The sequence below is a fragment of the Nelumbo nucifera genome, chromosome 1 (genome assembly GCF_055504915.1).
Source record: "Nelumbo nucifera cultivar China Antique chromosome 1, China Antique-T2T, whole genome shotgun sequence".
In the NCBI taxonomy this organism is placed as follows: domain Eukaryota; kingdom Viridiplantae; phylum Streptophyta; class Magnoliopsida; order Proteales; family Nelumbonaceae; genus Nelumbo; species Nelumbo nucifera.
In genome coordinates, this window is record NC_142649.1 from 207,616,595 (window position 1) to 207,903,790 (window position 287,196).

At 39.6% G+C, this 287,196-nt stretch overlaps 11 protein-coding genes, 4 long non-coding RNA genes and 1 pseudogene across 30 annotated transcripts; 8 read left to right on the top strand and 8 right to left on the bottom strand.

Annotated features, from left to right (window-relative positions):
• Window positions 1–28,208: 28,208 nt before the first annotated feature.
• LOC104610368 (uncharacterized) lies at window positions 28,209–29,901 on the top strand. Its single transcript, XM_010276940.3, has one exon. The coding sequence runs from the start codon at window positions 28,587–28,589 to the stop codon at window positions 29,307–29,309; it is 723 nt and encodes a 240-aa protein (XP_010275242.1). The 5' UTR covers window positions 28,209–28,586; the 3' UTR covers window positions 29,310–29,901.
• Window positions 29,902–44,454: 14,553 nt separating this feature from the next.
• Window positions 44,455–44,901, top strand: LOC148804427 (uncharacterized). The gene has a single exon (XM_088901222.1). It carries the CDS (start codon window positions 44,455–44,457, stop codon window positions 44,899–44,901), a length of 447 nt encoding a protein of 148 aa, XP_088757348.1.
• A 13,837-nt stretch (window positions 44,902–58,738) lies between these two features.
• On the top strand, window positions 58,739–61,207 carry LOC104610367 (polyubiquitin-like). 2 transcript variants are annotated; one of them, XM_010276939.2, is made up of 2 exons: window positions 58,739–58,890; window positions 59,876–61,207. In XM_010276939.2, the coding sequence occupies exon 2, from the start codon at window positions 59,876–59,878 to the stop codon at window positions 61,025–61,027; it is 1,152 nt and encodes a 383-aa protein (XP_010275241.1). In that variant the 5' UTR covers window positions 58,739–58,890; the 3' UTR covers window positions 61,028–61,207. The 2 variants fall into 2 exon arrangements, with proteins under 2 accessions (XP_010275241.1, XP_088752116.1); XM_088895990.1 differs by lacking the exon at window positions 58,739–58,890 and adding an exon at window positions 58,939–59,131.
• On the bottom strand, window positions 59,868–76,610 carry LOC104610365 (LEAF RUST 10 DISEASE-RESISTANCE LOCUS RECEPTOR-LIKE PROTEIN KINASE-like 2.7). Its single transcript, XM_019199926.2, has 4 exons — window positions 75,672–76,610; window positions 68,461–68,703; window positions 66,788–66,807; window positions 59,868–66,697 (listed from the first exon to the last, which is right to left on the bottom strand). The coding sequence occupies exons 1-4, from the start codon at window positions 76,404–76,406 to the stop codon at window positions 65,626–65,628; spliced, it is 2,070 nt and encodes a 689-aa protein (XP_019055471.2). The 5' UTR covers window positions 76,407–76,610; the 3' UTR covers window positions 59,868–65,625.
• A 167-nt stretch (window positions 76,611–76,777) lies between these two features.
• Window positions 76,778–78,588, top strand: LOC104610364 (uncharacterized). Of its 4 annotated transcripts, XR_016075872.1 has the most exons (4): window positions 76,780–77,056; window positions 77,153–77,177; window positions 77,368–77,441; window positions 77,593–78,588. It is a non-coding gene; the product is annotated as an uncharacterized LOC104610364 (long non-coding RNA). The 4 variants fall into 4 exon arrangements; XR_737429.3 differs by having other exon boundaries at window positions 76,799–77,441; window positions 77,593–77,762; window positions 77,864–78,588; XR_016075865.1 differs by having other exon boundaries at window positions 76,778–77,441.
• A 12,577-nt stretch (window positions 78,589–91,165) lies between these two features.
• LOC104610429 (rust resistance kinase Lr10 pseudogene) lies at window positions 91,166–92,396 on the bottom strand (annotated as a pseudogene).
• A 15,186-nt stretch (window positions 92,397–107,582) lies between these two features.
• LOC104610363 (rust resistance kinase Lr10-like) lies at window positions 107,583–113,022 on the top strand. Of its 2 annotated transcripts, XM_010276936.3 has the most exons (3): window positions 107,583–108,960; window positions 111,530–111,556; window positions 111,745–113,022. In XM_010276936.3, exons 1-3 carry the CDS (start codon window positions 108,234–108,236, stop codon window positions 112,869–112,871), a joined length of 1,881 nt encoding a protein of 626 aa, XP_010275238.1. In that variant the 5' UTR covers window positions 107,583–108,233; the 3' UTR covers window positions 112,872–113,022. The 2 variants fall into 2 exon arrangements, with proteins under 2 accessions (XP_010275238.1, XP_010275239.1); XM_010276937.3 differs by lacking the exon at window positions 111,530–111,556.
• Window positions 113,023–129,938: 16,916 nt separating this feature from the next.
• LOC104610428 (rust resistance kinase Lr10-like) lies at window positions 129,939–130,355 on the top strand. The gene has a single exon (XM_010277045.1). The coding sequence runs from the start codon at window positions 129,939–129,941 to the stop codon at window positions 130,353–130,355; it is 417 nt and encodes a 138-aa protein (XP_010275347.1).
• A 744-nt stretch (window positions 130,356–131,099) lies between these two features.
• On the bottom strand, window positions 131,100–136,259 carry LOC104610362 (protein HOTHEAD-like). Its single transcript, XM_010276934.3, has 3 exons — window positions 136,087–136,259; window positions 135,314–135,958; window positions 131,100–132,085 (listed from the first exon to the last, which is right to left on the bottom strand). Exons 1-3 carry the CDS (start codon window positions 136,175–136,177, stop codon window positions 131,211–131,213), a joined length of 1,611 nt encoding a protein of 536 aa, XP_010275236.1. The 5' UTR covers window positions 136,178–136,259; the 3' UTR covers window positions 131,100–131,210.
• A 10,126-nt stretch (window positions 136,260–146,385) lies between these two features.
• LOC104610360 (uncharacterized) lies at window positions 146,386–151,477 on the bottom strand. Of its 3 annotated transcripts, none has more exons than XR_737428.3 (6): window positions 151,337–151,477; window positions 150,017–150,069; window positions 147,903–148,582; window positions 147,676–147,813; window positions 147,529–147,576; window positions 146,386–147,166 (listed from the first exon to the last, which is right to left on the bottom strand). It is a non-coding gene; the product is annotated as an uncharacterized LOC104610360 (long non-coding RNA). The 3 variants fall into 3 exon arrangements; XR_016080999.1 differs by having other exon boundaries at window positions 147,511–147,576; XR_016080998.1 differs by lacking the exon at window positions 146,386–147,166 and having other exon boundaries at window positions 147,176–147,576.
• LOC104610361 (polyubiquitin-like) lies at window positions 151,086–162,378 on the top strand. Of its 2 annotated transcripts, none has more exons than XM_088895991.1 (2): window positions 151,086–151,589; window positions 161,261–162,378. In XM_088895991.1, exons 1-2 carry the CDS (start codon window positions 151,572–151,574, stop codon window positions 162,149–162,151), a joined length of 909 nt encoding a protein of 302 aa, XP_088752117.1. In that variant the 5' UTR covers window positions 151,086–151,571; the 3' UTR covers window positions 162,152–162,378. The 2 variants fall into 2 exon arrangements, with proteins under 2 accessions (XP_088752117.1, XP_010275235.1); XM_010276933.3 differs by lacking the exon at window positions 151,086–151,589 and adding an exon at window positions 152,563–152,942.
• An 8,053-nt stretch (window positions 162,379–170,431) lies between these two features.
• On the bottom strand, window positions 170,432–175,212 carry LOC148804428 (uncharacterized). The gene is made up of 2 exons (XR_016075879.1): window positions 174,419–175,212; window positions 170,432–170,791 (listed from the first exon to the last, which is right to left on the bottom strand). It is a non-coding gene; the product is annotated as an uncharacterized LOC148804428 (long non-coding RNA).
• Window positions 175,213–176,309: 1,097 nt separating this feature from the next.
• On the bottom strand, window positions 176,310–219,090 carry LOC104610426 (glutathione gamma-glutamylcysteinyltransferase 1-like). Its single transcript, XM_088901239.1, has 7 exons — window positions 219,069–219,090; window positions 218,930–218,991; window positions 211,806–211,962; window positions 210,954–211,192; window positions 202,080–202,304; window positions 201,507–201,767; window positions 176,310–176,580 (listed from the first exon to the last, which is right to left on the bottom strand). Exons 1-7 carry the CDS (start codon window positions 219,088–219,090, stop codon window positions 176,521–176,523), a joined length of 1,026 nt encoding a protein of 341 aa, XP_088757365.1. The 3' UTR covers window positions 176,310–176,520.
• Window position 219,091: 1 nt separating this feature from the next.
• On the bottom strand, window positions 219,092–219,537 carry LOC148804429 (uncharacterized). The gene is made up of 3 exons (XR_016081143.1): window positions 219,475–219,537; window positions 219,322–219,361; window positions 219,092–219,160 (listed from the first exon to the last, which is right to left on the bottom strand). It is a non-coding gene; the product is annotated as an uncharacterized LOC148804429 (long non-coding RNA).
• Window positions 219,538–223,069: 3,532 nt separating this feature from the next.
• LOC104610359 (acetylornithine deacetylase-like) lies at window positions 223,070–247,261 on the top strand. 4 transcript variants are annotated; one of them, XM_088895997.1, is made up of 10 exons: window positions 223,070–223,584; window positions 223,921–224,165; window positions 224,295–224,403; window positions 235,861–235,999; window positions 236,112–236,169; window positions 236,279–236,296; window positions 238,376–238,498; window positions 238,694–238,850; window positions 238,931–238,964; window positions 247,018–247,261. In XM_088895997.1, exons 1-10 carry the CDS (start codon window positions 223,255–223,257, stop codon window positions 247,128–247,130), a joined length of 1,326 nt encoding a protein of 441 aa, XP_088752123.1. In that variant the 5' UTR covers window positions 223,070–223,254; the 3' UTR covers window positions 247,131–247,261. The 4 variants fall into 4 exon arrangements, with proteins under 4 accessions (XP_088752123.1, XP_088752124.1, XP_010275234.1 ...); XM_088895998.1 differs by lacking the exon at window positions 236,279–236,296; XM_010276932.3 differs by lacking the exons at window positions 236,112–236,169; window positions 236,279–236,296 and having other exon boundaries at window positions 223,073–223,584; window positions 235,861–235,994.
• Window positions 247,262–248,459: 1,198 nt separating this feature from the next.
• Window positions 248,460–256,323, bottom strand: LOC104610358 (uncharacterized). Of its 5 annotated transcripts, none has more exons than XM_010276930.3 (9): window positions 255,643–256,323; window positions 252,454–252,605; window positions 252,110–252,205; window positions 251,972–252,034; window positions 250,270–250,338; window positions 250,080–250,182; window positions 249,911–249,982; window positions 249,076–249,164; window positions 248,460–248,967 (listed from the first exon to the last, which is right to left on the bottom strand). In XM_010276930.3, the coding sequence occupies exons 1-9, from the start codon at window positions 255,980–255,982 to the stop codon at window positions 248,815–248,817; spliced, it is 1,137 nt and encodes a 378-aa protein (XP_010275232.1). In that variant the 5' UTR covers window positions 255,983–256,323; the 3' UTR covers window positions 248,460–248,814. The 5 variants fall into 5 exon arrangements, with proteins under 5 accessions (XP_010275232.1, XP_088752122.1, XP_088752119.1 ...); XM_088895996.1 differs by lacking the exon at window positions 255,643–256,323 and adding an exon at window positions 254,010–254,192; XM_088895993.1 differs by lacking the exon at window positions 255,643–256,323 and adding an exon at window positions 254,001–254,192.
• Window positions 256,324–287,196: the final 30,873 nt, after the last annotated feature.

Consider the following 287,196-nt stretch of genomic DNA (forward strand, 5'->3'; position numbering starts at 1 on the left):
CATGTGAAAAACCAAAAGTAGTTTGGATCCGGCAAGAAGCTCTTGTCGATATGCAACATTCCCCACCCTTTCCTAGATCTTGAAGGGTCCATACTACTTGGGTGACAGTTTTAGCCAAAGCCTTCAATCATTGCTCATGGATCTTAGATAAATCTGGGTCGTTATGGGCTTCCTGTTTAAGTTGCTCAAGGAGTGGGAAACTAGGCCTTGAAATCCCTAAATGGTCAATTCCAGCTTTCTTCATAGGGCGTCAACTGCTTTGTTAGTGGGCCCGGGCTTGTATTCTATAATATAATCGAACCCTAGCAACTTCATGAGCCATTTCTATTGTTCCATGGTATGCATCCGCTGCTCCAATAAATGCTTCAAACTACATTGATCCATTTTGATAATGAATCGCCAGCTCAATAAATAGGCCCACCACTTTTGGATTGCAAGAACTATAGCCACAATCTCCTTTTCAAACACTGACTTGGCTTGGACTTGGGCTAATAAGGCCTTGCTGAAGAAACCTAGGGGCTGGCCTTCCTGCATAAGTACAACCCCCAATCCACACCTAGATGCATCACACTCTCGTATAAACAATTTGGAAAAATCAAGCACAAGTAGAGCTGGCAGTGAAGTGATAGCATTCTTAAGGGCTTCAAAAGCCCATTGGGCCTCCTCATTCCAAGTGATAGCCCCCTTCTTAAGCAGCCGTGTGAGAGGGGCTGCTAGTGATCCAAAGCCTCTGATGAACCTTTGAAAATACTCTGTAAGGCCTAGAAAACCCCTTGGACCCTTGAGGGGCTTGGATGGGGGCCAATTCAACATACACGTGATCTTCTTTAGGTCAACTTTGACCTTCCCCTTTGGGACTATATGGCCTAAATAACCGACTTGGTTTTGCCTGAAAGAGCACTTGGAAAACTTGACAAAGAACTTGTGTTGGCGTAACACTTCTAGTGAGAGAGAGAGGTGTTGCAAATGGGAGGACCAATCTGGGTTGTATATCAAAATGCCATCAAAGAAAACCAAAACAAATTTTCGAAGATATGGCCTGAAAACCTCATTTTAAATGTAGAAGGAACATTTGTCAAGTAAAACTGCATGATAAAAAATTCATAATGTCCATCATAGGTGTAGAAAGCAGTCTTGAGTATATCATCCTGATGCATCCTTATTTGATAATAACTTGACTGGAGGTCTAATTTAGAAAACATTGTAGCATCCTAGAGTTCACCTAAAAGCTCATCAATGATAGGTATTGGTTATCAATCCTTCATGGTGATGTGGTTTAAAGCCCAGTAGTCTACACAAAATCTCCAACTCTCATCCTTCTTGACAAAGAGAACGGGGGAGGAGTAGGGTCTAGTGCTTGGTTGGATGAGTTTCTTTTCAAGGAGCTCAGTCACAATTTTCTCAATCTCTTCTCATTGAAATTGTGGGTATCAGTATGGCCGCACGTTGGCTTCAGTGGTCCTGGGGCCTGGGAGGTGGCAAGCCCCAAGGTTCTTGGAACACATCAGCATACTGGTCCAAAAGTTGTTGTAACTGAGTCAGATTTGGAGAGACCTCCAGCCCCACGGTAGAAAACAAGGTGAATCCAGTGGGCTCGCAGCCCAGACATGTATACTGGCTAGTAGGTGTCTTTAATGAGGGCCTGCCTTTGGTGGTTTTGGCCCATCTTCCTTAATATGGTGCGGCACCCCATCCAAATGGAGGTCCATTGTCATATTGGCCTAATTGTACACCACCGAACCCAACTGGCTTAGCCACTAGACCCAACAAACAACATTGGTCCCTGTAAAATAGAACGGGTGCCGATCCACTGTAAAAGTGTATCCCTAAAAGCAGGGGTTCATTCCCTTACACACCCTTGTATAGGCTATCCAATTCCCATTCGCCACCCAGGCAGAAAAAGATGAGGTGTGACAGACCACTAATCCCAACTGGCGAGCTAATATATTGGTAACAAAGTTAAGAGTACTTCCTTTGTCAATCAACATTGAAACTGGGCGTTTCATGAGTAGACCCTTGACCTGCATAGTCTAGGGTGAGGTCTGGCCTATCAGGGCCTATAATGAGAGTTTTGGCCCCTCGATCCCCATTAGATCACTCACATCCTCCTTCTCGAGTGGGATTTCCAACTCAATGGGCCCTCACCATTGCTGGAATGTTTAGCTTGCAACATATAAACTTGTGGGTTCTTACATTTATGGCCTGGTCCAAACTTCTCATCACAATTATAACATAGGCCCTTTTCCCTTCGAGCCTGCATCTCAGCCCAGGTAAGGCGTTTAAAGGGTATAGTGGTTTGGGTTGACAACTTAGGGTTTACTGGGCCAGTTGCATCAGACCGAGGATTGGGAGATTTGAGTATTGGGCTGGTTAGATGGCCAAGCCGCTTGACCCAGGCTGGCTTCTCTCTCTTGTAGTTGGGCCAGCAAGAGATGGTGTTTCCCCTACTTCATTATTTTCCCTTCTCTTTTGGATTTATATATGCATTCTTCCTTTTTTTTTTTTGTAAATTTAGGCCCTGTTTAGGAGGGCTCAAGCTTTGGTTGGGACCATTGGGTTGCTTTGGTTGAGTTGCTTTGAAGAATCAACCAAAAGAACTTCGATGGAGAGCCATGTTAGGGGCTAAAAAATAGTCAGTTTGTTCTCTGTGCATTTTTGTACAAAACATTACTTATAGGCTTTTCAGGTGGGCCCCACCTTACAAAACCAAAAGTAGCAATGTGAAAGTCCTCCCAAACAAGCACTTAAAGATTCAAAAATTAAGGCTTTTCAAAATTCAAATTTGCATATTTTTATATAGGGTCATTTACTAAAACACCCCTATAATTTCATGGATTTATTAAAACCTACCCTATAGTTTGTGTTTTACTAAAACACTCCCTATAGTTTGCAATTGATTTACTTAATCAACCTTTTATTAGATAACAGTGTTAAATGACAATTGTGACCTTAATGTCCATTTCAATAAATTTAATCAAGAGAAAATATAAATAAAAATACCATTTGCCCCTAATAAGATTCGAGCAACCACTCTGTTTGGCTCCCTCTATTTGGTCAATTTTGTTTTATGTATGAAGAAGTGTTAGGGGTACTTTTGGAATGAACGATCATGGGTCCATGCCCTTGAACATTTTCCACTCAGTTTAGGTGATCATGTTGCTATTTTCAGATGGCAAAACAAACACTTCTTAGTGAAAGGTTGATTAAGTAAATAGGTTGCAAACTATAGGTGTTTTAGTAAAATAAAAAGTATAGGGTAGGTTTAAGTAAATCTGTGAAATTACAGGGGGTGTTCTAGTAAATGATCCTTTTACATATATTAATGTTTTTTCTTTTATTATTATTTTTTTCAAATGTGGAAATAGTGAAGAAACCAATAAAAGTGTTCTGTTTCATCAAATTTTAACCAAATACTGGGACTAAACTTTTCAAACTTACCATGCGCTTTGAGAATTAACTGTTTTCATAACATAGTTGCGCACTTGCAGCTCCATGGGGAAAATCTGTGGAAAATCCGCATTATCACATCTTCCTAAAACAAATGAATGCATTCCACAAATTACATAGAAATCAAGTATGTGGAACTTCCATCGAATGCATTGATTATTTACATGAGATTATCGCTGAACTAGACAGGTATAAGAACTTAATCACCTTATGAGTGACAAAATAATTTGCAGAAGGTTCTTACAGCTTACACTAATACAAGGATAATAAGAATAAATTCAGCAAACATGGACAGTTTTAAATGACATGAAAAAAATTGACAAGCTCCTCTTCCTTCCTTTTGGCTGTGAATTTAATAGTCATCTTTAACTCAATACAAAGGCATGATCACCAAATGAACTCCTTTGCCGAGAAACACTGTTACTTGATATTGAATGGCTTCATGTACAAAAATGGGAACTAAGATCAGTTTCCCCGAAACATCATGGGTTCTTGAGAAGTAACGGGCATTATGTGAATTGTGCAAATATAAAACCCAAGTGTGCCCGTGTCTGTGAATCTGTAATTTTAGTTGGACAAGACATTACAGGGTCCTAAGTCTGATCCTCAGTTCAATATAGTTAAGTGGCATTAGAAAGGGCTTAAGGATCAATAAGGAAAGGCTAAAGATTCTACTCTGACACTGGAATAACTTCCCAAACCGTTATGGGTTTCATGCTAAACCAGAAGTCTTAGTTGGGGTGGTAATAACCCAGACTCTTGTTTTGTTATTTTCTCAAACAAGACCGCTACAAGTAAACCAATCAAAACAAAGAAAAAGGCAAATGGTACTAATTCAAAAGGAATCCCACGGAAACTGAAATTGTATTAGATCAATGAAAAAAAAGAACAGCTTGTGACCTGGCTTGTGTTCTTGTCTTTCAAGAAACGAATAAGCAGAGATTCGTCAGAAAGCCATAACCAGAATAAACTGGGGGTACGAGAGCTACGTAAACCAGTGATACCCATGTTTGCCCCAATTCCAATTGCAGGGAGAAACAGCCAAACATCCTGGAAATAAGCGCTTATTCTCGTTTTGTGAGGATTGCTGCTGCCATGCTAATATTGCCAACTGCCATGGTGCATACTCATCTCATCACTTTGTCCTTTCCTGTGTCAATGCCATGGGTTCAACACGACAGTCATCTGTAGCCTGCAGAGGAACTCAATTCAGGTGGTTTGCCCTTGCCCTAGCAATCTTAGCAAGCAGTGAAGCAGATCGGATCGGATCGGATCTTCGGATAGTAAAATAGAGAGCGATTGTGAAGAAATTCAACCACATCGGTCTTGGGCGGAAAGTTATGCATATGGCCGACCCAGCACGACCAAAGTTGCTCACTTGAAGTGATACAATTGATGAAGGGTGATTTGGCCCGACCTCGTAGTCCGGGGACACGTGTGCGTGACCTGGCCCAGTGAACAGCTCAGCCTGACAGCACGACCGTGACTCGACGAGAAAGACACGTCGAGTCCAACGCTGGTCACTCGGGGGGTTAAGCGACTCGCCGGGGACTGAACCTGGCGCATTTTTTGATTCCCACCAAGTGTGGAAGGTTCCAGGCCACCCCAAGGGCCCGAGCTCCCCCTAAGGAGGAGTTCGGGGCTCTTCCCTCCCGAGGAAGAGGTGCCCCTGGTCTTGGCTAAGTACCTCGGGCACCTCGGGGCAGCCCCGTCCCCGGCGCCAGTACCTCGGCACCTCAGTACCGGGACAGGTCTGCCCTAGACAGTCTGGTGCCCGACAACCCGGTGGGCTGTGGGGAGCACTGCTTGACACCCGTACCCACCAGACTAGGTGGCAGGGCTCTGATCCCTTGCCAGGCAGCTTTCCGCCTACCAAGCGGCATTCTGTTTGCTGCCTCTAGGAAGCTTAACATGTCTGTCAAGCCCGTACCCGGCGATGGCAGCGTGTGGTGGCCACCTGCACCTGCCCCGCCTGTCCTGGCGGTAATGGCCAGAACGGTGGCGGTTATGCCAGGTATGATCTGACTCCAACATAAAAGGACCCGAACTCGCGTAGAAAAAAGGTATTGAAGCTTAAGCACTTAGAGCACTCTTACTCTCTACTCTCTTGGAGATTTCCTTCAGTTCTAACTTAGCCATTGTAGTGTTCCCATCGGGATATCTCCCCGGGAACCCTTCACTTCCTCATTCCTCTTAGGTGCCGTTCATTCCAGTTAGAAGCCAGGTCGCAGCTAGATAGGAGTGCCCAAATTGTGCAGCATCATTTGGCGCCGTTTGTGGGAACACGCTTCGAAAAGCCTCCCTCTAACCTCTACGAAACTTCTCTTTCTTACTCACTAGCGTCCATGGCTTCTTCTAGCAACTCCGAGCGCAGGAACGCCCTAGAGGAGCAGCTCCAAATGCCCACCGTTTGCATCGAACAGTTCACCGTCCCCCTCTCGGCGGATGGGGTTCCTAGCCTGGACATGCTTGCAACGGTGGCACCCGTAATTGCCCTGCTGCCCCCTGCAGTCAGGACGACCTTCGCCAAACCCACCATTCCCCCTCCGGTGGTTGGCCAAGGCCGACTCGAAGACCTGATGCAGTGCATGCGGGCCATGCAGGCCCAGATGCAGCAGTTTCAACAACTCCAGTTTCACCAGCAGCAAGTGCTGCACCAAGTATCCCAGTACCAATACCAGCAACAGTTCCCGTCACTCCCTCCCCGGCATCCGGCGGCACAGCGAGCTAAACCTCAGCGCCGCAGTGAACTCCCTTTCTGCCAGGGAGAGACTTCGGCATTGTCTCACGGAAGGAAGAGGAGACTCCCTACCCCCGAAGCGGCTTCCCAGCCGGTTAGGCTGGCGTCACCCCAGCACTCGCAGTTCGATCCTTTGCTCGCGGGGAACAGGTTTGAGGTGCAAGCTAACGACCTAGAACAAGGTTCTTCTGTCCGTAGCTATCGGCAACCGTCCCTGCCTCCCCCTGGGCCCATCGAGCTCAGCAATACATAAGCCAGCAACACCAACGCCGAGCCGGCCAAGAAGTAGCGAAGACGCCGCCGGGCTCACCGAACCACCATTGCCCACAACCTGCCCAAGCTCAAGGGCAAAGTAGAAATAAGCTCGGGAGAGGTAAGAGCCGCACCACTTCTCTCGGTCCCCTCTCCTCTGTCCCCGGAGCTCCTTGCGGTCCCCATGTCCAAAGACTTCAAGCTCCCACCGTTGGACAAATATGACGGGTCCTTCGACCCCAACGACCATGTAGACGCCTTCCAGTCCCAGATGCATCTGCGTGGTCAGAGAGACGGGGAGTCCATCCGGAACTATGTCAAACGGTTTAATGACGCTTGCCTGCAGATACACGACCTGGACCCTGCAGTTCGGCTCTCTACAGCCAAGCGGGGCATCACCCAAAAGGAGTTTAGATGGCACGTGGTTGCTAACCAACCCAAGATCGTGACCAAGTTCCTCGAACTGGCAGATCGGTTCATAGGGACAGAGGACTACAAGAAGGGAACTGGAACCCCCAGCTCCTAACGACTACAAGAAGAAGAAAGATCAAGCCCGGGGGGCAAGCCCGATTCAACCCTTCCGAGCTCCAGCAGCAGAAAGGGTGTTTACACCCCTCAACACAAAGCGGGCAGAGATCCTCATGGCGATCAAGAACGCCCCGTATGTAAAGTGGCCACCTCGGCTCAAGGCCGATCCTAATGTTAGGAACAAGAACTTGTATTGTAGTTTCCATAGAGATCACGGTCACAGCACCGAAAATTGTAATAACCTCCGCGATGAGATAGAGGAGCTCATCCACCGTGGATATTTAAGAATTTTGTACAACATGGCAATAATAATAATAAAGCAGGTCGGCACGGGGGGCAGAATAAAGAAACCCCCGAGTCCAATAGACAGGCGGAGCAACCGCAGAGGCAACTCCCAGACGAGAGACCAGTTCGGGGGACTATCCACGTAATCGTGGGAGGATCAATTGTCGCGGGCTGTACCTCGACAGCAGCTCGGTCATCAGCCTGCGAAACCGCCAGGGAAGTGTTAAACCCCCCGAAGCGGCCAAAGGTGGAGAAGCCGATCTTCTTTACTGAAGACGATGCGTGAGGAGTCCACTACCCCCACGATGACGTGCTCGCATCAAGATCAAGGTCAATGACTTCGAAGTCAAGCGTGTCTTGGTGGATTCGGGTAGTTCAACAAACATCCTTTTCAAGATAGCCTTCGATCAGCTTCAGATCCCAGAGGGTGACCTGAAGCCCACAAGCACTCCACTGGTGGGATTTAGTAGCGAGGAGGCCAAGCCGTTAGGGAAAGTCACCGTGCTAGTGGAGGTCGGTACTTGGCCCAGTGTGGTAAGGCTCAACCACGAGTTCCTGGTGGTTGCAACCCCCTCCCCATACAACGCGATAGTGGGCCGACCCATCACCCACGTCCTACGAGTAGTAGTCTCCACCTACCACCTAGCAATGAAGTTCCTTACAGGCTTAGGGTCGGAGTGGCACGGGGCAATCAGCTCGAAACTTGCAAATGCTATGTTGTCGTTCTCAAAGGAAAGGCCAAGGTAGCTAACGACCTCGAGCTGGGACGACCCGCAGAGCAATTCGCAGAGTGGGCCACATCTACTAAAGAGGCCATCCCCGTCCCAACCTCGACGGATGATCCAGCGCGGGCACTTCAGATCGACACTTCTGTTGAGGAGCCCCTACGGTCTCAACTGGTAAGCTTCTTACTTGAAAATTTAGATGTTTTTGCGTGGTCGGCGACAGAAATGCCCGGCATAGACCCCAACATTATTACTCACAGACTTAACACTGATCCTTCAATTAGGCCCGTCAGACAAAAGAAGCACAACCTAGCCCCAGAGCGATGGGGAGCAGTCGACGAGGAAGTCGGGAAACTCCTGGCAGCCGGTTTTATCAGGGAAGTCCATTACCCGAGCTGGGTAGCCAACCCCGTTCTAGTGAAAAAGGCAAACGGCAAGTGGCGCATGTGCGTTGACTACACCGACCTAAACCAGGCTTGCCCAAAAGACTGTTTTCCACTTCCCAGGATTGACCGCCTGGTGGACGCGACCTCAGGGCACGAATTGCTGAACTTATTGGATGCCTATTCGGGCTATAACCAAATAAAAATGGACCCAACTGATGAGGAGAAGACTACTTTCATAACCGAGTTTAGCCTGTATTGCTACAAGGTCATGCCCTTCGGGCTGAAGAACGCTGGGGCTACGTTCCAGAGACTTGTAAATAAGCTATTTGAGCCACTTGTTGGCACCAAAGTAGAGTGTTATGTAGACGACATGGTCGTCAAAACCCAGTTTTCAAATGAATTAATACCAGATCTATGCTCAGTCTTTGAAGTCTTGCGAAGATTTAATATGAAGTTAAACCTGAATAAGTGCATCTTCGGTGTCACCTCGGGTAAATTCCTAGGGTTCATCGTCAACTGACAAGGCATTGAGGCCAATCCGGACAAAATTAAGGCCATCCTAGAAATGAGACCACCCCGAAAGTTAAAAGACGTCCAGAAGTTGAATGGCTTATTGGCCGCCCTAAGTCGCTTTTTGTCCAAATCTGTAGACCGTTGTCTGCCTTTCTTTAAAGCCATAAAAAGCAAAGGCTTTGAATGGACTGAAGAGTGTCAGCTCGTGTTCGACGAGCTCAAAAGGCACCTCGCCAGCTTCCTAGTCTTGACTCGGCTCGAAGTGGGTGACGTTTTAGAGCTATACCTCTTGGCGAGTGACGAGGTGGTCAGCTCGGTACTAATAAGAGAAGTAGATCGGGTCCAACAACCCATCTATTATGTTAGTAAAGTGTTGCAGGGAGCAGAGATGAGGTACCTAGAGATAGAAAAGTTAGCCTATGCACTGGTTATAGCGGTCCGAAAGCTCCGCCCATACTTCCAAGCTCACACCATCATTGTCCTTACCAATAAACCTTTGAGGCAAGTTTTGCTCAAGCCCAAGGTCTCAGGAAGATTGACAAAGTGGGCCATTGAGCTCAGCGAGTACGGGCTCCAGTACAAACCGCGAACCGCTATCAAGACCCAAGCCTGGGTGGATTTCGTCACAGAATGCACCTTCAGCTCCGAAGTCCCCAGGCCGGTTGAACACGAGGCCCCTAGTACGGGAGAGCTCGGAGTTCCTAGACCGGTTGAACACAAGCACCGTGAAGTAGCAACCAGCGCGGCATCTCTCCTAGTTAGGCTAAGCCTGAACTATGATGATGAACCCTGGATCCTTCACGTAGATGTCTCGTCAAATCGGTAGGGCAGCGGAGCTGGGATTGTTTTGTACGGACCAAGCGGTGTGAAGTTGGAGTATGCACTACGTTTCGAATTTGCGGCATCCAACAACGAAGCAGAATACGAGGCACTGATAGCCGGGCTGGACCTCGCAAAGGAAGTGAAAGCCAAACACATCGTCGTCTGCAGTGACTCCCAGCTCGTGGTAAATCAAGTCCTGGGTGATTACGAAGCTCGCAAACCAACTATGGTAGAATACTTAGCCAAAGTGAGAGAGACTCTGCTCAACTTCCGGTCACACTTCTTCCGGCAAATCCCGAGATCAGATAACGCTGAGGCCAACGCCTTGTCACGGCTAGCTAGCACAGGAGACCACACCATGACGTAGACCGTAACGCCGCGAGGAGGGTAGAGCGCCAGACAGCCAAATACGTCATAATAGATGGATGGCTGTACCGAAGGTCTTACACGCTCCCCTACCTGCGCTGCCTGTGACCCTCGAAAGCCGAGCTTGTCCTCCACGACACTCATGAAGGCCTGTGTGGTGGACATTTGGGGGGCAGGGCCCTCGCTCAGAAAGCACTACGACAGGGGTACTACTGGCCAACCATGAAAGCAGATGCGACCGAGCTCATAAAAAAATGCGAGAAGTGCCAAAGGCACGCTAACATCCACCACCACCCTGTCGCCGGCCTGAAATACCTCACTAGCCCTTGGCCGTTTGCACAATGGGGGATTGACCTACTCGGGTCATTCCCCCCAGCGACAAGGCAAAGAAGGTTCCTAGTGGTGGTAGTGGAGTATTTCACAAAATGGGTTGAAGCCGAACCTCTAACGACAATCACAGCTCGGAACATACAGAACTTCTTCCGGAAGAACATAGTGTGTCGTTTCGGATTACCTCGGGTACTGTTCTACGATAATGGCAAGCAGTTCGAAGACATCAAGTTCCAAAACTGATGCCGAGACATGGGAATTCAGTAGAACTTCACCTCGGTGGCGCACCCTCAGGCGAATGGCCAAATGGAAGTTACGAACAGGGCTATCCTTCGAGGACTGAAAGCGCGCCTGGCCCGAGCTAAGGGACTGTGGACGGACGAGCTACCTAGCGTACTTTGGGCCAAACGTACCATGGAAAGGACTGCCATAGGAGAATCTCGTTTAACCTTACATACGGCACTAAAACAGTCATCCCAACTGAGATTGAAGTTCCCTCGCTGAGACTAGAAGCATATGGAGACAGAGCAAACGAAGACGAGCTACGCTCTAACCTCGACATGCTAGACGAAGTACGGGACCTCGCGTACATCAGGACCGCAGCCTACCAACAAAGGATAGCTCGGTACTATAACGCCAAGGTCAAGAAGCAAACTCTCCATGTCGGCGACCTAGTTCTCCGCAAGGTTATGGTGCCTGAGCCCGACGTTGGCAAGCTCGGTCTGAACTGGGAAGGACCCTACCGAGTAAAGCGAGTACTGGGGGAAGGAACATACGAACTTGAAACCCTAGAAGGGAGACAAGTACCTCGGGCATTGAATATCATCAACCTGAGACTATATTACCCGTGAACCACCGAACTGAGGGAACCATGAGTTCAGCCACCCCCTCAACAGGGGCAGACTCCAGGAAAATGGTTTGGTATGACCTATGCGCGCCTTATCCACCATCTACAGAGCTTGAACCCCTTACGGTAGGCCTTCGATATCACGTTGTCAAATCTAGACGACTTGACATAGTCGATAACGGCCTGGGCCTTTGCCTCCTCAAGAGTTTCGTCAAAGATCCCGGTCTTCTCCTTAATGTCGGCTCTGGGGTACTCCACCTCGTGCTACAAGGCCCCCTTGGCTTCCATAAGTCCCTACACCTCGAGCTGCGAAGCCCTCTGACGCGCCTTGAGGCTCTCCACCTCGAGCTTCAAGGTTTCTTGGCTCGCTCTGAGCCCGTTCGCTTTGGCCTTCAGCCTATCCCTCTCGCGGGCCAACTCCTCTTTCTCTAATAGAAGGGCATCGATAAAGCTCTGCTGGGCGGTAGCATCACTCTCCAACTGGTGGATTCTGTCCTATGCTGCTCTAAGCTCGGTGTGAGCTATGCGAGATGACTCCTCGGCAGCCAAAGTGCGCCTCAAGTGTTTGTCAGACTGGAAGGTCAATGCGTGCACGACAGTGTTCACCTGGCAGGAGGGGGTTGGTCAGTACCGAAGAAAGAAAAAAGAAGGAAGAATTTTAACTCACCACCATGGTGTGGGTTGCAGCGCGGGCACCAAGTTGACAAGGGGAGAGCTTGGCCCAATCTTGGACCTCCGCCGTAATAACCGCTCTCCTACTATCGAGGCCGACATCAGGATTCATGATGCTCTCTTCCTCTTCTTGGGTCCTCGAGCTGGATGTCGTCGTGTCTGCGGCACGATGGGAAGACCCTTCGGAAGCTTCGACAACAGTCTTGGCAGGGTTTGGAACTTCGGTGGCAGCCCCAACTGGCTCGACGATCGGCTCTGCTGCCACTTCGGGCCCTCGAGGGGGTAAGTCCTCCTCCAAGTATATCACCAGAGGGGCATGGGAGAGCTCTGGCCCCAAAACAGGGCCCTGTGGGAGCTCGGGCCCCGAAGAGGGGGCCTGCGGAAGATCGGGTTCAGGGGTAGGGACCCTTGGGGATTCCACGCGCACCTTCTTGGCAACCCACTTCTTCCTCTTCTTCATTTGACGAAGGAGTCCCAAACCAGTGATCCTCTCTTCCTCCATGGGGCCTGCAACAGAGCCCGACATCAGTAAATTCAAAGATGCTAAAATGATTAAGAAAAACGCTAAAGTGGAAATCACCTACCCGGGCTCAAACCGGCTTGAACGAGCTTCCCTTCAGCAATAAAGTTCTTGTGATCGAACCCGGCCTGAGCCCATGAGTGAAAGGTCTCCCACGTCTTCTGGTTAAGAGCGACGTTGGGAGCTTGAGTGGCCACCCTCCAATCGGTGAGAAACGGCCACCCCGTGCTGCTCTAGACTACAAAGTAGTCCCGCTTCCAGGCCGGGACCTTGCTTGGGAACTTGTGCAGCATTTTGAAACCTGGGCGAGGAGACAAATAGTATGTCTGCCCATGCTTGGGGGGAGCGCCAGGGGCACTCTTTTTTATTAGCAAAATGGAACAAAGGATGTCTACGTCTAAAGGGAAGTCGTGCTCGGAACAGAGAGAGATGATCCTGACCAAATTCCGAATAGAGTTGGTCCAGCATGATGCTGAAGCGCCTCAACACCTCGGGAATAAGGTGGTGGAGAGGAAGACAAAGCCCGCCAACAAGTTGTTCCCTAAAGATCACGATCTCATCTGGACCGTGCTCCCATGGGAAGTTGATGGTGGGAAGGCTGTATGAGTGTTGTGGACACACCGCCCGATAGCGCACTGCGACGCAGTCATAGGCAGCAGCATGCACAGCGGGCCGCCTAGCAGCACGCCCCGCCAGACAGCGCCGTATAGCTGCCCGACAATGCACCGCCTGGCAGCGCGCAGCGCGCACCGTCGGGCAGCGCGCAGCACGCACCGCCCGGCAGCGTGCAGCACGCACTGCCAGTCAGCGCGCAGCACGCACCGCATGACAGCAGCACTAGGCAGCAGCATGCATCACACAGCAGCAGCACGCTCCACACGACAGCAGCACTACAAGACGCGTGCACCCCCCGACATCAGCAGTAGGGCAGGGCCCACATGACAACTCATCAGGGTGGGTCCATACTTATCTTACCACATTAGCTCTGCCCACCAACTCGCCACCAGCTACACCATTCCTTATCCCTTATCCCTTATCTTATCTTATCCTTATCTTTTTTCTTAAGAGTGTGTTACTATTAGGAGTAGGTAATTAGGAGTTTGAGTTTGAGTTGGATTACCCTAGCCTAGCCGAATCCAACAAGGAATTTCCTTCTGTAATCTCCTATTTTAGGAGCTACGAGTTGAAATAAAGCATTCAGTTTTCCAGTCAAGAAAAGAGTTAGGAGAGTTCGGGTGGTCTCTTGGATAAATCACCCATTCGGAGAGTTAGGGTGGTCTCTTAAACAAATCACCCATTCAGTTTCCTCAATAGGGTCTGCACGCAAGGGAAGGCACAAGGGAAAGCAGGGCTTTCTCACCGTGGACCGACCCGTGACGAGATCCTACGCGCGGGCCCATAACAACGAGAACTCTGGTGGATGGTAGAATTGCTGGATGAGGTTCTGGAGCCTCTCATGCGTCATAACGGATGGACCGAACTGGTCCGGCGCCCGACCTTGACGGGAGGTAGACGCCAGTTTGCCCGAAGTCACCCGAGCCTCGCAGGAAGGACGGACGACGGCAGGGTCACCGTGACCCAAGGTACCCACCTGGGTTCGTCTAAAAGGCTGTCCCTGGTAGACATGAAAGGGAACAAACTAAAAAGGAAAAAGGGAAGAAAGGGGAGCTCAGGGACTCATTGGGAAAAAAAGACGCGACTGGACTAGAAACAAGAAAAGGGGAACACAAGAAGCACACAACTATTTAGAAGGCTTATCCGCCTTGCTCGAGACCTCTTCAGGGGCCTCCTCGGGGGTGTTAGCCAGTTTGGTAGTATCAGCCTCCTCGTCGCCGCCCTCATTGTCGGAATCTGGGTCATCTGTGGCCTGACGAGCCATGTCGTCTGTAATCTTGTAGGTGGTGAAGGCACTTATGTCAAGGTTAGGATATGCGCGCCTTATCCACCACCTACCGAGCTTGAACGCCCTACTCTAGGCCTTTGACATCACGTTGTCAAATCTAGACGACTTGACATAGTCGATAACAGCCTGGGCCTTCGCCTCCTTGAGAGCTTCGTCAAAGATCTCGGTCTTCTCCTTAATGTCGGCTCTGAGGTACTCCACCTCGTGCTCCAAGGCCCCCTTGGCTTCCTTAAGCCTCTGCACCTCGAGCTGTGAATCCCTCTGACGTGCCTTGAGGCTCTCCACCTCGAGCTTGAAGGCTTCTTGGCCCGCTCTGAGGCCGTTCGCTTCGGCCTTCAGCCTATCCCTCTCGCGTGCCAACTCCTCTTTCTCTAACAGAAGGGCATCGATATAGCTCTGCTGGGCGGTAGCATCACTCTCCAACTGGTGGATTATGTCCTGTGCTGCTCTCAGCTCAGTGTGAGTTGCGCGAGATGACTCCTTGGCAGCCAAAGCGCGCCTCAGGTGTTTATCAGACTGGAAGGTCAACGCATGCATGATAGTGTTCACCTAGCAGGAGGGGGTTGGTCAATACCGAAGAAAGAAAAAAGAAGGAAGAATTTGCTCTCAGGATGTGAACTCACCACCATGGTGTAGGTTGCAGCGCGGGCACCAAGCTGACTAGGGGAGAGCTTGGCCCAATCTAGGACCTCCGCTGTAATAACCTCTCTCCTACTCCTATTGAGGCCGACATCGGGATTCATGATGCTCTCTTCCTCCTCTTGGGTCCCCGAGCTGGATGTCGTTGTGTCTGCGGCACGATGGGAAGACCCTTCGAAAGATTTGATAGCAGTCCCGGCAGGGTTTGGAACTTCGGCGGCCGCCCCGACTGGCTCGGCGATCAGCTCTGCTACCACTTTGGGCCCCCGAGGGGGTATGTCCCCCTCCAAGTCTATCACCGGAGGGGCATGGGAGAGCTCTGGCCCCGAAACAGGGTCCTATGAGAGCTCGGGCCCCGAAGAGGGGGCCTACGGAAGATCGGGTTCAGGGGTAGGGGCCCTTAGGGATTCCACGCGCACCTTCTTGGCAGCCCGCTTCTTCCTCTTCTTCATTTGACGAAGGAGTCACAGACCGGTGATCCTCTCTTCCTCCATTGGACCTGCAACAGAGCCCGGCGTCAGTAAATTCAAAGATGCTAAACTGATTAAGAAAAATGCTAAAGAGGAAATCGACTTACTCGGGCTCAAACCGGCCTGAACAAGCTTCCCTTCGGCAATAAAGTCCTTGTGATCGAACCCGGCCTGAGCCCATGGGTGAAAGGTCTCTCACGTCTTTCGGTTAAGAGCGACGTTAGGAGCTTGATCGGCCACCCTCCAGTCGGTGAGGAACGACCACTCCGTGCTGCTCCGGACTACAAAGTAGTCCCGCTTCCAGGCCGGGACCTTGCTTGGGAATTTGTGCAACATTTTGAAACCCGGGCATGGAGACAAATAGTAGGTTTGCCCATGCCCGGGGGGAGCGCCAGGGGCACTCTTTTTTATTAGCAAAATGGAACAAAGGATGTCCGCATCTAAAGGGAAGTCGTGCTCGGAATAGAGAGAGATGGTCATGACCAAATTCCGAATAGAGTTGGGGTGGAGTTGGTCCAACGTGATGCTGAAGCGCCTCAACACCTCAGGAATAAGGTGGTGGAGAGGAAGACGAAGCCCGCCAACAAGTTGTTCCCTAAAGATCATGATCTCATCTGAACCGTGCTCCCAAGGGAAGTTGTTGGTGGGAAGGCTGTACGAGAACTCTGGTGGAAGGTAGAATTGCTGGATGAGGTTCTAGAGCCTCTCATGCGTCATAACGGATGAACCGAACTGGTCCGGCGCCCGACCTCGACAGGAGGTAGACGATAGTTTGCCCAAAGTCACCCGAACCTCGCAGGAAGGACAGGCGACGGCAGGGTCACCGTGACCCTAGGTACCCACCTCAGGTTCGTCTAAAAGGCTGTCCCCACTAGACATGAAAGGGAACAAACTAAAAAGGAAAAAGGGAAGAAAGGGGAGCTCAGGGACTCACTGGGAAAAAAAGACGCGACCAGACATGAAGACCGAGCTGAAGACTCCAGATGTGAGCTCATAGTAGACGAAGGGTACTTAGTGGTGAAGGAAAATGGCTTGGGTCCCCCGTTATTTATAGCCGATGGGCCCGGACGCCGACGGCTAGGATCAAGGCAATCTGACGGTCCTCAAGAAAACCAGTTGCGAGATTCTCAAGGCGAAATCAGTTTAGCACGTTTTTTGGCTTCCTTGAAGTCCAGATCGCGTGGTGTCCACCTGTAAGTCGTACGTGACTCAGGTTTCTCTTCGAACGAATCAAACGCCAGACCGGTCCAACCAGCGAGTCGCTCGAGAGGGTAGCGTAAGTACCAAGCCAAATCCACCCGGCTTGTCATGAACCCCCCGTGTTGGGTCACCGCCCCCACCACGGGGAGTGGGGGGCAATTGATGAAGGGTGATTTGGCCCGACCTCGTAGTCCGGGGACACGTGTACGTGACCTGGCCCAGTGAATAGCTTAGCCTGACAGCACGACCGCGACTCGACGAGAAAGACACACCGAGTTCAACGCTAGCCACTTGGGGGGTTAAGCGACTCGCCAAGGACTAAACCTGGCGCATTTTTTGACTCCCACCAAGTGTGAAAGGTCTCGGGCCACCCCAAGGGTTCGAGCTCCCCCTAAGGAGGAGTTCGGGGCTCTTCCCTCCTGAGGAAGAGGTGCCCCTGGTCTTGGCTAAGTACCTCGGGCACCTTGGGGCAGCCCCGCCCCCGGCGCCAGTACCTCGGTACCTCGGTACCGGGACAGGTCTGCTCTAGACAGTCCGCTGTCCGAAAACCCGGTGGGCTGTGGGGAGCACTGCTTGACGTTCGTACCCGCCAGACTAGGTGGCAGGGCTCTGATCCTTTGCCAGGCGGCATTCTGTTTGCCGCCTCTGGGAAGCCTGACATGTTTGTCAAGCCCATATCTGGCGATGGCAACGTATGGTGGCCACCTGCACTTGCCCCGCCTGTCCTGGCGGTAACGGCCAGAACGGTGGCGGTTATGCCAGGTATGACCTGACTCCAACATAAAAGGACCCGAACCCGCGCAGAAAAAGGGTATTGAAGCTTAAGCACTTAGAGCACTCTTACTCTTTACTCTCTTGGAGATTTCCTTCAGTTCTAACTTAGTCATCGGAGTGTTCCCACCGGGATATCTCCCCGGGAACCCTTCACTTCCTCCTTCCTCTCAGGTGCCGTTCGTTCCAGTCAGAAGCCCGGTCACAACTAGATAGGAGTGCCCAATTTGTGCAGCATCAACAATTATCTTTCTCATTAATTTATTCTATCGATCAATCCCAAAACTTTCACCAAGAAACTGCGATGGTACCAAACACAACCGTAGTTACTTTGCTTGGTGTAAAATATGAACCGTTGGCTTCAACTTCCGATCACAACATGCAACCACCCTAGTGAGTATGGCAGATAGAACAGCTACACGGATAGATATATTCTGTAAATTTTTTCCACTACAACCATTAACTAAACAAAGAATAATTACAATCAAGATGAGGCCTCTCTCTTTTAATCCAAGAAATATCATCTCTAAAATTAGATATACTGTAATTTCTGTTTCAGAGACCCAACATACAGTGATTCGAGTATGGACTCATATCAATAAATTCACAACACATTAGAAAATCGATCGATTAAGGTGATGTTTGGCATCGATGATGATTCCTGCTTGCCGATTATCCAGAAATCACAATCGAAAAATGTTATTTGGTATCATTTATGCTATGTAAGTAGTTTATTTGGTACTGATTCTCAAGGGTGATTATTTTTCTTTGAAATCATCAATTTTCTAGGCTATGTTTGGTTTGAAGGAAAAGGTAGGGAAATCTATACAAAGTTTGTAAAGGTTTCCCTATCTTTCCCTACTTTTTTCCTTCAAACCAAACACAGCCTTAGAGACATGTCGGGTGCCATGTCATCCTCCAAAAATCGAAGAATCACCAAAAATGGTGATCCCTCAAGATGGGCCGATTTCAAGAATTGTTCTTCTATCGATTTCCCAAAAATCACAAAAATTGGATAACCAAATAGACTGAAAATCACTAATTCTTTTTAATCCCATATGATTCCGATGCAACATCGATTTTTGGGAAACCAGCACCAATGCCAAACATGACCTTGGTTCAAATTTTCCAATGTGCCGGTTGCATTTTCTTTTTATGTGATTTTTCATGTAAGAGAATAGACCCTAAAATGCGATTGAGATGGGAAGAGTGAATGTGAATGGATTTGTGCTTGGTGTTCAACAGGAGGGAGACTATCTTTTGCGCATCTCCTTCTAAAACGATGGAAGAGATGTATAATTCAATGGCCAGCTTGATGCCCTCAAGAAAAACTAGAGCTTCGATATGTTCTGAGGTACTACGTTCAATATTCATGGCTCTAGCCATGTAGAACTTTCCTCCCGAGTCTCTGATAATAACTCCCTTCTTGGTCCATGCACTGTAAATTCCAGATTTTTTCATCGTGCGTTGTAGTTTCTTGGAAGACTAAAGTGGGATTAAACTTTTTACCCTCAAAAACCATTTTATTGCAAGCTTTCCAGGCATACCATAATACAAAGACCCTAGAAGAAATTTGTCAACCCCTGGAAGTGGGTGATTGTTGTCTGCAGTCCACCAAGATGGTAACCCATCATTGACTTCATGCTGGGAATTAACATCAATCAACTAGACTTGGAGGTCAAACCAAACTGCTTCATTGTAGGGCAATGAAAGAATCTATGTGACATTGTTTCGTTAGCTTTTCCATACACAACAAATCGAGTTTACTCCCAAACAATACTTTGCAAGGGTTGTGCCAAGAGGTAAAGTGTTCTTAATACAACACCCCAAAAAAACATGAACCCGTGGTGGGAGAAACTTTCCAGCTTACCTCAAGGAAGGATTCAATTTGGGAAGAAGTGTCTGGATCCTCTGAGGATAAAAGTTTATAAGCCAAAGCAGTTGTAAAAATCCCAAAGGTGTGCAAGTCCAAACCAGTCTATCCGAGTTGAGATCATGACCTTGTGATAATGGAGTTTGAAGAAATGAATGTATAACTTCATTTTTAGACAAGTTTTCAACAAGGTCAAAACGTCACGTGCCAGTAAGAGAATCGATAAGCCAACAGTGCCATGATGTAGCGTGAATGTGGCATCAATATAAACGTTGTATAATATAGATCAATATTGAAAACGTTGCTACCAGTACTAATACCAAATAAATATAATCAGAAAATGCCTAAGTGACAGCACCGATTCCAAACACCTATAAAGAAAATAAGAGCAAGAGAACAGTAAGTCGTTTCTTAATTAATCCAACGACATTCTTGGATTTTATCGTAAGTTTCCTAATTCCATTAACAATACCGTTCATTGTGTTGTCATACTCTCATTTATGGTTTAAGAAACCCAACACCGACTCAAAGGCCACAACATGGTCTCATCTAAGCTAAAAATTTTAAATTTTAGGGGAAAAAGACAACTCAACACTCAGGTCCCATCAGCATAAATTTGTTTCAGTTTCCGAACTACCTCTTTCATTTGGAGGTGTAGCAAGTTTAGAGAGGACAGATACCCAAGAACATTAGAACATAAATCGTTATGAATTTAATTTACTGGTGGTACAGGGGTTAGGTTTATGCTTCCTCTGATTCTTTAACTTCAATAAAAATGTCCTTTCCAAGGAACTCGATTGAATCAGGCATTAAGGGGTTGGGTGCGTACGTGGGGACCTCAGTCCCAAGGAGTTAAGATGTAACTCATCTACAGAGGAGAGAGAAGGAACACAATAGGGATAAAATAGATTACAAGGGTTAGGAGTTGAAGGGGGGAAATTTGAAACTCTACCAAAGAAGGTGTGAACTGAAACTCTTGGTAACCGGAGAAAAGCCATTAGATAAACTCTTGGTAAGTGGTAACCGGAGATCGAGAGAGGTGTAGACAGAGTTCATACAGGTCTGTCTATTGGTGGTTAATTTTTTCTCATGCCGCTCATTATATTTATTTTTGCTTTTTTCTCTCCTCTTGGCCAAGTCGGGTTAAGTTTCTGTATGTTATTGTAGCGTGTGGGTTTTCAATAGAACCCGGGTCAGTCTGTGTTGCCGATTTGGTTACCAACCGAACCCGATTTTATTTAATAATTACTGTTTTTATAATTAATGTTGAATATTAACTACTAATTTTATAATTAATAGTTATTGATTAACAATTAAGTCGATTCGATTTACCAATTCATTAATTACTGGTATTATAATTATAAATCACTATTAATAATTACTAATTATTAATTAGTAAATAATGTCTATTAATTAAATCAATTCGGTTTACTGATTACTTAAATATTAATAACTATTATTATAATTAATAATTACTGTTTATTAGTTAATAATTAATTACCGACTAATATATACGGTTAATAAATTCAATATTGATTTTTGCTAAAAATTAATGAAAGAATACTAAAAATTTTGAAGCGTAATGAAAAAATACGGAAAACCAACAATAATTATGAAAACGAACATTAATTTCCAATTAATTCTTTAACATATTTTGGAATTAATGAATAATACTGAAAAGTAGTTTTAATTAATTTTCAGTAATAACTGAAAATAAACCGGGAATTATTAAAAATTTAGATTAAATTTTTATCTGAAAATTATTGAAAAATAACTGAAAATGTTAAATAATTACTGAAAATGCAAAAATTTACTACAAATAACCCAAAAATTTCTTTAAATTAATGAAAAATACTGAACAATTCCAAAAATGCAAAATAATTTTAAAAATGAATTGGAAACTATTAAAAACACGGAAAAGGCATAAAGAAGTAAAAATTACTAATAAAATGATTGATATCAGTATATTAATGAAAATTTTCAATATTTGAATATTAATTTTTATTTTTTATATGAAATTCAATGTTTTAAAAAACGACCTGAAAATGGAACCGTTCTAGACACCGGTTTTCGGGTCAACGGTCTGACTGTCCGATTCGAATGGATGGCCCATTCTAAAAGCAAAATTAAAAAAAAATAAAAATAATTAAAAAATAAAACAATGGTAAAAAACTGTTGAATAGGTCGACGGTTTGACGGTTCGACCGCCTGGATCAATGGCTTGTTGGCTTTTTCAACTGTTTTTGACTAGAGTCCGGGTTTGGGGTAAAACGGAACCGGTTGCCTGGATGGTTCCCGTGTTGAATGGTTCGACTGTCCGGGTCAGTGGTGGTTCGAAAACATTGATGAAATTAATTAAATATTACTATTATTATAAAAAACTGACAATAACTATTCTTAGAAAATTATTTCAATTACAACAATTAAAATATCAATTTATTCTAACATTTTTAGTAATTAATTATTCATAAATACAGAAGTTTTTGAAATTTACTTTATTCATATCAATGATCTTTAATATTTTTTCAAATTTCTTACTAAAAAATTACTGAACTTGTTAATTTAAGTAGAAAATAAATTATAAAAATTTCAATTATTCAAATAAATACAATTTAAATAGAGAAAATTTTAAATATTTTATTATATTTTTTATAATTATTGTATTTTTGTTATAAATTTATTTCCAAAAGTTGTGCATTCTCACTATAAATTATCAATAACTATTGGAGATTAAACTATTATTATTTATTGAAGATTGGACTATTTATTTAGTTGAAATTAAGAGTGCTCACGGATCAGGTTGGGGAGTTGGTCACTTGAAACCCACCGACCATTACTGAAAACCGACCAACTTTGGTTGTTTCAATTTGGGCTAGTTTTGCAGTTTAGTCAGTTGGTTTAAAATGTTTAAACTTAAAAAAATAAATTTAAGTTTAAAAAATATAATGCTATTATTACAAAATACATTGAAAATTTTAAATTTATAATACAAAATATTTTAGACTAAGAAATATGGGAATTTTTCTGCTTTCCCATATTAAAATTCATATTTAAAATCTATATAGATACGGTCGGGTCTGTTTGATTTTGGTTTCTTTACAAATGGCCAAACCGAAACTGACCCAACTTGGTCGGTTGGGGAGTTGTTGCATCGAAGCCGAATGAAAATACTAGAAAACCAACCAACTCAGGTCGAGTTGGTTTGGGTTGTTTAGTTTGATTAGTTTCATTGGTTTGATGAACAACTCTACCTGAAATTAATTATTATTATTTTTGTATTACAAAAAAATTAAAAATAGTATTTAAAATATAAATAATTATTAATCATTTAAAAAATTAAAATATAAAACAATGGTCTATTGTTATGTGTTTCTATTGTTTAACTTTCGCTTAACAAAGCCTGTGCATTGCATGGGTCCCCACTAGTCAAATAAATAAAGAGAGAAAAGGAAAAGGAAAAGAAAAGAAAAAAAATCCATTGCCTTGTTGAACTTACCAGTTTTTTCCATCGAAAAAATTCATTGATGTATTGCTTTTACAAACAATATGTCCATTAGGGCTATCAATGGGTTGCTATTTTGAACCTACAAACTCCTTGGCTTTCTTTTCTCAAACAAACTCCTATATATATTCCTTGTAAAATGAAATTTTTGGATATCTTATATGAACATATCCCATTGATTACGGGTGATCATTTCAGCCCAGCCTGGAAAATCTAGGCTTGGGCCTAGGTTTTTTGTTAAGGCTCAACTTGGGCCCAGACCCACAAAAATTAGGGCCGGGCTTGGGCCTGATTATTTAGGCCCAGCCCAGGTCTGGCCCAACTCGGATATTTATAAATAATATATATATATATATCATTATGTATATATGTTATTTAAAAATATTTGATAATTGATGTTTTATATATTAAATAGAGATCAATAGAGATTTGTAGGAGATTAAAGAATTTAATCCTACGGTCTTAGGTCTTCCCAAATTCTAATATAGTATTTAATGAAATATAGAAATTACTAAACCCTAATCTTTTCGGCTCTTTCTCTCTCACCAATTTCACAAAACCACCGCCGTGCCCAATCTCTCTCTCTCTCTCCCTCTCTCTCTCACACACAAAGACGAATCTTCTAGTGATGAAGACTCCATTGGTGAAGATAAATCTGAAGTTTAGAGTGGTTGCAAGTTTTGGGTAAAATTAAAACCATTTTCAATATTTTATTATTTATTTATTTACATTAATTTGAACTATTTTTTCTTAGTTTGCTAATATCTTTTTTATTTCACTTTTTATTTGTAAGAGTTGAATGGAAGAGGGAGCCCCTTATAGAGATGTTTAAAGTTGTTTTGCAGATATTACATGACAATGGATGGTTATTTTTTGATATATATTATATGTTCTAGGTTGATTTTTTATTGATAGAAGAATTGGTTTGTTAAAATTATCATTTTTAGCATACTAATGACCATGCGGGCTGGGCTGGGTCGGGCCTAGCCTAAGCTTGTTGTTATGAAGGCAAAGCCTGGCCCGGCCTGACCCATGATCACCCCTACCCTTGATCCACCCTTGGGTATGAATTAATTTTAATTGGGTGTTGAGTTTATATGAATATTTCCCATGTGACAGGCCTTTCACTTGGTTGCTAAAAGGTTAATACGGGAAGTTTAGAGATTCTTTAATTAGACTCGGTTAGGAAGAGTGCAAAAACAAATACAAATACGGTATACAAGGTTTTATGTGGAGCATATTTGTATTTGCATTCTTCTCAAATTGAGCCTTAGGCTGCATTTGGAAATGATGCAAATGGAGTGTAAATCCCGGTTCAGGGTAAATTTATGCTCCGGTTCACTTTAGCCTGTGTTTGGCAACATTACATTTTTGCATTGACAAATGACAGACCAATGCATATTTACATTGATAATAAGATGTAAAAGTACATCAATAAAAAAGAAGTAAATTTGCATGCAAGTGGGCTTTTGATAAAAAAACGCATATGCTTTTTTGGAATTCGTGTTTACATCCATTATAGCTAAAAGTCTGTTTAGTAAGAAGGTAAATTTGTCAATGAAAAACTAACCCAATTTTGCAATTTATATGAACCGTTTTATACTCTACATATTTGTATTGTTTCCAAACGCAGCCTTAATTTGGAAAGAGTATAAATACAAATATGGACCTGTATTTGCAGTTTTATATTTTTAAATCTGTATTTGCACTTTACATATTTATATTTTTGTATTTATACTTTTTTTTTACAAATTGATCCATAAGGCCCATAACAACTATACAGTTTTGTCCATTTAGAATTTCCAAAATCCCAGTAATACCCTAAATCCATTCCATGCTCTCATATTTTCTCCGACACGTTTCTACCTCTCCGTCCCTCAAGTCTCTCTACAAACCCTAGGGCGTGCATCTTTGAAAAGAGCATCAGAAGACCATCACCAGCAATAGTCTCAAGTAAGTGATGCCATCTTTTATTTATTTATTTATTTTTTTTAATAGTTGTTTGTTTATATGCAAATTCAGCAACAAATCGTTCATGTTGTAGCAAATCATAAAATTCTCTGTGCTCGGTTTATCAAACAACACCAAAGTGATAATAGTTTTCTTTCTTTTTCCATAAGATGTTGTTGGGTTAGATATTTTGGTGATGTTGTTCTCTCTCTAAAAGAAACCTCAAGTACTAAGAATAAAAGGTTACTCCCTGGAAAAAAAAAGAAAATAGAAAGAAAGAAAGAAGGAAAAAGAACAAAGGTACTGTTCACGGGTTGATCAGTCAGGTCAGAATCAGTTGTAACCCTATGCAGATGGGTCAGTTTTGGAATTCAATTTTATTTAATTAGATTGGGCTGGGTTGGGCCGGGTGTCTTCTAATGCTGGTTTGGAATGAGCAAAGCCTAGCTAATAGCTATAATGAACCTGACCGGTTGGCATAATCCATGCATAGTCCCCAAACCTATTTATTAGGGAAACTCAAAATGCAGACTCTGAACTGACTCTATTAATAATTGGATCTCAAGATGCATCCGGACCTTCTGTAACAGGTTGAGGTCAGTTTGGGTCTTTTGGGTTGAGCCAGATTATTGATAGCCCTGGTGTACTTGGAGATTTATTGGAATATGATCATCAATAAATCTTTTCTTTTGATTGAGATGAACAGTTTATAGGCCAATGACCATGAAACCATGTATTCATTATCAGAAATTTCATATAATTCCTGCATGGTGTGGTGAATGTGTGTAGAGCTATCATTCTCCCTTCATGGCAGGCTTCTTTATTTTCCATGTCTTTATTGAGCATATACATGTTAATATTCTTTAATGTACGACCAATGATACTAGTACCATTCCTGGACATATATGACAGATATTTTCTTATTAATACATAATACTGTTTTGGCCCCATTAGCTATGGAAAAGAAAATAAGACACAGAGGACCATAATAACTGTATAATTTATTAAATGCTAGCTCTAGAGATGACGAATTATTTAATTAATTAAATCATCGGTATAAGAAAAAAAAAATCTTTACTTAGTGGTAGAGAGGAGAGAAGTATTGGATTCATCATCATCCAAGCCTTATCCCCCAACTATGTGGAGTTGCTAGCTATAGCTACATGCATGAATCCTGCTTTACCATATCCATGCACCCTTAAATCATTTCTTTCTACTTGGATGGATTCAAGTTATTTGTCTATTTATTGGATTATAAGACCATGCATGAAAGCTTTATTTAATTAATGGAGTAATGAACAATTTTATGTTAGAACATATGAAGAGAAATCTCTTTTGATCTGACAAGAACAAGAAGAAACAGACAATAGAGAGAAATTAAGAGGAAAGAAACCCGACGTGTGCATGACAGACCACATATCCATGAGTTGAGGTGTGATCCGACTGAGAAGATGGAGAAATACTTTGACCATTCAGCTCAGCTGCAGGAATTCTTGCATAGCTGGTGATGCGACAGTAGCGGTACTAATAATGACAGTGAAAATTAGAGCCACACTCTTTTGAAGGTTATTAATTTACATCATCCTCTCGGCAAACAGTCTGTGTTAAGTTATGCCATCAGTGAGCTTCAATTCAATAATCAAATAGCAGCAATTCCATATCCCATGGGATGACCTTTCTAGCTACTCCATATGTCTCTTTTACTGAACCCCCAGTTTATGGTAATGGCCGAAATACTTCCAGATCTCATGTAATTGACACATGGGGTGTTTTCCTTTTTCTTTCATTTCACACTGTTTCTTTTACTCTCGATAATTGTACAATATGTTTTATGTTTTATATAGAAATTGGTGGAGTGGGTATCGTGTTTGAACCATTGAAAACTTTTTGCTTCAAAAGGAAAATGAAATATATTATATATATGCATTTGGCTCAGTACAGAGATTTGGATTGTAGGAATGAATACCCAATTGAACCAACCAGTTCAAAAGCAATCTCTTATTGTGCACCCACCCACATCAGCAATCTCTTATTGAACCAACCAGTTCAATTAGTGGGTGACATTCCACTAATTGAAGCAACAAATTAAATATAGTTGTTTATTCTGGGAACAAAGAACTGCTCTGATGGAACCTATGTTTGATTGCTTGTGCTAAATGTTAATTGGTCCAACTAACCATCAAGCCTGATTAGATCCACTAGACCTGATATTTGTTCTCCCTTTAACATTCTTAAGCATTAATGCATTAATTAAATGTGCTATTTCTGTATACACACATTTAAAAATGTTGTCCACTTGTCTGAATTCAAATTTGAATCCAACCCCATTAAGGCGATCCAAGTTTAGCTAGATTGGATCAAATACAGATCCACCTCAAGTTGTTTTAAATGTCAAATGTTTACTAGAGTAGTGATCATTAGACCCAAGTCTCCTAAAAGTTATCTTGAAGTCATCTTATTCATGATATATATATTGAAGTCATCTCTTGGCACATTTTAATTATAATATTTTGATCATTATATACAAAATACAATACCCAAATCTCATCAAGTCCAATCTAGACCAAACGGTACGTTAAGATTTTATTCAATTCCGAATATTAACAGATCAAACTTGGATCTAGGTTTATCCTATTTGAATCCATCTTCAATCCTCCTACTTTTATTGCTTATCAAAAAAAGAAATAAAGATACACTACCAACTTACCATCCTTATCTCTGTTCTCTTCTCTTATAAATTATACATTTTTGCTTTCAAATGTTTGGGTAAATGAATGATTTCATTTCTTGGTTTCTAAACGTGTGGGTCTGGAATGGAGTGGTGCCTACCAGAACATACCTTGAAAAAGAAAAAGCATGCCATCTTTGACAGATGGCACATGATTTCTTTTCCCAATTTGTTTCTATTAGTAAATAACAATTAAGTGATTAACTAGTTGCTAGTCATAAACAGTGTGAAAGAAGTGTGGACACAGCTTCGTTCTGGACATAATATCAAAACTAGGTATCCCTCTTGTAACAAAGATACTTGCCCAGAAAACTGTCTCTTGTATCACATTACAAATCCCAAAAACAGTGGCATTGGAAGAGCCAACCAGTCCAAGAGACTTTAATAGTTACTCAATAATGGCCTGAAAGCCAATGAATCTCCTTGTTCCACTGTTACAAACCAGAGACTACAGTAGTGGTAATCTAACAAAACTAATTAATAGATCAGATCAGCTAAGCAAGGTTGAAGCATAAAGATAAAAAGAAATTAAGAATAGCAAAAGGGAAAAAAAGAAATTAAGCAATGTCAGAACATATTTTGACACTCTCCCTCCCACCAATAGAAAAGGAAGAGGTAAAGGAAGAAGAGAGAAAATGTAAAACCCAAAAACAAAAAACAAAACCCATTAATTTTCTAGAGGATAGTTGGTTCTTTTTACAGGTTAAGTACTTACAACCCCTCTCTCTCTTGTCTTCCTTTGCAGCAGCAACTTCAGTTTTTGCCTTATTTATTTTTATGTTGTTGGTTCAGAGAGAGATGGTAATTTGAATCAGTAAACAAGTAAATGATATGGGCGTTCAAGCCAATGTAAGGGGTTGTCCTTATACGGAGAAAGATAGCTTGGACGCGTTAGCACTGAGCAGTTTATTATTATAATACCACTCTCTCTCTCTCTCTCTCTCTCTCCAGTCTCCACTAAACTCCAATTGTTTCCTTCAGAACGACGGTGATATACTCGGTGCTAGGGTTCTTTGTCTCCTCCTCCTCCTCTTCTTCCTCAAAGACCCATCCACCTCTCCTTGATCGATTGTCCAATTTGTATAAAAATCTCTCTTTCGTGAATGCAACTGTTAACATGGCTGCAGAGCTTGGTCTGCTCTCCTTGACCCAACTCCAGAAACTGGCTCAGGCTCAACAACAACCGAACCCTAGCTTTACCGCTAGCCCTTGGATGTGGAACGCGAAACAGCAAGCCCAAGACGATGATGATTCATGGGAGGTGCGAGCCTTCGCCGAAGACACTGGTAGCATCATGGGCACTACATGGCCCCCTCGCTCCTACACTTGCACCTTCTGCAGACGAGAATTCCGATCCGCCCAGGCACTCGGTGGCCACATGAATGTGCACCGTCGAGACCGTGCTAGACTCCGTCAATCTCCTACCGCCGGTTCCTCCGATCCCTCTTCATCTTCCAATTCCTCATCTACTCTCATTATCCCAACTCGAGAATTTGTCCCCAATGGCGCCTACTGCCTTCTTTACCCTCTACCAAGCCCTACCAATGCCTTCACACCTACGTCGTCAGTAAATGGATGCATGGACTCGCCCTCCAATCTTCTTTCTGTGTCTCCTTATTTGACAAACAATTGGGTCTCATCTTGTCCGCCATCCATGAATTTCCCGGTTGCAGCAGACATCCAAGTCCAAGCTTCTGTGTGTCGCTCTGGCAGGTTCGGGCCTCCATTTTATATGCGCAATGAGAAGGAAGATGACAACAATCGTAACTACGACAAGGAATTGGTGGCTGAAGAGGTGGATCTAGAGCTTCGACTGGGGCAAAAGCCACCACCTCTGTAGCATAAAGAGATGAGAGTTGTAGTGTTAAATTGGTTTGTGTTTGCTCATCCGGTGTGTAATATCCATACACTCTAAATTCCTATATACGGTAAGTGAAAATTTCCTGGTTGATGTATTCACGAGTGTTTGATTGAAGGTGCAATGGCATGACAAGGGCTTTCAGTCCAGGAGCAGCAGCAGGAGAGTGGAGAAGAAACCCAAGATTGTAAATTAACACAAAAGGAAGGATTTATTTTATGAAGAATTATGATTGAAGATTAGGGTTTGATGATAGATAGGTACAGTCTGCAGTGCAGTGTCATTTTCTACTACGCATTAAGGGTCTGGTGATCCATCTCCGTGGGGACTATATCTATCACTTAAGGTAGGCTATTTGCGCCTCTTGTTTGAAATAACTACCAAAATGCCACTGTCACCATTTTCAATAGTAGCCATTCTGGAAATAAGTATTAATGCATTTCTTGGTAAAGCTGGTTAATGTATCCAACTAAGTTTCTGTATTGAACCATGGTTCTGCCTCTGTAAGGGAAGCAACATATTTCTGCATTTGGAAATGAGAGAGAGAGAGAGAGAGAGAGTCTCATCATTTTAAGATTTATTTTGGGGATTTGGATGAAACTCTTCCGCTAATGTTGGAAACTTGAAAAAAGTTGGTTATACTCCCTTGCATTTTCTTTCTTTTTATGCTTGTTAATATCCTAGGACTGATGATGACCTATAATATATATACCACCTAGATATAAAAGCTAGCTATCTTATAAAATCTCATACTTTGCAATAGTGCAGTCATTCTACGCTTCCTTTACTCCCTTCTTTTCTTTTTCTTCTTCTTTTTCCTAGTTATATCCCTGCAATATATGATCAATAATCCACCTAGACATATAGGAGCTACCGAATAAAATGTCAAGTTCATTGCATTATTGCAATCATTCTGAAGAAAAAAAAAATTGAATCTATTAGCAGGGTCTGCAGATCTATAGCCCCCATGATCATCATCCAATTGGGTTCAACCGGAGCTTAGAATAAGGCCTAGCTTGTAGACTAGTGGTTTATACATAACAAAGTTAAAACAAGAAAAACAAAGGAACTGCTGTTAATATAATTATTGTGATTATCATGCCAATACTCGTGATGATGTTAATTATGTAATCGCTTAACACAACATTCGATATGCATTACCCTAATTACAAGTGTTCTGGGTCCAATATTTTGGAGTGATCAATGGTTATTAGGTCATCTTTGTTTGGTATACTTGTATTCAATATAGGATTATTGGAGTTAGGACCCTATTTGGATCAATTAAATGGGTTTCTTAAAAACTAGAGCTTACTTATCTTTTATAAGTTATTAAGTGTTGAACAATTTTATGTGTTGAAACTTGAAACCCAGCTTTTAATTTTCTTTCTTTCTAGCTCTCTTATTCTTGTCATTTGTACCATAGAATGTAAGTTATGGTTCAATTTTCCTTTCAGACAGTTGAGAGTTAGGTACTCAGTAAGGCACTTATACTACATACCAATGTGGACAGACAGGTAGATCACATTATGGTTACTAATATGGCTAGCTAGCTCCTTCATCATCAAATACAACTGCAAGAAATTTGGTCTAGCCTTAACTTTTGTAGTGTTTATTATCAATATAGAATTAGTTTAAGCTCAAGTTTTCTCTGATAAATTCTTGAATTGGGTAAAACTATCTTTGGTTAAAATTCTGTTCCAAAGAATCACTATTTGAAGAATGATAATTTTTTAGCAAAAAAAACAAAAATCTTTTTTGAGCTAAAAAAGAATTAAATTTTAGAATGATTTTTTATCCCAAAAGAAGCTTTAGTTCCAACAATTTTCATACATTCACATTTAAAGCTTATTATTAGAATCACACAATTCATGCTCAGAATTAATTCTCTGAAAGCATGCCAAACACAACCTAAAGTTGCAATAAGCAGCTTCAACTGTTTGGTTTGAAAGGAGTCGGCGATGAAGCTAGATGAATTTGCCAAGTTACACCCTTAAAATGAAGAATTTGTGAATGTCCATTGCATTCTATTTTCTATTTATGTATATAGTGTGATAGATATAGTCCTAAGAATTTGTGAATTTGCCAAGTTACAACCTAATTCTTTTTTCCCAAGTTATAATTGTACCCTTTGTCTATTGAGAGTCCACATTTAAATATCCACATATGTGAAATTGATATTTAACATCCCTGGGGTAGGTCCTTGTATTAATGGCTTGCAAGGGATTGTATGGCATGATGTATTAAATACACTACAACAGACAATTGGGTCTTTCATTAGGGTTCTGGAGACTGTAAGTTAGCCATGGGATCTCGACTACAAATATGGATAGGCAATAACTGGTCTCTAGCCAAATTTCTTGTCCTTAGAAAAGATTGAATGGAATGATTTAATTTATTTAAGGACTTTGATACCATTCTAGTTTTTTTATTTTTCTATATTTTCTTTATCTTGATCTGTAAGAACAAATTATGTGTTCCAATCAGATTTCAATTTTAAAAGCACTGGCCATTTTTTTTTTTTTGTAAAAGAAAAATTCAAAGGATTGAATGGACTTCACTGTGAGTGTCATGAGAGAACCCTTCCCTACATACATACACTTCCTAAATATTCCTCATCAACTTTTATCAATAAATATGAAGTTACAGAGAGGACATTGACCAGAACTCTAGAAATCAAAGCAAAGTATTACAATTTATTAATTATCATCTCATCAAGCTAGACTACTCCTCCTCTAATAATCCTACTTGGGACTTCCACATTTGTCCTGTAACCTAGCATTATTGTACTTCAAGGGGGGGGGGGGGGGGTTCCTAAATTTTAGCTTCTTGGGTGAAATTTCTCCTCATAGTAATATCAGTAGAAGTAGTAGTTGTAGTAGAATTTGAAAAAAAAAAAAAAAAAAACTGAAGTGGTAGTTTGGTAGTAAAGTAGGAAAGAAAAGGGTATATGTGTGTGCTGTCTTATTCTATAGGACCAATACCCAAATAGTAATTGTCGGCTCCTGTCGTTTCTCTTGGATTCTCTAAGGATGCAGATGCACATGGATGAGTCTACTACGCCTCTCAAGTCTCAACACTGCACCCCACCTGAACTCGGATCCTTCGGTAAACAAAACAACAAACCCACCCAAAATAGCCAAGCAAGCAAGCCCAAACCCTTCCCATATTTGATTGCTACTACTCGGTTACAGCTTTTTCAACTTGTTCTTCTCTTATTACCACCAAGCTGTACATCACATAATGAATATATACTTATCTCATTTTCCATCGCTCAGCTCTTAATTAAGCTTTAAATAAGGCTAGATGGAGATGGTTTATTAAGCCTGGTCAAGCTGCCTTCACCCAGTTAGCTCATGATCCAATCCAGAGCTGGTTAACCGTTTCTGCAGTATCAAGTATCCATCAAACAGGTGAACTATTTACTGAATTACGGGCCAGATTTACCCATCAAAAAGCTAACTATAATTTATACGAGTTGGTGAACCGCACGTGGATGTCGGGAGTAGGACAGTAGGTGCAGTTTGATCTGTCACACTTGAAGGTGTGCTCGATCGGCTCTCTGCTGCAAACCTGCAACAGATATGTTCTGAAAAACTGCCATTAAGAGGAGATAATTTCATGGTCTAGCTGCTGGAGAGAAGCTAATTAACTACTTGAACAAACTCTCTCAAATACGACTGAAATAAGGTGCAAATTAAACCAAACACTGATGAATATATATAATACTTCTCTCTCTCTGTAAAACTCAAAACTAGAAACCAGAGCAGACTAAAACCTAAACAAAAGGGGGGGGGGGGAGAGAGGAGAGAGAGAGTTAAAAAGATGTCAAGTACTTTGCTTACAACGTTTTTATCACGTATACAGGGTTCCATGAGAAATGTTGAGCTGTGGCTACACAGTACGTGCACGAGCTGAGCTCTATCAAGTACCATAGACCCATTAACCTCACCACCACCCTTAGCTTGTGAACCCCACTAAGCAGCTCGCATGGTTGAGCAGAGAGCCAGCTAAGAGAGCACAGTAGCCTGAGTGACTTTTTATGTACTAAGGGCAGCACAGCACAGACCTGTTTGGTCCCCCCCCCCCCCCCCCCTCGCTCTTTCTCCTCTGAAAAGGATGCATATGATCTCTTAACCATGAATTCAGTGTCCATGAATATATGGTAAATAAAGAGGTGTTCAAATAAAACCCTAATGAGAGACCAACACACACCAAAGCCAAGACCCCTTGGCTTTTGCCTGACAAGGTTAGCAATATCGACCAAGATTCTGTAAGTTAAAGTTTGGCAGAGGACAGCAGACTAGCAGAGAGAGAGAGAGAGAGAGATGCACCGGGGTGGGGTGGGGTGGGGTCGTTAAAAGTTATGCGTGTGGCAGATGGTTTTGAGGTTTAGTCTTCTTCGGTGCATGGGCTCGTAAACCGAGTCACCAAATCAGTAATGATTGCCGCCTCTCATCCTCATCTCCTGCATGAGCGACTGAATCTGTTCCAATTTCCACCCTTTTTAAAACAAACAATGAGCTGTGTTCTTACTGTATGTGAAGACTCCACGAGACATTTGTTCATGATTGTACTTTCAATCGCAATTAGAAATTAAACGATTCTTCATTCTTGGGTTCCTCTTATCTCAGCAAAAATGGACACAAATCGATCCGGTGCTCTTTTTTCACCCGTCTCGGCATCAAGCATGGACTGAGCCAAAGTCCGGCAAGGACCACTCTATTTATATATATCTAGCTAGCCAATATCAGTATCTGATCAGCCCACAACTCAGCATTAGCAATTGGTTTCTTATATTGTCTAATAAACAAACATTCTCACCCAAAAGCCAGTATCTGGGGCTGCCCAAAATGAATTGAATGCCCTGCAGGTCAGGTGTACTTGGAAAATGAAGCAAGAGAGATGGGGATCATTAATTAATGTGGTGATCCAGATTGCGAACCTTCGATCCTTTTGAAATATTGTGTTGTGATGGAAAGAGCTTCGATCCCTCTAAACCCTACAGAGAACTTTTACTGATCACATTCTCTAGTTTTATCTACATATATATCATCAACTTGGATCGGAGCTGTCTCTTCTTAAGACACAAATCTCTTTGTGTTCCGGATGTAGTTCTCATGGAGTGTGACAACTTGCTTTTATCTTAGTCAGCTATAAGAAAAGTTTTTATCTCTGATAGATGAACAAGTCACCGATCGATATCAGATCTCTCTCCTCTCCAAAGCCATGTGAAGGGGATGACATGACCAGCAACCCCAGACCCATCTACTGGATATTTGACACTTCGGATTCTCCATGTGGTCAGTTTCCCCACAACCCATCAACTTTATAACCATGGCCTATTGGACTCTTCCTCTAATAATGCCAATTCTTGATGTTACAAAAGCGATAAAGGAAAAAAAAAAAAAAAAAAAAAAGAAAGAAAGAAGAATAAAAGGAAAAAGAATCATCCAATGTGCACTCACGAGAGCGAACTTGAGACATGGTTTTAAGAGTGAGACCCACCGCTATAAGGACAGATACAATGCATGTTTCCTTAATGTTGTTGCACTTAATACACTTGTGGGTGCATAGGGAACCCTTCATTTAAATGGTGGCTCTTTTATGGGTCAAAACTTGCTATATAATGAGAGGATGACATGGACTTTTCTTGGGCCCCACCTGAATTGCCACGTGTAACAATATTCAGTTCTTTATATACCAACAAAATCATTTCTCCCCTTATCCCCTAGTTTGTATATTATGTTCTGCTGAGAAGCGGGGAAAATTCCTTTTTAATATGTTAAAATTAAAAAATTAATAATAATTTTCAGAATTAGAAATGGCAATTTGCCCCACTCCACTAGGGCTCCGCCCCGCCCTACCCCAGTCGGGGCGGGTTTTTTGACCACTGATCGGGGTTCAAGGCGGGTTTTGGGGAAACCCAAAATTCCTGGGATTGGGGATGGGTGAGGTTGGTATTTGTCCACCGTGCCTGGATTCCAAACCTTAATCCACCAAGAATATATTATGCTACATAATATATATAAAACTGTTAATATATTTTATATTATATTATCATATATTATTTTATATAATATAATATAATTTTAGATAAATTTCAAAAAATAAAAAATAAATTTGCAAGTATGCAACTAGGAATGACCAAGGTAGGGTGGGGCAAATTCAGGGATCCCCGTTCCTTACAGGGATAATGGAGGTGGGATCATTGGGATTTCTAGCCCTGGTGGGGTTCAGAGCAAGGCATTTGAGTTAGGGGTCGGGGATAATGGGGCATGCAAAACCCACCCCCACCCCACCCTCTATTGCCTTTCCAGTTCAGAAAAATGTTTAAAATATTTTCAAACTATGTTCTTTTACTTATAATTCAATCCGAGTGTTTTGCTAAAAATAAAAGGGTAAAATGCAAAACCTTCCCTGAAGTCTCTAACAATCATAAAAACCTCCCCTATAGTTTTATTTTAACAAGTACCTCCCCTGAACTTTTGAGAAACTCAACAAAAACCTCCCTTCCATCACCTTCCCAGATGGAAAATGTTAGATTGATGCACCAGTTTTTTCCAAATACCCATTCTACCATTTTATACATTATTTTACATGCAAAAATACTAAAATAACCTTGTTTCAACTCGACAAAAATGTTAGAAGATGATCATTAAAGGAGGTTTTTGTCAAATTAAAATAGGGTATTTCAGTAGTTTTTCATGTAAAATAATTTATAAAAGGGTAGAATGGGTATTTGAAAAAAAACTGGTCCATCAGTCTACCGTTTTTCGTCTGAGAAGGTGATGGAAAGGAGGTCTTTGTTGAGTTTCTCAGAAGTTCAGGGGAGGTATTTGTTAAAATGAAACTATAGGGGAGGTTTTTATGATTATCAGAAACTTCAGGAGAGGTTTTTGTATTTTATCCAAAATAAAAATGACTGATTTTTCCATTATTGTATAATTCTTTAATTATTTTCTATTTTTGATAAAAACAGAAATTAGAGAAAAATACATCTTAATTCATTACTTGATCTTCGGACAATGATTTACTTTTCCCAAATACCATTAGAAAACATTATTTAGGGCGAAAAGAGTTTTGGTAAGACAATGATTAATGAGGAACAAGTATTGTTGTACGAAGAGATCGATTTAGCATGGGACTCATATCCATATAGAAACTTTTGATCTCATTAAGAACTTAGCACACCTAATTTCGTTTTGATTAAAATTTTGAACCATTTCTTTGAATAGAGGGTTAACTAAATGGCTGAAGGAGAGTTAGTTAGAGGTCGATATATAGAGAATTTTCAACAAGGAAAAATGTTGGGACGGAAGAGAGAAAGGAGGAGGATTATTTTATAAATTAGAAGTAATTAGGACAAAGGTGGAGTGTAGTGATTGGTCATGTGTGACCAATGCTCCCTTTACCACTGTGTGTCAAGATATGTAGGACGAAAGTTAATATTATTAAGGCCCCATTTGTTTGTTTTTTTTTTGGGATTTTGAGAGGGGGAAAAGTTGGTTAATGGGATTTTGGTTTCTGTTGATCAAGATATCCATGTTTCTTTTCAGATTTTATGTGGGGTCTACGAAAAATTTATTTTCCCTAGGTATCATTTATCTGGATAAGTGACCCATCTTCCAGGTGAATAGGACAAAATTATCCCTTTTAATGATGGCTTTTTTATGGAAAAAAAGCAGCTATTGTCTTATTACCTGAAAATAAAAAAAAAAAAAGCATTGGTAAGTGAAGACATGTACCCACGGGGATAAATAACTCCCTGAAAAATGAATGGGGCCTAAGAGATATTATAGTTAAACAATTTAACCAAGTACTAGATTGAATCACTTTTCAAAACACCCAGTTGGTAGGGCCATGGCTTTGTTGTTGCACATAGTTTAGGGGATAGGTTACCCCCTGTAGTGTAGCCCCTCAAAAAAAAATTTTTTAAAAAGAACCTACATATTTACTTGATTATTAGAAGCATGGCTCAAGCAGGTTTATTGTTTCTAGATAATCTACATATCAGTATATAATTTTTACAGTTAAACTAAAAAAGATTTTTTCACCAATCTTAACTGGTATAAGATTCTCTGGCCTGTAGTAAGACTCCCTGCATAAGGATTATAAGGATTATATATATATATATATATATATATATATATATATATATTGATTTTTAAGATATTCAAGATGGGAGAATTCATAATTTGAAAAGAATATAAATACAAATACATATAAAATACAAGATTTTACACTATTTATTTATATTTATATTCCTTCCAAACTGAGCCTAAAGAGCACAAATACAATTTGCACTCTACTTATTTATATTTCTATTTTTGTGATTTACGGACATAATTTTCCATTCATGTGAAAAGTTAGACCCATTTTTTATATTCAGTATACATGGATGGGCTTCTTGGTAGTTGCGATGGTTGTCATGATGAGCTTTAAATGCTTGGGCTTTGTTTCTCGGAGAGATGCAGGTGGCTGGTTATTGTCCACAGCTTTTCTTTTGTAACCATTCATTTGTACATTCTCTGATATTTTTTATCTACAGTTTCTGGGTGAATTTTAGGGTTAATTGATCTATACCATATATATGGTTGCTTTTCAGCCAATGCTCCTGTCTCACTTCACCTGACGCAATGGGTCTTTACTGTCAAGAAGGAAATTGATGGTTCCATACAACGAACCCATGTACCATTACCTTGAGCATTTGGCGTCAGGTTGCCTGCTTTAGGAAGGCTTTTGAAAGGCTTATGGGAGCCAGCAATGCAACCAACATTCCTACTCCAGCCTGTTTCATCATGCAAAGCCAAATGAAGGACAACTCTCCTTCGGCTAAGGTTGTTAATTAATGGACTCCAAAAATTCAATATCTAATTTGATATCTGATCTCATTATTTCGGATTTTTTTTCTTGGTATAATTGATTATGATCTGGATTTGGATATTAGAATTTGGATTGGACATAGATTTAATCTCATTCAATTTGATTAAAAATTATTTATCTATATAATTATGCATTTTAGATATCATTTGCAATAATATACCATGTTTAATTCAGATTTAGAGACGGGAATTTGTCTTCAACTTTATATTACTTAGACAATCCTTAGCTTAACGCCACAAAGCCAAAATCTACACTAATTAGATCAGTTTGGATCAGGTAAGCATAAACGTTGCAAGCATGTTTAATGATTATTTAAAAAAAATTGACATTTGTCCCTTAAAATATGTATCTTCAGCCCACCCTTAAACAACGATTAAAACCCACTTTTGATAGTTGTCAAAATACTAATTATCTAAGTGCTCATTTAACATGCTTACTTATATTATATTGTGCCTACTACCTAGATCTGTCCTGAATTAGATGGGCCGGAAAAAAAATCATTCACAGCTGGCTGGGTATCCTATCACAAGGGGATAAGTTAGTGCTTTGTACACATGGCCCATCACCCACATGGGACCCACATCTTATGTGTATGAAACACTAGTGTGTTCTCTCGTGATAGGTTACCCAATCCGTTGTCTGTGATTTTATTTTTGGCCAACCCGGACTCCTTATTTGGATTTCTTTAATCGACTTCCACAAATTCTATAACTTGTCTCGGCTAGGGTTTTCATGCATGGCTTCTAGTATTGCATGAGCATGAGTTGGGAAACCCAGAACACTATCAAGGCATGTTTGATAAAAACCCAGAAAGTCTTTAATAGGCTTATAGAAGCCACAAAATGGACTTTCTAGTGAGGCTAGAAACCCTCCCAAATGAGCTCTTAATCAATTAATTATCATTTAATATACTTTAAACCAATGCATATATACGAGACAAAGATGATATATCATCTGGACATAGGATATTATTGAGGCTCAGTTTGGAAAGAGTATAAATACAAATATGTAGAGTGCAAATATATAAAAAAATAATACAAAATACAAGGTTTTGTACATATTTGCATTTGTACTCCTTCCAAACTAAATCTTAGGCTCAGTTTGGAAATAGTATAACATGAACTCAAAACCTTGTATTTTGTATGCATTTGTATTGTAAATATTTGTATTATATCCTTTCCAATCTGACCCTTAGGCTCCGTTTGATATGAGTGTAAATATAAATATATTTTAGTGTAAAACCTTGTATACAGTGTAACCTCTTGGAAATACGCTAGTTTTGGAAAGAGAGGAATTAGAAGCTTTCGTGTAAGGAAGTTCTGATGATATAGAAGATCGAGAAAAGGTGGAATTAGAGACGAATGTAGCGATTTAGCATCTGTTTGGCATCGATGCCATTGCTCCAGAAAACAGCGATACATCAGCATTATATCGGAAAAACGGTGTTCCAGGAAACGCCTGTTTGTTTGGAACCGTATTTTTATAAAAAACGGTGCTCAAAATCATGTTTTAAAAATCGGGAAGGTGTGGCTTGGAGTAACGCCGGATTTGGCATTTCCTGGAGCTGCAATTCATTGCTGCCAAAAGGGACATGAGGTGGCAGTGACAAGGAAATGACATGGCACTAGATAATAGGTAGTACCAGTGCTGGAAATGTTTCCTGGAGAATTGGTACCAAACAGAAAACATTGCTGTTGCTTTAGGAAACGTCCTACCTGGAAGCAACGTTTTCAAACAAAAAAAAAGACACTATTTTTTCAGAAAATGATACTTTCAACCCACACATTATCAGCAGCACAGTTTCAGAAAACGTATTACATCTGCAACATTGATGCCAAATATATACTTAAACAAAGTGAGGAAGAGAGTCAGAATGAGAGTCTAAGGGCCGAGAATTCTCATTCTGATGAAGATGAAGAAAGAGAAAGAAACGAGTCACTAGATGAAGCAGACGAAGGCTTCAACTTACTTCCTGGTAGTAGGAAGCTAAGAAAGCTGGTACATCTCTATGTAGATTGCGCGGTGAAAGCTGAAAGGGGAATAGTTGGGAAATCCCGTTTGGAGGGAGAGGGCGTGGGGGTAGAGCGAGATCAAGTAACCAAGAGTAATTCTCGCTATTGTTTTGGGTGACCTGTTTGTATTTGCGCTGGGGCTTGGTTAGATAAGTTTTGTTTTTGCTAGATGTGGAGGTTGGGTTGATATTCTGTTTGACTTTGGGGTGGTGTTTGACTCGGTCATGTTGTTTCTGTTGTATATATATTCCATCCTTTTTTTATTTTAATAAAATTTTTTCTTACTTTAAAAAAATCTTCTATACAGTATTTTCAAACCTTATATTTGCACTATTTCCAAACTGAACCTTATCTCTGTTTGATTTGGTTGCATGTAGTAAATGAAATAAATATAAAAAAAGTAAATGAAAAAATATAGAAACCAAACACTTTTCTGCAAATTACAACTTTATGGTGTATGGTTGTACGAAAAATGACCATAGAAAACAAATGTTACGATCCAAAAAGTGGATAAGAAAATGACATTCCTATTTTCCTGCAAGTCATAATTGTTGGAACAGAGAGTTAGTGAACTGGGTCCTCTCGATTCAAAGGTAACACTATCTATTTTTCCAACCGTTCATCCTTGTTTAAGTTAAATATTGAAAAATTGGGAACCGGTCAGGTGATCGGTTTTGTTTTCTCCAAAATCAGGATTTCTCAAAAAACCGTTGATTTTGATCAGTAAACCATTGACACAAGTGGTTAACAGTTCGAACCATTCAAACGATTTTGACCCCTTGCTATTTTTTAAATTTTTTATTTTTTTGTCAGAACAGGCCAATCATTTGGTCCAAATGATCGGACCGTTCGACCACCTAGTAACTAGACCCCTAACCGATTTGGTCTTCGGGTTGATTTTAAAAACCATGATTGAAACATCAGGAGAATAGGAAAAATTATTTGTTACCCTATTTAACATCATTAATTTTCAAGGAAATTAATAACTTGTTTCTTGTTGTTTTTACTGCACTAGAAACATAATAGAAATAAAGGTTAAAATAAACTAGGGAAGATAGTCCCTGATAAAGGTTCATTGAAATTTCATGCAATGTTTTTGAATCTCCGTTGACCCGGATGGTTGGACCATTCGCCCCTAGAATCATGAAGGCAATCCGTTTCATTTTACCTCAAACCTGGTCCTTGGCAAAATATCATTGAATCGATCAACGGCCTATTAACTCGTTCAGTCAAACCGTCAACCCATTTAATAGTTTTTGACCATTTTTATTTTCTTATCAGAACGAACTGTCCATTTGAACCAGATGATTGAGCCGTTGACCTAAAAACCAGTGGCCATAACGGTTCCGATTCCGAGTCATTTTTCTTTTAAAACACTGGTTTCAAGAATGATGAGGGGTGATTTGGCATGACCTAGTAAGTAAGGTCATGTGGACGTGCCCTGCCTGTAGAATGACAACTCAGCAAGGGGAGCCTATTCAGCAGTCTTTAGAGTTCGGATGTTCAGCCACATCAGCATAGAGTCACCTCGGCACAGCCACCTTGGCATAAAATCACCTCGGCATAAAGGTGCCTCGGTGTAAAGGCACCTCGACGCCTAAGCCAGTTAAGGGCCTAGGAACCGAAGTGACACGTAATCGACTCTAGAAGCTTCCCATCGGACTTCGAACATGATGGGATCACGCCGCGTAATGGCAGGCCTTATCCTCTCCTCGCCCAAATTGGGTGGTAACGATAAACTTCATTGACTGATACGTTACTCCCCGACTAAAGCGGAAACGGATCTCATCCACTCAGGCCAAAGATCTCGGAACCGTTTCGCGAAACCCATGATAGCTCAGTTATATAAGGGCATCAACCCCTCCAGGGTCCAGGTACGCGCGATTACTTACATTCAAGCTCTCTAGCACTCAAACTTTAGCTCGCAACCACAACAATAATGATTTAAGCATTGGAGCGACCTCTCCAGGTCATCCACCCTAGTCTCTCTGATCCCTGATTTGTAGTTTGATCCAACTCACCACGCGAGTATGTCCAAGCAATCCTCCAGTCAGGAGCTTCTAGGTCGCGCATCATCAATTGGCGCCGTCTGTGGGAAACAATCGAAAGGTCTCCCAATCCTAGTCATAGTCTTAGTCTCAGTTTCAACCTCAAATGGCATCATCCAACCACAATGGAAAGAGTGACATGATCATCACTGGAGGGAAAGAGCAGGAAATAGTTACTCCCCAGGGTTCCTCGGTGACTATCGACCAGTTCACCATTCCCTTGACTGCCTCCGAGGTCCCATCATTGTCCATGCCACACACTACCCAACAAGTAAGTGTTCCACTCCCCTAGGTGAACACCACGTTCTCAGAGCCCTCCATGATTCCCCCTGGGGTCGGACACTCCCAGTTCAACAACCTCATCTAGAGCGTCCGAACGATGTAGATCCATCAGTTCTAGTAGTTTTAGCAGTACTATTTTTATTAACATTATCAGCAACAGTTTCCACCACTACAACCAAGCCAGCCGACAAACCATCATCAAGGGAAAATCTAGAACCAGAATCAGCATCGGGCTCACCAGAACGTCCACTAGTCTCCCCCCCTCCCCCCCGTGGTGAGAGTACTTCATAGGTACCGGTCCCTCCCTCGCGATGGACCCCGCCACAGGGGGATAGTAGGCGATCGGCATACTCCCCCTGCTTCCCGAAGAGAGAGCTCTAGGGATAGGCCCGAACCCAGCCAGCCCGAGAGGCATAGTTAGCAAGTTTCGCATGTAGATTATCAGCTCGAGGTTCGAGGCGCAGGCTTGAGAAGAGACCCCTCGGTTCCCCACAATAGCCAACACTGAGCATGCAGTGAGGAGAACCCCTGAACCACCTCACCCTACTATTTGGCGTAAGATCGAAATACTTGACAACACAGAAGCCAACTGTACAAATGCCGCAGCACCAAAGAATCGCCGTTCATCAGTAAGGAATGATCCACCAGCGAAGCCCAACCATCCAACAGATCAAGGTCGAGAAAGAGAGGAGGTGAGTTCGGTGGCCACAAGAACAACGCCTGCTCTTTTGAGCCGGCCTACTCCCTGTCACCCGAGCTCCTAACGGCCCCAATGCTGAAAAATTTCAAGGTATCGTCACTAGATAAGTATGATGGATCCTTTGATACTAACGATCACATAGATGCATTCCAGTCCTAGATGCATCTCGCCAAGGCCGACGAGGCTTGTATGTGCGTGGATTTCTCCGCCACATTCAGATTTGTAGTTCGGACCTGGTATAGAAACCTCACGTCGGGTTCCATCAAAAGCTGGGCATAGTTCATGGACATGTTTACGACCCACTTCATCACTAGTAAGAAGTGCCCGAAGTCATAGGAGAGCCTTCTGAATGTGGTGCAGAGGGAAGGAGAGCCAATTCGAAGCTACATCAAGTGCTTCAATGAGACATGCCTGTAGATACCGGACCTTGACTCAGCAGTATGTCTCACCGCAGTGCGAAAAGGAATCACTCACAAAGAATTCAAGTGGCACGTCATGGCCAACAAGCCGAAGAACATCACCGAGTTCCTTAAGTTGGCTGATCAGTTTATCAGTACAGAAGAAGTGAAAAGCAACAATTATCTAGGAGAAAAGAGGAAGAGCGACGAAGAAGGAACGAGCAACAAGAAAAGAAAAAAAAAAAGCAAGTCCCCAAGCTCTAGGAGTAAGTTCCCCTCACGAAGTTACAGGCCAGGTCGGCGTTCCAGGACCCCACCAGTGGAGAGAACGAACTACACTCCCCTAAACGCAAAGCAAGGAGAGATCTTAATGGCCATCAAAGACTCTTCTTTCGTCAGATGGCCACCCAAGCATGGGGAGACCCAACGACTAGGAAAAAGGATTACATTTCGAAGAACTAATTTGTCGTTGGTACTTTGAAGAATTACATTTTGCATGAGGAAAAAGGACAGGGGAACCGGTAGGGAGATCGGAAAAAAGACACCCTAGAGAGTAGTAGACGGAACGAGCAGCCACCTCGGCCGCTACCAGAAGAAAGACCGATCTGAGGAGTGATTAATATGATCACTCGAGGATCTATTGTAGCGGGGTGCACGGATACAGCTGGGAAAATGTCAATCCAAGAACTGGAGCACGAAGTAGAGAACCCACCCAAGTGACCTCGAATCGAAGAACCAATCTACTTTACCAAGGACGATGCTCGTGGGATTCAGTATCCTCATGACAACACCTTGGTCGTGAAGATGATCATCAATGACTTTGAAGTAAAGCGGATCTTGGTGGACTCGAGCAGTTTGGCCGATATCCTCTTCAAAGGAACCTTTGACAAGTTGCAGCTACAACAGAGTGATCTAAAACCAGCAGATGCCCCACTAGTAGGGTTCAACGGAGAGGAAGTCAGGCCTATAGGTCGCATCACAGTACCAATAGAGGCGGGCACATGGCCGAATATTGTTCGGTTCGAGCACACATTCTTGGTGGTCATGACTCCATCCCCCTATAACGCAATCATAGGTCGGCCTATTATGCATGTTTTACGTGTGATAGTGTCAACTTACTATCTCATGATGAAATTCCTGATGGATTATGGAGTGGGGGTTGTACAAGGTGATCAGCTCGAGTCCTGGAAGCGTTATGTGGCTGCCCTCAAAGGAAAGGCAAAATTGGCAGGAGACGTCGAACTGGAATGACCAACAGACTACAATGAGGAGCGAGCAGCCCCGATGGAAGAGACGGTCTAGTATCGGTGTCCGAGACCGAACAAACCAGGACTCTTCAGATTGGTACACTAGTAAGCGGACCGCTCCGAACATAGCTAGTAAGTTCTTTACTTGACAATTTAGATGTTTTCGCCTGGTCCGCGGTAGAAATGCCTAGAATTGACCCTACCGTCATAACTCATAAATTTAATGTGGACCCTCTAGTTAGGCCAATCAGATAAAGAAAATGCAACCTCGCCTCAGAGCGGTGGAGGGCAGTCGATGAGGAGGTCGGGAAGCTCCTCGCCGCAGACTTCGTCAGGGAGGTCCACTACCTGAGATGGGTCGCAAACCCTGTGCTCATGAAGAAAGCCAATGGCAAGTGGTGCATGTGCATCGATTACACCGACCTGAACAAAGCCTGCCCAAAGGATTGCTTCTCCCTGCCTAGAATTGACCGCCTAGTAGATGCGACCTCAGGGCACGAGTTGTTGAGTTTTATGGACACCGAATCCGGCTATAATCAAATTAGGATGGACATAGTTGACCAAGAAAAATTGCTTTTGTAACTGAACTTGCGCTATATTGTTATAAAGTTATGACCTTTGGTTTGAAAAATGCTTGAGCAACTTTCCAATGACTTGTAAGCAAAATTTTTGAACCTTTGATTGGCAATAAAGTGGAGTGTTATGTTGATGACATGATCATGAAGATGAGTTCTCTAGATCTTTAATTAACGATTTAGATTTTGTTTTTCAAATTTTAAGGAAGTATAATATGAAATTAAATCCAAATAAGTGTGTCTTCGGCGTCACGTCGGGCAAATTCCTTGGTTATATAGTGAACCAATGTGGCATCGAAGCAAACCCAAACAAAATCAAGGAGGAACAACGACTAACTGGCCGGGTAGCTGCCTTAAACCGGTTTATGTCTAAGTCGGCAGGTCGGTGCCTCCCCTTTTTTAAGGCAATTAAAAAGAATGAGACTTTCGAATGGACTGAAGAGTGGCAGCTCGCATTTGACGAGCTGAAAAGGTACCTAAGTACAACCCCAATTTTAACCTGACCTGAGGAAGGAGATGTGTTGAAGTTGTACCTCTTAGCGAGTGACGAGGTAGCTAGCTCGGTACTATTCAGAGAGGTAGACTGGGTTCAACGACTGTCTACTATGTAAGTAAAGTGCTATAGGATGCAGAGACTAGATACCCTGATATCGAGAAATTGGCATACATACTAGTGGTAGCAGCTCGAAAATTACGCCCATACTTCGAACCCCACACCATCGTCATCCTTACTGATAGACATCTGAGGTACATTCTACTTAAGCCTGAAGTGTCAGGGAGATTGGCGAAATGGTCCATCGAGCTTAGCGAGTACAACATCCGGTTCGAGCCACGACCAGCAATCAAAGCCCAAGTCTTGGTGGACTTCATAGCAGAATGCACGTCCAGCACACCGGCCACCGAACTGACTGAGCTCGCTCACATGTCGAAGGCGTCAACCAGCGCGGCATCGGTCCCTATCAGAGCAGTATCGACCTAGGACGAGGAGCCCTGGATCCTCCACGTTGACCGCTCGTCCAACCAACAAGGAAGCGGTGCGGGACTGATACTGTACAACCCAAGTGAGGTGAAGTTGGATTTCGCTCTTCGGTTCAGATTCGGTGCGTCGAACAATGAGGCGAAGTATGAGGCGCTAATTGTCGGGCTCAACTTAGCAAAGGAAATGGGAACGAAGCACCTCATTGTCTACAGCGAATCTCAATTGGTGGTTAACCAAGTCAATGGTGATTATGAAGCTCGCGACTCAACTATGACGACCTACTTAACCAAAGATAGAGAGATTCTACCAGGCTTCAACTCTTGCTTCATCAGGCAAATTCCGAGGTCCGAAACTATTGAGGCCGACGCTTTATCACGACTAGCAAGCATGAGCAACAACACTATGCGGATTGTGTACATAGAGGACCTACCTGCCCAGTATTCTCGGGGGAGCAGAAGAGGCCACTCCCGTGTTGAAAGTGGAACTAAACTGGATTGAACCGCTCATTGATTATCTGCCCCACGGGACCCTACCTGTAGAACATAATGCAGCTTGGAGGGTAGAGCGTTAATCAGCCCAGTACATCCTCATAGACGGATGATTGTATAGGAGATCCTTCACGCTCCCCTACCTATGTTGCCTGCGACCCTCAAAAGCTGAGCTCGTACTTCGCGATATCCATGAAGGTTTATGCGGAGGACATTTGAGGGGTAGAGCCCTCACCCAAAAGGCATTAAGGTGGCCTACTACTGGCCCACAATGAAGCTAGATGCACTCAAGCTCGTCAAGAAATGCGATAGATGTCAAAGGCACGCCAACATCCTCCATCAACTTGCTATCAATTTGAAGTATCTTATTAGCCCGTGGCCCTTCTCATAGTGGGGAATCGACATCCTCGGTCATTTTCTGCCGGCAACCGGGCAGAGGAAGTTCTTGGTCGTGGCAGTAGACTACTTCACAAAGTGGGTGGAAGCCGAACCGTTGGTAAACATTACAGCCTGAAACGTGCAAAATTTCTTTTGGAAAAACATCATGTGCCTTTTCGGATTGCTCAAAGTCTTGAGTTTAGATAATGGGAAGCAATTTGAAGACATCAAATTCCAGAGCTGGTGCGTCGAGATGGGGATTCAACAAAACTTCACTTTGGTAGCACATCCACAAGCATACAGGCAGGCCGAAGTGACAAACAGGGCTATCCTCCGTGGGCTGAAAACATGCCTTGTGCGAGCTAAAGGGTTGTGAGTGGACGAGCTACCAGTGTTCTTTGGGTCTATCAGACTACCATCAAGACCGCGACTAGCGAGATGCCCTTCAACCTCACGTATGGGACGAAAGCCGTAATTCTGACAGGGATTGAAGTACCGACGTTATGACTTAAAGCTTACGACGAAGAGACAAACAATGACGAGCTCAGAACCAACTTGGACCTCATTGAGGAGGTATGCGATCTAGCATACATTCGAACCACAACTTACCAGCAGCGAGTAGCTCAGTATTACAATGCTCGGGTCAGGAAGTGACTATTCCAAGTAGGCGACCTGGTCCTTTGCAAGGTAATGATACCTGAGCCCGACGTGGGTAAGTTCAGTTCAAATTGGGAAGGTCCTTACTGGGTGAGACGAGTGTTTGGAGAAAGAACTTATGAGCTCGAGACCGTAGAAGGAAAGCGGGTACCTCGTGCTTGGAATATCGACAACTTAAGGAGATACTACCTTTAAATCTCAATGCAAGAAAAAATGTCTAAGTCCTTAGATCACTGAGTTGATCCTATGGACAACGTATTGGAGAGACGACCTTAAGTCACTCCCAGAAGTCTAAGGGGTATAGTGTCGAGCTGACAAAAGACATTGGCACGATATAAGACCCAGTCGCCCCTTGGCATGGGCAGAGAAATCCTAGTCACCTCTTCGACGTAGGCTGTTTATGACCCGGTCACCTCTTCGGCGCAAGCTCATTAACCCAATCGCTTTGGCATGGGTAGGGCAAAGTAGCCCGGGTGCAGACAGGTTGGGCATGCATGCCCTATAGCGTCTGCTCACCCCAGCATACAATAACAATTGTTCCTATTCGAGTTTGGGAGAAATCTACCCTTAGGAAAGTTTTTGCACACAAGGAGTTTTGCAAAGTACTTGTGTTTCATTGGTAAAATGCTTCGAGTATATAGTAAAAAAAAAAGAAGAAAGAAAGAAAGATTACAACTGTTTAGCCGAGCTCGGTGGCTCGGAACATCAAGTATTTACATGGGGGGGTCCAAGAAAAGAGGCACCATTTAGTTTGGGGCTCCTCATCCCCAATGAAGGCTTCAGTAGGCGGATCTGTCTCCATTTGGTCCTCGGCGACATCAACCTCCTCTCCCTCTCCCATCGTCTCATCATTGAGTAGGTCGTCATCGCTTTCCGCCTCAAGAGTCTAGATCCTGGGCGGCTTCAACGACCATCTCCTTGGTGATCTTGAACATGGTGATGACACTGAGGTCGAGGTGGGGAAATTTACACCGGGTCAACCACCGATTGATCTTAAACCCCTTACGTAGCACGCTGTCCCAGCCTCGACCAATCTCTTTCGAAGCTTCGCCAAAGACTTATACTCCTCGAGCGCCTTGACCTTGCCCTCCTTCATCGCCTGTAGTAGGATTTCAGTCTGCTCCTTCACATGAGCCACGAGGTTCTCGTTCTCTCTCTTCAGTGCCGCCTCGCACTCCTTGAGTTGCTTTTTCTCCACCTCGAGCTCCTTCTTATCCACCATTAGCAGAGTCAGTAGCTCCTTCTTAGCTCGTGCGTCTTTTTTCAGCTAGTTGATCTCGCTACGAGCTAAGTTGAGCTCGAAGTGGGCACTTCGGGAGGACTCCTCAGCTTCGAGAGCTCGCTTTATGTTCAGCTTGGACTGATTGGCCAAGGCATGGATAGAGGAGTTCACCTGCCAAAAGAAGAAAACAAGTATCAGTATGTAGAAAAATCTAAGTATAAGGCAACTTGAAGGCTAAGTTTAAGTATATACCACCATACAATGCGTGGCCGCTCGGGCCCCAAGTTGAGCAACCAACAAGTTAGCCCAACGAGCGACCTCCTCGACAAACACCGCATCTTTGCTCTTGAGAAGGCCAAACATCGGAGTCAAAATGCTTTAGACTAAAGTATCATTGCCCGAAGAGGTGGTGGTCATTGGAACGGGCTTTGAAGACGTGGTCTCCTCGGGCACGTGGGGTGGAGTGGCCATGCTCGAGTCCTCCTTAACCAAGTCAATTACAAGAGGTTGTTCGGTGACGGGTGGGTATTCGGGCACAGAAGCGGCGACCTTAGTGGTGGTGGTCTCAGTATGGAGGTGAGCCTTCTTGGAGGCCCTCTTCTTCTTCTTCTTCTTCCCCTTTTGCATGCTCCCGAAGAGCTCATTGGCAGGGATGTCATCCATGGCAACTGCGACAAGTGACGAACTAAGTCAGATACAACATTGAAGTAAACAAATGGAAAAAGTTACAATAAGTAGCGACCTACTAGAAGGGCTTAGACCGACTTGCACGAGTTTCTCCTCGGTCATGAAGTTTTTGAACTTCAGGCCGAACTTCGCCCAAGATCGGACCTCCTCCCTTGTCTTCGGGTCTAGTCTGATGCCGGGGTCCTAGATGGCTGCCCTCTAGTGAGTCGGGAAAGGCTACCCTCGGTGTTACGGACCACGAAGTAGCGTCTCTTCTAGGTCGGGACCTTATTAGGGAGCTCGTACAACAACTTGTACCCGGGGCGAGGGGACATATAGTAACTTCGCTTGTGCTTGGGTAGAACGCAGGCCAAGTTCTTCTTGATGGAAAGGATTGAAGATAAGATGTCGAGGTCTAGAGGACGGTTGTAACTGTGGAAAAGGGAAATGGTACCTAAGATGTTATGAATGGAGTTTGGGTGTAGTTGGTCTATGGCAATGTCAAAGATTTTAATGACTTTGACTATAAAAGGGTGGAGTGGAAAACGCAGACCGGCTACGAGCTGCTCCTCGAAGACCACGATCTCGTCATGACCATGATCCCAAGGAAAGTTGCCTAAGGGAATACTATATACAAAGTCATTGGGGAGTTTGTACTGAGCTACTAAGGATAGGAGTCTATCCGCTGTCATTGTAGATGGACCGAAGCTATCCAGTAGGCGACCTCGGTGTGAGGTGGAGGTCGATTTTACAGAAGCTTCTTGCTCTCGTCGAGGTGAGCCCACCTCAGATGGATTGGAGTCCACATCCTGTGCCGAAGTGCCCACCTCGGCAGGATGAGGCTCCACGGTCAATTCCAAGGTACCCACCTCGGCCCCAACGGACTCACCGCTCCCATCTAGAAGGCTATCTAAGCTAAGGCTAGACATATTAATGGAAAGGACAACAGAATCAAAAGCAAAGGGAGACGGACTCACCAAAAGAAGACCGAAGAAAGCGAGATGACCTTGGACCCAGGAATAGCTGACACCAAGCTGGAATACTTGAACGCGACCTCAAGGACTTTGAATTCGCAATTTTGTGGCGAAGAAAATGGGCCCTTCGGCCCCTATTTATAACCAATATATTTGGGAATCAACGGTCAAGATTTGCACGATTTAACGTCTCCTAGGAAAACTGGCTGCATGCCTCCCAATGTTGAAATCAGTTTAGCGCACGTTTTGACGTCCGCAGAGACTATAATCGGCTTGACGTCCGCACATACCTGATACGCGACTTGGGTCACTTCCTGATTGAGCCAAACGGTCGAATAGGTCCGACCAACAATCCACCCTCCACATCACCTAGACTTCGTGCCAAATCCACCTAGGCTCGTCATGAACTCCCCGCACCGGGTCAGGACCCATGGCACGAGGAGTGAGGGGCAATTGATGGGGGGTAATTTGGCATGACCTACTAAGTAAAGGTCACATGGACGCGATCTGCCCGTAGAATGACAACTCAGCAAGGGGAGCCTAGTCAGTAGTTTTTGGAGTTCAGATGTTCAGCCACCTCGGCATAGACTCACCTCGGCACAATGTCACGTCGGCATAAAGTCACCTCGGCATAAAGGTGCCTTGGTGTAAAGGCACCTCGGTGCCTAAGCCAGTTTGGGGCCCAGGAACCGAAGTGACATGTAATCGACTCCAGAAGCTTCCCAGCGGACTCCAAACATCACGGGATCACGCCGCGTAAAGGCAGGCCTTATCCTCTCCCCGCCCAGATCGGGCGATAACGATAAACTTCATTGATTGACACATTACTCCCCGACTAAAGCAGAAACGGATTTCATCCACTCAGACCGAACATCCTGGAACCATTTCGCGAGAGCCGTGATAGCTCAACTATATAAGGGCATCAACCCTTCCGGGGTCCAAGTACGCGCGATTACTTACATTCAAGCTCTCTAGCACTCAAACTTTTGCTCGCAACCACAACAGTACTGACTTAAGCATCGGAGCGACTTCTCCGGGTCATCCACCCAGGTCTCTCTGATCCCTGTTTTGCAGTTTGATCCAGCTCACCATGTGAGTACGTCCAGGCAATCCTCCAGTCAGGAGCTTCTAGGTCGCGCATCATCAAAGAACAAAGTTGCTCATCTTAAAAACAATAGCGATACGGGTGAGTCATTCCACTAGAACTCTTTGATATTGTCCTCCAAGGTTTTCAAATAAAAGAAAATGATTTCTTCCTAGGATTGTTTCAAATGAGTAGAGAATGAAAAGTCCTCTCACGAAAACCCACTTTTCGAATATACTTTTAAGGCTCGGTTTGGAAGGAGTACAATTACAAATATGTAGAGTGCAAAACCTTGTATTTTATATAAATTTATACTGCACATATTTGTATTTGTACTCCTTCCAAACTGAGCCTAAGAAACTTTTAGTCCTCCATTTGAAGGAAGGAAAATATTGCAATTTGCAAGTCCTCCATCAGGTATTCCCAAAGCTTACTAGTAAAAGCAAATGCTTTTTTGTTCAAATTGTTTCAACAGAATGGTTTCAAACTTGCTGAATCTTGGTGCCTTCAATTTCAAAGCAAGTCAATTAGTTAACCTCTTTCATAAGTTTCCTATTAGAAAACGAATACTATTTCATGGGTTCTTTTGTGTATATATATATATATATATATATATAATGGTTCATATCTCTGTTACAAGTTTTTTCTTTTGTATTTTCATGTAACTTTTTTGTGAGATTAATGAAAAACATGGCTTTTTGGGAGGAAGTTTTCTCTTTGGCATTTTTAAAATTTTCCTTGATTATTAATGTGGAAATTTTATTTGTCTTTATTCTCTAGACCTAAGTATCATGCTGAACTATGTACAATTTGTTTCTTTTTCTTTTTATTTTTCTCTATTGCCATCAAATCACTATCACATTTTCACGCAAGTAGCATCAAAGCTTATGGTTGCATACTTGCATAATAGATTTAAAGCCAATATGGAGATTATATTGAGATTTTGTTCCTTGAATTCTAAAAACAAGTCATTTACGAGAAATTTCCTAGTGGGAAACCAACACTACAAAATTAAATTACATTTTCTTGTGCTACAAAGAAAAAGGAGTCCTTGTATATATATCCATGATGTCTCGGGGTATTTCTGGTTAGAAGATTTTTAATTCTTTGTAGGTTCTCTGTTGGATACTCCTTGCTATCATTTTAGGGTTCCATTCAATTGTAACTCATCGTGTCCCAGATATTCTTGTTTTTTGGTGTAGATATATCTTTTTCTTTCTTAAGATCGGTGTTAAAAGAATGTTTTCTTGGGAAAGCATAACTTTGTTGAAGAAGTATTGTTCTTAGGAAGAGAATTTCTTATTTGACATTCTTTTGGGTTTTATTTCTTTATAATCTACTTGATTATCGGCAGATATTTTATTTATCTTCGACCTCATAGACTTAAATATTATGTTTAACCGCATAAAATCCTTATGTTTCATGTATTTGATTCTTTATTTATTTCCCTCTTTTTTTTCTTCAGTATGTAGATTGTAGTTTCTTGAGCTATCCCACCATGAATACAACCATTTTTTTAATAAACAATTCATTTTTTTTCTGTCAAAATAAACAATTCATTTTTTTTTGTCAAAATAAACAATTCAAATTAAATCCCACAATAAAGAGCATATTAGAAGACTAAGAAGCTAAAAATGAAAGTGATATTCTCAAAATCAAACTAAAATCAAACTAAGGAAAAATTAAAGGGGATAGAGTTAAAAAAAAAAAAAAAACAAGCACCTGAAATCAATTTTCCCCAGTAAAGTAGTCATCTTCCTTGGATAGAGCTCAGCTCTTTCTTTCATATCCATATAAAGAGATCTCTGATCAGAAATGGAGCCTGTGCATTTATCACATCTTCTTTACTAGTCCATAACAACTTCATAGTTCATACCCAACTCGTAGTTGACTTCTTCCTACATTAATAAAAACTAATTAAAAATTTAGAAGACTAATACTATTTCAAAACGTCTAAAACTCACCATGAATTTTCAGCACTTCTCTTGAACTCACCACAACTTTTCAAAACTTTTAAAACTTACCATGTTAGTAAGTTTTTATTTTCCAAAACTCACATTCCTTTAGTGCACCGTTAATGTTTCTTAACAGAGGTGTTTACGTCAGTATAAATAACAATTTTTATGACCAAATCACCCTTGAATGACGAGTCAGCGGAAGATGGTCTTCTTCATTTTTCAACTTTTTTTTTACATTTTTTATATTTTATTATAATTTCTAATGTTTTTTATAATTTCTGTTTTTTTACATTTTTCTATTTTCTACAATCTATAAAATTTCCTGTATTTTTTGTTATTTATTTACAATTTTTGTGTTTATATATAATTTTTAGTGTTTTTCTACAAATTTTTATTTTCTGATTTTGTTTTTCAATTTCTATATCTATAATTTGAAAATAATTTTTATTTTGAGTGCAATTTCTATAATTTTTTATATCTTTTGCAAGTTTTGTGTTTTATGTATTTCATATTTGAAAATATTCTTTTTAGTTTTTTCCTTTTTTTCATATTAAATATTAAAATATATGTATATATCTTATATTTTTGTATGAAGATTAAAATGATAATATATTAATAGCCGTTAGTCTCTTTAACGTCAAGTTGGTGACAGTAAGCTTTAAACATTTTGAAAAATTAAAGTAAGTTTAAGAGAAATATTAAAAACTCATGGTTATTTTTGACAGTTACCCAAGAATTTATTGTGTGGCCCAACTCCCAATACTATGAATATAGGTTAATTAATATACTCAACACGTGAACCCTTTTGAGTTGAGCTGCCAAAATAGCTCGCATTATTATAGAAGATTCCTTCTCCCCGTGAGATGGCCAAATTTGGATAGGCAATGCTCCACCCACTTTTATATCCTTTTGCCGTTTCCAATCAATGACCAACAAAGAATGTATTTCTTTACATTTTAGTTTAAACTTTGTTCAAACAGAAGAGTGGAATCTTTGACGTGGCAATTTAGTTGAGAGCCCAAGAGGGGCCCACATGGGAATGGGATGAACCTCAGCTCATAACCACTTGCCACGTGTTAATTGGGAACTTGTCTGCCTAACCCAATTAGTGTGACAGGTAGAGGAATCTTTCGGCCGTTCTGAGCTATTCATTATTCGACAGGAGACCCCCTAAATGTCGCTGCTGCCTCCAATCCCCAGAATCCATTTTATACCCATCTGCATACCCACCTCGCGTTGGAGTTTTCCAAACCAAAAGCAATCACTACAAAGGACATAGCTTTGATACGTGGCCAAGTTTAGGAGGCTGAAATTTGGCCCGTGAACTGGGAACTGGTGGTGATTATGGCTGGGCCATTTGGGTTCCCCTTTATTGAGTTCGAGTCCACTAGCAGACACCGTTTTATCTCCGAAACGGGTCAAGTAGCTAGGGAGCTTTTCCTGCATGCATGATCGTTTTCGCCACGTATTACTTACTGTACTGATGCTGTGGCTGTTTCGAACTGTGTCTACTGAAGTCTGAACCAGCTGGGAACCTCTGAATCTGCATCGGCTCTGTACAAAACCTTGAGTTAATCGTGTTGGAAGCCCAAAAGGGCCTCACATTGGAAATAAGCCCTGTTTTAAGGGGTATTAAGCTAAAATATTGAAACTGTGTCATTGAGGAAAACTGTCTAACACAATGTAGGCAAACTGTATGTATGGTTGCTGTGAACGGATAAGTGAAAACAGGTGTCCAAACTAGAGAGGTTCCCTCTTGGATGACAGTTATTGGTACCTGTATTTGCTGTCTCGATTTCGCTTGACCCACAACAGATTACACATTCAGATGAGCACGACCAGGACCAACCATTGGTGGATTCAGCCTAGATAAGAGGGTGCTGACACATTTAAAAAAAAAAAAACAGAGTAGATTAGATGCATGATTTTATTCACTTTGGAGCTTTCAAATACTTGTTATTGGGCCCGCCAGCCCATGTCCAATGATTGTTTCTATATAGTATTAAGAATAATGCTGGGTTGTCAGCCCAGGCCCAGTATGTCTTTGCACCAGCCAAGCCACCTTACAAGATTTATGCAAGTTGGTCTAAGCCCTTTAATGGGACAACCTAGAGCATGTCTAAGTCTAACTAAACTTTTAACCTATATTTCAGCTCAGGCAAGGCACCAGTTCCTAAAGTTACATCTCTCTTTCTCTCTCTCTAGTCTCTGCTCTGCCATCAGCTGAGCGAATTTCTGGATTACTTTCCCTCCTGCTGACAGAATTAATCAGTGCTACAATGCAAAAAGTTTGGGTAAGGAGAGACAGTGGCATAACATGTTCTGGGGCTCATAACTTGCAACATGTCTTACTCTTGATGATTCAACCGCCCACTTAGTGGGCCCTTGAACATTTGATTAAATTTGGGAGGTGGAGAAAAAGGCAGAATCGTTGTTGGCCATGTTGGTATATTTGATGTAGAGTCAAGTTGATAAGGGCACAATTGGAACTTTAGCAAATGTCACCTGTATTATTTATTTATTGGCTTTGTAATGTTATGTGTGATCACATGCTGACATCAAAATAAGTGTAGGGTGGGTGGTTTTTGCCCTGACATGTCAGTCAAGGTTGAGAGAGAGAGAGAAAGATCGGGTGGCTGGTGAGTGGTAAATGTGGATCGGACATTTACATAATTGGGTTGGCATTATCATTAGAAATGGTGTTGGTTCACTAGTGTGCATTTAAGGTACAAATACATATAAAATAATATAAAATACAAAATTTTGCTCTCTATAAAATACAAGGCTCAGTTTGGAAAGAGTACAAATACATACAAAATGTAGGTGTTTTATCACTGTTCTGAGTCAAATCCTATTTGGTATTTACTTCTTTCAATTTTTCTGGTACAAGTTTGAAGTTGCTTTCTTTTTATCTTACATGGAGCCTAATAGGCCCACCTAAGCCCAATTTTCCGGCCTGGGCTTGGACCCAATTCAAATATGTCAAATTTGAGTTCAAATTGGGTTTGGGCCGGACAGATTTACATTGATCTAGATTAGGCTCCAAACTTAAGGTTGACCCCGGGTTGAGCCTTAAACTTGTCCCAGCATCCGACTTGCACCCGTAAGCCTAACAGGGTGTATGCTCATAACAATGTTTTGAGAAGTTGACAAATAGAGCAAAATGGTTTGGAGAATTAATCACATGAGAGTAGGAAAATTAATAATTATCTTAATTAAAAATTAATAAGTTATACTTTATATCTAATGAATTATTCGTTAATATGATTTAATTAGTTGCTAAAGACATCTTCTAACAGATTTCGAATATCCTACCTACCATAAAAATTATTTGATCTTTACGCTGTGTTTGGTTTTGTAAAAAATGAGAAACAATTTTTTTTTCTCAACTTTCTACTTCTTATTGTCTACCAAATGAAGTGTAACTTGATCGGTTTGGATTGGGTTGAGATCAACCTAAACACAACTCTAAAGGTGCAAACTTTGGGCTCAGGCCTGATCCAACCTGAGGTTAAGCCTGAGTTATCAATCCGTGCCCATTTCAAGCTTAATCCAACATATGTTGGACTGATCTTGGGTGAATTAGTCAAATTTAATAGAATTTATGACTATATTTTTGTTATTTTTTATTGGACATAAGGGCCTAATTTAATAATAGAATTGATCGAAAATATATATAAATTTTATTTATAAATATACATATACACATAAAGAAAGATGCTTTTATAATAAACAAAATGCTCATGTGTTTTGCTCAGGGGACTTAAATAGTCAAATCCAAAACCCATAGGCCAGGCCCGAATTTTTTGACCCAGGCCCAATTTGAAGCCGAAAATTCAGGCCCAATCGGTTGGACCCTCTAAGTTTCAGCTCTAAGCCATCGACATTAAAGCAATTCTGCAATTTTAGTATTCAACGTCGTTACAGACCACGTCTCACACAGAACTCATACCACATCCTATCTTGTATTGGGAACATCTTCCCATAAATAATAAATATAAGCATGGAGATATTCCTGATATGTGGCTAGAACATGCTGCGAGGTCGGTGTGAGGTGTATTTTGTGAGGAGTAGATTCGGATTTATGGGATTTACTCCTTATAGACCATGCCTTACACCAACCTCACAGACACATCCCACCTTGTATTGGGAACATCTCCCCATAAATAATAATATAAGTATGAGAGATGTCTTTGATGTACGGTCAGAACATGTTGTGAGGTCGGTGTAAGGTGCACTCTGTGAGGAGCAGATCCAGACTTGTGGGATCTGTTCCTCATAGACCACGTTTCACACCAACCTCAGCCACATAGCTCACATCCCACCTTGTATTGGGAACATCTCCCCATAAACAATAAATATAAGTACAAGAGATGTTCCCGATGTGCGGCCAGAACATGTTGTGAAGTCAATGTGAGGCATGCTCTAATAGAATTTGGATATGCTCCTCACAAAGCGCCTCACACTAACCTCACATATTCTAGCCGGGAAATCTCCATAGAGGGCCCCTCACACTAACCTTACATCATGTTTTCGCCGTACATCGGGAATATCTCCCGTATTTATATTTATTATTTATGGGAAATGTTATTAATTGGGAAGTGGCAGCGGAGACCGGATCTGCTCCTCACCCTTGGCGCCTCAGAAGCGCCTCACCACATTTTATGATACATTGGGAACAATTTCCATATTTATTTGTTATTATTCACGGTAGATGTTCCCAATACACGGTGGATGTGCATGTGAGGCGCCCATTTGTGAGGAACAGATTCCGTCACGTGGCAGTGAAGTCGGTGTGAGGATCCCAATTCCCGTTTCTTGCTGTTTACGTTCCCTTTTCGTATCGATTCCGTAAAGGATGACGTGCATGGATTAGAAAAAGGAAACGTGGAAGATGGAATTTGTTACGACTCATTACTATATAATAGAATCCTTCCGTCTCCCTTTCTCACCCAAGCCTTTTGTTCTCTGTCTGTCTCGAGGATTTCGAGTTCTCTACTTCACCTTTCAAGGTAAGGCTTTCGATTGGATGTTCTTTTCTTTTGGCTTGTTCCTCAATTCATCAATTTCTGATTATATCCTTTGTTCTTCGATTTCCAGTTCTTTTGTTTAGTAGTGGATTAATTAGATCCATAGGTTGCATCCTGGATTGATTTCCTTTTTCCACCCTAAGAGGGTTTTCTGTTGGGACTTCTGCTAGATCTTCGTTGTTGTTGGTGTTTTACAATGTTATTAGCATTCTAATATAACCATGTACGTGTCTGATTGCTTTTGCAGCTTGGTTATCTTTTAGATTATTATAAATATGTTTAAGGTGATAGTTTCTAATGATTGACCACAATGTTTTAATCGCTTAGAAATTTCGTCAGCGAAATAAAAGCGGTTTTGTAGAAAGATTACTGGTTATGTAATTTCTGTGAAATTTTCCCTATGTTTTGACTGATCAAAGAATCGGTTAAACTGGGTGTGATATTGATGAAGATGATTATGGCACCTATTTTTAACCGAAAACAAGTTGACATATTTTGTTTAGGCATTGATAGTTGCCTGGGTTGGGGTTTGTGGTTTAATCCATGTTTTTGAGGAATGTGTTTTTGCAAACAAGGACATCACTGATCTTTCATATTGTGATATACAAGAGAAAAGATAATTTGATATTGGATTCAATTGGATTGTATGGCTTTTGTTGCTAAATTGAATTATGTGATTATCAATTTTCTCATATTCTTCCTAGTTCTTACTACTTAATCCTTTTTTGACTTGATGTTCCTATATATCAATGAAGTGAGCTTGATTTCCCCTTTTTTCTTTTGCATAGACGCCATTGATTAAGCCATTCTACTTTCTATGTAGACTTGAGATTGGTTATAATTGGTTGTTCCAAACCATGGCCATATATGCCTTCTATACTGTTTCGTTTTTCAGCTACAATTTTGAGGTTGGGATTGATTTGATTTCATTAGATATTATGGTCAATAATCTATTCTTGTTTCACAGATGCAAATCTTTGTCAAGACCCTCACAGGAAAGACTATAACTCTCGAAGTGGAGAGTTCTGATACAATTGATAATGTCAAAGCCAAAATCCAAGACAAGGAGGGAATCCCCCCAGACCAGCAAAGATTGATCTTTGCTGGAAAGCAACTTGAAGATGGCCGGACTTTGGCTGATTACAACATTCAAAAAGAATCTACACTCCACCTAGTTCTTCGGTTGAGAGGGGGAATGCAAATTTTTGTAAAGACGCTTACTGGAAAGACCATAACCCTTGAGGTTGAGAGCTCAGATACGATTGATAATGTCAAAGCAAAGATCCAGGACAAGGAGGGTATTCCCCCAGACCAGCAGAGGCTGATTTTTGCTGGAAAGCAGCTAGAGGATGGCAGGACCTTGGCTGACTATAACATTCAGAAGGAGTCTACTTTGCATCTGGTTCTTAGACTTCGAGGAGGTATGCAGATCTTTGTGAAGACCCTCACTGGGAAAACAATCACTCTAGAGGTTGAGAGCTCAGACACAATTGACAACGTGAAGGCAAAGATACTAGACAAGGAGGGTATTCCACCAGACCAGCAGAGGCTCATCTTCGCCGGGAAGCAGCTTGAGGATGGCCGTACCCTTGCTGATTACAACATACAGAAGGAATCAACCCTTCACCTTGTTCTCCGTCTCCGTGGTGGTATGCAGATTTTTGTCAAGACCTTGACGGGGAAGACAATTACTCTGGAGGTAGAGAGCTCAGATACCATTGATAATGTGAAGGCAAAGATTCAAGACAAGGAGGGTATTCCACCTGATCAGCAGAGGCTCATTTTTGCTGGGAAGCAGTTGGAAGATGGACGCACTTTGGCCGATTACAACATACAGAAGGAATCTACATTGCATTTGGTGCTTCGTCTACGTGGTGGGATGCAGATTTTTGTGAAGACATTGACAGGCAAGACTATCACACTTGAGGTGGAGAGCTCTGATACCATTGACAATGTGAAAGCCAAGATTCAGGACAAAGAGGGTATCCCTCCGGACCAACAAAGGCTTATTTTTGCTGGGAAGCAACTTGAGGATGGTCGCACCCTGGCGGACTACAATATCCAGAAGGAATCAACTCTTCATCTTGTCCTTAGGCTCCGTGGGGGTTGCATGTGTTGATCCGATCACTCTGTTTCTTGCTGGCATCGTCATTCTCCTGTGAATTCTCAGAATATTAATTCCTTGGTTTTATGTCTGACGTCTTTTCTTTTCGTAATCCATCTGATCAGTGGACCTTTCTTTTTCTGCATTATCTCTATGTTGTTAGTGGTAATAGTAATGTGATTGTTTTTCCTTTTACATTTAGTACTAGATGGATTTGCAAATGCTCTCACTCTCTGTCTCTTTCGTGCCCCTTGTAAGTTGTAACCACAAAGAGCAATGGGTGATTGGGTCCTCAGGATCTTACTTGGGATATGGCTTAGAGAATGAAGTTCGAGAAAACTTAAAAAGAAGGTAAAGACCAAAGGATAGGAAAGATCCACTTCTAAGGATCAGAGGTATCGTGTGGGAGTCATTTTTCTTTTTTACTCAAGTTCTCATCCTTTTGGTTGGTAATTGTATTGGGTGGGAAAGGTTTTGGATTTGGCTGTTTGTTGGGCCTCCAACAATTAATCCATTTCAGAACTGGAAGTCGAGACAGGATGGTCTGCACCGTAACACGGAAGATGGAATTGATGAATTTACAGCTTGGGAGCACGGACTGAGCCACGCCAAAGCCCGTGTGTGGATGGTGAAATCAAAATTTTATTCCAACTCTCTACGAGTTATGACCCATGCGGCTATTTTTAGATTTATTTATATCGGATAGGTGAAACATAAAATTTGAGGGAATAACATCTTAACAAAGCATATGAAGGGGTGCAACTTGGGTTGGTTGGGAATTAGGTAAGATTTTCAATGTGCCTGAACACCATCTTGAAATTCTTGAAATCAGGCAACGTAACTTGCAGCCCTAATCAAAAGTATGTGTAGGTGTTCTCGGTGTGTATCTCTTTTCCTTTATTTCTATTCGTTGAATAACTGAAGCCAATGTGTTCTATGGTAGCTATGGTAATTGACTAAGGGTGGCAAATGGGTGGGTTGGGTTGGGTTGGGTAAGGATTGAATACCAATCCACCTATATTGATCCACCAATCCACCAGGATCCATCCCATCATGACCCATTATCAATCCTTGTTAAGGGTCATAATCTACTGTGACTTGATCCATCCATATTGATCCACTTGACTCATTCATATTGACCCTTAATCACCCTCACCCATACTAATCCATCTACCCTCATCTATAAATACAAAAATGGGTCGGGGCGATGCATATACCTGAAATAATAATTTTTGAGAGAATAATCTCTCTCAAAACTGTCATGTGACAAAAATAAGTCAGGTCAACCTGTATACTTGAAAATGCAAAAATTGTAGATAAATGTAGAAAAAATTATAAAAAATGCAAGAAATACCAAAAATTATAGAAAATTCAGAACTTTTGCAGAAAATCAGAAAATAAGCAAAAAATATATTAGAAAATTGCAGAAAATGCATGAAAAAACACCAAAAAATACAAAAATTATGCAAAAAAACACCAAAAAATTGTAGAAAATGCAGAATATCAGAAAATTTCAAAAAGTGTAGAAAAATAGAAGAAAATTGCAAAAATACCAAGAATTGCAGAAAATGCATAACTTCTAAGATAAAATATAAAAATTTCCCTTTAAGTTTCTGATAATCATAAATGCCTACCCTATGGTTTCGGTGTAACAAATATCTCCCTTGAACTTTTGATAAACTCAACAAAAACCTCCCCTCTGACAATGACCCAAACGAGTCAACTGATGCATTAATTTTTTTAAATACCAATTTTACCCTTCTTCACTGCCCTAGACTGGAAAATGCCACCGACCACCCACGCAGCATGGGCACTGGCGCCATCGTCTTCACAAATATGCTTCCGCTTTCAGTTGACGATGTATTCCGGGTTCTATGGGATTGAACCCTGGGGTACCTTTTCATCATTTTTCAGGTTGTTGAGATGTATTCCGCTTTCAATTGAATCCTAAACTTAGGGTTCTTGAACCATGGGCTTAAATTAGGGTTTTATTTAACTACGATTGAAGGTTGGGTTGGACTTAGATCTCCATCTTACTATTTTCCTTTTTTACTTCATATCTCTATTCTTTCTCTTTTTCCTTTTCATTTCTTTCGGGCCAAGTATTCATGATCTTGTTAAAGTTGTGGTCGTTAATGGAAGAATATTTTGAGTTGGGGTGTTTGAATATTTTGGATAAAATGTAAAGACCCCTCGGCCCGATTAAAGTTTGGGAATGTTGCTGAATCTCTGCCATCTTCCCTCTTTGCACCAAGATTTTGATTTTTGAAATAGAGGCTTGGTTTTGGGAAAGCTCGGATACCTTTTGCCTTCTGTTGAACCTGGTAGGGTCTGAAACTGAATTTATTTTGTAGTTTTGTTTAATGGGCTAAAGCCTGGGTGAACTCGGGTTCGTTTTCATTTCTGTGGATTGGCTTGTGACAGGGAAGCATTCATGCATCTTTCCTTTCACTATGGAAACCTATATCTCACAGTACGGCCCTAATCCTGGAGAAGAAGAGCAGAACAAGAGATGGTTCTAGTTGGACAGAGGAAGAAAAGCGAAGGCCCTCGATCCTATAACAGCTGCAGGAAAACAAGCTTAAAGAAGCGCTCGAAGAGCCATTAGAAGATGGGTCCCTCTCTAAATCGCAAGACGTAGATTCTGATGCATTCTCCAATCAAGTTGGGAGCTTTGGGAGGTCAAGATCCCTTGCTAGGCCCCATGCTCATAAAGAATTCCTCTGCGCCACATCCCTTGCTGCTGAACGAAGCTCATACTTGACTTTCACGAATCCTTCTCTAAGTTGCTCAAATGTACCCAATTTCCAATCACAAAAGGGTAAAATTGGCATTTAAGAAAATTAAATGTTCAGGGGAGGTATTTATTACAACAAAACTATAGGAGAGGTTTTTATGATTGTTAGAAACTTTAAGGGAAGTTTTTGTATTTTACCCAAACTTTTATAAAGTGCTTTCCTAAAGGTGCTTTCACAAAAGTGTTTTCACAAAAGTACTTCTGTAAAAGTGCTTTCATAAAAGTACTTTTATAAAAGTGCTTTCATGTAAAAGAACTTTTGTAAAAGTTCTTTCATAAAAGTACTTTTATGAAAGTGCTTTCATGCTTTCATAAGTGTTTTTATAAAAGTACTTTCATAAAAGTGCTTTCGTGTAAAAGTACTTTTATGTTTTCATAAAAATACTTTCATAAAGTGCTTTCCTGTAAAAGTGCTTTTGTAAAATTACTTTCGTGAAAGTACTTTTATAAAAGTACTTTCATGTAAAAGTACTTTTTTAAACGTGCTTTCGTAAAAGTCCTTTTCATAAAGAACTTTATAAAATTGCTTTTGTAAAAGTGTTTTTGTGTGGAATGGCACGTGAACAAGAAAGTTAATAAAATCTATTTTATTTCACTTCTAATTTGAAAATGACATATGGCATGGTGGTTTGGAATTGTAATGAGATGTGAATGCACTAAGAGGCTTGAATTTGAGTCACTTCAACTGCTGTTTTTTTGAGATTTGACAAGTATAGATAGAATTGACTTTAACCCAATTCATCCTGACCTGTGCGATCCAACCCACCCTAACCCTTTTCCATTGACCCTAATGGGTTACTTGACCCATATTGACTCACAATAGATTGGGTGGGTATAGATGGATTCCAAGGTGGGTGGGTCAAATGGGTTGGGGTCAAGATTGCCGGCCCTAGTTATTGTTTCAAATTATGGTTAATTTATGTTGGAAAACTTGAATGGGCGACATAATGTAGTTACTCCTACTGCCCTCATGTCAATCCACTAGTCTTCTACATTGTCTATTCAGTAGAGACCCGTAATTATAACATTTTCATATTTACTTGATTTTTCACATACCTCACCTCCTGGCAAAAATTAAAACAAAAGTCTGTCAATTTTCTGCAATTGTTCTGTGCAATGATAAAACGGATCATGGTTGTTTCTATCTGTGTCTGGTGATTCGTTTTGAAATTTGGCCAGCCAAACCTGAAACTGTAGTCATGTTTAGATAAAAACTGAGAGTTTTAATAGAGAGAGGAAGAGATGATGTGGATAACCATTAACCAAAACCATCCATACCCACTGGATTGGCTGATGTGTTCATTCTCCACTAGCTCTGTCTCACCTCATATTGGATTATGTGTCCAAGTCATACTGGTTGTTTATGTTAATTCTTTTTGTTTGACTATATGCTTTCTTTGTCAATAAAAAGAAATAGTAGTATTGATCCAAAACAAAAGATAGAGCAACTTCTTTTCTGCTTATACAAAAACAGGTCTCTGTATTCTTGAAACAAATATTACCAAAAGATTAGTTTTTCCCCTTTCCTTTTGCAGATAAATACATGCTTAAAGGCCATGTAAAAGTTACCAATAGTAATATACAAAGTAAAGAGTTCATACTTTGATTGCAAATGTGAAATCTGGATCAGAAGAAAATGTAAATCACTGTTAACATGCCAGTGAAGCATAAAACCATCATGCTCAAAGCCTGTACAAGCTAAGCAACAATACTTACAGAGATCATCTTATTAATTGTTCCTAATAAAGAAGTAGAGCAATATATGCACCAGTTTAGTATTTGATGCATATTGCAGAACATAATAATCAGTTCATGTTCAATTTACTTCCAAAGTTATGGTAATTGAATCAGAAGAATCACAAGACAGTGATTGTATTGGTTCCATCTGTGTGACACGAGCATTAACCGGCATATCTGGTGGATACAGAAAAGGTTTTGGTGGCATTTGCAGAAGTTCAACGTTGCTCTCCAGCATCTCTATAACCTTGCTCATGGAAGGACGATCCATAGGATTCATCTGTATGCACCATAATGCGACTACAACAAACTTCTTTGCAATTTCCTTTTCCTCTTCTGTGACATCTCTTATTTCCAAGTTTCTTCCTTCATGTAACTGGTCATAAACCCAAGAGGGGAAGTAAATTTGACTTGAATGCTCTTCAAATGCATTTATGTTCTTTCTTCTCCCCGCCATTTCCATCAATAGCATTCCAAAGCTATAAACATCAGCCTTGTATGAGACATTTCCAATGTTTTTGTAGACCAACTCTGGAGCTATATATCCCATTGTTCCACGTGCTGCTGTTAGGCTCACAATACTTTCATCCGTAGAATAGAACTTTGCAAGCCCAAAGTCAGATATCTTTGGAATGAAGTTTTCATCAAGAAGAATATTGTGGGGCTTGATATCAAAATGTAAAATATGTATATCACATCCTTGATGTAGATATGCAATGCCACGAGCTACTCCCAAGGCGATGTCATACATTTGCTTCCAACTGATCAGAGGGGTACTGTTTTCTTGTGGAGAAAAGATGTATTTCTCTAAGGAACCATTAGGCATGAAATCATAAACAAGAGCCCTTTTTGAACCCTCCGAGCAGAACCCCACAAGTTGCACCACATTGACATGATGAATCCTTCCGATGGTGGCAACTTCATTGATGAATTCTTGGCCATTTCCCTTTGATTGATCTAACATCTTTATAGCTACAGGATGGCCACTTCGAAGCTTTCCTTCAAATACAGAGCCATAGCCTCCTTGGCCTAATTTTTCCTTAAACCCCCTTGTCATCTTCTTTATTTTTGAATAAGAATACCTAATTGGCATGAGATTATTGTAGCTTGATAGAAAGTCTTCAATGTTATCATCGCCTTGGGAATGATTATATTAAGCGCATTTTCCAATGGGAATCATACTAATTTTAGTAGAAAGACCATGCGGAATTGCATGTTTCCTTGTCAATGGATAAACGTACCCAATAATACCACCACGAAGCTGCATTTTCCAAAGCAATGATACAGTATCAGCATCAAGGAACAAGTGTGAATGATTATATTAAGCGCCCACCCCAGAAAAAAATGGAAAAAAAAGCACATAATTGAAGTTGTTTTGGCATCCATAGTTCCATATTATCTTTCATGGTTTTTGAACAGTCATTGATCCAAATGGTCGGATCATTAGGCCCGAAAACCATTTAGACATACAACTGGTTTCATTTCACCTTTAACCTGTATCTTGGCTAGTAATCCACTGATCTAGGTGATTGAACCGTCGAACCACTTGACCTGAATAACAATGCTTGGCCATTTTTTATTTTAATTATTTTTAACTTTTTAAATTAGAACAGACCATTCGTCTAAATCAGATTATCAAACCACTGACTCGAAAACTGATGGCCAGAACCAATGTTTTAAAAAACGACCTGAAATCAAAACGTTTTTCCTTCTGGGTCATGGATGAGCAGTTTGACCATCCGGGCCAAACGGATTAACCAGTGATGAAATAAATGTAAACAAAAATTAAATAAAATCATAATAGGTTTATCTCTAGTAAGCGTACAATAGTTTATATACATCACAAGTAAAGATATAGAATTGGATTTATATACATCACAAGAAAAAAAAAGTACCCAATAAACAATTCGTTTATTCGCATCAGTTCTCATAATGACACAGAATTGGTTTGTACAATCTTGAATAAATAATTCTTTAAATTAGATAAAAAATTGTAAAATGAATAATGGGTTTTACCATTTTTTTTGAAAAGAAGAAGAGATTCATTACTTTAGTGTGAACGTACATTGAGGACCCCCCCTCACTGGATCACTGGATGGGTACAAAAAAAGATTTCTCATCCAGGAAGGTGTGATCATGGAAAACAAGATATTCATTTGTTATACACGCCTTGTAAGTCACCATGTGCGCTATGTTCAACGAACGTGATATATGGAGGCCTTGGGATCCGGAAATTAAAAGAGATGAACTTAGCCCTTTTTGCAAAGCAACTTTGGAGGCTCCCTAGGGAGAGATCTTCATTGTGGGCCCAGGTCATTCAACCAAAATACTACAATAATAAAAGCATTTGGCAGGCCAAGAGCAAAGGGTATTAGGGATGTCAACTATTTGAAAATTCGATTTTAAATTTGATATTTGATATAATCGAATCGAATTTGGATGATTAGAATATTTTATTTTTACTGAATAGTTAGTTGGATTCGAATTTGGATATAACCTGATTCGATTCGATAAATATTTAAATTCGATTCATTATTTAATTCTTATATATAATATATAAAATATTTTATATAATTTATATATAATAATTAAATTATATAAATAATTTATATATTTAAATACTTTATATCAATAAAATATTTATTTTATATATTTATTAATTATCTAAAATATGGACTGTATTATTGTAGGCGAACTCGGCCTATGCTATGGAGAAGTCCCACTGCTTCGGTCTCTCCCTACAGATACTGCGGATCAAATTACCAAGGGTCCGATTCACCAACTCTGTCTGTCCGTCCGTCTACGGATGGGCTGTACTGCTGAAATTCAATGATGAGTCGAATAGCCTCCACAGGGTCATCCAGAAGTGACTTAAGAATCTCGTATCTCAGTCCGATGTGATGGTCTTAGGTACCCCATGTAAACGGACAATCTCTCTAAAAAATAGATTGGCTGTCGCTGTTGCATCTGCGGTCTTCTTGCATGGGAGAAAGTGAGCCATCTTGGAGAACCGATCAACTACTACGAAGACGGAATCCATATTTCTTGGAGTTTTTGGCAAGTCTAGCACGAAGTCCATGGACAAGTCTTCCCAAATTGCAGTACGAACAGGTAGAGGCATGTAGAGGCCAGTATTCTGGGCCTGTCCCTTAGCTGTCTGACAGATATAGCATCTACTCACAATAGTGGTCACATCACTTCTTAATTTCGGCCAGTAGTAATGCCCCTTGACTGCTTCAATTGTTTTGTCTCTTCCAAGGTGTCCTGCTAATCCACCCCCATACAGATCCCTAATGATCTTTTCGCGGAGGGAGGTGCAAGGGATGTACAGTTGTTCCCCTTTCATAAGGAACCCATCATGAATGTAGAAATCACCTCCTGGCTGTCGATTCATGCATTTTTCCCACAATTTCAATACTGAGAGTCCTGATGAGGGCTACACGTTTACTAAGAGCATCGGCCACTGTGTTTTGTTGTCCAACCTTATACATATTTTTGTATGGGAATTTATCAAGAAAAGCAGACCATCTTGCATGCAGGTCATTCCTCATCTGTTTTTGCTTACTGAGATACTTAAGAGCTTGGTGGTCGGTGTAAAGAATAAATTCTTTTGCAATTAAATAATGTTCCCATATTTTCAATGCTCTAACTACAGCATAGAATTCTTTATCATAAGTGGACCACTTACTCTTGGCTTCACATAACTTTTCAGTAAAGAAGGCAATGGGTCTCTTTTCTTGGAATACACATGCAGGATCAAGATAATTCCAAGATTCAAGATAATTCAAGGTAATTCCAAGAAGACAGGATAACACATGCGTGGATAGATCCAGGAAGATTGGACGGTGGAGATCAAGGCAACCTCAAAGAAGACTTCGATCCTAGCTAGAAGAGTAGATGTTTAGATCACTTACAACTTTTTCTTTCCTAGTTACTTTACAATTCTCCATATGTATTATAAATACTGTTATTTCCAAGCTAATAGACACAATCGAGTTTTTGCCAACTTATCTCTCTCTTCTAGAGATTCACGTATAGCTCTAACCGGCCCCACTATGAAGCCTTGTGTTCGCCCGGTGCTTGCATAGCCAGCCCGGTTTGTTGCTTCCATGCTGCGTCAAGTGGTATCAGAGCGGGTGTTTGCCCAGTCAGATGGCCAACCAAGATGGTAGAAATCGCAACCCACCCCGTGACGGAGATCAGGGGTTACAAGCTGTTTGGAGAGCAATCGAAGAGCAGCGCACAGCAACACGTAACATCGAACAGTAGTTGGCAAAGATCGTTGGACAACTGCAGACCTTGTTATAGGAGGATGTTCCACGAAACCGGGAGAATCCGTATCCAATCGAAGGAGATGACCTCGATAGACCACTCGTCAATCTTGTACCCCGACACCCTGTTCTTGATGATGATAGTGACGACGAGCTAGAATTTGGTGTTGCTCCAGTTATTCCCGGCGATGGCAGAAACAGTAGAAATTGGCGCAACCCGAGTAATTTTAATCCCCGTCGGAATAATGACGAATTTAAACTCAAGGTAGATATTCCTACTTTTAGTGGGGATCTGGATATAGAGGGCCTTCTAGATTGGATCACAGAGGTCGACCGTTTCTTCGAGTACATGGAGATCCCGGAAGAACGAAGGGTGAAATTAGTAGCTTTCCGACTGAAGGGAGGTGCATCTGTTTGGTGGGAACGGATGAGAGAGACCCGAATCAGAGAAGGAAGAGGTCCTGTTCGAACCTAGAGGCGCATGAAGCAGCTAATAAGAGGTAGATTTTTACCCCCTGATTATGAGCAATATATGTTTGAATCATATCAACGGTGTGCACAGGGATCAAGAAGCGTCAATGAATATACATCTGAATTTTTGAGATTGGTTGAACGAAATCAGCTATTTGAAAGCGATAACCAGCAGGCAGCCCGTTATCTGAGCGGTTTGAAACCGGCTATCAGAGACAAAATTGCCGTCCAAATGGTTCTTAGTGTACAGGAAGCAAGGAACCTAGCTTTGAAGGCTGAATTACTGTTCAAAGAGAGGACTCGAGGTGATAATTATCGACGGTACAATGGGAGCGACAACAGACCGACAGCAGTCGACAAGAACAAATCAGCCCCAAGAGTACAACCTTCCCACCCGTCGAGTACAGCTAACATCGGTAAGGCCACCACGGGAGGAAACACTTGAGGTAACCCTTCAAACCCTCCTAAGCCCAGTAATCCCTATGCAAAACCTGCTCCTTTTAAGTGCTTTAAGTGCAATGAAGTTGGGCATAGGTCTAGTGACTGTCCCAGAAGGAAGGCAATTAACATGGTAGAGAGGGAGGAGGAAGAAGATGTTGAAGATGAAGTATATTGTGGACCTGATGGGGAGGACGAAGAAGGTCCATATGAACATGAAGAATACACCTGTGTTGTGAGAAAATTAATGCTGTCCCAAAGAAGCAAAGATACCACTCAACGACACCGACTGTTTCGCACTAGATGTATTGTACAGGGTAAATTATTTGATTTAATTATTGATAGTGGTAGTTAGGAAAATATTATTTGCAGGGATGTCCTACAGAGATTGCAACTACTTCCTGAAAAACATCCGAACCCATACACAATTGGGTGGATCAAGGAAGTCGGCGGCATACGGGTGGAGGAATGCTGCAAGGTCCCATTCTCCATTGGTAAGTACTCTAATGAGGTATACTGTGATATTGTAGATATGGATGCTTTCCATATTTTATATTAGGTAGGCCTTGGCAGTTTGATACAGATGCAAAACACCTGGGTAGGAAGAATACCTATCAGCTCGAAAAAGAGGGTGTACGCTACACCTTATTACCTATGGCAGAAAGGAATTCCCCAAAGGCTCCAAAGGCAGAGGAGAAAAATTCCCTGACCATTACACATCACCATGCTAAATTTGTAAAAGAATGTAAGGATACCCGCGAGGTACACTTGTTGGTGGTAAAGGGAGAAAGCATGAATGAGTCATTGGAGGAAAACAAAATTCCAGTGGATGTGTAGGGACTACTTGATGAGTTCCATGATGTAGTTCCAGATGAATTACCTAATGAACTTCCACCCATGCGAGATATCCAACATCATATTGATTTTGTTCCTGGTGCTAGTCTACCTAATCTACTACATTACAGGATGAGTCCTAAGGAAAATGAAATCTTACGGGAAAAGGTAGAAGAATTATTGAAAAAGGGGCATATTCAGGTCAACATGAGTCCTTGTGCAGTACCAGCATTGTTAACACCCAAGAAAGATGGGAGTTGGAGGATGTGTGTTGACTGCAGGGCTATTAACAAAATCACTATTGGCTACAAATTCCCCATTCCCGGGCTGGACGACATGCTAGATCAACTTGATGGAGCTGTAATATTTTCAAAAATCGATCTCAGGAGTGGGTACCATCAGATCAGAATCCGTCCCAGAGATGAATGGAAGACAACTTTCAAAACTAGAGATGGACTATTCGAATGGTTAGTCATGCCCTTTGGATTAACCAACGCACCCAGCACATTCATGAGGCTAATGAATCAGGTACTGCGTCCTTTTATTGGTAAATTTGTTGTGGTATGTTTTGATGACATTTTGATTTACAACAAATCTATCACTGAGCACATTGGACATATCAGGGAGGTATTAAACGCATTAAGGAAAAACAAATTATATGCTAATTTAAAGAAGTGCACTTTCATGAGCGATAATTTGTTGTTCGTAGGATTCATTATAAGTAAGGATGGAATTAAGGTGGATGAAGAAAAGTGAAAGCTATTAGGGAGTGGCCGACCCCATCAAACGTCACGGATGTAAGACGTTTCCTTGGGTTAGCAACTTTCTACAAGCGATTTATCAAACACTTTAGTAGTATTGTAGCTCTCATCACTGAGTGTTTGAAAAAGGGAAAGTTTCAATGGGGAGAAGAACAAGAGCAAAGTTTTGCCCTCATAAAAGAAAAATTATGCACTGCTCCTGTCCTTGCCTTACCAAGTTTTGATAAACTATTTGAAGTTGAATGTGATGCCAGTGGAGTTGGCATAGGGGGCTGCACCGTCCGGCATCACGCAGGTTTCATATCCCATGCATAAATTTGCTCGTCCATTTTGAGTTCAAGGATGACTACTGCAACGACCACGATAAAAAAGATGGCGCATATAACCAAGGTGGTGGGAGGAGTTTTTTAGGAGAAGAAGAAGAAGAGAGAAATTATGATTGTGAGGGAAGTGGGGATGATGAGCAAAACTCCGAATTGGTGCCATGCGGAGAAGAGGAAGAAGGGATTGATCTTAAGGCGGAAGAGTTCATAGCCAAGTTCTACACACATTTTGGCAAAGGAAGAAGGGATTGATCTCAAGGCGGAGAAGAGGAAGTAGTTCCCCACTACGACAAGAAGGAGGGAGCAGCACGAAGTCGAGGGGCGTTCAGGGGTTGAAGAGAGTCGACGAGTATGGAGCGCTGGACCGGGGAGAGGAAGATGCAATACTGCATTTCATGTGCAATCCACTCTCACGTAGTTCGTGTGAGGTCTTGTGCCGATCACCACAACCGTGAGCCTCCGTAGCGCTTCAGGCGCAGGTATCTATGGCCGTTCACCTTTTTCCGTCGAGACCCACTTTGAAACTTTACACCATAAAAAACCAAACATGATCGGTGTAAATTTTCAAAATCAACCGGCCTCAATTTCCATCCATCACTAAACCGGTTCACATTTTCTATGGTGTAAAATTTGAATTTACACCTCATACAAATACAGCCTAAGGGGAAAAATCAAGACAGAATGGCTGCCAAAGAATGGCCAAGAGATTTATGTTTTCCATGATCCCTTGCTACCCATACTGGCAGGAGGCACACCTACAGGAGTAGAAGTAGATGATCGGACCAAAGACCAACTCAAAATCGTAGATCTAATAAATGAAAATGGATCATGGAATATAACACTAGTGGAATCACTCTTCAATGATATAGAAACCTCTCATATCTTGCAGGTGAACTTGGTTCACTCTCTTCAAAGAGGATACAGTTGTTTGGAAACACATAGGGAATGGAGACTACACAGTTCGATCCGCATATAGAACTTTTAGCAATCACACTCCATCGAGCTCAGGCATGAATAGATTGTGGTGTGACATATGGAAGCTCCAAATACCACACCGGATTCAATTTTTCATGTGGAAATTCTTATGGGAAAGCGTACCCACTAGATCCCACCTCTCAAGTAAAGGAGTCAACATTCAAGACACCTCATGCCCTGCCCATATGCTCTTGCCAAGAAGAAACTGTCACACACCTCTTCTTTGAGGGGGCGTTTTTTTTTTCCCATTGACTTAGAATCCCATACTCTTTTTTTAGATTTATGTGAGATTAAGAAAAAATTATTTTTCTGGATATCACTTATTCGGGTAAATAATATTATCTCCTAAGTGTTTCTCAATGCATTTGCCCAGGTAAGTAACTTAGGGAAAAGTAAACGGGGCCTGACTGTGACTTTGCCTGTGCAATCTGACTACATGAGCAAGTTGACAATAAACCCAACCAGATTAACCCAAACATCCACACTTCAAAGTCCTCCCTATATGCTTTCTAAAATTTGAACGATCTGCCCTTACATTTTTAGGCAATTTACTTAAACCCTCTCATGTTTTTTTGACATACTTAAACCTCCCCTTCACATTTTCAAACATATATGCAAATGCACACTTTGCATTAATTATCATATAAAAAAGACATTGAAAATACAGCAATGTCCTTGTTATGAATGTGCACAATGAACACCATTGTTCACTCATCAAATTGCCTAAGTACGTGTTTCTTCAAGTAGGGGATCTAGGTTCAAGTTCAATCCCGCCTTTTTTTTTCATTTGAGAAGAGAATAATAAAAACTCAATTAAATGAAGTGAACCGCCTTTGGGGGGTATAATTCCATAAATATTCATCACGATATAGTTTTTTAATGGGCAAAAATGAAATTTTAAAAATTTCAAAGCTTTAGTGTTTTTCATAAGACTCCATTCCATTTGGGAAGAGTACAAATATAAATATGTACAGTACAAATATACAAATATGCAGATTAAGATCATGAAAAGGAGCCTAAGACTAAGGAAATCAATGGAAAGCATGAGAGGTTTGTGGAAGTTGAGGTATAGAGAATAAATTTTTGTCAGAAAACATGCGAGAGGTTTGAGTAATTTTTTAGGAGTTCTACTATGATATGAAAAAGATATGATATTTGAAAAACTTATGACCAGTTGACTGGAATCATAAATGCCGTAGTCAATCACATGTTATTTACTAAAATTCATGGGTGGATTTTGATTGGTCAAAACTCTTTCCATACCATATCTTTTCTGCATCATAAATTTTCCCACTTTTTAGTATTAGTATTACTCACCTCTATAACAGAAACAATTATAATGCCAATTTAATCTTACATGGTTATATGGGCCATATATATATTGGTTATTTTAAAAGGCAATTAACATTGCTATTTGAAGAATAATTTATATTTTATACATAAAAAATCAGAATTAGGATTATATGTAATTTTCCTTTTATCATCACTAGCTAGTTGAGGAATATAATGAAATAATATTTTCATAAAAGTGGACTGCAATCCATCTCAGAAATTAGAAATTGCAGCTCCCTCCTAATCTACTAATAATCCCCTATAAACCGCATCCTGCCTGTTAATTTGACATCAATCCACGGGCAGGATTCAGTCCACCACTAAAAATGTTAGTTCCACTTTAGGGGTGGACTGAACTATATAAACCCCTTTAATTTTATGTGTGCAATAATGTATCAAATGGGTGCGCAAAGCCACATAAACACACGGAACAGCCATCACCATCCACCTAGAAGAACCTGTGGGGCTCTACTTCTTTCTCATGAATTGTGATGATCGCAGTGACTGTTTGACAAAGAACACATATGTTTAGATTAGGTTTAGGGTTTAGATTATTCGGAGTAATTCACAGTTTCACACCAAGATTGTGAAAACTGGCTGGACATGGAGCAAGAAAAGGGCTAATTCCAGTTTGTTCCAATTCAACCCACTGGTGCAGACGTGCAGTCTTTCAGAAAGAGAAAACCATTTTGAAAGAAGTATAGAAAATTATAAATATTCCCAATAAATACCTGAGAACGATGAATCCCACACGAGATCAAACCCCAAAGTGAGTTGATGGTGGATTTCAGGAAAAGAACGATTCCCAAATTCCTCCAACAGGGTCGGGGCCATCGCATGGATGATGCATCCCTCCGGGATCTCCCCAACTTGTTTTACCAGAATAGCGTAAGAATAAGAGACGCCCGAGCCCGAACCAGAACCATTGACATTGTTGATGGAGGGGGAAGTATCCACATATTCACCACCATAAGACTTTACCGTCAAAGGGCTCTTGCACCTCACGAATACTACATATTTATAGCTCCGCAAATAATACAAACCGTGAGCATTTCTCCATCTCGAAGTGAAGTAAAAGAGAGGCATGGAGGAGCAGTTGCCATCCTGTAGACCGGGATCCACCAATCGAATTGTCCAATTCTTGTACCAGATCGCATTGACATAATAGTGTGCCCCATGATCGTCATTCAAGTATAAGATGGTACGATTGCTCTCGCAGGTGAGTTCGAAGCGAGGGTCGCCGCAATTGCTGCGTGGGTCGTCGTCCCTCAAATTCAAGCGGAATGGGTAGCTTATGTTTCGGATGTTCCCGCATGAAGAAGGATTATTCTGACAGTCTGCATTTTGCTTGGCAGCAGTGGCCAAACGTACATCAAGGTGGAGACTGCAGACTATGGCAACGTTGATGATCAAGAATCTTGTTGATCCTCCTGTAGCTGAATTGAATCTTCTCATCACTGATCAACTCTTGAAGGCCGCCGTGTGCCGTGTAAACAAGAACATGTATAGTCTGGGAAGAGAGAGAGAGAGACTCCGTAACCAGGATTCCGGTCCCCTTATTCCCTTTCTCTAAGGTCTCTCTGCTCATCACTAAGATATTTTGCTATCTAGAAATTGACTGGGTCCTCAGTGAAACCAAGAGGATCGATCAAATCAATCGTGCAAAGTAAGCAATTGCACGCAGTACACGCGAATGGGTCTGGCCGCCCGGGGGGGGGGGGGGGGGGGGGGCGCTACTCGTGAATCATATGACGAGACCATGGAAAATTGTCGAGTGCTAATTTAGTATTCAAACTTTTTTAAAACGCGACAATCCAATATCCTTTGGTCAGAATTCAAAATGACATAATTATCCACCTGTGGTTTGGAGTAATGCACGAATTAATTTTTGAAATGACGAAAATGACCCAGCCTTAATCCTTTCTTTGCAAGTGGGAACCACTGTTCACCCACTCTACTACCTCAAATTCCAAATAAACCAGTTCCTCACGCCGGTGATGATGCCAAAAATTTTCGAGAAAATCTTGGCTTATTATACGTAGATTGTCAGTAAAGTTAGGGCTTCTGATTTTCTGGTTATGTGGAGGAAGAGCAGAGCTTTAGAAGTACGTTCTTTTGCATTCTTCCATTCCTAATTGTAGTTTTGTCGATTCTTGCTCTGGTTTCTGAATGTCGATTTGATTTCTTTTGTTTTATTATAGACGATTCGGTTGTTTGAACAAACTGGTACGTTTCTCAACTGTAATCTCGCATTTCCTTGGGGGTGTGAATGGTTTTGTATCTGTTTAGGGGAGTGGTGTGGCCTAATTGGAAATTTGAAATAGGATTTGTTTCTGTTTCTTCACGAAATTAACAAGGCTTAAGATTGCGATTGTTCACTAGTTCTAGTGTTTCGATGTTTGATCCTTGATTTTAGGATCGGGTAAGGAGGATGTGTGTTGTCATGATTGATTTTGGGCCGCGGCAACAAAAGTAGGAAAGCAATTAGGGGTGAGCATTCGTTTTTTTTTTTTTTTTTGTTTGGTTCGAACTGAAAAAACCGAAATTTTTAAAACCGATTTAATAAAATGGCAAACCGAATCGAAACCGAAATATGTAAAAATCGATTAAATCGAATCGAATTTTTTTTTTATTATTTTAGATATTTCAGTTAAAACCGAAATAAAGTCAAGCACAGAGAAGAAAAAGCCCTCAGCAGCAAAGAAGACGCAGCGGCAGCCGGCAGACGTGGCACTCGGCGGTTGATACTCAACAGGACAAAGAAGCGTCAAGGGGTTGACACTGCAACGTGCCGAGATGGACTCTTTCCAGGTCCGCTTTTTTAATCTTTTATTTTTTCTTCCCTGCGTCTCTTATTTTCATTGTTTGGAGTTGGATTAATAATTCCCAAGTAGTGCATTTGATCTTTTTAGGCTCCCCGTGCCTTCTCTGTTCTGATTAAGCAATTTGGATGAAGTTGATTAGTCCTGTTTCTAGTAGGCGGAGGTTCAGCTTATAGGATTTATAAGGGGTTGAATCCAAAATGGGATCAGTTCTGTTAGACGCGGGTTCTTATAAATAATTGCTTCTTATTTGACTTGAATCTGTTAGCCCTAGTATTGTGATGCCGGAGCTACGATCTGTGTCGTTGAAAGGGAAACCACCAGCGTAGGGGAGCCGAAGCAGCAGCCAAAATCCAAAGCAACTTCCTCATTTGGATAGAAGAAGTCAACGCTGGGAGTCCCATATGCATCTTCTCCATTGACGCTTGCATCTTCTCCAGATGGGGGTGAGACAAGCGGCGGTGACTGCAATAGGCTAGGGTCATTTCAGCGTGGTGAGACAAGCTGCACCAAAGAGGAGAAAGAGAACGAAGGGGCTGGAGGTAGAGAGGGCAATTGCCGCCACTGGTTAAGGACCGGCTGGGTTTTGCCGCTACTGAAAGGAAGAAGACGATAAGGGTAAAATTAGATTAGACAAGTCAAGCAGTAAGGGCATACTCAGTCAATTAACTAAACCTTAGTTTAAGATATTCAAATATGAAGTGAAGCGCAATCGATGCCAGAACCAACAATATTAGCGTTGGAGAAAGTCATACAAACTGCATATAGATTTCAAAATATTCTGAACTTTTCGGGTAAATTAAGCTTTCTACTGATCTCATGGTCTAATGGCCTCATCAATTCAAAATCATACCCTACTGTTATATCTCCTTTTTGATGTGTTGAGTCTTTACTCTCGAGTGTATATCTTGCTCTCCTCTCTCCTTGTATAGATTAATCCAAACAGAGATGTTAGCCGGTTAGTCCCTATGATAAAAGTGTCACCTTCTTAAAACGAGAGTTTGGCATATTTTTATAATCGAACCAGTATTACCGATTTTAGGAAAACTGGTAACTAAAGCTGATCAATTAATTATACCGATTCAGTTAACCGTCAGTTCGATTTATCACTTACCCAGATATCACTACAATTCCATTAACCAATTTCCCCCTTCAAATCTTAGATACAAACAGGGGGCCTCAATAGCGGTCCTCCTCTTGAAACATGCGTAAGATATGCGTTACGTAATGGGCCCTAAACCCATCAAGAGACCCAGTGTCAGACTAATTCACACTTGGAATTATAATATCTAAAATTTTTGAGAGTGTTGGCATTGACTGATATCTTCAAGGCTGACTTAAGAATGACTTACATATGTTCACTAATAATATAATAATGTGCCCGGAAACAATTTCCTTGGAATAAACATGTGGAAGATATATAGACAAAATGATGGGTCAAGTCCACAAATTATATATAATTACTATTATTCCTCCCTCTCAATGGGTATTCCATGGCTGATCAACCGCCGTTGAAGACTGACTTTTTCATATATACTTTGGTTCAAGATCAAGGCTGACTTAGAAAATGACATATTTGGTCACAAGTAGTAAAATGCTGGGAACCATCCTTGGAACATAAGCATAGATAAACTTCACTCATACCTCAAGACAAATGGGACAAAGTCCACCCCATAATTATTAATTCCTCCTTATACTTATCATATGGCTGCTCCTCAACTCTTTTAGGGCTGATTCGACAATGACATTTGTATTTCAGAAGTTATCAGAACCATCTTATTTCTTTTTCATTTTTTATGAAAAAATGTGAGCTACACAAGTATAGGGTAGCTCTTCCCCTTACATCCGCTTTACAAATAAAATTGAAACCAGATGTCCTAAATTCATTACTACCCTTTCGGTTATTAAGAGCATTACGAGCTAACCAATCAACCAACTGATCCGCTTCCCGATACATATGCTTGAATATGATATTAAGGTTAAAAAACTCAACAAGGTTTCGACACTCCCTAATGATACTAATCAATCTCCACGAGGGTGAGACTCGACCATTGAAATAATCTATAAGCAGTTTAGAGTCTCCTTCAATGGTGATTTGTTGGTCCTTGAAGTTAATCGCGATGTTGATAGCCTCCCATGCAACCCAACCTTCTGCAAGGTTGATCATCGTGATACCAATCCCAATCGCTTTGATCTCGAAGACATAACCTTGATGGTTCCTAGCAACACACCCAATGGCACAGTTGCCATTAATCAAACATGAAGCATCAAAGTTGATTTTGATACAATCAGTTTTGGGTTTATTCCACTTAACAAGATTTAAACTTTTACTGTTAGTGTTATCCACACAAGAAGAAGCTTCTTTAATTTCATTCCAGAAAGCAAAAACTTTGCCAATGATGTTCTCCGCATTACTGGAACCTCCATTAAAACGTTTATTATTTCTATTCTTCCAGATGAACCAAGAAACACAAGCAAATTTTTCTCTCAGGAAGTTATCCCTAGAATAACCATTTGGCTTGTTAAATAAAGACCACCACTGCCTGACCGACGAGAAAGAGTTCCCGGGAATTAGGAATTCCTCATCAAAATTGCTCCAAATTTGTTTAGAGTTTTCACATCTAATAAACAAGTGGTCAAAGTCCTCTACCTCCCTACAAAAGGCACAAGCTGGGTCAATTCTTAGACCTCTGGCTATAAGATTATTTTTCGTGAGAAGTCTATTATTTAATAAGAGATAGAGAAAGATTTTAATTTTTGGGGGGAGCATGAGTTTCCAAAAATTAATTTGATAGTTGGTAGTAAGAAACTCACCACTATTAAACCGGCACTCCTCTTCATAAGTTGTTTTAACCGAGAAGTTACCATCCGGGGTGAATTTCCAAACTCTTTCATCTTCATACTCCCCATGGGGAATTAAAATAGGCTGGATACACTGCCAAGCCTGGTAAGTGGTAATAGACCTAATAAAATCCTCTTTCCACACTCTCCTTTCAAGGTCAATTACCCCACTAACCGTCAAATCCATATCAATCAAATCTCTCCTATTATTAAATTCAATTAGAGGATCATTACAAGTTCATGAATCCAACCAGAAATTTACATTTTTTTCCATTGCCAATTCACCACATAGAACCCCTTTTAATAAGTTCTCTGAAAGACAAGATGCCTCTCCAAGCCCAAGAAGAACTATTCTTTTTTTTTTCTTGCATCCCAGAAATTATTGTTATTAAGGTATTTATTAATCACTATCTTGACCCAAAGATTGTCATGGCAAGTTAAAATTTTCCACCCCAACTTAGCAAGAAGGGTCTTATTCATCCATTTGAGATTCCTCACACCTAAACCACCCCATTTTTTGGGAGAGCAAACCCTGCTACACCTGACAAGAATGGGGTTTTGGCTCTTTGTACTTGACAAAATAAAATCCCTTTAGTCTTTTTCTAAATCAGTGGACCACACTGCTTGGAATTTTAAAAGCTTGCATAACAAATCGAGGAACCATTGAGGCAGAAGAATTAATTAAAGTTAATTTCCCAGCTAGAGAGAGAATTTTTTTCCAACCTACCAGTTTGTTATTCATTTTTAAAATAATTGGGCAATTGACTAGATGCTTTGCAAATATATCCAAGATCTCCTTGATTTTAATACAAGCATTAATAGAGGTTTTAGTAAAAATGATATAGTCATCCGTAAACTGAAGAATTGGAATTTTCGGACCTTCATTAAAGGCTTTACAGCCAATATCATTTTTTCCACTCAACGCCCCTTTATAAAAATTATTTGCAAAGGCTTCAGCACAAAGGGCAAAAATATACGGGGAGAGGGGATCACCCTGCCAAATACCCCAAATGGCCCTAATGGTACGAGTACGAGGTCCATTTAAGAGAATCTAAAAAGAAACTGAAGTGATGCATTCCGTCACCCACTTAATCCATTTGATATGGAATCCAAATTTAACAAGCACTCTCCTAATAAAGTCCCATTCCAACCTATCATAGGCCTTTTCCATATCAACCTTACATGCAAGCATCCCTTGCTTGTCTCTCTTTTTTTTCATAGTATGCATCATTTCATGAGCAATGAGAATGTTATAAATAATTTGTCTACTTGGAATGAAAGAACTCTGAAATGGGGAAATAATGTCATCTAGGTATGGCTTAATTCTGTTAACAAGAATTTTGGAAATGATCTTGTAAATAACATTACACAAGCTAATGGGTCTAAAATCATTAATTCGCTTCGGGTTATCACAATTAGGGATAAGGGTGATTAACGTTCTATTTAACTCAACATTCATTTTCCTAGAATGGGAAAAAGCTTTAACTGTCTTACAGATAAAATCTCCAACAATATTCTTGAACTTTTTGAAAAAATAAACATTAAGTCCATTAAGAACAAGGACCTTCATATCCTTCATCGATAGAAGGGTATTATGAATTTTTTCATTTGTAACTTTTTTACATAGGGAAGTATTCAAAGATTCTGTTGCACAACCCCCTATGTTTGAAATGAAATTATCAACCTCTGAAGTACCCTTAGACTTGAACCTTTTCTCGTAACCACTACAAAACACTTCTTTGATATTTTCAATGTCATCCACCTAGATACCATTGTCATTTCTGATTTTTTTTTTTTTATTTCTTCGAATAGTTGCGGCGGTGTGAAAAAATTTATTATCTTTATCTCCAAGTTTAATCCAATCAACTCTAGAATTTTGGGCCCAGTAAACTTCTCTAGCAAGAGTGTTGTTAAGAAGCTTTTGAAGGGCAATGTCATCATTAATGAGTGTTCTATTATTTGGGTCATCCTCTAACTGCTCTTGGATCACCTGGAATTTCAAAACAATCTCTTCCTTCCTCCTTCTGATATTCCCAAAATGATGCTTACTCCAGAATTTGAGTTCTTTAACAAGATTAATTCTTTTCTTGCAAAATTGATAGGTCCTAGAGCCAATAATGTTGATATCCCAAGCCCTCTTTATAATCTCTTCAACACTAGGATCAAGGCACCACATGGCTTCAAATCTGAACGGTCTAGGATCATACAAAATTTGAGTATTATTATCAAGAATCATAGGGGTATGGTCTAATGCCATAAAAGGAAGATTAATGAACCTACAATTATTAAACTCACATCTCCATTCAGCATTCGACAGGACCCAGTCAATTATTTCTTTGGTATTATTGTTTTTCCAAGTGAATTGGCCTCCCTCCATCTCTACTTCAATAAGATTACAATAATCTATTAATTGATTAAAATTTCTGATTTGGTAAGGCTTAACTACCGAACCTCCTTTTTTATTCTCATTTCTTCTCATGGCATTGAAATCTCCCATATAATACACCACACCCCATGAGTACAATAAAAAATGTTTCTAATCCAGTACCAGACTTTAATTTGATCAGTCTTACAAGGAGGAGCATAAACAAAAGTATTCAACCTACTTTTATTAGAGCTAAGATCAGTAATGCATGCATGGATAATCTTATCATTTGAAAAAATAATATCAATAGAGCAAGCTGATGAATCCCATAACAACCACAGACCACTTGAAAAGCCAATTGGGTCAACTAAATGGAATTTATCAAAATCTAAAGTTGACACAATATTTTTTGCTCTAGTTGGATTAACCCTTGTTTCCATTAAGCAACAAACACTTGGCTTGTAAAGCCTACATAATTCAACAACTTGTCTTCTCAACTGGATTCTTCCAGCCCCTCTAACATTTCATATAAGCATCTTCATTTGGTTACATTCGCTTCTTTAGGACCCTGCTCGTCCATGTTGAAAAGAGTTTCGGCCAAGCTTGGTAGCACAAGCTTGTAATTCAAGCGAGGGCACCAAAGTGGTTGAACGTTGGCCCAATTCTGATAGGCAGGAGTGATCAGAGTAAATTTGCTGGCATGTCCATTCCAAGTTGGGAGTTGAACCATCCTTTTTCGAATGAGCGTGAGAAAACTAAAATTTCAATAAAAAAACAAGTGGGTTAAGTCAACGTATTAATTAGATACACTTTAATTAGATTCAAAATTGTCTTTTTTTAAGCAGATAAGGCACTATCCTCACTAAACCCAAGAAAGATGAAGCGGATAAGGCATGTTAAGCAGATGTTATGTTAATAAGTCACTTAAGTGCAACACTTCTAAGCGGACCCTTATTAAAAAAAAATCTTTGACAGTTCAGTCTAGTCTTTTAAATTCCGACTGTGGCTTTTGCATGTGGAAAGGTTAAGAATTAAGGTTTTAGAGACTAGATGAAGGAAAGGGCAAAATAGTCTTAAATTAAAGTTATACAAAAGTTATTTTTGAAATTTTGAAATGTCTAAATATCTTAAACTGATATTAAGTGTTTTAATTTTTTATTTCAATTTAACTAATAGAAAGCTAAATGACCAAACTTGAGTATTGGAATTTGAAAGTAGTGGTGGATTAGGACCTTTGATTAATGGGGACTTACATTATCACAGCATCAACTTAGTGCTCCATCATTTGCCCCTTGATTGAAGCAAGATTCCTTTTCAGCAATCTTCATTGTTCTAAGACCATGATCTCCTAAATCCCCTAGATACAGACCTCTTTAGACCCATTTGACCCCGTCAATGAGTCCAAAACCCTAAAGAACCCCACCCGACCAAGTTTCACCTAAAAACTCCATTCATAGCCCTCAAACCAAGCAAGATTTTATTTCACAAGTTGTTATTTGTTTGCACAACTCTCTCATGATATAACATCAACATAGTAGCCCTCCTTAAGTAAATCCTAATCACCCAAAAGCTGCTTACCCTTGGATCAAAATATTCCTTTGTTACAACTTTTATTAGAACCCCCTCCAAAACTTTAAAATAAGCAACACACCCCCCATACATCTTTTGAAAACCCCAGATTTACTTTATTTAGACCATTTTATCCTTGAAAATCCCCACAATACCCAAAATACCCCAACACATCCTTTTTCCTAGAAAACCTAGATTTGGGCCTCATTTGATAACACTTTTCAGAGGTTTGGTGTCTAAAAAGAAAGACTCATTTGGTGTTGCGTCTGAAAATCGATTTGAAATGTTTTTTTAGGTCTGAAATTTTAAGTCAATAGCCTAACACTTATGCATTCAAGCATAATTGAGAGGTGCATAAAAGGCATAAATACCCTAAAAAAAAATTTAATATTACATATTTTTTTTTCCTTCATGTAAATCAAATCGAACCCTCACTGCGAACTAATGAAGCTCTACCACCACCACCGCCACTGCACTTTCTCTGTCTCTCTCTCCTATATTCCCACCACCGTGGTTCTTCTCTCTCACTCTCGCTCTCGCTCTCCCTCCGCCCTGTCTTCTGCCACCGCAGCGGTGGTTCTTGTTAGACAATTGTATGCCCTTAGCTCCAATCAGAATGATGTACATTATGAATTTATTGTAAATGAATAAAGTACATATTTGATTCATGTTCCCATTGTGTGTTTTTGTGTAATACCCTTAAACTGGACACTTATGAGACTCGTGTTAGTTTAGAATGTTCACAGCCGTTCGATAAGTCTGGGGAGATTTATCCTGCCAAGGCTGACACTAGTGTTCTGCCAAATGTTGGGGTGGCCTGTCTCAGCTGCCAGGGTGAGACCCAAGGCACATGCAGTGTAGGATTAATTGAATCTTTGAACCGGACTAGATTTCCAGTATTGCCCTGGACCTTGGAGATTGATGGGCAAAATTGGAAAGTTACACCTGACCCCTAGACTTGATTATGATACTACACTAGGTGTCGGATTGGGCTGTCTTTGATATGCCAATCAGTGAGATCCTTAGTGGGGGTCAAAACTTGGGTATGTTGGGACAGTCTGAGAATTCATCTGAGTGGGTGATCATAGTGACAGGATCAGCCCCTTTGTCGGACAAAGGTAATGATCGGGGATGCACTCTCTGATGGAAACCAAGACTGCCGGCAACCGATTTCAATCATTGAGATTTGTTTTGCAAAATATATTTTATATGAGATATAAAAGTATATATATTACGGTTTCTAATTGTTTGCAAAAGGTTTTAATTCTCGGGATCCATGTGAGTAGAGAGTGTAGCACTGTTCCTTGCAGCCGAGGGAGAGGTCCTCTCTTGTCGGGCAGTGTTTGATCATTATGGGCTGAGAGGTTAAGTATAAGACCATTGAGGGTAATACCTGATGGGCTAATCTTGCATCTGCCCACAGTCCCTAGGTGTTACAAGGTGGTTTGGCCCAGGGACCACTTAGGGTAAGTGTTGGGCCCATAGAGCCCATGTGATGGGTTTCACAGGGTGCACTGTCCATAATAGTGTATTTGGCCAGGCCTTGTAACAAAGGCTGGGCTGAACCCATGTGGCTGATGTGTAGATCAATGTTTGGGTCCCACGCCATACAAGGAAGCCCAACTGGGCAGAAGTTTGGAAGGCTAAGTGAGCACATAACCTTTTTTGGCCTAAAGCCCATTTCGAATTGGGCTGATTTGATCAGTTAAATAAGGGGTGAATTCTGAGATTGGATTAGCAGATAGGATTGGGTTATAACCCTATCCACTCAGAGAGTCCAGATCTAAATGTGATTCAGATCTAGAGACCTCCTAATAAGATTAGTAGAAGGTTGATTTAATCTGCAGATAAGATAAGGGTTCACCCTTATCACTTAATGGGAATTCTGATCCAAATATGACTTGGATCGGCAACTTCTAATGGGATTAGGAGCTGATCCCTTTAAGGCTATAAATGGAGGAGGGGGCGGCAGCCTTTTGACAAACTTCACATCCTATCTTCAGAGCTGAAATGACAGAAGAGAGAATTCAGCTTTACTGCACTAAATCTCTCTTGTCGCCTCCTTCCTACCACCGCCATATATGGCAGTTCGATCTCCTGTTCTCAGTGGGAGTAATCAAGATCAGATCTTGATATCAGTTCTTTGTGGAAGGACTGATTGGAAGTAGTGCTCATGTGCCATCCAGCTGATTCTTGCGAAGGATCTGGTTCTTTTGAAGAACGTTGTTGATTCTGCTCCATCCTGCATTGCACCATCTTCAATGGGAGCAGTTTTTGGTTCCTTCCTTGAGCGTGAACACCTCCATTGAGAGATACTATTTCTCCGTATCAGGTATATCCCTCTCCTACTGCTTTTGTTTAGATCTGGTTCGGTTCTTGGTTCAAAATTGATCCTTGAAAAATATGATTTTTCTAAAATAGGGAATACGATTCCCAGTAGGGTGGAGAGAAATTTTTGAAATTCGCCCATTCTATTCCACAAGATTCGGGCGTCCATACGATGGATATCCCATCCCTTCAGTTCTTCTCTCTCTGCCCTCTCTTCCATCACCGACGCTGCAAGTGGTTCTTCTCTGCCCTATCTTCCGCCACCGCCGCTGTAAGAGAGTGAGAGCGAGAGAGAAGAACCATCGCCATGATAGTTCTCTCGCTCTCTCTTTCTCTCTCTCTCTCTCCCACTGTCTTCCCGCTTTCACTCTCTCTTTCTCCCTCCATCCCCTGTCTTCCCACCACCGCCACTACCGCTGCAAGTTATAGTGGCTGCTCTCTCTCCTCTGTGTCTTCTCTCTCTCTCTCGCTCTCGCTCTCTCTCTCCTCCCTCCCTCCCTCCCCGATCTTCCCACCATTGCCACCGCCACTACAAATTGTAGTGGTGGCTCTCTCTCCCCCTATCTTCTCTATCTTGCTCTCTCTCCTCCCTCCCTCTCTCTCCCTGTCTTTTACCTTAATTTTTTATTCATTATTTTATTTTTTTATTAAACATTAATTATTTATTATTAAATTTACTTATGTTATTTATTATTTATTAATTATTTTTATTAACTAGTAATTTTTAATTATTTTATTAATTTTTAAAAATTATTTTAGTTTTTATTTGTGTAAATTATTAACTAGTAATTATTAATTATTTTAATATTTTTATAGTCATTAATTATTTTTTTAATTTTAATCGTTTCATTTATTAATTAATAATTAATAATTTTTTATTTTTTATTTGTATTATTTGAATGGAACACTTCACAGGCAGTTCGCCATCATGCAGCACTTACAGGTAGCTCGCCACAGGCAGCTCACCATCATGCAACACTTCACAGGCAGCTCGCCACTAGGCAGCTCGCCATCATGCAACACCTCACAGGCAGCTCACCATCATGCAACAATTCATAGGCAGCTCGCCACCATGCAGCAGGCAGCTCACCATCATGCAACACTTCACATGCAGATAGCCACAGGCAGCTCGCCATCATGCAACACCTCATAGGCAGCTCGCCACTAGGCAGCTCGCCATCATGCAACACCTCACAGGTAGCTCGCCACTAGGCAACCCGCCATCATGCAACACTTCACAAGCAGCTCGCCACAGGTAGCTCGCCATCATGCAGCACTTACAGGCAGCTCGCCATCATGCAACACCTCACAGGCAGCTCGACCACTGCGTGATAATTCCTAGAAGCTCACCACTGTACCCCGCATTTTATGGGATTGTGATTTGTAACGGCTATATTAGCTCACCCACTCCCTGATTTAGGTGGAAATGGGCCACCTTACCGGTTGGTAGCTTTATCCCCACCTAACACGAAAGTAGGTCCCATCACAGCGGGAATCCAGGAACTACTCCACCAAACCCACGAGGACTCCAGTATATAAAGGCCTCACCCCCCAGGGGCGAGGAGGAGATGGTAGCCCCTGCTCTCTAACTCTCTCATTCTTTAATATCATTTTCAGCTTACTACTAAGTGCTGACTTGGCCATCGGAGTGATCTCGCTGAGTAGACACCCCCGGGATCTCTGACTCATCTCTTTCAGGAACTCTAGTTCTTGTCGTTGCTGGCAGCCATATCATCTCTAGCAAGGAGCAGCTGGGTTGCGCTATGCTAGGGAGCTCCACTTCAACCCCTGAATCATAGGCCACTTGGGAGCAAACGAGCTGACGAGGTACTTAGTCAAAAAATTGATATATGACCAGAAAACGTTACATCAATTACCATATTCTAAAATGCAGATGTCTCTGTCCCCCTTAGAATTTTATGGTTTTTGGTTTAAAAAATAAATGAAACATATATATAAGCTATTCACTCCCTTGTAAAATATGGTCATCTTTTAAAATCAGCCCGTGCATTTCATGGAGCTCTTCTTCTAATATGAGATCTATAATGGTCGGGTTAAATTTTATCGGGTTCGAAGAAAGAAAGAAGACCGCACTTCTAGAGTAGTTTCCATGAATATAATTTCTTCCACACAAGTGGCTTTTTTATTGGAAATAAAGAGAAGCGGAATTAAACCAGAATCCGATCCAAGTCATATACTTTGGATTTTCGGATCAAATTCGGATTTAAAATTTCAAGATGTACCTAAAATCAATAACCCATCCTACTTGGTACTTAGTGGGCTACCTTGGTCAGTTGGTCCACACCCATCCTGATTTTTAATGGAGCTTTCTAAATTACATTTGGGCCTGGGTTTGGAATAACAACAATGTGGCTTAAAAGGTTAGGAGAATTAGAAAAAGTTGAGAGGGGCAACTTGGGCTGGGCTGGGTCCTAATATGTGGCAACCGTACCTCAACCCTCACCCAATCTGAATAACCTGATTTTTATAATCAGGTCGGATTAGGTAGGGTTAACCCAATAAATGCATGGCAAAGGTTAACTGTGTAGGCGCGCTAAAGAATTACTTATCCATCTATGTTAGAACTGTTGACGTGTGCCTTAAATTCCGAAAAACCCAGGGAAATTTTCTTTACAGGTGGTCCAACAGGTTGACTAGTTAATTGTCTTTCGGGTATCACAGTGGGACTCAAGAAAACATGAAAACAGAAAGTTGAAGGAAGGTTCTCGAAAGAATTCAACAAAATTTGTTCAACACATAAGACCACAGAAGGATGGGACTATGGAAACTTGCTTGAGTGTGAAGTGTGAACAGAGCATAGAGATCAAACTCCGCAGTCTAACAATCAAATCATTTTCACCTTGCTTAACCAATAGATTATCAAGTCGATCTTGACTTTGAAATTAAGGACATTCGTAATTGAAACCTGTCAAAGAACTACAGCCATTCAGTAGTCCGAATGTGGCCCTCGCATATGAAGAAGACCTTAATCAGTCCATATTCCACATCCTTTTCATAAGCATCCATCCATATTCAAGACTCAAGAGTGACATACACAAGCACAAATGACAAATGAATTGGCTTTAACTTTGATATTCCGGTTCCCCTATCTCTGGCTGTAAATTGGTTTGGTATAATTGACTTTTATGAACTAGGCAAACTGCTATCATGAAAATAATGTTTGGCTGAATTCTCTTGGAAAATCTGGAAATGTTAAGCAACATGGAGGCAGTGTTGTTGCCCTCGTTTCGTTCCTATCTGTCCTAATTTAATGCCTCTACATCTTCTGTTAACTAGAAACCAGAATGGGAAAAGGAAAAGGATTTGTTTTCACATTTTCACTCTACTTCATGATTGAGATCTTGATTTCTCATATACCTTTTACCTCCTGGTCAAATTTAGAACAGAATCATGTCTATTTTCTACTTTTGTTATTTTAATCTCTTGGCCAAAATGAACCCACGAGAGTTGCAAAAATTCCAAGTTAAACCATTTGTATTTTAAGATTGTTTGTTCATGTAAACAAGGTTCTAAATATCGATACAGGCCAGGCGTATTGGCCTGTATCGGTGTTTTTTTTATGTTTTATTTATTTTTTTCAAAACCGGTTCAGAGGGGTCGGTTTAAGTCCCGGCTACTCTTTGAACCATGGCCTGACCCGATACAACCCCTGTAGGGGTGCTGTATCGGGAAGGCCCCAATATGATATGTATCGATTGATACGGGTCGATATGTAACGATATTTTGAACCTTGCATGTAAGGCAACTCCATCTGAAATTTGGCCTGTCAAACCCTGGCTGTAGTCTGTTTCTTTTCATTCCTTTCATGCAGCTATGTGCCTTCCTTCTTAATAAAAAACAACTAGTAACTTTGACCCGAAAAAGGAAGATTAAAGAAATAACAATGAGCAGTCTCTTTGCTAAATTCTTATATGAAAACAGGGTTCTCGACATCATCCAGACAAAATTCATCTTCTTCTAGAGTTCCAATTACTCTTGAAACAGATGCAGTCAAAACTCTAATTTTTTCCCTCTTTCTTTTGCAAATAAATGCATGCTTGAAGGTCATGTGAAGCTACCAAACAATAGCATCCAAGATAATAGAGGTCAGACTTAAACTGAGAATGCAAAATCTGCAACAGAAGAAAATGTAGATCATTATTGTCAATGTGCCAGGAAAGCACAAAACCATTGGGATGTAAAATTTTTAGATAATTTTATTAATTACCTCTAATATAATAAAGTTGAGAAATACATTCACAATACAATTATAGAACATAACAATCAATTCAAATGTACATCCATGGCAATTGAAATTGGCCCAATAAAATCACATGGCAAGCCTTGTGGATGATTCTATGGGTTTTGTTAACTACAAGATCATCATCAGGAAACCCTTGTGGATTTAGAAAAGGTTTTGGTGGAATCTGTAGAGTTCAATGCTGCTTTCCAACATCTCCACAACTCTGTTCATGGAAGGGCGACCTATAGGATTCATCTGTATGCACCATAGTGCAACCATAACTAACTTCTTTGCTATTTGCTTTTTCTCTTCCGTGATTGCTCCTACTCGCATGTCTTTTCCTTGGTTGAATTGATCATAGATCCAAGAGGGGAAGTAAATTTGACTTGAATGCTCTGCAAATGCATTTATGTTCTTTCTTCTTCCTACCATTTCCATCAATAGCATTCCAAAGCTATAAACATCAGCCTTGTATGAGACACCACCTATGTTTTTATAGAACAATTCTGGAGCTATATATCCCATTGTTCCACGTGCTGCTGTTAGGCTCACAATACTTTCATCTGTTGAATAGAACTTTGCAAGCCCAAAGTCTGATATCTTTGGAAAAAAGTTTTCATCAAGAAGAATATTGTGGGGCTTGAAATCAAAATGTAAAATCTGTATATCACATCCTTGATGTAGATATGCAATGCCACGAGCTATTCCCCAGGCGATGTCATACATTTGCTTCCAACTGATCAGAGGGGTACTGTTTTCTTGTGGAGAAAAGATGTATTTCTCTAAAGAACCATTAGGCATGAAATCATAGACAAGAGCCCTTTTTGAACCCTGTGAACAGAACCCAATGAGTTGCACAACATTGACATGATGAATCCTTCCGATGGTGGCAACGTCATTGATGAATTCTTGGCCATTTCCCTTTATTGACCTAATATCTTTATTGCTACAGGATGGCCAGTTGGAAGCAGCTTTCCTTTAAATACCGAACCATAGCCTCCTTGGCCCAACTTGTCCTAGAACCCCCTTGTCATCTTCTTAATGCTTGATAAGAGTACCTGATTGGCATGAGAGTGTTGTGGTTCTGTAGAAAGTCTTCAATGTTATCATCCACTCTGTCGTAGTTTCCGAATCAAAAGCACCACCAGGAAATATACCACCACGCATGCTGCAATAAATAATCCTACATAAATTATTAGTATGGTTTCCATAACATAACTGTTAGAACCTTACAACTAAAACCTAAACCAAATAAATCTAAACTACTCTACTCTTATGAAAGTGCCAGTATGAGATTGAATTGAACACATAGTATATATAACAAAGCATCTGTCACATCTTATGCTTATTAGCATTGCTCAATTTGGCACGGAACCAGAAAGAGGTTGGTTTCAGTTTTATACAGTTCAACCGACCATTCTTGGAACAGTTTTCCAAACACTATTGATACCATAAAGAAGATGCAAAAATTATTTGAAGGAGTTGTAGCATTTATCTGTTCTTGCGTAGTGTTGTAAAAATAATAAAGAGATAGAATGGAGCTTATCAGTAATCGTTTTCTAAACTGAAGTTGCAGTGATGTGGAGTAGCAGAATCTCAAAACTGGGAATTGCAGGAAGGAGGGTTGAGTCATGACACTTGGCCACTCTCCTTAAAATCACATTTGCCCCCTACGGTGCAGCCAGGTGATCGCAAATCAGTCGCTAAGATAAGACAACCCACAGGCTTCTGGTAGGCGTGCACTCGCTTACTAGACCTCCGCGAACATAGAAGATTGATGCTCAGATTTCACAAGGAAGATAGAGAAGAATGCCAAAAAATGGTGTGTGTTAACTAGGTCAGCCAACACTCTTCTTATAGAGTGCTCTTAGACCCGAATGAACATAGATGTGTCCTTTCACACAGGAGCCTCTTCAGAACAGTGCACCTGTTCAAAGAGGAACAAGGAGGAAGAAGAGACACAAACAGGAGAAAACATTTTGATTTAAAAATTAAAATCAAAATTGAAGAGACACATTTTAAATTAAAGGGGTGTAATTTGGTTAAAATAAAATGATATAGTGATTACACGCACACGTACACGCACACGCACACGCACACGCGTTGGTGCGTGCGTGTGAAAAGCACACCCAACCTCCGCACCCCTCACATGCATGGAATATCTATAGTGCTCTCCTCTTATGGGTCCCTCCCTACCCATAGAGAGAGCAAAGCTACAAGTATACTCAATCTCCACTCCTTTCCCAAGCAATGTGGGATAATGAGTCTTATCATATACTCAAGGGTGGAAAGAGGAAAAAACAAAAAGCAAAAGGGAGGAGAGAGATTCTTGAAAATTTAAATCTTCCCCCAACAATCTCCCACAAGATTCAAAGTTACAAGAAGATCGAACAATCTGAAAATTGCAATGAGAAAAGTTTTCATGGTGATGTCTTTTGGACTTCAATCAACACTTAAGTATGACAGGCTATGTTACAGAGTACGGGTGGAGTTAGACTCCTTCAACCTTTCCTCTTTGTTGTAACTAGCTAACCGGCCAACCAACTCAACTCACCAGTTCTTTAGTGATTCTTTTGTTTTGGAACATTTCAGCCTTGTTCCCCTCTTGGAATAATGAGTGTTTAGAGAGTCAGCCCTACATCTCTCTTAGAAGTGGCCACACTTCATACTCACTTAGGTCAGTTATTAGTGTGCACTACACACACTATTCCTAACTAATTAAGAGCCTCATGTTCAATCTCCTCAAACTACAGTGAGCACTATCTTACCTCGGCATCTGAAATGAGACACAAACTGATAGTGCTTTCCCATGTCATTTAGTGACTCGTTTTTACCCATTCAACCTAATTCCAAGGATCTTCTTTCACATAGGTTGGGTGTCCATCACAAATGACTTTGTAATGGGCTTCAGCCCCATTCCTACCGATGCCTCATAAACCACCTTAGAAATCTGTGGTTTGGTTAACGAATTTGCAAGGTTCTTTTTAGACCTTACAAAATCTAGTGTGATTGTACATTCGCTGAGGTATTGTCTTACCAGGTTATGCCTTAAGCGGATGTGCCTTCTTTTACCGTTGAACGTCTGGGTCTTGTCTCTGGCTATTGCTGCTTGGCTATCACAATTGAGAGATATGGACAGAATCGGACATGGACAAAGTGGTATATCTGCCAGCAAGTTCCTTAGCCACTCTACCTCGGACCCCGCCAATTCTAGTGCATTGAATTCGACTTCCATTGTTGAACTTGTATTGCATGCTATGCTACCATCTTGACATATGCTCAGTCCCGGGCTTCATCGATTAGGTCTAACTCTGCGTGGAGGTCCTCGTCATTCTGGTCTTCATCGAAGAGCTCGGTCCGGAGGGTTGGAGCGCCAATCTCTACAGGTACCATAGCTTCAACCTCGTAGGTCAGACTAACGGGTGTCTCACTGGTGGCTGTAAGTGGAGTAGTCCTATATGCCTAGAGTATGCTTGGCAGTTCCTCGGCCCACCTCCCCTTGGCCTGGTCTAACCGAGTCTTCAGGCTGTGCAATAAGGTTCGGTTGGTTACCTCGGTCTGCCCATTGCTCTGGGGTCGGTGTATAGCGGTGGTCCAATGGTCGATCTTTAGGTCAGAGTAAAGGGCCTCGAACTTTCGGTCAGTTAACTATGTCCGTTGTCTGTAATGAGGATGCACAGAATGCCGAATCGATAGACAATACTTTTCCAGAAAAAGTTCTGGGCATTGTGCGCGGTGATGCGTGCTAGAGCTTCGGCTTCCACCCATTTGGGGAAGTAGTCTACCACCACCAAGGGGAATTTTTTTGAGTAACCATAGTGGGGAAGAGGGCGAGGATGTCCATCCCCCATTGTGCGAATGGCCTTGGGCTGGTGATCGGCTTCAAGGGATTGCAGTCTAGTGATGGAGATTGGAGTGTCGTTGACAAATGCCATATTTTTCGAACTAACTGGGTTGCATCTTGCTTCATCGTCGGTTAGAAATAAACTTGCCAAAGTGCCTTGTGTGCCAGTGTGCGTGCATCGGGATGGTCTCAACAGATACCTTCGTGGATCTCCCTGAGGACGTAGTCTGCCCCGGATGGGGAGAGGCATTTTACGTAAGGGAGAGTGTGTGAGCGGCAGTAGAGTTCCGGTCAATGTAACGGGGGAAAAGATTCATTCCCAATTCATGAGGGGATGGTATTTATAAGGGGTGCATAAACACATTTGGAAAACCAATAAAACAAATCGAGAGATACTGAGCTCTGAAAAGGCCAAAACATTTGCGGGGCCGGGGAATTCACTAAGAATGGTGTTTACGGGGGGTAAATACATTTGAAGAATAATAAAACAACTCTAAGGGGGAATGAACTATTAAAAGTTCAAAACAAAATCTATTTGAATGGAACATGAACTTTTAACGAGTTGACTTTCATGAATGTTGAAATAAGAGACACTAGAGGTGTACAGTGGGTGGCCCGCGGGCTGTCATGGGTCGTGTCACCTTCCTTGGTGAAAAATTTGGGGGTCAGCCCAGTACAACCCACAGCCCAGGCCTGTGTGGGCCCGTGCCGTTCTGCGAGTCGGGCTGGCCCATGGATCGAGCCTTGGGCCCAATCGGGTTGTGCATTGGGCCAATGTTATTTATTTAAAAAAATGACAAAAAACTTAAAAATTTTAATTTTATATGAATTTTGTATATACAATTGCTTATATATACAATAATTAAATAAATTAGTATAACAAAATTAAAAAAAAAATTATTTTATTAATATATTATATACTGATGGAGGATGATTTGACCCGACCTACTGAGATGATGACATGTGGACCTGACTCAGCACGAGCAACAGCTCAGCAGCCTGGCTTGACCGTGACCGAGTAACGAGTCTGTAGAACAGCTCGCTACGTCATAGCTCTCTATAGGGGGAGCTCGCTACAATGCGAGCTCCAGATTCCCCGAGCTACTGAGAAGGGAATACTCCAAGACAATTTCAGCTCGCGAGCTAAGGAAACTAGATCGCTCCAGCACCTGGGCAGAAGAGCTACCCCAAAGACCAACCTTGATGAAGGTCACCTCAAAAGTACCCCTAAGAGCTTGCTACAAAGTAGCTCGCGGCAAGGATAGCCTGCTACGAAGTAACTTGCGACTGTGATGCGACGCTCTCAGGAAGCTTCCATCTGACAAGACCATACTCGTCAGACTGTGCCACGTCTCTTGGCTGACGGCGCAGTCCCTGCCCGATTGACAGTCTGTCCCATGTTTCTCGACAGATGGTGGCGTGCCTGTCTCTTCGGAGACGTGTCACTCAGCCGAGCAGGCAGTACGTTGTAACGATCACCTGCACAGCCCTGGCAGGTAACGGTTGCGACAAGAGCTCAGTGGCGGTTACACCTGATTTGACAAGGACACCCCTATAAAACCCCTCAAAGCAGAGAGTCAGACTCTCGCTCGAATTAGATCTGAACTTGCACTCTTACTTGCTCACAAGCTAATCTCGAGACATAGTGATCTAGCACGATCTACACTCTTAGCCTTTTATACTCTCTCTCTCTTCTTCTTCCCCAGCGTTCTAACTTAAGCTTCGAAGTATTCCCGCCGGGCAAATCCCCGGGAGTCCTTCTTCTTCATCTTCTCAGGTGTCACTCATTGCCAAGAAGGAGCCAGTCCGCAGCCAGCTAGGAGTGCACGGATCGTGCCACATCATTTGGCGCCATCTGTGGGAACGCTTCTAAAAGCCTTCCTCTAAGCTTTTACAGCACCTTCTTCCAAAAACTTAGTATTCTTCATGGCTTCTTCCAGCAATGCCGGACTTGGCAACAGCTAGAACGCTTCTAGGGAGCAGCCCCAGCTTCCTGCTGTCTACATTGAATAGTTTACCGTCCCCCTCACCATGGACGGAATCCCCAGTTTGAATGTGCCTCTTATAGTGGCACCTGCCATTGCCCCGCTCCCTTCTACAGTAGGAGCCACCTCTGCTGAACCCTCAGTTGTGCCCCCAATGGCCAACCCGAACCAACTAGAGGACTTAGTGCAATGCATGCGGGCCATGCAGGCTCAAATGCAACAGTTCCAACAATTTCAACTCTACCAACAACAAGTACTGGACCAGGTTTACCAGTACCAGTACCAGCAGCAGTTTCCCTCTCTGCCTCAGGCCCAGGTGTCACTTCCCCCTTGGCACCCGGCCATGAAGCAGGCCAAGCCAACCCGCCGGAGTGAGCGGCCTCGTTGGGGAGAAGCCTCCCAGGTCCAGGATCCAGCCAAGAGCCACGCCTCTTCCCGTAGCAAGAAGGAGAGGCCGGCTGCCCCCTTGGCACCTGCCTCACAACCTATGGGCGGGTCAGGGGCCTCTCACCCAACAAAGCCCGTGTCACCACAACCTTCACAGTTCGAGCTCCTATTAGCGGACAATCCGTTCGAGGTCCTGGCAGCAGGCTACAGACAAGGCCCTTCGGTCTAGAGTCGTCACTAGCAGTCCAAGCCTATCGAGCTCGACAACACCGAGGTGTCGAGCACCAATGCCGAACTAGTAAAGCAGCAGCGAAGACGTTGGCGAGCTCGCCGAACTACTTCCAGAGCCTCTCCTGAGCTCAAAGGAAAGGAGGAGGTATGCTCAGCTGAAGTGGAAGCTACCCCCTCCTCTCAGTTTCTTCCCCACTATCTCCAGAACTCTTTGTTGTACCCATGCCAAAGGATTTCAAGCTCCCTCCTCTAGACAAGTATGATGGGTCTTTCGATCCAAATGACCATGTGGACGCCTTCCAGTTCCAGATGCACCTGGCACGGTCTAGTGAGTCCTGCATGTGCGTGGCCTTTCCACTACTTTCAAAGGAGTGGCCCGCACCTGGTACCGGAACCTCGCGCCCGGCTCGGTAAGAAGTTGGGCGCAGTTCGTGCAGGTTTTCACCTTCCACTTTGTCACCAGCAAGAGATGCCCGCGAACTTAGGAGAGCCTCCTTAGCATAGTGCAAAAGGAAGGGGAGTCCATCCGGAGCTACATCAAGCGGTTCAATGATGCTTGTTTGCAGATACCCGACTTGGATCCCATAGTTCACCTCACAGCAGCCAAGCGAGGTATCACCCATAAGGAGTTCAAGTGACACGTAGTTGTCAACCAACCCAAAACCGTAATCGAGTTCCTTAAGCTCGCGGATCGGTTCATCGGGACTAAGGAGGAGATCAACCAGAAGGGCGAGCAAGCCCCAAAAAAAAGAAAGAGGGAGCCAGAACCCCCGTCTCAAGGCGACAACAGGAAGAAGAAGGACATAGCTCGGGGGGCGAGGCCAGTTCAGCCCTCCTGAGCTCTAGCAGCAGAAAGGGACTACATGCCCCTCAACACAAAACGGGCTGAGATCCTCAGGGCGATCAAGGACACTCCATATGTGAACTGGCCACCTCGGCTGAAGGCTGACCCTAGCACCCAGAATAAAAATTTGTATTGTAGCTTTCATAAAGATCACGGTCATAGTACCGAGAGTTGTAAAAACCTCCGCGATGAGATAGAAGAGCTCATCCGTTGCAGATATTTATGAAATTTTGTACAAAATAATAATAATAATAATAATAATAATAATAATAATAATAATAATAATAATAATAAAGTAGGTCAACAAGGGGAGTAAGGTAGAGACGCTCCCGAGTCCAGGAGGCAAGCGGAACAACCGCAGAAGCAGCCCCCGGGGAGAGATCGGTCTGGGGGATCATCCATGTTATAGTTGGAGGCTCGATCATGGCGGGCTGCACCTCAGTAGCAGCTCGCGCGTCAGCTCGCAAGACTAGCAGGGAGGGGCAGAACCCTCCGAAGCACTCAAAGACAGAAGACCCCATCTTCTTCACGGAGGACGATGCATGCGGGGTCCATTACCCCCATGACGACGCGCTCGTCATAAAAGTGAAGATCAATGACTTCGAAGTCAAGCGAGTCCTCATCGATTCAGGCAGCTCAGCAGACATCCTCTTCAAAGTGGCATTCGACAAACTTCAGCTTCAGGAGAGCGACTTAAAGCCCGCGAACACTCCCTTGGTGGGCTTCAGTAGAGAGGAAGTTCGACCCCTAGGAAGGGTGACGGTACCTGTGGAAGTCGGCACCTGGCCTAGCATTGTGAGGCTCAACCACGACTTCTTGGTGGTCGGACGATTACTCATGCTTTACGGGCTGTGGTGTCCACCTACTACTTGGCCATGAAGTTCCCCACGGACTTTGGCATCGGGGTAGCGTGAGGTGACCAGCTTGAGTCTCACAAATGCTACGTCACTGCCCTCAAGGGAAAAGCCAAGGTGACCGACAACCTCGAGCTAGAGCGACCTACGAAGCAGAGCAAGGAGCGAGCTATGCCTATGGAGGAGACCGCCTCTATCCCAACCTCGGCAGAGGACCCTGCCCGAACACTTCAGATCGGTGCTTCCATCGAGGAGCCCCTGCGATCTGAACTGGTACGTTTTCTACTTAAGAATTTAGATTTTTTGCTTGGTCCGCGGCGGAAATGCCCAGCATAGACCCCAACATCATAACTCATAAGCTTAATACTGATCCTATAGTTAGGCCCGTTAGACAGAAGAAACGCAACCTATCCCCGGGGCGGTGGAGGGCAGTCGACGAGGAGGTCGGGAAGCTCCTTGCAGCCAATTTTATCAGGGAAGTCCATTACCCAAGCTGGGTAGCCAACCTCGTTCTAGTAAAAAAGGCTAGCGGTAAATGGCACATGTGCGTCGACTACACCGACTTGAACCGAGCTTGCCCAAAGGACTGCTTCCCACTCCCCAGGATTGACCGCCTAGTGGACGCGACCTCGGGGCATGAGTTGCTGAGCTTTCTAGATGCCTACTCGGGATACAATCAGATCAAGATGGACCTAGTCGATGAAGAAAAAACTGCCTTTATAACTGAGCTCGGCCTGTACTGTTACAAGGTCATGCCCTAGGATTAAAAAATGCCAGGGCGACCTTCCAAAGACTTGTAAATAAATTGTTTGAGCCATTGATTGGCCAAAAGGTGGAATGTTATGTAGATGAGATGGTCATCAAAACCCAGCTTTCTTGCGACTTAATACAAGACTTGAACCTAGTTTTTGAAATTCTGCGTAAATTCAATATGAAGCTGAACCCGAATAAGTGTGCCTTTGGGGTCACATCGGGTAAATTCCTGGGGTACTTCGTGAACCGGCACGGCGTTGAGGCCAACCCAAACAAAATAAAGGCCATCTTGGACATGCAACCACCCCGAAAAATGAAGGAGGTTCAAAGGCTGAATGGCCGAATAGCCGCCCTGAGTTGCTTCATGTCCAAGTCGGCAGATCGCTGCCTGCCTTTCTTTAAGGCAATCAAAAGAAAGGGTTCGAATGGACCTAAGACAATCAGCTCGTGTTTGACGAGCTCAAAAAATACCTCGCTAGTATACCGGTCTTAACCCGACCCGAAGAGGGCGATGTTTTAGAGCTGTACCTCTCAGCCAGCGATGAAGTGGTCAGCTCGGTACTAATAAAAGAAGTAGATCGGGTCCAACGACCTATCTACTATGTTAGTAAAGTGTTGTAGGGAGCAAAGACAAGATACCCGGAGAAAGAAAAATTGGCCTACGCACTAGTTATCACTGCCCGAAAGCTCTGCCCGTACTTCCAAGCTCACACCGTTATTGTCCTCACCGACAAACCTCTGAGGCAAGTCTTACTCAAGCCTGAGGTCTCTAGTCGACTGACGAAGTGGTTCATTGAGCTCAGCGAGTACGATCTCCAATATAAGCCGCAGACTACTATTAAAGCCAAAGCCTTAGCAGATTTCGTTGCATAATGCACTTTTAGCTCCGAAGTCCCCAGGCCAGTCGAGTCTGAGCACCGTGAGGTTGCAGCCAGTGTGGCATCTCTCCTAGTTAGGCCAAGCGTGAACTGGGATGAGGAGCCTTGGATCCTTCACGTAGATGTTTCCTCGAACCAGTAGGGCAGCGGAGCCGAAATAGTCCTGCACGGCCCAAGTGGCACAAAGTTGGAGTACGCATTGTGCTTCGAGTTCGCGGCATCCAACAATGAAGCGAAGTACAAAGTGAGCTCGTGGTCAATCAGGTCACAGGAGAATACGAAGCTCGCGAACCGACTATGATTGCTTACTTAGCCAAAGTACAAGTGGCCCTGCTCAACTTCCAGTCATACTTCATCAGGCAAATCCCAAGGTCGGAGAATGCTGAGGCCGACGCTCTGTCCCGGTTAGCCAACACCAGTGATAATACCATGAGAACCGTGTACATAGAGAACTTGCCTCGGCCTAGCATTCTCGGGGGGGCAGAGGAGGTCGCTCCCATCGTTCAAGCAGAGCCGAGCTAGATTGACCCGCTCGCGAGCTTCTTGCTACACGGAACCCTCCCTGCAGATCACAACGCCGCTAGAAGGGTAGAGCGTCAGGCGGCCAAATATGTCATGATAAACGAATGGCTGTATCGAAGATCCTACACGCTCCCCTACCTGCACTGCTTGCGACCTACCAAAGCTGAGCTCGTACTCCGTGACACTCATGATGGTCTGTGCGGTGGACACTTGGGGGGGCAGGGCCCTCGCCCAAAAAGCACTATGACAGGGATACTACTGGCCAACAATAAAAGCAGACGCCATTGAGCTCATCAGAAAGTGTGACAAATGCCAGAAACATGCCAACATCCACCATCAGCCCGCTACCGACCTCAAGTACCTCACAGAACATCATATGCCGCTTCGGGCTACCTCGGGTTTTAATTTCTGACAACGACAAGCAGTTCGAGGACATCAAATTCCAGAACTGGTGCCAAGACATGGGGATCCGGTAGAACTTCACTTCAGTCGCGCATCCTTAAGCAAACGGTCAAGCAGAGGTCACGAACAGAGCTATTCTTCGCGGACTCAAAGCGCGCCTAGACCGAGCTAAAGGACTGTGGGCAAACGAGTTACCCAACGTTCTATGGGCTTACCGAACCACATAGAAGACCGCCACAGGAGAAACTCCCTTCAACCTCACCTACGACACCGAAGCAGTCATCCCAACTAAGATTGAGGTTCACTCGCTATGACTGGAAGCATACGACGACAAGGCAAATGAAGACGAGCTACATACCAACCTCGACCTACTCGACGAAGTAAGGAACCTTGCATATATCAGGACTGCTGCTTATCAACAAAGAGTAGCTCGGTACTATAACGCTAGGGTCAAGAAGCGGAACCTCCGTGTTGGCGACTTGGTCCTTCAAAAAATTATGGTACCTGAGTCCGGCGTTGGTAAGCTCGGACTGAATTGGGAAGGACCTTACTGAGTGAAACGAGCTCTCGGGGAAGGAACGTACGAGCTCGAAACCCTTGAAGGGAAACAAGTACCTTAGGCATGGAATATTGTCAACTTAAGGCAATATTACCTATAACTACGAGTAGACCATGAGTCACTCCCAGAGCCTAAGGGCCAAAATGCCGAGCTAACACGACATCGGCGCAATAAGACCCAGTCGCCTCTATGGCATTGGCGAACTACTGAGTAGACCATGAGTCACTCCCAGAGCCTAAGGGCCAAAATGCCGAGCTAACACGACCTTGGCACAACAAGACCCAGTCACCAACATGGCATGGGCAAACTTCAAGGGTAGACTATGTCACCCCCTCAGCATAAGGGCTAAAACACCGAGCTAACAAAGACCTCGGCATCAAGAAAGACTTAGCCGCTTCTATGGCGAAGGCAAAGTATGGAATATCAGAGGCATACGCAGCTCGGGTTTAAACCCCACGAAGCATGGCTCATCTCGGCACATTGATTGAACCAAGGTATAAGCAACAAACGTGTAGTTCGGGCATACATGGTAGCCACTCCGCAATATACAATAGGGATGCCTTAAACGTAATTGCCGAAAGGTCCTATTTCGGGTATGTAGCCCTAATAACTTGAAGTGATGAGATCGCTTTAGCAAAAATAAAAAGAGCACACCATACTTAGAAGAAGAAAAGAAATTTCATTACTGTTAAAAAAAAAAACCAAGCAAAACAGCTTAAGAAAGTTCAGTAGCTGGAAAAAAGGGCACAACCGCCCAACAATGATCTTTTCAAGACCAGGTTTATGGCACCTAGGAGCCACCAGAAATCAAAGCAGAAAATCGATGCCGCCAGCCTTAGGGGTCCACCTCCCCCACCTCATCCTCGTCCACCGGGGAGTCCTCCTCCACCTCGTCCTCGTCCTCGTCCACCTCCTCCACCTCGTTCTCGTTCGCCTGGTCCGCTGTCTCAGGAGACAGGCCCTTCATAGTAATGTCGTCAAGGTTGAGCCCGGAAAATTTCTTTCGGACCAACCAGCGGCAGAGCTTGAATCCGGAGCGGTACGAGCTCGAGCCATACTCCACCTGGAGGTCATGATACTCCTAAGAGTCCTTAAAGTCGCAGACCGCTTTCTCCCGCTCGGCCTCCACCATGTTGTCGAAGTTCCGAGTTCGGTCCAGAAGAGTGTACTCCAAGTCCCGAACCAGTTGGCGAAGGAGCTCCCTCTCCGCTGCCACCCTCGACGACTCCTCCCTGTAACGTGCACTCTCTTCAGAAAGCCTGACAATCTGCGCCTCCTGGTCTCGGACGAGCAGCTCCTGGGACTCGCACCCCTTGCGAGTGTGAAGGAGCTCACCCCGAGTCCGATCGAGCTTGCCCTAGAGCTTCTGAATGTTGACCTTCTGGTTACGAGCGTCGTAGGAGTGGACGTGCATTTGGAGGGTCATGGCGTGTATGGCGGTGTTCACTTACCAACAAGAGACTGGAGTCAAAGGACAGCAAAAGGAAGCGAAAGACGAAGGAGAAGAGAAGGACCACTTACCACAATACAATGAGAGGCGGCGAGCGCGGCAAGATCCCCAGGCTCCATCGCACCTCACTTAGCGACTTCTTCGTTGCAGCACCAACGAAGTCATTTACGCCCTTCCAATTCCCCGTTGGGAACCACGGGTAGGGAAACGGCTGAGAAGGACCTGGAAGGACCACCCCTTGCTACAGAAGCTCGCCCTCCTCGAGGCTGGCCCCGCCAGCACCTCCTTCAGAAGGAGGCGGCGGAACTTCAAGCGGCGGAGAGGTGAAGTTTGGCTCAGCAAACCCGAACTCGGTACCCCTAGAGGGGGGAGTCCAATCGGGGCGCGACCTCTTCACTTTGCGCCTCTGGTTGCTCGAAAGGAGGCGGCACGAATCAACACCGGACATGATGGCTGCCAAAAAAGAAACCACAAGATATCAGTTCGGTAAAGAACAGAGTACATGTATACACGCAATATTACTACAAGACACTATGCGACCTAAAAAAACCTACCTGGACTCAGGCCGGCCTCCACGAGCTTCTCCTCGGTCAAGTAGTACGAATAGAGGAAGCCTACCGATGCCCAGGATAGCATCGCTTTCCGAGTTTCGGGGTCCAACTCGGCCCCGGGGTCCTGGATGGCGCCCCTCCAAGAAGTGGGGAAGGGCCACCCCTCGGGGTTACAGACCACGAAATAATCCCGCTTCTAGGCGGGAATCTTATTCGGTAGCTCATGCAAGAGCTTGTAGCCGTGGCGGGGAGAGAGGTAGTAAAAGCGCCTCTCTGGTGGAACCCAGGAGTGGCATTTTTTATGCAAAGAATAGATGCAAAAATGTCAAGGTTCAAAGGAATACAATACTCATAGCACAAAGATATAGTCCCAACCATTTTTTGAATAGCGTTAGGATGGAGCTGATCGATGGTGACGTTAAAATGGTTTAGCACCTCCACTATTAAGGGGTGCAGAGGGAGACGCAGGCCAGCCTCAAGTTGTTCCTGGAAGATAACTATGTCATTGAGACCATGCTCCCAAGGGAAGTTGCCAGTGGGGAGGCTATAGACCAAGTCCCCAAAGAGGTGAAAATGGCGGATTAAAGACCTGAGTCTCTCCGCCGTCATGGAGGAAGGGCCGAAAGTGTCAGGCTCCCTCCCCCGGGAAGTAGATGCTACATCACCGGAGGTCTCCCGTGCCTCCGGGACCTACTCCCAAGCTTCCCTCAAGCTTGAGGGAGCATCATCGTCTTGGTTATCGCCCCGGTGGTAGGTGTGGTATGGGTAGACCTGTTCATGGGCCGGGTGGCCCGACGAGCCGGCTCGGCCCGGCCCGACCCCCAGACGGGTTTGAACAGGTTTTTTGGCCCGCGGGCTTAACCTCGGGCCAAAAAGCCTGGCCCGCATAAAATTTGAGCCGGGCTTGGGCTTTGCCAAAATAGTTTGGCCCGAGCCTGGCCCGGCCCGTCCTATAGTTAAACCTAAGTAAACCCGGCCCGACCTATAGTTAAACCTAAGTAAAAACTCTATGTGATGTCCATTTGAATAATTTTTTTGATTTGAGAAGGTTGTTGATTCACTTGTAGGCCCATTGTTCATTTAAATAAGGGAAAAAACACCTGAATTAAAATATATAATGTCTATTTGAATAGGGAAAATTTTGATTTTCTTTTATTAGGTCGGGCTTCGGGCTTTTTATTAGGGCCGGGCTCAGGCTCGGGCCTATTATTTTTCTGTTAATGAACACTAAAAGCCCGGCCTGAGCCTGACCTGGCCCGGCCCATGAACAGGTCTAGGTATGGGTACCCAGACATGGTTGGCAGTGATTGGGACTCACCGGAAAAGACGAAACGAAGTAAACTGAGGCACTCGGGTAGACTAGATGAATGCGCGACCTCAGAATCCGAAGGCAGCAAGATGGCATGAAAGGAAATGAGGTCCAGGGGGTCCTCCTATTTATAGTCACTGTGCCCCCGAATCAACGGCCCAGATCGAAGCAGATTTGACGGTTCACAGTCAAGTAGATAATGGGCCTTAGTTTCATTGTTTTTCTTTAAGTTATGTTTATAACTTGTGTTAGTAGGTAATGGGCCTTGGAAAAAGTTGTTATTAAAGCCCAAAACCTATTATCACCATTTAGAAAAGTGGCATTCTAAATGGTGGCACTTGATGGAGGATGATTTGACCCGACCTACTGAGATGATGGCACGTGGACCTGACTCAGCACGAGCAACAACTCAGCAGCCTGGCTTGACCGCGACCGAGTAACGAGTCTGTAGAACAGCTCGCTATGTCATAGCTCTCTATAGGGGGAGCTCGCTACAATGCGAGCTCCAGATTCCCCGAGCCATTGAGAAGGGAATACTCCAAGATTATTTCAGCTCGTGAGCTAGGGAAACTAGATCGCTCCAGCACCTGGGCAGAAGAGCTACCCCAAAGACCAACCTTGATTTGGGTCACCTCGAAGTACCCCTAAGAGCTTGCTACAAAGTAGCTCGCGGCAAGGATAGCCCGCTACGAAGTAACTTGCGACTGTGATGCGACGCTCTTAGGAAGCTTCCATTTGACAAGACCGTACTCGTCAGACTGTGCCACGTCTCTTGACTGACGGTGCAGTCCCTGCCCGATTGACAGTCTGTCCCATGTCTCTCGACAGATGGTGGCGTGCCTCTCTTCGGAGACGTGTCACTCAGCCGAGCAGGCAGTACGTTGTAACGATCACCTGCGCAGCCCTGGCAGGTAACGGTTGCGACAAGAGCTTAGTGGCGGTTACGCCTGATTTGACAAGGACACCCCTATAAAAGCCCTCAAAGCGGAGAGTCAGACTCTCGCTCGAAATAGATCTGAACTTGCACTCTTACTTGCTCACGAGCTAATCTCGAGACATAGTGATCTAGCGCGATCTACACTCTTAGCCTTTTATACTCTCTCTCCCTCTTCTTCTTCCCCAGCGTTCTAACTTAAGCTTTCGAAGTATTCCCGCCAGGCAAATCCCCGGGAATCCTTCTTCTTCATCTTCTCAAGTGTCGCTCGTTGCCAAGAAGGAGCCAGTCCGCAGCCTGCTAGGAGTGCACGGATCGTGCTGCATCATATACTATATATTATTATATAATTATAAGTTCTATAATATTATAGAAATATATATAAAATATATATATGGGCCGTGCCGTGGGCCACGGGTAGCACAGCCTGCTCGGTCGTGCCATGCCGGCCCAGCCCGTGAACCTAAAACCCTATGCCTAGCACAACATGAACCATCTTGCCGGGCTTGGCATGACCTTTGGGCCGTCCTGCCGGGCCATGGGCGGCATGGCCCAACTTACACCTCTATGCGTGGCCATATCATGCACATTGATTAGTAGCTAGTACTGTTTCCTTTATTTTAGAATGAATCTGACTATATAAATGAAAGAATTCATATATGCACCTCACAACATATCCAACCGTATATTGGAAAAATCTCCCAATGACAATTTCGGGAGGTGTATCCAATACACGCTGAACGCTGAGATGTGTATGCAGGGCGTTCATAGAGAAATCAAATCAAACCCCCACAATGTCCCACAGCACATCCCCGCCGTGTATTGGGAACATCTCCCGATGATAATACCAGAAGATGTTACCAAATACACGGTGGGGATGTGTGACGTTGTGGGGTGCAGTCTTGTAGGAGGTAGGGGTTGATTTAAACTCGTTCATAGAGCACAGATGTGATTTAAGCTATACTTGGTTTGAAGGATTCAACACGTTTACTCTAATTATTTTAAAAAATAGCATTCGTGACGTAAATTTAAAACAATGATCCTAATGTTATTCGCCAATATCTTATGCAAATACTAATCATTTCTTCCCCTTATCCAAACTCCAGAGTGCTGTTGCTGTGATCAGCTCTGCCTTGATGCTCCTGATGAAATTCCGACATGCCAGCGATGGAAATATGTCAACGGGCAACCGGCCGGCAAGGTAGTGGTCGCAGCATTCTTTTTTTTTTTTTTTTTCCATCGCTGACCTATGCGTATTTCATTGAGTGGTCGCAAGGGCTCAAAAATCAGCTACTCCATGAAAACCGTGTATAACAGCCATATATCGAAGTATTGTGGTGGTACACCTTGAATTTCTTAAGAGAGAATTCGTCAAGTCTCTTTGTTAAATTTCTTTCCCCTTCATCTTTTCTAGTCTCTGCCCAAGAAGTTGTATTATCACAGCCAGGCTATTTCAGTTTAGGTTTGTTGACAATAAATTAAAAAGATCGGGTGGGAGCTAGCCACGGCAACCACTTCATACTTAACCTGACCGATCGAATCCATATATCCCAGAAACCACATATTCTAACCAATCTCTTCACTGCTAGTGAATAGTAGAACCTTTGGGAGATGGGTTATATTAGTACTACCATACAGCCACCTGTAAATTATGTGCAGTTGTTCATCCTCTTTGCCTTGCTCGTATTCATCTCAGCATCAGTAAGTGTCGATAACTGCACGGTATCAGGCTGCAAGGATCATGGTAATGGCCCTTCCGTCCGATTTCCATTCTGGCTAAGAGGGCGACAGCCCGATCACTGTGGCTATCCTGGGTTCGAGCTGTCTTGTTCCGAAAACAAAGAAACAGTTCTGAATCTACCGTTTTCAGGAATCTTCTTCGTAAAAGCCATTGATTACAGATCCCAAGTGATAGAGATTTATGATCCCCATGGTTGCATCGTTAAACGGCTTCTAAACCTCAATTTCTCATCATCTCCTTTCCAACGGCGGTATGAATATGTTAAAAGCTACTCTTTATTCAATTGCTCGGCCACAGAATCAGGAAATGGAGTGTATCCGATCAATTGCCTACGAGTCTCTGCGGCTCACCCAGTTTATGCCGTTGATTCCACTAGGTCGATGAACTTCCTGCCGCCTTTATCGTCTTGCGAAAAATTTGGGAATGTCTCAGTGGACACTAAATCATCTTATGATCCAAACTGGGATTTGGCGTTACTCATCAAATGGAAAGCACCAGATTGTTCAAAATGCGAAGCCGAGAGCAAAGCCTGCGGATTGAACAACCACACTAGTGTCGGTGCTCCCACAATTCAATGCTTCGACTTTCCGCCTCAAGGTAAATTAGTGTCATTCATTAATTGCCTTAATTTAAATATAAATAATAAATTACTTTTTCTTTTGTGAGAAGATGAAATTGGCATGATACCATAATCAAATATTACACTCCTTACCAATTGTGGGAGCAAATGCTGCGATCAAATCGGATGTGATCTTAGCAAAGGATGATAGTTGCTATCATAGTTTTGAAACCTAGCTTGAAAATTTTTTGGATTGGGCCTGATTTCTATCTTTCTTTAGACCCATCCACGTATTAGGATGCAGGTCGGTTATCGAATTTGAAAATTTTACACGGTATTGGGCCTACACTCCCATGTGGGGGCACTCTCCTTGTCCCTTCGCTTCCATAAGTCAAGACATTCTATTCCATCTCCCTTGACCAGTGGCAGGATGGGTTCCGGACAAGGCACCCATTTCTCAGTGGGGATGGGGAATCTCCAAATTTTCTCTACCCTAAGGCAATCATATAAAAAAAGATATTAATTTATGTATATTTTACAAATAGGATTATGAGAACATGGGGGTATTTTAGGAATTGAATTATGACAGTTTGGGGGTATAAATGAAATTATGATATCCTAGGATTATAAGAATATGAGGAAAACCTAGAGATATTTTAAAAATCAATATTAAATTATATTTTACTAATTTACCATCGGGTTTGGGGAATTGTATGCAAACCCCATCCCTAATTTTGGACAAAAATGTTCTCTGTCCCCACTTGTCTTTACCCATCCCCATTTAAGATTTGAGAGAACTTGCCTTGTTCGAGGCAGGGCAGGATAGGGCCCCAATTTATAGGAAAAATCACCATCCCTACAATTAATTAACAGTAAATTAAAGAACAATAAATTACAATATTTTATGATAATTTTCAAAAAATTATTGAAATTGCTATTGATTAGTAGTAATGTGTAGTAAATTAATTATTTACAATAACAATAAATTAATGTAAACTATCTACTTTTTAAGTCTAAATTATTAACTATTAATCAAAGTAAATGTAATTAAAGTAAATTAATGTAATTATGGTAAATTACATTATTTTTAATTAAAAGTGAACCAGTTGTTGTTAATTAAAGTAAAACCAGGTTGATCGAAGTCAACCAAGTGGTCTAGATTAGTGTGGATAGACTTAATAATTTTCCTAAATTATTTAATAATTAATTATTGAAATAATAATAATAATGGATTGTTATTTAAATAATTATGGAAAAATTTCTGATAGATTAGTTTCTTAATTTAATTTTCCTAATTTTTTTAATAATTATTTAGTTGAATAATAATAAAAATAATAATGGACTATTATTTAAATGGTTTTGGAGAATATTTTTTTCATAGATTAGTTTTTTAATCTTTTAATTACTTATTTAATAAATAATTATGGATTGTTAGTTAAAGAGTTTCCCTATATTATTTGATAATTGTTAACTATAATTATTGATTTTATAGAAATTAGTAAATTACACTAATTAGTAATATCTTTTATCAATAAATTATTATTGTAGAAATTTAATGAAATCATCAAATTCCCCTTATTCCCCTCTCTTTAATTTGCTTGAAATCACGTCTATTGATATAAATATTGTTTAATTTGAAAAAACCAAAATCTTAATAAATTATGGCCCCATTTTTATTGGAATGTGGAGAGAATAGAGGGCCCATTTGATTTTAGGGCCCATGTGTATGTTTAAATGCCTAGATTTTAGGGCCCATTTGATTTGTGGGAATAGGGATCCAAAATAGGAATTGGAATGGGTCATTTTGATTTTAACTGTTTGGTTGGGCAGAATCAGAATCCCATTTCCATTCCTGGTAGAATGACAATCTCCCATTTGATTCTCTCCTTTTTGTTGGGAATGAAACCCCAACTTATTACAATGTCCATTCTGATTCCTATCTGAACCAAACAGACTATGAGAATAATTCATTCGATTCATTCCCATTCTGAAGTATTTCAATTCTTATTTTGATTTCGATTCCAACTGTGAACCAAATGGACCCTTAGACTTTCAGCTCTCATCTTCTCCATGAATTGCATTCCACCAATCTAGATTATATTGCCACATGTAGTAGCTCAAGTCCTACCAAATTGTATCTTCATTCTTGAAAAATATCAGAAAAAAAAAATTATGACTTGATAATACAATCAATACAAGCTATTGTCTAATTTACTTGTTTAAGGTGCAAATAAGTGCATTTGATCATGGTTTTTAAAACTGGACCAGACAGAAAAGGCCGGTTCCCTGGTTGAATGGACAGCCCATTCTGACAAAAAAAATTAAAAAAGCAAAAAATGGTCAAAACTGTTGTCTAGATTGACGGTTCGATGGTTCAACTGCTCGGGTCAGTGGTCCACTGAACAGATCAACAGTTTTTTTTTTTGCCAAAAAACAGTTTTAGGTGAAACGGAACCGATCAAGTGACCGATTCCCGGTTTTTCCAGTTGGACCGTCCGGTCCAGTTTTGAAAACAGGGCATTTGATAATCATCAAAGAAAGATGATATCTACTTAAGAATTGACCATATATTGACTGACAGCTGATTGATGTCATGGCTGCTTGCAGGTTCATCTACCAAGCAAATCGTGATAGGTAAAGCTGATTTGCATCTATGGCTAAGTTTGGGAAGAGCGTAAATACAAATTTGTATTGATAAACCTTGTATTTTTACTGTACATATTTGTATATACACTCTTTCCAATCTGAGCGTAACCTTTAAAGCTTCATCTTTGTTATTAAGAAGCTGTTGCTCTGTTTCTTACTATCTATTGCTTGTTTAGGTATAACAATCGGCATCGTGCTTCTTGTAGTAGCAACATTAATGCTCATCAAAGTTTATCATGTCTACGCTTCAAACAAAGTGGAAAAGCAGAATCAAGCCATGGTTGAGAAGTTTTTGGATGACTACAAAGCTCTCAAGCCTTCAAGGTACTCATATGCTGAAATTAAGAGGATCACAAATAATTTCAAGGACAAATTGGGTCAAGGAGGTTATGGCAGTGTTTTCAAAGGCAATCTCTCCAATGACATTCTAGTTGCAGTTAAGGTCCTGAACAACTCCAAGGGAAATGGGGAGGAATTCATTAATGAAGTGGGAACCATTGGTAGGATTCACCATGTCAATGTGGTCCGTCTAGTGGGCTTCTGTGCAGATGGATTCAGACGAGCTCTCGTTTATGAGTTCTTGCCCAATGAGTCACTAGAGAAATTCATCTTTTCAAGGGATGCCAAGAATCCTTCCCTTGGGTGGGAGAAGCTTCATATTATTGCTGTCGGAATTGCGAAGGGAATCGACTATCTTCATCAAGGGTGTGAGCAACGTATCCTCCATTTCGATATTAAACCCCATAATATCTTGTTAGATCATAGCCTCAACCCAAAGATCTCTGATTTTGGTTTGGCAAAATTGTGCTCCAAGGATGTAAGTGTTGTGTCCATGACAGCTGCAAGAGGGACCATGGGCTACATTGCACCTGAAGTGTTTTCTAGGAACTTTGGGAATGTCTCTTATAAATCGGATGTCTATAGTTTTGGAATGTTGTTGCTTGAAATGGTTGGAGGGAGAAAGAACATTGATCTTAGAGCAGAGAGGACCAGCCAAGTGTACTTCCCTGAATGGATTTACAATCGACTCATTCAAGGGGAAGAGTTGGAAATCCGGGAAGATGAAGATGGAGATTCTAATTCTAGGATAGTAAAGAAATTAACTACTGTGGCACTTTGGTGCATTCAATGGTACCCAGCAGATCGTCCTTCAATGAAGGATGTTGTTCAGATGTTGGAGGGAGATGCAGAAAGCTTGAGCATGCCACCCAATCCTTTTGCCTCTGCAACTTCAATCAACACTAGTATGTTGAATACTAAGAAACCCTTACACCAAGGAGGATTAACAGTTATTGCTGAATGATGGTTTGGGAATTAAGTTGCAACAGTGCTCATCCTTGATCCTTCAGTTTGACTATATTGTTTATAGAAGGAACTCCTAGAATAATTTAATGAAGTATTTAGTTTTTGGATAGATAAATAATATTAAAAATTTTGATGAATTATTGATGCTGTCCTCTTTGTTTTATTCTGTAGTAGACCCGCATATTGTTTTGCATATATTTTTAAAATAGGGTAAATTTCTTAAATTATCCTTATGATTTAGTTAATTAAGTATAACCCTATTGTTTGATTATTGTTTAATGCTACCTCTATTGTTTTAACAGAAATGCCAATTTTACTCATAAATCAAATTTAAAGATCTAGGGTTTCCTTATACCGCCGCTGCTGTTCTAAAGATGTGCAACCGCTTTTCTTTCTCAATGGTAGTAGCAACTTCCTTTCTCCCTCCTTCCTCTTCTTCCTTTTCTTTTACTTTTCCGCTCTCATCGGCATCTTCTCACCGGGCTTCTTCTCAACGACCTCAATCAGGTTCATTTTGAAGCTCTCTGTTAAATGCCCCGCTTTGGTTCGCCTATTCTTACCAACCCCTGATGACTTCCGTTACAAACTCAGTTAGCTCAATGACGGATACAATTAAGCAAAATATCACCAATATGACTTCCGTTGCGAACGCAGTGAATAAGATCGATGACACCGTAAGAGTCAAAGGAGTTCAGAAACTGAAAGAATACAAACAGGGCCTCAATAGCGGTCCCCCCCTTGAAACATGGGTAAGATATGTGATACGTAATGGGCCCTAAACCCATCAAAAGACCCAGTGTCAGACAAATTCACACTTGGAATTATAATATCCAAAATTTTTGAGAGTGTTGGCATTGACTGATATCTTCAAGGCTGACTTAAGAATGAATTACATATGTTCACTAATAATGTGTTCCTTGGCATAAACACGTGGAAGATATATAGTCAAAGTGATGGGTCAAGTCCACAAATTATATATAATTACTATTATTCCTCCCTCTCAATAACTATTCCATGGCTGATCAACCGCCGTTGAAGACTGACTTTTCATATATACTTTGGTTCAAGTTCAAGGCTGACTTAGAAAATGACATAATTGGTTACAAGTAGTAAAATGCTGGGAACCATCCTTGGAACATGAGCATAGATAAACTTCACTCATACCTCAAGACAAATGGGTCAAAGTCCACCCCATAATTATTAATTCCTCCTTATACTTATCATATGGCTGCTCCTCAACTCTATAGATAAACTTCACTCATACATTTTTCTCAGAACCATCTTTTTTCTTTTTCTTTTTTTTATGGAAAAAGGTGAGCTACATAAACTTAGCGTATCTCTTTTCCTTACATCCGCTTCACAAATAAAATAAAAACCACATGTGCTTAACTCACTATTACTCTCTCGATTATTAAGAGCTTTATGAGCTAATCAATCAACCAACTGATTCGCTTCCCGATACATATGCTTGAATATTATATTAAGGTTAAAAAACTCAACAAGGTTTCGACACTCCCTAATGATGCTAAACAATCTCCATAGGGGTGAGACTCAACCATTGAAACAATCTATAAGCAGTTTAGAGTCTCCTTCGATGGTGATTTGCTGGTCCTTGAAGTTAATCGCGATGTTGATAGCCTCCCATGCAGCCCATGCTTCTACAAGGTTGATCATCGTAATAATAATAATAATAAATACTTTCAAAAAACATTTTCAATGATCAATTTTCACCAAAGTACTTCTAGAAAGCACTTTCAAGGCGCAGTTTTCACAAAATACTTTCAAAAAGCTCTTTTATGGGGCATTTTTCACAAATTACTTTCAGAAAGCACTTTTAATGACCAATTTTCACAAAATACTTTCAGAAAGTATTTTTAGGGAGTAGCTTTCACAAATTTCTTCTAAAAAATACTTTTAAGGACTAGCTTTCACAAAATACTTCCAGAAAGTACTTTTAGGGAGTAACTTTCACAAATTATTTTCAGAAAACACTTTTAAGGATTAGTTTTCACAAATTCCTTCTAGAAAGCACTTTTAAGGCACAATTTTCACAAAATACTTCCAAAAAGTGCTTTTGATGACCAGTTTTTTGCATGATTTCTAACAAAAGAATGCCCAAAAGAATTTCAGATTTCTCATACGAATGTTAGACAGTTGTATGCCCTTAGCTTCAATCAGAAATATGTACATTATGAATTTATTGTAAATGAATAAAGTACACATTTGATTCATGTTCATGTGGTGTGTTTCTGTGTAATACCCTTAAACTGGACACTTAATGAGACTTGTGTTAGTTTAGAATGATCACAGCCATTGGGTAAGTCGGGGGAGATTTATCCTGCCAAGGCTGACACTGGTGTGCTGCCAACTGTTGGGGTGGCTTGTCTCAGCTACTAGGGTGAGACCCGAAGCACATGTAATGTAGGATTAATAGAACCTTTGAACCGGACCAGATTTCCAGTATTGCCCTGAACCTTGGAGATAGATGGGCAAAACTGGAAAATTACACCTGACCCCTTGACTCGATTATGATACTACACTAGGTGTCGGATTGGGCTGTCTTTGATGTACCAATCAGTGAGATCCTTAGCGGGGGTCAAAACCTGGGTATGTTGAGATTTTGTTTTGCAAAATATATTTATAAATAAAGATATATATATATATATATATATATATATATATATATATATATATATATGTTATGGTTTCGAAATGATTTGCAAATGGTTTTAATTCCCGGGATCCATGTAAGCAGAGAGTGCAACACTGTTCCTTGCAGTCGAGGGAGAGGTCCTCCTTTGTCGGGCAGTGTTTGATCATTATGGGTTGAGAGGTTAAGTGTAAGACCATTGAGGATAATACTTGATAGGCTAATCTTGCATCTGCCCACAGTCCCTGGGTGTTACAAGGTGGTTTGGCCCAAGGACCACTTAGGGTAAGTGTTGGGCCCATAGAGCCCATAAGATGGGTTTTAGGGGGTGCACTGTCCATAACAGTGTATCCGGCCAAGCCTTGTAACAAAGGCTGGGCTGAACCCATGTGGCTAAAGTGTAGATCAATGTTTGGGTCCCACGCCATACAAGGAAGCCCAACTGGGCAGCAGTTTGGAAGGCTAAGTACATAACCTTAAATGGGCCTTAAGCCCATATCGAATTGGGCTGATTTGATCAGTCAATTAAAGGGGGCGAATTCTGAGATGGATCAACTAATAGGATTGGTCCTAGACCCTATCCACTTAGAGAGTCCAAGATCTAAATAAGATTTAGATCTGGAGGCCTCCTAATTAGATTAGGAGATGGCTGATTTGATCTGCAAATAAGATAAGGGTTCTCCCTTATCACTTAAAGGGACTTCTAATCCAAATATAATTTGGATCAGCTAGGAGCTGATCCCTTTAAATCTATAAAAGGAGGAGGGGGCGGCAGCCTTTAGACATGCAACCTAAGACTCTTGTCTTCAGAGCTGAAATCACAGAAGAGAGATTTCTGCAACCTCTGCAAAATCTCTCTTGCCGCCTCCTTCCCGTCGCCGCCATTACCTTCAGTTCGATCTCCAATTCTTGGGAGAAATCAAGATCTGATCTTGATACCAATCTTTTGGGAAAAGATTGATTGGAGCTGTACTCACAAGCCATCCAGTTGATTCTTGCAAAGGGTCAAGTTCTTTTGAAGAACATTGCTGATTCTGCTCCATCCTGCACTACGCCATCTTCAGTGGGAGTAGTCTTTGGATCCTTCCTTGGGCATGAACACCTCCATTGGGAGATACTAATTCTCCGTATCAGATACATTCTCCCTCCTACTCCTTTTGGTTCAGATCTGGTTTGGTTCATGGTTCAAGATTGATCATTGAAAAATATGTTTTTCTAAAATAGGAATTCAATTCCCTGCAAAGATGGGAGAAATTTTTTTGAAATTCGCCCAGTCCATTCCGCAAGACTTGGGCGTCCATGTGATGGATATCCCATCCCTTTAGTGGTATCAGAGCCCAGGTTCAAATCTTGAATCAATTTAATTCAGATCTGAACCTGCGCAAATGGGCAGAAGGTGTTCTACCCAATTTGCGCAGATAAGTGTTTTTGGGAATTTGCTCCCAAAATTATGGGCATATAATCTGAAATTAAATTTTATGTAAATCTAATTATTGTTTAGAATAGTTCTTTATGATTTTCTTGATTTATGGGTTGTTCGTACAAGAGGAGATCGAATTCTTGATTTGCGCAAGGAACCTGCAAGATTTGCTGTTTCTTGATTTATTCATTACATTTGGTTTGTAAATAATTTTGGTTTTTTATTTTTAGAATCAATGTATTAGGTATTCAATCTGATGTAATTATAATAGAAATTAGGTTTTCTATTTTTTTATTTTATTTTGGATCGAAGATGGCGGCGCAAGGAAGGAGATTTCGTAGATGGGACATTCGCTACTTGCGATTTGCAGTTTGTGAAACTGCATTCTATTATCTAACCTCTGTTTTGCAGGATGGATTGTACGAACAACCCTGGATTGACTGATTCTTGTTTTGTTTCATCAGTTCTTTAATTTCATATTGTTTTCTTGAATTAAAGATTTAATTAAAGATCAAACCCTAGACCCATTCGAACCAAGGTTGGTTCAAATTGTTTGGACCGAATCTAGGGTTCGATCAAGGTTGAATATCAACCCTATTTTTTTGTTTAATGGGCCTAAGGATTGATAATTAATTGGATATTTAATTCGGCCCAACCTGTAAGGCCCAGTTTTAAATTGTTAAAACTACCAAAAGCCCACTTCAAAGGATAAAGCTATATGGGCCGAACTGGGTAGCCCTAATTCAGCCCATATACCTAGATGATATTAATTGTTAATAGTATGGATTAAAATGGGCTTCAAATGGGTTTTTACAGATAATTAATTGATTGGATCAATTCCTCCCTACATGTGATGTATGGATGTGTGACGTGCTACGTTCATGGGCCATAAGTACTTGGCCCATGCAGATTCGATAGTGGCTCTTGCGCACACCATGGCTGAATGCACATCATTGCCATGGTGTCCCTCCTGGTCATTGGATGACCTCCCTCAATGGTGGGCCCCACACCTCCTGAAGAGGTTACGTGCGGAACCCTAGCCGATTTAGGCCCACCGAAATCTGGCTTTATGAAAGTCAGTAGGAGCCACTTTGGTTTGACCTAAAATAAACTAGGGCATAATTCTTGTTCCCTCCAGTAAATATGAGTGCACGTGATAGGGAGATTCATGTGATAAACTCTCTAAAGGCCTTCCATCATTAGCATGAGGATGGGTCCTTCAATAATGAGGAAACGCACCAGAAAATGGGCTATCCATTTGCTGTTGGGCTTGTCCAAGTGTTTCATAAGATGATAGCGGCGTCATAGACCGATGTGGGAGGGGCTTCACCAGAAAATGAGAACTCTCTCACGGTACCTTGGCGTTCACGAATATGATGGGTGAGCACTCACTGAACAAAAAGGTTTACCTAAAAATGGCTCTGGACCTTGTCTGACAGAGGCCAAAGGGAAAATTCATATGATGAGTGGATATGATCCTTCACAGAAAGGTCGTGCGGTTTTGCAGCTAAAACAGTTGGCTCCATGCACCCTATGTGGTTTCCCACATTTTCAGAGACAAGTCGTTGTCTCCGTCCCTGAGAAGGAGGGAAAACTCAGAGATGAACAAATGGGAATGGAACATAGATTAAAATCCATGTCCGTGATATGAACATGAATCAAATAAGGTTGTGGACTGATATTTGCCGTTTTATCAGAAAATGGCACAATTTGCAAAGCTTCTTGACGACAACAAGCTTAAGGGCCCAAACTATGCCGACTGGTACCGTAACCTAATGCTGGTTTTAACATCTAAAAAATTGGACAAGGTAGTCAAGTCTCCTGTCCCGGAGCGTCCGGGTGATAGGGCTTCTGAAGCCCGTGAGAGAGAATTCCAAGATTGGGAGGATAAAAACTCCCTAGCCCGCTGCTATGTCATTACTTCTTTGGACAACTCAATACAGAGGCAGTTCGATCAGATCGAACTCGCTAAGGACATATTGAACAGTCTAAAAACAATGTACGAAGAGCAGAACCGTTCTACTCGGCAGAAGGTCTTGAAAATGTTCATGACCGCTCAGATGTCCAAGGGGCAGAAAGTTCACGACCATTGTCTTCGGATGATGGGATACATTAACGAGCTGGAAGCCCTTGGATCCGGGCTAGATCTTGGCACTCAAGTGGATGCCATTCTGAACTCCTTGCCCTCTTCCTTCAATGGGTTCATATTAAACTACAATATGAACAAGCTGAATGTCAGCGTCCAAGAGCTCAGCAATATGTTGCAAAGGGCCGAGGACTTACTTAAGAAGGATGATCCTGTGGTGATGCTTGTTAAAGCTAACAAAACGGGCAAGAAAAAGAGGAAGGCAAAGAAGCCTCAGAAGAAGACTACCAAGCCCAAGAAGTAGAAGAAGGACAGGACAGCAGATGCATGTCACTTCTGCAAACAAACTAGCTACTAGAAGAGGAACTATCCTCAGTACCTGGAATCCAAGAAAGGTAATTTCGAATCTTGTGTCATAGAAACCAACTTATTGGTGGCTTTTGCATCCTGGTGTATTGACTCCGGGGCTTCAACTCATGCGTGTAACTCACTGCAGGGGTTCAAGGTAAGCAGAAGGCTGAATGATGGAGAGGTGATGCTCTACTTGGGGACTTCTGCAAGCGCTGCAGCTACATCAATAGGCACCGTAGAATTAAAATTTAGAGAAGGAAATATTGTACTTAAAGATTGTCTTTTTGTGCAAAATCTAAGAAGAAATTTGATTTCTGTCTCAAAATTGTGTGCGGATGGATATTCTATCTTTTTCAGTAATACGATTACTATTAAAAGAGACAATAAATTCATCACATATGAGAAACTGGAGAACGGTCTCTATGTTCTACATCCTTCTCTAGAAACTAACATAGCCGAAACTACATCGGCTGAAATCCCCAAAAAAAAGAGCACGTGATACAGTTAATCCCACGTGCCTGTGGCATTACTGACTTGGCCATATCGGTATTGACTGAATCACAAGATTGGTAAAGGATGGTCCTTTGGATTTTCTAACTATAGAAGATCTTCCCACTTGTGAGCCTTGCCTTCAGGGTAAGATGACAAAGAGGCCATTTAGCGGTAAGCCTGAAAGATGTACCAGCACGCTTGACCTTATACATATTGATGTATGTGGTCCCCTGAGTGTTAGGACCCGTAACCAACACGTGTATTTCATTACTTTCACCGATGACTATTCTCAGTATGGTTACGTGTACCTAATGAGACATAAGTCTGAATCCTTTGAAAAGTTCAAAGAGTTCAGACAAGAGGTCGAGAAACAGTTAGGGAGAGAAATTAAGTCCCTTTGATCAGATCGAACCGGCGAATATCTCTTTGACGAATTCAGGGACTACTTAAAGATAAATGGGATAGTATCACAGTTAGCTCCTCCTACTACACCACAACTTAACGGTGTTTCAGAGAGGAGGAATAGGACACTATTAGATATGGTCCGGTCACTTCTCATCCATTCAAAGTTACCCACATCTTTTTAGGGATACGCATTAGAGACTGCGGTATACGTGCTGAACTGGGTTCCAACCAAATTGGTTCCTAAGACTCCCTATATGCTTTAGACAGGAAAGAAACCAAGTGTACGACACTTGAAGATTTGGGGTTGTCTGGCTCACGTTAAAAGAACGAATCCGGACAAATTGGAATCCAAGACCAGCCGTTGCCTATTCGTAGGCTACCCAAAGGGCTCAGTGGGCTACATATTCTATGACCCAAGTGAGCAGAAGGTGTTTTGCAGTCGGAATGCACAATTCTTGGAAAATGACTACATCCTGGACAATCTTCGTCAGGAAATTGTTCTTGATGAGGAGAGCTCAGATGCAGTGGGAGGTGTCCCACAAGTTCCAGGTAGTGACCAACCTAGAAGATCTACCCGGGTGTCCGGGCCACCGGTCCGTTTTGGTTACGATCAGGATATTTACCTGGTCGAAACCTTGACTAGTGAAGAGGATCCCGTGATTTATACGGAAGCTATGTTTGACATAGACTCCCTTAAATGGGTAGATGCCATGAGAGCTGAGATGGACTCAATGGAGACCAATGGAGTCTGGACTCTAGTGGATCTGCCCTCCAGGGTAAAGGCAATTGGTTGCAAATGGATCTACAAGAAGAAGAAGGGCCCCGATGGTAGGGTTGAGACCTACAAAGCTCGTCTAGTGGCGAAAGGATACACTCAGAAAGAAGGCATCGATTATGAGGAAACCTTTTCGCCCGTGGCCATGCTTAAATCCATTAGGATCCTGCTAGCTGTAGCAGTTTACTATGACTATGAGATTTGGCAGATGGATGTCAAAACTGCGTTCTTGAATGGAGATCTTATTGAAGATATCTATATGCAGCAACCACAAGGTTTTGTAGCTGCGGGACAGGAACACATGGTCTGTAAGTTGAATAGATCCATATATGGACTCATGCAAGCTTCTAGAAGTTGGAACATCCGATTTGACTCTACGGTCAAAAAGTTTGATTTTGAGCAGAATCCGGATGAACCCTATGTTTACAGGAAGACCAGTGGTGACAAGGTTACGTTTCTGGTTCTGTATGTAGATGACATTCTACTCATTGGGAATGATGTAGGAATGTTAACTACGATAAAAGTATGGCTATCACAGCAATTCTCCATGAAAGACCTTGGAGAAGCCTCCTATATACTGGGTCTTCGACTCTATAGAGAGATCAAAGCAGATAATAGGATTATCCCAATCTGCTTATATTGACAAAATAGTCAAGAGATACAGCATGGAAAACTCCAAGAAAGGAAATGTTCCTTTTAGGCATGGAGTCAATCTCTCCAAGAAGATGTCTCCAAAGACCTTTGAGGGGATCGAGAGCATGAAAGACGTTCCCTATGCCTCTGCCGTAGGGAGCATCATGTATGCCATGTTGTGCACTCGTCCTGACATTGCCCAGGCAGTGAGTGTAGTAAGCAGATTCCAGGTCAACCCAGGGTAGGAGCATTGGACTGCTGTGAAATGCATACTTAAGTACCTTCGAATGACAAAAGAATTTTGTCTGATATTCGATGGTAGTTCACTACAGATCCAAGGGTATACAGATGCGGATTTCCAATCAGATCCGGATGATAGAAAGTCTACATCTGGATATGTTTTCACGATAGGATCATGTGTTGTTTGCTGGAAAAGCAGCAAACAGGGGTCCACAGCAGACTCCACAACCGAGGCCGAATACATTGCTGCAAGTGAAGCTGCCAAAGAAGCCGTGTGGATGAAGAAGTTCATTCACAAATTGGGATTAGTTCCGTCGAACACATCACCCATCCCATTGTTGTGTGACAACAATGGAGCGATTGCTTAGGCTAAGGAGCCACGAGCCCACTCGAAGTCGAAGCACATCGAGAGGAAGTACCACGTACTCCGGGAGATTGTTGGTAGAGGGGACATCTTGATTCAAAAGGTAGCATCAGCGGAGAATGTAGCAGACCTATTGACTAAGCCACTGACACAGAAAGTGTTTGAGAAACACGTGGAAAGTATGGGACTCTGACTTATACCAGATTGGACCTAAGTGCAAGTGGGAGTTGTTAGACAGTTGTATGCCCTTAGCTTCAATTAGAAATATGTACATTATGAATCTATTGTAAATGAATAAAGTACACATTTGATTCATGTTCCTGTGGTGTGTTTCTGTGTAACACCCTTAAACTAGACACTTAATGAGACTTGTGTTAGTTTAGAATGATCAGAGCCATTGGGTAAGTCTAAGGAGATTTATCCTGCCAAGGCTGACACTGGTGTACTACCAACTGTTGGGGTGGCTTATCTCAACTACCAGGGTGACACCCGAAGCACATGCAGTGTAGGATTAATAGAACCTTTGAATTGGACCAGATTTCCAGTATTGCCCTGGACCTTGGAGATAGATGGGCAAAACTGGAAAATTACACCTGACCCCTAGACTCGATTATGATACTACACTAGGTGTCAGATTGGGCTGTCTTTGATGTACCAATCAGTGAGATCCTTAGCGGGGGTCAAAACCTAGGTATGTTGAGATTTTGTTTTGCAAAATATATTTATATATAAAGATAAATATATATATGTTATGGTTTTGAAATGATTTGCAAAAGGTTTTAATTCCCGGGATCCATGTAAGCAAAGAGTGCAACACTGTTCCTTGCAGTCGAGGGAGAGGTCCTCCCTTGTCGGGCAGTGTTTGATCATTATGGGTTGAGAGATTAAGTGTAAGACCATTGAGGATAATACCTGATGGGCTAATCTTGCATCTGCCCACAGTCCCTAGGTGTTACAAGGTGGCTTGGCCCAAGGACCATTTAGGGTAAGTGTTGGGCCCATAGAGCCCATAAGATGGGTTTTAGGAGATGCACTGTCCATAACAGTGTATTCGGCCAAGCCTTGTAACAAACGCTGGGCTAAACCCATGTGGCTGATGTGTAGATCAATGTTTGGGTCCCACGCCATACAAGGAAGCCCAACTGGGCAGCAGTTTGGAAGGCTAAGTACATAACCTTAAATGGGCCTTAAGCCCATATCGAACTGGGCTGATTTGATCAGTCAATTAAAGGGGGTGAATTCTGAAATGGATCAACTAATAGGATTGGGCCTAGACCCTATCCACTTAGAGAGTCCAAGATCTAAATAAGAATTAGATCTGGAGGCCTCCTAATTAGATTAGGAGATGACTGATCTGATCTGCAAATAAGATAAGGGTTATCCCTTATCACTTAAAGGGACTTCTAATTCAAATATAATTTGGATCAGCTAGGAGCTGATCCCTTTAAATCTATAAAAGGAGGAAGGGGCGGCAGCCTTTAGACATGCAACCTAAGACTCTTGTCTTCAGAGCTGAAATCACAGAAGAGTGATTTCTGCAACCTCTACAAAATCTCTCTTGCCGCCTCCTTCCTACTGCCGCCATTACCTTCAGTTCGATCTCCAATTCTTGGGAGAAATCAAGATCTGATCTTGATACCAATCTTTTGGGAAAAGATTGATTGGAACTGTACTCACAAGCCATCCAGTTGATTCTTGCAAAGGGTCAAGTTCTTTTGAAGAACATTGCTAATTCTGCTCCATCCTGCACTGCACCATCTTCAGTGGGAGCAGTCTTTGGATCCTTTTTTGGGCGTGAACACCTCCATTGGGAGATACTAATTCTCCGTATCAGGTACATCCTCATTCCTACTCCTTTTGTTTCAGATCTGGTTTGGTTCATGGTTCAAGATTGATCATTGAAAAATATGTTTTTCTAAAATAGGGAATTCGATTCCCTGCAAAGATGGGAGAAATTTTTTTGAAATTCGCCCAGTCCATTCCGCAAGATTTGGGCGTCCATGTGATGGATATCTCATCCCAAAAAAAAACAAACATGGAGGGGAGGAGTTTTGGTAAACTCACCTTCTAGTAGTTGGAGGCTAGACGGTGGGATATTGTCATTGAATTCACCCAAACACAAATCTGCGACCACAGAGAAAATGAGAGTATCAGACTTCAGAAAAACATAAAAAAATAGCCTCAAATCGATGGAATACCATAGAAAAACAAAGATAAGAGCAAAACGACAGGTCCACCGGTCATTTTTTGCTCACTGTCAAACATCGCCGATGGACCTACAACTAACGCCATCGCCGCCTGGTATGTTGTATGGTTTCAAGTGGAGGAGGAGGATGATAACCTCGCGTGGGGGTATTTTTATCATTAAAAAACCAGGGACAAGTTCATCCCATTCGAATGAAGAAGCACTTCTTCAAAAAGTGCTGAAGAAAAGCCACATCTTGGTCACTTTTTTAAGAAGTGCTTCTTTTAATAAGAAGTACTTATTCTCACACTTTTTTACCAAACACTTATAAGTACTTAAAAATCACTTAATGTGTGGTCCCATGTCTTAAAAAAATACTTTTTAAAAGTGAAATCAGACAATGCCTTATTCTTTTTTAATTACTAGTAAGGTAAATCACCCCACTAACCGTCAAATCCATATCAATCAAATCTCTCCTATTATTAAATTCAATCAGAGGACCATTACCAGCCCATGAATCCAACCAGAAATTTACATTTTTTTCCATTGTCGATTCTCCACATAGAACCCCTTTTAATAAGTTCTCTAGAAGACAAAATGCCTCTCCAAGCCCAAGAAGAACTATTCTTTTTTTTTTGCATCCAAGAAATTGTTGTTATTAAGGTATTTATTAGTCACAATCTTGACCCAAAGATTGTCATGGCAAGTTAAAATTTTCCACCCCAACTTAGCAAGAAGGGCCTTACTCATCCATTTAAGATTCCTCACACCTAAACCACCCCATTTTTTGGGAGAGCAAACCCTGTTGCACCTAACAAGATGAATGGGGTTTTGGCTCTTTGCACTCGATCAAATAAAGTCCCTTTGGTCTTTTTCTAAATTAGTGGCCACACTACTTGGAATTTTAAAAGCTTGCAAAACAAATTGAGGAACCAATGATGGAGAAGAATTAGTTAAAATTAATTTCCCAGCTAGAGAGGAAGAATTTTTTTTCCAACCTGCCAGTTTGTTATTCATTTTTTTCTTTCAAGAGTTTGAAAGTATCTTTTGTCACTCTACCCTCAATAATGAGAGCACCAAGATAGGTTCTATTCCTATTCCCAATTGGGATAAGAATTCTGGCCATAATTTTCTTATGCCTATAGGTGATGTTTTTTGAAAAGGAAATGGTCAATTTAAAATAATTGGGCAATTAACCAGATGCTTTTGCAAATATATCTAAGATCTCCTTGATTTTAATACAAGTGTTAATAGAAGTTTTAGCAAAAATGATACAGTCATCCGCAAACTGAAGAATTAGAATTTTCGGACCTCCCTTAAAGGCTTTACAGCCAATATCATTTTTGCCACTCAACGCCTCTTTATGAAATTTATTTGTAAGGCTTCAGCACAAAGGACAAAAATATACGGGGAGATGGGATCACCCTGCCGAATACCCCTACTGGCCCTAATGGTACAAGTAGGAGATCCATTTAAGAGAATCTGAAAAGAAACTGAAGTGACGCATTCTATCACCCAATTAATCCATTTGATATGGATTCCAAATTTAACAAGCACTCTCCTAATAAAGTCCCATTCCAACCTATCATAGGCCTTTTCCATATCAACCTTACATGCAAGCATCCCTTGCTTGCCTCTCTTTTTTTTCACAGTATGCATCATTTCATGAACAATGAGAATGTTATCAGTAATTTGTCTACTTGGAATGAAAGCGCTCTGAAATGGGGAAATACTATCATCTAGGTACGACTTAATTCTATTAACAAGAATTTCGGAAATGATCTTGTAAACAACATTACACAGGCTAATGGACCTAAAATCATTAATCCGCTTCGGGTTATCACACTTAGGGATAAGGGTGATAAACGTTCTATTTAACTCAACATTCATTTCCTAGAATGGAAAAAAGCTTTAACTGTCTTACAGACAAAATCTCCAACAATATTCCTGAACTTTTTGAAAAAATAAACATTAAGTCCATCAGGACCAAGGGCCTTCATATCCTTCATCGATAGAAGGGTATTATGGATTTCTTCATTTGTAACTTCTTTACATAGGGAAGTATTCATAGATTTTGTTGCATAACTCCCTATATTTGAAATGAAATTATCAACCTCTGAACTACCCTCAGACTTGAACCTTTTCTCTTAACCACTACAAAAAACTTTTTTGATACTTTCAATGTCATCCACCTAGATACCATTGTCATTTATGATTTTCTTGATTTTATTTTTGTTTCTTCGAATAGTTGCAGTGGTGTGAAAAAAATTTATTATTTTTAGCTCCAAGCTTAATCCAATCAACTCTAGAATTTTGGGCCCAATAAACTTCTTCTCTAGCAAGAGTGTTGTTAAGAAGCTTTTGAAGGGCAATCTCATCATTAATGGGGGTTCTATTATTTGGATCATCCTCTAACTGCTCTTGGATCACCTGGTGTTTCAAAAGAATCTCTTCCTTCCTCCTAATATTCCCAAAATGATGCTTATTCCAAAATTTGAGTTCTTTAACAAGATTATTTTTTTTTTCTTGCAAAATTGATAGGTCCTAGAGCCAATAATGTTGATATCCCAAGCCCTCTTTATAACCTTTTCAACACTAGGATCAAGGCACCACATGGCTTCAAATCTGAATGGTCTAGGACCATACGAAATTTGAGTATTATTATCAAGAATCATAGGGGTATGGTCAAATGCCATAAAAGGAAGATTAATGAGCCTACAATTATTAAACTCACATGTCCATTCAACATTCGATAGGACCCAGTCAATTCTTTCTTTGGTAATATTGTTTTTCCAAGTAAATTGGCCTCCCTCCATCTCTACTTCAGTAAGATTACAATAATCTATTAATTGATTAAAATTTCTGGTTTGGTAAGGCTTAACTACCGAACCTCCTTTTTTATTCTAACTTCTTCTCATGGCATTGAAATCTCCCATATAATACACCACACCCCATGAGTACAATCAGAAATGTTTCTAATCCAGTCCCAGACTTTAATTTGATCAGTCTTACAAGGAGGAGCATAAACAAAAGTATTCAACCTACTTTTATTAGAGCTAAGATCAGTAATGCAGCATGGATAATCCTGTCATTTGAAAAAATAATATCAACAGAGCAAGCTGATGAATCCCATAACAACCACAGACCACCTGAAAAGCCAATTGAGTCAACTAAATGGAATTTATCAAAATTTAAAGTTGACACAATATTTTTTGCTCTAGTTGGATTAACCCTTGTTTCCATAAAGCAACAAACACTTGGCTTGTACAGCCTACAGAATTCAGCAACTTGTCTTCTCAACTGGATTCTTCCAGCCCCTCTAACATTTCATTTAAGAATCTTCATTTACATTCGCTTATTTAGGACCCTGTTCGTCCATGTTGAGAAGAGTTCGGCCGAGCTTGGTAGCACAAGCTTGTAATTCAAGCGAGGGCACCAAGGTGGTTGAATGTTGGCCCAATTCTGACAAGCAGGAGTGATCGGAGTAAATTTGCTGGCATGTCCATTCCAAGTAGGGAGTTGAACCATGCTTTTTCAAATGAGCGTGAGAAAACTTCCAAGCGGGCCTTTATTAAAAAAAAAAAAAACTTTGACAGTTCAGACTATGGTCAGCTTGCTCTTGAGTTGAAGAAACCGTGTGGAAGGAAGCGGTTTAGTAAGTCAGCGAGCTGATCACTGCTGGGCACATAATGGATGGAGAGCAATTTCTTTGCAACCAAGTCTCTAATGAAATGAACATCAAGTTCAATGTGCTTCGTGTGACCATGATGGACAAAATTGTAGGCTAAGGATTTAGCACTCATATTATCACACCAAACAGTAGCAGGAGAGAGTTGTGCACCAAGTTCAGAGAGGAGTATGGTAATCCAAGAGAGTTCTGTAGCAGTTGAAGCAAGGCACCAATACTCTGCTTCCGTACTGAACCTAGAGACAGTAGATTGCTTCTTCGAGCTCCAACACATAAGATTTGGGCCCAAAAATATAGATTAACCACTTTGAGATTGCCTATCAACAGGGCAGCTCGTCCAATCAACATCAGCAAAGGCAGTGAGAGTGAGAGTTTTGGACAGAAGCAGAGATAGTCCATGTGTGATAGTACCCTTCAGATAGCAGAGTATGCGCTTGACTGCTGCCCAGTGAAAGTGGTGGGAGTTTTAAGAAACTGGCAAACTTTGTTTGCAGAAAAACAAATGTCTGGCCAAGTTAATGTCATATATTGGAGAGCACCAACAATGCTCTTGTAGAAAGAAGGATCGGAGAGAGGTTCACCCTGTGAGGAGTCAAGCCTAGTGCTGGCAAACATCGGAGTAGGGGACGGTTTGGCTTCATGCATCTGAACACGTATTAAAAAATCTGATATATACTTATGTTGTGACAAATGAAGACCAGAAGAAGAGCGAATCAACTCAACTTCCAAGAAGTAGTGTGTGGGGCCAAGTTCCCTCAAGGCAAATTGAGATGATAAATCAGCAATGAGAGATGAAATAGAAGCAGAACTGGAGCCTGTAATCAGAATGTCGTCGACATAAACTAAGAGAATAAGAGTCTCCCCTTTGGGATGTCGAAGAAAAAGAGAGGAATCAGCTCGTGATTCAATGAAGCCCAAGGTGAGGAGATAATTGCGAAGCCTAGTGAACCAAGCCCGCGGGGCCTGTTAGGGGGGATGAATTCAGGGTTGATCTTTTAATCATTAGTGCCAGGAAGAAATTTCGATGGATATGGTAGTGATCCATCAACATAACCAATGAGTCGATACCCATTGAATGTAGGAAGATTTTGCATAGACCATAAAAGATAGTTGTATCTATCTAGGCGTACAATGATGACATTCATGAAACTGGACAGAGTAACCAATCCATTATTTCTAGAAGACGACTCACCTTGAGATTTGATAAAAGAACTTTGAGCAGACATGATGTTAGTCTTCTAGGGCTCTGATACCATACGAGAGTCGACGAAAGTGGCTAATTCTCATTGATTGAATTGCAGAAGTTACATGAGTTTATATAGGTGAAGATACAGAATTTGAAATTCAAATTGAAATGTACAGATAAAGTGACAAGTACAATAGGATAATGATTATCATAAGTTGATAACAGGATAATTGTTATCTGGGATTGATAAGCCCACAGATAACAAATTATTGCTGTTATCTAACTGATGACGTGGCCAGTGTGGATTTATCACTAGCACGAGCTCTTATTTACGAGTTACCCCCAAATGGATCACTAGATAAATTCATCCTTTTACGGGGTGCCAACAACCCTTCCCTCAGGCGCAACAAACTTCATCACATCGTTGTTGGGATAGCCAAAGTACAGAATATCTTCATCAAGGCTGTGAGCAACGCATCCTTCATTTTGATATCAAGCCCCATAACATCTTGTCAGACCATAACCTCAACCCAAAAATCTCTGATTTTGGTTTGGCCAAATTGTGTTCCAAGGATGTGAGTATTGTACCAATGACAACTGCAAGAGGGACCATGGGCTACATTGCACCAGAAGTATTTTCTAGGAACTTTGGGAATGTCTCTTATAAATCAGATGTCTATAGTTATGGAATGCTGCTGCTTGAAATGATTGGAGGGAGGAAGAACATTGACACAGGAGTAGAGAAGACCAGCCAAGTATACTTCCCTGAATGGATTTACAATAGACTCAATCAAGGGGAGGAATTGGAAATCCAGGAGGCTGAGGATGGAGATGCTAGGATAGCAAAGAAATTAACTATTGTAGCACTTTGGTGCATTCAATGGTACCCAGTGGATCGTCCCTCAATGAGGACTGTGGTTCAAATGTTGGAGGGAGACTTAGAAAGCTTATCCATGCCACCCAATCCATTGGCTTCCACAACTTCATTCAATGCTAGCTTTGTCTAATCCTGAAAAACCTTTCTACACAGTGCTAGTCCATAATACTCATTGTTGAATAATGGTTGTGGCATTTCTAGTCCTTATAGGTATAGCTTTACCATATTCTCAACAGAGGGAAGTCTGAAATGGTTAAGCATTAGTGTATTTAGATGTGGACAATTATTTCATTTCTTGATGAATCTATGATGCTTTGTAATTGAACCAAAACTAACTGAATTAGCATTCGAGAGAGGTCCTACAATCTACCTATATATTTTGAAGCATTTTGAACCATTCAAGATAAACATTTCTACTCATCTCATGGTCTAATGGTATCATCAATTGAAAGTTGAAACATACCATACCATTATTTCTCTTTTTTGATGTGTTAAGTGTATATCTTGATCTCCTTTCTCCTTGTACAGATTAGTCCAACAGAGACATTAGCCCTCTGTTGTGAGGTTCCCTATCAATGTCTCACCTTATAGCAAAAAGTATTCTGCATAACCCTCTCTAGGTCTACAGGGAAAATATCACCCATTGACATGGATTGATACTCTGCAAAAACTAGACTAGTACTCAAGGCTGACACAGAAAATACTGAAACTGCCTCTTAGTGGATCTTGGAAGAGATCAATAGTAAAACCATTGGCTAGTTAGTAAACTGTGAATTCCAGCCACCAGTAAAGATTGCTACAAAGACCGACTAAAAAGAAGGTCAAGAAAACAAACAGAAAGAAGACACAGAGAGACACGCCCACACCCAACAAGGAAAGGAAAAGACTTCTCTTACAATCAAAAAAGAAATATTTCTTTACATAATTTCAGTCATTTACAGAGTACAGAGAGAGAAGCAACCTAGGGGTAATGATGGGTTAGATGTTAGTAATGAGAATCTGGTATCGAGTTCACCAAATCATCCACCCTCTCTTGCAGTATCTTAATTCCTTGGTACCTGCCAAGCAGTAACAGAGTTGCCATCGGATTTGTACCAGGTGAATCAACCAATGTAGAGCCATCTATGACCCTCAATCCATCAACGCCATATACTTTGTAATCCTTATCAACAACAGACCCAACACTGCACCCACCAAAATAATGATAGTATGTCCTCACGTTCATCCCGCAAAATTCTCTCAGCTTCTCATTAGTAGACATCAGAGTTTCATTGTTATGAGTTCTCTCAAACCATTTCATTGCTTTGGACCCTGCAACTCTCTCGACCAAACGAGCCATCTTCACACACTCATGCATGTCCCTTTTCTCTACTAGATAGTTAAATTTTACTGAAGGATTTTGCCTAGGATCGGTAGTTTTTAACTCTAGTGTTCCTCTTGACAATGGGAACGAAAGTTTGGCTACAACAAATACTCTTGTTTCTTTGAAGCTTATGGGTAGGATTAAAGATTGAACTATGATTTGATACCCATTTGCTATACCCACTACTTGAGGTGGATCTGGAGGTAGGCTTATCTCAGAGTCTATAGCAAGAGCAATACAGGGGTTATCGGTAACACCTTTGCCGACCATGTTAGCATCAACAAGAGGATATATCTTGAAGTTTTTAAGGTGATCTCTGGGTCCAATGCCACTTAACATGAGTATTTGTGGACTACTTAATGTTCCTGCTGACAATATAACATCACCCCATGGCCTGGAGATTGGATCATAGTTGAGGTAAGCTTTGTAGCTACAGTTTGTCTTGCTGTCACTGTTAATAAAACGTATGCCCTGAGCTCTGGGTTTGCCTCCATCACCTGAATAATTTAAAGGTAGCTATGAGTTCATGGTCATCAATCATACAAGAAATGGATAACGTCATTAGAGGGGATATCTGTGCTACAAATTGAACTCTTCAGATGAAATTTGATGTACACATTATCTAACTATTAAGTTATGGGCAGTTCTATGGCCAATGGCCGTTTCTGTTCACGTCCTTGTAATAGCATAAAGGTAAAATGAAAAAGAGAAAATTCCCGATTAGTACCTTCTACTTTGTGCCTAGTGTTTTTTTGGTCTCCAAACTTTAATATGTGATAATTCAGTACCTGAATTTTCAAAACATGCCAAACTAGTACTTGCCGTTAACTAACCGGTTAATCAGCTGTTAAGTAGCATTTGAAAAGACACAAATGCCCTCCGAGTGTCATCTAATTCTCTTTATCAACCATCCAAACGTTAACAAAACATGAACAGTCCCAAATCCTTGCCCCTTTTATTTAAGAAAGTTGGGGTCACGTCTTAGTGGGCATTCTAGCGACCCCAACCTTCTTGAATAGAAGAGGCAAGGATTTGAGACTATTCAATTTTTATCAATGCTTGGATGGTTGATAAAGAAAATTAGATGACACTTGAAGGGAATTTGTGTCTTTTCAAATGCCACTTAATGGCTGGTTAATAACAGGTATTAGATTGGCATGTTTCAAAAGTTTGGCTACTAAATTGTCACATTTTAAAGTTTGGGGACCAAAGTGGCACTAGGCCCAAAGTACAAGGTACAAATCGGGAATTTTCCCAATAAAAAAGAATACGTACGGTCAAAACCCCCATGTCTTACGTTCAATGTCTTAAAAATCGATCCAGAAATGAAAATGTTTTTTTCTATGCTTGTGTTTATGGTTCAATATGTGATGTCATATTAGCAATAATAATAATAATAGTTAAATTGCAAAAAATCCAAAAATTATTTGGGAAAATCAATCATACCGGAAAGATATGGTACTGGAGGAGTTTTGACAATCAAAGCACCCTGTAAATTTTGATGAATACCACCTGATTGATCACTTCTTTTATGATATTAGTTGATTGGCTATAAGTTTTATTTTGGTATTTTGTATTTCCAGTATCTATGGTATCTGCTCCTCACACTGATTTTACAGCCACATCCCAGCGTGTTGGAGAAACATCTCCTATGAGTAATAACATACTAAGTATGAGAGAAATTCCTGATGTGCGGCTGGAACATGCTGTAAGGTCGGTATAAGGAACACTCTGTGAAGAGCAGATGCAGACTCCATAGTCCAGAAATGGAAAAGTCTAGAAATAGACATACAAAAAATTAAAAAAAAAAATCCAGAAAAAAGGTATAAAAACCATTTGTTATGTCCAAAGAATCAAATCCCAAAATGAGTTTTATAACAATTTTCAAAAATTCAAACTCATAAATGATTCTTAGGACTTAGAATCACAAAATCTGTTAAAATAATTCTCTTAAAGCTTACCAAATCAACACAGCCTAATAAACTAAGAAGATTCGTAGCCAAAAAATGAAGAAACTAACAACTGATAAATAAAAAAATAAGAAACTGAGATTTTTTTTTTTTAAGATGGGTCAAAGGTTAAATGGAAGCGGAATGGTATCCAGTTCCTAGGTTGAATGGTTCAACTGTAGGGATCTAGAATGGTTTTAAAACATTGCTAAAGATGACCTAGGTGATGCTTTGATATCATTGCGGTTTGGCTCAATTTGGAAGGAATACAAATACAAATATATATAATATAACTATATACAAAATAATATAAAATACAAGATTTTGCACTCTACATATTTATATTTATACTCTTTTTAAACTGAACAAGTCCTGAGTTGATCAATACAAATTGATGAAAGATATAAATTACAAATTATCAATACACACATAAGAGTCACTTCAGCTAGAATTAGAATGGTTGAACTTCACCCCTTAAACAGAAATTTCAATTTAGCATTTCTACAGCAGCCTCCCACGCATACATTTCTAATGCACATCTTTTTCAACTACAAACAGCCTCAAATAACTGCATGTTCAAATCCACATATAACTGCATGCATGTTGCCTAACTTGTTACAAAAGTTACCAAACTTGTGAAAAGTCATGCAAGTAAAAGCCCTAATTAATTGAACTGCTGTTGACAGAGATCCAACCTTATAACAGATTGGTGAAATCTTGCTTGGTGAGATATTCTTCATTAATTGCTTTTTTTATTTAAAATAGTGCTTAGTTTTTCTTCTTATTTTGAAAAAAAAATACTACTTAATTAGTTTGTTATAGCTACTGCTTAATAAAAAGTATTATGGTCCTGACATTTGGAGTTTGAACGGGACTAATGGTTGGTAAGTAGATTTCTTTTTAATAACTTGTTTTTTGAAAGGGTAGATCTCTTCATTTAATAATAAGAAATGGACTTCCTAACATTTAATAATAGGGTCATAAACAAAAGTTATTGAAAAATTAAGGTTTCATTTGGATAAGTTCTTTTGAGCTTTGGGTCTGGAAAACAAAATTGAACCAAAAACTCAAAACACTTTTAATCCCCAAAGCTCAAAGCCTAAAATTGGGACATTGTGCTTTTGGGCTTGAAAAGCACAAATCCTGAAGCTAATCCAAATGCAACCTAAAATTATTACTCAGTGTGGCTTCCAAACATTAATTAAAATTCAAAATCTCAGAAAGAGAAGAACTGTTCTAACTTTGAAATGTAAAAAGAACATCTACAACATAAAATGGGTTTTCTGGATTCATTAAAAGTTTAAAACAAGAGCTCTGAGAAGGTGTGACTGGTATTGGATTTGAAGAATTTCACTTCATCGGGCCTGGGCGCTTGGGCCAAGCTCCTTCACATTTTAGCAAATTCTTAACCTGAGCCCATGCAAGCATCATAAGCAGGTTTGAATCTGAGAGTGGACACTTTTGCGCAAAAAATGCTAGAGGTTAGGACTGTATCCAGTCTACCCCTCCCGAGACGGCGAGAGCCAGATAGCTGTGACCAACATTGGGTAATGGCCTTTTTGGCTATGGAAACTGGACATATATGAGTATATATGACCAACCCGGAGGTCCTCTAAAATATATATATATATAGATAGATTTCCCTGAGATGAATGAGAGGGATCAACAGATCCCAAACAAATTAAAAGTTTGTTAGAAAACATACAACTTGAAAACAGTAAATCTATACAGAAGTTTTCAGAAGATATTCATTAATGAAATCCTCTCTTTTCTTACCACTGCGTTGGAAGATGACATTTTTGACAGTTGCATTCAGAAGAACTGTGAGTCTCTTCCAGTTTCCAGCCGCTAAGAGATCAGCAGAGGTATGCCTTCTTCCGTATTCATCGAATGTGCTCCCACCCACTTTTGTCCCCCCAACATGCTTCAAGCTAAAACCGTTGAAAGGTAGGATTCCAGCCTCAACAAAGCCATCTATCACAAATGACTGCCATAGGCTCAACTCTGGTTTAAAGACCACCTTAGACTCCACCCACTCATAAGCATCTCTCACTAGCTTCTCATCCCACCCAACTCTCTTGATGTAACTCTCACTAGCTCTACTATAAAACCCACCATTGATTGCTGTTGATCCCCCCAAGACTCTTCCTCTAAGATTTGCAACTCCCTCTTCTGAGACAAATCTCTGTGCAACTGATGAGTACTCATCAGTTTGGATCAATGAGAGCCCATAGTTCTTTTTCTCTAAAATGAATGGATCCCCATAAGGTGATCCACCTCTCTCTACTAAGAGCACTGAGAATCTCTCAGACAAGGTGGCAGCTAGGGGGCAACCACTGGCACCTCCTCCTACAATTATGTAGTCAAAAGATTTACCAGATGCTTCTCGGATATCAGAAGTCATGTAAGGAAGTCTGTCTCCTACAATGGAATTATAGCAAGTATAAATACATCAGCTTTGTTCAATTCATACAAGAATGAATGCATATACATTAGAGAAAAAAAAAAAAAAAAAAAAAAGATAGCTAGTACAAAACAAAGCAAGTTACCTTCAGGTACTGATAATGAACATGAAGAGAAGCTAACAATTAAGAGATAGAATGCAGACAAAATGAGGTGAATTACTTCTTGAAGCTCCATTATTCTTGGTGGCTCAATGAGTGATACAAAACTCTCTGGCTGTGAGAAGGACAAAATTTATTGGCATAACAAAATCGTACATTTGGGATGTAATAATGATGTTGCCATTTTATCTCTACATATTGCCTTACAGTATAATTACAATGATGAAGCCGGGCTTGCTAATAAATGATTCCTACATGTGAAAAGCTGAGTTGGTAGCCAACATGGAATAAGCGCTTAGTGTTTTTTTGATAGGTAAGAATAAGCACTTAGACTGGTGGTGGCAAATGCCGGGTCCGGATGTGGTAGGCACGTTAGGTAAGCATAATGAGTGAGCAGTTTTTTGTGATACATGTCCTATTTAATACGTCTTTCATTCAAATGTTTTTTGTTTTCTTAGACAGAAATTATTTATTATTTTATTATTTTTGTTAAAATAATTTAAAATAAAAACAATGAAAAATGAAACTAAAGGTGTTGGGAGTTGGGATTCATTTATGTTTTTCTTTTTTATTGTTTTTTCTTTTTAATTATTTTGACAAAAATAATAAAATAATGGATCATTTCTATCTAACGGAACAAAAACGTTTGGATAAAAGATGTATTAGCTTGGACATGTGTCACACAGCTATTACTTGCTCACTCATTATGCTTACCTAACATGTCTACTACATCCGGACTCGGCATTTGCCACGTTTCCAATTATATGACTCATATAGTCTTTCTTTTTTGCTGCCATGCCTATCCATTGGTCATTTGTCATCCCCCAACAAAATCATTCATCCAAATTTCAATATAGCTTACTTCATCAGCAAGAGAACTTCTTGGTAACAAATTAAAGACAATACGTTCACAATGAAAAGCTACATTAGGGGGTGAATAATGGGACCACAGACCATAGTGATTTTTTCTATCATACAATAATGGTCATCAACAACATAGGACGAGCTACTTTTCTTGTGCTTGCTAGGTCTTTCTTTATAGCTTCCACCTAACCTTCACAAATTAATTAAAGTAGTATGCACTTTAAATATAAGGTGCTCATTTTAGTTGTGTTGGGTAAAGATACATCTATCACCATTTCGTTGCTCCAGCTTGCCACATCAGCACTACTTGTACTGAATTAGGTAATTTCAATTCAAGTAGAAATGGCGGGTGCAATGTGCAATGATTTGCCCAGAATTTTATGTTAGCTTGAATGACCAATTGATCATTTTACATTAGGTTGTGTTTGGAAATGATGCAAATAAGTGTGAATCCAAATACGTAGAATGTAAAACGGTTCATATAAATTGTAAAACTTGGTTAATTTTGCATTGACAAATTTACCTTTTTACCATACAGACTTTTAGCTGTAATGGATGCAAACATGAATTCTAATAAAGCATATGCTTTTTTTTTTTAATCAAAATTCCACTTGAATGCAAATTTACTTATTTTTTATTGATGTATTTTTACATCTTATTATCAATGTAAATATGCATTGGTCTGTCATTTGTCAATGCATAAATGTAATATTTCCAAACACATGCAAAAGTGAACCAAAGTGCAAATTTACCCCGAACCGGGATTTTCCCTCCATTTGCATTGTTTCCAAACGCAGCCTTAGGAAAAATAAAAAAGTAAAACAGCTTATATCACAAATTGCTGAAACCTTCCCCGAACATTCAGGTTGTTGTCGAAAGCCTAAACCTCTCCTGAAATTTGACCCCTCTAATTTCTTTTCGGAAATTGGATTATTTTTTAAATTTACCTTTCATATCAATCGCTCAAAGGTGAAGTTACAATTTTAAATTCTCTATGTTTTTTTTGTTGTTTATAAAGTTTGTATTTTTTATAGAAACTAGCCTCAATAATAATCGTATGGGTATTTTGGACATTTTCATGCCTTTTTGTTAGAGGATTCTAACAGAGGGGCTCTACTTGCAATTGATTCAAAAAGTTTAGAGGAGATGATTGCAATTACAAAATTTTAGGGGAGGTTTCAGCATTCGTCAGAAATCCTCGAGGAAATTTTAGCAATTTACCCTTATTTTTATAATAGAAAGAGTAATCTTGAATTGCAAACCCCCCTCCCCCCCTTCCCACCATAGGGATGGAAATTTTCCTACTGAATTGATAGGGACAAAGATGGAAAGTTACTTAAAAATCAGTAATCAGGATGAGGAGTATGTTCCTCACCCCGAACCCATTGCACTGATATTCCTACCCCTACCCTCCCCCATTGTAAACCTGTTAATGGGTCGGGGTAGGGCAGGTTTCGGTCGAGCTTTGCCTCTTTATAAAAAGAAAATCACTAGGCCCGGACCGATCATTGGGCCTAAATCTTGAGCCTGAGCTCAACCCTATATAAAGCCTGAAGCCTGGGCCCAAGCCCAAAGCCCAACTTTGACATGCACTTTATAATATATTAATTATACATTACTAATAATATATTATATATTATATAATATTTATACATTTAATATATATATATATATATATATTACTTTTTTCTATTAATTTACTATTATATAATATATATTATACATCATTAAGACATATATCATATTTCTATTATATATTTAATATTATCGGGTCGGGTTTTTTTGGTAAAGCCCGAGCCAGGCCTAAAATATACTCGGGCCTGATTTTTAGAGCTTGAGCCTATAGGCTTAAAATTTTGTTTGAGCCTGACATAGGACGAGTCGGGCTGGGCCATCCTGTCAATCTACCTAGCTCATGAACAGGTTTACCCATCCGTAGCTTGGGAGTTGGGGATAGGGGTGCAACTTGCACGGGTCCAACCCGAGAACAAACTGACCCAAATTGCAATTTTATATGGGTTAGGCTTGGATTTTTTATCCTTGAGTTGGGATTGGACCCAAGACTTTCCTACTTTTTAGGATGGGCTCAAGCCTAGCCGTTAGGTAGTTGAACCCAACCTGATTATACACATTCATACATGTTTATATAGATACGTATCTAAATATATGCGTACATATTTACATATATACATATACATGTTTGAATAAATGCCCACACACATTTGTAATTTTAGAGTGGATTCACTGACTAACCCAAACTTGGGTCCAACCTAAGTGTATCAAATTAAATTGCAAACTAGGCTTAGACTAAGAAGATTGGGCTTGACCTCGGGCTTAGTCCGAGCTTGAGCCTTAGGCCAAAATCTTAGGGTTGGGTCTGGGTTGATCATAAACCTGCCCCAGCTTGCTCGACTTGCACCCCTTGTTGGGGACACAAACTTAAGGATGTATCCAATTGAAAAAATGCGCTTCTTATATTTTTATTATTTAAAAAATGATTGATCCATTCAACCTAAATGATTGAAGTATTGACATGCCACTTAGATAAAAACAAACATAATCAATTAATCATGTTACATATATACATAAAATAATAAATTTTAAATAGGCTTTATTTTAATCTGATATATGATTATTAATTGGATGCAAGTTCTAAACATATAAACCTAAACTAAATTGCCTTAAAAAAATTGAACTAAATTCGGTGTTGAATTGGATATCGTATGTTTGGAATCCTTGACAACCCTAGTCAAACTAAGGTTTCAAATTTCGATACGATACATCCAATATAGGGCATATTGTACCATACCTTTTAAAGTTTGGTATGGGATACAGTAGAAAATCGATGGTATCATCTTTTTTCCACTATATCGTACCCATATCGGGATGTATCGGGGGTGTATCGATGGCATATTGGTAACATATTGAAAATAAATTGATACAAACAAAAACGAAAAAAGGGGGAACTTTGAACTTTTCCCTAAAATAAGTTTTTTTACCCCCCCCCCCCAAACGACTATAAAACTCCAAAAATCACAATTTTTTTTAGTGTTATGAGTAGATATATGGAAATTTTATGAAGAGATTAGGGGAAAATGTAAAATAACAAAAAAATTGAAAATGTATTTTTTTATCTACCTATAAAGATTTAATATGTTTTTAAATCTATAGATTATCTATCACATCCATAGAGCAATTGAATTTTTAATATTTTTTACATTTTAGAATTAAAAAATAAATAATAGTTAATTATATTTTATGATCTAATCACAAGGATTGAATATGTTGTAGGCCTATGGATAATCTATCATATCCATAGAGTAATTAAAATATCTTCTTCAATATTTTTCTTGAATATATTGTACAATATTTTATTTACTTTTGATTTTTTGTAATTTTTGAAAATAAAAAATCAACAGTAATTATTTAAATAAGAAATAATTATTAATTATATTGTCATTTAGAAGTTGTGTCAATGCATGTTTTATGATTGGATAAGATAGATAATTGGGTTTTTCCCATCCCTTGAAACTTACGAATTATAATTTATAAATTATATTTAAGCATAGGATTTTTAATGAAAATTATAATTTATTACGATGTATACCTCATTCAGGTCTTATATTTAGTGTTATTGATATATTTTTTATAATTTATTTAAATATTTAGGGTTTCTTCAATCAGCTCCCCCTTAGAAATCAAAATATCAATTATCTCGGTACGAAATATGAAACTTCTATCGACTCCAACCAAAAAATATGAACTTTTTTTCAACTCCTCCCCATCCCCACGTCTGCGAAATAGTAACAATATCATACCATTATACCCCTTAGCGCAATTCAAAATAGGAGAAGAAGAACTCCATTCAAAAATCGATGCCTTCTTTGTTCCTCCATTCGAAAACGATAATTGTCTTCTTCCCCGTGCTCCTCCATTCATCGTCTGGTAGATTGCTCCCCATCGTCTTCTTCCCCATGCTCAAAAAAAGGAGAAACAAACTCTACTCGAAAACGATGACTTCTCTGTTCTCTGTTCGAAACAATGAGTTCTATGTTGCTCCCAACTGTCTTCTTCCCCGTGCTCCTCCATTCGCCATCCGGTAGACAACTTCCTTGTTGCTCCCAACCATCTTCTTCCTCGTGCTCCTCCATTTGCCGTCCGGTAGACGACTTCTTTGTTGCTCCTGATCGTCTTCTTCCCCATGCTAAAAAAAGGAGAAATGAACTATGTTCTCTCCCAACGGTCTTCCTCATTTCAAGCGTTAAAAAATTCTCAGATTCCCTTGTGTTCACCGGTCATTGGCTGTGGACGACACTCACCTCGAGCGTTAGTTTACTGTTCATCATCCATCGGAGGCACCCTGCATTGACTGTTGAAAGGATCCTCAAAGCTAGGTTTAGCGGTTGTTGGAAGGATTCTCAGCCCCTGCGTTCAACCGCCTTGGAGGCCCCCCGTGTTTCCGGCTCACTCCGGTGGTTTAGCATTCCATAGACCACCCATGCAAAGGCTTCCCCAGCTCATCGCACCCTTACGCGTCATTCTCAGTCAGTATCAGTGATTGACCATACAACCCCTTCATCCAATCTTGTTAATTTGTAGCACACCAAAGATCGGAATCCCTGTTTGTTAATGTTGCTCGACCATAGGCAATTTACTTTGTTACTTTTTTTTCCTTGGTTGATTGTCGTATGGACCTCTATAAATGAATATTTGAATGTTGCTTAGTTCAATTCTAATGAAAATGAATTGTTTAATGTTGATTAAGATATAGATGTCGTTACCGTGGGTTATTGAAAATTTGTAGGTATGAATAGCCGATGGAGTGTCGGGAATCAATCCCCGAGTAGTTTGCAGTATGATACTAAGTATTGCTATTGCAAATGGAAATGCATCCTTCGAATTTCAACAACTCAAAATAACCCACAAAAATTGTTTTATAGTTGTCGATTAAAATCTGAGGAAATATTTTTAGTGAGACAATACTATTTGTTAGCATTGATATAAGGCATGTATATTGCAAGTGACATGACTGAATAGCCCAACAACTGAAAACGATTCTACTGGCGGTTGCAAATTTTTTGAGTGGGTGATTCCTCAAGGTTGGTCGGATGAGGTTACAACAGGAAATAGTCATGGTGATGAGTGGCAGTAGGACGGAGTGGGTTTGGTGGGCAGTGAACCCCTCTGCACCTGCCAGTGCGGCCTTCAGGTGATTCTGCAATTTCTGAGACATGCTCCCGAAGGGGGGCACAAGGGTAGATGGGCAGTGATACCACCTCCACAAGGTGGACAGAGGTCTCTTGGACATCCTCAAAGATGGTAGAGACGCCTCAAGCCAATAGGAAGGCCAACGGTGAGAAACAGTGCTCTTGCAGAACCACTGCTTTCCACTATCAGTCCAGGCCGTCAGGCAGATAGGAGACCGGAAGGTGTCGAGATGCTCGGTGGGTGAGTAGGGAGTGGGTTTGGTGGGCAATGAACCCCTCCGCACTCGTCGAAGCAACCTCCAAGTGATTCTACAATTTTCGATTTGCAGTCCTGAAGGGGGGCATGGGGGTTACGGATGGCGATACAACCTCCACGGGGTGGGGAAAAGTCTCTTAGACATCCTCAGAGGAGGCAGAGATACCCCGAGGCAATGGGGAAGCCCGACGATGAGAAAATATGCTTTTACAAAACCACCATTTCCCACCATCGGTCCAAGCCGTCAAGCTGATGTGAGACCATAAGGTGTCGGGATGCTTGGTAGGTGACTGATAGTTGGAGGGAGTGGGTTTGGTGGGCAAAGAACCCCTCTACACCCGTCGGAGTGGCTTTCTGGTGATTCTACCTTTTTTGAGACGCAGCCCTGAAGGGGGGCATGGGGGTACACAAGTGGCAGTACTACATACACAAGGTGGGGAGAGGTCTCCTGGACGTCCCCAAAAGAGGTGGAGATGCAAACGAGGAAGGCCAACGGTGAGAAATAATGCTTTTGTAGAACCACTATTTTCCACCGTAGGTTCGACTTGTCATGGCAATGGGTAGCCGAAAGGTGTCAGGATGCTCGTTGGGTGAGTGGCAGTAGGAAGGAATGGGTTTGGTGGGCAGCAAACCCCTCCACACTCCTTGAAGTGGCCTCCAAGTGATTCTACCATTTCCAAGATCCGGTCCTAGAGGGGAGGTGCGGGGGTAGGTAGGCGGCGATACCACCTCCATTAGGTGGGGAGAGGTCTCCTGGGCGTCCCGAAAGGAGGCAAAGACATTTCAAGCCAACAGGGAAGGCCAACTGTGGGAAACAGTGGTTTTGTCCCACCATCAGGGCGATGGATGGCCGTAAGGTGTCGAGATGCCCAGTGGGTGAGTAGCAGCAAGTGGGAGTGGGTTTGGTGGGCAACAAACCCCTTCGCATCTGCCAAAGCGGCCTTCAGGTGATTTTGCAATTTTCGAGACATGCTCCTGGAGGGGGGCGCAAGGTTTGACAGGTGGTGGTACCACCTCCACAAGGTGGATAGAGGTCTCTTGGACATCCTCAAAGATGCTAGAGACGCCCCGAGCCAACGGGAAGGCTGATGACGTTTTTCACCGTCAGTTAGGGTCGTCGGGCAGATGGGAGACGGGAAGGTATCGAGATACTCGGTGGGTGAGTGGCACTAGGAGGGAGTGGGTTAGGTCAGCAATGAACCCCTCCGCACCTGCCGAAGTAACCTCCGAGTGATTCTGCCATTTCTGAGTCAGTGTCCCAAAGGGGGCACGGGGGTTGACGGAAGGCGGTACAACCTCTATGAGGTGGGGAGAGGTCTGCTAGATGTCCCTAGAGGAGGCAGAGATGCCCTGAGCCAATAGGGAAGGCTGACAGTGAGAAACAATGCTTTTGCAGAACAACCGTTTCCCACCATCGGTCCGGGCGTTGGGCTGATGTGCAACCAAAAGATGTCAAGATGCTCGATGGGTGAGTGGCAGTTGGAGGGAGAGGGTTTGGTGGGTAGAGAATCCCTCTGCACCCGTTGGAGTGGCTTTCAAGTGATTCTACCATTTCCGAGATGCGGTCCCGAAGGGGGTGTGGTGGTATATGAGCAATGGTACCACATACAAGGGGCGGGGAGAGGTCTCCTGGACGTCCCTAGAAGAGGTGGAGATGCCAACGGGGAAGGCCGACAATGAGAAATAATGGTTTTGCAAAACCATCATTTCCCACCGTCGGTCCGAGCCGTCAAGCTGATGAGTGGCCGGAAGGTATCATGATGCTCGGTGAGTGAGTGGCAGTAGGAAGGAATGGGTTTGGTGGGCAGCGAACCCCTCCACACTCTCTGGAGTGACCTCCAAGTGATTCCCCAAAGGGGGCGTGGGGGTAGACGGTCAGCGGTACCACCTCAACAGGGTGGGGAAGGTTTCCTGGATATCCCCAGAGGAGGCAGAGATGCCCCGAGCCAATAAGGAAGGCCAACGGTGAAAAATAGTGCTTTTGTAGAATCATTGTTTTCCACCGCCAATCCAGGTCATCGAGCTGATGAGTGGTCGAAAGGTGTTAGGATGCTCGATGGGTGAGTGGCAATAGGAGGGAGTGGGTTTGGTGGGCAATGAAGCCCCCCGCACCCACCGGAGCGGCCTTTGGGTGATTTTGTCATTTCCGAGACACAATCCCAGAAGGGGGGTGTGGGTGTAGACGGGCGACGGTAGCACCTCCACGGGGTTGGGAGAGGTCTCATAGACATCCCTAGAGGAGGTGGAGATGTCCTAGTCCAATGAGGAAGGCCGACGGTGAGAAACTGTGCTTTTGCATAACCACCGTTTTCCATCATCGATCTGGGCCGATGGGCGACCGAAAGGTGTCAAGATTCTCGGTGGGTGAGTGGCCATAGGAGGGAGTGGGTTTGGTGGCCAACAAACCCCTCCGTACCCTCCGAAGCAGCCTTCGGGTGATTCTACCATTTCTGAGACGCAATCCTAAAGGGAGGCGTGGGGGTAGACAAGCAGCGGTACCACCTTCACGGGGTGGGGAGAGGTCTCCTAGACGTCCCTAAAGGAGGCACAGACGCCCTAGTCTAATGGGGAAGGCTGATGGTGAGAAACAGTGATTTTGCAGAACCACCGTTTCCCATTGTTAGTCCAAGCCGTCAAGTTGATGGGCGACTGAAAGGTGCCGGGATGCTTGGTGAATGAGTGGAAGTAGGAGGGAATGTGTTTGGTTGGCAGCGAAGCCCTCTACACCCGTCGGGTGATTCTGCCATTTTCGAGACATGGTCATAGAGGGGAGGCACAGGGTAGACGGGTGGCGGTACCACCTCCACGGGGTGGGGAGAGTTCTCCTAGGCGTCCCCAAAGGAGGCAAAGACATTTCAGGCCAACAGGGAAGGCCGAGTGTGGGAAATGGTGGTTTTGTCCCAATGTTAGGGCAATGGATGGCCATAAGGTGTCGAGATGCCAAGTGGGTTTGGTGGTCAACGAACCCCTACGCAATTGTCGGAGCAGCCTTCGAGTAATTCTACAATTTTCGAGACATGCTCCCACGGGGGGGGGGGGGGGCACAAGGGTAATTAATACCACCTCCACGAGTTGGACAGAGGTCTCTTGGACATCCTCAAAGATGGTAGAGACGCCCAGGGTTAATGGGGAAGGCTGACGGTGAGAAATGGTGCTCTTGCAGAACCACCATTTTCCACCGTCAATCCGGGCCGTCAGGCAGATGGGAGACTAGAAGGTGTCGGGATCCTCGGTGGGTGAGTGACAATAGGAGGGAGTGGGTTTGGTGGGCAACGTGCCCTCCACACCCACCAGAAAAACCTCTGGGTGATTCTACCATTTCTGAGACGCGCTCCCAAAGGGGACACGAGGGTCGATGGGTAGTGGTACCACCTCCACAATTTAGGGAGAGGTCTCCTGAACGTCCCTAGAGGAGACAGAGACGTTTTAGGCCAACGGGGAAGGCTAACGGTGGGAAACAATGCTTTTGCAGAACCACCATTTCCTACCGCTGGTCTAGGTTGTTGGGTCGATGGACGGCCAAAAGGTATCCGGATGTTAGGTGGATGAGTGACAGTAGAAGGGAGTGGGTTTGGTGGGCAACAAACCCCTTTGCACCTGTCAAAGTGACCTTCGGGTGATTTTTCCATTTCCGAGACACATTGCTGGGGGGCACGGTGGTAGATGGACGGCGATACCACTTCCACGAGGTGGGTAGAGGTCTCCTGGGCATCCTCAAAGATGGCAAAGACGCTCTGGACCAACAGGGAAGGCCAACAGGGAGAAGCAGTGCTTTTGCAGAACCATCGTTTCCCACTATCAGTCCGAGCCGTCAAGCCGATGAGAGACCAAAAGGTGTCGGGATGCTCCGTGGGTGAGTGGCAGTAGGAGGGTGCGGTACCACCTCATAAAGTGAAGTAAATTTAATCATCAATTGTGACGTGCAAGCCTATACTACACTTTTGGCACGTAGACATATAGATAAACCTAAGAGAATTCAATTGGCACGTGTAAAATGCAGTCACGTATTAGCAATACATGACTACTTCCATTAAAATTTCCACATACATGTTATAATAGCATAAAGGAAAATGAAGGTTCCTAACACTCGTAGTGGGGATGGGAGCGGTAGGAACGATACAACTATTGATCAAAATATATGGCCATTATCCTCATATTACAGATTATTGCTCGATACACTGATTTCGACCCACACCCTTATCTCTAATTTCACGTCCAAGTTCCAAATTTCGTTGTCTCAAAGCCAAATTCTTTTGCATCAAAGTGTTCACATCTCTTTGTAGGTTCCAACTATGCCTAAGAGCGTGGTAGTATTCTGGGTATGTAACATCCACCACACGGATGCGGTGGGCTTCTCTCCTTGCCCCTTGCTGCCCAGGAGCTAGGTAAGGTGACACCACCATGTTGCTTTGCTTTCGTTCTCTCCTTGCCCAGGGAAACTTACATTTGTAAGTAAAGGCAATTGAGGGAGAAACATTAACAATCTCGCAAGATGAGGCTACAATGCTAGTCCTTTCAGGAGATTGCTCTGCCCCCGTGGTGTCGCATGCAATTCTAGTAAGCAAGTCTGCATCATAATCATCATTGTCTGGCATGCAGGTTGCTAAACCTACCAGCCCCTCACTAAATGGTACTGCATCCGAGTCAAACCCATTATTTCTTAGCATTCTGCAGAGCCTATTAACTTCATCATAAAGTGCCTCATTCTGCTTTCTTGTCGAGACATACTTATTGGTCTCTGTACAAAGAATTTGATATTCCATAAATTTCATGCAAGATTTGCAAAATCACTAAAAAATCAAGTTAGAATCTGGTTAACAAATCTCAACACTAGCAATAAGTCAAGTTGTATATGACTCAAAACATGTATGATACGCTAATAATACATTTTACCCTTCCGACCCCACTCGTGACTAGTATTCTCTCTATCAGAAAATGGTTGCTCACCCACACTACGACCCCTTGGGTCCACAAACTATATATGAACACCAAAGGTTAATTACTACCATGTACTTGGGTCACATAAATGACTCCATGAAAAAGAAAAAAAAAATAATATCATTAATCATTAATTCAACTTACACAGCCCTCTGACCGTACCTCCACTAAGGCCACCTCCTTGTCAATAGGGTTCAAAACCTCAATAACCTGTAACAGATTTACAAATCCATATAAGATCTTCGGTCTCCCCACAACTAAGCAAATAAAAACTATAAACACCATAAGTAGAGGAACATAAGTGACAACCATTTGTAGCCTAGCTTTCTTCAACAAATCAGCTATCTTCATCTTCCACTGATACCCCATGTTCCCCCACTTAAATAGACGAGGACTGACATAGGGAACTGAAGGACTGAATAACATTGTGTGCTCGTAAAGCCATGCCTACAAAAAGCAAACAACCAATAAGTGATCCTCAATTGAATGAGATTAACATAAAGTAGAAATAAAAAATGAATGTCATCTACACTAACCATCAACACAACGCTACATCCAAATAGGCAACCACTATACAAGGATGAGCCTTCGCTCGATCCAGTACCAGAACCAGAAACAAACTAATCAAGACCACCGTCCAAGAATTCATATACACATTTGCTCCAGGCATAATCACCGATACATTATAAATCGTCAACGTATCCAACCAAAAAGGAGCTCACCCTCAAACTGCCTTGGGGAAACAACACATAACCGAATAAGAACAAAATAACCAGCTACACCACCTCCTCAATGTGCTCCTCACCATCTAACAGAACAATCTTTTTTAATCTACGCCACACCAGATCCAACTCTACAGAGGTAGAATGATTTTTATCAAAGCCAAACGATTTTTTGAACAATCCACTACCGGGAAGGCCTTCTAATAGGGCATTGTACTACCCGATAGGCCAAGCCCCGTTATCAAGGCAACATCGACCTCGCTGAATTGCACAGTCCTTTCACCAACTATAAAGCAATGGCTAGTCGAGTCCCACGATTTTACTAGATAACCCAAAAGGAACGTCTCCACAGTCACCTGTGGCAAATCCAAAAAGTGTCCAAAGGGAGTCTGTTGGAACCTTCTCTTGTGCTCCAAACTTAGAAACAAACTGTACAACATTTCCCTAAATCGTTTTGGGGAGCACCTTGTCCTAACTTTGTCACCTGACATTTCCTGTCAGGAATTTAACACCCTAACGTTAGCACAAGAGACAATCCAAACACAGTGTACCATTTCAATTTCAGATAAAGATGTCAAAACTCAATTATCACTTAACAAAACTAACAAATCAATTCCCAACAATAAGCCACCTAATATAGGGTATTCACCAAAATAAATGTACTGTACAATTAAATAATAGTTCAATGGAAGCAAAAGTTAAAAATCTTTGTGGTGCTGTAGCCCATTTTCAATTTATTGAAGAATCTGGAAAGAAAGAAACAGAAGACTCTTCAAGGACAAGACAGAAATATGGGCAGCTTGTGTGATGTAGGAAATATGACAGTTGATTGGGTGCTGGTGTTACCAGAATTCTCAAGATTAGATAAAGCTTCTTTTGGTTTGAGTTTTCAGAACACACACAAGTAAGGTTGGAAATTCTGTTTTAGATAGATCTCTTCGAAGTTTTTGTCCTTGTAATAATTTTTGAATTAGTACATGCTTTGTTCTTGGGTGCCGCCAGGTCAATACCCTACATTTAGTATTGTAGTAACCTTTTCCTTTATTTTAACAATATTTCATTGATTTACTATCAAAAAATTGTTCTTTTCATTTCTTTTTTAATCACCAACAGCAATAAAGAAATTTTATTCATATAATGAAAATGTAGAGAACCCAGCATTCTGAAAATGACTGCAAGGAAAAGGTACAACACTGCCAAGTGACAAAACATTTGCTAAGAACCATTGCATAGACTACTTGAATTAGCCCCCAGGCCAGGTCCCCCACCCCATCCCATACCATATCAAAGAACCATTGCATAGACTACTTGAATTTGCTAAGAACCAAAGCATCCACTAGGCTCTTTGCTAACATTGAAGTCCATCCAAACAAACTGTTCAAAGTAGTTAACGGTACTTCTACTTCTCTCGTTGAATACTTGAGACTCGAAGGACTTCCAAGTTGGTGTTAATTTCAGCTCATAGAAGGAGTTAGTGTTAAAACCTTGTAGGAGAGCAAGTTCAGTCCTTAAAGGATCTCCTAATTTTAATTTTCTTCACAAACCGGGTCATAGAAGCTAAGTACATGGAAACTGAAAACATTTCCCACTACTGATTGTTTAAGGATCTCCTAATTTCAACTAGCATGGTACAATCTTTACTCTTAAAATTGTTTTTTAATTATAAAATTTTACACACTCCAGCAGAAAGCCGTTCTTGATAAAGTGTAATGCAGCCAACCCAAATAATTAGGATGAAATCTTTTTTGAGTTATCTTTCAAAGCAGAAACATGATTTTGGAATATACTTGGAGAAGAAATTAATAAGTCAATATAGATAGAAAACATAATTCTCTTAAAAAAAAATTGCCATTATCGGCAATGACGGTTTAGTATGAAGCAGAACCCACAGAAAAAAAAAGAGTAAATTAGTGAGAAAGAAGACAAACTCAAAAGGAAGCCCGACACCCAGATTGAATTCCACCGGAGTTGACACCAAGCACTGTAACAAAGCAAAAAAAATTAGTGAGAAAAGCAGTAAATTAGTGAGAAAATAAGATCGTGAACTCCAGGGAGATCTTCTGATCACATTACCGAATGATAATAGGGGTTTCTTCTGATCACACCAATCCAGTACCTATCATTAACTAATTTGTTAACCAGCTGTTAAATGATATTTGAAAAAGATATAAATTCCCTTTGAAAGTCATATAATTCTTTGTATCAACCATCCAAATGTTGACAAAAAATGAACAATCCCAAATTCTTACCTCTTCTATTCAAGAAAATTGAATCACATCTAGATGGTTGATAAAGAATTTGGGACTATTCATTTTTTGTCAACATTTAAATGGTTGATAAAGAGAATTAGATGACACTTGAAGGATATTTATATCTTTTTAAATGTCACTTAACGACTGGTTAATGGATTAGTTAGATAAGTACTGGATTGACAAGTTTTGAAAGTTCAAGTACTGAATTGTCCTGTTTTAAAGCTCAAAAACTAAAGTGACACTATACCCAAAGTATAGGGTACTAAATGAGAATTTTTTCAAAAAAAAATCATGTTTTTAAAAACAAAAATAACTGTTTTTTTTTATCAAAAACAAAACCAACCATGTTGTTTGGTACCCCTAAATGATGAAAATACAAATTATCAAGGAGCCGGGTTTAATTTGGGACAGAGTGCATCAGTCTCAAAATAATATTAAGAGTGAATTTCTTAAACTATCTTTATCCTTAGCTAATTGACTAAGTCTACCTTTATTGTTTGAAAATTGATTAAAGTTACTTTTACTGTTTCTGAAAATTACCTAAAACTTCCCCTACCGTTAACATCGCATGATCATTATATTTTTTTAAAATCCCTAATATACCCTTTTATGGTCGAAAATCCTAAACTCTTCGAATCCGTGGTATTGCAGAGGTTTTCCGGATTAAGCCCAGTTTCGAACCTCATCGTCGACTATTGTGTTCGAACTATAAGCACCTCACCGACTGAACCCGGCGAAAGGAATAGCCGAGTGTTCGAACTGTAAGCAGTTTGAAAGATGTGATCTGGTCTGAGTAAGAAAGGGAAGCTGGTCTGCAAAGCAATTCCTGCTATCATCCTAGTTTCTCTGTGGTCTGAAAGGAATAGCCAAGTGTTCTGCAGTAAAGCCAGAGCTCCTAAAGATCTGTTAAAGATTGCACTCAGCAGACTTGCTTCCTGGTTATCTGTTGTTTCAGAATTTAAAAACCAGAATGTTTTTCAGCTTCTTGAATCTCACCGATTGAACCCGAGATGAGGTAGGCGAGGCAAGGTGGGGGAGGGAGGGTTTGGCGGCGACAACTGTTGTGTTGTATTATCTCATAACCGGCGACAAATATAAGCACCTCACCGACTAAACCAGAGATGCAGCAGCGAGGTGAGGTGGGGGAGGGAGGGTTTGGCGGCGACAACTACTGTGTTGTAATACCTCATCACCGGCGACAACTGTAAGCACCTCACCGACTGAACTAGAGATGCAGCGACGAAGTGAGGTGGGGAGCTTGCAATCGAACAGGGATTTCTCTCTTCTTCGCCTTCTCTGCAATCGAACAAACCGAACAGGGATTTCTCTCTTCTTCGCCTTCTCTGCAATCGAACAAAACCAAACAACTCTACTAGGCTCTTTCTCTCTCCCCTTATTTGTCTTCTCTACTATCGAACAAACCGAACAGGGCTCTCTCTCCTCTTCTTCGTCTTCTATGCAATCGAACCATTGTCCCTGTCCTAAAGCGAACCCTCTTCTTCGTCTTCTTTGCAATCAAACGCCTGTTCTGAAGCGAACCCAGTTACTCATGTCTTCTTCGTCTTCACTTTCTTGCACCGCTGCTGCAACTCCTAGCAGCGGCGTCGTCTCAAATTCAAGACCCTAACCACAAAGTGACGACGTCTCTCTCCCGCTGTCTCCTCCTGCTTCGTTGAAGACATGAGACGATTACAAGTTCTCCGGTCAGGGTCAGAGTGAGAGTGGTCAGGCAACTTCCGGGGGCGGTGCGATTTTGTCGGTCGTTATCCTTGAGATTAATTTTGGTAAAGATTAGGAAACTTAGAAGAAGAATGGAGGAGCTTCAAACTCTGGTAAAGCATCGGAAACCTAGAAGAGGAACGAAGGAGCTTCGAATTTAATTTAAGGGTAAAACGGATATTTTAGCCCTTCCGTCAATATTTTAACGGTAATGGTGGTAACTTTCAAAAACAGTAAGAATAATCTTAATCAATTTTTAAATAATAAAGATACACTTAGTCAATTAATTAAACTATAGTTTAAAAATATTTATCCTAATATTAATCTATTGATCAGTTTCATAAATTAGATTTAAAAACCACAGAATAATCGGGTCTGACCCGATTATTTAGGCCCAATTATTCTTGACATCTATGATTATCTTAATCAAAATTATCTTATAGGCTTTAAAATATATCCTAACTATATAATGGGCTCGGGTATCCCGAACCGATTAATAAATCGGGAGACAAATCAAATAACCGGAGCCGATATTAATCGGTTCGGTTTTATCGGCCATATATTCTTCATTTCTTCCCGAATTCCCAAGCGGCCAAACTGAAGCCGTTGACACACCTTCTCTCTTCCCGCGAAGTCAAAGCAGAAAAGCATTTATTATTCAACGGGAAGATTCTTGCCTGTTGTTCCTTTGAAGCTTCAATATCCTGTAAATTCCTCACGCTTTTTAAGAAAATCTGCGTTATTTAGCAACATTTTTTTTAGGGTTGCAGAGGTTTTCTCTTCTTCGATGGAAGCAGAATATCCACCACGTTCTTCAGCTGCAAGCAGTAGCGGCAGACTTAGCGGAGGACCCAAATCTCAGTCTACCGATCACGAAGAGGAGGTTTTGTATTTTTCCCACTTTTCAGAAACGCTTCTGCCTCCTCTGTTTCTTCTTACTAAAACATATTAGTAAAGAAATCAATTCGTATGATGATCACTCAAATTAGCACTCTGTTTTTCTGATTTTCTAGTATTTTGCTGTGAAAATGAATTAGCTACATTTCTTTTGTTTCTTTTATCTCTTTAATAGGTTGCTCTTTTTTCCAAAAAAAAAAAAAACACACACTATCACACTGCTATCCTCTTGGCTTAAAATTAAAGCAAACTGATATTTCTCAGGAACTTGTTTAGAAGTTATAACTACAACATATCTTCCCAGGTAGGTTTACTCACTCCAAACTAACTGCTTGATGCTCAGAGCTCAAGCAAAATGTCTAGTTATCCTTATAGTTCTACTAGGGGCAACATGCACAGGTTCAAAAAATTTACATTTTGTTCAGATAGCACGTAGATATCATTGAAAAGTCCCCCCCGATCACAGTATCATTTGTAAGGTTTGCTCCTAGTATCCTACTATCATCAGGAAAGCATAATCAGTCAAGTATCAAAAGTATCCTAGATGTAGCATGACATTGCTCTGTCCCCTCCATTAAGGAGGATTAATAGGTCTTTTAATATGTTCCATCAGCCTCTTGACCCATATTCATTGAATCCAAACCTCAGAAGAACGTTTTTTTTCTAAATCACATCTTACTGCACACTTTTTGGCCACTCATACTGTTATAAACTTTATATAAATCAAGTTTGGATTTCATCCATCCTGCTGCATTTTCTTTTCCAGAGTCTGTATGAGTTCATTTATGATATTGTTGACAGATTTCTCAGGGGCAAACTCCTAGAGAAACGATCTTCTGTAAAACATGATTTTAAGATCCTTTGGAAGGTGTTGCAAATGGAAAGTTGGCCAAGGATATTTTAGTAAATCATCTTCGCTTGGACTTTTGGATGTAGAGTCACCTTTACATCTACCATAATTTCTTTACCTTAATAAGACTGATATTGTCCTTGTAGTATAAATTCAAGACTCTGTCCTCCCCTGTTATCCATCTCAGACTCAGAGGTGTGCATGTTAGTAAAATGCTTATTTATTACATTTCTTCTTTGCCCTCTCATAGGTTCAAGCACCTAGCCACTTTCATCCATGATCTTGCTCTTCCATCCATGGGCTATAATTGTCATGTGAAAGGTTTTAATATTATTGTCATCAACACTAAGGACTCATTTGGGAGGGCTGAAGCTTTGATTGAGCTGCTTTGAAGAAGCCACTATACGAAGTTTTGGCAGGAAGCCATATTTCTGGCTGAAAGATAGCTATTTTGGGCTCTCCAGGATTTTCACCAAACATAACTTATGGGCTGTCCGGACGGGATCTACGTCATAAAGCCAGAAGCTGCTACGTAAAGCCCTCCCAACAGGCACTAAGCCATCTGGTCCTAACTTTATGTGCCCATATTTTTCTCTGATTTTTAACTAGGTCAAAATGCCCAAATAGATATATTTTTTACCTGTCTTAATTCAAGGGTTGGAATTAATGTGACCTCTAATCCATAGGATTATTAGCAAAATTCCTCATAACTACTCATTTAAAGGGTTGTGTTGAGGGCCCGCGAATAGGATCTTGTCACGGGTCGGTCCACGGGGAAAACCTCCTATTTTCCCTTGTTCCTCCCTGCTCTTGATGAACCTATCTTGGCGCCTTGGTGATTTGTTCAAGAGATCGCCAACTCTCCTAACTCACTTCTGGACTGAATATTCGATGCCTTCATTCAATAATGGTGTCTCCTTAAATAGGAGATTACAAGAGTCCTAATCCTAGGGAGACTCCTTGCTGAATAGGGAGACCTCCTGCTCTATCTTGATAACATAAGACTGATAGGATAAGATAAGTCTCTCTTAATCCTAATCTGATAAGATAAGATAATCTAATCTACTAATCTTAATAAGATAAGATAAGAACAAGTAAGATAGTCTAATCTAATCTGATAAGACTGTTGCTGCCGAACTAGGTAGGATGAGAACATTGGATCACTGCTGCTGCAGGTGGCGATGATATTTCTTCCCGAGGAACGCGTCCATATCATTACTCCCCTCCTGGACTAAGAGCTTGTCCTCAAGCTCGAACTCTGGATACGTGACTTGGAACTCGGTCAAGGGAATCTAGGTGGCTTCGGCCGATGGTAGGCTGTCCCATTCCACCAAAACTTCAAGAATACCTCGATTGATACGAGAGTGGATGAGAGCCCTAGGCTGGGGAACAAGTTTGTCTTCTTTCAAGGGTGGCAAGGAGGAAACTTGGTCCGGAGGAACACCCGTAAATGGTTTTAGGAAGGAGACGTGAAAAACATCATGAATCCGACTGTTCTCTGGTAATTCCAGCTGGTATGCCACAGTGCCAATCCGCCGCAAAACCTTGAAGGGGCCATAGAACTTAGGGGCTAGTTTAGGGCCAGCCCTGTGGCGCAGGGAGCATTGCCGGTATGGCTGGAGTTTCAATCAAACAAATTGTCCTGGTTCAAACGACAATTCCCGATGGTGCTTGTCATAGGTGAGCTTCATGCGGAGCTAGGCCTGCTGTAAGCGAAGGTGTACGTCGGCTAGGAGGGCGTCGCATTCCTATAAGGAGCGATCAATTTCCTCCAATCAAGTAGAACCGGGTTCATAGGATAACAAGCGAGGAGGGTCCCGGCCATAGACGATGCGAAAAGGGGTCATGCCGAGGGAAGAATGGTAGGCAGTGTTGTAATAGTACTCGGCCCAAGGAAGCCAATCTACCCACCGTCGCGGTTGATCCCCCTACGAAGCAACGGAGATACATCTCGATCGTGCGGTTTACCACCTTCGTCTGTCCGTCGGTCTGTGGATGATATGGTGAGGATAAGGCCAGGGTGGTGCCATGTAGCCGAAATAACTCCTTCCAGAAGGCACTAGTGAAAATCGGGTCCCTGTCGCTGACGATGGATTCCGGTAACCCATGTAAGCAGAAAACATGTGTAAAGAAGGCGAGGGCAACCGAAGTGGCATTGTACGGGTGTGATAGAGGAATGAAGTGGGCATATTTAGAGAAGCGATCTACCACCACGAACAGGACTGATTTGTCGCCTACCTTGGGTAGCCCTTCGATGAAGTCCATGGAGATGTCGGCCCAGATCTGTGTCGGAATTGAAAGGGGCTGAAGGAGGCCTGTCGGGTGCAAGTTTTCCCCTTTATGCTGTTGGCACGTGGAGCAATTTTGGACAAAATCCCGAACAGAAGTCTTCATACCCTGCCAATGGAAATCAGCCCGGACGTGGTGTAGTGTTTTCTGAATGCCCTCATGGGTGGAGTTATGGATGCTGGAGACGATGGCGGGAATCAACGGGGAGTCTGGCGGAAGATGTACCCGGCCTTTATATAGTACCAACCCGTCAAGAAGGGACCAATTGGAGTCGGCGGCGCCGGACTGAATCTTTTGTACAAGGAGCGACCATTCTGGGGATTTTGGTGTTGCCTTCTTGATGTAATCTAACAGAGAGATCTGGGGTTGGGAAATTCCACACAAAGACATTGCGTCTTCATCGCGTCTAGACAAAGCATTCAGCTGCATGATTTGAGGATCCCGCCTTATATTCCACCCGGAAATCAAACTCGAGCAGTTTGCTAACCCAGTGCTACTGAGGGGAAGTGGTGAGTCGTTGCTCCAATAGGTACTTGAGGCTGTAGTGATCGGTTTTGACGACGAACGACCGCCCCCACAAGTACGGCCTCTAGTGCTGGACGGCGCTAGCTAGGACGATTAGTTCGCGCTCATAGGTTGGAAGTTTCAAATGTCGGTCGGCCAGCTTGTGGCTGAAGAAGGCAATCGGGTGCCCTTGCTGCTGTAATATGGCCCCGATACCCACTCTAGAGGCATCGCACTCGACAGTAAATTCGAGAGCGAAGTTTGGTAATTGCAGAACTGGGGTGGAGGACAGGGCATCTCTTAATGTCAAAAAAGCTGCATCGGCTGCGTCGTCCCACCGGAAGGAATTTTTCTTTAACAGGTTGGTTAACGGGGCAGCCAACAGTCCATAATTCTGCACAAATTTGCGATAGTAACCTGTTAACCCTAGGAACCCGTGTAAGGCCTTGGCGGATTGAGACTTGGGCCATTCCTTGATAGCTTGAAATTTGGAACTGTCAACCGTCACACCTTGCCCGTGGATGACGTGACCTAGATAAAGAACTTGCCGCTCCCCGAAGGAGCACTTGGACCATTTTAGGAAGAGTTTGTGTTGGCGCAGGAGCTCGAAAACGGTCCGCAGATGGTGCACATGTTCCACCCATGATTTGTTGTAAACGAGGATGTCATCAAAGAATACTAAAACAAATTTGCGCAGATGGGGCTGAAATACCTCGTTCATTAATGACTGGAATGTGGACGGGGTGTTGGTGAGACCGAATGGCATGACTAAAAATTCAAAGTGACCGTGATGGGTTCGAAAGGCAGTCTTCTTCACGTCTCCGGGAGCCATTTGGACCTGGAAATACCCGGACCTAAGGTCCAACTTGGAGAAGTACTGAGCGCCATGCAGCTCGTCCAGCAGTTCGTCCACAACGGGAATAGGAAACTTATCCTTGACCGTCCGGCTGTTGAGCTCTCTATAGTCAATGCAGAACCTCCAAGTTCCATCCTGTTTCACCACCAACAAGACCGGTGAAGAGAAGGAGTGGCTATTGTGTATGATCCCTTGTTTCAGCATCTCGGCACATTGTTTTTCTATTTCGTTCTTCTGTAGGTGAGGGTAGCGATAAGGCCGGACAACGACTGGTTCTGAACCCGCCACCAGAAGGATTCGATGATCGCATGCTCGGGGAGGAGGGAGTCCCTTGGGTTCCTGGAATACGTCTGAAAATTCAACGAGGAGTCTTTCCATGGATGTTGTATGCATTGTTTCTGTCTGAAGCGCATAAACCTGTGGTGTCTTCTCCTTTACCCTGCAACCGTGCCAAGAGACTTGCTTCCCTTTCAAGTGGAATGTCACTGTTAGTGTGCTGAAGTCCCATAAAATTGGACCTAGGGTGATCAACCATTTGACCCCAAGAACAATATCGAACCCATCCAAGGAAAGTACGAATAAATCAGCAGAGAATAGTTCAGAGTCGACCTGTATCTGGACATCCTTACAGATTCCCGGACTGTGAACCCTTTCACTGTTTGCAACGGCTACCTGTAGTCGTGGCCGGAGTTCCATTGGTAGTTTTAACTGAAGGGCGGCATGCTCACTTATGAAGTTGTGTGTGCTCCCTGAATCGATGAGTATGCGCACCGGATTACCTGCTATCTGTGCCTGTAACTGCATGGTCTGAGATGTTTTTATTCCGGTGATCATGTGGAGAGAGATCTCCGGCTCGAATACGACGGGTTCTTATTCGTCCTCCCCTTGCTCATCCACTAGGAAGCAAAAAAGCCTCTTGCACCTATGTCCCGCCGAGTAGAGGTCGTCGCAGTTGAAACATTGGCCCCTTGCTCGGCATTCTGCCATCTCGGCCCTGGTCAAACGCTTAATGGGTGGAGCTACCATGTTTCATCCTGCACTTGCTGCCGATCTAGAGGTGTTGTTTGTGTGAGGTCTCAGTTCCCGGCTGGTTGCAGAAGAAGGGGTCGTTGTCGCTGATTTCTAGGTTGCCCATGAAGTCGGCAGACGCCCCATTGTAGGCCCTGCGGCTGAGTTGCAGCTTGCGCTCAAAAGCGCGGGCTAAGTTCATGGTTGTAACTAGGTTTGGAGGATTCTGCATCTCCACGTCCACCCGCAGGGGTTCTGCTAACCCTGCCATGAACATGTCGACCTGCTGGTTTGGTTGCATTGAAGATGCCCTCGCGAGGAGGGTCTGGAACTGGCGCTGGTATTCTGCCACCGTGCCGGTTTGTTTAAGGTTAATCAGCTCACCTAAGGGGTTGCTTGTCAGTGGGGGCCCAAACCTAAGAAGGCAGTAGGACTTGAACTAGGCCCAACTGAGTCCGGGTTCTTCCTGTTCTAATCGATAGAACTAGAGTTGCGCTTCTTCTGTTAAGTGAAAGGCGGCTAGGCTTACCTTATCCTGGTCGTCTGTCCGTTGATTTCGGAAAAACTGCTCGCACCGGTACAGCCAGCAGCCCAAGGGGTCTCCGTTGCCGTTGTACGACGGGAATTCTAACCTGCTGTACTTGGAGATGACTGCGGCCCCCTGGTTGACGAATTGCTGTTCACCGGAAGACTCCGGCAAATCTGGTCGGTGGCCTCTAGTGGCTGTCACCTCTTCTGTGTTCTTCTCTTTGCTAGCAAGGAATAACTCCATCAAACGTCGAAGCTCCCTGACTTCGTCCTTGATCTCACGTACTTCTGAGCTGGTCTCCACGAGCTGGTGCTTGAGATCGTGGACCCTGGACGGCAGCTGCTCCAGATCTCCCATGACGCCTTGCTCTAATACCAAGTTGTTGAGGGCCTGCGAATAGGATCTCGTCACGAGTCGGTCCACGGGGAAAACCTCCTGTTTTCCCTTGTTCCTCCCTGCTCTTGATGAACCTATCTTGGCGCCTTGGTGATTTGTTCAAGAGATCACCAACTCTCCTGACTCACTTCTGGACTGAATATTCGATGCCTTCATTCAATAATGGTGTCTCCTTAAATAGGAGATTACAAGAGTCCTAATCCTAGGGAGACTCCTTGCTGAATAGGGAGACCTCCTGCTCTATCTTGATAAGATAAGACTGATAGGATAAGATAAGTCTCTCTTAATCCTAATCTGATAAGATAAGATAATCTAATCTACTAATCTTAATAAGATAAGATAAGAACAAGTAAGATAGTCTAATCTAATCTGATAAGACTGTTGCTGCCGAACTGGGTAGGATGAGAACATTGGATCACTTCTGCTGCCGGCGGCAATGATATTTCTTCCCGAGGAACGCATCCATATCACTATGTGTCTCATATTATAGTTGGTTGATGCTGCTATTTGGCATCTGTAACTTAGGGTAACTAAGTTTATAGCAACTCTCTGGACGTAAGGTAGATTAGGGTAAATAATCTACCATCCCACAAGTCTGAGGCCAAACAAGAACGTGATGAAATCTAGGGAAGTATTAAAGAAGAAGTAGAGAGGTCTTGTTTGGAGTGTGCTTGGGCTGTTGAATTGATGACTTTTCTTTTTTTGGGTCTTTTTTTCTTCTTTACTTCTTAAGAAGGGTTAGGTTTGTTTTGGGCTTTTGATCTGAGGGTGATTGTATGGGGTTTGATTCTTGGTTGATTTTTCTTTATTTGGGTGGAGGGCTTGGTTTCAGAATTTTTTTTTCTATTCCTTGTTGGATTGGTTGATGATTCGAAGGTATAATTGGTTGATTCTTGGTTCATTTTCCTTATATCTTTCTTTTTGTTTTCTAATAAATTTTATTGTTTTTTTGATAAGCAGTGTAAAAGTATTGTATTAATAATCAAAAGGAGGGTGAGGCACCTCACTTCATGTAAAGTATTGTATCTTTCTTTTTTATTTTTCATCAAAAAGATAAATAAAAGTCTAAGGCCATTGCCCAATGTTGATCCTCTCTATCTGGGGTCTTGGGCAGGGTATACCAGATACGGTCCTAACCTTGGGCATTGTTTTTGCATAAAGCAGCTACTCTCATACTCAAGTTTGTGTTTAGTCCTAACCTTGGGCATTTTTTTTTACCATTACATACCAAGTAATGACCCTTTAACGAGAATAATGAGTTTATTTTTTCCTGCACATTTAGAAATTGGTTGTGTCCAAAATTTTACCATCAGATAAATCTAAAGAAATTAAGAAAAAAGAAAAAGAAGTCTATAAATCTGTTTCCGGAACCTGGATTTTAGGGGGATTTGGAATTGGAGTTGGAGTTGGAATTGGTCCCTACCCATGTTTAAATATTTGTTGAATTCCATGATCTGTAGTTGAATTAGAACTGGATATCCAATTGATTTTTTTTTATTTACAATTAGAACTTTTGAATTGAAAGTAGTTGATCAACCACCTAAAGGATAGAATCCTTGCTTGTCAATGTATTCAACATCCTCTCTCTCTCTCTCTCTCTCTCTCTCTCTCTCTCCCTCTCTCTTTGCATGAATCCTGTTTTGCCAATCCATTCTATTTAACGCCATATCCACTGTTAAATTAGTAATGCTTAAATCATTTCTTACTACTACCCATGTCCTTTTTGGTCTACTCCTAGCCCTTCTAGCCCCTTGTAACAAATCACTTCTTCTAACTTGTGTGTTGATGGTCATATATGCACAGTAGCTTTTGGTCATGTTTCTGCTATATTTTATTAAGAGCAATTTCATGTTTTATACCATTTATTTACAGATGAAGATCTTTCTGAAGGTAATCAAAACTGTCGCCCTGAGAGCAAAGAGTTCTGATACTATCAACATTGTGAAGGCTAAATTCTCTGACATGGAGGGTGTGGCTACAGATCTCCAAGAACTCTTCTTTGATGGAAATCACCTCAAGGAAGAAAAAAGATTGGCTGATTATGGTGTAAGGGATGGCTCAACCATCCATATGTTTCTCCATTCTACAGACAACATAAAAATACATATCAAGGCATCACAGATGAGAAAGGCAATTACCCTTCAGGTAAAGAAATGGGACACAATCAAGAATGTAAAAGCTAAAATTCGGGATGAAGGGATTCCATTGGATCATCATGATCTCATCCATGATGGAAAACAACTTGAGGATAGCCGAACTCTGGAAGATTATAACATCCAGAATGGGTCTAGTCTCTATGCAGTCTTTTGTACAGAAGACAGAATACACATCTTTGTCAATATGCCAATCGAAGGAACTATCAAACTGGATCTCAAAATATGGTATACCATTGAGAATGTCAAGGCCATGATTGAAAGTATGACAGGCATCTCAATGTGCAGGCAACGGTTGTTTTATAATAAAAGGGAACTTGAGGATTATCAGACATTGACCAATTATGGAATAATGAAGGAAACGGTCCTTGATATGGTGCTTGAAATGCAAATCTTTGTCAGGACACACATGGGAAAAACAATCACCATAATGGTCATAAGTGACGACACCATTGCAGACATCAAGTGTAAGATCCAAGACAAAGAGGGAATCCCACCAGCAGAACAAAGGCTCATTTATGCTGGGAAACAGCTCCAAGATGATCAAACCGTAATGCATTATGGTATCCAGAAAGATTCTACCCTTCAACTTGTCCTACGGCTCCGTTAGTTGGGATATTTGTTGGCCTCTATTTTGTGGCTATAGCAATTGGAGCTATGCATCTAGTACACTCACAGCTTATGGTGGTTTTTTTGGTTCTATCTTCTCCTGTCTATTATATCTTAGTAAATACTATGTGAGTTGGGAAAAAAGGTTGATTTCAGGTTGCTGACGCTTGTGGTTTGATGATTAGTTTTCATTTGGTATGTTATAACATGGTTTTTTTTTATTTCAGACAGAATCCTCTTTTGAAGCTACATGAGATCACATTTTTGTTTAGCAATCCCTAGCTTTTGAAACCAGAATATATATCATTTAAGCTGTGAATAATTGCAACTTGATAACTTATTTTGACAAAATTAGCCATTTCCATTCTTGAATGAAATCTATTTTATGCCACAGTTGTGATCTCAATTTCTATGACATCCAAACAAAGTTCCGTTCTAAGTATTGCTCCAAAAAGGCCCATTAGCATTTCAAAGCAGGAGGATTTTGTGGTAGAATCCTTTTGTTTGAGAACCACAATATGCCCCTGACTCCCTGTTTTCCCTGATGCAGATAAAAGGACAAAATGATCGCCCATCTCTTTCAAACTTTTTGACAGTTTCTATAGGCTATAGAAAATTATAAAAAATAATCAAATGATTTTTATTGAAGGAAAGAACCTGATACCAATAGTTTGGACCAAGGTTCAAAGTATCGACACGTATTGGCCGATATACGTATCATTCTGGGACCCCTCCGATACGCTCCTACAGCTGACCGATTCAGGGGGTGGAAGAGCCCTAAACCGGCCCCCCTGAATCGGTTGCAAAAATAAAAAATAAAAAAAGCAATAAAACACAATATCGATTTGCCCGATACGCCCCCGTATCAATATTTTCAACCTTGGTTTGGACCTTTGTTTCCACAACTCCAATAGCTACTATCAAAATAAAAAATAATAATAATAATAAAAAAAAACCCTCCACTAACAACTAAGTTCTCAAACCTTTAGCAGGCAATGTTTTAAAAGGTGTGTTTGAGGCGTGCCGAATTATGCAAACAAAATGCATTTTAAGGCTGAACCCAGATGCAGCCCCTTAAATGCACGTGTGCCTACTTTCTCACAGATGCACACCTTTTTGGAAATATGCATATCTATTTATTTGTAAATTTTTATGTATTTTGTACCTTGGTGATGGTTTATCAACCTGTAAATTTCCTTTTTATTGCTGGTTGCATATAATTAATGGTTTATTGACTTATAGAACCCTTGTTAATGTCCAATATCTGTAGGCCTGAGAAGTTGATAGCACCGCTGTGGCAACAGAGACCAAAAATGCAAGAATGGATTTCTTCAACCAGAGGTCTGATGGGGGTATAGGCCTAATCCATGAGACCCAACAGTTTCATCTTTTTCTTCCGTTGTTGTTACATGAAACTTATCATGCTCAACAGTTTAGCAATGAACTACAGACATCACTGGTCTGTAGGGGTATCGATGAAAAACCAAAAAACCGAATTGAACCGAACTGAGAAAATCGAACCAGAAAATGCAATTAATCGAATCGACCGGTATATATATTTATATGTATATTTTATATACTTTTAATATATGTCATATTTTCTATATATTATATATAAATATATATTCATTATATATAAAAATATATACATATATTATATTTATAATAATCTATTTATAAATATATTATATATACTATATATTTTTATAATATATTATATATCATTTATTATTTATAATATAATATTATACATATATTTATATAATATATATTATAAATATAAAAAACCGAAAAATCGAACCGGTCAAAAACCAAAACCTACTAACCAGTTAACCGATGATACAGATTATGTTTCGATTTAGGAAAATGGAAAAATCAATGATACCGATTCGATTTACAAAAACTGCCCATGATTCGATTAACCAAACCGTTAACACCTCTACTGGACTGAGCTGATATGTTAGGTGCGTTGCGCTCCTCTGAGAATACAGTCCAGGACTCCAGTGTTAGGTTTGTTCCTCAGACATAACATAATTACTAAATAAAAGAATCATAAAAGATAAATGCAAGAACTGGAAAAGTGAACTTATGAAGTTGAAGATGATAATGACCAACTGTTTACATTGGATTTAGAGGAGGAGGCACTGCAGCAAGTATTTGTTTGAAACATTTATTATTGAAACATGTGAAAATGTACTTCTCTACCCAAACGGATATACAAGTGCAAGTTTATAATTTTGCACTCGATGTCTACTTAAACTAACAGAAAGGAACTGTTTGTAAAAGACGGTAGATATTTTGGAAGGTAACAGGAGTTCACTTTTGCTACGGTGAGAGTTTTCCCTATATTGAAAACCCTACTCTTCATATCACCAGACTCCAATGTTAAGTTAGATGAGTTTAAATCTTGAGTGGGATATTCGAACCAATTAGCTTACTGTCATAATTCGAGACATTCTGTATAGAGAATGCCACTATTATGTCTTGGTTTCTCTGCTCGATGAAACCTAAAATTGCTAGGAGTGTATTAACATTCAAGTTTGGTTCTATAGATGTTTATTCAATAAATGCTGTCATATAGGCGTTATTTCAGCAGTTTTCCTCTCTTTCTCTTTAATATGCATCAAGAATGGAAAAAGTGGACTTTGGTTTTTGTGCATGCCTATCATTTGGGGAAGTTATTTTTTAAAGCTTCCTTAAATGGTCAGGCCGGCATTTTTTAACTGTTACGTTGATGTGGAGTCTAGTGATGCCTAGTGGCAACTAGTTATCATAAACGATTGTAATTATTATTTTTTTCGATTTTACAAACAAATAAAGTAAAAATTTAATCTCAACTTCCTCCAGTCTTGCCAAATATATAAAGATGATCAAAGTTCATACCTTCTTTCCTGATATTTTCAATGATTTTCTAGTACTCTTAACACAAACTCATCAAATCATTCCACATTACCTGTGACAGAAAAAGCAAAACAATTGCACTTTGTTAACAAGAATGAGATGTTAAGAAATTCACACATAGCCAATCAAACTATTGAACCAATTGACCTGGTTAGAGGGTCAAACAATTCTCACATTAGTTCTCTTTTTTCTAATTTTTGCATTTTAAATCCCATCATTAATAGAATAGTTGTTCTTTATTATTATTTTTTTTCATATGATGGATATAAAGTATTAGAGATGTTCCCATATTTTCCTAAAAAATTTTATATTTTTATTGTATTTTTATCTTTTTTTTAGTTTTTATTATTTAATTACAACATCAAGGTTAGCCTGTTGACCTTGACAGTTAAGCCATCGTCCTTATGGTTTTGAAAATCGGACTGGACTAGACAGATGAATCGGTTGACATGGGAACTGGTCATGGCTTCTAATCTGGTTTTCAACCCCAAAACCGCCTGACCGAGGTTCAGACTAGACTTTTGGACCATTTGACCCAAGAAACAATGGTCAAAGCAATTTCATTTTAGGTCCAGTTTTCAAAACCATGGTTAACCTACCACTTGGATGCAAAAAACCGTTTTACTTTTAATTTGATCTTAAATTTGGTATTCCATCACCATAACTAATAAAAATAGTTTTATTTTTTCACACTTCTTTTTATTTAATATGATAGATATATGATATTAAAGATGTGTCAAATGTATTCTACAAAATTTCTGTACCTTTTCATATTTTTTTGTTTCTCTTTTGTAAATATTTAGAATTTAATTATGACATCGTGGATCGACTATTTTGGCATTTTGCTCCAAAAGGTTGGACCATTGACCTACTACCTAGTAGGAAAATAGTTTTAATAAATTATGTATTTCATTTACAGCATTAATAATAATAATAATAATTCTTTTTATTATACTTATTTTTATTTAATAGGATAAGAATGGATCAACAATCTTACTTCTTAGACAGAAATTAGAGATTGAGAAGAAGGGGAAGAGAAGTATGGAAGATGGTGGCTAGGACCAGGAGGGCGGAACCAACAAATGGTGTCATAGTGGAAGCTAGGTTCACTGGTTCAATGAATTGGTGTTCCAGTATAGACGAGAGAGAGAGAGAGAGAGAGAGTAGGGTTTCAAAAGCAAAAGGGGGATGAAAAAACTTGATTTGGGTTTTGGGAGGGGAAATAAGTTTTGAATTGTAAAATAATTAATTTATAATATATATTAGGGCTTTCTAGAAAATAATTAACAAAATTCATTGACAAATTGGAATATGTTTATGAATAAATTGGTAAAGCAGTGTAATTATCAAGAAAAAAAGGTAAAGCAGTGAAAACGACAAAAAGTTAATTTTTGACCAAATTACCCTTTCTTACAAGCACACATATCCCATCTCTCTTTCTTGCTTCCCATTCTCTTGCTTTTTCCTACTTTCAATTAGGCCCACTTTTGATTTGTGGGGTAGGAGGGGAAAATATAGAATACATGGGGTTGCTTCCCATGTTTGGTTTGTGGAATGTCATAAGATGGGATGGGAAAAAACGTGGGATTCAACATCATTATCATAATCATCATCATCCATGCCTCATCCCAATTATATGGGGTTGGTTACATGAATCCTGTTTTACCACTTTGTCTATTTAAAGCCATATGCATTGTTAAATTATTAATGCTTAAATCATTTTTTACTATTTTTGCCCATGTCTCTTTTGGTCTACCCCTATCTCTTCTAGCCCCTTGAACTCCCACCATTTTGGAGGAAACTTAATAAAGAAAAAGAAGATCTTTGTAGTGTTTTTAAGAGTTACTATTATACCCATGACCTATTAATAAATTATTAAATATTTAATAAGACAATAATAAAGTACTAAATCATAAAAATATTATTAAATAATTCGTAATTATGTTATAATTAACAAAAATTGTAATAATTAATTAAGTAATTACTGAATAATTAAATAATTAGTTTTACTGATTTACTTAATAAATAAGTAATTAATTAAAATAACTAGTAATGCAAAATCAAAATTATCAATCAATTCATAATAAATATTAACTAATTAATAATTAATTCATTAATTAATTATCAATAGTCATTAATTAACTAATTAGTTATAAAGGCACTGAAAAAATATTAATAATTAATAATTAACTGATAAAAACTGAAATAATTAATGCTAATAAGTAATTAACTCATTATTAATATTAATAAATTAATAAATTTTATTTAATTCTTAATGAATAATAAAATACTAAATAACAAATATGTATTAATAATTAAAAAATTACTTAATAATTAATTAAGTAAGTAAGTAAGTAATGAATAACGAAATAATTATTTTATTAATATTTAATATTTAATTAATAAGAAAATATAAAATAATAAAAAGTATTACTTATTACCAAATTAATTAAGCAATTAATTAGTACTTGAGTTTCTCAAAAGCACTTAAAGATACCTTGTAGACCAACCCCACCATACTTTAACGTACCCTCCACCAATGAAATGTCATATGTAAATTCATTTAAATCCTATTTTTTCGTTAACATATGAATCTTACTGTATATATTCATATGTTCTATTATTTGAATTATAATAAGGACGGCCTTTGTTGTTTTATTTGAAAAATTACTTGTCAACAATTAGCCTGGAAAAAAATGTGTTAGGTGCAAATATATGCCTAACTGTCAACTAATGTACATCCATTGCATTTTATGGTATCAATTGGAGGAAAAGGTCATAAGTCCCTCTACATAAATAGTTCCATTTTTCTTACATTAGTACAGGTGCTTAAAAATAAGTGCTTATTTGGGCCATTAAACATTTATTGGTATTTGGGAAATAAGTCCAAAATAAGTGATTACTTTAAAAATAAGGGCTTATTTTTTAATCTCAAATTTTCAGTTTTTTTTAAGTGCTTATTGTATAAGCACTTATTCAATTTTTTCTTCCAAAATTATCTCTAGTTGAATTTTAAAATATTACTTATAAAATTATCGCGAGTTGAATTTTATAAAAGTACTTTTACAAAAACACTTTTAAGAAAGTACTTTTATGAAAATACTTTTATAAAAGTACTTTTACAAAAGTACTTATATAAAGTGCTTTTATAAAAGTACTTTCTTAAAAGTGATTTCATAAAAATATTTTCTTAAAAGTGCTTTTGTAAAAGTGCTTTCGTAAAAGTATTTTTATAAAAGTACTTTCATAAAATTACTTTCATAAAGCGCTTTTTATAAAAGTAATTTAATAAAAATGCTTTCAAAGGGCATATTTTGAAACTTTGAAAGATAATGAAGGACAAAATAGTCACAAATGCTTATTTAAGTGTTTATTAGAGAAAAAAAACTTCCAAACACCCAATATAAAATAAGTGCTTATTTTTTAAAGTAAGCACTTTAAAAAGTTGGGTGTCAAATGCAAATAAGTGTTTATTCAAATAAGTACTTGTTTTTAAGCACTTATTTTTAACTTAAGCACTCCCAAACATGACTTAAATCTACTTCTTTTAAATATGTGTATGCTTCTCATTCCTTGTTTCTATATGGACTTGTCATTTTAAATCTTCTTCCAACTTTATATTTGTATAGCCAATATCTACGGTTGTTAAAAATCCAACATCAGAATCCGTATTGACAAAACTCAACTGAATTGGGTGGCACTCATCAATAAATCTCAAGATCCATATTAAAACCTCATTTACCATTCTCGCTAATGATTGGAGGGGAAAAATTGATATTCTGCCTTATCTTCATTCATTGGTTCTTTTTGAAAATTTGAAAGGAAATGAAAGGTAAAAGAGACACAAGGTATCTTTATCTCATTTTAAAAAACTCAGGGTATGTTTAAGTCAATTAATGAAAACTCAGAGTATGTTTAAATCTTTTACCCTTTTTAATAGTATTGGTTTTCTCACTATTTTCCCTTTTGCAACCAAACAAGGGAATAATAAATTTTCCACCCATTTTCTATTTACATCCCATCCCATCCTATCTTTTTCCATCCCACCAACATAGGGCTGCAAATGATATCCAATTGTCCAAATCCAAATTCAAACTCAATTCTATTAAGGGTGGTCCAAATTGCGATCCATTTATAATTGGATCAAAATATGGATCCACCCCCATCCCATCCAATATAATCTGATTCAATTCAATTGAAACTATATTAAAACTATAAGTAAATTTTGGTTTGGATGTTGTATTTTTGCTAAATTGTCATAGGTTCAAGTTTCATACAAATAAATTTTAATTCATTTTATTCATAAAATATAATATTAAAGTCATTTTTAGTTCATTTTAATTAAAAAAATATAATACTTCAATTATTTGTAGTATAATTCATTTATATAATTTAATATCCAATTATAATGAAAATTCAATTTGAATCCGCAAGATATCTGATGAATATGATCTGATATAAATTCAAATATAAACAAATCAAATTTACATCTACCTATTTCTGATTCGATCTGTTTGCATAGCTCAGTCACTAATTATCCATGCTAGAGATTGAAGCCAAGTCTTTTAGGCTTGGTTTGGAAAGAGTACAAATACAAATATGTAGAGTGCAAAATTTTGTATTTTATATTATTTTGAATGTATTTGCACTGTATATTTTTGTATTTGTACTCATTCCAAACTGAGCCTTAGGACCCATATCTTTTGATAATTCCGGCACATTATTTTAAAAGCTCCGTCTTCAACGTATAGGGACTTGTCATGTTCATCAAAACCTTGTGAAAAAGCTACCTAAGACTACAATTTACGCTTCTGCAATTACGCATGTCACTATGGAGACCAATCTGGGTTGCTCTCTGCCTCTCTCTGCCTTTCTCTCTCCTTTTTCTCTCTAGAAACTCTTACTGCACACAGAAATTCTAAGATCAATCACTGACAATGGCTTTGCCGAATCAGTAGACGGTTTTCATCTCTTTTTTTGTTAACTAATCCTTCCACCAGTCAACAAATGCCAAATCTAGTAATGGAGCTTAGGGCTGTCAATTGGGCCGGATTTGGTCCAATCCAATCCGATCCAACATAGATCAAATGGATTGGACCAAATCCAGTCTAAATCCATACAAACTGGACCCAATCCAGACCAATTGAAATGCAAATGAACCGGATTAGACCCAATCCAAATAAAATGAAACTTCAAAAATTACATGTATACCCATAAAATATAAGAAAAAAATGCAGAAATATACTAAAATTTTCACAAAAATATCAAATATGCCTTCTTATTCTTTTTTCTCTTTCCTAAACAAATGTCTCATACATGATGCAGGGAGCCTTGGATACTGAATATGCTTTGCTCTTTGAATGACCATACAACTACTACATGAAACCAAAATATTTCAAACACTTTAATCAACCATGAGTACAAGTAAGCAATTGTGCACGGATAGAGTTTCAGAATATCCATGTTGCAACTGAGCACAAAGGACAAACAACAGTCCTCTAAAATTAACAAAGTTCTTTCTTTTGAAAGAGCCAATGTCTTTCAAAGCTACAAGTCTACAACCAAAAAATCCATTTACAAACTGCTTGGTTCCTCTGAAGGAAAAAGAATGCCAAGAGAGGAGCACAAACTGAATGGAGGCCTCAACTTTCTAAGAAAAACTAGTCTCATAAGCATGCCCATGCATCGGAGTCACAAGTTAACAAGCACTTTCTGTACAAGAATGCCAAGAGCCGAAGTCCTACAGTTTCAGAAAAGAAGAAAACCTGCAGTTATTAATTGGAATATAACTGTAATTTAACAAAATCTATACTATTATTAAAAGTACAAGTGAGGATATGAAACTTTTCTTGATTAAAATGCCCTTATTTATGTATTTAGTCCATCTCTAATTATGAGGATTGAAAATATAATTTCAATTATTTCTTTCCACCTCATTTAATCATCTCTCATTAAGTCTTATATTAAGGTACTAAATCCCATTCTCTCTTAACTAGAATGCCCATATTTGTGTATTTAGTCGATCTCCAATTATGAGGGTTGAAAATATAATTTCAATTATTGCTTTTCACCTCATATAATCCCCTCTTATTAAGTCTTATATATAAGGTATTAACTCTCATTCTCTCTTATTAAATCTCATAGTTAAGTTATTTATTTAAAAACAAACCATTCTTTATCCAAGTGGCAACTAAGCAATTCAACCATTTGAATCAAATTGGTTAACCCACAAAGTTACACTCAAATAATAAAATTTTTAAAATAGAAATAAATATAAAAAATCACAAAAATGTAGAAAAAATGAGATACCTTGATGATATTTTTATTAATCAAATTAAAAAAAAATAAGTATAATAAACAAGACTTATTTTTATTAATGACAAAAATGACATACATAATCTAAAATTAACCAAAAATGAAATTATTTTCCTATTTGGTAGAGATCAATAGTTCAACTTTTGGGTCAAATCTATCCACCTTTAATGTAATAATTAAACAATAAAAAATCAATAAAATATGAAAACACAAAAATGAGAAAAATACAAAATTTTTACAAAAAAAACATCCGAGCACATGTAGAATATCATATATTGATCATATTAAACATAAAATAAGTGTGATATATCAAAATTATTTTTGCATACATAAAAATAAAAAATATATATATAGAAAAAATTGAATACATCTAAAATTATTTATATATTTACACTACCATTAAAAATATAAATAAGATTATGGAACTTTCTCTTCACTAAAATACCCATTTTTTGAATTTAGTCCCTATTTAATTGTGAGGTTTAAAATGTAATTTGAATTATTACTTTTCGCCTTGTTCAATTCCCTCTATTTAAATCATACATTTTTTTGTGAATGAACAAAAAAATGATACACTAAGAAGATAAAACATTATGAAAAAAAGAAGAGTCCAATCAAGTAGGCTTGACAATGATACCCAAAACTTTGTAGCCCAATATGAGGTGACGTAATTAGATTCAGATTTTGCAATCTGCATCCAATTAATAATGAAAAGCAAAAGATATAAAAACAAAAAATAATAATAAAAATGCATGAATTTTATAGAAAATTTTGAAATACATTACTACTATCATTATCATCATCCAGAATTTCCACAAGCAAAGCACGTGCGCACTTAGTAGTATAATAAAAGTCACAATGCCATCAAAATTTCAAAGAAACATGCAACATAAAGAAAGCTGTAAATTTATCTTAGTGCCTTACCCTAATACTATTCGAGGTACAAAGATATTGCTCAAACACCTATAATTATTTATTTATTCTGCAGCATTTAGACAAGTTTCACATGGTGTCGAAAAATGTTAATCATAGTTCACTGATAGAATAACAGTTCTCGAAAAAGCAATTCCTGATTAGGACAAGGCTTAAATTTTTTCTAAGTCAACTTTCCTTTTATTTCTGGTAAGTTGAAGAAACCTTAAGCCATAAAGAAAAACTGCAAATTTGATGATTATGGAAAGCTATCGATTTATGCTCTAATCCACCAAGTGTATACTAATAAAGCATATTCCATTCAAGGACATTAATAATAGTATTCATATTCAATTCAATGTGTTGAATCATGGTTCTACACTCAACATTCAATAATGTGTATCTTGACACTTAAATCCCACAAAATCCTACAATAGTTCTTCTCTACAAGGTTTCTTATGGTTGGACATATTAAAATATGGGAAGCTAACTATCTAACAATGGACAAAGAGGGAATTCAAATTCTTCCAAAGACTGTCAAGCCCATTTATAGCAATAATATGATAGATGACAGAATAATTCTTCTAGAGACTGTCAAGCATTATTTAAATTCACATGGATTCTTATTTGGCCAAGTGAACCAATTGGTCGCAGACTTATCTTAAACCTAACAGCTCGTCACAGGCTCACAGCTGAACCAGAGATTGACCCCAGTAGAGCTAGATGCCATAGATGACACATTGGTGTTTTCATGATCATTTGCATTTTCGGCACTATGTTCATCCATCCTTTATGCATCAATATAGAAAATAAATTAATACCTATGGGTCAATAACTAGAAAATATAGAGTCTGCTGTACGCTTACAAAATAAAAGCAATTCCACTCCACCAAATACAATCAAAATACAAAACCAAGAAGCAAACTATTCAATACACACTACTCTTAATGGCCCACCAAATACAATCTGAATCAAAAGATTTAACTTCCTGTTCTTGGAAAATATTTACAAAGGCACTACTTGAACAAAATGTGAGCTCCCATTCCAATAGTTTAAATATAACAAAATTTGAAAAGCTATGAAGCCACACCTTAATAACCCATTTTGACTAATCCTCAGATTCCTTTGGACTAAGGAGTGAAGATTCATTTTCATTCTCATTGGAGTAAAACTTCATTTTCATTCATTTTCATTTTCATCCACAACGGTTCTAAATGAAAGACAATTGAAACTTCAAACACTTGTCTACATGGGTGATTCATACATAAACGTTTTATCATTCAATTACTAAGATTTATGGCTATTATCCAGCAACTTTGAATGGCCTCCTCCATTAATGGGGAAACCCTACCAATTCCCTATCAATCGCCTAACTAAAAAGGAAGGATAAAGAAAAGCGTTAACAGTGATGCACCAAACACTTTTGCACTGTAACTAGAATTATAAGCAGACAAGTCTGCATTTAGAACCAAGCCCATCAAATATGACTACTTTGTAACATAAAAAAAAAAAAACATGAAAATAAAAGAAGAATGAAAACAAAACTATCAGTTTTTTGGAATACCTCTGAAAACTATAAGACATTTTAGATATTTGATCAACAACAATAACCCCTATTACGAATTAGGTTGTTCTCTGATTGCATCCAGTGAAACATATTTTCTTTCAGATTTTGATAATCAAATTAGGTTTATTCAATTAACAATGAAAATTAGGTTTATTCTTTGCAATAAAAAGCTGAACAGGTAGCCATTAAACCACAACTAATAATAATGCCCTTATCCTACAAAATAGAACTGATGAATGGTAAATAATGTAATCAAATGCTGCCGTTTGAATAGGCTATCTCTTTTTTTTTTATAAGTAAAAAGAAAATTCATTAAAAAGAAAAAGCAAATAGAACCTAGATAGTTGTTGAGAGAACACCTCCACATAAAGCTAAGGAACAACAACTTCCCAAACACTTTCCTATGAAAGACATTTCACCCAAATCCCAGCACAACACCCCTCAAATATTTAACAAAAACCAATCACCCCAAAAGAAACATAAAGACAAAACCCAAAATTGCAATATCCACAAGAGCACACAATCTAAGCCCGGGAACTAAAAGCAAAATAACCACAGATACACAAGCCTCACCCTTTCACCTGCATCATACCAGAAAACAGTTCATTCTTCATCAATGATGTCGATATCCTCTCCTTTGCCTTCCTCCCATTTCCCGCCCCCCTCCTCAACAATCTTTTTATTACTTTCCTGCCTTCTATTCTGCTCAAATTGTTCGATTGCCTTCCTCACCACCGCTTCTCCCCCCAAAAAGAAAAGAGCAAGAGATTTCCCAACTGCCAACTGTCTATCTACTAGTTGAACAGGCTACTTTTGACTGGCGACAAGGAGTCAAGGAGCTTTCTCGTAGCTCTGGAACTTCTCAAACAAAAGAAAACAATCTAGTTGTTTTCTGGCAACATTGGCATCAGAAGTAGCACCTGAAATGGCATGAATACTAGTTGTTCATTGGTGAAGAAGAAATAGAAATGGTTCTCTTCTCTCTTAGCCCTCTTGCTTCGATCACTAGATTGGAAAGACGCTCTTTGCTGCTTCCTTGCTTTGAGTTTAAGCAATGCAATAGCTTATAGAAAAAACAGGGAAAATGGAGACCAATTGCTGCTTGCCTTGTTGCTTCAAGCCTTTCAACCTCTGGTTCTCTATTCTCTGTAAATCCTAATTTGCCCAAACCTCTAGGATTCAATTGGACCTGGGAGTTTGTGGACAGGTCCATCTCGAACTGCTAAAACATTTGGATGAAAAAAAAAGCCCTGGACCAGTTCAATTCAACATAATATTTTGGACCACCCAACCCGTCCAAATCACATCCAATTTGGATTGGGTCCAACCCGAACTTGGTCCATCGACACCCACCCCTAGATGGAGGATTAAAAGTGAAACCCAAGCTACTACAATCCAGCTAGCCCTTTCATGATTGCAAAATAATAAAGCATGGACAATGGGCCCTACCGCTACACAATTTAGGCAACATTTCGATATAAAACTTCCGATTTTGGGGGGATGTTCAAACTCCAAGTTCTTTTCTAACGTTTCTTTGACAAATTTACATTTCTGTTCTCATCAAAGGGCCAGGACATTTGGAGAGCTACTAGGTAAGCAGATTTGACCGATAACCTTCCTTTTCGGTCAGGGAGCCACATCAGCAGGTCAGCACCTCCCACTCTACGAAACTCCATACTGCAAATTTGGTCAGTAACAACTGTATCAAATACATTTAAAATTTACTTCCTATCCATCTACCCAAGCTAGGATCAATGAGGTTTTCTACCCATTTCACATCATTTGAATTCACCCTAGGACCAACAGGCTTGTGGTTTGGCAGTTTTTCAATCCAAGGGTCATCCCAAATATTAACTGAATCCCCAGTTGCAACCTTTCCAACAAGCCCCACCACAAAGAATATCCCTTCCAATCAGAAAATTTCTAACACCTAAAGAACACTTCTTTGGGGTTCTTACTGACCAGAAACTCTTCCTCTTTAAGTACCTCCCCTCAATGATTCTGGTTCAAACACTCTCTCTGAAGGAGAGAAGAGCCTTATTAAAAAGCATGTGGGTCCCTGAATTTTCCTCTTCTGCTCATCCTCCCCCCACAAACCTCCATTTGATGCAAATGCCATAAATAGAATAAAATGACGTTAAACAATAGTGATGCCTTAGCAGTTCCCAATGGCTGAAATTTCAATTTGAGGTCCCTTAATCTGGAGAACAATTGCTGCTTGATTCTTTGATACTTTCTGGCTATACAACAAAAGATATAAGATGCTGACTATGAACAACATGTGTGTACATGCAATAAGTAACAGAAAATGGCATTAAACAAGAAATATGACTTGGTAGCAGTTCCAAATGCCTTCAACTTTCAATTTTAAATCAATTAAATTGATTGATCACTTTTCCCTATGAACAACATGTGTATACATTTTCTCCCTATAAAGAATGGATCTAAAATTGAATGCCATAAATAGAAGAAAACTGAAAGCTGAAGGCATTTGGAACTGCTAACAAGAAAGATTGAAATCCAGACCTCTACTACCTAATTGATTTGTTTTTGACATCATTCTTGCTGATTCCAAATTCTTCATCTTACATCTCATCATAACTTCTGATGCTTAAAAATACAAAGCATACATTCTGGCAGCACTGACATTTTGGATGGCATGTTTGTCTTCATTACTATAAGGTAGGTTTACCAAGATCTGTTATGAGCACAAGGTGCCGTCTCAAGTTCAATACCTGCCATGGAAACATATGGAACCAAGATATCAACAATCCAAGAAGCAACTTCTCTAAAACAGAATTTCAAAGCAAGACTGACTGATAGATGACAAGTGTTAAATATCAAAGATTAGAAGTATAATTCTACATCTAAAATTACCACTGTATTAGTTTAACGGAATTTAAAGTGCATCTTCCTTTCCATAAAAATACCCACCAATACCCAAGTGGCAGAATAGAAAGTAACTCTGCTAGAGTTGAGTCCCATATACCAGTAGCCAGTAGGACCTGAATAAACTACCATCACCTCCCAATATTGGTTCTGAAGGACAAATCAATACCAGAGTTGCTTGGATCTCTCATACTGCATCCAGAAAGGTTCAATTTGATAAATATGATTTCTTTATCAATGCATCTCTATGGGTTACCTATGGGGTTCTCTTAGTTTAGAAGCAATTAAGAGTAGTATTTGGTAGTTTTTCAATCTAAATTGGATTTTCTAATGGAGATCCAAGCCCTTACAATTTGTATATAAATAACCTCATTGTAATTGAAGTTTTATAGTTGCTCTAATCAATCCAGATAGGGTCATTGCCCAAGGACAGTTCAATTTTCTGAGGTCATGGAAGGAATAAACTGGATATGAACCTCACTTTGGGCTTCTTTCGCAAAAGTGACCATTCTCAAACAGAAACGCGCAGTCTCATGCTTGACAGCCCCAAATTTTACATTTGCACTAGACTATGGCTACAACCTACAAATAACCATGACTATCCACTTTTGGTAGACATAATAACTAACAATTACTTGTTTTTTGGTAATAGCAATTACCTTTTCAATTTCTTCATGTGTCAACTTCAAGGGCATTCAAGGCCATGGAAAGGCTATCCATCTCAGAAAATGTCAGTAGTCAATGTGACTGGTAGGCAAAAACAAATTGAGGAACCATTTCCTCTTCCTCCTTTCAAAAGCTTCAACAAAAAGCTGGTCTCTTTCACTGAAGTCAATGGAATTGCAGGAGATGAAAAAACTGCTGGAACCCACCATTGTTTGAAGAAAGTTGATCAAATGGAATATTTTTTTATGTTACATGTGAATGAGTGTGATTTATTTCTTTTTGTAGAGAGGATGGGCCGAATGGCCCATAGACTGTTTACTTATTTCTTTTGTTTATGTTCTTTGCTGTAATGGGCCTCAACATGGGCCATACTTATGTTATGTTTTCTTTAAATTATTCGCCCAGTTAAGGGCCTCTTTGTAATTACTGAAAATTAAGTTAATGAAAAGGGATTAGGGTGTAAGAGAGGATTACATTCGAAAATCTCTCTCTGAACCCTTATTGCCGCCATCTTCTTCTTCCTCTTCTCTCTACTTGCTTCTCTCTTCTGCTGTTCTCTATCATCGTTTTGACTAATTTTTATTAGTCCATTTGTTTCAAATGATTGTTTTTTCTTCTTGGTATCAGAGCAAGCTCTCCTTTTCTCCTTTCTTCCCTTTTTCTTCCCATACACAGTGTGTATGGAGAACTGAATTGAATGAGTAGTTAAAAATTTTTTTTCATCCCAGTTGTTAGTGGTTTTTGGAGAGGAGGCTGTCCTTGTCGTCACTTTGACAGTCCCAGGTGTGTTGCCCAAAACCCTAATTAACTAGAGAAATCTGCTTGCGGGCCCCATAGGGAGTTTGACCTCGGCGTGTAGAGAAGATGGGCCAAATGGCCCATAGGCTGTTTATTCTTTTCTTATTATTTATGTTTTTCTGTAATGGACCTTATTCTGGGCCCATCCTGTCTATATTATGTTCTTTGTAATTTCTTGCCCAACTAAGGGCCTCCTTGTAATTATTCAAATCTATCTTAATAAAACAGTGTTAGGGTGCTGAGAGAGTGTATGGTTCGAAACTCTCACTCTCAAACCCTCATTGCCGAACTCTCAAGGTCTACTCTCTTCAATTTTCTTCATGGTATCAGAGCATACCTGAACTTTAATATCCTAGGGCTGGAAGCTTAACTCGTGTTGCCTGATTCTTGGAGGTGCCCAAGACTCGAATCTCTTGGAGAAGTGGTTTGGTGGCCAGGAAGAATCAGGGAAAAGAAAAAGGGGAAGGGGAACAGCTCGGTTCTGATTTGAAGCTCAAAATTGTAAGTTGTGCTCAGTTTTCTGGTTATTTTTGGGTGTGTTTGGACTGTTGTAGTGTCCGAAATTTCTGGGTTGTTTCTGTACAACTTTCGGCTGCCCTTTGATCTGGTTTAACCCAGAAATTTCTAGGCTGTTTTCACTCCTTGGACTGTCAAAACTGTCGAAACATCCTTGTATCAAGAGCTGTGGATTGTTGCTTCTATTTGGCTGTTTTTGGGGACTGTACGAACTGCTCTTGAGGCCTTTTTTTCTTTTTGACAGTGGGATCATCTCTATTGCCCTCACTGTGTTTGTAAAAAGATCTTTTCAGCAATACTGATTGGTATTCACTCTTCTTGGCTATTTCTTTGGTGATTACCTTGAAGTCCCTGATTTGAAAAGAAACTTCGGTTGAGTGCACAGTGCCTAGAAGTTTCTGATTACTTCTTGAAGGCCGAACCAAACTGTTTTTGGGTGACTCGTGTAGAAGTTTCTGCTTCAGTCTTGGTTCTCACAACTTTTGGGTGTAGTTTGGCCTTGTGTATTGCCTTCTTGAGGACAGTTGAACTCAGCCCTTGCTCGTCCTCATTCAGTATACTTGTAGAAGTCATCTGAAATCATATTTGAAGTGTTTACATGATGTACTCCTCAGAGTTTGAAAACAAGAATGGTGCTGAATATGGATAGGTTCAGGGGACTCCAAGTGATTCTTTATTAACTGTGACCACAGTCAAACTAGATGGAACTAATTATCTGGCATGGTCACAATCAGTAAAGATTTATGTATGTAGTAGAGGAAAGTGGGGGTTCATTTCCAGGAGCAAGAAGGCTCCCCTAGAAGATGATCCATCCTACGAGAAGTGGATGCAAGAAAATTACATTGTCGTTGGGTGGCTTGTGAACTCAATGCAGCCACAAATTAGTCAACACTACCTATGGATGAATTCAGCAAAGGAAATTTGGGACAGTGTTGCAGAAACCTATTCCCAAAAACTCAATGTGGCCAGAGCATATAAATTGAGAAGTGATGTAAAGAATTTAAGGCAAGGGGAGAAACCTCTAGCTGTATATTTCTCAACCCTGAAGTCTCTATGGCAAGAGATTGACCTAATAGAAGTTGTAACTTGGGACACCACCAATGATGCAGAGACCTACAGAAAATTGGTTGAAAGGAACAAGGTGTTTGAGTTCTTAACCGGACTAAACCCAGAATATGATATCACAAAACAGAATATTCTTTCCAAGGAGTGTGTCTCATTGTCACAAGCTTATGCATTGGTGAGTAGTGAAGAGAGCAGAAGGGCTGTCGAGGTTCAAGGGGCTGATATTAGTGATCACTTTGCGAATATGGGGGTTAAACCTAAAGGAAGTGCTGGAACTTCTGGTGGCACAGGAAGGAAAGAAGTTATATGTGAGTACTGCAAGAAGCCGAAGCACACAAAAGACAAGTGCTGGAAATTACATCCTAATCTTGTTCCCATTCGGTTTCAGAAAAAACATGATAGTAAAAGATCAGGAAGTGCAAATGTAGCTGCCGGGCCAGATACTGAAGAAATGTCTGCTTGTGCACAGTTGGCAGCCATGAGAGCAGAATATGAAAAGTTTGGGAAGATGATCAGTCAGTTGGGTGATGTGACTTCTCCTTCCAACCCTTCAGGAAATTCAGCTTCTTCTGCATTTGCTCACTCGGGTATAAGGGCTTCTGCCAATCACGCAACCACTTCAGGTAATCTCAAGATCCCTTGGATTATTGACTCAGGTGCTTCTGACCATATGACCAATCTTTCTACCTTGTTTGTTTCATATGACTTGCTTTCTGGACGTGATAAAATCACTTAAGCTGATGGTTCACTTGCCCCTATCTCTGGCAAGGGAACCATCAAGGCAACGGATTCCTTGTTCCTACCTTCTGCCCTTCATGTACCTAAACTACATACAAATTTGTTGTCTTTAAGTAGTTTAACCAAGTCCCTAAACTGTTGTGTAACATTTTTTCCTTCCTACTGTGTTTTTTAGGATCTGGAGTCTCAGAAGGTGATTGGGAGTGGCCATGAGGCACTCCGGGACAATGCACTGACCATCATGGGAATGTTGCTCTCGGATCTGTTTCTTCAGAGTCTATTAGTCGGATTATGTTGTGTCAACGTCGTTTTGGTCATTTGTCTTTTTCTGCCTTGAGTCATCTATTCCCTGAACTGTTTAAGGGAATTAGTTTGTCCAGTCTTCATTGTGAGTCTTGTGAGTTATCAAAGCATTGTAGAAACAATTATCCTTTGAGAAATAAAAGATCTTTTCCTTTTAATATTGTGCACTCTGATGTGTGGGAGCCTTACCACTTACCCTCCATGGGTAGCTACAAATATTTTATCCTGTTTATTGATGATGTTTCTCGGTTCACTTGGATATTCCTGCTGAAATCCCGTGATGAAGTTCCAAGGCTTATAAGACAACTTCATGAGTTTGTTCTAACTCAATTTAATACCAGGATTAAAATTTCAGATCTGACAATGCAAAAGAATATTTTGAGAAGAACCTATCTTGTTATCTCTCTGACATGGGGGTTATTCATCAAAGCTCCTGTGTTAGGACCCCAGAACAGAATGGAGTTACAGAAAGGAAAAATAGGCATATTGTTGAAGTTGCAAGAAGTATCTTATTTGCCTCACATGTTCCTACAAGGTTTTGGGGTGATGCTGTTTTTACTGCTACCTACCTTATAAACCGTATGCCATCCAGGGTTTTGGGTTTTAAGTCTCCCTTCAATCTCCTTCATCTGGACAAGGACCTTTTTCCTGTTCCTCTTCGTGTCTTTGGCTGCACCTGTTATGTACATGTCCCAAGTGTCCAAAGGCATAAATTTGAACCCAAAGCTCAAAAGTGTATCTTCCTTGGTTATTCCCCCACACAGAAGGGTTACTGTTGTTTTGGTCCAAAGACTGGCACTCGGTATGTCTCAATTGCTCTTCCTCTTCCTATCCCAGTTGAGTCTTTTGATGTGCCTGCTTCTCCTTCAAATGTATCAAGGGTGGATCAGTCGTTCCATTCTCCCTGTCCCAGTACTCTTCAACCTCTACCTCCTCGTCCTATCCTCAATCCCAAAGTGTATCAAAGGCAAAGATCCAGAAATGTGCAGGTTGTTTCTCCTACAATACATGAGCCTCATACACTTCCAATCACAGATGAGACAACGGGTACAGTTTCAGCACCTTTGGGGTCATCCTTCCCTGACCTTGATATTCCCATTGCTGTTAGGAAAGAAAAACGGAAGTGCACTACACACTGCATTTCCAAGCACCTTTCTTACAAATTGCTTTCACCTTCATACTTTGCCTATCTCTCTTCTGTTTCTTCTAACCCTATTCCCAGGTCTTTGTCAGAAGCTCTTAAGATTCCAGAATGGAGGGATGCTATGAGATCTGAAATCGATGCCCTACACAAGAATGACACATGGGAAGTGGTGGATTTGCTTGAAGGGAAGGATCCAGTCGGTTGCAAGTGGGTCTTTACTATCAAATACTGAGCTGATGGCACCATTGAAAGGTACAAGGCCAGGCTGGTTGCAAAAGGCTATACACAGACATATGGGATTGATATCTGGAGACCTTTGCACCTGTTGCCAAGATGACATCTATGAGGGTTCTTCTATCTTTAGCTGCTCACTTTGACTGGCCTCTTTATCAATTGGATGTGAAAAATGCATTTCTAAATGGTGAATTACATGAGGAGGTTTATATGTCTCTTCCTCTAGGGATGTATGGAACTGATATGAAAGGAAAGGTATGCAGGCTGAAGAAATCCCTTTATGGACTGAAACAGTCCCCTAGAGCATGGTTTGAGAGATTTAGAACAACACTTGTTAACTTTGGTTATGTGCAGACACAGTCTGATCATACTCTTTTTGTGAAGAGTGGACCTCTGGCAGTATACCTCATTGTGTATGTAGATGATATTGTAGTGACTGGTAATGATGTTTTAGGAATTCATGATCTAAAATATTTTCTCCATACAAAGTTTGAGATTAAAGATTTGGGGGAATTGAGATACTTCCTTGGCATAGAAGTGGCTCGATCCAAGGATGGGATTCTTATCTCCCAAAGGAAGTATGTTCTTGACTTGCTCTCTGAAACTGGAAAGATGGGTGCTAGACCAGTTGCTACTCCTATTGATACGAGTCATAAACTCTCTACCTCAGATGGGACATTGTTAGAAGACAAAGGAATTTTTCAGAGACTTCTTGGAAAACTTTTGTACCTATGCATGACTCGGCCAGATATTGCATATGCAGTCAGTTGCATTAGCCAATTCATGCATGCTCCCCGAGACACTCATATGGTAGCAACAGGGCGAATCCTATGTTATTTGAAGGGCTCCCCAGGAAAGGGAATTCTGTTTGCCAAGCATGGTCATATGAAACTTGAAGCCTACACCGATGCTGATTGGGCTGGAAACATTGATGACAGAAGATCTACTTCTGGGTATTGCAGCTTGGTGGCTGGTAATGTTGTTTCTTTGAGAAGCAAGAAACAATTGGTTGTTGCTTGGTCTTCCACTGAAGCAGAATACAGGGCCATGGCACATGGAGTTTCTGAATTATTATGGCTAAATCATTGATGGAGGAACTTGGGGTTGAACATGACAAGCCAATGATGTTGTACTGTGATAATCAGGCTGCCATTAACATTGCTCACAACCCAGTGCAACATGATAGAACTAAGCATATTGAAGTTGATCGACATTTCATTAGGGAAAGGGTCTCTTCGGGTGAAATATGTCTTCCTTTCATCACATCTGAAGGACAGTTGGCAGATTTTCTCACCAAAGGCATTCCCAAGGCAAAACTTCAGCATGATACTAGCAAGCTTGACATGATTAACATTTATGCTCAGCTTGAGGGGGAGTGTAGAGAAGATGGGCCGAATGGCCCATAGGCTGTTTATTCTTTTCTTATTATTTATATTTTTCTGTAATGGGCCTTATTTTGGGCCCATCCTGTCTATATTATGTTCTTTGTAATTTCTTGCCCAACTAAGGGCCTCCTTGTAATTATTCAAATCTATCTTAATAAAACAGTGTTAGGGTGCTGAGAGAGTTTATGGTTCGAAACTCTCACTCTCAAACCCTCATTGCCGAACTCTCAAGGTCTACTCTCTTCAGTTTTCTTCATGGCGCTCAGTGATTGAATGGCTTCTTGTTCTTCATCTTGAAGATCGATTCAAGTAGCTTAGTGTTCTGTGAAGTCTACAAGGTGCATATGGTTTTTTCTGTTTCTCTCGGGTTTCAGGTGTGACGTGGTTAATAGGTACGGCTGCATAGAGGTTGATTCATAACATATATTTTTTCCTGTCTTCCTTGATTGTTAATTAAAGTTGTTAGAAGTTATTCTGGAGTGTTTTTAAGAAGATGGATCCTTTGAAAGTTGAAAACAAGCATGTTGCTGAATCCGGACAGGTTTAGGAAATGTTGTCAGTTGTTTATGTATTCAGGTTTAGTACCATAAGGGTACTATTGTAATTTCTCCTCTGTTTATATTGTTCGACTGTACTAGTATAAATAATAAAATCATTCTTTCGCCCCCTAAGTTCTGGAGGGCTTTCAGTCACTCGACTCACCTCTCTTCTCTCTTCTCCTCTCCTCTCTTCACTTGCTCTTGCTCAACATGGTATCAGAGCAAGTCATCCAGGCCTAAAGGGTGGTGTCAAGCTAACTACTGTTGCATCCAGTGCTGTCTCCAATCGAACTCCTGATCTGGTGAAGTCAGTTCGACCCAGAAGTTACAGTCTTTTTGTCTTCCAGCCCAGAAATTGCTCCTCTTGTCTGCTCGACTGTAGAGAGACTATTGTTTGTAGTTCGTAGAGGGTGTTCTGTCTTCAGAAATTACTCATCTTCTGTTCGGCTGCCTATTGTTTGAGGATTCGTAGAAGGACCTCTGGTTTACAGTCAAGGAATTCTGGTTTACCATAAGGGAGACTATCATCTGAAACTAAAAGAGGTACTATCATCCTTGTCTGTTCGGATGCCTATTGTTTGCTAAACTGTTTGATGACTGTTCGGCTACCCTACTGTTGTCTGTTCGACTGATGAACTGATGAACTGTTTTGATGCCTATTGTTTGTGGACTATCATCCTTGTCTGTTCGGATGCCTATTGTTTGCTGAACTGTTTGATGACTGTTCGGCTACCCTACTGTTGTCTGTTCGACTGATGAGCTGTTCGGCTGCCCTACTGTTAAGCGACTGTATTCCTTAACACAGTAACTGTATTCGAACTTTTTTTGTTGTTGGTATTGTGGACTGTTGATGGTCTGTTTTTGGCCGACTAATTGTCTTCTCAACATTAATCTTATTAATTGACTGTTCGGCTACCCTATTGATCTTCTTGACTGGTTAGCTATCAGCCCTACTAAGTAGGTCATTCAGACCTGTTCTTGTACTGCAACAGCAGTGTGTAGACTTGTTTCAGTGAAACCGTAGGTCAGAAGGACCCGTTTCAGTACTGCAACAGCAATGTTCAGTTTGTTGTTTGTTCTTAGTGAAGCTGTAGGTCAGAAGGACCTGTTCTTGTACTACAACAGCAGTGTTCAGTTTGTTATTTGTTCTCAGTGAAATTGTAGGTCAGAAGGACCTGTTCTTGTACTGCAACAACAGTGCTCTTTCTTTTGTTCTCAGTGAAACCGGTGGTCAGAAGGACCTATCTCTGAAATAGTCTTGTACGGCTGTATCTTTTTGGTTGTTGTTTCAACTTTTTATTCAGATATCATGGGCAGTGAAGATTCAGCCACATCTGGAGTTTCCTCAATGCTGAATGGAATGGGTGGGAGTGACCTATCCTTTCCCATGGCTGTTGTCCCTCTTGATGGTTTAAATTACCTAGAGTGGTCAAGAGGGATCAAATTATACATCATGGCAAGGGGGAAGATAGGCTATATTAATGGAAGGATAAAAGAACCATCCTCCGGGAGTGCTGAATATGATAGATGGAATCAGGAGAACAATATTGTTATGTCCTGGCTCTTGGTTTCCATGCAACCTCAAATCAGGAAGAATTTCATGTGGGCTGAAACAGCGAATGAAATCTGGGAACAAGTAAAGTCTACATATTCAGAATTGCGACACTATGCCAAAATTTATCAACTGCAGGCAGCATCTTCTACTTGTAGACAGGGGGAGAGGTGTTTATCGGTCTATTACTCTGACTTAACATCTGTCTGGAAGGAGTTGGATCACTACCAGAGTGTGGATTGGAAGTGTGATGAGGATGCTAAGAAGTACAAACAGCTTGTCTCCCAGCAAAGGGTGTTTGCATTCTTACATGGTCTGAATCCTATGCATGAATCTATCAGGGTTTAGATTCTCAGCTCTAAGGATCTCCCTTCTGTTCAGGAAGTCTATGCCCTTGTACAATCTGAAGAAAGCAGGAGAAATTTGATGAACAGCCCTAGTGGGGATGCTGTTGTGTTAGTTGCAAAAGGAGGTGTATCTACTGGTGTGGGATCTTCTTCCCGAAAAGGAGGTCTCCAGAAAAAAAAAACAAAAGATAAGGAAAAATTGTGGTGCACTCATTGCCAGAAACCCCGACACACCAAAGATACCTGTTGGGCTCAAGATCTGACTAAGAAGCAAGGTTCAGAGGTGAATAAGAAGTAGGGACAACAAAGTACAAAGAAACATCACATGGCCAACATGGCTACTCGGGAGAATCAGCCCCCCATTTCTACTGTGACTCAGACACATCTCACTGGACCTGACCCGAGGGAGGACATTATGAATTCCTTCCGTGACCATTTAGAGCTCTATGGTAGAGCAATTCGTCAGATGGATACTCCTCCCTCAACCTCATTTGCATCTACGTCAGGTAACCCTGCCACTGCTTTCCATGTTGCTTCTCACACCCCTGACTCTCCATGGATCATTGATTCTGGAGCATCAAAACATATGACTGGTACGTCCTCTTACTTTCAAACTTATCACCCTCTTTCTGGAAGAGACAAGGTGAAACTAGCCGATGGATCATACTCTTCCATAGCTGGTCAAGGAACTCTCTCTCTTCCTCTTGGCCTTACCCTTTCTGATGTTCTTCATGTTCCAAATTTTCCCATTAATTCGTTCTTTGTTAGTAGTGTTACTAATTCCTTGAATTGCTCAGTGAGTTTTTTCCCTTCTCATTGTGTGATTCAGGATCTGGCCTCGGGGAGGACGATTGGTAGGGGTTGTATGGCTGATGGACTTTACATGCTGGAGAATAAGGCTAGTCTTCATGTTACAGAGTCTATGAGTCAGTCCTGTAAGAAAAAAAGTCTATTTATGGCATTGTCGTCTTGGTCATTTGTCTTTTGAGTCTTTGAAAGTTGTATTCCCAGAACTGTTTAAGTCAATGTCTGTTTCTGATTTTTCTTGTCAAACGTGTCAGTTGAGTAAGCATTGTAGAACTCATTTTCTTCAAAGAAATAGTAAATCTGAATCTCCGTTTCACATTGTTCATTCTGATGTGTGGGGCCCTGTTACTTTACCATTTGAGGGTGGCTACAAGTATTTCATTACCCTCATTGATGATTATTCTAGATATACTTGGGTATACCCGATGCGAACTAGGGAAGAAGTACCAAAAATCATTCAAGATTTCCAGCGGATGGTCTTCACTCAATTTCAAACTGAAATCCAAATTTTCTAATCAGACAATGCAAAAGAATTTTTTCATAGTGACCTCACGGAATTTTTTGCTTTGCATGGTTCCCTTCACCGTAGCTCTTGTGCCCGCACACCACAACAAAATGGTGTGGCCGAACGGAAGAACCGACATCTCCTTGAAGTGGCTCGAGGTTTACTACTTCATATGAATGTTCCCAAACGGTTTTGGCTTGAAGCTGTTCTTTGTTCCACTTACCTTATAAACCGCATGCCCTCTCGTCGGTTAGAGTACAAAGCCCCACATCAACTTCTCTTTCCTAAAGCTCCCCTTCTTTCTATTCCTCCTCGTGTCTTTGGTTGCCGGTGTTTTGTCCAAAATCTGTCTCCCACCCGTGGGAAATTGGATTCTCGTGCTATCCCTTGCATATTTCTTGGTTACTCCTTCACTCAAAAGGGATACCGTTGTTTTGATTCTGTTTCTCGTAAATTCTATGTCTCCATGGATGTTTCTTTCTTTGAAGATGAGCCTTTCTATCCTGTTTCTCCTCAGGGGGAGTGTAGGCATGAGGAGAAACTGATTCAGCTTCCCGCTCTCCCTGACCCTCCACCTTTTCGTGTTTTTCCTCGTCGTCGCAAAGGCCAACCAAATTCAAGAGTTGTAGAGAATCCGGAAGCTGTACCTCCAGTGCCACCAGACTCCTCGGGGGAGGATCATACCCACTCAGGTATTTTGGCTCCCAATGATGTCCTTGAATCTATTGAAAATGATTCCTCTACTGCTAATGATCTTGACCGTCCTATTGCTCACAAGAAGGGTGTTAGATTGTGCACCACTAAACATCCCATTTCCAAGCTGTCTAGCCGATTTGCAGCTACCGCCACCGGATCCGGATTCTAGATCATTTTTTTTATTTATTTCTTTTATTTCCTTTGTTGATTCCCATACTTTATTAAATTCGGATTTTTATTTATTGTCTTGTTTAAATTCGAAACATTTAATTTCAGCAATAATAGATTTTATTTTCGTGTTTTCTGCCATTCCCGATTGCATTCTCTTGTCTGGATTTAAGTATATATTAATTTTTCACTTGATTCCCTGTGGATACGACCCGTTCTCATCCATTTACTACGTTAGTAGTTGTTTGAGAAACGGAAAAATTTTATAAATATTAAACTAGTGTTCCGAAGTGGTTAACGACACACTTCCGGACACACCAGCCTTGCATAAGAATGACACTTGGGATGTGGTTGATTTGCTTGAAAGAAGGAACCAGTGGGTTGTAAGTGGGTTTTCACCATCAAATACCATGTTGATGGCACCATTGAAAGGTACAAAGCTAGGCTAGTTGCCAATGGTTATACACAGACATATGGGATTGATTATCTGGAGACCTTTGCTCCTGTTGCAAAGATGACTTCTATGAGGGTTCTGCTATCTCTGGCTGCACATTCAGATTGATCACTTTACCAGTTGGATGTGAAAAATGCATTCCTGAATGGAGAGTTACATGAGGAGGTCTATATGTCTTTCCTTCGTACAAAATTTGAGATCAAAGATCTAGGGGAATTGGGCTGTGGATATGATCCATAGGTCAACTACCAAGTACCAACCACTTATGGTAGTGGAACAAACCTATGTAGCCAATAGAAGAATGCTCTCAGTTATCTAATGTAATTGCCTTACACAAACCCATAAGGTATATTTTTCTTTTTACATGGGGCAGGTAGATGTTTTAATATTCATAGTGCTAGTGCCCATGCTTGGACACATTAAAGCAAATGATGAGAATAGATTCCTTAGCAAGATTAGGATATTTTTTATAAGGCTCGGTTTAGAAAGAGTATGAATACAAATATGTACAGTGCAAATACATACAAAATACAAGGTTTTGCAATCTACATATTTGTATTTGTACTCCTTCCAAACTGAATCTAAGTATTTTATAATGGTACAAATTCAGACAAGAGACAGGGGTTACATGGTATCATGCCCTGATAAGAATACCAAATGGGAAGTGGAGTAACTCTCCATTTTTAGAACTTTTAATGGATAAGAGAACAAATATCCTATATAAATCTTCTAGTATCATGTTCTTATATCAAGTTTTAGAAGGTGTCATTTCTCAATACCTATGACCTGCCAATTTTAATTAAATTTCTAACATATACAGTTATTCTTTTTTAGTATGGTTTGTTAAAACATACTAGTTTTTATATTGTACAAGTGTTACCAATGCAGTAGTCATGTTCTGTGGACATTCAGGCATGCCTTTAGGGATGTGGAAAGTACTTATAAGGATTTAAATGTAAAATTCAAGTAGGTTAGGACTGCAAATGGAATGGTTGATGCCCTCACTAAATGGGGGGTCATGAGATAGCCATTTTTGTGGTCTCATTGTAATTGTTTTTGTTTGGGCTGGCAATCTTTTCACCACTATGTACTATTTTCTCTTTAATTTAATGAAGTAAATTTTCTTGCTGATAAAAAAACACTAAAAATGTACTTTTAATTGTCCAAATAGTATGTGGTACTAATCACATCCAACACTGGTATACTAGGCATGTAGAGGTATCGAAGTATCATAGAGCACATATACAAGCTTGCATGGTCTAAAAGTGTATGCACAACATCTACAACCCTTATAGCATCTAAGGATTGGAATAAATGTTGTACATTACAGATGAGAAAAGGATAGGTTCTCATAATCAGTTAAAATGGATTCCCAGAAAAAAATAGCATTTCAATCTTCTCTGTAACCCTTTCCAATGTTCTGGTTATGTTCAAAAGTTCCTCAAATGCTATTATGGACTTGCTTCACATCCTTGATGGGGTCTATTTGGATTCCTCAAAACCTAGCAATTGTATTTGGACCCTTTCTACATTTGGTGTTTATCCCTGTGCTTCTTTTTTCAAGGCTCTTACTTGATTGGGAAAATGCAAGAGATAAGGAGAGGCATGATAAACAAATTGAAGAAGGTAGAACTTTTAAGTTTTTGGCTGGCCTAGATCCGATGTATGAAAGCATAAGATCGCAAATTTTGAGAAGGGATGAAATTCCAGATTTACATCATATTTACTACCTTGTAAGGAATGAAGAGTTTAGAAGGAAAGAAATGCAAGTTGACACCCAAGTACAGCCTGTTGAGCATCCAGCCTTGATTTCTTCAACCCAAAAAGGGGGCAAACATTCAGACAAGAGACATCTTAAGTGCTCTCATTGTGGAGGTGACAGACATTTGAAAGAGACTTGCTGGATTCTTTATCTTCATCTGAAACCAGCTACATTAAGGAAAGACAAGAAGCCTCAGAGGAGTCAAATAGCAAGCGGGAACGTTGTCATAAGTAACAATAGTGAGGCCCCAAAGAACACATCTACAGTTGCACCTCCTCCTATGGGACAGACTACTAATTCTCGCACATCCGGGTCATTTGATTTCATTGCTGATGAGGTAGAAGTCCTTAGCCGGGCCATGGCTCATCTTAGGAACAATTCACTTGCCTCCACCTCTCTTGCCAAATCTGGTATTATCTCTGCTCACAGTGTAACTTGTCCTATAGAGTCTAATTCGTGGATTATTGATTCCGGTGCTACTGACCACATGACACACATGTCTTCTTTATTTTCTTCTTATCACTTGATGTCCGGCCAAGATAAGATGAGAGTTGTTGATAGTTGCCTCTCCACCATCTCTGGGAAAGGGGAGGTTGACCTAAGCAAGGATCTCTCTCTTAAATCTGTTCTACATGTTCCCAATCATGCTTCCAACCTCTTATTTGTTTCTAAGCTTACCAAGAATTTAAATTGTAGCACAACTTTCTTTCCTACTCATTGTGTCTTTTAGGACAGATTGACAAAAAGAACGATTGGGAGCGGTCATGAGTCTGGAGGTCTCTACTATTTTGATGCAGACATCAGTTCAACCTTACAATCATCTGTTATCAGTGGTCGGGATAATGAGGAGTCAGTAGCTAGGTTACATTTGTGGCATGCTAGACTAGGTCATTTACCTTTTTTTGTCAATGCAAGGATTGTTTCTTGAGTTGTTCAAGTGTGTTTCGAGTCAGAGTTTGGTTTGCGAAGTGTGTCAGTTGTCAAAACAATGTATAACTCTTTATCCAATTTCTAGTAATGAAATTCAAGCTTCTTTTGATTTGGTTCATTCTAATGTTTGGGGCCCTTCACCTATTATTTCTATAGATGGCTTTCGTTACTTTATCAGTTTTATTGATCACTATTCACGATGCACCTGGATCTACTTGTTAAAAGGACGTGAAGAAGTGCCACGGATAACCATGGCATTTTGTAAAATGATTGAAACTCAGTTTGGCACGAAAACTAAGCAATTCTATTCAGATAATGTTGCTGAATATTTTGAAAGCTCCTTGAATCTATTCATGGAGGACGCAGGCATGCTACATCAGTCATCTTGTGCTAGTACCCCCCAACAGAATGGGGTTGCTAAGTGCAAGAACAGACATTTATTGGAGACAGCTCGAGCCTTACTATTTCAGCACAAGGTTCCCAAGCACTATTGGTCTCAAGCAGTCCTTACAGCATCGTATCTGATAAATCGGATGCCATCTAGGGTGTTGGGTATGAAAACTCCTTTCTCTGATCTTTGTCCTAACCTTTCAGATTTTCCCCTTCCTCCTAAGGTCTTTGGCTGTGTGTGTTTCATCCATGTCAAGGATCCTAAGAAGACTAAGGTGGATCCAAGGGCTACTAAAGGGGTCTTTCTAGGGTGCTCTCCTACACAGAAAGGCTGTAAGTGCTATGATCCAGTTACCAAGAAAAAATGTGTCACCAAGGCTGTGGTGCTTTTCGAGTCTCATTCCTATTTTCAGTCTTCCAGGAATCCTCTTTAGGGGGAGACTAATGGGATGGAAGAGGATTCTTCTTCTCCATCTTTTTTTGTGCCTCTTTCAGCCTCAGGTCTTTCATCTTCTCCTCCTGATCCTCCTGTTTTTAGCAGCCCAGGTGAATCTAGTGAGATTCCCATTGACCCTATTAGTGCTCCTGACTATCCAGGTGATTCCAGTGAGACTCCCACTAAACCGGTTACCGCTCCTTATGTTGAGGGTGTGACTGGTAACACTAATAGGCAACAAAGAGATATAAGAATTCCCTACAGAAGAAGGAAAAAAGATCCTCCAACTTATGGCAACAACCAACTAGACTTAGATCAATCTGTCTCAATGAATCCAGGTAATCCTATCACTCATACTTCTGATTTGGATCTTCCCATTGCTCTTCGTAAGCCTACCCGTTCTTGTACTACCCAACACCCCATTGCTGAATATGTTTCTCCTCATTATTATTCCTTTGTGTCTACTCTTTCTTCTGCTCATGTCCTTGCTAGGTACTCAGAGGCAGTGTCTGACCCAAGATGGAGAGAGGCTATGAATGAAGAAATGAAAGCCTTAATGAAGGCCAAGATTTGGGAATTAGTGGATCTACCAGAAGGGAAGAGCATTGTGGGATGTAAGTGGGTGTTCATTGTGAAGCATAAGGAGGATGGGTCCATAGAAAGATATAAGGCCAGGTTAGTGGCGAAGGGGTTTACTCAGAAGGAAGGGATTGACTACAAGGAGACATTTGCCCTAGTTGCAAAGCTCAACACAATCCGGGTTCTATTGTCATTAGCTACAAACTTCTCATGGGAGCTACATCATTTGGACGTGAAGAACACTTCCCTGAATGGTGATCAACATGAGGAGGTATTCATGAAACCTCCACCTGGTTATGATTTTGATGGGAAAGTATGTACACTAAGGAAGGCATTATATGGCCTTAAGCAATCCCCTCGAGCTTGGTTTGAAAGGCTCTGTGGGGCCATGAAGAAAGTGGGATACACTCAGAGTGGTGCAGATCATACCTTGTTCATAAGGAAACATGATAGCAGACTTACAACACTTATTGTTTATGTGGATGATATGGTGATTATCGAAAATGATCCAAGAGAGATAAAAAGATTGAAGGAATTCTTGGCATCTGAATTTGAGATCAAAGATTTAAGCCATCTAAGATAATTTCTTAGAATTGAGGTTGCAAGGTCACAAGAGGGCATTTATATATGTCAAAGGAAGTATGTCCTTGATCTCCTAGAGGAGACAGGTAAGATGGGGTATAAACCTGCAAATACTCCGCTAGAGTAGAATCATTGTCTACAAGAATCGGTTGGAGAGGACTACCCTGATAAAGAAAGATACCAAAAGCTGGTAGGAAATTGATATATCTATCTCTTACTCGACCTGATATTTCTTATGCGATGCATGTTGTCATTTAGTTCATGCACTCTCCAAAGATTCCTCATATGAAAGTAGTGGAAAGAATACTCAAGTATTTGAAGACATGCCCAGGAAAAGGAATTTTGTTCAAAAGGCACAATAAAATTGAAATTGAGGTGTATACTAATGCAGATTGAGTTGGTTCTGTTGGAGATAGGAAGTCTACTTCTGGATATTGCACATTTGTTGGAGAGAATTTGGTTACATGGCGAAGTAAAAAGCAGAATGTGGTTGCTAGATCAAGTGCAGAAGCTGAATATCGGGCTATGGCTCATGGTGTTGCTTAACTATTGTGGCTTAGGACCATCCTTGGTGAACTCGGGACAAAGGTTGAGTACCCTCTCAAGCTGTATTATGACAACAAGGCTGCCATCAACATTGCAAATAATCTAGTGCAACATGATAGGACTAAGCATAGTGAGATTGACCGACACTTTGTTAGAGAGAGGAGTGTCTGGGGTGAACTTTGCATTCCTTATACTCCTTTTGAGATGCAGGTTGCAGATGTTTTGACAAAAGGACTATCTTCAGTGAAGTTCTTAGGCTTACTTGGCAAGCTAAACATGACTGATATCCATGCTTAGCTTGAGGGTGAGTGTTGGTTCGAGTGGTTAAGTGTTTGTGGGCCAAGTTTATCTTTTATGTTTAAGTTTCTTAGTTTATTATGGGCCTTTAGTTATTGGGCCTAATCCTGTTTTAACTTTCTTTATTATGCCTAGGTGTCCCATCACTAATCAGGGGCATTCTTGTCCTTTTGTGTAATCTATTATTGTGAATATATAAGTTAGCTTCTAGGGCTGGCAGAGACTACTATTGTCGCCCATTCTCAGACCTGTTCTCCTCTCTTCTTCTTCCTCTTCTGGTGTTGTTCTCCAGTTAACACTTTTGATTCACTGGAACCACCTTTTCCTATGAAGGAGGTGTGGGGCAATCCCATCACTCCAAGAGTTGGAGGTTCTTGTTGAGAAGTCTTTCTGTAAAGAATCAATACCTGTGATTTACTCCAAAAAAGAACTAATTAGTGTTTATCCCCTCAATTGTGTGCTGTGTAAGGCAAATGGAGAAACTTTCTTTCACTTATTAATCTCCTGCCCCTTTGTAACTTTTATTTGGGAATGGTTTTTCTCATTGTTTGGATGTAGGTGGTCTTCTCCGACTAACATGCAAATCTTGTTTTGCTTCTACTTTTTGGAAGTGGCCAAAGAAAAGGGGATGAGTGTTTTCAGGCAAGGAAAGAACTAGAGAGGCTATCATAGAAACAATCATGATGAGAGTGATATATTGGGTAAAGTCTATGGAGCTTTTTGTTGCTTTCTCAACAGGTGATATTATGAAAAATTGGAAGTGGCCAGTTCTGATTGTCATATGTTCAGTATAAGTCCTATTTGGTCTCCACCAATGACTGAATACATCAAGCTAAACTTTGGATGAGAGTAGTGTAGGTAACCCAAGTCCCTCTGGTATTGGAAGGGTGTTTGGAGATAGTGAAGGCAGAATTGTTGGTCCATATTCAGGCCCAATGGGAGTAGGTGATTCATTAAGGGCCGAGGTTATGGCTGTTATGGAAGGACTGCAAAAGGCAAAGGACATGAATATAAGAAAGTTGATTATAGAAGGAGATTCAAAACTGGTAGTGGAGTGGCTGCAAAAGGAAGAAAAAGGATTTTGGGTTTTTAATACTGAAAAGAAGAGATTCAAGTGGCTAACACAAAATATGGATGCAAAATTTAGTTTGGTTAAGACTGCAAAAGGGTTAGTTGATGTAATAGCAAAACAAGGGGTGAGAAGGAATCAATTGTTTTGGGCTCATTTCTAATAGCAAAGTTCTTCTTTGGAGAGTTAAGAAAGTTTACCTCTCCTAATCTTGAAATTGTTTGTTTATAATTCTAATGAAATTCTGTTATTGATCAAGAAAAAGTTCTTTAAACTCCATTCTTTCCAAATGCACCCAGAAATACAAAGGGATAATCCTTTCACCAACCAAGCTTGGATTAGAACCTTTGTATCTGGAAAAACTATTTAACTGTTTTCATTTAGAACTTTTGCAAACATTTGTCACTCTCATTTCACTTTTCTACAAAATATATGTTTTATGAACAATTCCATTTGTATGTGTTAGAATATGCTCGAGTCAGGGGTATTTTGGTCATTCTGGTGTATCTTATTGAAAGTGAAATGTCTATTGTATCTGAGTTTAAGTTATGTGTCTCATCTTCTATGAGGGACAAAATTGTCTTTCTTGTAACTCAAGTTTTTCATTAATAGAAGTCAAGTGGGTCGGCTAGGAGAGGTACTTTTGTACATCCTCTCTTCTAGTCTGGCCGAATACTCTTCTCCTCTCCTTCTTCTTTCTCTTTTCTTTCTTCTTCTTTCTTCTTCTCTACTTTGACCTAGAAACAACTAGGGTTTATTCACATGGTATCAGAGCATTAAGGTCTGGTGTTCGTTTTTCTTGCTACTGTCTTCTTCCGGGGTTCGCCGCCAGCTTCACAGTAGGTTTCATCATCCTACAGCTGATCTGATTGAAGACTCGATAAAGGGCTGAAAAGGAGTTGTCGTTTTGAGGACCTGGAGGTGAGAATGCCTCTGGCCGGTGCTGTGGTAGTCGTTGAAGTGGTATACTAGACCCTCTATTCAGTGTACGAAGAGGGCTGGTCGTATACAGGTATGGACACTGCTGTCGTGTGTTCAGAAATGGACTGTGAATGCTGATTTTTTTTTGTGTGCTTTGAAAGTTAGTTGTTGTGGTGCTGGGTGAAACTGATACACATATCAGTCATGTTTTTTTTGTGTTTTTTTGCTCACATGTGTGCTGAAAGAAGAGTGGTAGACTGCTGATGTCCACGACAGCAGTGATGTGGTGTTGATTGTGTTGTGGTGGCTGACATATCTATGTTTTTAAATGCTTAAAAGTGAACCCCTAGACCTTGTGTGTAATCAGTTCTGCAGTTTGCAGAACTAGTGTTCGATGAAATGACTGAGTAATTTCAGTAGTGGTGTGTTGGTGGTAAATGGTCCTGCAGTGTGCAGTCCAAGTGTTTGATGTGTTGACTGAATGATTTCAGCTTTAGAGTAGTGTGTAATGTGCAGTTGAAGAAAGTGGGTTGGTGGTATTGTAAGTGAGATAAGTCTTGTGACAAGTGTGAGATTGTGGTGTGTATTCAGAGGAGACATAATTGAGATGGCTTCAACTGTAGTTGGGAATGACAACAAAACAGGCATCATGCTCTCTTCAAATTATCTAAGTGTTCAAATGACATCCATCAAGTTGAATGGTGAGAACTATATACCATGGGCAAAATCTGTGGAGGTGTTCTTGAAGGCCAAGAGGAAAGTAAAACATGTGAGGGAGGAGAAACCTTCCTCTGATTCTCCTGGATTCAGTGATTGGGAACAAGATGATGCACAGATAATGACATGGCTTTGGAACAGCATGGAACCAAAGATTAGTGTGAACTTCATGTTCCTAGATACAGCCAAAGAGATTTGAGATCGTGCTAAAAAGTTGTACTCTGGACAAGACAACACAACTAGGGTATATCAGTTATACCAAGAGTACTTCAATTTGAAGCAAGGAAGTCAAAGCTTAGAAGACTATTATACAAGTTTGAGAAACATCCGCAATGAGCTAAATGTGTATCACCCTCTCACATCAGATGTCCAGATCCAACAACACCAACGTGAACAGCTTGATGTGACTAGGTTTCTTGTGGGCTTGAAGGCTAAGTATGATCCTGTCAGAGCACAGATATTGGGGGGATCAGCTCTCCCTTCACTTGAAGAAGTTTTTGCCCGTCTTAAGAGGACATCCATTGAGCCAGTGGAACATTCTTCCTTCTCTGATAAATCTGGTTTGGTAGTGACTAAAGGGAGTAGTCGTGGAAGTAGAAGTGGTGGTGGCAGCAGTGGCCCTCCAAGCAACCGTGGTGGACACATGTTTAACCGGGCTAGTGGCCGGAGCCGTGAGTCAGGGGGAGGCCGTGGAAAAGGAAGGGGTAATGCTCAGAGAAAATGTACACATTATGGCTTAGAGGGGCACACAGTTAATTTCTGCTATGATTTGCGTGGTCCACCTAACACTTGGGCTAACCATGTTACATCTAAGAGTAGTAGCACAATTACTGAAAGCCAGCAAACTGCACCAACCCCCTCCACACCCACTTGTGCTTCTAGGCAGGAAATGGTGAGTGTACCACGGGCAATATATGAGCAGTTCCTTCAAACATCTCAGCAGAACACAGCTACACTTGCCCATTCAGGTATGACTTATTTAGCTTCCAAAGCCTCACCCTGGATCATTGATTCTGGTGCCTCGGACCATATGTCTGGGACTCCTAATGTATTTTCTTCCCTTTCTCGCACCTCCACATCTCAGACAGTTACACTTGCTAATGGTTCTACATCTCCTATTTGTGGTGTCAGTGATGTTGATCTCTCCTCATTGTCTTTAGCATTTGTTTTATATGTTCCTAAGTTTCCTTTTAACCTTATGTCTGTTAGTAAATTAACCAAGTCCCTTAATTGTTCTGTAACCTTCTATCCTTCTTCTTGTGTGTTTCGGGATCTCAAGATGGGGACGAAGATTGGTGGAGGGCATGAAGCCGGTGGTTTGTATTACCTTGATGGTGGTGGCCCTCCAGTGGCTTTTCAGTCGTCTCTTACTCCTCTCCAATGGCACTACAAACTTGGTCATCCCTCTCTCAAGGCTTTGAAGCTGCTAGTTCCTTCCTTGAGTCATCTTTCATCATTAGATTGTAAGTCATGTCAGTTGGGAAAACATCATCGAGTCTCATTTAGTCCAAGAATTCATAGTCGTGTCTCAAGTCCTTTTGCTTTAGTTCATTCTGATGTATGGGGTTTAAGTATTTTGTAATCTTTGTTGATGACTTTTCAAGGATGACATGGATCTATCTTATGAAAGACCGTAGTGAATTGTTCTCTATTTTTTAGAAATTTCATGCTGAAATATGCACTCATTTGGTGTTCTATGAAAATACTTCGCTCCGATAATGCCAAAGAATACATCTCCTCATCATTTCAGCAATACCTAGAACATCATGGAATAATTCATCAAACTTCTTGTGCCTACACCCCACAACAAAACGGTGTAGTTGAACGGAAAAATAGACATCTTCTTGAAACTGCTCGGTCCTTGATGATCAATATGAATGTCCCAAAGCACTTTTGGAGTGATGCTGTTCTTACATCCTATTTTTTGATAAATCGGATGCCCATGTCAATCCTTGGAAGTCAATCCCCTTTCTCCGTGTTGTTCCCCACTTTGTCTCCCTTTCCTCTCACCCCAAGAGTCTTTGGTTGTGTTTGTTTTGTTCAGCACTTGGGGCCTGGAGTAGACAAGCTAGATGCTCGGGCTACGAAGTGTATTTTTCTTGGCTACTCAAGGACTCAGAAAGGGTACAAGTGTTATAACCCTAAGTTTCATAAATCGTTTGTGTGCCCGGATGTCACCTTCTTTGAATCAGTTCCTTTTTTCTCCAATGTCGGGGTCTCTTCTTCTCCCTCTGTGGTTCCTCTTCCTATTCCGGTTGTGGACCCCCTTCCCGTAGCTCCCACTCCTACTGCAGATGCACATCATATGCCGGTTACTACAGAGAGGCCGCCAATTACTCAAGTGTATACTCGCAGAAGTGCTTCGGCTCCTCCTCCACTTCAGCACCCGTCGACAGATCCTGCTACTGCTCCTTCTCCCTCAGATCTTCATCTCCCTATTGCTTTGCAGAAAGGTAAACGTACTTGTACTTCTCATCCCATTTCAGACTATGTTTCCACTGCTCACCTTTCTGCTTCCCATTGCAAGTTTATATCATTACTCTCTTCGGTTCCCATTCCCAAGACTGTACAGGAAGCTCTTGCCTCTCCAGGGTGGCAACAAGCCATGGAAGAAGAACTCTCTGCTCTACAACAGAATCATACGTGGGAACTCACCACCCTTCCTCCTGGTAAGCACACTGTTGGGTGTAAATGGGTCTATACAGTGGAGCATCTTCCTGATGGCAGTGTGGAACGATTGAAGGCACGGTTAGTGGCCAAGGGCTATTCTCAATTATATGGTGTGGACTATATGGAGACATTCTCTCCTGTGGCTAAATTGGTTCAGTTCGGGTGTTGATCTCATTGGCTACTATGTATGATTGGCCTCTCCTACAACTTGACATCAAAAATGCCTTCCTACATGGTGATCTTGTTGAGGAGGTGTATATGGAGCAACCACCAGGGTTTGTTGCTTAGGGGGAGGCTGGTAAGGTGTGCAGGCTCAAAAAGGCAATCTATGGACTAAAACAATCTCCTCGTGCATGGTTCGGCAGGTTTAGTGAAGTGGTGAAGGCCTTTGGGATGAAACAGTGTCAGGTTGATCATTCCGTGTTTAGCTATAACTCGAAAGATGGAAAAATCTTGCTAGTCGCGTATGTGGATGATATTGTCATAACTGAAAGTGACAGGAATGGAATTGACAGACTGAAAAAATTCTTACAGGACCACTTCAATACGAAAGATCTGGGAAGCTAAAGTATTTCTTAGGAATAGAAGTTGTGAGGTCAAAACAGGGGATCAACCTATGTCAGAGGAAATATGTTCTTGATCTACTTGAAGAAACAGGGTTGTTAGGTGCTAAACCAGCACTATGGAACTCAATGCCAAGTTAAGTGTGGATGCAGGTGAAGAGTTTGATGATCCTGGAAGATATAGAAGGTTGGTGGGAAAGTTGAACTACCTGACCATTACCCGACCAAATATATCATTTGCTGTGAGTGTGGTGAGTCAGTTTATGCAACATCCCCGGGTTCCTCACTGGGAAGCTGTTCTGAGAATTGTTAGGTACCTAAAGGGTGCTCCAGGTCGTGGTTTGTTATACCAAAAAGGAGGACCTCTTGAGATAGTAGGGTACACAGATGCTGATTGGGCTGGCTCTATATCAGATAGGAGGTCAACCACAGGGTATTGTACCTTCCTGGGTGGCAATCTTGTAACTTGGAAGAGCAAGAAGCAAACAGTGGTGGCAAGAAGTAGTGCGAAAGCAGAGTACAGGGCTATGGCCCATACCACATGTGAACTAGTATGGCTGAAGAACCTACTATAGGAAATGTGTTTCTCAATTGACAAACCCATGAAACTATACTGTGATAACCAAGCTGCTGTTCACATCTCATCCAATCATGTCTTCCACGAAAGAACTAAACATATTGAGGTGGATTGTCACTTTGTGAGAGAGAAAGTGATAAGTGGGGTAATAACTACATCTCATGTGAGCTCAGGAAATCAGTGGGCAGATATCTTCACAAAAGGATTGTCTCGGGGAAGAATAGATTACATTTGTAACAAGCTAGGACTATATGATATATACTCTCCAACTTGAGGGGGAGTGTTAGAATGCTCGAGTCAGGGGTATTTTGGTCATTCTAGTGTATCTTATTGAAAGTGAAATGTCTATTGTATCTAAGTTTAAGTTATGTGTCCCATCTTCTATGAGGGACAAAATTGTCTTTCTTGTAACTCAAGTTTTTCATGAATAGAAGTCAAGTGGGTCAGCTAGGAGAGGTACTTTTGTACATCCTCTCTTCTAGTCTGGCCGAATACTCTTCTCCTCTCCTTCTTCTTCTTTCTCTTTTCTTTCTTCTTCTTTCTTCTTCTCTACTTTGACCTAGAAACAACTAGGGTTTATTCACAGTATGATCTATATGTTCATATCGGATGTGGATCATACATCCTCAAGCATTTCTTTTGAAAGCCAATTACACGAGTTATTCAAGTAGACCGTCCACAACTCTCTTGACAACAGCAATGAAATTTCATTTTGCATGAGTGAAGCCTCTGATTAATAATATTTAACAGATTTAAATAATAGAAAAATAATGAAAAGAAAAGTAAATGCATTAAGGATAGATGTATCTATCTAACCTCCTCTTGAAGTGAAAGGGGAAGACTGTCAATTGATACAAGACTATAAATTTCCTTCAACAACTCCGCATCTTTAAGACCAGACCATGTAGATGGAGGCAAAGCCAATAATAGAACAGTTACAATTTCATTGATAGCTGGATAAATTCCATTACAACAAGAAGCATCATTAGATGTGGTACAGTGTGAACTTTGAGATGACAGCCACTTGGTAACATGTTTATATAGCTCAGTCTCATGAACTTGACTCAATACTTGATCCTGAAATCCAAAATCTTGGAGCATCAAAACTAAACAAAAAAATTCAAGAGTGTATGCAAATTCTATTGTACAGAAACATGTTTTTCAATATAATATCATCAAAGCGCTATAGCTCCAAATGTTGCACACGAAGACTTTAGCTAGTGCACCAATGTAAGCACTTTTACAGCCTAAGTTTATAGTGACATTGAGATGCAACATCTACAGATTGAGTTTGCAAGGTTTACAGCCCTAAAGTGTTTTTGTAGAACCAGAATCATGGAACATGTCTGTATGTGAACACCAAGAAAAAGGCATAACAGGAAGGCATACCTTGACAGAAAGTCCTCTCATCTCTTTGCTCAAAACTGAAGCCCCCTCTTCTCGTCTTCTAAATTCTTCAACCCACTTAATAAACTCCCAGAAGTTGATTGGAAGTGACATCAATGTGGTCGAGAGAACTTCCTGGGCATCTTTGAAATTCTCCAATTTCAAGAGAAAGGGAATATTATCTGATAGATGCTTGGCAGTAGCAGTCCAACTTTCATGTATACAACCCTGCACAGACTCAAGAACAATTTGGTATTCACTTATAATCAACATGTCCTGATCCATTTCTCAAAACTTCAAGCTTAACTAATGAAAACAAGAAATGGTTTTGTTTTGCTGCACAAATGATAGTATCCTGTTAGTTTTAGGAGGAAACTATTTGCATTGGTGCATCCCAAACATTTTTAAAAGGAGATTATGACATTTTTTTACCGAAGCTAGATAAGTTTGAAACAGGTGGTGCCAGCTGAGGTTATGAACCTGTTTCAGGCCTTACCAATGGAAATCAGTTGGTTTAGGGCAGTGTTATAAAAGCGCAAGGCCCAAAAAATCCACAAGGGACAGTTTGTACCCAAGGCACACGCCTTTTCTAAGCAAGGCAAAAAAAGTAAAAAAAAAAAAAAACTAAGAATTCAAAAAAATGTCAAAAAATCAAAAAATGAAAAAAAGAACTAAAATTTTAAACATAATATTTAAAATGAATGTTTTAAAAAACATATTATCTCAAATTAAAATACATAAACATAACATGTAAAATATATTCAAAAATGAAAATTTAAAAATAAAATCAAACATAGCATATAAAACATATTCAAGCATATAAACTGGAATGTTACACCTGAGGTACATGTAGTGTGGGTTTTCTTGAAACCCTAAACCGGACCAAAATTCTAGTATTGCCCTGGACCTTGGAGATAGATGGGCAAAACTGGAATGTTACACCTGACCCCTAGACTCGATTGTGATACTACACTAGGTGTCGGATTGGGTTGTCTTTGATGTGCCAATCAGTGAGATCCTTAGAAGGCGTCAAAACCTAGGTATGTTGGGACAGTCCAAGAATTCATCTGAGTGGGTGATCATAGTGACAGGATTAGCCCCTTTGTCAGACAAAGTGAATGATCGGGGAATGCACTCTCTGATGGAAACCTAAACTGCCAGCAGTTGATTTCAACTGTTGAAATTTGTTTTTGCAAAATATATTTATATAGAGATATACATATATATATTATGGTTTCAATATGTTTGCAAAAGGTTTTAATTCCCGGGATCCATGTGAGCAGAGAGTGCAGCACTGTTCCTTGCAACCGAGGGAGAGGTCCTCTCTTGTCGGGCAGTGTTTGATCATTATGGGTTAAGAGGTTAAGTGTAAGACCATTGAGGGTAATACCTGATGGGCTAATCTTGTATCTGCCCACAGTCCTTGGGTTTTCATAAGGTGGTTGGACCCAATGACCATTTAGTGTAAATTTTGGGCCCATTAAGAGCCCATAGCGATGGACTCAGGGGTTCACTGTGTCCTACAATGAATTTGGCCAGGCCTTGTAACAAAGGCTGGGCTTGACCCATGTGGCTGATGTGTAGATCAATTTTTGGGTCCCATGCCATACAAAGAGAGACAACTGGGCAGTAGGTTAAGAGGTTAAGTGAGCACATAAACTTAATGGGACTAAAGCCCAACTCGAACTGGGCTTAAGTCAGTTAATTAAAAGGAGGCAAGATAGGATTTATAATCTAATTAGGATTAGCTAAATGACAAGATAAGTCTTATCCATTCAAGGGTCTAGATCCAAATATCAGATTTGGATTAAGGACTCTCTCCTAATTAGATTAGGAGGCTGATCCTGAGAAGGCTATAAATAAAGGGGGCGAATTCCTCAATTATACACCACAACAATCTGCAGAGTTCTTCCCTGTTCTTGCCGCCCCTACCCAGTTCGATCTCCACTTGTGGGAGTGATCAAGAATTATTCTTGATATTGCTTCTTGGTAGAATAAGCAATCTGAAGTCATGCTCACCAGCCCTCTACTCCATTCTTGCTAAAGAATTCGGTTCTTGCTAAAGAGTCGTCCTGTTGATCCTGCTTCACTACACACTGTGTCATCTTCAGTGGAAGTGGGTTTTGGTTTTCTCCTTGTGTGTGAACACCTTCATTGGGAGTTACTACTACTTCGTACTAGGTATATCCCTCTCCTCCTTTTGGTTTCAGATCTGGTCCGGTTTTGGTTCAAGATTGATCCTTGAAAATGCAGTTTTCTAAAATAGGGAATGCGATTCCCAGATGGAAGAGAGAAATTTTTGAAATTTCGCCCAACCTTCCTGCAGGGTTCGGCCATCCATATGATGGATCTCTCATCCCTTCACCTCTTGATACGAATGGTATTCTGGTTAGGTTCTCTGCTTAGAAACAATTTCTTAAAGTTTGTCTTTGTGAATCTTTCAAGATTAGATCATTTCCTTTTAGATTATTCAAATGGATTTTGAACCTAGAAGGGAACCATCCATAGTGACAGACTGCCAGTCTAGATCAATTTTCTGTTTCTTTCAATTAACTTATACATTGAAACTCTTCTTCAGTTGATTGCTCACACTATAGGTCTGGTGTTTAAGTTTTATCCAGCAACTATTACTCTATCTCAAATAAATGCAGCTTGGGTTTGTATTGAGATTAGGGCTGTAATTGGATCGGCTTCAGCAAAATCTGAATCTGATCCGATTATTGAAAATGTGCATACGAATTCGATCCAAATTCTGATCGGATTTGAAGTCCTCAGATTTGAATTTGAATCGTAACGGACTCGGAATCAGAATCAGATTTAATCTAACTCCTCTTCAATTTTTTAAAATATGAAAAAATTAAAAAGTTAATTACTTTTCAACTTTTATATATAAAAAATTAATGTAAATATACATACTGAATTTATTTTATATATATAAATTTATACATAAAATTAATATATTAAAATCTATATATATTATAATATAATCGGATTTGGATTTTAGTTGGATCAAATGTCAGATCGGGCCACAGATTTTCAGGTATCATTTACAGGCCTAATTGAGATAGACCTTCTAAATAAGCAACCTGATTGTTTTGTATAGGCACTAGTGATGGTTTTTAGCAAAAGGTCGTTTATGAACAAATACCCAAGTACCGAATGAATTGTTATAAGGTTGGGCACATATGAATTGTTATAAGGAGAAAAAGGAAATCAATGATCAAAATCATGATAATGAAGGAAATGAAAGACAAAATAGGCAACTCAAAAATTTTATATTGCATGTTGATAAGGAAAATTAGATTCCTGTCATGGAAAGGTTCAATGAACAGCTTCCTGATTACCTTGTTCTGGTTGATGCCTCGATGCAAGTGGAAAAAAAGACCACTGTCGTTATTGATGAACAAAGATCATGAATGTAGATGTGTTATGCCTAATAAGGTCCAAAAGATGATTTCTTTATATCAAAGGAGTTGTGTGATGTGATTCTTCTACACTCTAATTGAAAGGAGAGACAACTGATGATTTTGATCAAGGAGCTTAAGTGTGATCAACTCAAGATGTCTAAACAAATTATTCAATTCAATAAACACTTGGAGGAAGTGCAAACTCAAGTCATTTCAACTCAGCATAATATTGTTTCTTGGAAGAGCAAGAAACAGTCTGTTGTGGTGAGATCAAGTGCTGAAGCAGAGTATAGGCTCATGGAGTCTTCGAGTTGCTATGGTTAAAGGCTCTTCTTACGTAATTAAGAGTTATTTTTGATCGTCCTATGAAGTTCTATGACAACCAAGTCGCTATTAATATTGAAAAAAAAAACCATGGAGAGATTTGTTTACCATTTATGGAATCAAGTAACACAATTGTTTGACTAAGGGATTGTCTCGACCGAAGTTGGAAGAGTGTTGAGAGGCTATATAAGGCATCCTTGTCTACCATTATTTTATACTAAATTACTAATGGAGGGTTAAAATGTAAATTATCATGTACTAGTCTTAAATATTAATGAAGAGGCCACACCCAACACTTTTTAGCCTCTCTTCAAATTTGTTCTCTTCCTTTCTTATTTTCTCCATTCTCCATGACTCCTCGAGTGGCTAGAACTGTTCATCATTTCCCCACAGCCACTAAGATTTGGGAGAAAGTATCCAAGACCTCCGGCCAGAACAAGAACAATGCTAGAATCTACAGATTGAACCAAGATATTGCAGCTCTAAGGCAAGGAGACATGTCCGTGGCAACATATTTTGCAACCCTGGAAGGCCTTTGGGAAGAGCTTGATCATCACTTGATATTGGATCGGGAAAATGCCAGGGACAAGGAGAGACATGACAAGCAAATTGAAGAGAGCAGAGCCTTCAAGTTTCTGGCTGGCCTACACCCAGTATATGAGGGTATAAGGTCACAAATTCTAGGGAGAGATGAATTACCGGAGCTTCACCATGTCTATTACCTGGTGAGGAATGAAGAAGTCAGGTGAAGGGAGATGCAAGTTGACTTCCAGACACAGTCAACTGAACCATCCAGAGTCATTCAGCCCTAGTCTCCACTAAGGGAAATAGATATCTAGACAAGAAGTCCCTCAAGTGTACCCATTGTGGTGGTGAGAAACACACAAAGGAGAAATGTTGGGTCTTGTATCCTCATCTAAAGCCAGCTGCTTTGAAAAAGGACAAAAGACAACATAAGGGTCACACAACAAGTGGGAATCTTGCCACCAACAACAGTAGTGACAACTTACAAAGTACTCCGACAGTGTCCTCTTCCTCCACAGGGCAGGCTGCCGACTCCTCTGGACCAAGTACTTTGGGCTTCATGGCTAGTGAGGTAGAGATTCACAGTCGAGCATTAGCCCGTCTGAAGAACAATTCTTTAGCTTCCACCTCTCTTGCCAGATCAGGTAAAGTCTCGGCCTTTAGTGCAACTAGTTCCATTGGTTCCACCTCTTAGGTGATTGATTCCGGAGCAACTGACCATATGAAACATATGTCCTCCTTATTCTCTTCATATCATTTGTTGTCTGGCCAAGATAAGATGAGAGTGGTTGATGGGTCTCTCTCCACCATCTCTGGAAAGGGGGTGGTTGACCTAAGCAAGGACCTTTCTCTTAAATCAGTCCTACATGTTCCTAATCTTACCTCAAATCTTTTGTCTGTTTCAAAGCTTACAAAAAAATTTGAACTGCAGTATAACTTTTTTTCCTATTCATTGTGTCTTCCAGGACAGATTGACGAGGAGAACGATTAGGAGTGGTCATGAGTATGGGGGCCTCTACTATTTAGATGCAGACATCGGCTCAGCCCTACAAGATTCTGCTACTACTAGTCCGGAAAGTGTGGAGCCAATAGCTAGGTTGCACCTGTGGCATGCTAGGCTAGGTCTTGTGTCTTTCTCTTCTTTAGCAATGTTGTTTCCCGAATTGTTTAAGGGAATTCCAAGTCAAAGTTTAATTTGTGATGTGTGTCAAATGTCAAAACAATGTAAAACAGTGTATCCAACTTCGAGTAATGAAATTCAAGTTCCTTTTGATTTGGTTCATTCTGATGTTTGGGGACCTTCACCCATTGTTTCCATTGATGGCTTCCGTTACTTTATTAGTTTTATTGACCATTATTCTCGGTGCACATGGATTTATCTGTTAAAAGGACGAGATGAAATACCACGGATAACTATGGTTTTTTGCAAGATGATTGAAACACAATTTGATAAGAAGATTAAGCAATTCCGGTCAGACAATACGGCTGAATACTTTGAAAGATCCGTGAACTCATTCATGGAAGATGCAGGCATGTTACACCAATCATCCTATCCTAACACCCCTCAGCAAAATGGGGTTGCTGAGCGCAAGAACAGGCACCTATTGGAGACAGCTCGAGCCCTACTATTCTAGCACAAAGTGCCCAAGCAATATTGGTCTCAAGCTATACTCACTGCATCATACCTGATAAATCGGATGCCATCTAAGGTATTGGATATGAAGACTCCTTTCTCTGTTTTGTGTCCCACTCTTCCAGAATTTCCTCTTCCCCCACGGGTTTTTAGCTGTACATGCTTCATACATGTGAAGGATCCAAAGAAAACCAAGTTGGATCCCAAGGCTACAAAGGGAATATTTTTGGGGTACTCTCCTACACAAAAGGGGTACAAGTGTTATGATCCTGTCTCCAAGAAAAAGTATGTCACCAGAGATGTAGTCTTTTTTGAGTCTCAACCCTATTTCCAGTCTTCTTAGAATCCTCTTTAGGGGGAGACTTGTGGGTTGGAAGAGGATTCTCATTCTTCCTTCTTTTTTGTTCCCCTTTCATCACCTTCAACTACTCCTAGCTGTGACATTCCGGGTTAACCTAGTGAGGCTCCCACTGTGTCGGTTACTTCTCCTGATACAGAAGATGCTCCTGAAGGTTCCAGTAGGCAAGAGAAAGAGATACTTACATACAGCAGAAGGAAGAAGGGCCCTCAATCTCATGATTGCAACCAGTTGAACTCAGATCAATCTGTCTCTGCAATCCAAGGTAACTCTGACTCACTCACTACGGATTTGGATCTTCCTATTGCTCTCCGTAAGCCTGTTCGTTCTTGTACCACCCGGCATCCCATAGCTGATTTTGTTTCTTAGTCACACTTATCTCCTGCCTATCACTCCTTTGTGTCTGCTCTTTCCTCTGTATCTGTCCCTTCCAGGTACTCAGAGGCGGCATCTGATCCAAGGTGGAAAGAAGCCATGAATGAAGAGATGAAAGCCCTAATGAAAGCAAAAATGTGGGAATTAGTGGACCTGCCAGAGGGGAAAGGCACTATTGGGTGCAAGTGGGTATTCACAGTAAAGCACAAGGAAGATGGGTCAATCGAGAGGTACAAGACCAGACTTGTGGCAAAGGGATTTAAACAAAAGGAAAGAATTGACTACAAAGAAACATTTGCCCTAGTAGCAAAGCTCAACACAATCCGGGTTCTACTGTCACTAGCAACAAATTTCTCTTGGGAACTCCATCAGCTGGATGTGAAGAATGCCTTCCTAAATGGTGATCTTTATGAAGAGGTATTCATGGAACCTCCACCAGGCTATGATGTTGGAAAGAAGGTGTGTAAACTAAGGAAAGCATTATATGGTTTGAAGCAGTCTCCCCGGGCATGGTTTGAGAGACTTTGTATGGCCACGAAGAAAGTGGGGTACACTCAGAGCAGTGGAGATCATACATTGTTTACAAGGAGACAGGATGACAAACTTACGACACTCATTGTTTATGTGAATTATATGGTGATTACCGGAAGTGACTTGGAAGAGATGAAGAGGCTGAAAGAGTTCTTAGCTTCAGAATTTGAGATCAAAGACCTGGGAAATCTGAGATATTTTCTTGGGATTGAAGTTGCTAGATCAAGAGAAGGAATCTACATATGTCAGCGGAAATATGTGCTAGATCTCCTAGAGGAAACAGGCATGATGGGGTGCAGGCCAGCAGACACTCCAATAGAACCGAACCATGGACTACAAGAATCAATGGGTGAGGAATACTGTGATAAAGAGAGGTACCAAAAATTGGTAGGAAAGCTGATATACTTATCCCTTACTCGGCCAGACATTGCTTATGCAGTGCATGTTGTCAGTCAATTCATGCACTCACCAAAGATCCCTCATATGAGAGCAGTGGAAAGAATTCTCAAGTACTTGAAGACTTGCCCAAGGAAAGGAATTCTATTTAGGAAAAACAAAAGACTTGAAATTGAAGCCTACACTGATGCAGATTGGGCTGGGTCTGTTGGAGACAGAAAATCAACCTCAGGTTACTGTACACTCTTGGGAGGAAACCCGGTCACATGGCGCAGTAAGAAGCAGAATGTAGTGGCTAGATCAAGTGCAGAAGCAGAATACCGAGCTATGGCACACGGGGTTGCTGAACTCTTATGGCTCAGAACTCTTCTTAATGAGCTTGGTATTAAGGCTGAGAGTCCTCTCAGGCTGTATTGTGATAATAAAGATGCTATCAACATTGCCAACAATCCCGTGCAGCATGACAAGACAAAACATATTGAAATTGATCGACACTTTGTCAGAGAGAGAATTGTCTCGGGAGAACTGTGTGCCTTATACTCCATCAGAGATAAAAATTGCAGATGTATTGACTAAAGGGTTGGCAGCAACAAAGTTCAAGGGCATACTTGGCAAGCTAAACATGATTGATATCCATGCTTAGCTTGAGGGGGAATTTTAGAATGTTAGAATGAAGTCTCTTTGTATGAGTGTTCAACTTATAAGAGTTCTTATTAGCCCATACTGAAGTTTAAGTTATCCTGTAACTGGGCCTGTGTTAATGGGCCTAAGCCTGTTTAGTGTTTTAAGTTAAATGGGTGTCCCATCACTAATCAGGGGCATTCTAGTACTTTCTTGTATCTTGTACTATATTCAAATATAAATAATAGCATGGTCGACTGGCTAGTAAAGTTCGACATTCCAGCATCTCTTCTTCTCCTCTTTTCTGCTACATCGACTGCAGTGGTTCAGCTTTCAACTTTTAAACTATCTAAAAGTTATAAGAACTCCAAATGGGACTGATATTACATTAAAGTCCCTGAATATAATTTTTCTTCCCAAAATAACCCCATTCCTCATACACCTTAAACACTGAATACTTCAAGAAGTGGACATTACTTTGTCATATATTTAAATTAGTATTTAAATGAGAACTACATTAGTAACCTAAAAAGCCTGCCCACCTAGGTAATGGCTTGAAAAGATCATATATTATCTATAATTGTCCATCCGGGATACTTGGAGAAAAGTATCTGCCTGCCTATCCAGAGATTATCCTCAAGTGAAATGTTGAGAACTAAACAGAATATACAATTAATTGATTTGCAAAGATGAGCATAGGTTATTACCAGCTTGAGATGTGGTCTATAAAATGATGTAATGACATGACAATCTTCAGAAGAAGTACATGTCATGACATATTTATGGAAATCAGTTATAGTGCTTTGGTTAGTCCTAAAAGCACCAACTTTAGCTCCATTGTAATAGGCCAAACATGCAAGTTTTCCAAAAGAAATGCCCTCCGATTTAATCTTTTCCAAAGATTCACAGCAATCTAACATATGTTCATCGAACCATCTCCAAGGACCTGAAAGGAAATGTCAAAAGAAAAGTGATGCATTCCTTTAAGGATTAAAAGGTAAAGCATTATTATGAATGCATATGCCAAAAGTAAATTACATTGTTCCATAAATCATCTTAATAATGAGAAAATGAGGGCCATAAACTATCATTTTTATCATATAATAAAACTAACTTTATCTAGTGTGTTCTAATGAAACTTGTCTTAGTTGTCCAAATTATTATAATTCATATGAATATGACTAAACAATCTCACTCAACTTTCCCTCATCTTGTCACTAGAGAGCTATTCATAGTTTCCCTCTAATGTGCTCATTTTTTATTCAATCCTTGAGCATTGTTTCTAAAATTATATAGAAATATTTACTTGAGGATAGCTTTTATTCCTAAACATACAAGAATTCATTTGGATGGAAGATTAAATCAACTTGCACAACTTCCATCATATAAGATCAATTTGTTAGAAATTAAATACAGTTAATGGCTCATCTAACCAATAAGACATAAAGAAAATAATTGGTTGTTATTCTTGGGAATCTTAAACCTAGTTCATTGAATTCAGAGCCACTTCAAACAATCAACATTAACCCACTTTTAATAGATGTAAAAACTAAGCTTACCTTTCCATTTTCTTCCAGGATCAATTCCAAGGGCATTCAAGACCATCGATAGGCTGGCAAGTCCACAATATGCAGGCTCGGATTGTGTTTGATAGCAAGGACTCAACTTGAAGTATCCTTCCATGTGTCCTGCCTCATAAGCTTCAGCAAAGAGTTTCTGCAATATCCAAAGGCAAATGTGATTGACTACCAGTAAAATAAGGCATTTTGAGATGTTGGCTGGTCAAAAAATAAATGAGAAAGTGTCAGGATTGGAGTGGGTTAGATCTCTCAGTCTTCTTTGGAAAAATGTGCAGGGGTATGAGTTGTTTGGTTGGGGGAATTTCCTTATTTGGGGCTTCCAATTAGAGTAAGATCATCTTCACATTCTATTTGGTAGCCGATTTTAGATAAGATTGAACAAAAACTATTGGAAAGGGAAGTACTTATCTTTAGCCGGGATAATAACTCTAATTGAAAGAGAAGGAAAAGCATTTCAATATCTCAATGTAATGAAGTTGTTCAAGGTTCTGTTATTTAGTATCCAAAATTTAGGAGACCACTCTTTAATCGGAAGGTGGGGTTTGTTAGCTTGCTAGCTAAATTGTAGACAATGGAGATGCGTGTACAGAGGGATGATGGGAGATGGTCAAAGGAAAGTAGTAACGGAATATTCTTTGTAAAATAATTCTACAAAACTTTAGCAAGAAACCAGGTTGAAAGATGTTAGCAGGTTTCACCCCTAGGAAAAGATGCCATGCTTTGACCTGACCAGCTTCATTCCCAGAAAGTAGCCCAAAGTTCCCAAATCTTTTATCTCAAACTCCTTATGCAAGAACTCCTTCAAGTGATCTATCTCAACTGCATCATTTATAGTCACCACAATGTCATCAACAACACAATCAAAACAGTTAACAAGTCACCGTTTCTCCTAATGAAAAGTGTATGATTAGAATGAGAATGTGAATAGCCAAACTTCAGCATTGCACCCCTGAACCTGTCAAGCCACACCCTTGGTAACTACTTCAGCCCATATAAAAATTTATTCAACCTACACACCTTGTTGCCTTTGCATCACTATCAAGATAGTGCATTGGGTAAAATCAGATGAGTTGTTTAAGGAATTCACAGTGGATGACATAACTAGGGGTGGATCTGAGCCAAGCCGAGCCAAATAGTACGAGGCTCGAGGTCGGCTCACCAAGGTAGTACAAGGCTCTAGCTCGAGAGCTCGGTTCGAGCTAGAACCTTGAGCTCGAACTCGGCTAAGCTCGAGCTCGATTTGAGAAAAAATGTTTTATAAAAATAAAAAATTATATATAAAAAAAAATTATTTGATATTTAAAAATTAAGAATTATAATATGTTTATTATATATATATATATATTATTTTCAATAACTTTATTATATATATATAATATATATATATATAGATATCTTCCAGAATTACCTTTCCCCAAGGAAATCTTAACGGAGGGATGGACAACACAAATTTCTCGATGTCTATCACTCCCTTTGATGGACTCAATTACTTGGAATCATCCAAAGGCATCAAACTGTACAGATGAAAGAAAAACTTGGGCAAGGCTGGTTATATAAATGGGGAAATTAAAGAACCAAAATCTGGTACAGATGAACATGATAGATGATCAAGAGAACAGTATGGTTATGTCATGGCTCTTGGATTCTATGCTGCCACATGTAAAGAAAAACTTCATATGGGCTGATACAACTTGTGAGATTTGGGAACAGGTCAAGGTAACCTACTCAAAACAGAGACATTATGCTAAAATATACCAACTTCAAGCAGAATCATCTACATGTAAGCAGGGAGACCGTATCCTATCTGCTTACTATTCAGCTCTTACCTCTGTGTGGAAGGAGCTGGACCATTATCAAACCATTGAATGGAAAAATGATGAGGATGCTAAAATCACTTCGCGTGCAGATTTTAGGAAGTAGTGAACTTCCCTCTTTACAGGAGGTATACACCTTGGTTCAATCTGAAGAGAGTAGAAGAAATATGATGAATGCTTCTAAGGGGGAGCAGCCAGTTGCCCAAGCAGCAAGAGGAGGCAACACTGGAATGAGAAAAGGTTAATCAAGGAAAAATGATGATAAGGATAAATTGTGGTGTACTCACTGCCAAAAGTCAAGACACACCTAAGAGACTTGTTGGGAGTTAGTTGGGAAACCCAAGTGAGCAACCAAGAATCAGCATACTTCAAAGAAGCCTACTCAGAAGAAATTTACCTCTACAAATCTGACTACTCAAGATTCTCAGTCAAGTAACTAAACTTCTGGTACTTCCCAAAAGCATTCTATTGGTTCAAACCCTAAGGAAGACATCATTTACTCCTTTAGAGATCACTTGGAACTATATGGTAGGACCCTGGGACAAATGGATAGGTCGGCTCCTACCCCATCTACCTCCTTTGCATCTACATTAGGTAAAAGTGCTTCTACATTTCATGTGTCTACCTCCGTTTCAAATTCCCCTTGGATCATTGACTCAGGGGCATCTAATCATATGACTAGTAAGTCAAATTTATTTCAGACCTATACACTCTTTTGTTGTAGGGATAAAGTGTTGCGGAAAAACCCAAGAAAACATATTCAAATGGCACCCAAACTGAAATTAAAAGTAGAGATAAAGAGAAACAAGCACAAAGAACAGACAGATTTACGTGGTTCGACTTATAGCCTATGTCCATGGGCGAAGGAGGAACAGAAATCCACTATGGAGTTGGCAATGGAGAAGAAATACAAAGTTGTGCCCTCACAGAAAAAACCCTAAGCCCCAAATACACCCAATGTCTCACTCATCTCTCACAAGACTAAGACTCTATGTACAAGAGAGAAAACCTCCAAAATACATAACTCTTCGCATTCGGTTCGGACCTATAAGATGAACATGGATCGGGTCCATACCGCCGCAGGGGCACATGGCCCAAGCCCTACGCTTCCACCACAAACCACTATGAAATTTTGCCTTCGGGTTTTTCTCAAATTAATTCAGAGCAAATTCATGAAGCGGGTCACCACAAAGAATTCAAGGCACAAACATAACATAAAGTGAGACTAGTGGATGGATCCTTCTCCACCATTGCCAGTTAAGGATCGGTATCTCTTCCTGATGGTCTTATCATACCCTATCCCTATGCTCTCTATGTTCCCAAACTTCTATTAACATATTATCCATTAGTAGTATCACTCAATCCCTGAATTGTTGTGTAACACTTTTTCCTCGCTCTTGTGTTTCTTAGGATTGGCCTTGAGGAGGACGATTAGTAAAGGACATAGGTTGATGGCCTCTACATATTGGAGAATAAAGTTGGTCCTACAACATCAACTCCTGTAAGTCTTTTGAGTTAGTCTACTAAGAGTCAAGTGTGGTTGTGTCATAATCGCCTTGGTCATTTGTCTTCTAAGTCATTGAAAGTTATGTTTCCTGATCTATTTAAGTCCATGCCTACCTCTGGATTGCAATGTCAAACTTGTCGATTAAGCAAACATTGTAGAACAAACTTTCCTTCAAGTAATAAAAGATCCATTTTTCCTTTTCATATTGTGCACTCTGATGTTTGGGGCCCAATGAACATACCCACTGAGGGCAAATACAAGTATTTAATCAACTTCATTAATGATTATTCTAGATATACACAGATATACCCTATGCATTCCGAAGAAGAGGTACCCAGAATTGTGAAGGAACTTCATTGCATGGTTTTTATATAGTTTCATGTTGAGATGCAAACTTTCCAATCAAATAATGCAAAAGAATATTTTCATCATGATCTAGTTGACTTCTTTGCATCTCATGGATCTCTTCATCGAAGCTCTTGTGCCAAAACACCACAACAGAATGGTGTTGCAGAAAGGAAGAACCGACATCTTCTTGAAGTTTCCCATAGTATGATGCTACAATGAATGTTCTCAAGCAGTTCTAGGTTGATGCTATGATGACTGTAGCTTATGTCATTAATCGCATGCCCTCTTGTCTCTTACAATAGAAGGCCCCACATCAACTGTTGTTCCCTCAATCTCCTTTGTTTTTTATGTGCATGTGTTTGGTTGTAAATGCTTTGTTCATGATTTATCCCGAAATTAAGGTAAGTTGGACCCCAAGTCTATCCCATGTATTTTTTTTGGGTTACCTGTCTTCCCAAAAAAGGTAACAAATGCTTTAATCCTATCTCTCGCAAGTACCTTGTATCAATGGATGTGTCCTTTTTGAGTATGATCCTTTCTTCCCGGCCTCTCCTCAGGGGGGGAGAATAGAATGCAAAAGGAGAGGCAAGTTCCTCAAATCCCACTCCATTTCGTGGTTTTCTGAGGAGTCGTAAGGGACAACTGAGTTCAAAGAGTGTAGAATAGCCAAAAACTGTGCATCCAACATCATCTGACTCCTTGGAGGCGGATCCAGGTGTCCTTGTTCCTCTAGATGTTACTGAGCCAAATGCTATTGATGATTCTATTAATGATCTTGATGTCCCAATTGCTCATAGAAAGGGTGTTAGATCATGTACCACTAAACATCCTATTGCCCATTTCTTGCCTTATGGAAACATCTTACCCTCATTCCGTGCTTTTCTGACTACCATTAATTGTGTTTCCATTCCCAAAAGTGTTGAAAAAGACTTGTCTATCCCTAAATGGACAGATGCAATGAAGGAGGAAATTTGTGCTCTCTTCTTCTAGCCCAAATTCAAGATGTCATTCTCATGAGGCTTGAATTTGGTATTATTAGAGTATTCAATTGGAACAAGATTTGAGCAGGTTATGGTCAATATACAAACATTTTACTGTTCAGGAAATTAACATTTGCAGGTAGTTTAAATGTTTTAATTAATGTAATTGATGAAAAAATTATCTTTAGAAGCTTTTAAGGTTTTTTTTCAATTTCAACTTTAGATGAGTTTGAGGCTATTTAGAAGAATTTGGATTAATGAGTAATATAAGATCATGTTGTTGTTAAAGAATTTTGAACACCATTTTGCCTGAAGCTTATTTGTTGTTTACTGCTAATGCCTTGCACTTCATAAGTGGTGCCTTTACATGTAGAATTCTAAGAAAAACTCCTTCTATACATTACTTGTGCTAGTTCTACCTCTATTTTTGTTTATGCTCTATCTATTATTTCTTTGTTTGGAGTTCTTGCATTACTATCATACCTCATCTTATTTTCTTCTTTATTTCCCTAATTTATGGCCCTAAAGACTCCACTTGACCCACTAAACCAGTTTTAAGTCCTACACTCATCCACCTACAGCATCTTAATTATACACTACAAGTGGTTCTTAATTTTCCATAGTGAGTCTGTCCTATACCAAGGAGACTAGATACAACATGTTAGTTTCACCCATTAGCGACTATGTCCTGTATTATGGAACCAACTTGACACAGCAAATTAGTTTTAAGTCTTATACTCTTCCACCCTATATCCATCCTAATTATGCCCCGCAAGTGGTTTTAATCCTTCCATAGAGAGTTTGTCCGTATGAGCAAGCCAACATGTTATTTCACCCACTAATGACTATGTCCTGCATCAAGGAGCCAATATTTATCCTGCCCTCCTAAGTGCAGAATTGTCAAAGTTATAAAAAGATAAAATAAAATAATTTTCTGATATTGGTCTACTATCAGAGAGTAAAAACACCATGCTAAACCTATTGTAACTTTTCGTTACTAATCATAAAGTTATATTTACCAATTGAGAGGTTCCAGTATTATGTGGACACAAACACGGGAGTTGGAATCCAACACATGTCCAAGAATCCGACTCAGTAAGATGAGAAAACATGGACTTGCAGACACATCTATGGAAATGTATATACCATTAAAATAATTCAGATTTTTGAATTACAACATTATATACCTACAAAAAATGTTGCCTTTCTTACTAAGTCGTGTTTGATACAAAAAATGGATTCAATTGGATCAGCTGTTCATTGACATCAAATAAGCTAGGAGAGAAAAAAGAAATGTTATGTAGAAATGTCCACAAGAATCAGTAGTGTCAGACTCGCAAACATGTCCAAGATGACACATCATCCATTTAGGCTCAGCTTGGAAGGAGTACAAATACCAATATGTACAGTGCAAAACCATGTATTTTATATTATTCTGGAGGGAAAATTCCCGATCAGTACCCTGTACTTTGGCTCGAGTGACAATTTGGTACCCGAACTTTAAAATGCGACAATCCAGTACCCAAACTTTCAAAATGTGACAATCCAGTACCTGTCGTTAACCAGTCCGTTAATCAGCCGTTAAATGACACTTGAAAAATCAAAATTGCCCTTTGAATGCCATCTAATTATCTTTATCAACCATCTAAACGTTGACAAAAAACTGAACAGTCCCAAATCCTAGGCTCTTCTATTCAAAAAAGTTAGTGATTGTTTAGAAGAATCTAGAATTTGTTACTGTTCATTTTATTGTCAATGTTTGGATGGTTGATAAAGAGAATTAGATGGCATTCTTAGGGCATTTTTGAATTTTCAAATGTCACTTAACAGCTGATTAACAGACTGGTTAACGACAGGTACTGGATTGTCACATTTTGAAAGTTTGGGTACTGGATTGTCACATTTTGAAAATCCGGGTACTGGATTGTCGCATTTTAAAGTTCGGGGACCAAATTGTCACTCGAGCCAAAGTAGAGGGTACTGATCAGGAATTTTCCCTATTTTGTATGTATTTGCACTGTACATATTTGTTGTACCCTTTCCAAACAGAGCCTTAGGAGAGTCCATGCAACACTGTTAAAATCTCTACCAAAAAGTACCTAAGTTCCCAATATATGATTCTACTCACAAACAAAGAATCAATGCTCAAACACATAAATCCCCAAAAATGAGTTCAGAAAGTTAAATTTTCATCAATAAACATCTGTTTCCTTTTTTTTCCATTTTCGATACATAACACAATTTTATTTGTACTAGAAAGAAATAGTAGAATCTTCCAAGGGAGTCAAACTTCAAAGGAAGAGGTTCTTAACAGGATTTTGGGAATGCTTCATTAGTTTATGATTATTCTTTGCATGTCATACATTTTTTTCCTCTTAAAGAAAATGAAAAGTCATAAACCAGGACAAATCTAACAAGGAAAAAAAGAAAGAAGTGCAAGAGATCAATGTATACCTTCCCTTCAGATGAACCAAACTCGATTGCAGGAGGAGATGGAAGAACTCTCCTATAAAAGCCTGACAATAACAACAACAATAAAAATATAGAGTATAAGCCCTTACAAGAAAAATTACAGGAAAATTCAGTATAGCACTCAGAGTGAATGTGAACTTCATACCCTTGTTTGAATAAGGTGACCTATTCCACATTTGAGTGGATTTCTCTGTTTGCAGGAGTGCAGTTTCCCTGTATACCACAAAAACTTTGCTTTTAGAAAAAAAAAATAATAATAAATTTATCATAAAGATTTTCAATAAAAAATTATGGAGAGAGAGATAAATAAACTAATCATCACAAAATAAGATACATTTTTTATCAGCAATCACAAAATAAGATACATTGCTAACCGTATTTGCTTGGAACAAACTGGACTACCTATCAGACCACCTGTAATGACATGAAGTTAATAAAGATCCCTTAGAAGAAGAACACAACCACGTCCACATAATCAGATCCTTCAAGTAATACAGACAAAGACCATAAAACATCTATATGATTACCAGGGGAAATAGGGTAACTGAAGCTCCGTACATGTTTAGATGCCATTCGGATAGGTAATGTCTGTACAGATGGTAAAAAAATAAAAGGAACAATAAAAATCTATGATGAGACACAGCAAGCAATACTGATAGAGAGAGTAGCATGCTGCAACACCAAGTTACAAAAAGGGAGATCACTGAAAAATACATAATAAATTATGGAGACATTCCATGGTACTGTGAGGTGATAAATAAATAGAGAGAATTACTGTGAAAAATCGTAAGAACAGAAACAGAAATAGAAAAAGGTACACGACTTTACAGTGAAAGCCCCAAGGTAGCAATCTTATGATCCATACAACCGCTCATTCTATCAAAACTAAAATCTACTGAGGCTTCAACTCATTGAATGAAAATGTAACTCCAATAACAACCCACTCTTTTTGAAAAGGTTACCTCTGGGATCTTCTGCAGAACAGCTACGAACAGTTCAATTTTGACTATTGGAAAAGCATTATAAAGTTCATCACATAGAAACAGAGCGAGACAATCTTGATCAAACCCAGGGGTGAGCAAGAAAAATTGAAAAGCTGAACCTAAAATTTGGTTAACCAAATCGGTTGATTCGATTTCGGTTAGATATTTTTAAAAAATTGAAGGTACCGATTCAGTTTTTTTGGTTATTCAAAATATCAAATCAACCGATATACATATATTTTTATATATTTTATATTGTCTATACATTATAAATTAGTAAATATGCATTATATAAATATATATATTTATAATATATAATATATTATTTATTATTTAAATATAATATTTTATATATTTTTTTAGTATTTTATTATATATTTATATATATATATATATATATTATTTTTTTTTCATAATATATATTACAAATAATAAAAAACCAACGAACTGAACCGATGATTAATCAAACTGGTCAACCGATTAATGATTAACTTCGGTCCAATTTCCATTACCGGTTTTCCAAAAACCAGTAACCCCAATTTAGTTTCAAAATAAACCCACGGTTCGGTAAAACTTGAACTGCACAAACAAACGAAGCCCTACTATGCGCATGCATTAACTAACCTCACGTTTGAACTTGAATACTGTCTCATGAATCCCCAATGCCATTCCTTGGACCCCTCGACACTGATCTTGAGATTTCTCCAAGTCTTAAGAAATGAAAAGCCAGAATCAAAGGGTGAAAATCCTACGGCAAATATGATAATTGTAAAAGCAAAGATGAATGGAAAGTTGCGAAGTTACAGGTTAGGAAAAGGAAGGTTTTCTGGTTCTAGCAGGCCTGTGATCGGAAAATCCGAATTCGATCCAAAATCCGATCGGATGAATGGGATGCCGATTCGAATTCGATTGGATGTCTACTATTCAGGATTTCATACGAATTCAACGAAATTCGGAAAAAAAAAAGACAGAATTTGATAATGTAAAAGGTACCAATTAGATAATATTTTCTCCATTTGATCTGTTTGTTTGATGAGTTTTTCTAGGCCCCACTATCCTATTAGTATATATTAAAACCAAATATACTATCGAAACCAGAAACTGCGCTACGAACCAACCAATCAATAGCCTGATTCGCCTCATCATATGTATGCTTGAAGTTGATGTATGTTCACTTTGGACATGGCAGAAAAATTGAGGCATTCATTGATAATACTTTCGAATCTCCATGGGCTCCACCTTTCCTTTAAGGCAGTGAATCACTAGTTTCGAGATTAATGTTAGAGTCGCTGATGATATAAGCCTTGTTGTCAACGACCGATCCCAAATGAAAATAGAGGCATCCAAGTTTATCTTAAGGGGTAGCCATTGTGGGTCCGGGGGTAACCAACCAATGTCACATGGCCTCTCCAATCCTGCAATTTTAGAGTGTCACGGGAGATGTTCCCTTTTGTGCTCACAAGTTGACACCTCATCAAGTCCTTATCTCCTTTTATTAGGAAACTAGTACCCGTGTGATGCATGCATGGGTCTTATTAAACAAAACTTATTTAATGATAAAAATTTTAATGAAGCATAAGTTTTTAATTTATTATAATTGGAATTTTAAAATTTTGATTAGTTTTTGTAAATAATTTTAAAATTTAAAAGGTATGTAATTATTCATATTAATTGAAATTAATAAAAAATAATTTTAAAACTTTTTACTTCTATAAGTTTTTTCAAATAGAATTTAAATGGGTTTTAAATTATAATATTATGTTATTGTAATATTAATAATGAATTTAACATCATGATATAAATCTTCTCGTATGCAATTATATGGAATATGGTGATTGGGAGTTTACATTACAACATCAAACATGTTTTCCAACTGTATATTGGAAGCATCTCCTAATGACAAGTACGAGTGATGTTTACGGTGCACGCTGATATATGCATGTGGGGCACGCTATTGATGAAATGGGGAACACGTAGATTGGTGGGGAAGGAGAAAATTCGCATCCCTATCCCGGGGTTATATAGCCTTATAGAGCAATAAGTTTTAAGCCTTGTTAGCCCTAACATCTTTTTCTTGTGCATCATATAAGGGGGGCTGCTAGTATGATTTAAAATAAAATATATTGTTAGTCGAGCCAAGCTGAAGTATTAGGCATTGTCCCAACCCTAAAATTTTCAGGCCTAATGCAAGCCAAGGCCTATATTTATAAAATATATTATATAATATATACAAATATTTATATATTTTTTATTATATAAAATAAAGTCAGGCCGAGCTTTTATGATAAATCCCGAGCCTGACACAAAAATAAAGCAGGCTTAGTGTTTTGGGCCTAACTTCAGGCCCGTTGGCCTAAGAGTATATCCAAACCCAAGCCGGGAGCGGGTCAGGCCATTGGACTACCTAGTCCACGAACAGGTCTAGTTGAATACATGAGATCCGCACCTTTCAAGGTGGGGCCCATAAATTTATTAATGGCATGAAACATTACCATTGATTCCACATTATTTCCACAGCCTGCTTGCGTTCAACTAATCCGAATTCACCTTTTTCTTGCAACACAACCAATTGACGCCATCCCATCTCACTTGGTTTACATTTCATCTAATTGCTTTTTTTTTTTTCTAGATAAAGGGATTAAGTTATATACCATTGGGGTGGTAGGGACAAATTGGGATCAGCTCCTCACATAGGGTGCCTCACAATAACCTCACAGACACATCCCACTGTACATTGGAAACACTTTCGTAAATAATAACATATAAGTATGAAAAATGTTCTCAATGCACGTGGAATGTGCTTGTGAGATTGTTGTAAAGTGCTCTGTGTGAGGAGCATATCGAGTCTCGATAGAAAAGGAGACAGATATAAGGATTTTTGTGAAGATGAGAAAATGCCTCATTGTCATTCCTAGGGACATTTTAACTGCAAAAACGGGATAAATCCTTATTATGCTAAAATGCACGCTCATTGGACAACTAATAAGCCGGGATATTAAACTTTCCTTTTACATTACAAAAGGAGTTGAAGTTGGTATCGGGCTTGTCATGGCACTTTGGCCTAAGACTCGGTTTTGAAAAAGTACAAATGCAAATATGTATAATATAAATAATACAAAATATAAGGTTTTGCACTCAACCCAGAGCTAGCCCGGCCCATGTACAGTTTATATTCTTCGTTTTTTATTTTCTTTTCTGACTTCGGATTCCTCGGGATTGAGAGGGGAGAAATATATTCAGGAATGAGGAGTATTATAGCAAGCTCCGGTTATCCAGAGGTTCGATTACAATCCTAGAGAAACCTCTTTCTCGGCCTCGGACATCATGGTTTCTTCCACTGTGAAGGATTTACTGGGTCAACTCGACAAAGATTCGTTTGTCTCTCTTCTCTCTAAGCTCATCGGAGAGGCCAAATACGTTCAGAACAATCCACCAGAGCTGATCCCAGAAGAGGATAGAGTAGTCCGGCACGTCTTGGATGCACTCCTTCCATACAGCACTACCACTGGTGGAGGACCTTTGATAGTAAACCATGTCACCTACGTTAAGGGTAGAGGCAACATTATTGTCGAGTACCCGGGGACTGTTCCCGGGAAGATCCTCTCGTTTGTCGGATGTCACATGGACGTTGTCACGGCCAATCCCAATGAATGGGTCTGTTACCTTCCGTCTGTTCATTCTTCTTTCATGATTCTTCCTGGGTTACTGTTTAATGTTCTTTAGTGACCACTCTTTCCTTATTCTGTTGGTAATCCATTTCATTTCTTCTTATGTTCGAGATTAATTTGTAGCAGATGCTCCATTTTTTGTAATTTTAGCATTACCCATTTCATCTTCTTGTCAGATTCTTCGTGACATGAAAAAAATGTTTCTTCTTTTATTGGAAAGATGTGGTTTTTAAAGTTCGATTTTTGTTATTTCATGAGACGGATTTTCTGCGGATTTGATCGCAGAATTGAAATTTTATACCTTAGGTGATATCTTGTACAGGATTTTGATCCTTTTTCATTGAGTATCGATGGAGATAAACTCCGAGGTCGTGGAACAACCGATTGTTTGGGGCATGTAGCACTTGTAACTGAACTCATGAGAATGCTGGGGAAGACAAAACCGGAGTTGAAGTCAACTGTGGTGGCTGTCTTTATAGCAAATGAAGAGAACTCATCAATTTTGGGGGTTGGAGTTGATGCTCTTGTAAAAGATGGGTTGCTTAATAAGCTCAAGCATGGTCCTCTGTAAGTAATACACTTTCTTGTACAAAAAAAAAAAAAAAAGAAAAAGAAAAAACAATCTTAAGTTTTGACTTATGAGGCTTAGTTGAGTTTATCTTAAGTTGAATCTTTGATTTACTTGTTTCTACCTAGGTTTTGGATTGATACTGCAGATAAGCAACCTTGCATTGGTACTGGTGGTATGGTATCCTGGAAACTTAGAGCAACAGGGAAGCTTTTTCATAGTGGTCTTGCTCACAAGGTATATTTATACATTGTCTGACTGCCGGCGTTCTGTATTAGCACTTAGCAATATCAGATTGGAACAAAAATTCAAATGTATGGCCTGTTTTGGACTTCTGGACACGAACCACAAAAAAAAAAGTTGAAAAGACAAATTAATTCACTAATTAGTTTACATCAATCAACACATGGAGTGGCTCCTAATAATAACTATTGAAGTAAGGTGTATTGGGATATCACATTCCTACTGAAATATGAGCTACGCAAGCAAGAAATCCTTGTCAGTTGTTGAGGATTAATTACCTTCCTAGGAGAGGGAGGAACAGAAAAACATGCATGTACCCATTGACGATCTGACTATCACATTGAAGAACAAGTTCATAGAGATGGAAGAATACTTTTTCAAACTTAAGGTTTTGCAATTCTTATTTACACCTAATCTTTATTCAACTAAATGCAAAAAATGCAATTTAGATAATTCATATAAAAATTTATAGAACTCATAAAACTTTATTGCAATGTGCAGTCAAAAGTTGTCTATAGTTCTTAAGACACTGGGTGGATGTAATGTTTGTAAACTCAACTCTCTTTCACAAAATAGAATATCAAGAGAATTCTTTTTGGATAATAAATAAAAAAACAAAATTTTATTAAAATGAAAGAAGAAATACATCTTAGGTGTTAGGGTTGCTGGGTGATGAGGAATCTCAAAAGAATTGGGAAGCCGATATGAGCTCAGGCTGCCTTAGGTTCCTCTTTTATGCTGATCATTGGGGCTTTCTTCTACTTATTGTACCATTTATTAATACAATTCATAGTTAATGATATGAGAAAAAGCCTTTCTAGGAAATCTTTCAGAGGGAAGAGGAGATGGGAAGCGAATAACTGGTATTGAAGAGGAGAGGAAGGCATGAGGACGAGAGCCAATTTCTCTTACAATAAAGCTGCGGCTGCAGGAGCATGGCCGAATCTTGGCTTTACAGAGCTGAAGAAGATGGAGGACAAATTAGTGGTAGTAATAGAGGTTCAGGTGGTTGAAGCAAGAAGAGACTTTCTGCACAAATGTTTGGTGGGGAGATTTCGGTGGGGGGTGGAAGCTAGAGAAGTGGAGATATGGGCGAGTAGAATGTGGAGGGAGGTGGGGGGAGCGAGGGTGAAGAAAATGGCAGATGATTTATTCTTGTTCATCTGCCCATCGAGAGTTGAAGGAGAGTGGATTCTGTATAACGGGCCATGGCAGATGGGGAGAAACCCTCTTTTACTGGATTGGTGGGGTAAGAGTGCGGGGTGTTTCTACTCGGAGCCTGAGTTTGATATTGATCGATCTGATTCAACGTGGATAAGGGTTTTCGGCCTTCCCTTGCTCCTCTGGTGCCCAAGTGTGATCAAAGCCATAGGAGATGTGTGTGGAGGTTTTGTAGAGACTAATGACTCTCCTTCAGAACTAGCTACATGTGAATGGATTAGAATGAAGGTTCAAAGGAGAGAATCCATCCCGGAGAAGGTGGAGATAGCCGCCGGGGAAGTTTTGTTCTCTATCCGTATTTGGCTTGAGATTTTGCCGTTTGTTTGTCGATGGAGATCCGAGTATTGAACTTTCCCAAAAGGAGGGGAGAGTGGGTTTAGAGCTTTCAAAAACTCTTGTTCTTGAGGATGTTGGTGAGATCCTCCAGTCTCAAAAACATCTTAGTAATGTTCAGCCTTGTTACCGATCGCTGATGACCCCTCCGGCATATGGTGGAAGCGAGTCGAACAAGTAATAGTCCGAGTCGTCCGATCTTGAGAACTTTGAAGGGTCAGGATGCCCCCTCAAGGAACAATCCCGAGGGAGGCGTTCAAATTTCAAACCTTGGTAAGTTTAGGAGTCGAAGAATTAAAAACTCTGATAAAACAATGTTCTCGTCGAAGACGTGCAGGGAAACCCGACAGATGCCAGTCCGCGAGCTTTGTTCGGACCAGGAGAATTTATTTCGGGCTTAGAAGTTCCCACCGAACCAATCTATCCTGACAAGCCCTTTTCCTCGGGTGGTTAGAAGTGGACAAGGGTCAAAAGCAACTAGCGCACCCAGGGTCCTCTGCAGAAATGAACCCAATAGTTCGGTCCATAGGGGGCCAGTTTGGTCCAACCAGCCTTCAAAGAAAGCCAAGACTGTTGGCGATGGGCATGTTCGCAGGCCACTCCGCCGGTAGATTCGGGTGGTCGTATCTACGCACGGACAATACCTCTTCAGTTTCCTAATCCTTCTTGTTCGATAGTGTCACCAACCATGGAGGCTACAAGGTTGGAGATGCAACATCTTTCTTTAGTGCGGGTGGAAGAGAACTTGATAGAAGCTACTCCTATTGATGTGGTGGGTACTGATGAACAGTTCAAAGACAGGGGAGAGGAGCTTCATCAATTTAATTCACAGGAAGGAGGGGGAAGAAAATATGACCTGTGAGAGTCAATTGGAGATCTAGCTCATTCAAGGACAACAAAGGTAAGGCACCTAGCTCGATAATCCAGGGAGATAAATCCTCCAATATTTCTGCCTCCTCTTCTTGGGTCTCTTCGAAACTTATGGGTTTGGGAAAATTTTTAGGAGTTTCGATGGAGAGGATGGAGGATGAAACAATTAAGTTTTTGGAGGGGGTAGAACAAAGAATCCTTATGGAGAGAGGGAAACTTGCGGCAAAGAAAGGACAAACAAATTCGAAGAGGAGCAGAGAGATGATGAGGCTTACTTGGGGCCTAAATGATAAGGCAGGTAGTAGTGAGGGGACGTCGAGGGGAGTAAAGAAAGTCTAAGTTTGAGGGTTGCTTTTGATATGTTTTTGCAGTTTATCATGGATTTAAAAATTTTATCTTGGAACGTAAGAGGTCTGGGCTCGGGTAGAAGAAGATTAGTGGTGTGTGAGTCTCTGAAGAGGTCTAATTTGAAGATTGTCCTGCTTCAAGAAAGTAAACTGGAGTGCATGGATGCTGCTATTGTTAGGATTATTTGGGGTGAGGGGCAGGTTAGATGGAAATCAAAGTTTGTAGTGGGTAGTGCAGGGGGTTTGTTGAGCCTTTGGGATCCTTCTTTCTCTGGCTTAATCTCCTATCACACTAGGAATTTCTCAATTTCTTTACTGCTGAAATTTTCAGATGGTAATATCTGCCAAGTCACAAATGTTTATGGTCCTACAGATCGGAATCTTCGGGATGACTTTTGGGAGGAATTAGTAGAGGCGCGGGGCATACTGACTTATCCCTAGGTCATTGGAGGTGATTTCAATGTTATCCTGTCTGTTGAAGAAAAGAATACCAAAGGTGGGAGATCAAGAGCAATGCTTCAGTTTGCTGATTTTATTAACATGTTTGAGTTGATGGACTTCCCTCTTCAGGGTAGTTGATTTACATGGAACAATAATCAAGATAACCCCACTCTAGTGAGACTGGATAGGTTCTTGGTCTCTTCAAATTGGGAGGATGTGTGTTTCCTGATTTTAGGCAGATTGCTCTCCCTAGGCTAGTCTCAGATTCTATTCCAGTTCAGCTTGTTTGTGGATATAGAGGTAAAATCAGATCTCCGTTCAAGCTCGAGAATGCCTGGTTTGAAGATGAGAAGCTTATTCCCTTGTTGAAGACTGTATGGAGAGACCTTCAGGTGGTAGGCACTAGCTCCTTTATTTTGGCAAAAAAATTAGGTGCAATTAAAGAGAGATTCAAAATTTGGAAAGTGGAAAATAACTTGAGTTCATAAATAGAAAAGAGAGCTTTATTGAGCATCATTGAGGAAATTGATTCAGCAGAAGAGGTATGCCCCCTATTAGAAGAATTGAGGTTGAAGAGATCCCAGGCAAAAATTAATTTTGAGAAATTGACAGTCAAGGAAGAAATCAAGTGGAGGCAAAGGGCTAAGGTGGTTTGGTTGAAGGAGGGGGACAAAAATACATTTTTTTTCATAAAATGGCAAACGCCAGAGCTAGAGTTTCCTTAGTTAGCAAGTTGGAGTGGGAAGGCCGAACTGGGGAATCAGATGCTGAAATGAAGGTGATGGCAACTACTTTCTATAAAAGCCTTTATAAAGAATTTTGGACTCTTAGATCTTTTCCCAAAAATCTTCCTTTCAAGCAGTTGAGTGAAGTTCAAAAAATCTTTCCTTGAGAGACCCTTTACGGAGGAGGAAATTAAGGCTGCCATTATCAAGTTGGAGGATGATAAGGGAAGGGAGATCCATCATATGGATGGTCGAACCATGCAGGATGGCTGGGCGAAATTTCAAAAATTTCTCTCCCTTCCGAGAATCCTATTCCCTGATTTAGAAAAACTACATTTCTTAAGGTTCGTTCTTGAAACAAACCGGACTAGATCTGTAATCAAGATTAAGGGACAGATATACCTGATACGGAATCCATAAACGTAACTTCCAACGTATGTGTTCACGCTCAAAGATGTCACCAAATCCCGCCTCCACTAAAGATGACAGTTTAGGATGAAGCAGGATCAACAAAGCAATTCTTCAACAAGAATTACAATCCTTTAGCAAGGACCACATAGGGGATGTGAGCACAACTTCAGATCTGGATTTTCTAGCAAAAATCAGAATCAAGAACAATTCTTGATCAATCCAAGACTATGGGTATTGAACTGGGTAGGGCAGCAAGAACTGGATTTTGCAAAAAGTTTTTAACAGAAGGATTTCACCCTCTATTTATAACCTCTCTGGATCAGCTTCCTAATCCAATCAAGAAAGGAGTCTTTGATCCAAATCTTTATTTGGATCTGAAACTCTTAAGTGGATAAGACTTATCTTATCATCCTGCTAATCCAGATCCAAATCTAAACTCAAATTCGCCCATAATTAATTAATCAAATTAGCGCAATTCGAAATGGGCTTTAGGCCCATTAAGTTATTAGGCTCACTTCCCTTTTAATTTGTTGGCTAGCTTGGCTCTTTTTGTATGGCGTGAGACCCTAACATTGATCTCCACAAAAGCAATATGGGTTCAGCCTAGCCTCTGTTACAAGGCCTGGCCGAATTCACTGTTGAACACAATGATCCCTTGAGCTCATCAGTATGGGCTCTTAGTAGGCCTAACATTTACGCTAAATGGTTCTTGGGTCCAACCACCTTATGAAGGCCTAAGAACTATGGACTTAAGTGAGATTAGCCCATCAGGTATATAAACCCTAAATGGTCTTACACTTAACCTCTCAGCCCATAATGATCAAACACTACTCGACAAGAAAGGACCTCTCCCTCGGCTGCAAGGTTTAGTGTCGCACTCTCTACTCAGGATGGATCCTGGGAATTAAAACTTTTGCAGACCTTTTTAATATAAACATAATCTATCTATCTATCTATAAACTCGTTTGAAATCAACTGCCGACAATTTAGTTTTCCATCAGAGAAAGTGTTGTCTCCGATCATTCACTTTGTCCGACAAAGGGGCTGATTCTGTCACTATGATCACCCAATCAGGTGAATTCTCAAACTGCCCCAACATACCCAGGTTTTGACCCCTGCCAGTACCATAATCGAGTCTAGGGGTTAGGTGTAACTTTCCAGTTTTGCCCATCTGTCTCCAAGGTTCAGAGCATAACTGGAAAATGGTCCGGTTCAAAGTTTCAAGCAAACCCACACTACATGTGTTTCGGGTCTCACCCTGGCAGCTGAGACAAGCTACCCCAACCGACTTGGCAACACATTTGTGTCAGCCTTGGTAGGATAAACTTCCCCAGGTCTATCCAACGGCTATGAACATTCTAAACTAACACGAGTCTCATAAGTGTCCAGTTTAAGGGTAATTACATAGAAACATACTAGATATAACATGAATCAATCATGTACTTTTATTCATTTACAATAAATGTCAAATGTACATAAATCTGATTGGAGCTAAGGGCATACACTGTCTAACAAATAAATCCCCAGGGCCGGATGGTCTCACCAATCTCTTTTATGTAAAATGTTGGGATATAGTGAAACAAGATTTGATGAATGTCTTCCAGGCGTTTTATGCAAATCCTTCTTTGCAAAGAAGCTTAAATACTACCTTTGTCACTCTCATTCCAAAAATTGAAGGGGCTGTAAATATCAAAGATTTCAGACCAATCAGTCTCCTGCACAGTTTTTACAAGATCTTGGCTAAAGTACTAGCTGAGAGAATGAAGGGGATGTTAGGTAGTGTAATTTCAAACAATCAAAGTGCTTTCGTCTCGGGAAGGCAGATGCTTGATTTTGTACTTATTGCTAATGAGCTCATTCATTTAAGAAGAAGAGAGGGAATCCCTGGCTTGATTTGTAAATTAGATATTGAAAAGGTCTACGACCATGTCAATTGGATATGTATTGATTCTGTGTTGTGGCACATGAATTTTGGGCAGAAATGGAGGAATTGGATCATAGTATATATAACCTCTCCTAAATTCTTAGTCTTGATTAATGGTCAGTCAACGGGGTTTTTTTGACAATTCAAGGGGTTTGAGACAGGGTGATCCCCTCTCCCCCTTGCTCTTTATTTGTGTAATGGAAATTCTTGCTCTTTTTGCAAGAACACAGCTGATTTTGGTTGTTGGGATGGTTTTGCAATGTCCCCTGAGGGGGAAAAGGTCAGCATCCTCCAATTTGCAGATGATACATTATGCTTTGTGGATGTTTCTCCTGCTTAGTTGGATCTAGTCCTTGGGATCTTAACCTGGTTTGAGGAGGTTTCTGGGCTTAAAGTTAATTTGAACAAAAGTCAAATCATTCCAGTGGGTCAAGTTGCCAATTTAGATGACTGTGTTGAGGCTTGTCGGTTATTTTCCTCCGTGTGAAATATCTGGGCCTGCCCTTGGGGGCAAATTGGTCTTCCTCCTCATTTTGGGACCTAGTCATTGAAAGATTGGAGAAAAAATTAGCTTCCTGGAAGGCAAGATATCTCTCTTTTGGGGGTAGGGTTACTCTGATAAAAAGTATCCTTTCTAATCTGTCCACTTATTTCTTGTCTCTTCTCCCCCAAACAAAGTAGCAAAAAAAATTGGAGCAGCTTCAGAGGAATTTTCTTTGGAGGGTTTGGGAAGAGGAGAACAAAATTCACCTAGTCAAGTGGGACCAAGTGTGTCTTCCTAAGGCAGAAGGTGGCTTAGGAATAAGGAAACTGGAGATCTAGGGACCCCCCCTCCAATTTGGGGTAACTCACTTTGGAAAGGCATTGTTATTAGTGCAGTAATGGAAGAGAAGAGGAGAAGAGAGAGGAGAGAGAGAAGAGAGAGAGAGAGCAGAAGAGAGGAGAAAAGATTGAGAGTCAAAAGCATGCTAGCGGCACCAACAATTTTGTTATATATACCAGGGCGACAACAACTAAAAAGTAAAAGGGTAAAAGTACAATAGTACCCCTGCGGTACTATACTTAGGAAAATACAAGCTTTCAACACTCCCCCTCAAGTTGGGACATAAATGTCAATCATGCCCAACTTGTCACATAAGTCATAATGCCATGAATGGTGTAACCCTTTTGTAAAGATGTCTGCAAGTTGATCCTCAGAGCTGACATAAGGAGTACACACTTCCCCTATGATAACTTTCTCTCTGGTAAAGTGTTTGTTGACTTCGATGTGTTTAGTTCTATCATGCAGCACTGGATTAGCAGCAATGTTTATGGCTACTTTGTTATCACAGAATAGGGTCATAGGTCCGTTCACTAGAAAACCCAACTCACTCAATAGATTCTTTAGCCACACAATTTCAGCCACTCCATGAGCCATTGCCCGATATTCAGCTTCAGCACTAGATCTAGCTATCACATTCTGCTTTTTGCTTCTCCAGATAACTAGGTTTCCTCCTATGAACGCACAGTAGCCACTAATTGACTTTCTGTCATTTAGGGATCCTGCCCAATCTGCATCACTGTACACTTCAACTTTCAGATGTCCGTGCTTTTGAAACAACAAACCAGCGCCTGGGAACTTCTTAAGATATCTGAGAATTCTTTCTGCTGCTTCAAGGTGAGTGGTCTTGGGAGTATGCATGAACTGGATAAGAACACCAACTGCATAAGCAATGTCGGGGCTGGTCAAAGAAAGATATAACAATCTTTCTATAAGTCTTTGAAATTGTTTCATATCCTTGATAGGTTCGCCTTGGTAGTCACCTAATTTGTGGTTAGGATCAATAGGGGAATCAACTGGCTTCACTCCTAATTTTCCTGTATCCTGAAGTAGATCTAGGACATACTTCCTTTGGGAAATGAAGATACCCTTTTGTGAGCGGGCAACTTCAATTCCAAGAAAGTATCTTAGAGGACCTAGATCCTTTACTTCAAACTGTGTAGCAAGAAAAATCATCAACTTTTGTATTTCATCATTCCAATCGCCAGTGATAATTATATCATCAACATATACTATCAGAGCAGCAATTTTCCCTTCCCCTCTTTTCACAAACAATGTGTGATCAGATTGACATTGCTTGTATCCTTTCTGCTGAACCGTTGCATGGAGTCTGCTGAACTAGGCTCTCGGTGATTGTTTCAGCCCGTATAAAGACTTCTTCAACCTGCACACTTTCTGTTCATTGCCTTGAGCCCAAAAACCAGGGGGTTGTACCATGTAAACTTCCTCTTCAAGGTCACCATTTAGGAATGCATTCTTGATATCAAGCTGATGTAGATCCCAGTTAGTATTAGCAGCAAGGGATAATAGGACTCTAATGGAGTTCATCTTGGCAATGGGTGCAAAAGTCTCTGCATAATCAACTCCATACACTTGTGTAAACCCCTTTGCCACTAAACGAGCTTTATACCTCTCCACAGTGCCATCAGCCCTATGTTTGATTGTGAACACCCATTTACATCCAACTGGATCCTTTCCCTTAGGAAGATCTACTAGTTCCCATGTGCCATTTTTAGGTAAAGCATTAATTTATTCCTTCATAGCATTTGTCCATTTAGGTACTAAAAGAGTTTCTGCCACATTCTTAGGAATAGGAACACTGTCAATGGAAGTGAGAAAGGCCTGAAAAGAGGGTGAAATATTTTCATAGGAAACAAAGTGAGAAATGGGGTGTTTAGTGGTACTAGATCTAACACCTTTCCCGTGAGCAATAGGAAGGTCAAGGTTATTGGCAACAGAGGTATCAATAGCAATAGGGTTAGGGACATCGATAGGAACCAAGATACCTGAGTGAGTATGATCCACCCCTGGGGAGTTTGATGGCATTGGAGGTACAGCTTCTAGGTTCTCCATAGCTCTTGAACTTGGTTGGCCTTTGTGACGACGAAAGAAGACACAAAAAGGAGGATCAGGAAGAAGAGGGAGCTGAATCAGTTTTTCCTCATTTCTACACTCCCCTTGAGGAGAAATAGGGAAAAAAGGCTCACTCTCAAAGAAAGAGACATCCATGGAAACATAAAACTTCCGAGAAACAAGATCAAAACAACGGTATCCCTTTTGAGTGAAAGAATACCCCGGGAAGATGCAAGGAATAGCACGGGGGTCTAATTTTCCACGAGTGGGTGACAGATTTTAGACAAAACAATGACAACCAAACACACGAGGAGGAATGGAAAGAAGGGGAGCCTTAGGAAACAGAAGCTGATGTGGGGCTTTGCACTCTAACCAATGAGAGGGAATACGGTTGATGAGATAGGTAGCACAAAGGACAGCCTCAAGCCAAAATCGTTTTGGGACATTCATATGGATTAGTAAACCCCGGGCCACTTCAAGGAGGTGTCGGTTTTTTCTTTTGGCAACACCATTTTGTTGTGGTGTTCGGGCACAAGAGCTTCGGTGAAGTGAACCACGTGAAGCAAAAAATTCTGTGAGATCACTATGAAAATTCCGTGAGATCACTATGAAAAATTCCGTGTTACCAGTGCAGTGATGGAAGAGAAGAGGAGAAGAGAGAGGAGAGAGAGAAGAGAGAGAGCAGAAGAGAGGAGAAAAGATTGAGAGTCAAAAGCATGCTGGTGGCGCCAGCTATTTTGTTATATATACTAGGGCGACAACAACTAAAAAATAAAAGGGTAAAAGTACAATACTACCCCTGCGGTACTATACTTAGGAAAATACAAGCTTTCAACAGGCATCATGAAGAATTTCTCTATTTTCTTGGAAGGAATTTCAGTCAAGATGGGCAAAGGGGATAGAACTAAATTTTGGAAGGACCCTTGGTGTCTGGATGGCCCACTGGCTGATTTATTTCCTCTCCTTTTCCAGTGTGCTTCTAATAAAGATTCCTCAGTGGCTGAGAGTTATTGTTCATCTGGAGACTCTTTTGTTTGGACCCCCCTCTTTAGGAGGAATTTATTTGATGGGGAGTTGGAAGAGATTATGGAGCTGATGGACCTTCTACAGAAGCAGAAGATAGACCCTTCATTGGAAGATAAATGGTGCTGGAAATGGAACCCTGATGGTTGTTTTTCTGTCAAGTCTCTAGCTTCCAAATTGTGCAGCTCAGGTCCCATAGACTTTCCTGCTACTCAGATCTGGAATCCAACAAGTCCATTTAGGTCCAACTTTCTGGTGTGGACTATTGCCCTAGACAAATGCCTGCCCAGATCTAATCTTGAGAGGCGTGGCATTCAAATCTCAGGTCCTTCTTGTGGTCTTTGTGGCGCTCTTCCAGAATCTACAGATCATCTGTGTCTTCACTGCTCAGTCTCCTCTCAGGTATGGGAGCACTTTCTGAATTCCATGAACATCAGCTGGGTTATGCCTAGGTCGGTCAAGGAACTTCTGTGCTGCTGTAAAGTTAAAGGCCTAAGTACAAAAAGGAAAATTAGTTTGGAGGACCATCCCTGCAGCAGTCTTGTGGTCCATCTGGACTGAACGGAACAACAGAATTTTCTGTAATAGAGTTAAAAGTCCTGAAGAGCTCATGCAGAGAGCAGTGGGCAAGCTGATTTCTTGGGTGTCTGTTACTGAGGAGTTCAGACACCTGAATTTGCCTCTTTTATTTCGGTCTCAGTCCTGTTGGAGCTTGTAACTTGTGTTGTTCCTAGGCTGTTTTCATTGGCCTGAGCTCTGTTTGTATGTTCTCTTTGTTTGAATAAAATTACCTTACCTTTTCCAAAAACAAATGAAAAAAAGAAAGAGAAATTAGACCCAAAGGGTTTGAAATATGTTTAATATATGAGACATAACAATTAGTACAATTTCTACTTTTAGACATAATTAAGAATGGAAATAAAAAAAAAAGAATTTAATTATAAAGTTTTTTTTTTTGGGTGATGACACTGGATTTATAATGAAGCACATGGACCTCAATGTGGGAAACTCATGGTAAAGTGTAAACCACATAGCCTTTTAAGGGAAACCCTCAAGGCAGGTTTCTTGGGTTTGATCTTGCACATGTGTTCAAGAGTTTGATCTTGCACCATTAATTGTTCATATATGTCAAATAAACTGAGATATTAAAGGTAATACTGCTCGATAGTACATTACCAGTTCAACTAATAAAGGTAAAAAAACAAAGAGTATTTACTTACTTGAAGTTCACTATTAAGAACTAAGAAGGGCACTTGTTTGTAGGCTATAAATCCTTTGGAGCTAGCCATGGAAGCACTTAAGGAGATTCAGCTGCGGTTCTATAGAGACTTCCCCCCACATCCCAAGGAAAAGATTTATGGATTTGCAACACCTTCAACCATGAAACCAACTCAATGGTGCTGTAATTTATGGCCTATTATACATAAATATGTGCGCATAAACTGTTTTCTTCATAATTTCTAGTGTTCAGAGCCTCATATACTCTTTTTCTTTCTTATTTTATTATATTAAAGATCCTGGAGGTGGTGTGAATCAGATTCCATTTGAGTGTACTATTTCAGGGGATGTTAGGTATTTAATCTCTCCAACTGCAAATTGCACACTAAGACATGCATCGGCTGTATTTCCAATGACATTGAGAAATCTGAAGCCTGACTTTATGATTCTTGGTCTTGTGCAGGTTAACTCCTTTCTACAAGTAACCTTTCCACTCTTCTCATACGAAAAGTAGATAAAAGAACGAATTGAATACCCAACTTCCTGGAACTATTAATTTGGTTTACAGTGGATATTGAATTTAAAGGTTACATTACATGTTGAAAGAGTGATGATTATGGAAAGAGAACATCCAATCATGCTAGAAAATATATTGTAAAGAAAGTGAAATCACAACATGTGGACTGCCACATCATCATCTAAGCCTTGTCCCAACTTTAGGAATCCTGTTTCACCATTCCGTTCCATTCAGTGCCATATCCATTGTTAAATTATGGGCACTTAAACCATTTCTTATTACTTCCACCCAAGTCCTTTTCGGCCTGCCCCTAGCTCTTTTAGCCCCTTCAACTTGTAACAGAAGTTTTAATTTCCATGATTCCAAGTTCTTACTTGTCAGCCAGCTGGTTACTACTCTTGAATTTCCTTCTACAACTATATTTTTGTAGTTTAGGGATTTCCCCAATCAATTCTCAAATCTAGTCAAAATTCTAGTTTCAAAGAGAAAATGCACATCGATTAATTTAGCTTCAGTATGGAAGTTTCCTCACTATCTTGGTGTTTCCTCTATCTTTCTGATACCATTGAACTGCATTAAGTAATTTTATTTCTTTTTCTACTGGAGCAGATGTCACTAGTGCTCTTCAGGACAACTAAGCATTTTTATGTTCATGGAGCTTCCACATATAATAAATATACTGTGATATTAAATAATTAAATGAATGACTGCTGATCAAAAAACTAATAAAATATTTTAAAGGTGCGTTTAGGTGATTGCACAAGGCACATCCCTTGCTTGAATCCAAATGACTCCACTTTCAAAAGGTGTTGGCCTGGTGTGCCTAGGTGTACATCTACGCTAAAGTGCAAAGTGACCCAAGCATAAACTTTTTATGATTATGCTTTTTTAATTAACTCTTTGTATAGTCGTTTGTGTTTTAACACTTTTTTAATGTTCTATTAACTTTAAATTAACCTTTTATTGTTGTTTGTGTGCTGGTAGTGATCTATTAACTTTTTAAAGAAACAAAAATAAAGACCTTTTGAATACCTATAACCCTAGCTTACCTTAAGTGATATAAGTTTCATATGCTTGAATTGTTGAATGGTTGTAGCACTTTGGTATAATTTTTTCTTCTTTCTTTCTTTTTTCACTGAAGTAGGGGTCCATTGAAATGAGTGCTCTACCTCTTCACTCTCCTCCTCTTCCTTCTCCTCCTCCTCCTTTCAGTCTTCTGGGGAAGCATGTTTTCATCTTTCTATCTAGCTGTACATCCTGTTAAAAACAAGTACAACTTTTCCTTTCCTTTTTTAAATCTCCACTGAAGCTGCAGCCTGCAACTTTTGTACCTTAGGTCCTTAACCCATATAACCATTAAAAAGTTAAATATGGTAGGCCCTTATAACTTTTGTACCAATTACTGTTTCCATCAAAACAAAAGCTGGTGTCCATTAAAAAGGGAATATATTCAGAAGATTTGAAATTCCCATTGGCAGTGTGCCACTCCCATGGGCTTTTTTTTTTCCTTGTAATCAGTCCCATGGGCTGAAAGAATGGGCCTTACAACACCAATAAGAAGCACATGCAGAAAAATGATCCCAAACAAGTAAAAGTTAATAAATCCATCTATTTATCAAAATTATATAAGAAAAAACTTATTAATTTGCATACAAAACATATAAATAAATTTAATTGTATTATAATATAATTTTTAATAAGTGTGTCCACAAATATGTATTTTTCAGCCTTGACCTTGTTGAGTAAGACACCTGGAAATATGTCAGGTTCTGATCCATAAATCCATGTTCCTATTGCTGATCAATAACAACAACAATAATTCAGAGTAAAAGCTGTATGACACACTGGTTAGAAGCAATAAAATGGTCCTATCTGTCTAACCATGACCTTGACAGTGTTGACACATGTCAACATGTGTGCTCTGTAAAGCATGTCCTTGTTTTTCAAATCTACAAGGAGCCGTGCTGCATGAATTATATCTATGAAGCAATCAAAAAACTGAAATTATTTTGATTAATTTTTTTCTTTGATGCTCTATTCCAGCATGGTAGATGTGATTAAAAAGGTTCAGGGATATGTGGATGATATTAATGCCAACATAGAGAAGCTAGACACCCGAGGACCTATCTCAAAATATGTACTCCCTGAAGAAAATCTCAGGGGAAGGTGTGTTTACTTTATCTTCTCTTTCATGTTCTTCAACTGTAAACTGTTTTTCCTGTCCTGGCACCTGGAAATAAATTTTCATGGACCAGATTCATTAGGTTAAGAGGACGAGTGGTATAGTTTTGCTACTGTGTTTCTATATATTTACTCTTTATTACTATCAAGGTTCAAGAATATATGTTCTCTTTTGTCCAGACTTACAATAAGTTTTGACGAGGATATAACATCTGGAGTTGCTTGTAATCTTGATTCTCATGGCTTCCATGTGTTGTGTAAAGCAACCAAAGATGTGGTTGGACATGTAAAACCCTATTCAATCACCGGGAGTTTGCCATTGATTCGAGAATTGCAGGTTCATTTCCATCTCTTCCTGAGCAGAAAGCCTTCTGGAGTTCTCCACTAAATTAACTCCACGTTTTTTTCTTATGCTAGGATGAAGGCTTTGACGTTCAGACTGCAGGCTATGGTATGACAGCTTTTACTAATTATGAAATGATAGTTGAATTATGTTTTTGTTAATCACAATCTAAATTCTAAGAAATCATATTTTATAGGTGCAGTAACACTCTGCTAGAATTATCCTTCAAAGAAAAGCTTGGAATGATTCTCATAATTTAAATAACCTTATGTCAGTATTGGTATGGGGAAGAAAGCATAAAATCATATAACCCATATTTTAACCATTTCTAAAGTTCATTCTAGTGCTATTGTTAAGTTATTCGTCCATCGTGAAATGGCCTTGGGAATTTATGGTATATTTCTTGGGTATTTTGGAGGGAAGAAAAGAGAGGATCCTTGAAGGTTGATTTGTTCTCCTGTTTCTTGATTATCTAAATTCAAAAGTAATAGTACCAAGCTGAGTGGTAACAGGTCCTCCACTAGTTAGTTTCATAATCATTTGTAAAATATTAAAAATCATTGAAGGGTTTCAACTTTTTTTTTTTCTTTTTATGCTATGAAGGTAAGATTTTGGTTGAAACTAACAATAACTTGTCCCAGCTATATTGGGTCAGCTACATGAATCCTGTTTTTCCATTCTGTTCTGTTCAGTGCCATATCCATTGTTAAATTACAAGTGCTTAAATCATTTCTTACTACATCCACACATATCCTTTTCAGCCTGACCCTAGCTCTATTAGCCCCTTCAACTTGTAACAGATCACTTCTTCCAATGGGTGCTGTAGATGGTTTTCTATGCACATGACTAACCACTACTTTCTCTTATTTTATAACCTATCGGAGCTACTCCTAGGTTCCTTTGTATTACTTAATTTCTGACTTTGTCCTTTCTAGTTTTACACTCATCCATCTAAGCATTCACATTTCTGCCACATCATTTTTTGGACATTCTGTTTCTTAACTGCCCAACACTTTGCTCCATACAACATAGCTGGCCTCACAACTGTTTTATAGAATGTTAGAATTTTCCTTTTAGCCGAATTGGTATTTGCTTATCACATAAGGCTACAAATACACCCATCTGCTGTAATTCTATGAGTGACATCTTGAGTCTTTCTTTTGTTATGAATTATTGAACCAAAGTAACAGAAAAGGCCACATTGGGTCATTTCTTGGTCTCCAATCCTAAGTGTACCCTAGTTTACACTCCTATTATAAATTTATAATTAAATTTACATTGCATATATTATGTTTTAGTCCTGCTTTTTAAAATCTCTTGTTTCTAATGTTGTCCACAAACATAATTTTGCATTTAATCCTATCAATTAATTTTATTTTGAGAAATGGTGACTTTCATTCAAAAAGAAAGGAAAGGGGGGGATGCACAGTAGTTTTATCAATCAATGCTATGCCATCAGCAAACCTCAAGCAGCATGGGACCTCTTCTTGAATATGTTTAGTCAATTCATCTTTTTTTTTTTTTTTGATAAATTTTAGTCAATACATCTTTGAGTATTGCAAATAAATAAGAACCAAGTGCTGAACCTTGGTGAAGATCCATTCTAACTGTAAATTAGGTCTACATATCTATCTGGGACTCCTTTACCAAAACCCACCATATTTTTAATCAAAGCTTCAAAAAACTTACATATTTCTGTTGGTTTGGTGAACTGCAACTCCAAAAATTAAGGCCTTGAGTTCAGATATGACAAGCTAAAACATAATGTAAGACTTATTAAGACACTAGAGCACTTGATCAAATTAGGGTTTATGAGGACAAATAAATTTATTAGGACAAACTAGGAACTGTAATTAGGGATAATTTGGGAGAGGAATTAGAAATTAAGCTGGAAAGATATGAAATCAAATATGGTTTTAAAACTGTAGAGATCTCAAAAGGGAATAGAAATTGGAAAAAGTAGGATTAGAGTTGAAATTAAGGCTAAGTTTGGGAGTGCTTATTTGAAAAATAAGTGCTTATTCTAATAAGCGCTTACGATCGTTTGGTGAAAAAACACTTATTTAAACAGGGGTAGTTTAGGTATTAGTGTTTTAAAAGGTGTGGGAGGCATACGCCTAGAGGCGCTCTCAAAACGCCCTGAGGCGTATGCCAGAGGCGCTGACACCTCTGAGGCATACGCCTCTTGTACTTTTTTCATGAGGCATGCTAGAGGCGTATGCCTCATGCACATATTATATAAAAAGACAAAAAAAAAGAAAAAAGAAAAAAAAAGGAAAGGAAAGGAAAGGAAAGGAAAAGAAAGAAGAAAAAAAAGAAAAAAGGAAAGAAAAGAAAAGAAAAGTAAAGGGAAGGGAAGGGAAGAAAAGATAAGGGGAAAGAAAGTGGTTTGCCACTTTGCCCCCTGCCCCTTCGTTTTGCCCCCTAGACCCCCCCGCCCCCTTTTCGATGCAGCTCAATTTCTCTGCTTCGACAAGACCCCCCCTTTCAACTAATGTTATGCATCTTTATTCTTCTTAATATAAAATATTTTTATTAAAAATAAAGAAAAAATGAGACCCCCCTTCCTCTTCATCCTCATCCTAACCCCCCTCCTCTTAAGGAGGTTTACGCTTCTCGCATTATGAATTACGCCTCATGCCTCTAGGTAGTGGAATGCCTCGCGTCACGCCTCTGCGTTTTAAAGCATTGATAGGTATTTTCAAAATGATGTGATGGGCCAAGAAAGGCCAGAAAAGATATAAGCACTTAAAAATAAGCCCAAAATTTGGGATTCTCAAATACGTTCTTATTCTTAGAATAAGCACTTATTTCAAGCTTATTTCACAAACGCAATTAAGTGCTTATTGGTGTGGTCCCGGCCCAAAACTTAGCTTAATTCAAATGACTCAAACGAACATTTCAACTAGGTTGAGGGAAAGTATACCACTATGTTGGGATAGCCGAGGGAACTAGAAAACTGTGGCAGATTTCCAAGTAAGAAAACTGGAAGGGATCATTAATTGGAATGCACCAGTAGAGGGGAACGACTACAATACTTAGAAACCATATTGAATAGTTCATTCAACTGGGTACCAAGAAGTGCAAATGGACTAGATGACTAGTAGACTCTCTAGCTAGGGCAGGAATGGAAAGGAATCAGCTTGAATGGGGCTGTCCAGGGCTGGGTTGTAATCTGTAGCTGACTACTCTTTCTGCTGTAATTAGTCAATTAGAACTACTAGTAAGTGCACACGTGTTTTGCAGGTGGTAATTCTAGATGATGATAATGATAGTAATAATGAATCCAAAAATTTCTATAAATACGTATTTTTATTTTTTTGTTTTTATATGCTTTTTGCTTTTTATTTTTAATCGGATGCATATTGCAAAATCCAAATCTGATTACATAAACGCCTCATCTAAATATGTGATGGTTGGATCGAGTTGTGAAGTTTCAAGTATCATTGACAGGTCTACCTGCTTGATTAGATTCTTCTTTTTATAATATTTTATCTTTTTTAGTGTTTTATTTTCTATTCATTTATCAAAAAATGTAAGATTTAAATAGAGGGAATTGAATAAGGTGGAAAGTAATAGTTCAATTTACAATTTAAACCTCAAAATTAAATAGAGACTAAATTAAAAATTGACTATTTTAGTCAAAAGAAGTTCCACAGTCTTACTTAAATTATAGATGTCTTCAATTTTTTCTATATTTTCTTTATATTTCTGTGTAAAAATAATTCTGATATGTAACACTTACTTTTTGTTTAATATGATAATTAATTAATATTAAACATGTACCTGAATTTTTTTGCAACATTTCTGTATTTTTTCATTTTTGTATTTTTATGTTTTATTAATTTTTATTATTTATTTATGACATTAAATGTTAATACATTTGACCCAAAAGTTGAACTATTGATCTTTTCCAAATAGTAAAATAATTTCATTTTTGGTTACTTTTAAAGTATGTATTTCATTTTCATTATCAATAAAAATAATTTTTTTATTACACTTATTTTTTTAATTTGATTAATAAAAATATCATAAACGTGTCTATTTTTTTCTACTTTTTTGCAATTCTCTATATTTATTTCTATTTTAAAAATTTTATTACCTAACTATGACATCATAGGTGTATCAAATTGATTCCAATGGTTGAATTGCTTGGCCATCACTTGGATAAAGAATGTTTTTGTTTTTTAGCCAGGTTTAAAATATATGGGTTTATATTGTTAAAAATATTGACATAGATCTAATTAGTATCATTTATTGGTGAAAAATAACTTAAATATAGGATTTAATAAGAGAAAATGGGAGTTAATACCTTTAAGTATAAGGCTTAATGAAAGGGGATTAAATGATGTGGAAAGTAATAACTGAAGTTACATTTTCAACCCTTACAATTAGAGATGTAATAAATAAACAAATATGGACATTTTAGTAGCCATCAAAAGTTGGCATTAAATTTGTAATAAAATGACTTTCATACCCTTTATCAAACAAAGAAATAGAGGGTAATTTTAGTCCAAAAAAAACTTCGACGATTAAAATGTTCAACCTAGTTAATGGTTCTTAGGTTGCTTTCAAACTAATTCTAATTTTTTTTTTATTTATTTTAAAAATAGAAAATAGAAAATAAAAAATGATAAAAGAAACGTTCATATCTCAAAATCTTGTTCGATTATTCCCAATGGCCAAAATCAGTTAGGGTTTTTAGTAATTTCATTTTGATTTTGAGTTTTCTCATTTCTGTGATTCTTTTTAAGTTGTAACAACAAAAAAAATTGCAACTCCAATCAAGAAATTGAAAAATTGATGTAAGAGATGAGAGATCAAAACTGATCTTATATTAAAATTTGAGATACACCAATGAATCAAATGATCTAGGATTTGAAATAGATTTGGAGAGATGTAAGAAGAGGGCAAGTAGTGTTCTAACGATGGTTGAAATGTTGACTCGGAAACCGGAAGCTAAAGTGATTCCGTTTTTTGGTCGGTTTTTAAAACATTGATTTTAGTCAGAAGAAAGTTCCCCAATCTTATTTATATTTCTAATAGAAGTGTAAATATAGAATTATAAATGTGTTCAATTTTTTCTATATTTGTTTTATATTTTTGTGTAAAAATAATTTTGATGTCACACTTACTTTTTGTTTAATATGATAATTAATTTATATTATACTTGTGCCTGAATGTTTTTTTGCATTATTTATGTATTTTTTCATTTTTGTATTTTTATATTTTATTAATTTTTATTATTTATTTATGACATTAAATGTTAATACATTTGACCCTAAGGTTGAACTTTTGATCTTTGCTAAATAGTAAAATAATTTCATTTTTGGTCAATTCTAAAGTATGTATTTCATTTTATTATCAATAAAAATAATTCTTTTTGTTACACATTTTTTTAATTTGATTAATAAAAGTATCATAAATGTGTCTAATTTTCTCTATATTTTTGTAATATTCTATATTTATTTATATTTTAAAAAATTTATTACCTAACTATGACTTCATAGGTTTATCAATTTGATTCCAATGGTTGAATTGCTTAACCATCACTTGGATAAAGAACGTTCTTATTTTAGCCAGTTTTAAAATATGAGTTTTGTATTGTTAAAAATATTAAGATAGATCTAATTAGTACCATTTATTGGTGAAAAATAACTTGAATATAGGATTTAATAAGAGAAAATGGGAGTTAATACCTTTAAGTATAAGACTTAATGAGAGGGGATTAAATAAGGTGAAAGGTAATAATTGATGTTACATTTTCACCCTTACAATTAGAGATGGATTAAATACACAAATGTGGCCATTATAGTAGCCAGGGGCAAAGCCAGGAATTTTTTATGAGGGGGGCCAAAATTTATAGATGGGCCATAGCGGGGGCCAACCATTGGGTGAGAAGTGAGGGGAGGGAGGAAACTTACATAGAAAAATGTATTCAGTGTGCGGATTTCTAGACCATGGGGGGGACCATGGCTCCCTTGGGTCCCCCTAGCTCCGCCCCTGATAGTAGCCATTAAAGCTATTATAAATGACTTTTATACCCTTTCTCAAACAAAAAAATAGAGGGTAATTTTAGTCCAAAAAAAGTTTCACACTACATTCACACTTTTATATATAGTATAGATATGATTTTAGGTGCTGATATTGTATTATCTTTGAACCCCCCTTGTACAAGCTTGGCCTGCTGCTTTGTTTTATGAGCAGTGAGGCAGCTCTAATTAATGAAAATTACTGTTGCTTATCAAGAAAAAAATGTTAAGACAGGTTTATATTGAGTATCTCTAAGGTTAAATGAGTAGGTGATTTCTTCTGTAGACAGCCAAATGGCAGTTTAATTTGTTAGCAAGGAATGACTTATTTGGCTTTGATATTGTGCAGTTGAAATGCAGTTATTTCTTCAAAAAAGCAATAACTTTGTTCTAAACTTCTAATCATAGCAGCAATCAAAGAGAATGGAGAAAAGATGACATAACAACCTAGAACCAAAGTAGGATTTCTAGGAATCACATCTAGAATAATTGTATCATACAATCAAGATTGCAGCTACAAGAAACAATTTTTTATTCAAATTCATAAACATCATAAATAGTTCCCACCAGGATTTGCAGTCCTTATGAGTGAAACAAAACTTCCCTTTAGACAAGAGACAAAATGACAAATGAAAGACATAAACAACCTTATAAACTCAACTTCTCACTTTAGCAACCTAAGGCAAATAGAGGAGTAAGACAAAGATGTGGCTGGATCCCATGTAGAATTAAGGGTAAGAACATACTTTTTCTGCCAAATAGAACAAAAATATAGCAAATGAAAATGAAACTTAGCTTCTGAAACAATCTTGCAGCTATCTGTGTTTCTGCATTGCATGTGCCCCTGTGTGTTAGGAACCTTCTCTGCCTGTGTGCTTACAGTGGAGATGCAAGATACTTATCAAAAAAAAAAAAAAAAAACAAAAGAGATGCAAAGATACTTGCTAGTTGGGAATTGGAATAATATTGCACTCTTTATGATATGAGGGACCTCATGAGATTTTGGTTGCTTTTTATCTTTCAGTTTTAGGAGTAATGCAAATATTTGTGGGTCTTGGCAGTTATATGAAGTACTAGGTGTGGCAAAATAAGATCCATTGAACTAAGGCAGTCATTGATCTAATTGAATTTTGGTAAGATTTGCATCCTAGGCCTACAGCCAAATTTAGAGAGGTGCTCTTTATCTCTTCCCGAAATGATGTAATATTATTGTCCATTAATAAAATGATTTCTGTTATTGATAAAAAAAATTAGAGAGGTGCTTATGGACTCCATATTTAGGCATTAGCCACAGTTTATTGACTCTATTGTTATGGAGAACTAAGATAATTGTTCTTAATGTTGTGAAGTTGAAGACAAGATGGTTGCTTGATTGATCTATTTTAGGGTATTGTGGGAGAAAGGAAATTGTCTAGAGATCAGATCCTAGACTCATTTTTGTGAGGGCTTGAGATCAATTACTTCAAAAAGTTAAAAATAAATAAATAAATAAATAACTTGCATTATAGATTATGGAGTGAAGGGGAGTAGGGGACTTGAGCTCCAGTTCTGGGTGAAGGATATCAGTTTCCAAGAGCATTGGAGATGGGCATGGTTGTTAAAGGCTGGGCCCTATTTTCATGGTTGAGCACCTCAGTCTCATAGATTCCAAGGTTGGCTGATGCTCATTGTTGAACACATCAGAGGGTGTTGACATTGACCATTTGTAATAGCTTAAAGGTTTGCGCATTGCTTTCTTTTTGGAGAGGCTCAGGCTACATCCTTTTCATCAGCACACTCTTGCTCTGTGGAGAAATCCATTCAGGGGTTTATTTAAATGGTGCTTATTTGGGAAAACCCTATTTCTGATAACTCTTTAAAAAGAAAAATTAACATTATGAACTAATTTAGTGCATAGGAGTTCAAAGAGTATGATCAGATATTAATTAGGGGTGCCCTGTTTATTTAAAATGGGTGTGGCTAATTAGCCATCCTTTTTTAATAACAGCTTTGCTAATGGTCCTGTCACTTGTATCCAATTTTTAGGTTCTCACCAATTCCCTCGAAATTTGCTATCCTTATCTTGTGGTGTGCTTTCACATTAAACTTCCAAAACTCATAAACTTGATGCATATTTTTGCTGTGTGCAGGTTTGATGGCCACATACCATGCAAAGAATGAGTACTGCCTTCTCTCTGATATGTCTCAAGGCTTTGAAGTGTTTACAAGCATCATTTCCCAACTAGAAGATATTGACAGTTGAAAGTCTGTGTGTGGCTGTGTGCACTCACAGGTGCACGCCTATAACAATTTAAGATTGGCATAAATTATCTAATTTAAATCTGTAATAACAATAAGTTCCTATAAATATAGAAATAATACTTTTTTTTTTTTGATTGTTTATTCAGAAAGGGAAACAAGTAACAACACCATCAACCGGTTTGCCCCACTCAAAAGTAAATAAATAAATAAAGGGGTTTTATTTATTGTTTTTGCCACAAAATTATATTGTTTTTACCATAAAACTGCGGTTGACCGGGTTCGACTATGATATGGGAAAAATAACTGACCAATAAACTGAAATCACAAACGAGGGTGCAAATAAGCTGTTATTTATCAAAATTCATGGGTGGGTTTTGATTGGTCAAAAACTCTTTCCATATCATATCTTTTCTGTTTCATAGATTTTCCCTTTCTAAAAATCGTTGAAAATTCAAAAAACCCGCTGACCCAAATGGTTGAACTGTTGAATCATTTGACTTGGTAAGTGATTCGTAGGTTTAAAATAAAAAAGAAAATGGAAGACACTGGTGATCTTCCTCTCTTCGAACTTGAGTCAGTTGCCATGCCATCTTTCTCTCTCTCTCTCTCCTCTCTCTCTTCTTTTTTTTTTACTTCCTTTTCAGCCAGTGTTTATTGTCTTCCCTCCTGCCGAAAACAATCATCATTCCACCAATCCCGCTGAAAGTCTGTACTCTCGTGATTTTCGGCCATGAGATTTTTGGATTGATTACTCACAAAATTTGCGAGGAGCTGGTGATTGGTGTATTCTATTTCTAAATTTAAATTTATTTCTATATAAACTCTTACCCAAAAACAGAATTTTCATCTCAAAAATTTTGTGCATTGCTGGATAGCCAGCCTATCAATGGCCGAAAATCATGATACAGATATATTCCCCCTTCTCTCTCTCCTTTTCTTCTCTTTCTTCATTGTTACCAAGATATCGTTGTCAAGAATGGGAAACTTTTGCAACAATGATGCAACCATGGTATACACTGTTGCTGCATCCTTCCATTCTCTCTTTTATAAATATAACGTCTTTATATTTTTTGCTATGACCTAATATGCTGGTATGCTAATTCAATGGTCAAGATGCGGTAAACACCTAAAATTTACCTTGACTGTTTTGACCCACTTGACCCGAACAGTCAAACCACTGACCTAAAACCAGTGACTAAATCTGTTCAATTTTTGGGTTGATTTTTAAATGACTGATAAGTCAAGTCCGATCCCTGCCTCTCAGTCAAACCCGAACAGTCAAACCTCTCTCATAAGTCAAGTCCGATCCCTGCCTTAAATGACTGCAAAATGCCAAAATGTGCTCAATTTTTAAGATAAAGAGCTGACAAACAAGGTGCTAGATTCCTAGCTTATCAGTTCCTGATAAAAAAATTAAAAAAAAAAGAAAGAAAATGACAGATTATGAACAAGGGATTCAATGTCCCCATCAGCCCTTCTATAACTGGTATACCATTTTGTTAACATATCAAGATTTCCAAAATGGTATAGTGCTCGTTTACAATGTGTTTCATTTTACATCCATATGAACAATAATCAGGCTCTGCAAACAATGTACAAAATTCCTCCTTAGCAGCCAAAGTCTCCTCTCAGTCGTCTCAACTTGAAGGGGGAAGTGCCTTGTTATATTGCCTAGTCCCTAGCTTTTAAAACTTGTCTGAATTCCTTCCTTCTAATCTAATCTGTTGGATTCTCTGACGCAGTCTTCGCCTATGATCATGAATCTTCCAAAGGCCATGACCCAATATGACCGCAGAGTATATTCCATGTGTGATTATGGGAGCTAGAATGTTATTTGTCTGCATCAGTTGACAATGAAAAAAAAACCTATCAAATCATGGCTCATCCAATTGAATCTACAGTACAATGAGAAACATTTGCTCTGATAACAAGCAAAACCAAATTACCTGGATCCATTCAAACCCAAGGTAGAGGGCCAAAATACCTTCCAGGAGGGGGGAGTAGATCTTTTTCATTTGCCTCCTTTCATACCATGCTGCAAGATTAGCATTGGGCTTAAGAAAAGGATATTTCAAGTGGAATACATGTCAATGCTAATGCTAGGCAGGGATAAAGATAATTTCATTGGTTTTGGTCAGACAAACAAACAATAATATGTATTCACAGAGAAGAAATATAAGCTAATCATCAAGCAAACACCAGATACATTAGCCCAGCAGCAGAATGTTTCACTGCAGTTACATGGTACCCACCATGGTACCACTCAACCAATGAAAATAGGATATACTGAACTAAATGGGTCCATTCAGTGCATGGGAACTAAATGCAAAATGTAAAGCAGGGAAAAGAAAACAGTTATGCGAAAAGTGGCTATCTAGAAGCTGTTGAGTGGTCTGAATGGGAAATTTTCTAATAATCTGCAATCCAAGGTAAGATGTTTCACGCCTTTCCATGGAGTGGAAAGGTGCTAAGCTCAGACATGGCCTCTATTCCGATATCAGCAAATGACCCCAAATCATTTGCAAAAGCTCAAACCCTTCTGAAGATTAAATAAAACAGTTACTGATAAAAAAGAGATTAAAGAAATGGAAAAAGGGGTATTGAACCCATAAAAAGCACAGTTAAGCAACCCAATGTTTTAACATTTGGTAGAGCAGGTAGCCTATCTGCTATCAATATAATGACGGATCCCGCAACTCAGATAGCATGCCATATCTGTTTGTAGTCCTGAGATCTATAATAGTTTGGTATAAGTTTCAAGTTCTGGGAAGAGGAAGAAACCTGCAAAGAGCTTTTTCAGATCTTCACGATGAGAGTGAGATCGTAAAACTGGTGCTACTACATAAGTAGGATCTGAAAGGAAATTGAACAAATTGATGTATCAAAATGAGAACATAGAATGAAGAAAATCAACAGAGAAGCATTATTTAAAACAGAGAAGAAAATTAACCTTTAGGGGAAGCAGCAACATAATACAGTGATCCTGTAAGTGCAGCCGTAATCACAGCTGCAAATGCTTGGGCAAATGGAACAAATGGAGGAAGAACACCAGTCTGTAGAGGCTTTCAAAAGTTAAAATATAATTTGATAGCAGAAAGTTCAAGACAAGGATGGTACACGTAAAAGGAATTGTCCCGTACCAAAGATGCAATTCCTCGAGCATCTGTTACCAGGTCAGTGCTCCTTAGGAAAATGTCAGCCAGTGCTCCCTGCATGTGAAGGGCTATGTGAGAACTTTGTTTTCCTAATGGAAAGAAGTCTGAAATGACATAATGCAGACATACTATAACAACCAGGAAAGGAAGTCAGACTATATCAAACAGAAACCACAACAAGAACAATAAACAATAACCAGAAAAATAAATAGACAAGAAACACAAAACCAAATTTATGTGGTCTGACATAGAAAATTAGAAACCTATATCTATGGGAAAGAGAGCAGCATGCATCCACTGTTGAAAATGGAAGAATACAAGTAGAATAGTAGATTTCAGGATGGGACCTATAACACCTAAACAATCCATAGTCTCTCTCTCTCTCTCTCTCTCTGGTGGATACATCTTTCCTTTCTCTACATAACCGGAGAACAATAATGGCTTAAATAGGCCCATAACAAATGGTTTCTTGGACAACCCATATTCCTCCATGAAATGGCCAGAATTTTATACAGGCCCCCAACATAACCTGAAGTTACAATAAAACCCTGACAGAATTACATAAGTACCTATTATCTTTCAGCAAGAAGACAAATCTAATAGAAGTTTTTCTTTTTCATGGTTTATATCCTATAGAAGTCAATGCATGGAAACAATTCTATCAAGAAATGGTCAACTTCGAAAAATCCAGGAAATAGAGATGTAAAGACCCCAAAATATCATGCTGCATTATCTGTCAAGTTGTAGGGTTCCTAATTTAGATCTATTGCTGAAAACCCACCAAGTTAATTCCTGACTTATCCAAGCAAAACCATTGGAGTTGAAGCGAAATAGAATTGCCTTGACTCAAAATGAGTGTTCATGGCTGCTTATGTATGAAATGAGAAATGAATCAATGAAATTACAACAACATTTTTCATATATCAGAGTCCTGTCAACTTGCCCATGTCAAAGCTTTACCAGATAGTTGATTCAAGTGCCCCTTATCCCATTGTTTATAGGAGTGCAATTTGGGCTGGGTTAGCCTAACTCTAACCTGAACACAACCTAAAAAAGTCGAGTTGGGTTGGGTAGGATTGAAAAATATGAACCTAACTTACTTCAGGATGGGTTAGGTTTAAGGCCTTGGGCAACCTGACCCAACCCGAACTTGGCATCTCTTCATATTAGTATCATTGTATGTATAAATATGAATGTATGCATGTATGCATGCATGCAACTATGCTTCCATGAATGAAAAAACAATTTCTATTCTAATACGAGTATAGTATTCCAAAAGTACTATAACTTTGTGGTTGTACATATAATAATATGCTAAGATCAGTAAACCTTAATCCACCAATCTAAAGTTCAAAAAATAAGCACGTTTCAACAATTGTAGAGAAAAAAAAAGAACATTTCAACAAAATGAAGTGAAGAAACCGAGCCAACCCAAGCCCAACCTGAAAAAAGTTGAGTTGGGGTTAACCTCAACCCAACCTAACCTGGTCTGACTTGCACACCTAACTGTTTATGGAGAAGAGATGCAGACTATTTAGAATTCATTACATATGTGTATGGTCTTATCGAATCTAGTATTAAGCAAAATTGTAATTTATGGAAAAAAGGTCAAAATTGTATCAAGCCTAATTGTATCTGGGAATGTAAGTCTTTAAAAGATCAAAATTAATCACATATGGGAACTCACCTGAACAGCAGCACGGTAGAAAAGCTCCTCCCCCACTGAGCTTGCGGCAACAATGAGTATAAACTGCAATGGCATAGGATCATTAAATCTAAACATTTTTAACAAATCATAAAATGCAGATGATATAAGATATGTTACCTGCCATGGTGACATCCCATAAAAGAAGCTCCGTAACTCCTCATCCTCCACGTCTCTGATGGCACGAGCATGAGGTGATAATTTTACAACTTCATCCTGCAAAATTAAGCCAGCTTGCTTGTAAGGACTCCACATTCAGATGGAAAGAAAAAAATAAAATAAAAAAACTATAGGTGAACTGGAATAGTTATGATACATGACAGTTTAGATTGCCCAATAAGGAGGCATTGTCGATGTTTACAATAAAATGCATAACCAATTTGGCAATATGTGATGAACATATAGATCCAGAAAAAAAAATCAATTTATATGAATAATTTGGTTTTAAGAAGTGACCGACATACATCTAGTATAAAGAGAAGAGCCATAATTGGAGGAGCCGCATAGCCAAGTCCTTCTAAAATGGCATCTAGTGATGGATGAAAACCTCCAGTACAATCAATTCCAGTGATTGAGCAGATGAATCTTCCTGCTAGAGCCATTGCACTGTATATGCCTGATTTTTAAACAAGAAATAGAACAAATCAGAAGGGTGGGTGAGAAGAAAAGATTTCTTTCTTTACAAGAAATTTATTTCTTAATGACCAATAATAAAAAATAAAAATGGAAAATACAAAATTAGGCAACGAATAGGACTCTGTGATATATATATATATATATAGGGACCCAATCGATACAAAATAGCAAGTTCAAATTCACTTAGGCACTTATTATGAAAGAGAAGATCAGGAATGAATAACTCAATCATCACAGCATTAAGACCTTGAATACTGGTATGATCGGTTGTTTAGTTTCAAAATCAATCATAAGGTAAGATAAAGAAACCACATATTGAAGGAAATCAGAGACTAGAAGAAAGTAGTTCCAACTTCAAAAAGCTGTTTGAAGAAGGAATCTTTCTTCTTGAAACTTTCAATGGTGCTTCTGCATGTTACAATCACATTGCTTTTTTCTTTTTTACAAAGCATATTATGGTTGTTTGATCCAATAGAGTACAACGTTTGTGTTCAAAATACACATGCACATGAAGATATCATATCTAGAGCAAAAGAACTCACATGTCCCTTACAGGAACAGTAAACTCACACAACCACTCCAAGACTCTTTAGATGGGTAAGCCAAGACATTGATGTTTGTTCATATAAGCCCTGAACCAGATGCCACTGAGGAAACAAATAGTACCTTAAATGCCACTGTTGAACTTGGTGCTGCAGGAGTAAACAAAGTTCAGATGACAAAGAACTCAAGGAATAGATTGCTAGCCCTAAGGCAGCCTTAGCAAGAAAAGAGGGAGAACCAGAGTGCCTTCAATGTTCCATATCTAGTAATCCTGAGAAACATAGAATAAAGGCTGATGGGTCATCATCTTTACATTCTAACCAACAATTTGGAGGGGATATGTCAGGTGGACAGGAGCTTCAAGCAGCCTATGGAGGATGTAGGAAATATAGAGGTTTGTAATAACTCTGCAATAAGGCCAAAGAGGGGAAAGCTTTGATCTCCAAGAGTACTCAATTCCCCTCCTTAGCCATCTATCAACAGTCCTGTACTAAATTTCCAAATGGATGATGAGAAAGATCATGCTGTTGAGACTGGGTTGATAAGGCCATGGTGAACAAGCAAGAAGCTGAAAATCGAAATGAAACCCACTAGGAAATTGGAAAGGAGAGAACAGAAAGGTACCTGGGCTTTTTTACCAGAGATACCTACCAAATTTATAAGTATAACCACAACAACCATATAATAGACTGACAATAAACAAAATGGAGAGCCATTATTATGGTTTACAATGAAGTTGATTTGACATGGCTACAATTGATGATTCTGATGAACTGGAGGTTGCAGCTAGTGACTCATCTGAACCAGATTTGCTTAGGCAATTTAATCTTACCAAGCTTACCAGCATACCCAATGGTGCCAGGTCAAAGATCAAGAAACCTCATCCTAAGCCAGCAAAGATCCTGGAACTAAGAACTTCAATACTCAAACTAGGCCCTTCACCATCATGAAAGCTGTTGAATGGGGTCGGTCCATCTTGGCAGTGCAGTGCACAACAGACAGTTTCTATTGATGGAGAATGGCAAACTGTAAATGGGACTCTTACATGAGAGAGAGAGAGAGAGAGAGAAGTCTTAAATATAGTCCAGCAATAATTCCTGTTGTTCAAATTATTCTGGTGGTGAACTGGTGATATGGATGGATGTGGTCTCCCACCTGTATAGTTTCCATTTGTTTATGTGTTGATTTATTTGAAATTTTTTGTTTGTTAGTGTGGTTGGTATCAACTAATAATATGTATGTATTGGTGAATTGGTCCGTATCAATTGACACGACACAAGCCAAGTTTTTTTTCTTTTTTTTTTTGAGTTTCAGATTTAAATGTCCATTAGTTACACCATTAATTGTGCTAATTATGGTCTTTTGAGATTTCAAATTTCAAACTAAGTCCACTAGTTACCACCATTTATGTCATCACTTGTGGATTTTCAAATGACTAACTAAAATAACTTGCGTTCTGATAAACTTGGGGGCTACATGTAATCCAAATAAATAATGTTATATATTAATGTTCAACTTAAAAAAGGAATGACCATTAAAATCAATATTTTATAAATATTAATGAAATGAATGATTTATCAAACTACTAAGAACAGAATAATTATTTTAGTAATCAAAATTTATGAATTTGCACATGATATGTATCTTAGAAATTCTAATGGATCTATAATTTATTAACTAATATTTTACTTTGCAATAAATAACAACATATTTGTTATTTATCAAAATGAAAATATTATTTACAAAATATTTAATGATTTAAGATAGTTGATTTATTTTTTGTTAATACACAAAAGTAAAAAAAAAAATGGAAAATAATTGATTTAGTAATCAAGATATAATAGTTGCATATGATTTATGTCTTGAATAGATAACAACATACCAATGGCTTCATACATTTAGTAATTATTAAAAAGTTATATAATACGCAACTCGGACTATTGATTGATGCATCATCGGTAAAGTTCGTATGATGTATACGTGCTATATTGATATTAATTTATTTCTTTATATAAACTATATATTAGAATATACATTTCTTATGTATTTATATCATATTAATGGTTATTTTGACTCTGGATTCAGTGTTATTAATGTATTTGTAGGATTTGTTGGGATTTCCCTAATGTATCCAAGCATATCTATATCTTTCCACCTTGTCCATGCAATTCCGAAAGCCAGTAATCAAAGAAAATTCCAGAGACAAGAAAACTGAATAATTTCAATTCCAAGTCTAGATAGACCAATAAGAACAGAAAGCGCTCAAACAGTAAAAGACCAATAGAGTCCAACTGAGCCGACTCGCCCGAGTCCTGAATCGACAAAAGTTGCATATACCAAGAGAGACATAAAAAAAGTAGAGCGAGAAGAATCCATTTTAAGAAAAGAAGGAAAAGTTGAATTTTTATTGATTAGAACGCTTAATTGCAAAGGTAAATCCGTTGGACCTTATTCTTGGATCAACACAAACTCACCAATTCCATAGCTGAGCCTCACAACAGCACCCAATTTGTCCCAAACCGCGAAATCTGCTTCTTCAAATCTCTGATTAAAGGTCGTGACCTCCATGGTAGGCCCTGCAAATCCTCTGCTTTCTCCCTCCCGTGACGCATCAATCCTATCACTACTACTCCCCTCCCCCGAGGCCCTCACGCACAGACCCGAGACCCTAACACCATCGAAGCTTCTCTTCTTCCTCACATGCACCTCACTCAACTTCGAATCGAAACTGACACCTCTACCCACAGATGAGCAAGAAGAAGTAAACGAAAGCAGAGATGGATTCCGCACTCCAGAGATCAACGACAACTCCATTCCAAACAGTTTTTACCAGTTATTCAGCCTGGAATACCTGAAAACTCCACCTCGAAACCTCAATGAAAATATGCACCTGCACCAGCTACCATAACTGGTGCATTTCTGTTACCCTGAGCAAATTTGCTGGACTATTGTTTTTTAATCATGTTGCAGTCAGAGATCCCATCCCATGAACAGCAGCACAGATTGATTCTTTTTGGTAAGTCAGCATAGTTTGGGATTTGAAAGACTCAGAAGTCGTTGATCACGTCCCACGTGTGTCTGCGATCGATCCTTGATGGGCGGTCAAGATGTTATGTAGTGACGAAAAGTGGGTCCCGAAAAATCATCATCTTCCCATCTGGCTTGTCTTAAGTTGTACCTCAGTGGCAGTGTTGTATATATAAGTTTATTCGGAAGAGATTATTTTTATTGGAATTTTGACGGATTTGGATGAACTCGGATATCCACTTTGACCAATGAATGAACGCCGCGTGGATAAAAGGATAATATTAGAGTATTGTTACTGGAGAGGCGATGGGAGAAAACTTTTGAAGGGGCACGATGTAAAACAGCCACGTCTCCCATGATAACATGAATATAAGGGTGACGTGGCGTCTTTCTACCGGTCGCTGGTCTAAATCTCCTTAATACGCTTAAACAAAGTGAAATCTGATATTGTCACGACTTTATGTGATAATGGCAGTTGGTGATGTGGATTTTTTTTTTGGTTAAATAGAAAAATCTTAGACTGAGTGCAAATCCCGGTTGAGTGCATATATGCATTGTCGTTGGGTTTTGGTAGTGTTTGACAACAATGCATTTGTGTACCGAGAATGAAAGAAAACAAATTTGCAAGGCATGTTTATACCTAAAATGAGAGGTAACTCTATATTCGAAAAAAAATGAACAAAACATTTGCACTCAAAGTGATCGTATATTTCGATATTGAATGCATCCATTATAAAAAGTAAATTTATCAATACAAAATTAAACCAACTTTGAATAAAAATGCATTTTTCATATTTGTATTTACACTCTATTTGCATTGTTTGCAGCCTTATTTGAAAACCAGCCAAAAGGCACAAGCGGCAAAACAATGTCATAAGCCAAGTGGGGAAAAGGCAAATAAATCCAATCATATCCGATTGAAATCCAAATTCGATTTGGTAAGAATTGGACTTGGATACTGATGGTGCACAATCCGGTCGGTCCTAGCTGTCAATGACCTCGTCTCTGAATAAAGCTACAAGGAACCTAGAACGGAGAGGATGAGGAAACTCCGGGGGAACCCAGTGAGATTGCTCCGAAGCTCAAGTTAGTATTCTCTCAAAGGCAAGATAAAACCAAATGGCGCAAAGTTCACATACCTTGTTCTTGCGGGTAGGGAGCCTTTTATAACCACTTCGCGCACTCACTCCGAGGCTTCTGTCAGGTCGGGTATGATTACTTCTGTGCTTCTGCCAGTTCGGGCGTCATCCCCTCTGCTGGGACAGAACCGCCACTGCTCCTTGTCAGAGCCGTCTCTGCAACTGGAGATGGCGGGGGCAGGTGGAGGTGGCAGGTGGCCGTTGAAATGCGGCTGTCAAGCTTCATATCCCAAGTTAGTCATGTGCGTCGCCCCTGGATATGGACACTTTCGGTGTCAGGTACGGTTTGTTCAGTTCGGTGTCCTGGGGGCGAAGTGCTGGAGTGGTGCAGGAGGCAAAGTCTTGAGTTCGGAGAGAGGTGTGGCCCGAACTGCCATGGGGCATGCCAGTTCGGGTTGTTGCCCTTTTGTGTTCATAAGGCTTGGGGCCTAAGGGAGAGCTTGGGCTTCGTACTGGGAGTTCGGGCTCCTTGCGGAGAGTTCGGACCGCTGGTTCCTCCCTTCGGAGCTCATGCCTTGGCAAGCTTTTATGTCGAGCTATTGCCTTTGCCACGTGTTGAGTGATTACGAGGTCGGGCCAAATCTTCCTTCATCAGATACCTCTTTATTTCTTAATAAATCGGAAAAGTTGATATATTTAATTAATGGATCAAATTCGAATATACCCCAATCCTATCTACAATGACATGATCCAATCTATCATTTATAAAATATTATATATTATTTATATATTATAGACATTAAAATTTTGATGGACTTATAAATGGGCTTTACCCCCATAAATTCAAATATGTCCATGGGCCTTAATGTGGGACCCTTCAGCTTGAACGAAAATCATCCCCTCCATCACCTTCTTCAACCAAGCGTCATCACTCTTCAGTTGAAACAACTTTGTCAATCTATACCTTGGCTAGATCAAAATAGCCTTTAAGCTTGCACGCGGTCCTTTCATTCAAAGCGGTAGGTAAAGCGATGCCTTCCATGGGACTCTTTGATCATTAGCAGTTGTAGGTGCAATTGAGTGAGGTCCATGAATGCTAGCTCCTATTGCTACTTGGTGTTACTCAAAACACTTGTGCAAGCAAGAAGGGTGATGATGCCTGGTTGAAGAAGGTGGTTATGGAGGGGGTGATCGCCGCAAGTCATCTTGTTCTTCGTCGAGGAAGATGATGAACAATGATTTTATTCTTTTGTGTTTTTTTAGTAAGAATGTTCATCCAAGGTTAAGAAAAATCATTGAAAAAAGTCTCCATAAAAAAAAAAATGTTGTCACTCCCTCAATCTATTTAGACCTATCTACTGCCTTTTGGAAGGTCAAAAAAAGAGGTTTTAATTAGCTAGAAGAGAGAGTGGAGAGGAAAACTTCCTTTGTGGCTTCAGCCATTCTGAGCTATGCAATGTCTTGTTTTCTTCTCCCTGAAAGGATTATCACTGATTTCTCAAAAGTTCAAAAAGAGAGAGAGAGAGAAAAAAAAGGTGAAATTTGGTAAGTTGGATAAAAAAGTTATGCGAAAATTAAAGGAATGATGGTTTAGGGTTACGACTTATGAGAGCCTAAATCCATTAACCTCGCCTTATTGGCAAAGTTAGCTTGGAGACTATGCACTAACAAAGAGTAGTGTCTTTGGGTCAAAGTTTTGAAGCCAAATACTTTCCTAAGACAAATTTCCTCCATCCAATGGATCTTGGGGTTGGAGAAGTGTCTTAAATGGAAAAAGAAGTCTTGATCAAGGGTTCTTGTTGGGCAATCAATTCAGGTGAGGAAGTAGAGATTTGGGCTGTGCTCCTTGGATTGATAATATTAATGGATTGAGACATGGGCCCAAGTCCTGGGTCTTTGGGTCCCTCAAAGGTAAGTGAGTTAATTAACCAACAAGAGAGGACCTAGAATGTAGAAGCTCTTAACGCCTTTGTTTCCCCATGATGTAGTGTAAAAAATAACAAAAATCAAGCTTTTTCAGTTTAGTTGGACTGACGCCCTTTGTTTGGATGCTAGGGCCTAAAGGCTTTTTTTTTTTTTTTTTGAAAAGAATAAAGGCACATTCTTTGTTAAATCTACTATCATGCAATTAAGAATAACTTTGGGGAGATTTTTAGCTCCAACCCAGATAGGAAGAGGTTTTGGCACGCTATTTGGAAGCTCCCGGTGGAACAAAAAGTGAAATCCTTCATCTGGAAGGGTGTAAATAATGCCTTGGTTGTTAAATGTTAACCACCTATTATGGAAAAGGAAAATCCTTCCCTCCCCCTTTTGTTAAGTGTGTCAAGAGAAAGAGTAAACAGTCTCTCATACTCTCAGCGGTTGCCCTTTCGTGAAGAGTATCTAGTTTGGGGGAAATTTGGATTTGAGAACTAACTGTTATCCTTGAAATTATGATTTTTCCTTATGGCTGGAGAAAGTTTTTCTTGACTGCTCTAGAGATAAACAATCCAAAGCTTACAATACCTACTACTTGGCCATGTCTTTATGGTTTATTTGGAAAGGAATTAAAGAATAACTTTATTTTTTTAGAATGCTGATCTGGACCCTTTTTCTCTAATAAACTCTATTAACAGGAATATGCAGGAAAAGATAGAGACATTGCTGGTTCACAATTAGATATGTTCATGGGCCAGACTTCAGGCATGATTTATACTATGTCGGGCTCGGGATTCGGACCAGGCCCATTCAAATTTTGGCAAAAAGTCAAACCCAAGCCTGACCCATGAACAGGTTTACTCACAATCAGCCCCCCAACACTTGACCATTAGGAAGCTATGGTATCTTTTTGGATTCCTCCGAACTTTGGATGGTTAAAGGTTAACTCAGATGGAGGTTTTGTTGACAGCAATAAAGGCCCTTTTGGTGTTGTGATAAGAAACTCTAGGAGGAGGATTGTAGTAGGGTCCCGTGGTTCTTTTGAAGCCTCTTCACCCCTCCAAAAGGAATTGATAGCTTTTTTTTTGGAAGGTCTCAAGTTATTGAGATCTGCAGCCCTTCCTTTGCATACGGTTGTTTTTGAAAGCAACTGCAGAAATCTCATTTCCTACCTTGAAAGCTAGATGCTGATGGCCCAGTTGTTTTGTGATTCCAGCTTAAAGATGCCAAGGCTTGGATTCAAAGGCTCAAGTTAAAGATCCCATAATAGCTCTTTCACCTCAGTGATCCCTAGTTGGACACTCGAAGTTCTTTCTTCTTTTCGAGATTTCTTTGTTTAATTTGCTTCTTTGTTTTTTGTTCTCTTGTTGTGTTTTCTATTTTCTTGATGCATGTTCTTGTTATCTATATTCTGGATTACCAAAAAATAAATAAAGGAAACAAAGTTTGTGACTAACATGGTATTGGGTCGCCAGACTCGCCATAGTCCACAATCAACATCTAGCCAGCTCTTGAAGCCCATCCCCTAAATTACGTGCTTATGCTTTAGCCTTTATGTTTCACAGTCACAAGTTAGGTTGGTCTTGGGTCTGTCCATTCTTACCACAAAGCCTTTTTTGTTATGTTTCACATTCAAAGGGTAAAATACAAAAACCTCCCCTAAAGTTTTCAGACAATCATAAAAACCTCTCCTAGAGTTTCATTTCAACAAACACCTCCCTTGAACTTTTGAGAAATTCAACAAAAACCTCCATTTTGTCACTGTCTTAGACGGAAAACGTTAGATTGATGAACCAGTTTTTTCCAAATATCCATTCTACCCTTTTATAAATTATTTTACATACAAAATTACTGAAATAATCGCATTTTAACTCAACAAAAAAAACATATTTCTGTAATTTTGTATGTAAAATTACTGAAATGATTGTTAAAAGAGGTTTTTTTTGTTGAATTAAAATGGGGTTATTTCAATAATTTTGTATGTAAAATAATTTATAAAAGGGTAGAATGGGTATTTGGAAAAAATTAGTGCATCAATCTAATGTTTTCTGTCCAGACAGCAACAGAAGGGAGGTTTTTGTTGAGTTTCTCAAAAATTTAGGGGAGGTATTTGTTAAAATGAAACTATAGGGGAGGTTTTTATGATTGTCAGAAACTTCAGGGGAGGTTTTTATATTTTACCCAAAATATAAAGGTCAGTCCAAGCCCAAAGGGCCAAAAGATGTAATCCAAATCTAGATCCACTCGGCATTTTTTTTGTTACACTAGGCCATGCAAGTAATTTCCATACCCAAACAGCTTGGAATAGGCCAGTCCCATACATCGAAATTGGACTAGGTTTTAGCTCAAAAAGACCTCAAACTTGGTCCACCACAGAATGGTTGTTTGTCACATGTGTACTATTTTCGATCGTTCTATTTTGATCAATGAAGTATAAGGGTTTCTTTTTCTTATATCTAATAATATCACAGGGAGAAGCCTTATCTAAGCCTCCAATAACACACTTTTATTGAGAACTTTATGTAGCAAATCTCCAACTCCAAGGTATCATTGGAACTTAGGCCCCTTTGCTTTTCGGTAAGTTACTTACGTAGGTAAGTGCATTTACTCATTCTTTTATTTTTAGGTAAATAAAATAATGATCATTCTAGCCATAAAAATTCCATGATCAAAAGGGGAATTTTTGTCCCATCCAAGTGTTGGCATAAGTTAATTTACCCACCTAGAATATGGGTATCACTTAGCTGGGTAAGTGATAGCCAGGAAAATAAACTTTCCTTGCTCCCCACATAAATCAGAAAAAAGAACATGGGTGAATCCCAGTTACCAACTTCCTCTCCTCTCAAAATCCCAAAAATGAAAACCCCCTTAAAATAAATGGTGAAAACATATTTAATCAGCCTAGGTAATTAAAAGGGTTAAAACTAAGGGTATGATTGTTATAGTGGCTTTGTGTTGCCATTGCATTTTGGGTTAGATCAATACAAATTTGTGAGAAAAAAATGTATTTTCACATCATACAGCGTCATTCCAATTAGAAAAATGCATGTGTAAAAGAAACATTTTGATGGTTTAAGTAGAAATAACAATTTGTATTGCTCAATTCAAAATCTTTTGAGGTAAAATAAAAATCTTTCTTATAAAAATTTGTATTGATCAACCGAAAGCACAATGGCAACACAACACCACTGTACAAAACACCCCTTAAGTAATAAACAGAGATGAGATTATAGGATTCAAAACTATGTCAATTTCAAGAACTTCACTTGGATTACTAATTCAATTGATGTAAACTGGTAGGCATCCCTTTGAGGAGGTGTGAGTTCAAACTATGGATAGCCACACATAAGGGATGTCATGCTCTTAGGGTGCATAACTGCATGCACGATTTTTTGCTTTTAGGAGATTTGGGCTCCTTATATATCACCCTCTCATCACTAACCCGCTGATTAGGTCTAATGTATAAATCATAACGCTGTGATAAAGCTGCATCACCTGATAGTACATAACATTTGGGGTAAATCTCTTAAACTATCCATTCTGTTTTCGAAATTGACTAAGTGTATCCTTATTGTTTACATATTGTCTTAGATATTATCCTTACAGTTTCTAAAAATTGACATTATCGTTGTGTGCTAACGGAAATAAACAAAATGTTGAATTTATCCTCCTCTGTTCCTCAAGTTTTAAAATAAAATCCAACTGAAAGAAACAAAATGATGTTTCGGAGATGGATCGAATTGGTCTCCAACTGAAATGCAAACCTAAAAACTAAAAACTCTATCTTTCCGTGTCATTGTCGACTGGTTTTAGAACCGGATGGATAATCTGAAAAGCCAAATCAGATGCTTTACTAGCCATGCTTAATGAGGAAAATGCAGAGGAAAAGTTAAAAAGGGTTCGTAGATCCATCTCTGTAAGCCAACTATCCATTTGATCTTGCTCAGCTCATGGCCAAATTGACTCAGAACTGCGTAAGGAAGAATCCAGCCAGTCGGCCTAGGACGGATGAGATCGAGCAGTCCCTATCGAAAACCTTAGCTACCTCACTGAATTGGGAACTAAGAAAAACCCTATCTGGGTAGAATTTCAGCAAGAACCATACATAAATGTTAGATTAATTAGTTTCTGTAGGAAATGGGGTCTTAGCTTTAATTTTCAGGATTAGCTCTTCTCAATTTTATTGATCTTCAAATGTCTACCACATTTTTATGTTTTGTATTCCCTCCAGGCTCCTTGCCTCATTGCAAGTGACAAACATTGAGAGCCCTCTTGTTCCTTTTCATTCCCACCTTTCTAATGCGTATAATACAATGCAAAACTAATTTGAGGGTACCTTGTGAATGGATTGCATCATATGGAAGTATGGAACGTGAGCCATCATCTATTTCACTGGAGTCCATCCATTTTCAGCATTTCTTTTTGGGTAAGTTATATACAACAACCCAGTCCATCAATTTCATTGGCCGCAAGGGTGTTACTGGTGTCCACATCAATTTCACTGGAGTCAATCCGTTTTCAGTTGGGTAAGTTCATTGCAGATTGTAGTTCTCCATATTTATAAACTTTAAGGGACTGAGCAATCTCAGATATACTCTTAAAAAACTCCTCAGATTCTTCCTCCAACTTACTTTTGAGGGGTTTCTAGAATGAATTGATGACAGTAACATAATCAATTGGACGCCTCCGATTTCTTCTTCGTAAGACAACATAATAAACAACGGCTGCAACTCCAACAACCATGTAAACCCATGTTTTCTTGGAGCCTTTACCCGATGGAGGGGGAGAAAAAGAATATCGACACCACGAGCTTGGGGCAGAGGGGATCTGTCACTCCACCCAACAACCATGTAAACCCATGTTTTCTCCTAGAAATGACGGCATGCGTTTGTGGGTCAGACCCAAATTGGCGACACCTAGATCTTTCTCTTCTCCGTCTATTTTTTTTTTATTTTTGTAAAAAATCTCTTCTTGCTGATTCTCTTCAGCAAGATTAAGAGCACGGTGAAACCCCTCTGATGGTGCGTAATCCGGCCGGTCCTATCTGTCAATGACCTTGCCTCTGACTGGAACAACAGAGGGCCTGAAACGGAGAAGAAAGTGGGGAATCTCCGGGGAGGAACCCGGTGAGATTGCTCCGAAGCTCAAGTTAGTATTCTCTCAAAGGCAAGATAAAACCAGATGGCGCAAAGTTCACATACCTTGTTCTTGGGGGGTAGAGAGCCTTTTATAACCACTTCGCGCACTCACTCCTAAGCTCCTATCAGGTCGGGTATGATTATTTCTGTGCTTCTGCCAGTTCGGGTGTCATTACTTTTGTTGGGGTAGAACCACCACTGCTCTCTTTGTCAGAGCCGTCTCTGTAACTGGAGATGGCGGTGGCAGGTGGCGGTGGCAGGTGGCCGTGTAAGTGCGGCTGTCAAGCGTTAGATCCCAAGTTAGTCAGGTGCACCGCCCCTGGATACGGATTCCTTCGGTGTCAGGTACGGTGTGGTTTGTTTAGTTCGACGTCCTGGAAGCGAAGTGCTGGAGTGGTGTGCGAGGTTAAGTCTTGAGTTCGGATAGAGGTGTGGCCCGAACTACCATGGGCCAGGCCAGTTCGGGTTGTTTCGTAAGGCTCGGGGCCTAAGGGAGAGCCCGGGCTCCTTGCGGGGAGTTCGGGCTCCTTGTAGGGAGTTCGGGCTCCTTGTAGGAAGTTCAGGCTCCTTGTAGGAAGTTCAGACCGTTGGTTCCTCCCTTCGGAGCTCGCGCCCTGGGCGTGCTGTTGCCTTTGCCACGTGTTGAGTGGTTACGAGGTCGGGCCAAATCTTCCTTCATCAATTGCCCTCTTTCCAATATGATCTGATTCTCATGTCTTGTGAAAAAGAAGGGGAGAGTTAGGATTAGGGGACGAGGGTAATATTGAGTTTTGAAAACATTTTATAGGTCATCTGGGGTCACATGTTTACAGATTGATAGATCATTAACGGGTGTTAACGGTAGGGGTAGAGCTAGTTAATTGTTAGAAACAATAGAGATAGCGTTAGACAATAGTCAAACAATAAAGGTATAGTTAGTCAATTTTGCAAATAGTAGGATTTAGACAAACTTGGCCTTTGATAGACCAGCTTTCACAGCTCATTACCTAGAGTTAAGGTGGCGTTTGATAATGCTTTTAAGATGTTTGAATCTGAAAACATTACTTTTCAGACTCCAGAAGCGTTTGATTATACATCTTAAAATTGATCTGAAATATTTAGATCGCAGGCCATCACTGAATGCGCTCAGATGCGTTTCAGACATGTTTGGGAGTCTTAAATGCCCCTCATAATATTGAAATGAACATCCCTTCTTAAACCCAATTTTTTTTTCATTAGACTCCTAACCACCAGTGATGCAGACAAGACTCGAAGGGCGTTCTCTCTCCCTCCCTCTCTCTTTCTCACTTTCTCTCTCCCCTGTCTTCCCGCCGGCCGCCACTATTGCTGTTCTCATTCGGCCAGCAACAGTCTTGTTTGATTTCTAAGCAGTGGCGGTCTTGTTCTATTTTCCTCTCCCTTCCTCCCTCTTTCTTGTGTTCTCTCTCCCTTGTCTTCCCGCCAGCCACCATTGTTGTTCTTGTCAGTTGGTTGGCGACGGTGCTATTCAATTTCTCAATAGCAGCGTTTTTAGTCGGCCACCATTGTTGCTATTCTTAGTCGGCAATGTTTGAAGGAAACCCTCGATCTAGGTAGTAATAAGATTTGAAATCCAACTCCAACAACAGTTCTCAGTCAGCAACGTCTGTTTGAAGGAAGCCCTTGATCCATGTAGTAATGAAGATTTGAAACCTAGCTCCAACAACAATAACTCCTATGCTCTTTTCCGGCGGAGAGTCAGATAACACCAGGGAATTGACGAAGATTTGAACGGCTCGGGTTCTGAGTCTGTTTGTGGAGTTCATGAGAGGGAGAAGGAAGCAACAGGGAAAGTTTCGAGAGAAGCTGAATTATAACTTATAAATTTATTTATAGCAATTATCAAATCATAGATTTATTTTAAATTTATTAAATATTAATGTTTTTATTTTTTTATAATTTTTATTTGTATTAATTATTAATTATTTTAAATTTAAAAAATTTTAATAGTTTTAATTTAATAATTTGATAATTATTAAATTTTTTTTCATTGTTTCATGGACTTTATTACTATTTTCATTATTATTTTAACTCTTAATAATTTATTTTTAATATAAATTTATATGTATTTTTCAATATTATTCTTATTTTAATAAATAATTTTTTATTTTTTTTTATAATTTACTCATATTTTTTAATATTATTTTGAATTTAATAAATTATTTATATGAAATAATGAAAATTGAACTCAAAATTACCACAAAGTCAGTTTTAGGGGTAAAATAGTAATTTAGGGAATTTCAAATGTTGAAAGGTTGATCCAACACAAACAACTTTATCTATTGAGAATCTCTAAAAAGTAAAAAAGCATTTATACCTCTTTTCAGATTGCAACACTTTTAATATCTTTTCAACTTTTCAGATATGAAATTCCTAAGCCTTTTATTCCCCCTTTTCTTATGAAACAGGCCTACTTAAATTTTTTCCTAATAAAAAATATAAATAATGGAAAATAATAAATAATAATGACTTAACACCATATTTCTTGGCTTAGGCCTACAGTAGGGCAGACATAGGTAAAGCCCATATATCAGGTCCACTATCCCTTATGCCCTGTGATGGGGTTGGGCCCAGCATGTCCCAGGCTACGTACTGGAGTACTTTTATTATCATGCTGCATGACATATAATAAAATAGTACCTGACTGAGTAATTTGATACCTCTCCTCTCCTATATACATAACTAGAATCTTGATAGAGATTAACTATTTAACTGGTCCACAAACCAACTCAAATATGATTAACTAAAAAAAATGCTTTTCTCATTCCTCCTCTTCTTTAGACCAGAGTTGAAAAGCTGGGATCAAGTTGAAATTGAGTGTATTGATTTCAGGCTTGAAAAAAAATAAAAGAAAATGCAACACTCTCCCTCCTTACCTTTGCATCACTGAGAGTCCAAGCCACCCAAGAGTCAGTCCATTGACAAAATCTGTCACCGGACCACCGACTACAACTTCTGCAATCAACTCCTCCACTCTGATCCGCGTTCTCTGAGTACAGACCTGGAACTGGAAGGCCTTACTCAGATATCAATTGATGAGTTAGCTCCTAGAAATGCAACATACACATTTCAGATCATTCTCCAGCTTCTTGACTACCAGACTCTGCTAGGGCGACGAAGCAAATTTGGGGAGTTTGAGGAATTACCTCTGCGTTATCCACTTAGAGCGAGACGTCCAAGTTGAGCCCGCCCATTGTGAGTGCGCTCAACAACCCGCGGGTCCATTGCAATCCATTGAGTGATCAGAAATTGCTTTGATTAGTGTTGTAATTGTTCTTGTTGAATTATTTTCGGACGTTAATATCCTTATTGACGTTCTTTTCTCTTCTGTTGTCAGCTGTTTCTTCTATTTACAATTGATGACCTTCTTCAAGTTCTAATCTATCATGGCTAAGGCCGTGTTTGGGTGTACTTCTCCAATGCGCTTTTTGTGCTTTTCACGTTAGAAAAGCCAAAAGCCAGCCAAAAAAATTGTTTGGAGAATTTTCAAAAACAGGCTTTTTACATCAAAAGGGCATGTTTGAAAAAGCAAAAAATGTCCATTTATTGTTTTACGTTTGCAAGAAGTTATTTTGAACAAGAAAAAAAGGCCGGTGACTAGCCAAACACTAAAAAAGTACCGTCCTTAAAAAAAAACCCATTTCATTTTACAAAGCAACCCGTTATCTTGTGGGCTTGATAGATTTCCACTGCGATCTGCTGGGTTTGGTGGGCTAATTATCCATGATAATGAATACCTTAACAAGGGCCCTAGTTACTTGTCATAATCCATCTATGGCCCAAATGGGCGCCAAACTGCATCTGATTTAAAGACTTCGGTGTTTTTTGGTATGTATTTCCACATATTCTTTTGGCTTTTGGGCTTTGGAAAGTACGAAAGAATGATAAGCAGAGAACACCGAAAGATGTGCGGCTAAAAAGATCCCAAAAGACAAATGGCTGAATTTTAGGAAGTTTCAAATAAAGATTTTGGGTCTTTTTAGGGAAAATCTATGATGTTGAAAAGATATGGTATGGAAAGAGTTTTGATCAATCAAAATTATCCATGAATAAATAACACCTTATTCGCTACTAGATTTATGATTCGGATTTATTGGTCAGTTGTTTTTAGGATATTATATCTTTTCCATATTATTGTCAAACCCGTCTTTCTAAGATAAAATAAATTATCAGGTATGGCAATTTCTACCCTATCCAGTGGGTATCTGCCCCAATGGGGCATTTTTTTTTTCAGTTTAAAAGATGGATTTTGAGATTCTATATCCTGTACGGATATGGGTAGGATACAGTATTAGGCTAAACACGACTCTCCTCAACCCGCATATTGTTGGCAATCATATGAACTTTATGTATTAAGTGTTGAATTTAATAATATTTTGAATTTTATGTGAACGATAATTGATAGATTATGTATCTTTTACATGTTTTAATCAAATAATTAGAAATTTTGTTATTTGTTCATGTTATCTTATTTATTGCTTATATATAACAAGAAATAATAGGAAATTAGGTGTGAGTAAACCCAACCCACCCTACCCTTGAATGTGGGGAGGGTAGTGCCGATGAGGGTTTGGTTTCTATAGGTTTTGGGGCAGGTATAGGTTAGGAGGATTGGGGAGGTGGATAGCATCTATAATTTACAAAACCTTACCTGAACAGCTGAACCCACCCTATTGTCATCCCTATAAATAGTGTTTGAATGTGTTTTTAGAAGTCCAATAGACCGAGCCACTTATAAAACAGTCTTGATCTTTAAGAACAAGACCCCAAAAGCACAATAGATCTTTTAGCCATCTAGACTGTTGCAAGATGTCCTAAAAAGATTTGCCAAAATCCAAATGGCACCTTCGTCTACAACTCTAAGGGGATGCTTGGAGCCGTGGCCATTTTTCAAAAAGAAAAAAATGGTGCCACGTCAGATCCACATAGGCGTTTCAACAAACACCCATATATATGAATGTTTGGTTCAGGTGTTTATTGAAAAATCGGGCATGCCTCGTAAATTGGGACCCCACCAATGCATGAAACGTCAAATTTGGTGTTTCACGCATCGGTGAACCGTTTCCCCAACGATTGACTGATGTATATCCTATGTGGTGCTTACCTGTCAGCACATACATGAAAAACGGTGACAAAAATCACCTTACCAAACAACAGTGTTGCTCACTGCTTACATGGCAGAAACGTTTTTTTTTTATGAAAAACGGGTCTTAGAAGCATTGGCATTTTTTCTTGAAAATCGGTCCCAAAAAGCACCCACGCTTCCAAACACCATCTAAGTATAAGGTGAAATGTGAAAGTAAAATTTTTCTTAATACTGATATTTGTCGTATCTTGTTTCTAATTAGGGTCCCTTTTCCTTAAATGCTTAGAGAAATATTTCACAGATTTATCTTCGTACTTGGGTTGTGATTTGTTTGTAGGAGAAATATCTCAGTGACAATTGACAAAGGGAAATTGCGAGAGAAGTCCTTTAGGCTCAGTTTGGAAGTAATACAAATATAAATATGTGCAGTACAAATACATACAAAATAGAATAAAATACAAGATTTTACATTCTACATATTTATATTTATACTCCTTTCAAACTGAACCTTAAGGCTTTTTATGAAATGCCTCCAATAGTTTTCCCACAACTTTCCACTCACTTATTTTTGAGTCAAACACATTATTAAGTATCTACCTTGGTCCTAACCTTACTCTCTAATCGAGTCTTTCAGAAATCAACTAACCAATATTTTCAGTAAGTAATAATAAGGATCAATTGTGAAATATTAGCAAGTTGACTAGGATGAGCATAGAAAATCAATTATTCTCTTCCTCCTTCAAGCTTCTGTGGTAAGGTCAAGAATTGATTAAATACTTTGCATTTAACATATATAGCATTTAATGGCTTTTTAGTACATCTATTCACTTGTTTACCTACGATCAGAAAAATGATATTGCGGTTTTTCTTACTAAGGTTCAGTTTAGGAGCATAAATACAAATATGTACGGTATAAATACATACAAAATAATATAAAATATAAGAATTTTCATTCTATATATTTGTATTTATACTCCATCTAAATTGAACCTAAATATCAGTGTATGATCATGTCAATGTACATATATGATATATGATATTTGGATTTAGTTTTCAAGACCTATGAAAACCACATAAATATCTATTTTATATAATATATAAATAAATAGATATAGATAGATAAAAAGAATGAATAGTTGAGAGGTTAGTTATTGTCTAATTTACAATTTTTTATATTGTTTGTATTTTTTTGCCCATTCCCTCTTGAAATAAATTACTAGGGCTGTTCATAAGAAGACTCAACCCGACCAAACTGACCAACCCGAACCAATCCAACCCGAGTCGGCCGGGTTTTCTTCAGCACCGATCGGTTTCGGGTTGTAAAAAATCATAAACCGATGGTTTGGGTTGGTTTCGGTTTTCATGTGTGAAAACCAAAACCGACCCAAACCGAACCGACTTAGTAGTTAGTAGTTAGTTCCTAGTTAGTAGTTACAACCTACTTATTTCCTATTTAATTAAGTTGTCTCTATCCTAGTTACAACCTAACTTAATTTCTAGTCTTTTAGTTAGGAATGACATTAATGGCAAGTATTGTAAGACAACTAGACAAGAATTTTTTTGAAAAAATTTAAAGAAAATAATCAAAGGATCCTAGTTTCTATGGTCTTTTACACCAAATAGGCAACCAATTACAATTAGAATTAGGTGTTATTTTTTACTTAGATTAGAAGGTTTCTTGAAATATACAAATTTCAATCTTCTTTATAATACAGTTTGACTTTATATTTTATTGATAACTTGATTGGGGGGTACTCCTACTTCACAAAGTTATTGGTCTGTTTTCTCTTAATTTATGTGCTTTCCTTGCAGGATGATGTTACTAGCTATTTCTCTGACGCCCAATCTACCAATTTATTACCATGGTTGAACTTAGAGCCAAAACCGACCAAAACCGACTCAAACCGACCAGGTTGGTTTTGCTTAACATAAAGTCGGTTTCGGTTTCAATTTCAGGTAACCCAACCAGGTTGGGTCGGTTGGAAAAATCCAGTAAACCAACCCAACCCGATCCGTGAACAGCCCTATAAATTACTAGAGCAATGCAGATTGAAAGAGGAATTTAAGGTTTTTGATACCTATTAATCTGAACCTCATATAAATGATATAAAGAATTTAAAAATTGGAATACGATTTTAATAAATGTTGCTGTACGCCCATTTATTTCATATTCGAGGCATACCGAACAATGCAATAAATTAATGATAGCTAGGGACGATGTATACTTATTGTGTTTGGCTTTACAGTACGCAATCACTCGACTGACAGGCGCTGGGACCGATTCAAGGACAAATTGAAAAGTGCAGAGAAAGAAGACAGAACAGAAGAATCTATTTTGTCCAAATAAAAGCTGGTCTTTTGGCCTTTCTAGATGTATTCAATGAAGTAGCCTTCAATGGCAGCCAGTCCAGCTTTCCTATCAATCTACCATTCTCCCCCTTACTAAAGTAATTAATTAATCAAAATCAAGGGTAAATATCTTAGGCTGCATTTTGCATTTTTTATTTTAAGGAATTCTTAAAATGCCCCTTATAAGACTGAATTTTTAATAGCAAAAAGGAGATAAATCTTTAAAATAAGGAATGTCAAATGCAGCCTTAGGCCATGTTTGAGAGTGTTTATGTTAAAAATAAGTGCTTAAAAACAAGTGCTTATTTTATTTACATTTGGCATTCAGCTTTTTCAAGTGATTATTTTAAAAAGTAAGCACTTATTTTATATTAGGTGTTTGGTGGTCTTTTTCTCTAATAAGTACTTAAATAAGCAATTGTGACTCTTTTGTATTTCATTTTCTTTTAAATTTTCAAAATACACAATCTAAAGTGCTTTTATAAATTTATAAAAGTGCTTTTGTAAAAATACTTTTATAAAAGTACTTCCACAAAAGTACCTTTATAAAAGTGTTTTCGTAAAAAGTGCTTTTATAAAAGCACTTTCAAAAAAGTACTTTTGTAGAAGTGTTTTTGTAAATAAAAATGCTTTTGCAAAAGTACTTTTATAAAAGTGCTTTCATGTAAAAGTACTTTCCTAAAAGTGCTTTCATAAAGTGCTTTTGTAAAAGTGCTCTTATAAAAGGGTATAATTGGTATTCTAAAACTTTACTAAGGACAATTATGTGAGAAAAAATTGAATAAGTGCTTATTGTATAAGGACTTAAAAAAAACGCTAGAAATTTGGGTTTAAAAAATAAGCCCTTATTTTTAAAATAACACTTATTTCGGGCTTATTTCCCAAACACCAATAAGTGCTTCATGGTGTGGTCCCCATCCAAATAAGCACATATTTTTAAGCACTCCCAAACATGGCCTTAAGCCTCCCTTGACTTTTGGGGATAAAGGGACTTATAGATCCCTTTACTTTTTAAGTGGATAGAAACATCAATTTCTATTATATCCATACTAACTCCTATCAAGTTAGCAGATTTTTCCAAATTTCAACTTTACCCTTAAGGGGGGTGTTCTATAGCAAAGATGAGAAGTTGGGTGGTGTGTTTATGGTGTGGATGAAAGCACACCACACCCCAACAGGGTAGTTGTTCTATACTGTGGACAAAAATGTGTGGACCAATTCACACCACGTTTTTATGGGTGTTCTAAAAGGTGTGGTGCTTTTCAGTCCACACTTTGTTTAATTCCATGCATCTCAACTATAACATTTAAGATGACTTATGCCATTAATCAATAAAAAACAATATTTTATTTTTTAGTAATATACATAATATGATAATAATAATAATAAAGTTGCTAAGAATTTTAATAATTAATAACAAATGAGTAGTAACATTAATGATATTTGATAATATTAATAACATTTAATAATAAGTAATAATACCAATAACAATTAATATTAATAAAAGTAATATTCAAAACTTAATAATTAAAAAATATTTTTAACATTAATTAAAAACAATTATTAATATTAACAAAAATAATATTTAAAACTTAATAATTAATAAAATAGTAACAATAATAATTAATAAAATAATATAATATTTGAAACTTAATATTTTTATTAATAAAATAAATCCCAACCCCCACATAATCCTAGAGAACTCTAAATTATAACAATTTATTTGAATAAAATCAATTAGTATCCATATCTAATTTGACTAATTTCAAATTCAATGTTCAACTTAAACAAAATGGATTCAAATTGGAATGGGATTGAATTCAAATTGGAGTTTGGATTCAAATGCTCTCATTGTATTCTTTCCACAAGTACCAACAGATGACAAGAGGTATTGGCTTTCAAATCATTTCAAAAAAAGTTGAAAACAAAAGGCACAAAAAGAACTAAGAAACTATTCAAAGAACATGCCATAGAGGATCTCAACGTCTATGTTCTAACTTGCAGAAAAAGAACACCAATGAAAGAGAAAAAAATAGAAACCAAGGGGTAGCCTGAGAAGGAGCACTTACCGCCGGCGGTTCGATGCAGCAATGGTTGAAGTTGCAGAAGCGAGTGAGTGAGCAGCGATGGTCGGAATTGCAGCAGCAACCGCAGAAGCAAGCAGCAGCGACTGGAGAAACAATGCAGTGGTGCTCTGTGAGATACTGCAATGGTAAAAAGAAATAGGACTGGTTTAGGATAAATATCATATGCGAAACACATGATCAATGCTCATAACATAAGATGAGGTTGTATGATTTGATCCAGGATAAAAACTCACGAATCCATCCACACCACAGGTGAATCAAACATAATATGTTTAAATCCATAACATTAGCATTATAATATAACGGAAGGGATGTATAGATATAGAGTATAAAAGTCAGAGGAGGATTATGCATGGGTCAAAATTGAGGGGAGGTTTAAGACCTTTTCAAAAAACCGAAGCAAGGTTTTAAGGATTAATCCATTAATTTATAACTGAACCCAATGCTAGAGGGGTCAGAATGATTTTTACTGCCCGGTTGGGAGGGCTGAAGTGTTGCACCTTCTGGCTTTTGAAGTGGGACCCACACAGACAGTCTGTATAAATTATGTTTGGTGAAAAATATCACAATGCTGTCAGTCAGCCAGCCATTTGAAGGGCTGTTAAGTTTCAGCATCTTTGAATAAATTATAGTCGGAACTTGGCCTGTGAAATTGGATTATAAATAAAAAAAGGCCATTGTCCAATGTAGTTTCTAGTTATCTAAATATCTTAGAATAAGGTACGAATTAGATACATATCTAATCTTTGACATTTTATTTTCACAAAGTGGTTGCTCTCATTTCATATTTGAATTGCCAGTTGTCACCTCGAGTGGAGTTAGATTATCAATGTAGCCATGAAAAGATTCAAATTGGTAATATATATGCAAACTTGACATGATAATAATCTACTCTTTCGGGTATTAGGAATAGAAATTCTCAATCCGATCCAGTCCAATAAGAATCCATTATAGATGGATCAGAACTAATCCAATTTAATAAATACTCTGGATCATTTTGGATCAATCCAATTTAATGTCCGAACCATTCAAACTGTTTAAATTGATTTTAATTTAGACTGGTTTCAATCTAAACTTGATTCAGTGACACCTGTATTCATATTTTCTATCGATAGACTGGATATTGGTTCAATCTGATCCAATCCAATATATATTCATTATGAATGGACAAACCGGTTCAATCCGATATATACTTTCAACTCCAATTCAATGTCTTATTGATCCGTACAATCCTACCTGTGGGTAGGGATATGGAAAGAGTTTGTGGGTAAGATATCCGAGCTCAGATATCAAATTTATTGTTGGTTCATTAGAACAAATAAACTGAAATGTTAATCACTACTTTTTACGTTTTGTCCAAAGCACATTTCTTTGCCATTGGTTAATTTTGGCTGTCCAACCTTTAGGTTCAGTTTGGAAGGAGTACAATTACAAATATGTATAGTACAAATATAGACAAAATAGTACAAAATATAAAGTTTTGCGCTCTACGTATTTGTATTTGTACTCCTTCCAAATGGAGCCTTAGCATTTATAGTCTTATCTACAGTTACTGTTTTGCCTTCCTCTTGTTTTCCTTGCAATCTTTCTTTTATCTTTTTGTCTTTTTTTCTTTTCTTCTATTCTTTCCTTGGTAGGCAAAAATAGGTGGCTTAGGCCATGTTTGGTTCAATTCTCATTCTTATCCAAGCTGAAATTCTAAAATGGACAAAAATGGGTAAAAATAAGTAGAATGAAAAAATATTATTATGAACCAAACACTTCTTTCTTAAAAATGATTTTTTTTTTTCAGACCGACAAGTGTCCTATGTTGCTCATTTTCATTCTTAAAAAAAAATTGTGCCGATATTCATAAACCACTAGCATAAGTCTCCAATGGTCAATGTTTACCAGTTGGCATAGATGTTTTGTAAAAGTGCTTTTATAAAAGTATTTTTCATAAAAGTACTTCCATAAAAGTACTTTCATAAAAGTACTTTCGCAAAAGTGCTTTAGTAAAGTAATTTTATAAAAGTGCTTTCGTAAAAGTGTTTTTATTAAAGTGCTTTCATAAATGTACTTTTAGAAAAGTTCTTTCATAGAAGTGTTTTATTGTAAAAGTACTTTTATAAAAGTTCTTTAATGTAAAAGTACTTTTATAAAAGTTCTTTAATGTAAAAGTACTTCTATAAAAGTGCTTTTGTAAAAGTGCTTTCGTAAAAGTACTTTTCATAAACTTATTTTTACAAAAGTGTGCTTTTGTAAAAGTGTTTTTGTGTAAAAGTACTTTTGCAAAAGGAAACTTCTATCGCAATAGTTTTGTAGGCAGAGTTTCCTCAAAGAATGAAAATGAGCAAGGTGGGGCATGATTATTTTTCATACTATAGGTAGACTTGTTCATGGGCCAGGCTTGGGCTTGGCTTTTACCAAATTTTGAATGGGGCCCGGCCCGAAGCCCGAGCCCGACAGTGTAAGTCAAGCCCAAAGCCTAGCCCGTGAACAAGTCTACCTACAGGCTACTCAATTTTTGTGCTATGAGGCTGGTTTTTCATTCTAAAAAGAATGTGGCCCATGGCAAGAATTTTGCAACCAAACACTAATGTTATTCATTCTTACCCATTCTTGCCTAGAATGAGCAAGAATTAAAAGAATGAAGCCGAGAGCAATGAAACAAACATGGCTTTACATGCTATTGGAAGGGCATCTGGTCCCATGAATCTGAGATCACATCTGTCTCATAGAGGGTGCCCCACAAATGCCCCACATGCATGCACATCTCAACGTGCATTAGGAACATCTCCCAAAATTGCCAGTGGGAGATGTTCCCAATACACACTTAGGATATGCTGTGGGGCGCAGATGTGAATTCCATAAACCCACAAAAACTCTATAATAAGATTTCATTCCTATAATTGATTCAACTAGGGCCAAGAATCCTCGACAAAAAGGATATAAGTACTACCAAGACAATCTTAGATAAACCAGGGTTATTACTACTGTTTGGATGATTGTCGAGCTGGCCTAAGGGTGCCACGTAGCAGACTCTGTGGTCGCCCTCTTTGGGCCGCGTCAACATCAGCCGTGTAACGAGGGAGCACGACCAAGAAGAAGTTTCCCACACGGACAAGGAAGCGGACTCCGGCGGGGAAGAGGGAACCCCCGAAGACCTCGACAAACAACCTCATCCCGACAACCCTGGAAGCCCTACTAACCAGAACACAAATATTGAGCTATAAATAGGCATTCCTAGCTCGAGGTAAGGGATTTTTGGGAACTCTCCACTCACTACCTCTTCGCACTATCTCTTCGGCTCGGAACTAGCATTGTCTCAACTTGCCCGCCCAGCCGACCCCTTTTTTTACCTTATTTTCTTGTGCATTGGAGTGCCTACCTAGGGAATAACTCATCGGGCCTCTGACTCCTCATGTGGTTGCAGATCTCGGTGTACAATTTTGTCCTTCTACCTCAGATTCATCCAGTTAGCAGGACTATCTGACTGCGCCCTTGGTCCAAAACACCTTGAATCAGACAACATCACCTACATAATACAAGAGCATCAATGGACTATGCCATCTTTCCATTCCGGTGCCCAAATGTGCAGGAAAATAAAAATGTATTTGGAAGGACATTCCTTGTTACACTTGGGAAATATTATGAATTACAAATCTAATTTAACAAGGTTGAGGTCATAGATTGGAATCTCAACCTTTATTAGATTGTAATTCAAGGGAAAAATAAGTTAATGAATATAAAATAAACAAAGCAAATAACAAACATGAATAATGCTAGGCTATTAATTGTAAGATTGAGATCCAACAGTGCCATATTAGAGGTAGCTTCTGGTTTTTCTCAGCTAATGGGTCGCATTTGGTTAGTGAATTTATCTTCTTCACATCTTTTCTATTTTTTTTTTTTAAGATTGTGTTTGGTTGCAATTTTATTTACACTAGCACGGATGCATGGGAGTGTAAATTAGAAAAACGGAAATTTTGGTTTAACTTTGTTTTAGGTTTTGCTTTATTCTGCAGTCTTGTTTTATTTTATTTGTGCCACAATCAAACAAAATAAGATAAATTTTGAAAATAAATCAAAATTTGCACTCAAATCGTTTGCACTAACAATAATTTTGCATCAGTGTAACAATCAAATGTTGCCTAATAGCTTAATTAATTAGTTTCTCATGTCAATTTGATTTTTATAGGTTTTTGCATGGAGTAAAGTGTTCAGAAATTTAAAAAAGAAAAAGCATGCTCTAAAAATGAATTTAGAGTGTAGACCTAAAAGAGCAATTGCAATAATTTGCTTGCTTATGTCATTATGTGATTAATGACTGCACAACTGATGAATGAATTGGAGCAAAATCAAGTTGATTTTTGTTTCCCAAAAACCATTCATGTTTTTGAACTATCAAAATAAAAAGAGATTCTGAAGTGCAAATATTATATATTTATTAAACATGATATCATATCAGCAGACAGAAACGTATTTTTTAAATAAAAAAGTTCACGAATGCATTTCTGTTTTAGTTTATAGAAATTAAATAGAAACACATGTGTATATAATTGATGCGGTTTGAATTGAGGTGGAGCAGCAACAGATAAACATCCCGTCAACTTAACGAGTCAAACTAAAAGGACGAAGTAGTGCATTGAGCAAGACTAACAACAAGACAAAATTCAGATATTGCTAAGAAAGGCACTCCCACACTCAAGCTAGAACAATCAAGCCAAGCTAATTCGGGCAAATCAGGTTGAGAAAGAGAGAAGAGTAAAAAGAAGGCTAGGGTGCCGAAAGGTTCAAAAGAGAAAGGATACCGATACCTTGATCAAAATAGCATTAAATAGCTGAGTGTCGTGGTATACTCGATTACGTTCCTTGTTGGGTGCTTGGCATTCGAGAGGGGAGACTGGCCGCCGAGGTGTCCTGATGATCTCAGGTTCTTCGGCGCGGGTGCTCATTAACGGCGTAGACATTGTGTACCGTACTCTGCTTTCATCCGAGGCTTTCACCTATAGGTTGCCACCGACTCCGGTGCGTGACATACTACCTTATTGACGTGGCTGAGGACATTGCTAGACCCTGGGACACGGCAGCAGCCACATAGCATCCTGACCGGAGACCGGATTTACTCCTTACACAGGGCGCCTCACACGCACATCCTACCTTCCATTCATAGGAAACATTTCCCGTACTTATAAGTTAGTATTTACGGGAGATGTTCTCAATGCACGGTGAATGTACATGTGAGGAGCGGTTCCCGTTCTTCCTAACTGGCCAGGGAACGGCCCTAACAACAATAAAAAATTCGATCTTTGTTCTTTTATTTATAGAATTAAGGGGATGTTTGGAACTGTAGCCGTTTTTCAAAAAAAAAAAAAACGGTGCCATATCGGATCCACATAGGTGTTTCAACAAATGCCCATATATCTCATTGTTTGGTTCAGCTGATTATTAAAAAATCGTGACCCCATTGATGCATGAAATTTGGTGTTTCATGCATCGGTGAACCGTTTTCCCTAATGGTTGACTGATGTGTATCCTATGTGATGCTTACCTATCAATACATACATGAAAAACAGTGATGAAAATCACCTTACCAAACAGTATAGTGTTTGCTCACTGTGTACGTGGTAGAAGCATTTTTTTTTGTGAAAAACGGGTTTTGAAAACATGAACATTTTTTTTTTTAAATCGGTCCCAAAAAATGCTCTCACTTCCAAACACCATGTATAAATTATTTGTCAAGTTGCTTTTATTTTTATTTTATTATTTTTTGAGAGAATTTTTTTATTTAATTATTTACTCAGTATCGCCTATACTCATTGTTATTATCATTTGATATGGACATTCTTTCCGTAATGGCGTGGCCGAGCGGTATCAACGTTGCGACACTAAGCTGACAAAACATAGAAAATCAAGTCAATAGCATAATTGACATTGAGACTCCTTTAGGTTTAGTAGTTGCATTTTGAAATAATTTGAATTTTGCTTTTTTTTTTTTCCTCCTGTTGTAAATGTTACCATCTCCCACAGTATAACTCAATGAAAACTCCATTTTTTTTTTTTTTTGTAATAATGAAAACTCCATTGATGGTTAGTGATGGTGATCTACTGTTTTTCATTGAGATTTACATCTTAAATGCAAGTTGAGTTATTTTTGAATTTTTTTCCCTATTAGTTGCATTTGTTTGAGGTATAAATTCATTTTTACACCGATAAAAAAGATAGTGCTGCAAGTTCAGTGGTCGATGGAAAATGGAACCAGGTGGATTTGAATTTTTATGCTGATAACATTTGGTATAACTCTCCTTTACCATATTAAATAAGAAGAATAAGGGTATTCCATTTTAACAAAATTAAGAAGCTATTTGATTAAAGGTGAAGAAACACACCAGAGACATAAAAATAAGGGAATTTCGCATAAAAACTGGGTCTCGACGAAGCAGCAACTGCTGCTGAAAACGACCGTTTTGGAAAATTATATCTTATAGCTTTTTTGGTAGAACAACAAAATCAATGTGTTAAATATCGAAAGCTTATTCAAAAACCTCACTTAATAGCTTAAACTTTTAGGTTCAACACCCAAACGACTGAACGGTTCCTTCAAAAACCGGTTGGCACCCAATGGACGTCGGTGTTAGGTTAGGTAATCTCATTTCTTTCTCTCTTTATTCCCTCTATCTTTTTTGCTCTCTCTCTCTCTCTCTCTCAGTTTCAATATTTTGTGAGAAACATACCAATTTTGACAATATTTTGTATGGTTATTTCATGTGAGAGAGTTTTTTTTTTTTCTTTCTTTTTTTTTTAGCTTCTTTCTCTCAAATTAATGAATCTAGTGATTTTTCCATTGAATTTTTTGAAAGCCACTTTTCCATTGAAATGGAAGTTTATATTTTTAAGATAAATTAATATTCTGACCTTTTATCTAGGATTTGTCTCTTTTCTTTTTTCTTAATCTTAGAAATTCATTAGTTTTGTTTTACCAACTTGGCTACCCAGACTGGTGAAGCATATTACTTGAAAATTTTCTGATTCGGTGTACTTAAATATCATGTAGTATTCTTTGCTATAAAAGATTAAGCATTATGTTAATTGTCGACAAGGGGAGCTTGTAACTGCTTTATATTCATTTATCAATAAAAAAAGGGAAAGAAGTAAAATTCATTTGGATTTAAAGATAACTTTTGTAGAAGTTTTTTTTTTCTTTATTTCATAATTGATAACTTTTGTAGAAGTTTTTTTTTCTTTATTTCATAATTGATAACTTTTGTAGAAGTTGATGTTTAATGTCGTCAAAAGTTTTATTTCCTTCTTAATGACCACACCATTTGATCCTTCTTTTCATGGGGCTGGAAACTTCCATCTAAGCACTAAGCATGTTTTGTTTTGAGATGGAAGGGGCTCAATTTAAAAGTTCAGTTTCTTTTTTTTTTTTTTTTAGGTTTTTCATTTTGTTTACTTAACTTTCTTTCTTTTATTGGTGCCCAAGACTTTGAGTTGCTTTTTTCCTTTTTTTTTTTAATTTTAACCATGAAAACTAGAAGCATTACTAGCAGTTGGTATGTTTTACATTGATTATGAAAGAAAAGATTTTTGTATGCAACTTTGTGCTTCTGGTACTGTGTTAACTTCTGCTTGTTTGATTTTGATATGGTAAATATTTTCTTTTTTTTTTCTTATTTAATGTAACTGATTGGTTCTTTGTTCAGGTTTTGAAACCAAGACCAAAGAATAAGGTTCGAGTTGTTGGTACAGCATTATTAAACATTGCAGAATTTGCTTCTGCAGCTGAAGAGAAAGAACTTGAAATAAATGTCCCTCTCATTCTGCTCAGTGGCAATGTTGATCCTCAGCCCTCTCTTTGTGTATGTGCTTTTTATTATATTTATTTCTTTCTAATTGCCAGTTATATCTCATTTTTCTAGACTTTCCATTTTTCTTTATATTTATAGATTTGTTTTTATCACAGTCATCTCTCAGCTTATTGGAATTGAGAACCACCCAAGAGCATGCAGAGACAGTACCAAGATTGATAGTTTCGGTTCCACTGTCACCTCGGTCTGGAGAATCTATCTCAATAGAGAGGAATGATTTTTCCACTCTCAAAGCAGGTCTAAGAAAAGTAAAAATATTCACAAAGTATGTATCAACTCAAAGATCTAAGAATGCATGCCATGAGGAAGAGGGGAGTGAGGGCAGGTGCTCTGCAAGGAGCGACAATGCTGATTATATATACCCATTACTCCCTTGATGATTTTGATGATGGAGAATTGGAGGATGGGAAGGGAGATTCTAGTTTTAGGAAGTCATTCAATTATGGTACCTTGGCATATGCAAACAGCACTGGGAGATCATTTTACTCTAACAAGAATTATGAGGATTGGATTTACTACAGCAACCACAAATTGGATGTGAGCTACTTGCATGTCAAGGATTTAGTAGCATCAATCGGATATAGGAGGGCTTGGGCTCTTTCTCGTATCCAGAACGGAGGTAGGCTTGCTGTCGCTGCCCAGCATTCCATGTTTATTCTCTAAATTCTAACTACTACAAGAAAAACAGTCTAAGGCAGCGGTTTAGAGCCGGCGCTCTTAAGGACCGCTGCCTTAGAGAAGGTGGCGTTCTCATAAAGACCGCCGCTTGCTAAATTAAATTAAAGAAAAACAAAATCTGGGCAGCGGTCTTTGGCACCTGGCACGAAGCTTTATAGTTTGAACCGGAGACCGCCGCTTCCTGTAGTCCATCTATTTTGTTAGTTTACTTTCTAGAGATATTTTAAGAATTTATCATCGTTACCCTCTGATTCTCTCTTACAAGTAACGAATTTTTCATCGTTACCCTCTGATTTTTTAAGAATTTATCATCGTTCGCTAATGGATTGGCTGATTGATTAGCTAAGTAAGGAATGCATCAAAATCACTTGTATTGGGCACGATTGTAATGGGATGGTGGGGTTCTTTTGATATAAAGAGTGCTCAGATTTAACAACTTCTTGTTGTAACCTTTTTCTTAATTAGTTTTAATAAAATTTTCTTTGTTGCTGATAAAAAAAAGTCTGAGCTTCATTTGGAAAGTAATGTTAGGTTGTAATTGATGTGTGGAAAGAAATGAAAATGCTATAACTTTCACAACTTGAGTGAAGCCAGTAGCCTGCCAAACTACAGTCTATCCAAGAAAAGATATGTCTTTGTGGTCGAATAACACCTGTGAAATGAAAAAAAAAAATTGTAAGTAGGTAAACCTTGCACTGAACACTGTTACCAATTACCACATGGGTGTCAAGATCGCTATAGATAACCTTCTTAATAAAGTCATTCATCATTTTAGAATTGTGGTGTTAGGCCTCCTAAGTATTTAAAACTATCTATGACAATGCTGCATGTAGGGACCATTACTTTAATGGCAGCACTTGAAGATTGCATTGGCATTTTAGAAACTTAAATATACTTTGCTCAACTACTTGATAATTACCAAGACTTCTCCTGTTCTTTGATTGTTAATTAAAACCTTCGCTGTTAGTTGATTTGGCACTACTTTGGGAGTTTTTTTTTTTCTGTGAACGAATGATAAAAATAAATCGGTCATTTGTCAATTGAACAATTGTGAATTACCTAAATACTAAAAAACACGCATGCTAATTGAAGAAGATAGCTGCCATTGTTGGAGAAGATGACATTCATCCCATAAATGCAGAGAAAAGCAGTGTTATCAGACTTAGATTGGACAGAAAAGTAGAATGCAGGTCATGGGTCAAATGGTCTAACATCTGGGTTGACACAGTGACCCATGACATCAATATGAGCAGTAATAGGTTGTGGCTTAATGGTTTTTGAACTTTCATACAAGAGCCGCATTTTTTTGGTAACAAAGAAAGTAATTTCATTAAACCACAACTTTACGGTGGGCACATTAATCAAAGCATAGTCATTTGCGAGAAAAACTCCATCCATGGATGTAAACAAATCCATCATTACAAAACAGAGTTGGGTGATGACTTAGTTCACAGTGATTTCATGGGCCACTTGGTTGGCTGATCTTCTGACTTCTTAGAGTTGCACTCTCTTGTCTGATGTCTGCTACTAGATTGTAGTCATAATCCATCAGATGCTTCTGCCCCACTTCAATGTCTGTTACCGCTTCTTTGAAATCCAATTCAAACTCCACTCTAGGTAGCCCGAAATCCACTGCCAGTTTGATTCCATTTCTCAGGGCTATTAATTTAGCAGTCTTTGGGTTATTGCACTTTGTCACCCAACCCTTTGCCATAAAAGATCCTCAGCATCATTTCTGACCACACAACCAAGGAAGTTGGTGTTAACTTCTTTCACAAAGACTGCATTGCAATTTACTTTGCACCATCCAGATCAGAGGCTTCTGGAGAATGGGGAATATGAACTAGAAAATGTAGAGAAGCTTAGACTTGAACAGCTACAGAGACAGGTAAACAAGGTTGCTTTGTAAGAAGGCCCTTCAATTCAATTTCTTCGGTTCTATTCAGTAGAATGATTTGATGTCTTTATTAGCTTCAAGGGTTCTAGAAGCGTGCATATCAAAAATAGATCAGAAATATAGTAAAATCATAACCTTCTCGTGCTGTTTTACTAGAATTTTCTGTATTTTTCATTTTCTTCAAAAAATTCATTTACAGTTCCTATTCCAAACCATGTTTTGAACTACTCAAATTTAAAACCATGTTTTACAGTTCCTGCTCGAATTCCAATTATAAGTGATGCAATGCTAGTGTGCCCTTACGGATGCTATAGAATATTTTGAACTACTATTGATATTCCAATTAATTGCTTAGAATTCAGCCCATGTAGATTTTAGTTACTATTCTCATCTTTATTGCTAAAATATCTGAATATAATTATAATATTTATATGTTTTGATTTGCAGGTTCAACCTATATGTTAAGTAGATTTGCATTGGAAGATGTGCTGCATTATTAGAGAATTTGATTAGCTTTTTTTTTAAGTTCTTGTACTATTTATATGTCAACTGGATATTGCATTTGAACAATGTCTTTTGGATATTTTAATATATAATCTTTGAATTAATAGATTTCTTTTGGATATTAATATATAATCTTCGTATTAAACAGGTATTAAAATGCTAAATCAATAAAAAATTCAAGTACCACAAAAATGCTACAATCAAGCGAGTATATGCATTTTTTTTGAAAAAAAATAGGTATATGCCAGCGGTCATGTCCGCTAGCTTAGCTATCAATATGACCAATAGAGGTCTAAGCCGGCGGTCATGAAAACTACCGGTTTAGCCACAAACAACACATAAGGTTGCAGTCATTTAGCATATAAGTCGGTGGTTCGGACTGCCACCTAAGAATACGAGAGAGTTTAATAGAAATCGAAGGCGGCAGCCTTTTGGTATCTAGGTTGGCAGTCTAAACCACCGCCCAATGCTAAGCCGGCAGCTCAGGGTGACCGCCGCTTCAGAGCAATTTGAACCGGCCAGCTAAGGTGGCAGTCTTTTGCATCTAAGCCGGTGGTCTTGACCTAGACAGAGCTTTAGGGGGCGGATTGAAGACCGCCGCCTTAGATCAAAGCTGGTGGTTGCATGACCGCTGCCTTAGACTGATTTTCTTGTAGTAGAGCATCTATATATATATAATGGATTCCATGAAAAGATATTTTTCCAAAGAGTATTGGTTCCCGAATAACCAATGCTTTTTTATTCACCCACTGAAAACAATAAAATCCCCCGCCTCCATTTCCACCCTTGTATGTGAAGACACAATTAACGAAACAGTGGCACTACAATTTGCTTGGGTAAGCACGTTACCCAGGTAAAAAAGAAAAAAGAACTAAGACCTTAATAGCAGCATTTATTGTATAGTTCTTTGGAGTGTCGAATCATTGATTGCATCAAGCAAGAGATGTGAATAGTGTTGTTGATGATTTACTCACGAACAAAATGATAGTCTAACTCAATGTGTTTAGTACATTCATGAAATACCGGATTGGTCGCAATATGTAGAGTAGATTGAATGCCACAACAAAGTTTGATGAGCCGATCAAATAGAACTGTAAGCTCTTGTAAGATGCGCTTTAACCATATTAACTCAGCTATTGTGGATGTCATAGCTCGGTATTCAACCTCAACTGAAGAACGGGAGACTGTATGATGTTTCTTGGTTTTCCAGGATAGGACAGATGTACCAAGCATGGTAATATAACCTGTGGTGGAGCTCCGAGTGATGGGACAGCTTGCCCAGTCCGAATCACTATATCCAATAAGGCATAGATCATTGGTAGATGAGAAAAAGAGGCCTAGGTTGGCAGTAACCCGAAGATAGCGAACAATTTTCATGGCAGCATTTATGTGTTCTTGTCGTGGCTGATGCATGAGCTAACTTAGGTTGTTCACTGAATAGTATAAATCAGGTCGTGTGACTATAAGATACACTAGGCGACCAACCAAGCATCGATATTGAGCTGGATCTGGAAGTAATGGGTTGTTATCATCATGGAAATGTTTCTATTGCTCCATTGAAATATGACTGGGCCGGCACTCCAGCATATTAGTTTCTTGAAGAATGTCATGTATGTATTTTTGTTGGTAGAGAAAGGTACCCTACTGAGTAGTGATGACTTCAATACCCAAGAAGTAAGTCAGCAAACCAAGATCTTTAAGAGGGAAGGATGACTGAAGATAGTTCTTGAGATCTTCAATACATGATGAAGAGTCACTAGTAATAATGAGATCATCCACATACACAAGTACACCAAGGAAATGCCCATCACGATGAAGAGTGAAGAGAGAATAATCATTGAGAGATTGTTGAAAACCATACTATTTCAAGGCGATGGTGAACTTCTCAAACCACATTCGAGAGGCTTGTTTCAGCCCATATAGTGATTTATGTAGTTTGCAAACCTTATTAGGTTGACTTTGTTCAAACCCTTGAGGAATAGTCATGTAAACATCTTCTTGCAAATCACCATGCAACAAATCATTATTTACATCTAATTGATGCAAATCTCAATGTCCTGTTGTGGCAACGACAATAAGAGCCCATACAGTGACTAGCTTGGCTACAGGAGCATAGGTATCATGGTAGTCTAACCCTTCAACTTGGTTGTAACCCTTTGCTACAAGGCAGGCTTTATACCGCTCAACAAAACCATCTGCTTTTAATTTAACTTTGTACACCCATTTCGAGCCAATGGCTTACTTTCCTGGGGGTAAATTCACTATACTCCAAGTATTGTTTCCTACCAAAGCATCTATTTCATTTCCCATAGCTTGCTGCCATTTTGGGTCCTTGGCAACTTAATGGTAGTTCTGGGGCTCAATGTGAGATGAAATACAATTGTAGAAGGCAAAA

What these genes read in the sequence shown, in the direction of transcription:
- LOC104610368 (XM_010276940.3), top strand. Translation starts at nt 28,587, where the DNA reads ATGGCTGCAGAGCTTGGTCTGCTCTCCTTGACCCAACTCCAGAAACTG.
- LOC148804427 (XM_088901222.1), top strand. Translation starts at nt 44,455, where the DNA reads ATGATCATCAATGACTTTGAAGTAAAGCGGATCTTGGTGGACTCGAGC.
- LOC104610367 (XM_010276939.2), top strand. Translation starts at nt 59,876, where the DNA reads ATGCAAATCTTTGTCAAGACCCTCACAGGAAAGACTATAACTCTCGAA.
- LOC104610365 (XM_019199926.2), bottom strand. Translation starts at nt 76,406, where the DNA reads ATGAGAAGATTCAATTCAGCTACAGGAGGATCAACAAGATTCTTGATC. An exon ending in CGTTCTCAGGTATTTATTGG is followed by an intron (nt 68,704 to 75,671) that starts GAATATTTATAA and finishes TATATCTGTCAG; the next exon opens with ACAGCTAAGGGACAGGCCCA. An exon ending in AGATTGTCCGTTTACATGGG is followed by an intron (nt 66,808 to 68,460) that starts GTACCTAAGACC and finishes TGGAAAATGCAG; the next exon opens with CTTCGTGGTGGTATTATTGG.
- LOC104610363 (XM_010276936.3), top strand. Translation starts at nt 108,234, where the DNA reads ATGGGTTATATTAGTACTACCATACAGCCACCTGTAAATTATGTGCAG. An exon ending in CTTCGACTTTCCGCCTCAAG is followed by an intron (nt 108,961 to 111,529) that starts GTAAATTAGTGT and finishes GGCTGCTTGCAG; the next exon opens with GTTCATCTACCAAGCAAATC. An exon ending in TACCAAGCAAATCGTGATAG is followed by an intron (nt 111,557 to 111,744) that starts GTAAAGCTGATT and finishes TTGCTTGTTTAG; the next exon opens with GTATAACAATCGGCATCGTG.
- LOC104610428 (XM_010277045.1), top strand. Translation starts at nt 129,939, where the DNA reads ATGACAACTGCAAGAGGGACCATGGGCTACATTGCACCAGAAGTATTT.
- LOC104610362 (XM_010276934.3), bottom strand. Translation starts at nt 136,177, where the DNA reads ATGGAGCTTCAAGAAGTAATTCACCTCATTTTGTCTGCATTCTATCTC. An exon ending in TTCATTATCAGTACCTGAAG is followed by an intron (nt 135,959 to 136,086) that starts GTAACTTGCTTT and finishes ATTCCATTGTAG; the next exon opens with GAGACAGACTTCCTTACATG. An exon ending in TGTCATCTTCCAACGCAGTG is followed by an intron (nt 132,086 to 135,313) that starts GTAAGAAAAGAG and finishes TAAATTATTCAG; the next exon opens with GTGATGGAGGCAAACCCAGA.
- LOC104610361 (XM_010276933.3), top strand. Translation starts at nt 152,847, where the DNA reads ATGGAAGCAGAATATCCACCACGTTCTTCAGCTGCAAGCAGTAGCGGC. An exon ending in CTACCGATCACGAAGAGGAG is followed by an intron (nt 152,943 to 161,260) that starts GTTTTGTATTTT and finishes ATTTATTTACAG; the next exon opens with ATGAAGATCTTTCTGAAGGT.
- LOC104610426 (XM_088901239.1), bottom strand. Translation starts at nt 219,090, where the DNA reads ATGAAGTTCACATTCACTCTGA. An exon ending in TTGGTTCATCTGAAGGGAAG is followed by an intron (nt 211,963 to 218,929) that starts GTATACATTGAT and finishes TGGATATTGCAG; the next exon opens with AAACTCTTTGCTGAAGCTTA. An exon ending in TCCTGGAAGAAAATGGAAAG is followed by an intron (nt 211,193 to 211,805) that starts GTAAGCTTAGTT and finishes ATTTCCTTTCAG; the next exon opens with GTCCTTGGAGATGGTTCGAT.
- LOC104610359 (XM_088895997.1), top strand. Translation starts at nt 223,255, where the DNA reads ATGGTTTCTTCCACTGTGAAGGATTTACTGGGTCAACTCGACAAAGAT. An exon ending in GAAACCAACTCAATGGTGCT is followed by an intron (nt 236,000 to 236,111) that starts GTAATTTATGGC and finishes ATTATATTAAAG; the next exon opens with ATCCTGGAGGTGGTGTGAAT. An exon ending in CATTGATTCGAGAATTGCAG is followed by an intron (nt 238,851 to 238,930) that starts GTTCATTTCCAT and finishes TTCTTATGCTAG; the next exon opens with GATGAAGGCTTTGACGTTCA.
- LOC104610358 (XM_010276930.3), bottom strand. Translation starts at nt 255,982, where the DNA reads ATGGAGTTGTCGTTGATCTCTGGAGTGCGGAATCCATCTCTGCTTTCG. An exon ending in TCTGAAAAAGCTCTTTGCAG is followed by an intron (nt 249,165 to 249,910) that starts GTTTCTTCCTCT and finishes CTAATCTTGCAG; the next exon opens with CATGGTATGAAAGGAGGCAA. An exon ending in TTGGGTTTGAATGGATCCAG is followed by an intron (nt 248,968 to 249,075) that starts GTAATTTGGTTT and finishes CAACTGATGCAG; the next exon opens with ACAAATAACATTCTAGCTCC.